Source organism: Tursiops truncatus, chromosome 6 (genome assembly GCF_011762595.2).
Source record: "Tursiops truncatus isolate mTurTru1 chromosome 6, mTurTru1.mat.Y, whole genome shotgun sequence".
NCBI classification, from domain to species: domain Eukaryota; kingdom Metazoa; phylum Chordata; class Mammalia; order Artiodactyla; family Delphinidae; genus Tursiops; species Tursiops truncatus.
In genome coordinates, this window is record NC_047039.1 from 28,812,684 (window position 1) to 29,101,041 (window position 288,358).

General features: G+C 38.3%; 1 protein-coding gene across 7 annotated transcripts; it reads right to left on the reverse strand.

Annotated features, from left to right (window-relative positions):
• Positions 1-55,803: 55,803 nt before the first annotated feature.
• Positions 55,804-214,321, reverse strand: ERCC6L2 (ERCC excision repair 6 like 2). Of its 7 annotated transcripts, XR_012332448.1 has the most exons (20): positions 213,871-214,320; positions 208,618-209,042; positions 180,131-180,253; positions 170,482-170,675; positions 163,498-163,659; positions 162,891-163,098; positions 157,002-157,142; positions 155,883-155,996; positions 154,901-155,020; positions 148,615-148,686; positions 147,854-147,999; positions 137,043-137,138; positions 126,139-126,238; positions 117,607-117,759; positions 113,176-113,256; positions 110,543-111,704; positions 105,041-105,195; positions 83,021-83,202; positions 56,435-58,085; positions 55,896-55,910 (listed from the first exon to the last, which is right to left on the reverse strand). XR_012332448.1 is itself a non-coding variant. In XM_033857844.2 (19 exons), the coding sequence occupies exons 1-19, from the start codon at positions 213,950-213,952 to the stop codon at positions 58,025-58,027; spliced, it is 3,777 nt and encodes a 1,258-aa protein (XP_033713735.1). In that variant the 5' UTR covers positions 213,953-214,320; the 3' UTR covers positions 55,804-58,024. The 7 variants fall into 7 exon arrangements, 6 of the variants coding, with proteins under 6 accessions (XP_033713735.1, XP_019795972.2, XP_019795971.2 ...); XM_033857844.2 differs by having other exon boundaries at positions 55,804-58,085; XM_019940413.3 differs by lacking the exons at positions 55,896-55,910; positions 56,435-58,085 and adding an exon at positions 74,321-76,702 and having other exon boundaries at positions 213,871-214,319.
• Positions 214,322-288,358: the final 74,037 nt, after the last annotated feature.

A 288,358-nucleotide genomic window follows, 5' to 3' on the forward strand; every position in this document is an offset into this window, starting at 1 on the left:
GAAAGTAAAAAAAAAAATTTTTTTTTTTGCTGTCAACTTTGAGTTTAAAGCTAATAGTTTTATTTTCATAAAAGAGAAGAAAATAAAAGAGAAAAGAAAAGGAAAGAAAAGAGTTCTTATGTATTGCAGTGTGATTAGGCTGTCCTTGGTGTTTAAGCAAAACAGAGTGTGACTTAGTTAAAGCTCATGCTCTGATTCCGTAATGGGGAGGCTGCAGATTTTCATTGCACAATAATAACATTTCAGCTGTGGCTCGTGAACCCTGGTGGGGCTGTTGCTCTGCATATTATTTCCATTGGATTATGCTGTGTTGAGGCCTGGGTTTTGTTAATATTTTAAAAATCTTATCTCAGCTATCACATGTTTTGAATACCAGGAAGAGTTTAATGGAGACGCTAAGGTTATGTAGACAACATGAACTGCATTAAAACGAGCTGTCCTTCCTCCCTCGTCAGTTATGTTGCAGATTTGGAGTCAGCAACTCTTGTCTCAGAAACAACAGACAGAGCAACTCAGTGCAAGCAGGGGAAGAAACCTAATTAAACAAACAATGGAGACCTGGGAGGAGCCAAACTAATAGAAACCAAGGACAGAGAAAAATAAACGAATAGTAGACTAAGTAGGGTAAAGTTGATTTCATATCCTCTTTATCCCTTCTTGCATATCCCAAATATCCTATTCAATGCATCATTCATTCATTCATGCTACCCCCATCCTATTATCACTTTCAGGAGAGATTAGGAGATAACAGAAAATCAAAATAAAAGCAACAGCATGAATTAAATGAATAAGGGGAAATACAGAGGAGTCAAACTAAGGCATGAAGCTGACAGAGGAGTTGGAAAAAGGAACATTGCTTTTTCCAGTTCAGCACAATCAAATCTCAAAATGGCATCTTTCATGCCTTTCGAATCTGGTTGTTGGCCAAAGTGTGCTTTTGATGCCTGCTAAAAAAAAAAAAAAAGGATAAAATTGACTGCTTTTATTTTCATATTCTTCACTTTAATAGAAAAAATGGAGGGATTAAGAAATGAGAGGAATGGTGAGCTCTGTAAATGTAAAAACGAAGAGCATTAACAAGGGTGGTAATTAAATTGGAAATGCAGCAGAGGATGGACCAAGAAAAGAGGGAAGAGGAGAGGAAGCCACAGAGAGAGGGCTGTGCAGAGCAGAGCATTACGCAGAGGAAGAAGCCCTTGTCTGTGCTTTCCCAGCGTCCCGAGCAGCTTTCATCAGAAGGTTCAGAGTCCCCGAAATGTTCTTTGAGCCACTGTCTCCCCCATTAGTCTATCAATTTGTCCCTAGAGCAGTTTCTAACCCATAGTAGGTGTTCCATAAGTGCTTGTTGAACTCAGGTCTGAAAGCTACGAATGGAAGAACAAGTATAAGAGAAAAACAAATGTCATACAAAATACAGGTGATGAAAAATAATAGTAAAAGACAAATAGTAAGGAACAAAAACAAAGAGACGTCTTTCAGGTATTGCTTTGGATCTTTCCTTCTCTGGAAATCCCTTCCTGACCTTCTAGAAAAAAGTGCCCCTCCTGTGGGCTTCCACCATCGCTTACAGTGACCTAGACCGTGACTGCATGGCTGTATCTCTTCCCTACTAGACATTCAGTTTTGAGCAGATGGCAAGTGTGTCCATCTGGCTCACTCTGGTGCCCACAGAACCTAGGACAGTGGCTAGCTCATCGTAGTTGCTCAATACATGTTATTCTGAATAAGGCAGAAGTTAAAGGAAGTGTCTCATGAAAAAATAGGAGAAATTAAAAAAGAAATGATGGAGGATATAAGAAGCTGTTTAGGCACATTTAAATGAAAGAACTTAATTTGAAAATTCAATAAAATAGAGGCTCTTTAGTGAAAAGCAGGGAAGGTGCTCCTACACTGTTGGTGGGAATGTTAATTGGTGTAGCTACTATGGAAGTTCCTCAAAAAAATAAAAATAGAATTACCATATGATACAGCAATCCCACTCCTGGGCATGTATGTGGAGAAAACTCTAATTCTAAAAGGTACATATACCCCAATGTTCATAGCAGCACTATTTACAATATCCAAGACATGGAAGCAACCTAAATGTCCACCAACAGATGAATGTATAAAGAAGATGTGGTATATATACAATGGAATATTACTCAGCTATAAAGAAGAATGAAATAATGTCATTTGCAGCAAACGGATGGACCTAGAGATTATCATACTAAGTGAAGTAAGTCAGAAAAAGAAAGACAAGTACCATATGATATCACTTATCTGTGGAATCTAAAGTATGATACAAAATGCACTTATTTATGAATCAGAAACAGACTCACAGACAGAGAAAACAAACTTATGGTTACCAAAGGGGAAAAGGGGTGGGGGAGGGATAAATTAGGAGTTTGGGATCAGCAGATAAAAACTACTACATATAAAATAGATCCTACTATAGGACCTAAACAAGATCCTACTATATAACACAGGGAACTATATTCAGTATCTTATAATAAACCACAATTGAAAAGAATATGAAAAGAATATATAGGGGCTTCCCTGGTGGCACAGTGGTTAGGAATCTGGCTGCCAGTGCAGGGGACACAGGTTCGATCCTTGGTCTGGGAAGATCCCGCATGCCGCGGAGCAACTACGCCTGTGCGCCACAACTACTGAGCCTGCGCTCTAGAACCCGTGTGCCGCAACCACTGAGCCCGTGTGCCACAACTACTGAACCCACATGCCTAGAGCCTGTGCTCTGCAACAACAGAAGCCAACACAACAAGAAGTCCATGCACCGCAACCAAGAGTAGCCCCCACTCGCTGCAACTAGAGAAAAGCCCGCGCACAGCGACAAAGACCCAATGCAGCCAAAAATAAATAAATAAATCTGCTTTCTTTCCCTTGTAAAAAAAAAAAAAATATATATATATATAGATAGATAGATAGATATAGATATAACTGAATCACTTTGCATTTTTGTTTCTTTATCTCTAAAATGGAGTTAATAATTACTACCTCCTAGGTTTTTTGTGAGGATTAAATAAGACTATGTAAAGTGTTGAGCATTTCTCAGTCCACACAGTTAATTAGGATTGTTAGGTTGAGGGATTTCCCTGGTAGTCCAGTGGTTAGGACTCTGCACTTCTGCTGGGGGCCCCGGTTTGTTCTCTGGTTGGGGAACTAAGATCCTGCAAGCTGTGTGGTGTGGCCAAAAAAAAAAAAGTTAATTTGAAAGTGATAGAAGCCCAGTTTGAACGTACTTATGAAAAAAAAAAGGAGGCGGAGGTTGCTTTACTGGTTTGTGTAACCCAGCCAGGAGGAGAACAGGGAGGGGTGAAGAGGGTGTGAGTGCAATGAGGACCCCTGTTTGTTGGATTCCTCCTCTACTACTCCAGCTGTCTCACAAACCTGCCACTATGACTGCCAGCAGCTCCTGATACATGTGTTGACAATTGCACAAGTAGAGAGGAAAATGGGGCTTCTCTCTCCTGGCCCCAGTTCAACAAAGCCCAAGAAGGTCTCTGATGAGTTCCGTTCAAATTGTGCCCTCACCTGTGCTCCTCACAGTACTCAAGAGACCTGACTTACCTTGAGTGTCCTACTCTGGGTCACATGCTCACCTTTCAAAAGAGAGATTGAGGAAATCATTGTAGGCCAGGCAGTCATCCCAGACTGTGCCTATGATAGTCAAAAAATGTAAGCTATTAATGGCAGTAGTAGACATAATAAATGCAGTGAAGGAAACAAAGGAGAGGAAATGACCAACTGTAGCTTAAATTTTTTCATTCTTTACTTAGTTTAGTAACATGGCACCTGCCCCTGGCTTTGCACCTTGATCCCTACTCTGTATCTAACAGCTTCAAGAGTGGGAAGCCACACGTTGTACTTGGTAAAATTCAATATCCAAATTGGCTGATCTGTCAGCCAGAAGAGGGTGACTGACACCTTGAAGCCGCTTCTCTTTTCCCTCCTCCTCTTGTTTGAATGAATAAACGGCGAGTTCCACAGAAATAGGCACCAAGGCTTCTACTTTCTTTTATGAACTTTGTCTTACCCACAGGGTGCCGTGTTGCCAGTAAATGTTTATTGAGTGCTTTTTTTTTTTTTTTTTTCTGTATGCGGGCCTCTCACTGTTGTGGCCTCTCCCGTTGCGGAGCACAGGCTCCGGACGCGCAGGCTCAGCGGCCATGGCTCACGGGCCCAGCCGCTCTGTGGCATGTGGGATCCTCCCAGACCGAGGCACGAACCCGTGTCCCCTGCATTGGCAGGCGGACTCTCAACCACTGCGCCACCAGGGAAGCCCTATTGAGTGCTTTTTAATAACTGAATTAACAAGCAAACAGATGGGTAACAGCATCAGGCATCAACTGCGTTACGCAATGAAATGCTTGTGTCAAAATGTTTTCTGTGAAAGTAACTCACTGAAAATAATTGAAAATTTTGCTTCAGAAAATTTGTCTCCTAAGCCAGTTAAACATGTTTGTTGAATGCTTAAGATGTACAGATCAGTGAGTTTGGCACACTTCCTGATGAAATAGAAGATTTGGGCTCTGAGAAGCTTCCAATTAAATGACTTCTTTATTGTTTCTAAAGTAAGCTGTTTTAATATTTCTCAGTGAAAGATTAATTTATCCCCTTGTATTTCAACTCTGAACTCTTTTTGCTAATCCTACATGTAAAATCTAGTCTGAAAAGGCAGCATAGAGATCCAAAGAACACGTTTACAAAAGACCTCATCAACAAGGGAACATTAATAGTCCCCTGGAATAGCTAAGTTCCAGGGAGCAGCAAGCAAAAGAATGACTCAATTCATGTGCAATCAGTCCTGAAATGTTTCCTGAACAAGGTGAGTTTGGAGTCGTATTTTAAAGGAAGTTAGAACCATGCCTTGAAGTTAGGAGTGAGGACAGGAACATGGGAAAAGGAATGATCTAATCACAAACGTGAATTTTAAAGCAAGACAGATGAATCTTTCTCTGTCCTTAGGAAAATATATTACCTCTGAGATTAATGAGGGGAAAGCAAGTGGAGTGTGAGAGATCGGATGGCAGAAACTGGTGGGAAGTTGCTCCAGTGAGCCCCCTCCTGTCTCTGGGCTGTTTCTAGAAGGAGGATTACTGTGAGAAGTTGGCACCAAAAGACAGGCCTTGGAAGCCGGGGCCACAGTGTGAATACTTGGAAAAGGCAGAAAACTGTAGAAACTTATGAGCTCTTGAAGCAGGAGAGATCATCCCTGGGGTGGCTGGAAAGAGAGATCACGGTAAGTAGAGGAGGCAACAAAACATGTGTGAGGCACATTCAAAGCCCAGTCAATCTGCATTTACAAGGGTGATTAGCGTGAAAAAGAAACCCAAGAAAGAGAGAACACTGACTGGTCAGGATGGCTGAGGTTATGATTCAGTAACAGACAGCTCCCGCCCCCTGTGGTTGAAACCACCAAGGTCTGCTTCTTGCTGAACTGCTTGTCCATTGCATGTCAGCATCATAGTCATATGGGGACCTAGGCTGAAGGGGGCTCCATCTCGACTCTTGCTACCACCATCCAGACAAGACAAAGGATACTCAGAGAATCCTTTGCACTGGTTCTCAAAGCTTCTGCCCAGAAATGACACACATTTCTTCCACTCACATTTCTTTGGCCAGAACAAGTCACACGATCATGCCTATCTTCAAAGTTTCTGACCATCTCTTTTTAGTTTAACTTCCTAATAAAATACACTTCAAATTCTCAAGCCTAACATGATATATTTTTATTTAAAATTACTCTTCCTCTGAGTTTATTTTAATACCTGAGAATAAAGAAGCTATAATATATGAAGAAGGCCTGCATTGTGTTCTGTGATGAGTCATCTTCTATGTTAAATGAAGGACCTTGTTACAATAGAATATTCTTGGGGAGGCAGAGGTGTCGGAGTGAGAGGCTGACATGGTTAAGTAAGAGTTGCCAAAGAGAATTCCCTGAATAGAAGCACCTTTGCTTTGCATTATGCAAGAGCAGGTCCAAAGCCAATGGCAGAGCAGAGCTCCAGGGAGAGCCTGCTTGCCACATGGAGCTGCCTGTGAGGGTCAGCAGTGCACCTCTGGGGGAGCGGGCCCATGGAGTATTTGATAGCATGTGTCTCTGTCAGGCTCTCTGGTGTGGCAGTAAGGCACTTGGGATAGTGAAGACCTGTTCCCTGTCAGCTCCAAGATTAATGAAATAACGTGTCCCGTGGGGGTTGAAATTCAAGATTAAACATCGTGGTCTGGAGTGATAATATGTAAAGGTTACTTGAAGGAGACAAGCTGACAGTGAAGCCACTAAGACCTTCATGAAACATTCATCTATCTGTCAAAATCTTACTGAGTACCTCCCGGGTACCATGTCCTATTATAGGCACTCGGGATGCAGTGATGAACAAGATAGATGGAGTGGATACTGTGAGATGCCACCAGAGGACAAGTGCAAGGATTCTGAGATGCAAATATGATTCAGGAAGGTGAAGAAGAGAGAAGTGTGCTGTGGCTGGGTGGCATGAACAAGAGGAATCACCTTGAGATCAGTGAGATAGGTGGGGATAGACCGTGGCCACTGGCCACACCACTGGCCATGACAGGCACTTTGGAATTTAAGGGCAATGAGAGATAGGGGCCACTAGTCCATACAGTAGTTTCCAGTGACTTCAAAAAAGACACCCCTTTCTCAAGTTAAAAAAAAAAGTTAATGACTAGTTTAGTGCACGATTTGAACAACAGTTCACAGTATTCCTGCTGGGGAGAGCAGGGATGCAGAAATCTGTGGCAGCTGGGACACGTAACTGGGAGAGGAGCAGGGATGAGGGGATAGGAAGAACATCAGCCCTGGAGTTTCATCAGCATCACCCAGCCCAGGTTCATTCAAAGGGTGATTCCACAATTCAAGCTGCATTTTAAATCAATGGCCAGACATATGCATCCTATTACAAATTAGGCAAAGCTGCTGCTAGGAGGACGTACCCCTTGACTTGGCCTGGCTCTCCCCACGTGCTCACTCATCACCTCTCAACGTGGAGTGCATAAGCAGTCAATCGTACGAGTATGCCTCTCACACCCCCCACCCACCCGTACGTGTCCCAAGTTGTTTCACGCAGCTGGGGAGGGCTGGGCTTATTTGATTCCTTAGTTCCATCCTCTAAACAAAATGCTGTATTTTTTGTATCAGATAGGGATTGTGTTCAGCTGCCAGCACAGAGACCCAGCAAAATCTGTTTAAACAAGATAAAGATTTGTTTATCTCTCACATAAGAGAAACCAGACACAGGGAGCAGAAAGATAGAAGGAACTTGGATCCCAAATGATTACAGAGCCACCATAGAAATCCCAGACTCTCTACATCTGGCTGGAAAGGAGACAAGGGAAAGGAAGAGGGGAATGCCCCCACATGTTTTTTGACCTTTTAAGGAGCTTTTCCATAAGTCCTACCAGCAACTTAGGCTCAGATTTCATTGGCCCTAACTTAGCTACATCTCCTCTCCACCTCTGTCCTGATATAGATATATCACTATTTGTAGTTAATAATCAAAGTTTCTATTTTTATGATTGTGTAAATATTGTTTACTCCAGCTACAAGAAATGAATCATTTCTTTTCTTATAAAGAACATCTCATAAACTTTTTGTTCTTTCCTAGAGTTTGAACTAGCCTTTTTTTTTTTTTTTTGGTACTATCTGTCATTATTATAGCTTCAGCTTTTCTCCACCCCCACTCTGCCCTTGAATCTCTATCACTTCAGGTATGCTTCCTTTTTTTCTGCCTCACAAAGGCCCTTATTCCTGAACCTTCTGTTCCTTGGTCTCATCCTCTACTGGTTGATCTCAGGGTCTGCTACTCAACAGTCACCCTTGGACTGGCCATTCCACTCTTGTGAGTTGGAGGCATTGCTTCCAGTGTTCCATATCTTCTTCTTTCTTCATTTATTCCACATTTTGATAGAACTTCCCTACTGATTACTCCTACATTAGCAACCAAAGACGTACTGGACTAGGCACCAGACATACAGAGATGAATGAAATATAATTCCTGTCTCGAGGGTTTCACAGCCTAGTGATGGAGACAGACATGTAGAAAGAGGAGTAATAATACTTAAGGGCACTTATACATTCTCATAACTAAAGTGTGAGGCAGTGTGTGAGCAGAAGCAGTAAAATCTATTTGTGGTATCAAGGAAGACTTCGTAGTAAAGGTGAAAGAAGGCTTTGAAAGAAGACTAAGTGTTTGGCTCAGTGGAGAAGTGGAGGAAGGGAATTCCAGGCAGAGGTAACAGCATGGACAAATGCATGGAGGCGTGAAAGATAAAGCCAGTTAGAGGAATGGCAAATTCAGTGATACCGGAGTATAAAATGCAAAAAGGGAAAGTCAACTAGGCTGATGAAGTAGGTTATGGCCAGAGGATACAAGACCTAGTATGCTTTCCAAGTTCCAAACAACCTGTTTATAAACTTATGAGCATGTCTTATTTGCAAACTATGGGTGGCCTAAGCAGGTCTATAAATGTAGGCAGGGCACTAAAAAAACCAAACATTTCTGTACAAGAAATAAAGTCTCTTCAGTTCTGTTTGTTGGTTTTTCAGTCCCAACTTAGAGGAGACTGCAGTGCTTCCATCAGGCCTATGTATCCCTTACTAACAAATCGCTTGAGGTTTATCTCAAGATAAATGTTTCTTTCTTAGATACACACTTTGCTTTCCCTTCAAAAGACAAAGCAAACCCAAGTCACAGAGGATAAAGACCCTCCCGTTTTCTACCTTTCCAGATTATTGGGTTTATTCTATATTTGCAACATTGCTAAGTGTTTCAAAGGGGACTAGGGCAGACATAACCTCACCTCATAGACTCCTTCTGGCTCCACATCACAAGTCTCCTGGGTACTTTCACAATATTATTGGTCGAAAAACATTTAAAATATCTTTCCTCTATAAATGCATGGGCATATAGTTTCCCCGTTTCCCTGTAATGCCCACATTATAGGTAGGAAGTAGACAGTTGGACAACTGTTTTATGGAGAGGCTCAGACCTCAAGAAAAAATACCTTCACCCTCCTTAATGGTGGAACCCAATATAAGGTAGTTCATGGTTACTCTCCTTTCAAATGATTTTTTACCTTATAGATAAAGTTGTTTCAGTAACTTTGTCATAATAGCTCTTTAGGAGGAAAGAATGAGAGAGGAAAATAATTTAATTGGTTAGGGGAAGTGTGGAAAAGTGTGAGGGGGCAGGTAACACAATATTTTGAAATCTACTTCTAAACCTAAAACCTAATTCATAAGCTTAGTTATGAACATTTGAAAGTGTTTGAATCGTTTGTTTACTTTTCCAACTAATATTGAATGTGCATCTCATTCAATGCTGGACGCTTGCTGGGCAATGAGAACAAGATGAAGAAGAGGTCCAGGCCTGCAGGGAACTTGGGGTCCACTGACCAGCAGAGGAGGACTCCTTCTTGCCATTCGGTGCCATCAGTGCTGGGAGGGCAGAGGGGTTCCAGGCCAAGGACCCCACCTTTTGGCTCCCCTTTGCAGATTTAATTTCCATCCCTGAAATGACATCCTCTGTCTAATTCAACAAGATCCACTACTATAAAACGTTTCAGATTTAAAAAAAAAAGACTTTTTGGTCATTGCTCAACTGCAGATGATACTCTTTGGGCTCAACCTACCTTACTACAATTTTCCTTGCCTTAAAAACCCCAGCATCGCCACTGAGGATACTCCTCGCTTTGGGGAGAGAATGTCAACTGCCCAGGCTCCAATTCCAAAATTCTGATCCAATCCACTGTCATTCTGGAATCTTTTCTAGGCATGTGTGTATACATACATATATGTGTGTGTATATATAGATGCATATGTATGTTCAATATATTTTATACACACATATGCAATATATGTGTATGTGCATATATATTATATATATATTTCTGGTTTTGCCTCCTTTTTCTTCATATTAGAAAAAATGCAACATTAACAAAGAAATGAAAACATTAACTGGTTTGTGGCTCTAGATTTCATGACTCAGTGAATGTGTGGAAGTTTGTAGTGACTGAAAGAGGAGTGTTCCCATGATTTTCTCAACTCTAAGCCTGTGAGGGACTCACCCTTTGGAAGTGAGCAATATTATATAATTCTAGTGATAAGACCATTTGGAGTTAAATTGACCCAAATCCCCATGCGGCAGATGGAAAACATCTGCTGGGGGAGAAACGTACCCTCGCAGCCAAATCCCTACAGGACTTAATCAGTTTTATGAAAACAGTTGTTGGCAAACACCCATTTCAGTTAGTGACCAAGTGTGATACCCTGCATCCTGGGGTTGGGGTGTTGTGGGGTGTCACCTAGGACAGAGGTTCTGAACCTTACTGGTACATTGGAATCACTTGAGGAGCTTCCAAAACTACTCCTGTCGGGGTGCTACCTGCAGAGTCTTCCCTGACTGGTATGGGTGAGGTCAAGCCAAGGTTGGAAACCACTGCAGTGAGGTCATTGGCTGAGAAGTACTTGGTATTTTGGGGGAGAAACTACCAAGATAGCTTGTCTTCAATCTGTCTTGTTCTCTGGAGTGGAAGGTTGTGGAGAGAAACAGCACAGGGAACATGTGGGGTCATCTGGGGACCTCAGGCCCAGGCATTCTTTCAGGGAGCCAGTGGCCCTGCCTGCGTGGACCCCACCACACACTGGCCTGGAGCCCCACGTGGACTGTCGTAATAGTGTAAGATAAGCTCCTAGGAATGAAAAGAGGGCAGCCTACCTTTCTGGGTTCTTGTGCCAAAGCAAGAGGTCTCAAAACTACATGGTGGTGGCAATATAGTTTGCGAACAGAAAAAAACCAAAGGACAAGAGGACTCTATTTTAGCAGATTCATTTATAAGGAAAATATCAGAAGCAAAAGGCACACCTGGGAATATTGTTATTGGAAAGAGCATTTTGCTAAAGAATTTTTATAAATGGAAACTGCTTCAAGTTCAAGCCATATTTAAAAACACAACCACATGGGTGGCAGGAAGGAGGGTAACAGCTGTGTTCAAATATTTTTCTGAAGGGATGAACACCTTTCAGACCTCATTCAGCTGTCTCTCCCGAGGGCCTGAAGTGGCTCTGTGTGGGTCCTACTTGTGTTTGGACCGGCCCCCAGCCCTGTCTGAGGCCTCTCCAACCCAGCGAGGATAATGAAACATGGTAGCTGGGTAAAGAGCTATCCCCTTTAGAGGTACAGAATTTTTTTCCCCCAAGACAATTCAAGAACAATTCATTTTGGTACTGGAGAGAGAAATGGACACAAACTATGTATGATTTAGTGAAAAAGTCAAGGGGCCAAATTCCCTGTGAAACTTGTACCCCAGGGTATCTTGAAGTTTGTGGTATTCGTCTCAGGGATGGCTCAGGAATTCTCTCTCCCTTCCTTTGACCCATAGCAGAATACACTGGGTTAATTTGGGGTATTTCTGGGAGGTTGTTTGGGGATGGAGGTTGAGGGGTTTTGGGGAAACGGGAGCCAATAACCGTTTCCGAATAGACCAGAAGAGAATGTTTGCTGCGATGTGCAGCCCAGAATCTACTGTAGGCCATCCTCTGTGGCAATTTTGTAAATCGCTATGGTGATTTACAACCATCTTTGGCCTGATGGAACTTCACTTTTCTAGAAAACCACATTTTCTTTTTAAACTAGGTGTATGGTCCATCACTGAATGCCAGCTGCATGAGGGCAGGCAGTCTGCCCTGCCTCCCCAGTGGGGTCCGCCTTGTGCCCAGAGCCGCTGGCACAGGCAGGTGCACCAAATATATTTGTTGAACAAGAGAAAGCGTAAATGTCTCCCCTGTGAACTTCCAGGAAGCATTTCTGAAGTAGACAAGGTAGACGAGAGATGCTTCATACACATTTTGCTCCAGATTCATCATTTCAGTTCCAAGGAAACAAAAATCTTCTCTGACCTCTTGTATGCTGTCTCATATCATATAAATGTAATGAAATCTGTTCCTGTTATTGATAAGAATGAACACTGTGAGCACACACTGTGCAGTCAGGCAGTGTTTAAAGAGGCTTGCATATATTAACCCATTTTTATTCTTACAACTGTATAGGAACAGCTATGTCCATTTCACGAATGAGGAAAGGGAGGCCCAGATGATTTAGGATCTAAGTTTAGACACTCAGCTAATGAGTGGTGGAATTGGGAGCCCAGCCCAGGCAGTCGGCCTGTGGACCTTGTTCCCATGCCCACCTCCCTGCTCTGTGTCTAGGGGTCATAAAGTCTATGCTGTGGTTTTGCCTGTCCAGCATCCCATTCTTTCCTTCTGGATGCCCCTGGCTGACTCCATCAACATGGTTTGTGTTCTCACATGACCCTGCCCCAACCTTAGGTCATTGGTCTATGAATGTGCCCCTGACTCATCAGTTTATTACTTTTTCCCCAGGGTTTTTGAACTTGAAATTAGTAAGGAGTCAGGGTCTATTTCTCTCCAATAATTGTAAAATTCAGGAGCTATTGGCAGCCCCATCTGCCACCACAAGGAGAAAGCACTCAACAGCCAGAGAGAGGAAGGAAGTCAGGTCCTCAGAGAAACGGGAAGGAGAGACCAAGGGTCTTGAAACACTGAGCCTCTGGTTTGTAATATTCCCAAAGGCCACCACCTTCCTGTGTGAGATCCATGATCTCTGTAACAGTTCTCCTTTTGTTTGAAGCACTTTGAATGGGGTTTCTGTCACTTACAACTTAGATACTTTTAACTAGTAGAGGCAGAAGCTCAACTCTGAGCCCTAAACCAAAGATTTCAGAGCCCTTTTCCCTTTTTATCAACAAAGAAGGCCTTTGTCTACAGAGGGATGTAAGCCTTTCCCTCATGGCCTTTTCCTCAAGACAGGGATTGTTCAGGAGGACTTCATACCTGTGTTGCTACTCCAGATGTTTTCAAAGATGTGGCAGTAACTCATCCCGTGGTCTCTTGCAATGGGACTCTGCCACTCCTTGCATCAAGAGACGAAGTCTGTTTCCTTTTCCCTTAAATTTAGACATGACACGTGACCTACTTTGACCAACAGACTACACCAGAGGTGGGGTACGTGACCTCCAAGGCTAGGTCTTAAAAGGCCTTGCGGCTTCTGCTCTTGCCATTTTGGAGTGCTGCCCTGAGGTCACCATATAAGGAAGCCAGCCCAGCCTCCTGATGGATGAGAGGCCAGGTGGAGGAGAGCTGAAGCACTCCGCTAAGAGCCAGTGGCATCTGCCAGACACGGCAACCCTCCAGATGAATGCAACCATATGAGTGATTCTAAATGAGCCAGGAGAGAGAGAAACCAACCTTCAGAATCCAAAGAAATAATACATCATTGTAGATTTAAGCCACTAAGTTTGGGGGTGGTTTCTTTCCCAGCAATAGTTAAATGATACAGCCAGTTTCAAGGTTTTAATTTTTCAAGTTTTGTAGTGAATATTCCTAATGAAAACAAATACAGCTGGCAGCTAGCAGGAAGCCTCTGAATGGAGTCTCCCTAGGTGCCTGGGTTTTGTTGTTTGGTGGAGAAGTATGGAGACAGAAGGTGTGACAGGAAAAAAAATCGTACCTTCCAAGGCAGAGAGGGGATATTTTCCCTGTATTTCCTGGCCTACAATATGCTTTGGCATATGGAAGGGTCAGAAAGTGTTTTCGCCACTTGGCAGGCCGTATGAAGTCTGAGAACCTAAGTGTTGGACACTTTAGCATGTGCGTAATGAGAAGCCATGCATCATGGCCCCTGAGCAAGTGTATGTTAGTTGTGCAACATTTCTGTAGTTGGAGAAAGCTCCAGGTGTCATCCGAGTGCTGGTCCAGTGAAGAGGGAAAGGAATGTTCTGCGTGAGCTCTGAACATGACTACCTATTGAGTTCCAGAATCACATGGCTCTATATTCCCTCTTCCAGGCCCTGTAGTACTCTCACTTCAGGTGAAGCTGGTCCAGGCCTAACTACTGGGGGGAGCCCCAACTTGGGATATGTTAAGCTTCCAAACCTAGAGTTCTTGACTCAGCCAGAAAGAGCTTTATGCCTTTCTTCTCACTGCACTAGTTATTCAGCAAAGAGCCTTTCTAATCTTTTGCTGTTTCTCCTCCTAGTTATTGATAGAAAACACTGGGTGTGTAGAGCTGCAGAGTCTGAGGATACAACCGAGGAAAGCGCCTCACTTTACATGAGGTTGGGGTGTCTTGGTGATTTCAGACAGGTTTGGTAGGACGTGGAGTTGAGTGTTGGTTCCCAGTGGACCTCTGTTTGCTCAGGGCAGACAAAACCACCTTAACTGAGACCAAATTCTCAGGATCTCATAAACTAATGTCCAGCTAGATCTGTTGGTTTCCCTGGGATCCCACTAAAAAGGATTTAAGCCTCAGTGAGAGTCAAGTGTCTGAAGGACCCGGGACCCTCCAGGAAACAGGATTGCAGAGAAATCCCCCAGTTGAAAGTTTCCCAGTGTGAGGAGGGCATTCAGTATATTGCAGGCAGAATGTCAGGTGCAGTGTGAGGAAAGAGTGGGGGTCCAGCCAGGAATGTCCCCCTATAGTCCCTGATGTGTCAACAAGAGGACACCCTAGAGCCCACAGACCAAGTCTGGCCCAGGCCTGTTCTCGTGGATAAAGTTTTATTGGCACCCAGCCATGCCCATTTGTTGTAACAGAATTTATAGGAGGAAAAGGGTGACACATAGTTCCATCATGAACTCTGTTCTAGAGGTAGCGGCATCCCCACTCTTTCCATTAAAAATGCAGAATAAGGACAAGGGTGAAACCCAATTAATGATGAATCTGAATAGATGATATCAAAATAGGGACGTCTTGGAGTAAAAGATTTTAGGAGCAAGTAACTTGTGGCATTGGGGCCTGAGAACTTTACTAAAGCAGCCCTCGGCACCCACGCTGAAACAGTGGCTTGGGATGGAGTCAGTACAAAAAGCAGGGGCACTGTAGGTTTCTCCAACAAGCATTCTTTAAGTTAACTTGTTCCCACTAATAACCTGCAACAAGTTGAACTTCCATTGATGCAAGTGTTTCATGCCCAGGGAGGGAGAAATGACATAAGAAACAAAAGAAACATGTGAAAAGTTACGAGAGAGAGCATGATCCAGTCTTTGGCAGCATTGGCTGGGTCCAGAGCTTTGTAAAACCCGAAGCACCAGAGGTATATTTACCTTTTTGCACCGCAAATACACCAAAGAGCGGGGCAAGAAAGATTTAAAGAGAGGAGAGAAGAGGAGAATGGAAGGGGATGAAGGAAACCAAAGAACTTTATAAACTTCAGATGGCTGCTTCAGGACATCTGGAGGTTGACAATCCCCAGGAATCCAAAATCAATCCTTCCGGAAACGTCCTAGGTCACAGGAGCAGCCCAGGGGCAAATGGACACATGGTAAGTGCGTTCGATGCCAGGCTGTGCACCAGAAGAGGGTGAGAACTGCATGTGCCCCTGGGAGCTTGTGGCCCTGCTGCCACCGCCACTCGGAGCTCTGTCTGGTCCCCTGAGGCAGAGAACAGGGCTCGCAGTCGTTGCCGATCCTCAGAGCCAAAGCAGCTCTGGTCCTTCTTCGGTAGCCATAATGCAGCCTCACAGAGACTTTAGTCCAGGCTTCTTCCTTTTTTCCCCTCATTTTCTCCTTCAGCCTCCAAGAATGCAAAATGTGAGTCACAGGAAAGGGCTTTGAGACTGCAAAGCACTCATTTCTGTGGGTGTCAATATTCTCATCTGTGAAATGGGAGAGGTGTGAATGAGAACAACACATTTCCAAATTTTTGTTTTAAACCAATAGGTGTCATTTTTCAAACAAAATGTTAATCAAAGCCAGGTGGAAACATTTCACTTGAGGAATGTGGAGGGTGAGCAAGATGCCTGTGAGGGCTGTCGTGACACAGGATCACAAGCAGAAATGTATTGTCTCACAGTTCTGGAGGCAGACATCCTAAATCAATCTTCCGAGAGCATGAGTGTGAGAGAGAGATGTGTCCAGGCCTCTCTCTTTGGCTCAGAGGTGGCTGTCTTCTCCCCTCACATTGTCTTTCCTCTAAGCATGTCTCTGTGTCCACATGTCCTCTTTTGGTAAGGATCCCGGTTATGTTGGGTTATGGCCCACACTAAGACCTCACCTTAACCCGATTACCTCTGTAGAGACCCTATCTTCAAATAAGTTCATATTCTGAAGTACTGGGGGTTGGGACTTACATGAATTTGTCAGGGTGTCGGGCTGGGAGGGGCATACAATTCAACCCATAACAGAGCCTTTCCTGCTCTGACCCATTCCCCTGTCATGGAGACTCCTGGGAGAACACTACAGAAACACAGAGCCCCAGACACAGTTTTCAAAAGCTGACAAGAGAGAGTCAGCCCCTCTCTCGGCTCTAAAAGTCTATCCATCAGCAAAGGTCTGTGCTATAGGAAACCATTTGAGAATATGTGTGTCTTCACCTGTTGCTCAGATCTTGGTTTCTAAATACCATCCCCCACTGAGTGAAACCAGGCTTCCTTGAAAAAATGGCAGATTCTAGGACAGGGTAGAGAAAGTATGAGATGCATCTGAAATAGATTTTTGTGCTAGGCTGTAATGATGGGAACACATTGAGAGAACGCAGAGTAGGGGTAGGGAGCAGAGAGAGAGAAAAGAAAAAAGAGGAGAAAAAAAAGGACACAGAAGTCTGTTTGAAGGGGCCCCCAGTGGCTAAATCTAGGATAATAGGAACATCAAAATAAACAGCGATTGTAACGGATTATAATCATTTGAGTAAAAGAGTAATCTATGAGTCTATATTGATAGAAATAAGTGGAAAAATAAACAAATATGGAGAAGGGAATGTGCCTTCTTATAGTCTAATGTCAACTACTTGAGTTATAATTGGTTAGATTTTGAAAATCACTTTTGGAACCATCACAGTAATAATTAATTCAGGCAAGATTCATCATTAGATGCTAAAACTAGTGAGGAAAATATGATCTTTATAAACATCATTTATGAATATGATCTTTAACATGATCTTTATATCAAGTCTCAGAGTACCTCTCCACAAGTTATTCATTAATTTCAAAGGGAAAAAGAGTAAGTCTATGCCGAAGAAACGTGGAGGACATCACCTTAACTAAGGGATCAATGTTAAGAAAAGGAGCAATGGAACAAACCTCCTTATTTTCCTCCTGATACGATGCAGTAAGAAGGACAAAACAGCGTTTTTGTGCTATTCCTGCTGTATTAGTTTCCTGTGGATGTTTTAAAAAATATTGCCACAAACTTGGCAGCTTAAAAGAACAGAAATTTATTCTCTCACAGTTCTAGAGGCCGAAAGTATGAAGTCAGTGTCAGTGGGCCATAATCAAAGTGTCAGCAGGGCCTTGCTCCTTCCAGAGGCTCTAGAAGAAAATCTGTTCTTTGCCTCTTCCAGTTTCTGCTGGCTGCTGACATTCCTTGGCTTGGAGTCCATCACTCCAATCTCTACTTCTGTGGTCCCATCACCTCCTCCTCTTCGGTCAGTGTGAAAGCTCCCTCTGACTTCCTCTTATAAGAATGCACATGGTTGCACTAAGGGACCACCCAGATAATTCAGGATAAGTTCTCCATCTCAAGATCCTTAACTTTATCACATCTTCAAGGGTCCCTTTTCCATATAACATTTCCAGGTTCCAGGGATTAAGACCTGTTATCTTTGGAAGGCCATTCATCAACATTATTCAACACCTTCTAAAAAAGCAAAACCAAATTGCTTCATGAAGACACATTAGACAGGCCAAAACTGAGGGCATTCTACAGAACAATTTACCTGTGCTCTTCAAAAAAATTGATGTTATGAAAGACAAAAAAAAAGAGTGGGGACAAGTTTGAGACTAAAGAAACATGACAGACGAATGCCATGTGTAATGCTTGGTGGGATCATGGATGGGTGTGGCTGGGGAATGTCACAAGGACATTATCAGAGCAACTGGAAACATTTAATTCTACAATAAATAATGGTAATATACTAATGCTAAATCTACTGACTTCTGAGGAGGAACCAAGATGGCGGAGTAGAAAGACGTGCTCTCACTCCGTCTTGCAAGAACACCAGAATGACAACTAGCTGCTGGACAATCATTGACAGAAAGACACTGGAGCTCACCAAAAAAGATACCCCACATCTAAAGACAAAGGAGAAGCCACAATGAGATGGTAGGAGGGGCGCAATCACAGTAAAATCAAATCCCATAACTGCTGGGTGGGTGACTACACAGACTGGAGAACACTTATACCACAGAAGACCACCCACTGGAGGGAAGGTTCTGAGCTCCACGTCAGGCTTCCCAACCTGGGGGTCTGGCAACGGGAGGAGGAATTCCTAGAGAATCAGACTTTGAAGCCTAGTGGGAATTGATTGCAGAACTTCAACAGGACTGTGGGAAACAGAGACTCCACTCTTGGAGGACACACATAAAGTAGTGTGTGCATCAGGAACCAGGGGAAGGAGCAGTGACCACAGGGGAGACTGAACCAGACCTACCTGCTAGTGTTGGAGGGTCTCCAGCAGAGGTAGGGTTGGGGGGGTGCTGTGGCTCACTGTGGGGACAAGGACACTGGCAGCAGAAGTTCTTGGAATACTCCTTGGCATGAGCCCTCCCAGGGTCTGTCATTAGCCACACGAAAGAGCCCAGGTAGGCTCCAATGTTGGGTTGCCTCAGGCCAAACAACCAACAGGGAGGGAACCCAGCCCCACCCATCAACAGTCAAGTGGATTAAAGTTTTACTGAGCTCTGCCCACCAGAGCAACAGTCAGCTCTACCCACCACCAGTCCCTCCCACCAAGCCTCTTAGATAGCCTCATCCACCAGAGGGTAGAGAGAAGAAGCAAGAAGAATTACAATCCTGCAGTCTGTGGAACAAAAACCACATTGACTGAAAGATAGAGAAGATGAAAAGGCAGAGAGCTATGTACAAGATGAAGGAAAAAGACAAAACCCCAATAAAACAACTAAATGAAGTGGAGATAGGCAACCTTCCAGAAAAAGAATTCAGAATAATGATAGTGAAGATGATCCAGGACCTCGGGAAAACAAAGGAGGCAAATATTGAGAAGATGCAAGAAATGTTTAACAAAGACATAGAAGAATTAAAGAACAAACAAACAGAGATGAACAATACAATAACTGAAATGAAAACTACACTAGAAGGAATCAGTAGCAGAATAACTGAGGCAGAAGAACGAATAAGTGACCTGGAAGACAGAATGGTGGAATTCACTTCTGCGGAACAGAATAAAGAAAAAGAATGAAAAGAAATGAAGACAGCCTAAGAGACCTCTGGGACAACATTAAACGCAACAACATTCACATTATAGGGGTCCCAGAAGGAGAAGAGAGAGAGAAAGGACCAGAGAAAATATTTGAAGAGATTATAGTTGAAAACTTCCCTAACGTGGGAAAGGAAATAGCCACCCAAGTCCAGGAAGTGCAGTGAGTCCCATACATGATAAACCCAAGGGGAAACACGCCAAGACACATAGTAATCAAATTGGCAAAAATTAAAGACAAAGAAAAATTATTGAAAGCAGCAAGGGAAAAACAAAAAATAACATACAGGGAACTCCATAAGGTTAACAGCTGATTTCTCAGCAGAAACTCTACAAGCCAGAAGGCAGTGGCATGATATACTTAAAGTGATGAAAGGGAAGAAACTACAACCAAGATTACTCTACCTAGAAAGGATCTCATTCAAATTCGATGGAGAAATCAAAAGCTTTACAGACAAGCAAAAGCTAAAAGAATTCAGCACCACCAAACCAGCTCTACAACAAATGATAAAGGAACTTCTCTAAGTGGGAAACACAAAAGAAGAAAAGGATCTACAAAAACAAACCCAGAACAATTAAGAAAATGGTCATAGAAACATATATATTGATAATTACCCTAAACGTGAACGGATTAAATGCTCCAACCAAAAGACACAGGCCAGCTGAATGGATACAAAAACAAGACCCATATATATGCTGTCTACAAGAGACCCACTTCAGGTCTAGGGAAACATACAGACTGAAAGTGAGGGGATGGAAAAAGATATTCCATGCAAATGGAAATCAAAAGAAAGCTGGAGTAGCTATACTCATATCAGATACAATAGACTTTAAAATAAAGAATGTTACAAGAGACAAGGAAGGACACTACATAATGATCAAGGAATCAATCCAAGAAGGAGATATAACAATTATAAAGATATATGCACCCAACATTGGAACACTTCAATACATAAGGCAACTGTTAACAGCTATAAAAAAAGAAATCAACAGTAACACAATAATAGTGGGGGACTTTAACACCTCACTTACACCAATGGACAGATCATCCAAAATGAAAATAAATAAGGAAACAGAAGCTTTAAAGGACACAATAGACCAGATGGATTTAATTGATGTTTAAAGGATATTCCATCCAAAAACAGCAGATTACACTTTCTTCTCTAGTGTGCCCAGAACATTCTCCAGGATAGATAAAATCTTGAGTCACAAATCAAACCTCAGAAAATTTAAGAAAATTGGAATCATATCAAGCATCTTTTCTGACCACAATGCTGTGAGATTAGAAATCAATTACAGGGAAAAAGACATAAAAAGCACAAACACATGGAGGCTAAACAATATGTTACTAAGTAACCAAGAGATCACTGAAGAAATCAAAGAGGAAATCAAAGAGGAAATCAAAAAATACCTAGAGACAAATGACAATGAAAACACAATGACCCAAAACCTATGGGATGCAGCAAAGGCAGTTCTAAGAGGGAAGTTTATAGCTATAGAAGCCTACCTCAAGAAACAACAAAAATCTCAAGTAAACAATCTAACCTTACACCTAAAGGAACTAGAGAAAGAAGAACAAACAAAACCCAAAGTTAGCAGAAGGAAAGAACTCATAAAGATCAGAGCAGAAATAAATGAAATAGAAACAAAGAAAACAATAGCAAAGATCAATAAAACTAAAAGCTGGTTCTTTGAGAAGATTAACAAAATTGATAAACCATTAGCCAGACTCATCAAGAAAAAGAGGGAGAGGACTCAAATCAACAAAATTAGAAATGAAAAAGGAGAAGTTACAACAGACACCGCAGAAATACAAAGCATCCTAAGAGACTACTACAAGCAACTCTATGCCAATAAAATGGACATCCTGGAAGAAATGGACAAATTCTTAGAAAGGTAAAACATTCCAAGACTGAACCAGGAAGAAACAGAAAATATGAACACATTAATCACAAGTAATGAAATTGAAACTGTGATTAAAAATCTTCCAACAAACAAAAGTCCAGGACCAGATGGCTTCATAGGTGAATTCTATCAAACATTTGGAGAAGAGCTAACACCCATCCTTCTCAAACTCTTCCAAAAAATTGCAGAGGAAGGAACACTCCCAAACTCATTCTATGAGGCCACCATCACCCTGATATCAAAACCAGACAAAGATACTACAAAAAAAGAAAATTACAGACCAATATCACTGATGAATATAGATACAAAAATCCTCAACAAAATACTAGCAAACAGAATCCAACAACACATTAAAAGGATCATACACCATGATCAAGTGGTATTTATCCCAGGGATGCAAGGATACTTCAATATATGGAAATCAATCAACGTGGTACATCATATTAACAAATTGAAGGAGAAAAACCATATGATCATCTCAATAGATGCAGAGAAAGTTTTTGACAAAATTCAACACCATTTATGATAAAATCTCTCCAGAAAGTGGGCATAGAGGGAACCTATCTCCACATAATAAAGGCCATATACGACAAACCCACAGCAAACATAGTTCTCAAAGGTGAAAACTGAAAGCATTTCCTCTAAGATCAGGAACAACACAAGGATGTCCACTCTCACCACTATTATTCACCACAGTTTTCGAAGTCCTAGCCATGGCAATCAGAGAAGGAAAAGAAATAAAAAGAATAAAAATTGGAAAAGAAGAAGTAAAACTGTCACTGTTTGCAGATGACATGATACTATACATACAGAATCCTAAAGATGCCACCAGAAAACTACTAGAGCTAATCAATGAATTTGGTAAAGTTGCAGGATACAAAATTAATGCACAGAAATCTCTTGCATTCCTATACATTAATGATAAAAAACCTGAAAGAGAAATTATGGACACACTCCCATTTACCATTGCAACAAAAAGAATAAAATACATAGGAATAAACCTACCTAGGGAAACAAAAGACCTGTATGCAGAAAACTATAAGACACTGATGAAAGAAATTAAAGATGATACCAACAGATGGAGAGATATACCATGTTCTTAGATTGGAAATATTAATATAGTGAAAATGACTATACCCAAAGCAATCTACAGATTCAATGCAATCCCTATCAAATTACCAATGACACTTTTTACAGAACTAGAACAAATCATCGTAAAATTTGTACGGAAACACAAAAGACTCCGAATAGCCAAAGCAATCTTGAGGGAAAAAAACAGAGCTGGAGGAATCAGGCTCCCTGACTTCAGACTATACTACAAAGGAACAGTCATCAAGGCAATATGGTACTGGCACAAAAACAGAAACATAGATAAATGGAACAAGATAGAAAGCCCAGAGATAAACCCACACACCTATTGTCAACTAATCTATGACAAAGGAGGCAAAGATATACAATGGAGAAAAGACAGCCTCTTCAATAAGTGGTGCTGGGAAAACTGGACAGCTACATGTAAAAGAATGAAATTAGGACACTCCCTAACACCATACACAAAAATAAACTCAAAATGGATTCGAGACCTAAATTTAGGACTGGACACTATAAAACTCTTAGGGGAAAACATAGGAAGAACACTCTTTGACATAAATCACAGCAAAATCTTTTTTGATCCACCTCCTAGAGTAATGGAAATAAAAACAAAAATAAACAAATGGGACCTAATGAAACTTCAAAGCTTTTGCACAGCAAAGGAAACCATAAACAAGACGAAAAGACAACCCTCAGAATGGGAGAAAATATTCGCAAATGAATCAACGGACAAAGGATTAATCTCCAAAATATATAAGCATCTCATGCAGCTCAATATTGAAGAAACAAACAACCCAATCCAAAAATGGGCAGAAGACCTAAATAGACATTTCTGCAAAGAAGACATACAGATGGCCAAGAAGCACATGAAAAGCTGCTCAACATCACTAATTATTAGAGAAATGCAAATCAAAACTACAGTGAGGTATCACCTCCCACCAGTTAGAATGGGCATCATCAGAAAATTTACAAACAACAAATGCTGGAGAGGGTGCGGAGAAAAGGGAACTCTCTTGCACTGTTGGTGGGAATGTAAATTGATACAGCCACTATGGAGAACAGTATGGAGGTTCCTTAAGAAACTAAAAATAGAATTACCATATGACCCAGCAATCCCACTATTGGGTATATACCCAGAGAGAACCATAATTCAAAAAGACACATGCACCCCAATGTTCATTGTAGCACTATTTACAATAGCCATGTCATGGAAGCAACCTAAATGCCTGTTGACAGATGAATGGATAAAGAAGTTGTGGTACATATATACAATGGAATATTTTCAGCCATAAAAAAGAACGAAATTGGGTCATTTGTAGAGATGTGGATGGATCTAGAGACTGTCATACAGAGTGAAGTAAGTCAGAAAGAGAAAAACAAATACTGTATATTAACTCACGTATGTGGAACCTAGAAAAATGGTACAGATGAACCAGTTTGCAGGGCAGAAGTTGAGACACAGATGTAGAGAACAAACGTATGGACACCAAGGGGGGAAACCACATGGGGTGGGGATGGTGGTGTGCTGAATTGGGCGATTGGGTTTGACTTGTATACACTGATGTGTATAAAATTGATGACTAATAAAAACCTGCAGTATAAAAAAACAAGAAAAAAAACAACTAATACTAAACTTCTTTGGGTTATTTGTATGGAAACATGTTAATATAAATGTTTCAAACATTACATGAAATTTCTAAAAATCTTATATGTTCTGGTATCATGTTATAAGTCATAATTCTAGTTATTACTTTAAAATGTATATCTCAGAAATAACTAAATTTTCTTGTCAATTGCATTACTACAAACTTTCATGAAATCTTTAACTGTGGTCATTTGTAAGTCTTTTGTAATTTACTGAGAGTTCTGGGTATACTCTGATGCTTTCACAAAAGTGTTTGTATAAAAAGAAGGGTTTCATCTTCAAGGAATTCATGGAAAAGACTCTGACAAGTACAGGTTTCTAGTAACTGACTATACTGCTGAACTGAATGAATAAGCATTTTCAGAACTCTAATGAATTCACAAAAGTGCTAACAAAAGATCAAGATAAAAAAAATTAATTACATGGGACTGAGTGAACTGATGAGGATGATTATAATTTTTGTGACTTTATGTTTGAAAAAAAAATCCCACAAGGACTCAGAGGCAAAAAATATACAAATCAATTTTCACTGCAAAGTAAAGGCGCTGTTACAGTGGAGGGTTACTGGACTGAATGTCAATATTATGACATAATATGAGTGTGTTTCGTGTTTGGTAATTGCAATCATTGTTGCTTTTGTTGTGGTCATCCATTTACAATGCTTGGTGTCAGTTTATTTATCTCTTGTAAAAATAAAATACAGTGTGTGTGTGAGTTGTGAAAAAAAAAGGAAACTTAAAAAAAAAATCTACTGACTTCTATGATATATAAGAGAATGTTCTTGTTCTGAGGAAATGAATGGTATAGTATTAAGGGTACAGAGGCATGATTTAAGTTTAAAAGGATATCTCAACTAGTTCTAAAAAAGTGCTGGAGATTGATACAAATATAGATATAGATGTAGGGAGATAAAGCAAATTTGGCAAAATGAATCTGGTGAAGGTTATATGGGAGTTCTTTATACTATTTCCACAAGTTTTCTGTGAATTGTGTGTAAGTTTGAATTATAAACGAATATACAGTATGTGCTTTATCATTATGGGCACAATTTCATGTCATTGGAAAGTTCAGACCTATTGACTTAGTTAAGAGGCAGAGCAGGAGTGTATCTTCACTAATCGTGAGGCTTATTTAACTGCTTTTGTGGTAATATGTTGATGTGGAAGGGCCAGTCTGCTCGACTGATATTGAAACATTAGAGGTGGAGAAGGCAGCCTGCAGGTGGAACCTTTTTTTTTAAGTTTTAATTTTTTTTTCTTTTTGGAACACTTTGTTGAGATATAATTCACATACATACAATTTATGCATTTAAAGTGTACAATTCAATGGCTTTCAGCATATTTACAGAGTTGTGCAACCACCATCGCTGTCAATTTTGGAACAATTTCATCTCCCCCCAAAGAAACCCCATACATCTTACCTCATCTTTATCACCGTCATCCCCTCAACCTTCACTCAGCCCAGCCCAAGGCAACCGCTAATCTGCTTTCTGTCTCTATTGATTTGCCTATTCTGTGCATTTCATATGGAATGATATAATATGTGGCCTTTTGTGACTGGCTTCTTTCACCTAGCATAATGTTTTCAAGGTTCATCCATGTTGTAGCATACATCAGTACTTCATTCCTATCGTACAAATAAGCCAAGGTGGTCCTAGCTTGTTTATTTCTTCACAGCAGTCTGAGTCCCCTAATCTCCAAAGTCTGCAGGTGCCACACTCAAAATTTTACACGTCTAGTTAAGAATAGCCCAGGGCTTCCCTGGTGGCGCAGTGGTTGAGAGTCCACCTGCCGATGCAGGGGACGCGGGTTCGTGCCCCGGTCCGGGAGGATCCCACATGCCGCGGAGCGGCTGGGCCCGTGAGCCATGGCCGCTGAGCCTGTGCGTCCGGAGCCTGTGCTCCGCAACGGGAGAGGCCACAACAGTGAAAGGCCCCACGTACCGTAAAAAAAAAAAAAAAGAATAGCCCAAACAAGAAGATGTTTAGCCATATACCATTGACAAGATAGAGCCTTGTGGTTTTAAGGCCCCAAGGTGCTACTGCCCTTCAGAGCTCTCCAATTCAAAGATTCATTGCAGTGCTTCTAAGCAAGGTCACCTAGACACATATGCCCTTGTTCTGGCACCCCTCCCTGGGGTTCCCTTGCCCTCCTCCCCTTTGGGGTTGTCATAAGCCTCTGAACGGTCTCATGTTGCAAGGAACTTCCCTTCTTATAGAACCCTGTCCAAATGCTGCCCAAAAATTCTTGCTGTGTGTTACTGCCTCTTAAGGTCATCTCTTTTTCCTCCATCCCCACCCCACAAATCTCACATAACCTCTCTAATTCCTTTTTATTGTTGAATAGCATTCCAGTGTATGGATAGACCATATTTTCTTTATCCATTCATCCCTTGATGGACATTTTGGTTGTTTCCATCTTTAGACTATTATTTTGGCTGTTATGAACATTTATGTCCAAGTTTTTGTTTGAACACTTATTTTTATTTCTCTTGCTAGGTGTAGCGTTGCTGGGACATAGGGTAACTGTATGTTTAATCCTTTGAAAAACTTCCAGACTGTCTTCCAAAATGGCTGCAACATTTTCTACTCCCACCAGCAGCGTACAACGGTTCCAATTATTACACATCCTAACCAACACTTGTTATTATATGATATTTTTATTATAACCATCCTAGTGGGCATGAAGCAGTAACTCACTGTGGTTTTGATTTGCATTTTCCTGATGACTAATGATGTTGAGCATCTTTTCATGTGCTATTGGCCATTTGTATATCTTCCTTGGAGAAGGGTCTATTCAGATTCTTTGCTCATTTGTAAATAAGGTTATTTCATTATTAAGTTGTAAGAATTCTTCATATATTCCAGACACAACTTCCTTATCAGATATATGATTTTGAAATATTTTCTTCTATTCCATGGATTGTCTTTTTACTTTCTTGGCAATCAGCACAAAAGTTTAGTATTTTGTTGATGTCCAATTTATGTATTATTTTGTTGTTGTTGCTTAAGTTTTTGGTGCTATATCTAAGAATCCACTGCTAAATCCAGGATCATGAAGATTTAACCCTATGTTTTCTTCTAAGAGTTTTACAGTTTTAGCTCTTACATTTAGATCTTTGATCTATTTTGAGTTAATTTTTTTCTGTAGTGTAGGTTCATTTACATGTGGCGATCGTTTCCCTACTTCTGGAATATCTTTTCCCTGCCTCATTAGACTGTTTCACACCTTGGCCTCAACTTTGGTATTCTCAAATCAGAACCAAAAAAGTGAAGCAGTCAGTCCCCAAAGACCAGTGTCAGTGGGAGGCAGGGAATGCAGAGGAAGCCCCCCATCTCCTGTAGACTGTGAGTTTAATCACTGCCCTCCCCTGGGGCTTTTACTGTTTCAAGTCATCAAGCTTTTGTCTCAGCACCATTTGTTGAAAAGACAATTCTTTCCCCGTTGAATTGTCTTGGCATCCTTGTCCAAAATCAGTTGAACATGGACACATGGGTTTGTTTCTGGATTCTCAATTCTATCCCTTTGATTTGTAAATTTATCTTTATGTCAGGACTGCAACGTCTTGAGGCTTGGAGTGGAGCTTTTTATGTAACTCATTACTCCAACGAATGAACTGCTCAGCTTAGGTTCCACCCTAGGCCCTGTCCTTTGCACCTAAGGGTGTGGTGCCTTTTAAAGGAGATACTGCACTAGGTATTAGGACCTGTGCTGTACCTCTGTCCATGTCTTTTGTTTCTCCTCCTTTCCTGCCTTTCTGTGGACTTCGTTGGACATTCCATCACTCAGGAGTATTCTCTTAGGCTGGTGGCAGTGGCTCGTGATGACTTGAAACAGTAAGAGCCCTGGTGGAGGGCAGTGATTAAACTCACAGTCTACAGGAGATGGGGGGGGGGGGGCTTCCTCTGCACTCCTTGCCTGTCCCTGACACTGGTCTTTGGGGACTGACTGCTTCACTTTTTTGGTTCTGATTTGAGAATACCAAAGTTGAGGCCAAGGTGTGAAACAGTCTAATGAGGCAGGGAAAAGATATTCCAGAAGTAGGGAAATGATCACTAGGAGGAAAAAGACATGGGCTCAATTCCTCAACACTTGGGCCTTTAGCCATCAAATGTTCTCTAGCCTTCCATCCCTTTGAAGGGAGGTAGAAAACAGATGCTGAGAAGTGAATCCATTCATCATCAGGAGTACCATGGCTGTAAAAACCTGAAACATTTCCAAAAAGGGAAATTTTACAGACTTGCTAGGGAACATAATAGAATCTGGAACTGGAAAAGCAAGTGAAAAGAAGCAAAGGTCACTGCCTTCAGGAGAGAAATATTGGGGAAAGGAGACATCCCAAAAGAGTGTTTTTCATATGGAAGAGGACGTGCGGAGAGCTCAGGTCATACATCTCCAGAATGAGGTCACTTCAGGTGATTTGCTGGGAACCAAGAAGACCTTATATGATCTGGGAATATATTTAATGAAAGCATCACTGGCAATGATTTTACACAGAGGAAGTGTTGGTTAATATTTCTCATCTGGAGCCCAGCTAGAACAGGATGGGGTGCAGGAAGGAGTCCAGGGATATCTAGAAAAGCCTCTTTCCTGGATGAGAAAACAGCATCACCATTTTGCAAATAGGAAGTGAAACATAAAGAAGGCAGGGACCACACCAGATTTAAGTTATACGATCAGAATTCCAGAGCCCATATCAGCACTATACCCACTAGCCCCTGACTCCAGAGGCCATGGGAAGGAAAAAGGAAGAGGCATAGAGAAAAAGCCTAGCTTAGACTGGACTGCCATGTCTAGGGTGGCTCACCTTGGCTTTCTCTGTTGGGACACTGAGGCCAGCCTTTTTGTTCTTACCTAAAACAATGCATATTTCTAATAAACACCAGGGTAGCCAAGGGGTGGAATGAAGACTCTAATGGGTCCCCTTTGCACAGTGTGCAGAGGACACAATATGACAAGAGTGCCTAGAGCTGTGCCCTGTGGTGACCCTGGGACTTTGGTCTGTCCCCAATGTGTTATAAGCAGAATTTTTTTTATACCTGAACAACTTTCTTACATGTTAATTACATGTTGATTTAAACAGTGCAAGAAACAAAACAAAAAAAAAGTGATAATGACCTAGAATTCCATCTGTTAACTATTGAGAATATTTTCACTTCTACTCTCCATGACTTAAAAATATACTCTAACTCACATACACACACACACAGAAGCACACATAATTTCTTCAAAAATTGAGTCTCACAGTACGTGTTCTTTTTTTTTTTTTTAACATCTTTGTTGGAGTATAATTGCTTTACAATGATGTGTTCGTTTCTGCTTTATAACAAAGTGAATCAGCTATACAGATACATATATCCCCATATTTCCTCCCTCTTGCGTCTTCCTCCCACCCTCCCTATCCCACCACTCTAGGTGGTCACAAAGCACCTAGCTGATCTCCCTGTGCTATGCAGCTGCTTCCCACTAGCTATCTATTTTACATTTGGTAGTGTATATATGTCCATGCCACTCTCTCACTACGTCCCAGCTTACCCTTCCCCCTCCCCATGTCCTCAAGTCCATTTTATATGTCTGCCTCTTTTTTCCTGTCCTACCCCTAGTTTCTTCAGAACATTTTTTTTTTCAGGTTCCAAATATATGTGTTAGCATACGGTATTTGTTTTCCTCTTTCTAACTTACTTCACTCTGTATGACAGATTCTAGGTCCAGCCACCTCACTACAAATAGCTCAATTTTGTTTCTTTTTATGGCTGAGTAATACTCCATTGTATATATGTGCCACATCTTCTTTATCCATTCATCTGTCAATGGACACTTAGGTTGCTTCCATGTCCTGGCTATTGTAAATAGAGCTGCAATGAACATTGTGGTGCATGACTCTTTTTGAATTATGGGTTTCTCAGGGTATATGCCCAGTAGTGGGATTGCTAGGTCATGTGGTAGTTTTATTTTTAGTTTTTAAGGAACTTTCATACTGTTCTCCATAGTGGATGTACCAATTTATATTCCCACCAACAGTGCAAGAGTGTTCCGTTTTCTCCACACCCTCTCCAGCATTTGTTTGTAGATTTTTTGATGATAGCCACTCTGGTATGAGATGATATGTCATTGCAGTTTTGATTTCCATTTCATAATGACTAATGATGTTGAGCATTCTTTCATGTGTTTGTTGGCACTCTGTATATCTTCTTTGGAGAAATGTCTATTTAGGTCTTTAGCCCATTTTTGGATGGGGTTGTTGGTTTTTTTGGTATTGAGTTGCATGAGCTGCTTGTAAATTTTGGAGATTAATCCTTTGTCAGTTGCTTCATTTGCAAAGATTTTCTCCCATTTTGAGGGTTATCTTTGTGTCTTGTTTATGTTTTCCTTTGCTGTGCAAAGGAAATCATTTATGTTTAATTAGGTCCCATTTGTTAAATTTTGTTTTTATTTCCATTTATCTAGGAGGTGGGTCAAAAAGGATCGTGCTGTGATTTATGTCATAGAGTGTTCTGCCTATGTTTTCCTCTAAGAGTTTCACAGTGTCCGGTCTTATATTTAGGTCTTTAATCCAATTTGGCTTTATTTTTGTGTATGGTGTTAGGGAGTGTTCTAACTTCATTCTTTTACATGTAGCTTTCCAGTTTTCCCAGCACCACTTATTGAAGAGGCTGTCTTTTCTCCATTGTATATTCTTGCCTCCTTTATCAAAAATAAGGTGACCACATGTGTGTGGGTTTATCTTTGGGCTTTCTATCCTGTTCCAGTGATCTATATTTCTGTTTTTGTGCCAGTACCATACTGTCTTGATTAGTGTAGATTTGTAGTATAGTCTGAAGTCAGGGAGCCTGATTCCCCCAGCTCTGTTGTTCTTACTCAGGATTGCTTTGGCTATTCGGGGTCTTTTGTGTTTCCATACACATTGTAAAATTTTTTTGTTCTAGTTCTGTGAAAAATGCCATTGGTAGTTTGATAGGGATTGCATTGAATCTGTAGATTGCTTTGGGGAGTAGAGTCATTTTCACAATGTTGATTCTTCCAATGCAAGAACATGGTATATCTCTCCATCTGTTGGTATCATCTTTAATTTCTTTCATCAGTGTCTTATACTTTTCTGCATACAGGTCTCTTGTCTCCTTAGGTAGGTTAATTCCTAGGTATTTTATTCTTTTTGTTGCAATGGTAAATGGGAGTGTTTCCTTAATTTCTCTTTCAGAATTTTCATCATTAGTGTATAGGAATGCAAGAGATTTCTGTGCATTAATTTTGTATCCTGCTACTTTACCAAATTCATTGATTAGCTCTAGTAGTTTCCTGGTAACATCTTTAGGATTCTCTATGTGTAATATCATGTCATCTGCAACAGTGACAGCTTTACTTCTTTTCAGATTTGGATTCCTTTTATTTCTTTTTCTTCTCTGGTTGCTGAGGCTAAAACTTCTAAAACAATGTTGAATAATAGTGGTGAGAGTGGGCAACCTTGTCTTGTTCCTGATCTTAGTGAAAATGGTTTCAGTTTTTCACCATTTAGGACAATTTTGGCTGTGGGTTTGTCATATACGGCCTTTATTATGTTGAGGTAAGTTCCCTCTATGCCTACTTTCTGGAGAGTTTTTAATCATAAACAGGTGTTGAATTTTGTTGAAAGCTTTTTCTGCTCCTATTGAGATGATCATATGGATTTTATTCTTCAATTTGTTAATATGGTGTACCACATTAATTGATTTGCATATATTGAAGCATCCTTGCATTCCTGGAATAAACCTCACTTGATCACGGTATATGATCTTTTTAATGTGCTGTTGGATTCTGTTTGCTCTATTTTGTTGAGGATTTTTGCATCTATGTTCATCAGTGATATTGGCCTGTAGTTTTCTTTCTTTGTGACACCTTTAACTGTTTTTTGTATCAGCGTGATGGTGGCCTCGTAGAATGAGTTTGGGAGTGTTCCTCTCTCTGCTATATTATGGAAGCGTTTGAGAAGGATAAGTGTGAGCTGTTCTTTAAATTTTTGATAGAATTCGCCTGTGAAGCCATCGGTCCTGGGCTTTTGTTTGTTGGAAGATTGTTAATCACAGTTTCGATTTCATCACTTGTGATTGGTCTGTTTATATTTTCTATTTCTTCCTGGTTCAGTCTCAGAAGGTTGTGCTTTTCTAAGAATTTGTCCATTTCTTCCAGGTTGTCCATTTTATTGGCATATGGTTGCTTGTAGTAATCTCTCATGAACCTTTGTATTTCTGCAGTGCCAGTTGTTTCTTCTCCTTTTTCATTTCTAATTCTATTGATTTGACTCTTTTCTCCATTTTTTTCTTGATGAGTTTGGCTAATTGTTTATCAAATTTGTTTATCTTCTCAAAGTACTAATTTTTGTTATATTGATCTTTGCTATTGTTTCCTTAATTTCTTTTTCATTTATTTCTGATCTGATATTTATGATTTCTTTCCTTCTGCTAACATTGGGGTATTTTGTTCTTCTTTCTCTAATTGCTGTAGGTGTAAGTTTAGGTTGTTTATTTGAGATGTTTCTTGCTTTTTGAGGTAGGATTGTATTGCTTTAAAAGTCCCTCTTAGAACTGTTTTTCCTACATCCCATAGGTTTTGGGTGGTCGTGTTTTCATTGTCATTTGTTTTTAGGTTTTTATGATTTCCTCTTTGATTTCTTCAGTGATCTCTCAGTTATTTAGTAGTGTGTTTTATAGCCTCCATGAGTTTGCATATTTTACAGATATTTTCCTGTAATTGATACCTAGTCTCATAGCGCTGTGGTCAGAAAAGATACTTGATACGATTTCAATTTTCTCACATTTACCAAGGCTTGATTTGTGACCCAAGATATGATCTATCCTGGAGAATGTTCCATGAAAACTTTAGAACAACATGCATTCTGTTGTTTTGGGATGGAATGTCCTATAAATATCAATTAATTTCATCTTGTTTAATGTATCATTTAAAGTTTGTGTTTCCTTATTTATTTTCATTGTGGATGATCTGTCCATTGGAGAAAATAGGGTGTTAAAGTCCCCTCCTATTATTGTGTTACTGTTGATTTCCCCTTTTATGGCTGTTAGTACTTGCCTTATGTATTAAGGTGCTTCTATGTTGGGTGCATAAATATTTACAATTGTTATATCTTCTTCTTGGATTGATCCCTTGATCATTATGTAGTGTCCTTCTTTGTTTCTTGTAATAGTCTTTGTTTTAAAGTCTATCTTGTCTGATATGAGCTCCGGACGCGCAGGCTCAGCGGCATGGCTCACGGGCCTAGCCGCTCCATGGCCTGTGGGATCTTCCTGGACCAGGGCATGAACCCATGTCCCCTGCATCGGCAGGTGGACTCTCAACCACTGCGCCACCAGGGAAGCCCAAGAATTCCTTATTTCTGATGGTTCCCTTAAGCTTCAGTGAAATTGATGTCTTACCTGGAATAGATAATATCTAAATGAGATAACACATTTAAAGTGATCTGTGAGATATAAAATCGCTATATAATCATAATAATAATGATAATGCTAACAACACAATAATAATAGCATTTTTATTATAAATTAAGTACTAGACTTTGGGTCTACAGTGGGAACCTATAGAAGATTTAGAATTACACAAAGCAATAGCTTGTTTCACTTTAGCTGCATGTGCTCCTGAAAGATTGGGACAAATAAATGCTTAATAAATTAAATCATACATTCACACTTAAACTTGGAAATGGCTTTATTTTCCTTTCTGATTGGTGTTCAATTTTCTCTGCTCTTAAAACTTTAGTTTAAGTTCTCCCAAGAGGCTAAGGTTCGGCAAACACTTAAACCTTCCAGGGGAACTTCCTAAAGGATCAGTCTAAGTGCAGGGCATCCTGTTTGCCACCTTTCCCTCTCGCCATCCACCCTCACCCTCCCAACTGACCCTGTCCTAGGAGTCTGGCTTGTATGGACTGCGTTCTACAGCTGCCAGGTCCTCAGGCTTCTGGGTGGGCTTGGCCAATGGGGGCCCCAGCAGGAGATCAGAGGGAGGGGGGAGAGGGGTTCAGGGTATTCATGCTCTGGCTTCCTCCCTGCAGTCACCTCGCAGGAAGGCATCCTCCACACAACTCTCTCCTTCCAGGAGCCCATAACTTCTCCTTTCCTCATCCCATTGGGTCTGGCGGTAATAACAGCTCCACTGCTTTAGCCTATACCTTGTAAATTGTACCTTTGCAAAGACACCCTATTCTAATTATTGTAATTTGAGTGTGCCTTCTCTTTCCTGTTGGGTCCCTGTCTGATAAAGTCTGGAGGGTTCAGGAATCATTTGACAGTAGATTGCATCCTTCCTTAATTTGGTGGCTAGAAGCCAGTGGAGGCTTTGCTATTTCTTTCAAGGGCTCTGTGAATTAAAGATAAGGACACACAAAAGAGGAAGGGCATCAAGGATCTGGGTGCTAGACAGAAATGGCAAAGCCATCAGTGGTAGAAGATCATAGTAGTTAGGCGTGTAAGCTTTGGTGCCACGCTGCCTGCATTCAGGTAAAGCCCTGTGCTCACTATGGTAACCAGCCTCGAAGATGGCCTCCAGTGACCCTGCCTCCTGCATTCTTCCCCTGTGAAATCCTTCCCTTTGAGAGTGGGAGCGTGTGACTTCTAACTAACAGAATATGTCATTTTTGTGATTATGTTGCATTAGATTGTAACTTCTTTGCTAGCAGACCATCTCCCAGGCGGGCTTTGATGATGCAAGCTGCCATGCTGTGAGTCATCATAAAAAGAAGCCCATGAGGCAAGGAAACGAGGTGGTATTTGGCCAAAAGTCAGCAGGGAACTGAGGCTTTCACTGCAACAGTACTCAAGGATCTGCCACCTCCAAAATCCCTGTGAGTTTGGAAGCAAATCCTTCCCCAGTCAAGTCTCCAGATGAAACTCTGGCCCTGGCTGATACCTTGATTGCAGCCTCATAAGACACCTTGAGCCAGATCACTCAGCTAAGCTGTGCCTGGGTTCCTGACACAGGAATAATAAATAATATCAGGTAATAAATGAGATAATAAATGAGCTTTGTTTTAAGCCACTGACTTTGTGGTAATTTGTTAGGCAACAAAAGATAGTGATATACTTACTAACTGTGTGACTGCAGGGAAGTTACTAAACCAATTTATGTCTTAGTTTCCTCATCTTTAAAACTGGAATCAGGATAATAATTATACACTTCTGCTTTGTAGCACTGGGGTAAGAATGAGATGGGTGAGCTGTAACATGCCTAAAGCAGCACCTGTCATAGAGGTGGCTGATCACATAAACGTTGGCTATTATTTTTAGAGCAGATCATGTAGTCCCTTCAGGGCTATGCCACCTTCCCTGATAATAAGATTCAGTTGACCCTGAGCCCCAACTTTCCTCCCTCATTTGTCTCTTTGCTAAGTCTGGCATTTAATAACAGATTTCCACAGAGCAGAAAGCTTTTGCAACTTTGCAGAGCCCTAGAGCATGAAAACATTGCCCTGAACTTTTTCTGAGACTCAGTCACCTGCTCTGTCATCCTCTCTGTGGATTCTTCCCTGCTGTGATTTCTGAATGCCTTCGAAAATCAGCTGGAGACACAGTTTGGCTGACTTGTGGAGCTCTGGATCAGAGCACAAATCTGGATGTTTGTTTGGTGGCATTTCTTATAATGCATCCCTCTAGGGGCCAGCAGAGCATCAGAGACCAGTGGCATTTGGACACCAGAGAGGAGGGTCTTCAGCCCTGCGTCTCCCAAAACAAAGTGTTCAGCTCCTAAAGTGCATTTCACTCTTCTGCCCAGACCTTGGATCCTTCTCTCTTCCTGCATCTGATAGACTTAAGATTTCAAGGATCTTTTCCTGTCAGTCCCTTTTCCACATACCTTCTCTCCATCCACTCCAAACTTTCAGATCCATCTTCTCACCAGAGTGAGGCCTAGGCCTCCAAGCTCCTTCCCATCTCCTTGTACCCACCCATGCTCCTTTTTCTTCATAGAATTTTACCTTTCCATCCAGTAGGCCCTCTCTGATCCAGATTCACTTTTACCTCCTGTTCCTACCTACCTAGATTTGGTGGACACAGGTTTTCCCCATTGTTCCAAAAGCCACCCCCCACCAAATAAACACACAGAAACCTATGCACATATGTGGGATATACTGCCCCACATGCTGTGGGAGAGCAAACAGACCCAAAGAGGAAAAAGCACTCTTCAAATTAGCCTCCAGCTAGCGGTCGTCTCCCCAGGAGTAAAATCCAAGTGTCCTGACCCAGAGTAGACACTGTCAGACAACAGAGCTGACCTGTCAGCTGGGTCTAGTCAGCTGTGTGATAGTTTTGGTTATTTTTGACCCCATGAGGTAGGGGCAGAGCTGGATGTGGGCAACACTCAGGAAATATGGGCTGACTCAGAGGGCAGGGAAATTAAGTAGTTGGAGCTCATCTGGAAAAGCAGCCCACACTTTTGGGTGGAGCCTTTCTGGGAGGTGCATTTCATGCATTTCACAATAGCTGTTTACCTTTTAGTGTGCTGCCAGCTCTCAGGGACTCCACTGCATGTGTTCTGTTTCAGTGCCAGGGAAAATAATTCTCTTCATTGCCAGTTGTGGTTTTTTATTTTTTATTTATTTTATTTTTTATTATTATTATTTTTTTGTGGTACGTGGGCCTCTCACTGCTGTGGCCTCTCCCGCTGTGGAGCACAGGCTCAGGACGCGCAGGCCCAGTGGCCATGGCTCACGGGCCCAGCCGCTCCGCGGGATGCTGGATCCTCCCGGACCAGGGCACGAACCTGCGTCCCCTGCATCGGCAGGCGGACTCTCAACCACTGTGCCACCAGGGAAGCCCCAGTCGTGGTTTTTTAACATGTGAGGAAGCAGCTCCCCTGCATCTTTTAAATCTCCCTTTGCTGAGTGCTGGGCTGCAACACAGAGGAGAGAAAGGGGGAAACATAGAGGGGGTTGGTCCACAGGGATAATTTATTATTAGCAGCACTGCTTTCTTCCTTTTACCGCTCTTTTTTGTGGGGTGGTGGGTAGACACTACAGTCTTGTGTGTGGGTGGGCAGATGAGTGAGTGGATAGATAGACGGAAGAGGGAGTTTCCTTCTTGGGATTCTCATAATCGGTCTGTGGTTTACATCCCATTCATCTGGAGGGTACCAGGATTAATCAGAAACAGCTCGAGCTGAAACTGCCTCTACTGTCACAAACACGCTGAACTCCGTCAGGGTCTCTTTTCTCCTTCCCACCAATCAACTCCTGCTCTATTTTAAACAAAACTTCCTCCAAGTGTCCTTAATCTCAGATAACCACCATGTACAATGCTCATTATTTAAACTAAAAGCAGTACGTACATAGAGTAACAAAACAAAACAAAATGGTACAGAGAAGTGTACGATAAAATCCCAGTTGTTCCCCCCAAAAGAAACTTTCAGAGATTGGACGTTTACAGAAAAATGTCAGCTCCTAAACCAGGAAAGATTATATATTTTTTATTTATATAAAAGAAATTTCTCTATATTCACAACTCTGGCCCTTGCTGATTTTACTTTCTACACATTAGAGCTCTTTCAAATTAGCAAGTGATCACTCTAGTTCATTCTTTATAATGGCTGTATTGTATTCCATCATATGGTTACATCTAATTTATTCAATCAGTTTTCTGTTTATAGTTGTTTTGGTGATTTGCAGTTTTTCACGTGGCAGCTTCAGCGGCAGAAGTCTCCTGACTGTAATGCAGGCCCCGGCGGTCATTGGCATGTTGGTCCTGCTTAAGAGTCTGCCAGCCAGGCGCTGAGCCCACGGACTCTCAGAGATGTTCCCTCCTGCAGCGAGGCCCCACCACAGGAGGGACAAGGCCCAGGCACTGCATGCTAAAGAGGTGCAGAAAAAGGTAATTGGGCTCCAACACACAAGACCCCCAGAGGGAGCAGGGAGAACATTCTCTGGGAGCCTGAGCCATAGGCTCTGGTCCTACCTCTACAGAAGAGTAAGAAACACAAGGGGCATGGACCAGCCATTCATTGTGCTCTGACTCTGAGCCAGCCACTTCGCACAGGCTGTGGCCTTTCCTCCTCATCACAGGGGGAGGTATCATCAGCCCCTATGGGTGTGGGGACTGAAGCACCGGTGCTAAGTCGCCTGCCATGGGTCAACACTATTTTTGTCCTAGTGGCACATGCCAGGGATCGCTTCTCTGTTAATTCCAAGTTTGAAATTCTCTTCTTCCCAACCTCACTTTGCTCTCCTTTTAGCCACTCTTTTCTTTTCTTCTGCCCTCCCTTTTCAGGATAAACTAAATGAGGCCAAGAAGTTTTTATTGAGCACCTACTCTTGGCAGAACACTTCTTTTTCTCCTTATCCTGTAGCTCTCCAAATGGGAGGCACAGTTGTCTAAGAGATTCCATGGTCTCAAATCATGCCCATTGGGTCGCAGACTCAAGAAGTCTGTCTTCCTGATGCTCAACATCACTAATTATCAAAGAAATGAAAATCAAAAGTACAATGAGGTACCACCTCATACTGGTCAGAATGGCCATAATTAAAAAGTCTACAAATAACAAATGCTGGAGAAGGTGTAGAGAAAAAGAACCCTCCTACATTGTTGGTGGGAATGTAAATTGGTGCAGCCACTATGGAAAACAGTATGGAGGTTCCTTAATAAACTAAAAATAGAGTTGCCGTATGATCCAGCAATCCCACTCCTGGGCATATGTCTGGAGAAAACTCTAATTCGAAAAGATACATGCACCCCAATGTTCATTGCAGCACTATTTACAATAGCCAAGCCATGGAAGTAACCTAAATGTCCATCAACAAATGGCATGGATAAAGAAGATGTGGTACATATATACAGTGGAATACTACTCAGCTATAACAAAGAATTGAAATAATGCCATTTGCAACAACATGGATGGACTAGAGATTATCATACTAAGCGAAGTAAGTCAGAAAAAGAAAGACTCACAGACATTGAAAACAAATTTATGGTTACCAAAGGGGAAAGACTTTGAGTGAGGGAGAAATTAGGAGTTTGGGATTAGCAGATACAAACTCCTATACAGAAAATAGATAAACAATAAAGTCCTACTGTATAGCACAGGGAACTATATTCAGTATCACGTAATAAACCATAATGGAAAAGAATATGAAAAAGAATAGTATAGGGCTTCCCTGGTGGCGCAGTGGTTGAGAATCCGCCTGCTGATGCAGGGGACGTGGGTTCGTGCCCCGCTCTGGGAGGATCCCACATGCTGTGGAGAGGCTGGGCCTGTGGGCCATGGCCGCTGGGCCTGCGCATCCGGAGCCTGTGCTCCACAACGGGAGAGGCCACAGCGGTGAGAGGCCCGCGTACCGCAAAAAAAAAAAAAAAAGAATAGTATATATATGTATAAGTGAATCACTTTGCTGTACACCTGAAACTAACACAACATTGTAAATCAATTATACTTCAATTGAAAAAAAAAAAGAAGTCCAACTTTCCAAGGTCTCCTTCAGAGGAAATCACAGGATGCCCTCCTGACGTATAGGACAAGTGGCTTGAGGAGGGGGGCTGGTAGTGAAGTGGGTCCTCTCTGCCTTCCCGGGTCTCCTGCCAATGCAATGAGCCCGGGGCTTCTCCAGGTTGCACTCTGAGCTTCAGTGCTGAGTGTATCAGAGGCTGGGATGCTGGAGGCTGCACCAGGGCTCAGGCCACAGGGACCTTGGAGGGGAGGGAACTTAGAGGTCCCTGGGGCAGGGTGAAGACAGCATGCTAGTTTCTCCAGGGGCTGGATCCTGAAGGAGGAAGGATATGCAGTCAGAAGTCAGACACCCACGTCCTGTCCCCACCGCCACCCCACCAGCACCCATGGGAAACAGGCTCTGAGAGGTGGATTGACAGCAAGTAACACAGCCCCAGGCTCCCTGCTCCCATCGAACTCCTGGGTTATTAGCAAGGCTATGGGAGCTCCCCAAAGTCCTTCAAAGTTCGAATGAGGCAGCCATTCATTGGGCAGTTGCTGAGGCCAGGCACTGTCTAAGCCGGGCCCTTTTCTAAACCCCATAACAGCCCTGCAAGTCAGCTATCAATACTCACATTTTACAGATAGGAAGACAGAAGCTAAAGTTAGTCAACTGTGTGTTCCAGAGCCCAGAGCACGTATAAGGCAGGCAGACAAACTGTGTGAGCCCAAGGCGGGGAAGAAACCTGGGTGGCAGCCTGCGGTGGACAGGAGGTGGCTCTGGCTGGGGCGCGGGAAGCAGCGGCATTGTAAGAGCCCTCTGGGCCTTGTCTTCCTTGAAGGGGCCATTTCCCGTTGAATCCGTAACACTGGAGCAGACTGGATTCTGACAAATCCCTTGGCAGGCTTTCCCTAATGGAACATCCAGAGAGAAAAAGTCCCCTGTCTTCCTACATGTCCCTTGTAACCTCCTCCCCACCACAGGGACCTTGTTTGCTCTGGCAGACAGGGAGCCCATTCAGAGTCCTGGGGTGGCACAGGTAGAGTGTATCCTGGGAGCCTGGACCCCACGCCTGGTTAGCGGGGTTGGAGTGGCCTCCGGAAGCCTCCTTTGGCTCGAGTGGGGGAGGGCACTGACCTTATTCTGGCCGATGAGAAGGACTGACTTTACGGTTCTATCTTGCCCCATACACCAGAAAGCCACTTCGAGCTGGTGGAACGGGGCCTGGTGGGCGGGATGGTGGCTGGCTGGTGGGGCCGTGGTCTCTGCTGGCTGCAGGGAAGGTGATTCTAGAGCCATCATCAGCCCTAGAGGGTGCCAGGCCGCGTCCACGGGGACAATCTTAGCTGTACCTACTTGGGACACCCACAGCTACCCAGTTTAGCTTTTTATTTATGCTGCAATCATAGAGCTTTCTTTCTTATACAAGGAGGGGCTTCCCAGAGCTTTATAGTTTTCCAAGGGTGGGAAAAACAACCCTACCTTAGGCTCAGACCACATCTGATTATGAAGGGGCTGTGAGTGAATTACACTCAAGCTGCCCCCTCCCCCTTGGAGGTCTTGGAGGCAGGACAGGCCCTCATTCCCAGCTCCAGGCACAGGCGGCTCAGCCCCGCCCAGGGCCAGCCCCTCAGAGGAACGTCAAGGTCACTGTGAGGAAGGAACATTCACAGCTTTTCCCCCTCCTGCCTTCTTGCTGGCCACAACTGTGCACGACTAGCTGAAGCTTATTATGTTTAAATATTCGAAAATGCTTCGCTAAATACAGCGGCTTGTTTGCTTTTGCTGACAGTAACAGTCTACCCACAGAGCCCTTTCAAACCTCAGCGGTGTTTGGGAAAGTGGACAAGGGACTCATTCAGTGACGCACAAGTTTGACCGGAGCCAGGAATGAAGCCTGGATTTCATGAAATGAGGAGTAGCCTCAGACCACACACAGAGATGGTTCTGAACCAGCGGTGCTGCCCTCCCCCCTGCCCCCATCACACACACACACACACACACACACACACACACACACACACACACACTCCCTCCCTCCCTCTCCTCGCCCTGACAGAGGGCCCCCACTGACAGCGGGAAAGCTCACTGGCGTCCACAGCTGAATGTGAAGCGGTGTCCTTGGCTTTGGCGGCCCTTTGTTAGCAACGAGCTGATGAAAAACATGGATTCCTACAGTGTGTGCACCCCATCCTAAGGAGAGCTCACACAAAAGCCAGCGCCACCTGAACACAGCTGTCAGAGAAGAAAACGGAGCCGAATGGAGTTGTTGAAATCAATTTTGCGTGGGGAGTCAAGAAACACACAACTTTTTCCCCTGAATGAGGTCCATCCTGTGAAAACTTGCTCTGTGTTCAGCGAGTCCGGGGGATGCCCCTTCCCCCCGGCCCCCCTTCCTGAAATGTGGGCCCACCCAAATGAGATTAGGAGGACTCTAGGAGTATGCTTCTTGCGGGAGACATCGGGGCAAAATTATTGTTGTTTCCCTGTCACTGACTGCACACTTCAGGCAGGGTAAACTGAATCTGACTAGGGCCCTGTTTGAAGTTTAGAAGATTTAGGCTTTCTTTTTTTCCCTTTTGAACTTTTATTTAGACATAGGTTCCAATGCATCCAAGGAGCACGAGGCAGTTACACCCAAGAAGTATTTATGGTGCTTCAGTGAACTGAGTGGGTTAGAGGCAGAGCTGGGCAGGGTGAGGGAGGGCAGCTCCAGCCCCCACCCCGAGTCCTGGTCCTTACGAAGGGAAGCTAGGCCCAGACAGACATCACTGCCACATCTAGCTTGGCAAAAACTGCCACGCTTTTTCACGGTTTTTGTTTTTCCTTCACCATCCACTACCCACCCCCGCCCCCCTGCGCTGTGCCGGGGGCAGCGTGGGAGGCAGATTGCCGGCGCCTCCTAAGGTTGTCCCCGCTTGCCTCTCACTAGGGTGCTTCAAGGAGAGTGACCTGGAGAGAAGACTTGTGGACTGCCTTCTTTCTTCTGACACTCACACTTTCTGAAAGGAGAAAATTATTTTGCCAAGAATAGGTACAAAGTTGGAAGCCCAGGGGTTCTGGTTTGGTTTGGAACGGGAACCACACAGTTCCAGGATGTCTTAATGGGGTACACAGATTCTTAACCTCAAGCAGTGCAGACAGTCAGGAGAATGAGTTCTCTCTTCCAAGCTTCCTTGGGGTTTTCCTGAAGCTTCCTCTTAGTCTCTGACCATGCTGGTGAAATTATTGACCTCGGTTTCCCTAGCCCAGAGCACAAACCACAGAGATGGAACAAAGGCCAAAGGTTCCTGGCTGAGTGGTCACTTCGCATCCAGGAAGGTTTCCTCCCTCCATCCTGGGTTGTTAGAGCCAGCTACCACTTCAGGCGATGGTGTCACCTCCCACAATAAACTCACTCATATTTTAACTCAAGAGCTGCTCTTTCATCCTTCTGCTCTGTACCGCTGGGAATTCATGTCCTTGTTCCCTTGCTAAATAGACACCCAACCTTCTACTCCCCTGGCATCTCTGCTCCTGCACCTCCACCCCTCCCATTCCTGCTGCTGTTGCCTCTGGAACACCAGGTAAACAGAGGGCCGGGCCTATAGCATCCACATGTCCTCCTGGAGAGCCAGCCTCTCACCTGTGGCCCAGGGTGTCACACCCAGGTCAATCCTCCTCTGCAGGCGTCCCAGGAGGGACAGAAAAATACAGCTTCCCCAAGCAGTAAAATAGAGATCATGATTCTGATCTTGCAGGACAATGTGAAAAAAGTAAGATCCCCCCTTTTTTAAAGTCCACCAATATTTATCAAATATCTATTACATTCCGGGTACAGAAACATTGCCAGTTCCCAGTTATTTGGTAAATACTCTGGAACACATTAGCAGAGCAAGGAGTAACAGTTTTGAACATTATAACTAGGTGTGGCAGAGACTGTAGCGCTCACCAATCAATACCTGATTCCTGTGATCCTCTCTTCCCGCTGCGCGCACCCCTGGAATACAGTCTCAGCCTCCCTTGCTGTCAGGTGTAGCCATGTGACTGGGTCCCAGCCAACGAGATGTGAGCATGTGATGTGTGCCGCGTCCAGGCCCAGCCCATAAGAACTTCCCACACTTTACAAAAATGAACTCAAACATGGATCACAGACTTAAACATAAAATTATAAAACCTTTAGAAAAAAACATAGAAGAAAATCTTTGGAATCCAGAGCTAGGCAAAGAGTTCTTAGGCTTGACATAAACTCGCAAACCATAAAATGAAAAAAATCCTTTAGACTTCCTAAATTAGACTTCATCACAATGAAAGCCTCTGTTCAGAGAAAGACTCTGTTAAGAAGATGAGAAGACAAGCTACAGACTGGGAGAAAATATTCGTAAACCATACATCCATATATCTAGAATACATACAAACCTCTCAAAACTCAGTAGTCAAAAAACAAACAATCTAACTAGAAAAGGGACAAAAAAACATGAAGAGAGACATTTCACTGGAAAGGATATACAGAATCAAATAAGCACGTGAAAGACGCTCAGCATCATTAACCATTAGGGAAATGCAAATTAAAATGGCAATGAGATAACCATACCAGAAAACAGTTTGGCATTTTCTTAAAAAAACAGAAACCAAAACAAAAAAATGAAACATGCAAATATCTTCTACCCCGGTGATTACACCCCTGAGCAGTTACCCCAGAGAAATGAAGACTTATGTACTTATGTTCACATAAAAACCTCTATACAAATGTTTACAGCAGCTTTATTCATAGTAGCCAAAAATTGGAAACAACCCAGAGCTCCTTCAGTGGGTGAATGGTTAACAAATTGTGGCACATCATACCATGGAACACTGTTCAGCAATAAAAAAGAACAAACTATTGCTACATGTAACAACCTGGAAGAATCTCCACAGGAATTATGCTGAGTGAAAAAAATCCAGTCTCAAAAGGTTACATACCGGAGCTTCCCTGGTGGCGCAGTGGTTAAGAATCCGCCTGCCAATGCAGGGGATACAGATTCGATCCCTGGTCCGGGAAGACCCCACATGACGCGGAGCAACTAAGCCCGTGTGCCACAACTATTGAGCCCGCATGCCACAACTACTGAAAACCACATGCCTAGAGTCCACAATCACAACAAGAGAAGCCACCGCAATGAGAAGCCTGCGCACCACAGCAAAGAGTAGCCCCCACTCGCAGCAACTAGAGAAAGCCCATGTGCAGCAACAAAGACCCAATGCAGCCATAAATAAATAAATAAATAAATAAATTTAAAAAAGATTACGTACTGTATGATTTCACATATACAATATGATTGAAATGACAAAATTATAGAACTGGAGAACAGATTAGCTTGCCAGGGATTAAGGAGGGGATGAAGGTGGGAGGAAAGCTGGTGTGGTTGTAAAAGGGCAACATGAGGGATCCTTGTGTGATGGTACTGTTCTCTATCTTGACGGTATTAATGTCAGCACTGGCTGTGTTATTGAACTAGAGTTTTGTAAGGTGTTACCATTGGGAAAAACTGGGTGAAGGGTCCATGGGTTCTTTCTGTATTATTTCTTACAACTTCATGTAAATCTACGATTGTCTCAAACCAACAGGTTTGGTTACTGGACCCCCCAAATACCCCTAGGACACATGATCCAGTGATCTTTCATCACTGAGAAAGATTAACAGAGAAAGGCAAACCTCAAAGTGTCCCTGAATGGCCATGTCCTGCAAAGTCAATCCCTCAACCTCCCATACTGGGCTGAGATATAATCAAGAAAAAACTTTTCTCGTGTTAAAGCACTGATGTCTGGGGATTGTTTGTTACTGCAGTCACTTCTACTTACCCTGACTAATGACACACTGAGGATCTGGGACTTTAACCCAAATTTGGGTTCCACAGGGAACAGACAAGTTGTGCTGACTTTCTCATGAAACTATTTTGGGCTCTAGTGCTGAGAAATTACCCCATCTTTCTGTCTGTGTGAAAACCAGGGATCGACTCCCACTTCAGCACTTATTGGCATTTGGAGTTTAAGTCACTGGACTTCTCTAAGCCGCATTCTCCCCTGCTGCAAGACTAGGGAGTAAAGAAGTGAGGTGCATATACGTGTACTTACCTGTGCAGCTGAGATTGGGGGTTATGTGTCCAGCAGCCTCCTCCTTGTTCTCTTTGTGATCTGACTCTTCTGGTCTCCCAGTAATTCTCTGTCTTAGCTCCGGAGTGACCTTTTCTAAAAATGGACCTGATCATTTGCCGTGGTTAAAAAATAACAATAATGACAATGACAAAATGGTAGTGATGCTGTTATTAATAATGATAGCTGGGCTTCCCTGGTGGCACAGTGGTTGAGAATCCTCCTGCCAATGCAGGGGACACGGGTTCGTGCCCCGGTCTGGGAAGATCCCACATGCCGTGGAGCGGCTGGGCCCGTGAGCCATGGCCGATGAGCCTGCGCGTCCAGAGCCTGTGCTCCACAACGGGAGAGGCCATGACAGTGAGAGGCCCGCGTACCACAAAAAAAAAAAAAAAAAAAGGAAAAAAATAATGATAGCTGCCATTCATCAAGCACTTATTATATTCCTAGAGACACTCATAAGCGACCTCAGCCTCCACCCTAGGGTTTGTGCTGGCATTTCTAAGCCCAGCACCTTCTGAACTGCTCTTCCCCCAACCCTCCTGGGCAGGTCATGCTCCACCAGGCAGCAGTTCTTCCCCTCAGTTCTCCACAACTTGCTCTTGGGGCATCGTGTCCCTCATTTGAGGCTGTGATCTCGGAAACATGTAGGTGGGGCCTGGGCTTTACCTGCTCCTGAATGGCTTTACATGCCAGGCACTTGGCAGAGTTCTCGTGTACATCGTCTTACCTGGTTATACAAAATGTCCTTCTGTAGAATGGGAAATTCTGACAGGCTCTTTCTAGGATGGGCTTCTAAAGCTAGGGGCCCCCCAGACCTCAGTCAGGCCACGACGAAGTTTCATTGGTTGTGCTAGTTTTCTATTGCTGCTGTAACAAATTACCACAAACTTAGTGGTTGGAAACAACATGAATGCATTATATCTTGCTGTAGGTTCCAGGTCTCACTGGGCTAAAATCCAGGTGTCAGCTGCGCTGCGTGTTTTCCTGGAGGTTCTGCAGGAGAATCCCTTCCCTAACCTTTCCAGCTTCAAGAGGCCGCCCTCCTGCCTCGGCCCACGGCCCCTCCTCTGTCATCACAGCCACAGCAGTGGGTGGGGGGCTTCGAATATGGCATCACTCCAACTTCCTCTTCTGCCTCCTTCGTCCATTTAAGATTACACTGGACTTGTGACTGCATTGGGCCCACCTGGATAATCCAAGATAATCTCCCCAGTTTAAGGTCTGTTTGGGAGCAACCTTAATCCTACCTGCTGCCTGAATTCCCTGTTGTCAGATAAGGTAACACATTCACTCGTTCCAGGGATTAGGAGGTAGCCATCAGGCCTACCGCACTGGTCCACAGCAAAATGAGAAAAATAACAACGTAGTGATTTTCCTATGAAGCTATTTTTTTTTTAAAAAAAAAAATTGTAATTCTGAACGTATGCCTTTGCAATTTGAGGGAGAGGATGTTAAATAGTATGAAATGTCCTTTTGAGAAGAAACAAAAAGTTGGCAAACTGACATTTTCCTGGTCCATGAAGTTCCAACCTGTGGAACTAGTAGTGGAACCTGTGGAAATAGTCCCATGGACATGCTCCCCCAGAGCATCATCTGCGTGGCAGTCAGAGGCTGGCAACCTCAGGGTGCTACTGAGGGGACCAGGTGTCCTGAAGGACGCAGCCCCACTGAGAACAATGGAGATGTGAGGGTGTCAATGACAGGGGCTTATCATCCCATTCAGATCGGCTCCCTGATTAGTACTTGGGTTGGGCTGAAGAGTGGGGGCCCCAGGCTGTGAGCAACCACGGGATGGCTGCAGGAGGCAAGCTGACATAACATGTGTCACAGTCCTTAGCTGACAGGTGTTTGTCTAAGGCTAACGTGGGTCCGTGGATGTAATCAGAGGGCTGTGTGGTTTTTGAGAAGCCACTCAACCTCGCTCAGCCTGTTTCCTTGTCATCAATTAAATAAAGAGCATAATACCTTCCTTAAGGGCCTTATGAGGCTAAATGAGATCCTATACGAGAGGAATTTGTGTGGTCCACACACTTATACTATATAAGCAAATAAACAAATACCAGTTTTTACCTTACCTGATAGAGAATACTCTTGATATTTTTGAGGGTTAAAGATAACTGTAATCTTTAACAAAATGTATTTCTTGGTTTTTGCCGTTGTCATTTGTCTTTAGAGAAACAAGTTAAACCAGACAACTTTAAAATAGCTTCTAAGGCAGCATTTCAGTTTCAAGATGTTGAGAGACAAATTCACTCAAGAGATGGGATAAAATCCAGCCATTAGCAAGCGGATGAATTTAGTTCAAATGTTGTGTGTTTATAATATTTTGAAAATGCTTAATGGTCTATTAGTTGCACAGGTAAGGATTTACCTACTGGTGAGGGCTTTTAAAATATTAGCAAATGATTTGAAAGATTAAAAAGAAAGAAAAAAAAGGAGAAAAAAGGAGAGAAAAAGTTTGGTTTGGGTTGATTACCTTAAAAGTCATATAAATGGCTTTTTTACAGGTAGTAAAATTAATATAAAGATATTGATGGATATATAAAGAGATTATATAAAGGAGAAAATAATAGTCACTCTTATTCCCGTGACCCAGAGCCCTGCTAACATTTTGTTGTATTCCATTCTGTTGTTTCCTTTTTAATGGGCAAGAATAAAGTGATTTTCATACTGTACTGCTATCCCATGGAATCCTACCAGCATAGACAAATGACTTTAGCTCAACAACAGAAAACCTTGTGGGCTTTTCTAATTATTACAGAATCTATATTTACCCTCCAATATTTCTAGATGTCCAGCAATATCTACTTGGATTCCCCCTATATTTTCCATTTTTCCTCTCTCCTAGAAATTCCTTGAATCTTTCAGTACTCTCTACAGCACTGGTCTAAATGAACACAGCTTTTAGAACCACACTGGGGTTCATCCATGGCCACAGATGCTGAGGAACCCAAGGACAAGGAAGGTAGGGAGAGAAGGAGACACAAGTCCCGTTTCCCTTCTCCCTGTCCTTGGGCATTTATCTCATGACCACCGTGGTAGCATGGTGGCTGGGGCTTGGCCCTTTGTCCCACCTTCTGCTCACTCCTGACCTGCTGGGGCCGGAGCACTAAACAACTTTACCAAACTCTCTTGTACCTGAATGTTTTCACATGAGTTCGAGTTAACCACTCAGATCCATCTGTGACAGGCTTGGAAGATGGGAGCGAGGCAGGGTTGACGTCTGCGGTTTCTGCAGGCTTGCGGACATCAGGAGCCACGGGCGCCTTCCATTTAGCTGGGGTAGCTGGTAGCGAACAGGTGTGATTTCTGGAGCCTGCCTCTGTAGTGGCTGTTTCTTGATTACAGAAGAGGCAGCAGCCTTTTGGTGGCTCCATTCTGCAGGGTGGCTTTGAGAATCACCTCTGAAATCTCTCCCTAGAGGTGGTTTCAGAATCACCTCCCACTGATTTTACAAGCCATTTTGCTTAATTAATCCCAACTCACTTACACTAGCTAGAATGGATTCTATTCTCTGCATCTGAGCCCCCACTGATACAGCTAGTCTACAGGATCGATCTATTTTGAGCATCTGCTATGAGTTCACATTGTACTAGGCAAGAAGGAGTCCGTCAGAGAAGTACTAGAACGGTTCGCAATGAGCTGCACCAAAGTTACGTTAATCTTCTCCATTGCCTTAAGAGCAAAGTACTGGGCTTCTCTGGTGGCGCAGTGGCTGAGAGTCCGCCTGCCGATGCAGGGGACACGGGTTCGTGCCCCGGTCCGGGAAGATCCCACATGCCGTGGAGCGGCTGGGCCCGTGAGCCATGGCCGATGAGCCTGTGCGTCCAGAGCCTGTGCTCCACAACGGGAGAGGCCACGACAGTGAGAGGCCCGCGTACCGCAAAAAATAAAAAAAGAGCAAAGTACTATTATCACTCCTATCATACAGAAGAGGAAATGGAGTCACAGGTGAATTAAATAACTTTCCTGAGAGATTTTGAAACCTGAACTCAAACAAGGGACCATAAATCTCTCTCTCCCATTATGTTTTTCCACATAGTCAGGCTCTTTTCCACCCCTCCCTTACACCATCCCCCAGCAGAATGATATTCCACAAGAAGTCTGTTTAGCTCTTAGAAACTGATTTCTTTATGTCCTGCATTTGAAGTCTGGAATATTAACCAAATAGTGCTACTGCAAAAATACATTCTCAGTCTGTTCCTAGAGGGCTGGAGTGTGCACTACATAGTTCTTGCTTTCTTTGTAGGGGAGATTAGCAGAGGGGGATTGCTCTTCTTTTCACTCCTCCACAGAGATAATTTATCACGATTTGAAGAATTGTATGTTTCTGTGGTTTCTTGGTTTGGAACTGCGACAGACACTGAGACTTCTGCAAACTTCCAATTATTTTCTGCGTGGAATGCAACCGAAGGCATTGATGTCTTCCAGAGAGCAGGTCAACAGGAATCATTTTCTAATAATTAGTCCTATGAATAACACAATTCTCGGAGCCCACTGTCACTCAAGCCTTTCCATTGATGGTTTCAGTAGCTCCAGGTCAGGATTTCACTTTACACATCTAAGGTTCCCCGCCTCCCCACCCCTGTCCTGCTCCATCCAGCACAAAAAGAGGCAATGCAAACTTGACAGATATGAAAATGCCAAAACCACACATAAGAATCCGGCTTGGGTGTAGCACTCATCTGCTAAGTAAGAAATCTTTCCCCTGAGTGAGTCCTCCACAAACACGGTCAATCGCAAAAGCCCACACTACCTTAGCCAGGGAGGGGCCAACGGCGCCATTAAAAACTCTTGCCAGCGGTTACCTCAGACAATGTAAATACAAAACTGGTGCTTGTGTTTATTTAAAGTCACTGGCATTGGGCTCATTCCTGGTAGACAAGGATAATCTTGTTTACAGCAGCATCAGATGACGGACAAGACTCTGTATAACATAAATCAAACGATGCGGGGTGGGGGGGGGGCGTATAGTTTAAACATGCCCCCCCCACCCCCGCATAACAACTAGGGGCATAAACAACTTCCCTCAAGCAAAACAAATTCTGCCAAGATCAAGCTGGAATTCATTTATTATACAGCTTCAAGTTGACTCGTTTCAACATTAAACAACTGCAAGAGCAGAGGGATAAGAACTGATGTCCAAGACCATTACAAGCCTGTCATTTTACTCCTAACATTTTTTTGCAAAATGTGTTTTTGGCTTTGCTGTGTGTTTGTTTGGCAATATTCACTTTCCTGCAAATGCTGCCACTCGTGTCACCTCACAGGGGAAGGTGTGGCTGTGGACTACGCATGCGCATAGACAGCAGAAAGGGGCAAGGGGACCACCTGAAGAGTTGCCATTGTCCTTTCAAAGGCATTTGGCCTGGCGGATAAACCCGGACCTGGGAACCTTAATGAATTTAACGATATAGAGACAGATATGCGGATTTCAGGGCAAATGTACAGAGCTCAAGTAGGGTCAAAAGTTGGCCATAAGCTCTGCCTCCTTCTGGGGTTCAGACCTGCTAGAACTGATGGCGAGGTCTTGCTGAGATTTACTCACATGAGGAACTACGGGGCCTCCTGGGAAAGACTCATGTCAGTGAAGATGGAATCTAGCAGACAAGCCAGTCCAGAGAAAAGAGTGGCCTTAGGCCTACCTGGTGACTCAGTAGCACAGACTCTCAGCAGGAGGTAGTGCCTGGGGAACACAGCAACCCCCAGAAAAAGAGGGTGTGGCCAGGAGAAGGAAGAACAGCAGTGGTGGTGGCGCACGGTGTGGGAGGGGCATCCGAGGATAAAGAAACACTGTGTATGGGAGGAGGAAACAGGATGTGAGGAGGAAACAGGATCCTGCCTCTGTAGGGAGAACAGTAAGTGAATGAAGAGTCCTCTCATCCCAGCACAGCACATGTGACACAGGAATAGGAGGCAGACCAGCTGGGAGGGGCCGGCGGGACTTTGTTTCTCTGAAGCCCGATTCCCATTCTGGGTTTTTCTCCCTTTGCTGTCTGTTTCTCCCCTAGGTTAGGAGATGTCTTCATCTCAGTGTCCCTGGTATCCTGCAGATGGTGGGATTTGACACTGGGGATGACTCCATGCCCATCTGTGGCCTGCTTTCTCCTGGCCACACCATTTTCCTTGCAGCCCTCTTGGGGTGGGGGCATATCCTGAGTGCCATCTTTGGCTCTGCACAGGCTGTTATGATTCCACTCTTTGGAAAAACCTCCCCGAAGCCTCAAGCTACCCAGAGATGCCACCTTTACCCCCTGTCACCTATTGGCCTGACACTCTCCCATGCATGTTAAGACCTTTGGCATCTGAAGGTAGGTCTTTCTCTCCACCTTACGTCCTGCCTCTGTCCTGACTGCCTTTGCTGTCCATGAACCTTAACTCCACTGTCCTCAACTTTCCTTAACCTTCACCCTGTCCATCTGAACATGTTCTCCTCAAACAAGAAATCCCACTGCACATTTTTAAAAAACCACCACAAATCACTTCATTCCTTTCCTCTCGTGACAGCAATCACTCCACTTTCCTGCCCCCTTGACTATAGTCAGAGCCAACTTGTGAAACCTTAACTGGGTTCAATCTTGTCATCCACCTTCTCTTCTGTGCATGGGCAACTGAGCCCTGATGAAGAAAAATCTCACACATGGGCGATGGGGCTCATGCTGACGCATTTTCTCCAGCCTCACTGGGCTCTTCCTGCTTCTGGTGCGTCTTCTCTGCCGCCCTAGGTGACTCTCACTGCTGTTTCTCAGTGGCGTGTCCAAAGTCCGCCTCCCTTCTCCGGACCCTCACACCACACGCTCTCAGCAGGCAGTTGCCACCAGCTTCATTGAGGGCATCAGCTTCCTCCCTCTTTCACAAGTGAACCTGTATCATAAACTGCCTTCCCTCCCTTCTTAGGGGAAAAGGGGCTTCTCTCCCTATTCAAGCTTGACCATTCCTGATCCAATGCCCTATGCCTCCAGCGATCAGCACAGATTCCTCTCAATCTTTCACCTTCCTACTGGGTTCCCCTGCCCCCCTCACCCCCAAACTAAGAACAAACTCATGTTTGTTCCAACCTTCTTTTTTAAAAGGTGAGACAAAATAACAACCCACCCTTGGCCCAGTCTCTCCCCTACCACACAAGACACCCATAGTTGGATGGTCTTCTGTCTCCTCTACTTCACAGTTGAGCTTCTAGAAGAGTGGTCCTCACTCTTGGTCTCTTCTTCCACCCTTCCCACCACCACCCACCTCTCAACCCTTGGCAACCTAGCTTTCCCCTCCCTGGCTTCCATGATGCCCTGGGGGCCACCACACAGCCAGCTCCACAGATTATCCTGTCTTGTGTGGCCTCCACGTAGCCCTGGACTCCCTGTCGATATGTCGTTCCCTCTGACACTCTCTCCCCACTCCTGTCTGTCACCTCATTCTCCTCTGGCTCCTCTCTTTCTTCCTAGAATGTTCTTGGTCTCTCTGAGGTATCTCACCAAACTCATGTCACCTTCGCCCTGGCCTTCCGCAGCTGCACTTCTAGCCCCGTCCTTGTTACGGAGAGCACAACTTACTGCCCAGCAGTCCATGGCCCTGCTCCACCTGGATGTCACATGCGAACCTTAATCTTGACATGTCCGAAGCTAGACTGATCACATTTCCTCCCAAACTTGGCATCCCTGTCCACCTCGTCACTCAAACCAGAACCTGGGAGCCTTCCGTCTTCCCCCACATATGACCAATCAATTAAGTAATCTTGGGAAACAAACAAAACAATAATAATTACAAAAATGGCTGAGGCCATACTGCCGGGGTTCACAGCTGCCTCGGCCACCTCCTGACCTGCTGGCATGGGGCAAGGCCCGTCACCTCTGTGCCTCTGCTTTCTCCTCAGTAAACTGGGCATAATAACAGTATATACTTCATAGGGATGTTTTGCTGGTTTCGTGATGAATACACGTAGTGCCAGAGAGTAAGAGCTCAGTTAAGATTGGCTCTGACCACCACTGCTCTTCACCCCCGGGATAGACATGGCCTAGGAGTGCTACTCAAGGTCTGGTCCACAGACTGGGGCCAGTTTGGGAAATACTTGTCATTGGTTTGCAACGAGATGAGTTCAGAAGTTGAGAGTAAGCGTGTTAAACTGTTTTAAATTGTTTTAACCCTGAAGTGTTCTAAACTGTTATAGGGTCTGATGGATAATTTTATACAGGTTGAATCTAATGATGAGAAATTAGGGCTTCATCTCACACCCATTGGGGCCACTATCAAAAGACCAGAAGAGGGCTTCCCTGGTGGCACAGTGGTTGAGAGTCCGCCTGCCGATGCAGGGGACGCGGATTCATGCCCCGGTCCGGGAAGATCCCACATGCTGCGGAGCGGCTGGGCCCGTGAGCCATGGCCTTTGAGCCTGCGTGTCCGGAGCCTGTGCTCCGCAGCGGGAGAGGCCACAACAGTGAGAGGCCCGCATACCACACACACACAAAAAAAACAAAAAAAACAGAAGATAACAAGTGCTGGTGAGGTTGCGGAGACATTGGAACACTGTGCACTGCTGGTGCAGATGTAAAATGGTGCAGCCACTGTGGAAAAGAGTTTTGCAGTTAGTAAAAATATTTTTAAAAATTACCATACAGTTGGCAATTCTACTTCTGGGTATATCCCCCAAAGAACTGAAAGGAGGGATTGAACAGATATTTGTACACCCATATTCATAGTATCATTATTCATTAGCCAAAAGATAGGTGAAACCCAAGTGTCCATTGTAGGATTAAAGGATAAACAAAATGTACAATATTATTCAAACTTAAAAAGGAAGGAAATTCTGCCACATGCTACAACATGGATGAAATCAGAGGGCATTACACTGGGTAAAACAAGCCAGACACAAAAGGACAAGTACTGTACCATTCCACTTGAATGAGGTACCCAGAGTAGTCGAAAGTAGAAGGGTGGTTGCCATGGGCTGGGGCAAGAGAGAATACAAGGTTGTTTAATGGGTAGTTTCAGTTTTGCAAGACGGAAAAGTTCTGGAGATTGGTTGCATAACAGTGTGACTGTACTTAACACTACTGAACTATATATGATGAAAAATGAAACTATATATGATGAAAAATTTTATGTTGTGTATATTTGATTCCAATTTAAAAACTGTTTTGATAAAAAATTAGGGCTTATAGTGTGTATATTCTTTTAAAATTTCACTTTCGCTGGTAATATGTTTTATAAAAGTATCTGTCCAAGAAGGATTGGAAACAAAACAAATGGGTCCTCCAGTGCATACTACAGATGCTTCCAGAAGTTCTGCCCTGGGTCAGGCTCTCCACCCTTCCTTACTGGTTTGCCTGCCTGCACTCTCACCCCTCTCCAATCCATTTCTCACCCTGTGGCTACATTCATCTTTCTAAAGGGCAGGTCTAACATCGTGTCCGTCTTGGGCAAAGTTGTTCAGTCGTTTTCTGCTTGCTTTGAGAAACACCTCCAGCTCCTCAGCTGAGCACTCCTCTGGGCTCCAGTCTGTGCCCCCGCCCAGCCTCACCCATGGATGGATCCGCCAATCCTCTGAGCATCCCAGGGGGCTCTGCATCTCCTGGTGGGGGCACTGGCTGCTCTTTCGCTTGTAATGCCTTTGCCTCTGTGTCCCATCCACCTAATTCTGGCTTGTCTGTCAAAGGCCATCTTTTCCCAGAAGCCTCCCCGGAAGTCTAGGAAACCACTAGGAGTATGACTAACCGTACGAAAGTGAGCTTCCTTGGCATGGACACGAATTTAAGAAGCTGTAAAGTAAGAGGTCAGGCACTTTGATGTGCTATAGGAGGGAAGCTTTAGGCAAGCCACTACTTGACACTCCCCAAATGGTGCCTGGAAGGTCCTCCGCCACTTGCCTTCTGTTTTTGTGTCTCTCACCGTTTCCTCCTCCAGATTCTTTAGCAAATCAGGGGTTCTTCAAAGCCAGCGGGCTCCAGGCAGGTGGATGGTGTCAGACAACAGGGCCCTGAGGGTATGAACCTCTGGGGACTCCCAGCCGGGCCCCGCCCTGTCCCCCCCCTGCGCCGCATGGAGAGAGCAGGCAGTGCAGAGTCCCCTGGGCCTGTCAGGCCCCTGAAGGTTGCTGTCTTTCCTTTCAACTTGGGAGAAGAGAGAGAGGCTTCAGGACAGGTTTCTGATGTGCTTCCCAGCGAGTGGGGAGCGGCCCGGGCAGAGCAGGCTGCCACAACCCAGCAGCTGGGTTGTGCGGACAGCTGGCCCTTCCATGGCTCCTTCCCCCCCCGAGGTCCTGCAGTGGCCTTGACCTCCCTGCTCCATCCTGCATGGGGGTTGGGGCTTCCTGCCAGTGCTGTCCCGCACCCTGCCTGGGGCGTCTAGATTCAAACCATGTGCCCAAACCCCCAAATACATTTTTGTAATCTGTCCAAATGATAACTGCAGACAGAAAGGGGCATCTCTTTTATTTTGTGACGGCTACAAGAAGGGGCAGTGTCCTCCCAAGGCCAGCGTTCCTTCCCGGATACCTAGTTCCCAGCCTCTTCCTGTGTGGGATGATTCTTCAAATAGCAAAAAAAAAAAAAGAGAAAAAGAAAAATTATTATATGAAGACCCAAAGTAGAAATTAGGAATTATCTATGGTTTCCTGTAATCCTCTCAGGTATAATATGTCAGATTCAAACTGGAAACTATGTCTGGGATGAAATCCTACTTGAAACGGTTTTTTGTGGTTCCTAGTAATGACTAGGGACTGGCAGGTTTACACAAACAAAATGAATATTATAATTTTGTGGGTAAGCAAATAAATGACTTTTATAGGATTTAGGCACTTTCCATGAAAGCTTTATCTAAAAAGGCACTTATGCATAAAGGTTGCTTAATAGCCAACTTGTGACCCTTGAGGCCTGGTTCTGTGATTAAACAGGAAGTGGGGGCCGTGCCTCTGCAGGCTTTCTGATTAAATAGGGAAATACAGAATGCTTGATAAGTAGAAAGAGTCTTGCTTGATTTGTAAGACAGCTGGGAGCCTTGAGACTTTTATCTACAGACAAGGGAATTGCCCTTTTCACAGGCCATCAAGTACCTGACGGAGTTTGTGGAGGACAATGACATTTTAGCGGTGGTCAGCATTGTATCTTGGCCACAGAGAAGCTCTCTCTGGCTCTCCATGAGATCTCTGCTGGTTTTAAATTGCTGCAAGGTATAATGGGGTCTTTTCGAGTTTTCATAGCTCCGAAGCATGACATTACTGACATATAAAAAGGCTCCGGGCTTCCCTGGTGGCGCAGTGGTTGAGAGTCCGCCTGCTGATGCAGGGGACGCGGGTTCGTGCCCAGGTCCAGGAAGATCCCACATGCCGCGGTGCAGCTGGGCCCGTGAGCCATGGCCACTGAGCCTGCGTGTCCGGAGCCTGTGCTCCGCAACGGGAGAGGCCACAACAGTGAGAGGCCCGCGTACCGCCAAAAAAAAAAGAAAAAAGAAAAAAGAAAAAAGGCTCCGGAAGGATGACTATCAAAGCTGAAGGGCTGTGTTTGTATGAGTACCCAAACAAACCCGCCAGGGAGATATATGGTGAGAGACAAACTTGGAATCTGAGGCAAAGATAAACAAGCCAGTTTCAGCGACAGAGCCCAATTACCACCGGGGCTCCTAGGAAATGTTCTCTGAGGAGTTGTCACTGGCACAAACCCTCTGAGGAGAGAGAGGCTGTGGAAAAAGAGCCTGAGTGAGATGCTACGTGCAGGTTCCACTTAGCCGGCCTCGCTCGGCCCAGCTCCTGTTGCCCCAAGTGAAATGGATCTGCTCTTTCCTGGAGGCTCCAGTGGGAGGCATGCTCAGATCTGGGGTCCCTGGCTCTTCCTTGGTGAAGGGAGGTATGTGTAGTGCTGGCCTTGGGGCCCAGGGCGTGTGTGGAAGGTTCCCAGTGCGAGATACCCAGGCCCAGCCCGGGAGCTTTGAGGAAGGGGAATGTGGAAGCTGCCAGCCCCTCTCTGCCCCCAGGCGTACACATCCCTTAGCTGCAGGACCCTGGACAGACCTGCATCATGTCAATGACCCGTATTGTGCCACTGATGAGTTGAGGGCCCTGAGATTTCATTTTTCTACCCTTATTTGATTCAAATGTTGTCCAAAGTCAGTTGGATCTTAAAAAATAACTGGCGGAAATGTTGTTTGCTCTTAATGTGGATGGTGGATGGCCAGCCTGCCCTTCCTGGGGTGGGCCTGGGGTAGGGGGCAGGTGGGAGGGCAGTCAGGTCTGCAGTGGCCAGGGAAGGCTCTTGTCAGTGCGAAGCTGAACCAGGCAGTGGGTGCCCAGGGATGGAGAGCAAAGAGCGCTCAGGGCTCTACACAATTCCTTTCTATTTGCAAACAGTTATGGAAACACATATGCAAGCTGGTTGCTGCCCTGAGGGTTTGGGCAGGTAGTCCAACCATCCCCTGGGTCCTGGTGCCTGGGCACCTCAGTTTTATAGCATCTGGAAGGCAAATTGTTTGGAGCAGGCTGTGGACATTGCTGATGCGGGTACATTATTTTTTGTTGGATTCAAGCCCTCCTTTGCTTGCTGAGAAAATTTGTTCTGGATGAGTATTGGCAACAATACGTCATTCTGGTTATTTTCGATGACTCCAGGCTCCCATCACAGATCTCTGGGTGCCCTTGGTATACAATCATCTATTCAGGCTCTGGGTCAAGTGTCAGCTCCTTAAGGGGAGAACTTCTCTGACCAGTCTTCCTAAAAAACAAACAAACAAAAATCAAACAATATAAAATGACCCATCCTGGCCTACTTCATTCATACCACCTTAACTCTATCTGGAAATATTTATTCCTTTGCTTGTTGATTATCTCTGTCCCATTAGACATGAGCTCCATGAGAGCAGAAACCTTGTTTGTATGGTCACTGCTCTATCCTTGGCATCTAAAACTATGCCTGAAATATAGCAGGTGCTTAAAAAAAATTGTGGAATGAATGAATGTGCTTTGAAATGTACACAGGATTTGTTTTTTATCAGGTCGGTAAGACATGTGGAAATGGCTGCCATTAAAGAAGAAGTCTGTACTCACAGATCCCTAGAAACTGGAGGCATAGCAGGGCCATGTGGGGGAGCACCAGGGTCCATCAGGAGGCAGAAAGAGAGGGTAAAGCATGGGCACAAGCCTTCATTGTGACTTTTGTGGGAAGGGATGGATGAGGTAGGGTGAACAGCTGAGCAGTCTCAAGATTGAATAGTTTGAATAATTTCTGTAGCTCTGGGCTATAGGGGTGGTCCCTCCTTGTCTAGTATTTTGTGATTAGGGCAGAGGATATGGCCTCTAGGAGTGTAAAATCCAGATAGAGGAGGTGGTTTGGAGTGTGGGCTCTGGATGGGTTAGTTTGCATCTGAAAGATATGCAGGCAAGTTGTTTGCTGCCTGGAGGAATTAGCTAATCCTGGGAGGGGCAGTCCCTCACTGGGTCCCCAAAGCCCTGAGATGTCAAAGTATCATAAAATATAGACAACATAAAACAAGATTAATACAGAATGACTCTTTGACATGCATAGAAATGTAAAAGTTATGGGTACAGATGTTTAGACAAATGTGATAACCAAACACAGAGTGAGCTAAGACAACTGGAGCTATCATATTGGAGCTATCATTTATATTGGTCCTGAAATCAACATGTTCCCTCTGGGTGGTTTTGCCAATGGAATTGTCAGTGGGGAATGATCTTTTCTGACACCACCCCTCCAAAATTTTTTACTGGAGTATAACATACATACAGAGGAATGCATCCATCATAAGGTACAGCTCATGAATGTTCACAAAGTGAGCACACCCAGGAAACCAGCCCTCTTGTACCCTGTTCATTTCCAATGGCAACCACCATCCTGATGTCTAATAGCATTAGTTAGTTTTGCCTGTTTTTGTTTTTTTTTTTTCTTTGTGGTACTCGGGCCTCTCACTGTTGTGGCCTCTCCCATTGCAGAGCACAGGCTCCAGACGCACAGGCTCAGCGGCCATGGCTTATGGGCCTAGCCACTCCGCGGCATGTGGGATCTTCCCGGACCGGGGCACAAACCCGTGTCCCCTGCATCGGCAGGCGGACTCTCAACCACTGCGCCACCAGGGAAGTCCTTGCCTGTTTTTTACCTTCATAAAAAAGGATTCATATTATGCCTCACTTTTTTGTCTAATTATATTTGTGAAATTCATGAATATTATTGCCCATGTGGAAGATAGTCCATTCTCATTGCTGTACGGTATCCCATTGTAGGGATACACCACAATTTGGTTATCCATTCAAATGTAAGGGGCGTTCGGGAAACTTCCAGTTTGGGACTCTGGCCCCTCCACTGACTTTTTGCCCACTGGTGTGTCAGGCAGCAGTTCAGATTTTTTTTTTTTTTTTTGCGGTACGCGGGCCTCTCACTGTTGTGGCCTCTCCCGTTGCAGAGCACAGGCTCCGGACCCGCAGGCTCAGCAGCCATGGCTTACGGGCCCAGCCGCTCCGCGACACGCGGGATCCTCCCGGACCAAGGCACGAACCCGTGTTCCCTGCATCGGCAGGCGGACTCTCAACCACTGTGCCACCAGGGAAGCCCTAGCATTTCAGTTTTGACCAACAGAACTTACACTGGACAACTTGGTTCAAAAAGGTGGGTTTATTGGAACCATTCTAAGGAGCTCACAGAATAGAAGGAAGAGAGGGAAAAGCCAGGCTTTGAAAAGGATGTGAGTCAGGTCTCCCCCTACTAGGGGGGGATTTTGGTAGGGAGAGCTTGTGGATGACCTCTTTAGGTGGAATTGTTAGTTGCCCCACCTGCATAGAACAAAGTTTTCTACCTGCTGTGTGAACACTAGTGGCCTACAGGAATTTTATAGTGTCGCATGGAAAAAAAAAAGAAGGCCCTGTGGCTAAGGCAGTTGAAAAAAGTGGTTAAAAAGGTTATGCTTCTCAGGACCTTTAATATAAGAGCGTATATTTTAACTTTCCAGGAGAGCAATAGTTCTCAAACTTGACTTTTTTCATGGCGCATCAACTTCTATCTTAAGGGACACTAGTGTTCCAAGTAAGACAGCCTTGGGATATGTTTATGCAGAGCAGAGTGTGAATGAATGGGGTAGTAGAAAATACAATTCGGGCTGAATTTTTAATGCAAAGAGGGATTTGGGTAAAGTTAGATAAAGTTCTCTAGAAAATAGAGAACTTTGAAAAGTGTTATAATAACAACATTATTTTGTGTGAGTTTTACAGTTTACAGAGTATCTTCAAGTACACTACTCCAGTCAAATCTGAGGTGGGAGTTAGTCCAGATTACAGAATTGATTATTGATGCAATGTGCTCTGAGAAAGCTGAGGGTTGGAGGGACAGAGGAGGACTCAGGCTCATGTGCAAAACTGAATCAAGCCGTCCTCTGACTCTCTTATAGTTGCCAATTTGAGACCGGGTTCTAGATCAGGATTGTAATTTAAGTCATGGGTGTGGGTGAGATCACCTGGGAGAATGTGGAGCAGAAGACCTAAGAGTAAGGCTTGGACAATACCCATGTATAAAGGTCACATGGATTCTCACAAAGAACATCTAGTGACATCTCAGGTAAACCAGGAAAATACTGAGATACAGAAGCCAAGGCAAGATAGAGTCTCAGAAGAAGGGACAGGTCAATAGTCTTGATGTTCAGAGAAGTCAGGTGAGATCAAGGCTGGAGGATGACCCTGGGTTTATTGCCACAGTGGCCATGGTCACATGTCAGTACACCACTCAAATCCCCCTGCCAGGGAGGACCTGGCCCAAGGAGTGCAGTTTCTGACAGCCTCTAGCTGTGGTGCCCTAAGGATCTGCCTCAGCATTTGAACAAGGCCTGTTCCTCCAGGGCAGCCCTCAACCAGTGGCTGACTAGAGTGGTAGTGCTAGGGCTCAGACTCCCCGAAGCCCAGTGTCCTTCCTACCCTCTCCCCTTCCTGCCCTCTCTTCTTTACAGGTGCCAGATCCACATCAAAGCGTGGTAGGGGGCTCTCCCTGCCTGCTCCTTCCCCCGCCTCCTTTATCTTTCACAGGTGTTAGCCCCAATGAAGCACCTCTAACTCTATCTCAGAGTCTGCTTCTAGAAGTACCTGAATTGACACAGTGGCCGTTGGTGACTTCAGTGAGAGATGTTTAGATAGAATTATGAGTCTGGAAGCCAGACTAGGGTGAATTAATATTGAGTAGAAACTGATAAAATGGAACCAGAGTGTATAAACAATTTTAGGAGGTTTGGATGCTCCAAATGCTTTAGGCCATTCGAGGACAGAAACTTTTTGTAAGTATCCTGTAGTCCTCAGAAGAGGTGAGAACCATATGAAAGAAAATCAAAGTAATAAGGATGAATCATTTTCTCTTTTGTAGGTACATCTTTCTCAAAGCTGTATTTTTTTTCTTGATGTCTTTGCATAAAGGACCACCCAAAGAAAAGCAAGTTGATTAACATTGTCTCCTCTTTTCCATTTATTGGAAAGTCTTCAATTCCTCACTTTCTTTACCACCCTTATCAGATGATACAAAAACTGTTCAAAAGCCCTTTAGGATATGAAAGAATCAATAAGGTGCTGAAATCAGCACTTTTCAGAAAAAGATAAACTTAGGGTTTTTTTTTTTTTCCCCCCGACAGAAGCTAACAAAAGGAAATTCTGGGATGCACTTCAGATAGAGGGAAAAAGGGATGGACGGTCAAAGAAGCAATAAGGATTGATGAACAAAGAAAATAAAAATATGGGCATAAATGTAAACAGAATTACCTGTATCAAACCCAAACAATATTAATGTTCTGTGGGGTTTTTAAAGAGATAAAACATAATAAAAAGAGCACACTATCTGGGAAGGGAGACTCAGAGTTAAAATTATCTAAGGTCCATGGATTTAAGGAGGAGGATAAAAATATTGATTACCCACAGATTTGGTCTGTTTAGTATGCATGCTAAAATGTTTAGGGAAACAAAATAAGGGAAGTAGCGTGTTCAGCTTTTACCCAAGGAGAGATAAAAACAGAAATGATAAAAATACTCCACTGGGGCTTCCCTGGTGGCACAGTGGTTGAGAGTCCGCCTGCCGATGCAGGGGACACGGGTTCGTGCCCCGGTCCGGGAAGATCCCACATGCTGCAGAGCAGCTGGGCCCGTGAGCCGTGGCCACTGAGCCTGTGCATCCGGAGCCTGTGCTCCGCAACGGAAGAGGCCACAGCAGTAAGAGGCCAGGGTATCGCAAAAAAAAACCCCAAAACTCCACTGTTTCCAAGGCTCAGGCAGGTCTCTTTCCTGGAGCGTACACTTGATATATGGACTCCTGGGCCTGAGGGGTGGCCAAGGGGTATGTATTCGTTGGAACTAGAAGTTATATGCACAGAGCTGGGATGTCCACACCACTGCATGTGAGGCCCCTCTCAGTGACTAATGGAGCCATGGGCAGGGAGAGAAGGAGGGTAGGCTGTAGGCTGGAGCCTCCACATGCAATGCTACCCAGGCCCCACAAGTGTTAGGAAAGGAAGGAAAGAAAGAAGGAAGGAAGGGAGGGAGGGGGGAGGGAGGGAGGGAGGGAGGGAGGGAGGGAAGGAGGGAGGGAAGGAGGAAGGGACGGAGGGAGGGAGGGAAGGAGGGAGGGAGGGAGGGAGGAAGGAAAGAAGGGAGGGAGGAAGGCCATCTAAGAGTGGCAACTCTGAATACCACTCATCTTGACCTGGAATGGAACTGCAGGGTCAGCCATTGGTTAAGAGCCACGAGGGCAGAGGAGGGTCAGACACGGCCGACTCTGACTCCTAAGTGCAGGAGTATGAAATCCAGGCTCTCCGGCCTCAGGTTAGGATGCCTGTGGGTACAACTTAGCCTCCAGAGTCCCCAGCAAATTCAGATTGAAGTTACATCCACTGGATGCAGCCTGAAATCACATCCTTGCTTGGCTTCCTCCCTCTTCCCCCTCCCCTGGTGGCACTTCTTTAATACATCACATGCAGACCAAACCTGTCCCAGACCCACTTCTGGGGAACTGGACCTAGGCTGAGGAATCTCATGAGCAAAAGCATGGTGTGTGTGTGGTGTGTGTGTGTGGTGTGTGTACGTGCTGTGTGTGTGTGGTGTATGGTCTGTATAGTATATATATGTGTGTGGTATGTGTTACTAAGTCTGGCGTGTGAAGTGGGAGGAGATGGGCTTGGGGCAAAGTCAGCCCATCTGACACTGTTTGTTTCAAGGGTATTCTATATTCTCTCCATTCGATGCCCCAGAAGAGGTGACTGGGGAGAACTGTCCCACGTTCTCCCATTGCTACGTCTCTTCCCCTGCTCGTGATTCCTGCTCCCAGTCTCCCTTCTCTTTGCCCTTTTCCCCTGTGCCAGTTATTAAGCTCCCAATCCACGCAACTCTGCTCTGCTCTGTCCTGTGGGACCATCATAGGACTCTGACCCTCCCCTCTGTCAGTGGCACCATTGGCTCTGCCAATAGGGGGCACTAGAGGGAGACTGCAGAGCTGCAGCCAGAAGCAGACCATGCTCCCTTCCTTGTTTTTAATTAAAAAGAATATTTTTTGGACATCTTTATTGGAGTATAATTGCTTTACAATGGTGTGTTAGTTTCTGCTTTATAAACATGTGAATCAGCTATACATATATCCCCATATCGCCTCCCTCTTGCATCTCCCTTCCACCCTCCCTATCCCACCCCTCTAGGTGGTCACAAATCGCCAAGCTGATCTCCCTGTGCTATGCAGCTGCTTCCCACTAGCTATCTATTTTACATTTGGTAGTGTATATATGTCCATGCCACTCTCTCACTACATCCCAGCTTCCCCTTCCCCCTCCCAATATCCTCAAGTCCATTCTCTACATCTGCATCTTTATTCCTGTCCTGCCCCTAGGTTTTTCAGAACCTTTTTTTTTTTTTTAGATTCCATATATATGTGTCAGCATACAGTATTTGTTTCTCTTTCTGACTTTCTTCACTCTGTATAACAGACTCTAGGTCCATCCACCTCACTACAAATAACTCAATTTCATTTCTTTTTATGGCTGAGTAATATTCCATTGTATATATGGGCCACATCTTCTTTATCCATTCATCTGTCAATGGACACTTAGGTTGCTTCCATGTCCTGACTATTGTAAATAGAGCTGCAATGAACATCGTGGTACATAACTCTTTTTGCACTATGGTTTTCTCAGGGTATATGCCCAGTAGTGGGATTGCTGGGTAGTATGGTAGTTCTATTTTTAGGTTTTTAAGGAACCTCCATACTGTTCTCCATACTGGCTGTATCAATTTACATTCCCACCAACAGTGCAAGAGGCTTCTCTTTTCTCCACACCCTCTCCAGCATTTATTGTTTGTAGATTTTTTGATGATGGCCAATCTGATGGGTGTGAGGTGATACCTCATTGTAGTTTTGATTTGCATTTCTCTAATGATTAGTGATGTTGAGCATCCTTTCCTGTGTTTGTTGGCACTCTGTATATCTTCTTTGGAGAAATGTCTATTTAGGTCTTCTGACCATTTTTGGATTGGGTTGTTTGTTTTTTGGATATTGAGCTGCCTGAGCTGCCTGTAAATTTTAGAGATTAATTCTTTGTCAGTTGCTTCATTTGCAAATATTTTCTCCCATTTTGAGGGTTGTCTTTTCATCTTGTTTATGGTTTCCTTTGCTGTGCAAAAGCTTTTCAGTTTCATTAGGTTCCATTTGTTTATTTTTGGTTTTATTTCCATTACTCTAGGAGGTGGGTCAAAAAGGATCTTGCTGTGATTTATGTCATAGAGTGTTCTGCCTATGTTTTCCTCTAAGAGTTTTATAGTGTCTGGCCTTACATTTAGGTCTCTAATCCATTTTGAGTTTGTTTTTGTGTATGGTGTTAGGGAGTGTTCTAATTTAATTCTTTTACATGTAGCTGTCCAGTTTTCCCAGCACCACTTATTGAAGAAGCTGGCTTTTCTCCATTGTATATTCTTGCCTCCTTTATCAAACATACCATGTGTGCATGGGTTTATCTCTGGGCTTTCTATCCTGTTCCAGTGATCTGTATTTCTGTTTTTGTGCCAGTACAATAGTGTCTTGATTACTGTAGCTTTGTAGTATAGTCTGCAGTCTGGGAGCCTGATTCCTCCAACTCTGTTGTTCTTACTCAGGATTGCTTTGGCTATTCGGAGTCTTTTGTGTTTCCATACACATTGTAAAATTTTTTTGTTCTAGTTCTGTGAAAAATGCCATTGGTAGTTTGATAGGGATTGCATTGAATCTGTAGATTGCTTTGGGGAGTATAGTCATTTTCACAATGTTGATTCTTCCAATGCAAGAACATGGTATATCTCTCCATCTGTTTGTGTCAACTTTGATTTCTTTCATCAGTGTCTTATAGTTTTCTGCATACAGGTCTTTTGTCTCCTTACGTAGGTTTATTCCTAGGTATTTTATTCTTTTTGTTGCAGTGGTAAATGGGAGTGCTTCCTTAATATCTCTTTCAGATTTTTCAGCATTATTGTATAGGAATGGAAGAGTGCATTAATTTTGTACCCTGCTACTTTACCTAATTCATTGATTAGCTCTAGTAGTTTTCTGGTAGCATCTTTAGGATTCTCTACGTATAGTATCATGTCATCTGCAATCAGTGACAGCTTTACTTCTTCTTTTCTGATTTGGATTCCTTTCATTTCCTTTTCTTCTCTGATTGCTGTGGCTAAAACTTCCAAAACTATGTTGAATTATAGTGGTGAGAGTGGACAACCTTTTCTTGTTCCTGATCTTAGAGGAAATGGTTTCATTTTTTCACCATTGAGAATGATGTTGGTTGTGGGTTTGTCATTTATGGCCTTTATTATGTTGAGGTAAGTTCCCTCTATGCCTACTTTCTTGAGGGTTTTTATCATAAATGGTTGTTGAATATTGTCAAAAGCTTTTCCTGCCTCTATTGAGATGATCATATGGTTTTTCTCCTTCAGTTTGTTAATATGGTTTATCACATTGATCGATTTGCGTATATTGAAGAATCCTTGCATTCGTGGCATAAACCCCACTTGATCAGGGTGTATGATCTTTTTAATGTGCTGTTGGATTATTTTGCTAGTATTTTGTTGAGGATTTGTGCATCTATGTTCATCAGTGATATTGGCCTGTAGTTTTCTTTCCTTGCAACATCTTTGTCTGGTTTTGGTATCAGGGTGATGGTGGTCTCGTAGAATGAGTTTGGGAGTGTTCCTCCCTCTGCTATATTTTGGAAGATTTTGAGAAGGATAGGTGTTAGCGCTTCTCTAACTGTTTGATAGAATTCGCCTGTGAAGCCATCTGGTCCTGGGTTTTTGTTTGTTGGAAGATTTTTAATCACAGTCTCTATTTCAGTGCTTGTGATTGGTCTGTTGATATTTTCTATTTCTTCCTAGTTCAGTCTCGGTAGTTTGTGCTTTTCTAAGAATTTGTCCATTTCTTCCAGGTTGTCCATTTTATTGGCATATAGTTGCTTGTAGTAATCTCTCATGATCCTTTGTATTTCTGCAGTGTCAGTTGTTACTTCTACTTTTTCATTTCTTTTTTTTTAATATAAATTTATTTATTTTTGGCTGTGTTGGGTCTTCGTTTCTGTGCGAGGGCTTTCTCTAGTTGTGGCAAGTGGGGACCACTCTTCATCGCGTTTCGCGGGTCTCTCACTGTCGCAGCCTCTCTTGTTGCAGAGCACGGGCTCCTGACGCGCAGGCTCGGTAGTTGTGGCTACGGGCTTAGTTGCTCCACGGCATGTGGGATCTTCCCAGACCAGGGCTCGAACCTGTGTCCCCTGCATTGGTAGGCAGATTCTCAACGACTGCACCACCAGGGAAGCCCCTCTTTTTTCATTTCTAATTCTATTGATTTCAGTCTTCTCCCTTTTTTTCTTGATGAGTGTGGCTAATGGTTTACCATTTTTTTTAATCTTCTCAAAGAACCAGCTTTTAGTTTTATTGATCTTTGTTATTGTTTCCTTCATCTGTTTTTCTGATCTGATCTTTATGATTTCTTTCCTTCTGCTAACTTTGGGTTTTTTTTGTTCTTCTTTCTGTAATTGTTTTAGGTGTAAGGTTAGGTTGTTTATTTGAGATGTTTCTTGTTTTTGGAGGTAGGATTTTATTGCTATAAACTTCCCTCTTAGAACTGCTTTTGCTGCATTCCATAGGTTTTGGGTCATCGTGTTTTCATTGTCATTTGTTTGTAGGTATTTTTGATTTCCTCTTTGATTTCTTCAGTGATCTCCTGGTTGTTTACTAGTGTATTACATAATAGTTCAATTATTACATAATAGTTCAGTTCACAGAAATAAAAAGCAGAGATTCACTTGAGCAAATGGTAATCAGATGGTCCCTGTTTACCATCTCCAGTGTCTGCCCATCTTACCTAGGTCATAGAAAGGCCAGTGGGGAGGAATCACCCCTAAGTCCTAGACAGGAAATGGGGGCTAGGGACTCTTGTGGTGCCAGTGTGGGTCCTGGAAAGGGAGCAGGTGCTGTGGGTCATTCCATCCCTGATAGGAAGGTCAGGGCTTTCTGCAGTGGTGGAGAAACTGACTGGGGGCCGCATGGGGAGTGGGGGAGGACTGCCTGACTCCAAATTGCCTCTGCTACTCATAAGCTGTGTGATCTTCTGTGCCTCAGTTTCTTCCTTCATAATAATAGATAACAATACTTAATAATACCTATCCGGAAGGGTTGTTGGGCAGTCAAATGAGAATATCCACTTGAAGTGTTTAACAAATGACATAGTAAGCGCTCAATAAATGTGAGCCAAAGTCCTCAGAACATTTATTCCCCAGCCCAAGCACCCTTAGCCTGCTTAACAGAGGAAATGTGCGGTTTACCACCACCGGGGTCCCCTTGTGCTTCAACAGGCTCTTGGAAGCAGTGTGAAAAATGGATTAGGGAGGGAGGAGGAGCGAGACTAGGAATCCGGGGAGAAGTCTGCAGGCATCCAGATGGGAGGTGGAGGGGCGGGACCTCGGGCCCTTGGCAGTTTGAGTCGTTATTTTGGAGAAATAATCTCTGGGACTTGATAACAGGCTGGGAAAGGACCCTTGGCCAAGCACCAGGCTTGGATGGCGGGAGGAAGATGGAAGGTAGGGAGGGCAGGTGCAGGGATGATTTTGGGCGGGGGTGTGCGACACATGCGGTTTGGGACAAGCAGCAGGCCCAGAGGAGGCGGGGAGTGCAGGGATGGAGTTAGGGCAGGAGGTGGAGTGTTTTTGCACGTTGGGGGCCTGCTTCCTGGAGCAGCTGGCTCTGGCCTAGGTACTGTGCAAGTAGGTGCTAGGCCCGATTTCCTCCCCGGACCTTCGGCTTCGCAGCTGTCGGGTGTCCGGACGAGCTGCCCAGGGGCACTCGCAGGTACCGAGCTTGGGACCCGCCAGGAGGAGCTCCATCTAGCCGCTGGCTTCCTTCCTCCCTCCCTCCGCACCTCACCGTCCTCAGTCAGAGCTCCTATTCCGCCCACCTCCCTGGCGCCTCCGCCCTCCTGCTTCGCTTGACCTCAGTTAGACGCGCTGGGGATCAATCTGAGGCTGATTTTTCAGCCGGCCGCCAGCCAGACCGCAGAAACCGTCGCCCTTCACACCCGGTGGTCGCGCGCCCTCCGCGGCCAGGGCGGGACGCGCGCGGGCTTTGGGGAGGGGCCCCTCTCGGCTGGATCCCCCAGCCCCGGCACGGCCGGCAGAGGGTCTAGCCTTTCACAGCCCGCAGAGTGCTGACCCCGCCGACCAGAGCGGTGTCTGCGTGCTGGGCGATCGCGGGCTGCGAGCAGCTGTGGCGTGTGCGCGCGGGGGGAATTCAGGCCGCCGCCAGCCCACGTCCCTCGCCCCTCTCTGTCCCCGGCGAGGTCGCAAGCTCCCGCCTGGTCCCCCAGACCAGGGTTGGGGATTATCAAGCGCTCCCTGCACCCGAAGCTCGAGGGTAAGCAGGACCCCACAAAGGGCCGCCCGTCCGCCTTCCTTGCCTCACTTTTCGCGGTGGACGAGACCCCGGGGCGCGGTGGAGATCGGCCACCCATCGTTTCCTGCGCACAGAGGGGCTCGGGGACTTTCCTGAGGCTTGCGGCTAATGGAACATCACGCGCCCTCGAGGCGCAAGTCCCTGCAGTTTGCTTTCATGTTTTCCATCAATACAGCCAGAGCGTAATTTAATTAGCTTTCCTTCTTTTTTCCCTCCAAAGGAGAAAATAAACCTGATTCGGAGAAACAGATTGCCTCCCCTGCTTGGGGCCGGTGAATCCCCTCTCCCGTTTTGTGGCACTGCAGCGGGGGTTTCCAGCGACGATCCTCAGCGGCGGCGGGTGGCCTTCTGGAAACTCGCTGAGGAAAATTCACATGAGCTTTACTTGAAGCAATTTCTACATACACTGTCTAATATTTGCCTGCCGGGCGGGATGGGAAGGCGGAGCCGGGAGTAAGGTGGATTCCCCGACAGCGCTCCTGGGAAAGGGAGTGCAGGGCCGGGGAAAAGCGGGGGCGAGGGGCAAAGCAGGGTGCGCGCTCGCGCTTGGGTCCGCGGTTCTACCCCGCACCGCAAGCCACAGCGCGGCTCCACGTGCCCGACACCATCCCACAGAATAACAGGCGAGGGAGGAAAAGCCAATCAGCCTCCCGTTGCCCAGAGACGGAAATCTGCGAGGGGCTGCCAGTCCCCCGACACTCAGGACTTGCAGTCATTGACACCCGAGCTCTCAGTCTCCCCCTCCGCCCTTCCCCCCCCCCCCCCCGCCCCTCTTACATATTTTGGAGGTTAGGTTAGTCGTCAGAGCATTCTTATGTTTGGCAGTCCAAAGCTCCAACTTCTCTACTAGGCCCACGTTCCTGCTCATTTAGGGTTTTAAAGGCCAAGGGAGGAAGTGATGTTCTGGCCTTCCCATTCTTTCAGGTCTGGCCACAAACCCATCTCCAAATCATGCTTTACTCAGAGAGCACCCGTCATTTGTGCCTGGGTTCCTTAGTGGCTCTTGTTCTCTTACCCACATACCTTCCTAGGGGACACTCCAATCTTCCTGAGACCTGGCCGTCCTCCCCAACATCCCCCAGCACACTGCTGTGCCCTAGGGTGTCTTTTAGGACTATAGGAGCTGTTATGCCTTTCAGGGCAATGTGGCAGCTCTGGGCCATTTCAGGTGGCGAATGGCACCTCTGCAAGGGCCCCACTAACTGGTTGGTTTTCCCTTTTCATGGGAGGTCAGTGAATTGCTGCCTCTGGGGTTGACTTGCCCGGTGATAGGGCCTCTGCAGTGTCCCAAATATGACATTCAGAGCTCCTCTGCTGATGGCATTTCCCAATATGTGAAGCCGGAGGGTGAGGTATCTACTAAATAGGGAAATGGGGGAGTTAAGAGGTCTGAGATGTGGGTTTGATGTAGTGTTTGAGGAAAGTGGGGAAAGCTGATTGAGGAGGGGAAGCTATTAGGTTGCTGGGCAGGGCATTGTGGGCTCCACTGATAACTGGTGAGCAGGATACTTGGGGGCAGGGAGGGGTGGGTAAGGACTGACCTGGAAAAAACGGGGGTTTTGCCAGGCAGTGCTGAAGGGAGGCCACTCAGGGCATTGTCACTGGGTCAGGAAGGCGGTGAGTACTGGCTGAGACAGTGAGACAGAGTTGACTGTTGGAAGCATAGTGAGGACGCTGGCAGATGGGCAGGGCAGGCAGACTCTGATCATGTAAAATCAGAAGTTCCCATGACCACATGTTGACATTTATGTTTTGAAAAATTAAGATATTTTGTTGTTTTTATCAATACTTTTATAATGGCTTTAGGAAAGAAGAAAATATATATGAATTAGCTATTATGAGGCTTCTTTTGAAGTCCATCTTTCAGTCCAGAGGCATGCCTCACTTTACAAAAAATAAAGAAAAACCCAAAGTTAAAAGATATGGGGAGGGGGACAAAAACTCATGCTTGGCAAGAGGACTCACTGGAGTTTCCTTAGAGATGTATAGGAAATTCCAAGATTTCCTGTACATCCAAGATGCACACTTTCCCCCTTGCTTAAATATATAAACAATATAAATTGAGTTTCAGTTATTTCTTTCAATGAGAGGAAGGGGCCCAAAAAGACATCTGTAGAAAGAGGCATTCTTTTTTTTTTTTGCGGTACGCGGGCCTCTCACTGTTGTGGCCTCTCCCGTTGCGGAGCACAGGCTCCGGACGCGCAGGCTCAGCGGCCATGGCTCACGGGCCCAGCTGCTCTGCAGCATGTAGGATCTTCCCGGACCGGGGCACGAACCCACGTCCCCTGCATCAGCAGGGGGACTCCCAACCACTGCGCCACCAGGGAAGCCCTAAAGAGGCATTCTTGATTTTTAACTATGAGAGAAAGCAGTACAAAACCAAGAATGTCCACTGGGCATTATCCATGTCAGTGACATAAGGGCATCATGCTCATAGAAATAAAATTGGTCTTAAATTTGGAAATTTAGGGGATAAATATTACCACAAAAATTGTTAAACTACAGTAAAAATAAATAAAGTACTTTTGGTAAAGTTTAATCAGAGAAACAATTCTGTGTGGGGGTATTTTTATGGAAACATAACAACCACTTTGGGGCCTAAAAAAAGTACAGGATGGCTCCAGTGTGAGTTCAGTTGAATGTCCACTGGCTTCACGTGGGTTGGGGGCTCACTGGAGCGGTCAAGTGAGTCCTGTCCAGCAACAAAGTCTCAGACAAAACATTAACATATCACAATTATTGTGAAACTTTAAAAATAAAAATGGGTATCTATGCTGAATTCTAGACCTTCTGAACTAGAATCTTCTGGGGAGGGAACTGGGCACCTGTGTGTGGAAAAGCCTCTGCAGGTAGTTCTGACTTGCCACTTCAGGGCTGGGGACCACACAGACTTAGACTTCTGAAGGGAAGGTCAGTCTGAGTCTCTCCCCCTAGGGGCAGAGAGTAAACACCCAAGTGGCTGTTTTCATACTTAATACTCTGCAAGATCCTGTGAGGCAATGGTGTTCTTTCCACCTGCCACAAACACCACACGGAGCCAGCACTGGGGGAGGTGTGGAGACAGGGCAGTGCATGGGGCTGTCACCCAGGGCAAATGCAGTGTCACCAGTGCCAAGACCTGTTCCTCAGCTTGCGAACCTTCCCTTTAAGGCCCTCCAGAAGCGCTGGGTGGAGGATGCTTTGCAAAAGAAGGTGGTGACAGAACTGGGAAACAAGATCACATCAGTGATGATTAAATGAGAATTAGGTGAGGAGCCTAAAAAGTGCTCTGCACTCTGGGCTCTTTGAAGGCAGATGCATCTTATAGGATCTCATAGGTTTACTGACATCCTTGGTGGGTTCTAGACCCACTGTTAACTGGGTTTATGACATAGTGACCGTGGAGCTCTATTGCCTCATATGTGAAAAATGACCTTTGAGGCCAACAGTGAACCCATTCTTTTCGATTTTATAGACTAGTAAATGTCAAAACTTGGGAACTGACATATGGTTATCAATTTTTATATCAAGTAAGGACAATGAAATAGGCGAAAAACTATGATATGCTATCATTTCATAAAAGATGACTATTTTATATCATAAAGGAAGGATAACTTCAGAATCTTAAAACTGCACATTCAACTTTAAAAACAACCCTATACTGTCCTTGGCTTTCTCATTTTCTATGGATGAAAAGTTTATCACCAACTCATCTCTGCAAACTAAGGCTCTTTCACCTTGAACGCTTAGGGGCAGCTGCACTGCTTGCAGATAATGTTAATTTACTCTAAGAAGTGGTTTCAGGGCTTGAAGGGAACTCTGAAGAGTTCAAGTGCAACGGTCTCACAGAATCTTGCCTCAGTTTCCAATATTGATAATTATGTTTTGAGTGCTAGCAGCCAGAAACTCTATTGTTGCTTTGAAGAGGAGTAAAAAATACAGATTGTGGCAAATAGAATCATGGAAACTTGAAGTTGGAAGATTTTTTAGCAATGATCTCATCCCTGTCATTTTCAAACTAATGTTCCATGGAGCCACAGTGGTGTGCTTGAATCAACAGACCTCCATTTTAATTGTTATAAATAATTGAGCCTCTAATTATGGTAGAGTTCGTTTGCTTAAAAAAATGAACACTAATGATCCAGTCCATCTCAAATTTAAAGGGGTAACTGATGCTGAAAGAAACCCTGGGATTTGCCTGTGGTCACCTTCTTAGTTGGGGGGAAAACTTGGTGGCATGACACTAGTGGAGTGGGGAAGGAAGGATTCTTATTACAGTGTCTGTTCTCACATTCATCAATAGTTGAACCAAATCTTCCCACTGTTCCACTGCAAGGAAGGTCAACCCTTACAGTTACCCTTCTGAAACGTTCTGACTGGCTCCTTTCTATACTGAACCTCATACTCTGCTTGGCAAACCATTCCTACATGATAATTATGACAAACATTTCACTGACATCTGTTGGAAACTAATTTTTAAACTCCAGATCTGTACTTCTGCTCCCATTTTGACCAGCACTGAGAAAAATCTAAAATTAAACAGCATTTAATTACATTTGAAGAGTATAGAGCTAATATTTGTATGAACATCATTTTATGTTTCTAAGGTCATGTGTATGTAAAAAAATTAAAAGGTACTTTATTTTATGAAAGATACACTTCGATTAAAATGACTGAACCCTACTGTCTGATGAAGATGCATCTACTTTCTTTCTGAGCTCCTCGTACAGCTGACCCCACAGCAGTCTAACAACATTTATATGTCAAGTCTATCACACACTGCACAGCACATTCATTTTGTAGCAAGATCCTGGTGGTGAAATGTAGCATCTAATAAGTCTGGACACAATTCAGCTGCGAGCAGCCAAAAAAAAAAAAAAAAAAAAGACTAAGTCTATATAACCTAAAACAGAGAATTTTTGAACTGTGGTTCCCTGTCATTAGTGGGTCATGAAATCAACTTAGTGGGTTATGAAAGCATTAAAAAACATACATACACAAGAGCCAAAAGTGCAACAGAAGAGAAAATACCAAAATATGTTGCATGACTTAAGGGTAAATATTATTTCATAAACATTTTATTTCATTCATATATATGTATTAACACATGTACTGGGTCATGAAATAATATATATTTCACAGCTCTCAACACTGCCCTAGAGAAAAACATACTTGGCCATTCAGTCCCTTAAGAAAAGATTTTCTTTCTTTTTTTTCCCCATTTCTGAGCAATGGCTCCACACTGCGATGGCTGGATACTCCAAAGGCCCCCTCCCCTCAATACAGTAGCAATTCACAGTGATCTCTGAGCACCACCATTTCCTGGTTCACTGCTATTTTCTGGACATTTCCTCCCATCATAGCCCTGCCGGTTCAACTGAGGGAAAGTTGCCACAGTGTATCTGCGTGTGGGTCAGTAGAAGCCTCAGGTCCTGCTACCATGTGCCAGGCATGATGCCAGGGGCTTTACAGACCCGACTCTTTATACATATGGTTTCCTTTGTTTTACTGGTAGCAGTGCCTCACCTGTACATGTCGAGCTCCTAGCACAGCACCCATAGGGGCTGAGTGAATGTTTCCAAATAAGTGAATTCAACAACAAGCACATTCCATTGGTTATAAACTATATAAGTTAAGTTCAACAGAATATAAGAGTTTTAAATAAAATCAAATGTTTTCTCGTTGACTCATACTTAAAAAAGTGCAAAAGTACTATACAAAGCTTTATATAGTTGTACAAAAAGTTGATGCATTGGTGTTCTGTGGCTAATGATAATAATTGTATTACTTCAGCATCATGTATCATAAAGTTATACAACTTACTCCTTTGATTTTGAGTTTAAAAGCTTACTATTTTAATATACATCATGTATTCAGTACTAGTTATTACTTTTGTATAAATAATTTCTTAATAGCAGTACATGATACTGAGGGAAAATAAAACAGTTAAGAATTTTCCAAATGGTAGTAAGAAAGAAACTCATTAATATACATTTGATTTGGGGGCTGAGCATAATTTGGCCTACGACTTAATGGAATCTAGGAGAGTGAAACAAACCTTTTTTAAACTGGAAGGACGCTCATGTGGATCAAGTTCAAGCCCTTCATCTTTCATATTAGGAAATGGCTGCACACCAGCCAAAATGACTTATCTAAGGTCACATAATTATACAGTAAGAGAGATACCCCAGGTCTCCTGATAACAAACCCAGAATATTTTCCATTTCATAGAAGAGGTTTATACTATAATACAATCATATTTTTTTAAAAGATCAAATCAGCTATCAAGGAAAACCAATACATGATAACATTTTAGACTTAAAAAGAAAGCCCTAGAGCAAGAGTTTATTAAAAATATATGTTTACAACTGTGTAACATAATTAGTGTGCAATACAGTATTGTAAATATTGATGGCAGAAGTTCATTGGTTGTGGTAACTTATTTGTGTGTTTATGTATTACTCTTGGGTATTAGTTGTGCTTTCATCTGTATCACTGGAGTTAAATTTTTTCCACAAAAATTTCTCATTTGATTTCCAAAGAGGAGCTTCAAGACCCTCTTTCCTTTTGGAGGATGCAGCAGAAGGCACTTTTTCACACAGAGTCTCTATTACTGCCAAGTCGGTGAGTTTACTAAGACTCTCGTCATTCTGTTCATTCAAGATGTCCCAGAAATCTTTTGGTCTCTGTTTTGCTTTCTCCATGGGCCCTGAAAGAACTTTCTTTGGCAGTCGTGTGGGACTGTTCCCGTGACTTTTAAAGAGGTCATCAAGAATAGAGGTGTCACCAAGTAAGCTTACCACAGAAGTGTTTTCTAACACTGGATTTTCTATCTTTTTGTTTTCCACTTTGAAAAAGGGTCCATTTCTTGAAACACCCAATCCTGTGAGATCCTGTCGGTTTTTCATGGTATTTTCCAACTTTTCCAACTCATACGCTCCAGACTTACTGTTCAGGAAACAGGATGCTACAGTATCTTTGGATGCTTGGCTGTTTTTCCCATTGTTCGTCTCTTGGGTAGAGCTTACAGGTAATTTCTTAGTTTCCACATCATTACAAAGCACCTCTTCTCTATGGAAACTGTGATTTCGAAACTTAATTGATTTTTCTTTATATCTTTTTGGGCTGCAAATTTGAGACAATTTCTTGGTACAATTTTTAAATGCCAAAGTTACAGAATCTGACACCCTTTCTTTTATAAGAGACTCTCTTTTTTCAGACAGATTCCTGACTCTCTCTCCTTCCTCATTGGCAGATTTAATGAATTCTGAAGGGGAATCCACAAAAAATTCTTTTACCTCTGGATAGTGAGAAGCGTAAAAGTCTCTTAGCATTTTCTGTCGTTCTTCTGATGTGGCATTAGTTATATGTTTAGCAAATTCCTTTACAGAAGACAACTTAAAATAAGAAGCCATTTCTTCAAATTGTTTTCTGAAGATTTAACGAACAAAACCAGTGGTTATTTTTATTACATTTTATTTTTAAAGAGCTTGTCTTCAGTGTTATGCTATGTAGCAACAAAGCAATGCAATAGTATTCCTTTATCATATATTAGCTTAATTCCATAATGAACATGCATTTTGCACTTAGGAGAATGTGATCTCTTTCCTTACACTACTGAAAAAAATATTCTAGCTCATGAAATTACCAGCTTTTTAAGTTATTCTGACTTACACTATCAGGTATTTCCTGGGAATTGTGTGATCCCAGCATGCTGCTACTCCAGTCAGCCAATTTATGACTTACATGAGAATCATAACTTATATAATCTGTATTTGGAAATCTATATTGCATCCAAGATCCATGAAATAAAACTGTCAAAGAAGGGTCGTAATAAATAGAAAAGAGAAAATGCTGAAAAATTAAGACAGGAATTTTTTTCATCTATCTCTTCTCCTTCCACAAGTATCGATAAAATACAGAAATTTCACACAACTTTTTGATGAGCCTAAAGGAAAGTTCTAAACTGATGAACCTAGATTCTTTTTCAGTATTGATCTGACTTCAGTATAGATAGCTACACTATAGTAAGATGCTATTTGAAGAAATGCATTTCAGTCTTAGTATAAGATATTAATAAAAGCTGTTATATGCATATGTGAGGAAATGAGCCTTCTGAAACCCTGCTTAGATGGAAGTGGAAAGGTTGTTTAGGACCCCTGGGCACTAGACTCTGCTCCTTTCCCTAGGTGAGGGTTCTATGGACTGAACTGTATCCTCCCCCCAAATTCCTAAGTTGAAGCCCTAAACCCCAGTGTGACTGTATTTGGAGATGGGGCCTTTGGGAGGTAATTAAGGTTAAAAGAGGTCATAAAAAAATCACCAGAGAGCTCTCTCTGCCATGAAAGGACACAGTGAGAAGGTGGCCATCTGCACGCCAGGGAGAGAGCTCTCACCAGGAACCAAATCAGCTGGTACCCTGATCTTGGACTTCCCAGGCTCCAGTACTGTGAGAAGTAAATTTCTGTCTTTTAAGCCGCAGTCTGTGGTATTCTGTTACAGCAGCCCGAGTAGACTAAGATGGGCTAAGAGGGTATTGGTTTGCTGATGCTGAGTTTAGGCCATGAGTCAGGAGAGCCCAATGCTTATAAATGTTCTTTTAAACAAAAGCCACAGATAGTGCTGCAGCATATGATTAAAAGTCCCCAAATTGTAGAATTATATCTATTTTTATATATTTCCTTACAACATTCATTTATCCACTCAACAAATATTTATAGAGCCCTCTTATTTGCTAGGCACTGTAAAAGAAACTATACAACAGTGAACAAACCCCAGTTCCCTGTCTTCAAGGAGTTTATAGTCTAGTTGGGGGAGACAGATACATGAAAATCAAACCAGAAGGGAGTGATAAACCCCATGATGGAGGTAAATACGGCACCCTGTTGGCATCCACAGAAGGGGTACCGAAGCCAGTGATTGGTAGTGGGCAAGGTGGCAGGGAAGGCTTCTCTGCTGTCACCACAAGCCAGTCAGGTAAAGGTGAGCCAGGAAGCCTTCTAGGGAGACAGGGAACGTGCACGCGCCCAGTTGCAAGAAGACTTGGTGCACATAGGGGCAGGAGAGTCAGTCAAGAAAAAGGCTGAAAATCATGAGGGATCCGTTTGCCAATTTCAGAAGTTTGAATTTTATCCTGTATACAACAGAGAATCCTGAGGATAAAAAATGATTTTTTTAAATGTATGTAACCAGGAGCTTTATTTAAAGCCACTATTATTTTTGCCACTCAGACCAGGTTATATAAAGTTTGTGTTTCCTTTGATTTTAGTGGTAATCCATGCTGCAAATTCATGACTTTCTTTTGTGGCTTCAGATGAGTACTCTGGCTTCTAGTCCTCCCCACACTGGTCCTGTTACTTGTTCCAAATCCAGGTACTATCTATGCCTGATCAACAGCCACTCTCATTGCCAACAGAATAGTTAATAACACAAAAACAAGGTTCCAAATTTCTGTCCTGGATATGGCCAATGTTCTTGGTTGGAAAGCAACAAGTATGTTCTTAAAAAGTTCCAGTTTTAACTTCACATGAAGTAATGAAGTGTCATTATTTTGTTTATTAATCATCTCTGAATCATTTTCATGGCCTTTCTCATAAATATTTGTGCTGTGAAGATTAAGTTATTGGCAGGGTTACAGGCTGATGTCTTTTATTCATCCAAGACTTGGTAGTGTTTCAGCAGTTGCCAAAGTACTTTCACCTTTGCTGTGCTGACCTCATCCATGACCCTGCAAATCTGTCACCTCTGGGAGGAGAGGTGCTTCAGACCTTATTCTACCTGAGTAGTATGCAAGTAAACTGGGCTGTGTGGTTGCCCTTTACAGGATGAGCTATGATTACAATTCATTTTATTTTTGCCTTCTAAACTTGCTTTTGTAATTCTTGGTCTTTCTAAACACTCAACGAATTGCAAGGTACAACCAGGGGATACAAGCTAGCCACCACTTTGTGAAGAAAATTTTGTAGACACTCATAATCCATTTAGAGGTAGGGGCAGTGGTGGGGCAAAGGAAGCCAAAGTTAGGCATCTTTCAGTCTTTCATCAAGTGTACCAAGAGTATTTATGTATCACGGAAAAAATTCAATTTTTCTCCTTTTTTCTCGAGGAACTGAAGGAGAAGGGATGGAACACAGCTAAAACCATGTTCTTTCTGTCTAAGCTTTCTGAAGTGAAGGTAGGACTGAAACTTCATTCAGATAATCCATGAGGCTACAGCATAGTACAAATTCTTGATTCACATAAAGTTAGGATGGTTAGCAGGAAAGACGTGCTAGCAGTTTGGACACCGATCCCTAGTTCAGATGTTGGCATTCTAATATTAGACACCCTTCACCTTTTTATTTAGCATGAGGCATTTATCCCTAGGATAAGTAGAGGGAAAAAAAAAGAGGCAAAAACTAATCACTGTTAATACTTTTATTTTTATATACAGTACTAAAGGGGATAAGACACTTGTGCTTAAAGACTGGTAAAATGTATATGGTTGGTCTCCTAGCAAAAATAATTGCCCAAAGAAAATTACCCACAATTTACCCAAAATCATTGTTGTAAATCTGTTTGTGAGGAGTTGTGTTGCTATAGCAGTGTGGGGTGTTCACCTTTGTGGGCAACGGTGAGCAGCTGAGAGGCGTGCTCCAATCTGCCACACCAGCACCCGAGGAGCTAAGGGACAGGTTGCCTGGGAGTTGCCAAAACCCGAGGGAAGCATCTGGAACACGCAGAGCAACCACCATTTTCTTACTGTCCGTAGAAGTCATCAGGACCAACTGGACCACGCCTCCTCTCCCTGCTTACCTCAGTCACTACTTCTCAGTTACACATAACCACTGGCTTCTCATGCCCCTGCTAGTCTCTACATCCCTGATCCAATCCCCCATCCTTCCAGACCATTCCTCGGTGCCCCTGGAACCAGGCTATGATCTACTAACTCTCCTGTGTCTTCTGCCCAAGGGGCGCTCTGTCTCCTCCTGATACTGCCTCCCCACTGCAGCCCTCACAAGTCAAGATCTTATACCTCATATCCTTAAACCTCAGGGTTCATGCTTCCCATTGCTGCTTCCAGATCATTTTTTCTTAAAAACTCCTTCCCCTCTTTAAGGTTTATGCTATCCAGCTTAACCATTCTCACCCCCACCCCACCTTGTTAACTGACTTTCTAGTTGCTTCCTGATAGTGACTGAACACTCAAGATCCTGGATTAATGTTGTTTCCTTTCCCATCTCCTGCCATCATTCTTGATAACATCAGTATCCATGTGGATGTCCCACCCAACTCCTAGCCCACCAGTTTCTTGACGTCACCTCCACAGACTCGATTCCATGTTAGGCCCCTATTCCCAAAGTCATATACCACTAATGTCATTACCATTAACTGCACAACCTCCAAATCCCTGAATTCAATCATATGCTCCAGTTATCCCAATGACAACAATGCTGGAATATACCCTTCATCTCATCAAGTCCTCCAATTTGCTGACTCTTCTGCTTTCTCACTAACATCAGCCTCCCCTTTTCCAGCTTATGTTCAATTTTATAATCGCTTCTTTGCAAACATCCTTTAGCTTCCTTGCTTCTCTCTCCTTCTCCTGGTAAAACTCAGCTGTTTCCCTAGTCTGTGTCTGCAACTGAACAACTGAAGCTTGCTGAATGAAGTCTGCACAACTGCACAGATGGTTTTACTGGAATTGCTCTCAAATAGGAACTTAACATCACCCAGGAAGTCTAGCCCCACTAAGCTTGCTTTCCCACTTTATGACTTCCACTAATGACTTCTTTCATAATTTCTCTCTCCCCAAATCTCTTTCCCTCTGTGCTGATGAATTTATTCTCAATTAATTGAGGAAATATCACTGTATCTGTGCCCTTCTTTATCTCTTTCTCTTAATACTTCTCAAAGACTAGATCTTCGCCTGTGGTCTGGATCCCACCCTCTCCTGCCTCCAGGACTTCACTTTTTCTGTTATCACCTCTCTGGCATGATCTCGTTTTTTCCTATTAGTCTTTTTCCTCAACACACAAACAGGTTCTATTATCTTCCCAACTTAAAAACAAACTACACTTCATCCCACAATGCCCTCCAGCTACTGCTAGTTTCCACATCCAAACTTAAGGAGCAGTCCCAGGGGCTTGCCCTTTCACTGCTTGCCCACCTCACCCTGGCATCTGCCTACTTCTACTGCTCATGGAAAGGTGACCAAAGAGTTCTTCAGCTCCAGGGGCTTTCCCACTTCTTCTGATTCTGGTTCTCAGCAGCAGTCAATAAAGTTAAGTGTTCCCTCCTTTTCGAAACTCTCACTTGTCTTGGACTTTAGAACCTTGCACTGGGCCTCCTACACAGTAGGCCACAGTCACTCTCCAGGCTCAGTACTGGGGCTTCTCCTCTCCTCTCTGTGTTCTGTTCCTAAGCTGTTCACACAGTCTATGGCTATAAAAACTATCTGTAATCTATTTATAATCTCTATGCTGATAATTTCCAAATTTAGACCTCCAGTCTCCAAATCTCAGAGTAGCATATCCACTGCCCATGTGACATTTCCCTATATCTTCAAATTTAATATGAGCAAAAGAGAACTCTTGATTTTTTTTTTTTTACTTCAAACTTGTGTCTCTCCTAGTTTTCCCCATTCAGTGAATCCAGTCTGCTGCTTAAGGCAGAAAATTGGGAGTAATCCTGTCTTCTCCCCTTCCCAAAACACAGTTCAACATCAAACTGAATTTATCCATTCGGCTCTGTCTCCATGGCAACTACTCTATTGCAAACCACCATCACCTAGTTCCTTATGGTTTCCCCTAGTCCACTCTGCCCTCTTCCATGCAGAAGCTGGAAAAATCTTTTAGAAACATACATCAGATCATGTCATGCTTCAACAGCTTTCTACTGCAGTTGGAACAAAATCCAAATTCTTTTCTATAATCTACAAGGCTTGGCATGCTCCAGCCCCATCTATGTCTCTCCCTTCATCTCATGCCATTCTCTGCTTGATTTATTATGCACTAAGTACACCAGTCTTCTCTCAAAACCTCCTCCCTCTTCAGAAAGTTCTTACTTTGGTTCTCTGCTTCATTATCCTTCAGGTCTTAACTTAAATGTCACTCGTATAGAGAGGTCTTCCCTGACTACCTAGTAGAAAGGGAGTTATATCCCTCCCGATCCCATTATTCTCTATAAAGGAGGCCTGTCTACTTTTTTCCTATAACACACCATTTTATAATTATTTATTTATAAGTTTTTTTACTTTTGAAAATTTTATGGTTTGATGCCAACCCCCATCCCACTGTACTGTAAGCTCTATGTCTATGTCTCTTTTTTTACACTGTATATTTAGCTCCTAGCACAATGCCTGAGTGCATATTAGATGCTCAATAAATACTCAATGAGTGAATGAATATAATGCACTTAAGTATTTCACTTATATAAAATAATTTCATTTTTTATCAATTTGGGGATTAGCCTTCTTAAAACACTAAAACATTTGGGATTTTTTTTCTTTTTTTGGCCGTGCTGCATGGCTTGTGGGATCTTGGTTCCCCAACCAGGGACTGAACCCAGGCCACCGCAGCGAAAGCGCTCTAACCACTGGACCACCAGGGAATTCCGGGATTTATTTTTTAAAGTGTACAAATTCATATTTATCTGAAATATTCAGATGCCATGTATAGTTAAAATTCAAATAATTTGTGTATTTTACTAGGTAGTTATATTTCTTTTGAGAATCATTCATAAAGTCCAATGTTGTTATAGATGACATACCTGCGGATCCCTTTTGGTGTTTCTCCAATTATGAAGGTGGTCTGGCCTGTTCGGTAGACATTTTTCTTCTTCTGGCTTACAGGGTGTGAAATGTAAAGGGGAAAGGAAATGCTGCCTTCACTTGGTTGTTGGCATTCCTTTGTATGTGTTGATGTATCTCCCTTCATTTTTTCCTTGTATGTCTGAAAAAAGGATGAAAGCAAAAACTCTGAAAAAACAGTCATTTTTGGTTAAATAAGGAGACTGTCTTACTTTTTCCCAGTATTCTTTACAATCTAGTATATCATATTCTCCAAGTAATATCATTGTCAGATCTTGTTAGATCTTTAAAAAGATATTACTTGTAGCAGTGATGTGATGTTTCTCTTTTCTTTGTTTAAGATATATGCTAAAGATATACCTTTCTTAAAGATACAATAAAAGTAATGGTAATATGATGTTTCTACTGTCAAGACTATGGGTATACTGATACACATGCTGGCATCCACTCCCCTAAACAAGGATAAAAATTAATGATTATATAAATAATGGCATAAAAATGGGATGTTTAAAAAATTTAATTCAGCAATTTCTCTCAATATTATTAAGCAGACTTTTGGTTATTTAATCTTATATAAGCAGTCAAACTTTTAAGAAATAACAACCTTTATATAATAATGCAATACACTAGTTTTGTAAATCCTACTTCAATCTGGGTTGAAGTAGGATTGCAAGAATTATTAAACTTTAAGAAATGATGTCTTTGAGGAAAGTACTGTCAGCATTACTGACTGAAGCAAAGAATTGAAGTGGGTTGCAAGAATTACTTAGTGATTGTTAAGATGTTAACTAGAGGTGGTTGAAATTACAGATAGAATCACATTTATTTTACAGACTAAGGGTGTCTTGCATAATACAAATTGTTAAAAATAGTGAGTCAAGAAAAAAATAATTTTAAAATGTATGGTTCCATTTTCCCTGACAAAATGGTAAGGTGAGTATGTGGAAAGTCCCCATCTTATTCCAAAAACAGAAATATTGGATGCAATTTGACAACAACAACAAAATTATATTTGAGCTCAAAAGTAAGAAAGGAAAATCTCTAGATGCTAAAGCCAAGTAACATAGTGGTAGGTGGGAGCTGAAGCTCAGCAGCCCCAGGAATAGGGTCCTAAATTCTAGTCTGCAGGATTCCATGTGTAGAGGGAAAATGGAAACGATTTAACTCTCTGAATTAAAAAACAAACAAACAAAATAAAAACACAGCAGGAATTAAATGGATATCCAGTTTTCAAATTAAAGCTAGGAAAGCCCAAACTGGGGGCACAGGATAGAAACAGGCTCCCTTGTTACTCTAGATACAATCACTGGTGAAAACATGGAATGCCCAGCCTGTGCCATTTGTGGAATCTGATTTTGTAGCACTTGCATTGTATGGAAAAATCTAAGCTAAAAACCAACATAAAAAACTGGCCCAGAACCAGTGAAAACCATAGATCTCAATGAGGGGTGAATACAAAAATATAACATAGGAACACTTTTTAAATCTAGAGAATGCTTGTGATTCCAATGCGGGGGGGAAAAAAGAGTTCAGTTAAAAATTATAAAGAACACACAAAGCCCACTGCCATGAAAGTGGACAGATACAACAAATGTGAGAATCCATATCTGAGGAATTATAGATAACAAAGCAATCTGAAAGAGACTTTAACTCATTAGCATATCCAGAAAGATAAAGGAAGAACTGGGTATTGTAAAATACCAGATCTGAGAAAGAACCAAATACAAATTCTAGAAAAGAAATATAGGTTTGAAAAAAAATAGACATAGAAACAAACTTAAAATATGGGTTAAGCAGCAGGCTACACAGCCTTACAATGACAGTTGATAAATTGGTAGAGTAAAATTACTCAGAATGTTAGGCAGAGAGAGAGAGACAGAGAGAGAGAGAGACAGAGAGAGAGAGAAAGGAGGAAAGGAGGGAAGAAAGGAAGGAGGAAAGGAGGAAAAAAAGGAAGGCAGGCAGGCAGGAAGAAAGAAAGAAAAAAAGAAAGAAAGAAAGGAAAGAAATAAGGAAAGAAAGAAAGAAAGAATGGAAGAAAGGAAGACAGACAAGAAAGAAAGACAAGAAAGAAAAATTAAGAGACAGAAGACATGGCAGAAAACATACCAAAATTTCTAAAATATTAGAAGGAGATAACAGAAAATGGAAGAGATAATGTCAAAGAAGTAATGGCAGAGAAGGCATGAATCCTCAAACTGAAAAAGGAGAATCTCCAGTGTGAAAAATGAAAATAAATCTGTACCTTGTTATATCACAGATAAAGAGAATATCTTAAAAACTACCAGAGAAAAATAAGCTATCCCACAAAGAAATAATAATCAAACTAAAGGCAGACTTCTCATTAGCACTACCACCATCACCACCACCAAGAGAAGATAATGAGAGTATCTTCAACATGCTGGGAGGGAAAAACCGTCAACCTAGAATTCTAAACCCAGTTAAACTATCACTTAAGAAATTTGCAGGCATACAAATACTACAAAACACAGATTAGTAATTGTCAATGAGACAGTGATTTTTTCTTTTACAGGAGTTTAATGGGATTCAAGTGGCACATATCACTGAATGTTGGTAGGGAATGGCTTTCATTCCACAAATATTTACTAAGCACCAATACGTTCCTGCCACCATGCTATGCAGTTGAGAAGAAAAATATTTACATATACAAAGAGGCCCCTACTCTTAAGGGGCTTAAAAAAGCTGAGCCCCACCCCCTCCCATTTTTAGTTTTTTCTGTTTTTAAAATAAATCATTTATCTCTTTAATTTATATTCAAGTTCATTTCATTGAAATAAACTGAACAAAAGACATAATTATATGTTCTTTAATAGCAAACCACTTCTAATGAAAAGAAATTGACTTCTTCAAAATCTAGTGTGACTCACGTGGACAAACACAAAATGCCAGGTTGCCATTTTGAAACAGGGCTTTGCTTCAGTCAGTAATGCTGACAGTACTTTCCTCAAAGACATCATTTCTTAAAGTTTAAAACATTATTAATAAAGAGAGGAAAATGCTGATCTTTAAAGATAAATTTGAAAGAGATTTGATGCATTTATTTTACATCACAAGAAAACAAGATGAATGTTAAAAGTTCCTAATAAAATAGCTCATAATCTTTGATGATTCCCAAGAAATAATTATCCATTATTATAAGGAGGGATGGGAACGTTTACATGGGGATAAAGGGAGTAAACCGAAAGAGAAGGAATGGGGCCAACCAAGAACACTCCCTCCTCATATACTGCAATTTCTGAAGCCATGGAGAAAGCAGGCCAGGCCATGGAAATTTTCAATTATTTACATGACTACTCTGGGTCTTTCTGACCCTGGCAGCATTACAAAGCTCATATTTCGAACAGATACATTTTTTCTCAAGTTGATTTTACAAATTCTTCAGGAAAATTCAACTTTTCTATTCATAGCTATCAGACATGTGGATCTTTAATTTATGCCACATATTATACACTTAAAAACCTGATTATTTTAGATAATCATTAAAAGAGAAAAGCATTTGTTCTCTCACACTGGCTCAATATCCCATCTTTTACTTAAAAAATATCTAGGTTCAGTTTTCCATTTTAGTAGGGTAGTTTAACACTTACTGAAACAAGGCTGTGAAACAAAATTTTGTTTACTAATTATTTTAATAAACATTTTGATGCCCTTCTTATAAAAGCTGGTTTCACTATTTATAGTAAAATAGTATATCTTATAATAGCTGATATAAGGAAAATAGTGACAGTGCAGTTGCAATTGAAGGGACAGTTATAATTTATTATAAAGCGAAGTACAATGCCTGTGGCCAAGATGAAAAGATTCTAGACCATGTGAAATTGGACGCAAACTCTTTCACTACCGCTTATGTCAAAGTTGGGAAGTCATATGACACTGAGGCAACACTATGAAGTAGCAATAGTAATGAAGGGTCAAGTAATGAAAAATTCAGTAAAAATGAGCTGGACTAGGAAATTAAAAGATAACATTATCGCTCCTTAATATTATGGTAGAGGGTGAGATTGCTTGCTCAAGAAAGCAAAATAAACCCACTCTTCTTTCCACCAGAGAACAGAATGGCCAACAACTGGAACACTATGTCTGTATCTGATAGGAAATTTTGAGATCATAACATGAAGAAAGCAGAAAGCCCAGTTTCTGTAAAAGTCCCTAATTGCTCCTAACTTTTTCCTAGAAAGTTTCTTCTAAATTATCCAAGATTTGCTTTGAGAAATTACTTCTATACTCTGTGATTCTGATGAAGGTTTCCTTCCTCTTAAGATTTATGGTTATAATGATAAGGAGGGAATTATGAAGACAAGAACTTTGTACAGTATTTGTATAGTATAAATATGACTGCTAATAAGTATTTTAGAAAGCTTGACACTGAGTTTAATTTATAACTTAGTAATTGCTATGTTCATGATTATCTTCATAAATTATTGGATATTGTTAGGTATTTCTACTATGGTATATTTATGAAAGTAATCAAGTTCAACTTATGGTATCTTTATTAAAAATAAAGTGTAAAGAGTATAGTAATTATTTCTAAATAACATAAACATACAGTTAAAAGATCCATTTGCTGATGAGATTAATTGAATGGAAATGTGAGGTTACTTAAGAAGCTGAATTTATCAGAGAATATTGAAATAATAATCCTAATTTATGAGTGGTAATATGTCTTCCTCCTTTGGACGTATATGTACTATGTGGAGCAGCCAGTTGAATGTTGAAAAAGTAGAGGAAAACCCTCCCCCTTCAGAGTTAAACAGGCCTAAAAAGGTAAAAGGTCGGCCACGGCTAATTATGTTAAGTCCTAATCTGATTTATATAATTAAACATTTAAAACGTAACATGTTATTGTCAGAAAAGTAAATATTTGTCATTAAAAATAAAATTCGGAATATAAAAAATTAGTTCAACAAAAACATTAAATATGTATTATTTCTATAAATGGTAATTGTTTTCATATATTTTGGCCAAAACAGTCTCCTTACCTATCCACAATCAAATGTTTAATGTGGAAATGGCTCACTTCAAAGACTTCATAAATAACTGCTTTTTAAAAAATTGAAGTATAGTTCATTTACAATATTATATTAGTTTTAGGTGTCCAACATAGTAATTCAATATTTTAATAGATTATACTCCATTATTAAATTATTACATTATTATAAAACAAAGGCTGTATTTCCCTAAGCTGCATAGTAGTATATGATGAACATCTGTTTTGACTTAATTTTGATAAAGTTATAAAATCATTATTCATTTTTCTAATGTTTCTATAAAATATATTTAAAAATACATCATAAAATTACTATTTAAACGTGTATAAAGTATACAGTCTGTAAAATAAAAGCTATAATTTTAAGTTGTAAAAGATATACATTAGGATTACAATAAATAAGAGGGCACTTTTGTAGGGAAAAATTTCTTCTTTTAGAGTAGCCAAAATGAATTTACACTAGACCTAGTCAACTGTACATAATCCTGTACAACTTATTTCTTACTGTAAACTTTTAGGTTTATATTGGTTCTAGAAGGAAAATTTATCTTTAGATCAATAGTATGAGACATTCAAATGACCTTTGATAATAAATACTTTCTTTTTCCTTTGGACCCAACGTGTACTGTCCGTATTTCAAGGCATTAGACCTAAGCCAAATAGCAATATTAATAGCAATAGCCAATTAAAATATTGAACCAGTAGTTATTTTTTAAAAGATATAACTGAAAAAAGATAAGGTATATATAGATTTGCAATATGAAAGAGTAAGAAAAAATAAAACTGACTCTTAAAAAGTTTGCAGATAACAATCTTTGATGTCAGTGTCCTGAGAAAAGGAAAAAAAGGAATGTTCCCCCTACCTCACAGCCATATGATTACATTAGCATTTTTCTTTTTTCTCTGCTACATATGAAATTTATCTTTATATAATAGAAAACTTCATTGGAATAGTGCACAGAATGTTTAAGGAAAAAAACCCTCTTTCTTTGAAGTAAAAAATTTTGGAGGCAAATTACTAAAGAACTATAGAGGGCGCCTAGGTAGGAATAGCAAGGAAATGAGAAAAGTTGATAGGAATCAGTTTTTCCCATACACACCCACCTGTGGGCAACAAATGGGGCAGGAAATGTTACAATCCAGGAGACTGAGTTTCAAAAACAACCATGAACAGCCTCTAGTTCCCATTTTGGCAGGAGAAACACTATCGTAATCTCTACCATCTTTCTAAATCTCTTTGCGGCTATTACTGGAGACACATCCATAGGTGGTACAGATAATGCTGATTCCTTTTCCTCTGCTCATCTGTATCCCCCACAAGTACAGGAAGCTTGGAGGGGGACAATGTACGATGAAGAACAGCCTGATAGGACGGGTAGCCTGTCTATGATAGGCCACCAGGATGTAGTGAAATCTTTATTAAGCAATTTTGGAATGGATCTGTCTGCTGAGCCGGTTTCTCTAGAAAACCCCTTACAGAGGATATATCAGAACAAAGAGCAATGTATATTTAACAGCCACATTCACTGTTTTCTCCATAACTGGATGATCAGCCTTGATTAGTCACTGAGAAAACTGGAAACCAGGGAGATTTTCAAAGGCAATGGAAGGTCCCAATGGTTCTGACTTGTTGAGAAGCCTGAGTTTGGATTCTAAGATCACCAGAGGACCTGCCCATCACACGAAAGCTCTTTGGTTTACACCTTGCTCCTGAGAATAGCACAGAGCTTCACAAGCCAGTCTATGGTCATGGCCACAAGTGGGCACACCATGTAGCCAAACCCCTCACATTGGCCTGATCACACCAACTTTGTCATAAAGATTAAAAAAGAATCAAGTGCTCTTTCATTTTTTTCTTCCTTAAACCTTAAATAGTTAAGCCTGAGAGGCAGCAATGCTTTTGTTTACACATCTGTTCAAACAAAAGATTAAAAAGAAATCTCCCTTTGGGTAAGCGCCAAACCCTATAAACACATAAAAAGTCATAAACCTGCTTGTCTTTGCAAAGCAGGGAATCAGGAGTACCATAAAGACATATAGCACATGTAAATAAATTCATTCAAGTGGCATCTGAGAGTCTAAAAGGACAAAGACCTTTAAGGATCTTTGTGCAAGTGTGAAAACCTCTTATCTTTGAAGTAATCATTCAAGATTTCTGCCTGGAGGTAGGAAATATTACTGTAAATGCAGTTTTCCAACACTCAACAGAAACCTAAGGCAACTATGAGGTACCCCTGAATTGTCTTCACTCAGCCTCTGGAGAAAAGCCAGCTGGTTAGAGGACCCACCACGAATATACACTGAAGTATAATTTTCTGCATATGTTTAAAAATGTCATTCAAGTCTGAAAAAACAAACACTTAGATTCAAATCTAAAACATTTTTTTTTTTGGTGGTGAAGGGAGATTAAAGTTTGTAATTATGGTTCTCTTTTCCTCCTGGAAGGAGTAACCATTACAATTCAGTTTTTTATATAGATAGATATATATTTTCATTTTTGATAGTACTTTGCTTGCTGAGTGAGCCACAAAAGGACAACTTTATATTGGCTTCCCTGAGCCTAGCTCCCTTTTAGTGTGCACAACAGTCCATTTCTCATTGTACAAGAAACTCGTCTATCTAAAGGAACAAAGTGATAGCCTCGGGCGTGCAGGTGAATACTGTGGGGCACACACTACAAACAGAAATACAAAAGCCCTATCTCCTTGGGATTTGGGAACATGAAGGCAGTGCCACAGCAGTCAACCTGGGGGAAAAGGCCAGGTGAGATGGTGGCAACTACCTTTAAAAAAAGCCTGCAGACCAGCAACAGGGAGTGTTGGCTAATATTCCCTCAGTCCTTCATGGGAGGGTGGTCAGAGAGTAAATTCCCCTTAATACCTCCTACAGACAAAGGCAAGGCCTTTTGGGATAGCTGTCTGAGCACTGGACTCAGCACCACAAGCCCTGGTTTCTACTAGTCTTTTTAGGATCTCCAGTAAGTAGTAATGAATAGGTCCTTGGCATCTTGAGCCCTGACTGAATTTTAAATCTTTACATATATTATTTATATTACTGTAAAAATGTCTCTAAAGACTACTTGAAGGTCCTATACTAAATAATACCTGTTAGTGAAAAGATCACGGAAGGGTGGTGCTGATGGAAAAACTTTAATTAAAGTCTTTCTTGGCAGGCACCCGCCCCTGCTTGCCTTTCCAGTGGCTGGCACTTCCATGGGGAGCTTAGGCTCTCCGTCCCTCCAGGCCTCCAGCTGGAGTAAGTGTAGGCTTCTATGCAGGCTGATTCAGTGACAAGGCCATCGATGGCTCTTCAGTGTCTAGGGAACAACATTTCAAGCACCCTGCCACAAATAACACTGGGACATTGTAACTGGTTGTGAAGTTGGATGCAGGTTATTGTTAATAGTAAAGTACTGAAATCTGTGAATAATTCTCCTTTTTAGTAAATTAGAGTGGATTTCCTATAACCACATCATTTTCATTCTCTTCTATTCTGATATGCTTTCTTGAGTCGTGTAGAAGAGGAAGTAAAGCTTTCCGACAGAGAAAGGCCAACTGAAAGTATGTTCCACTAGAACTGAATTTAATGATCAAGTGACCCCCTTCTTATGGTCTAAAATGGCAGTTCTGAAACTTTTTGGTCTTAGGACACCTTTACAGTTTAAAATTATTGAGGACGCCAAAGAGATTTTGTTTATGTAGGTTATATCTATTGAAAGTTTAAAATAATTAAATAACTCTTTATCAGCAAAAAAGTTTATATTTTCCAAGGTAAACAAACAAAAAATTAGCCAGAAGAGTGGCTACGTATTACATTTTTGCAAATGTCTTTAATAGCTGGCTTAATAAAAGATAGCTGGATTCTCATATCTTCTTCTGCATTCAGTCTGCTGCAACAATGCTGTTTTAGTTGGAGTATATGAAGAAAATCAGCCTCATACAGATACATAGTTGAAAAAGGGCAGAATATTTTCATAGCCTTTTCAGATAATTGTAGATATTCTTTTTTGATACTTTACCAAAATTCAATTAAGGTTAGTTTCATGTAATATTTGAAACCATACCAGTGAACTTTTTATATTGTTAAAAGTAAAATTCATTGGTATATTTTGTACTTTGGCTGAATTTTTTCCCCATGCGTGATTTTGTAATATCATTCACTGGTCATTTGGAAAATATTAAGTCAGTTATGCAGATCTTCAAAATGTTGACACATTCAATTATACATTGGAAAACCATATTTGTTGTTATTACCACCTATGCATCAGAAAAAATCTTTTTAAATATTGGGAAGGGGTCATGGTCACGGTGGCAGACACAAGTTTTTCAATATTTTAATTTTCACTTGAAAGCTTGAATTTTATCGCTGGCAACAAGTACTGTCTGTTGTCTTCCTTGAAGTGACAGAAAGTATCTACCAAATACACAAATCTAAATAACCATAGTTTGTCAGTCATTCTTTCAAGTATTGATACAAATTGTGTTCCATAAAAAAAAGTGGCTAGTTTAGTCCGCAGTTCAATTATACAAGTGCTTGTGTACACTTCCTATTTCATCAAACAGAATACTAAAAAGATGAGTACCAGGGCTTCCCTGGTAGCGCAGTGGTTGAGAGTCTGCCTGCTGATGCAGGGGACACGGGTTCGTGCCCCGGTCCAGGAAGATCCTACATGCCACAGAGTGGCTGGGCCCGTGAGCCATGGCCGCTGAGCCTACGCGTCCGGAGCCTGTGCTCCGCAACGGGAGAGGCCACAACAGTGAGAGGCCCGCATACCGCAAAACAAAACAAAACAAAAAAAAGATAAGTACCAAAGGGTTGAGATTTAAGAAAATTAGTAATTTTTATTGATTCATCAAAGATATTCTTCTTTTTTTTAAAGAATCAATTTTATTTATTTATTTTTTGGTTGTGTTGTGTCTTTGCTTCTGCACACAGGCTTTCTCTAGTTGTGTCAAGCGGGGGCTACTCTTCGTTGCGGTGCGCGGACTTCTCATTGTGGTGGCTTCTCGTGTTGCAGGGCATGGGCTCCAGGCACGCAGGCTTCAGTAGTTGCAGCACGTGGGCTCAGTACTTGTGGCACGCAGGCTGTAAAGCACAGGCTCAGTAATTGTGGCGCACGGACTTAGTTGCTCTGTGGCATGTGGGATCTTCCTGGACCAGGGATCGAACCCGTGTCCTCAGCATTGGCAGGTGGATTCTTAACCACTGCGCCACCAGGGAAGTCCCCATCAAGGATATTCTTAAGAGAAACTAAAAGTAGTTTTCTTTTCCTGAAAGTATGTGGTGGTAAATACTAGTGGCCCAAATAATTTTTATGAACAAAATGAGAAGTTCTTTCTCTTAAGGTATTCATTATTTCATCTGGCCACAGCAACGGGATAGCCTTAAATACTGAATAAAAGTAGGATATGGCTTTCAAATTCCATTTTGAAGCAGTTAATGCTAAATAGTCATGAAAGTTGTTTACAGATTAATTGAAATTTGATTCCGATAATAACTTGGTTACAAAATGACTGACACCTTTAAATAAAACATCAACCTACCAACAATTTTGCCGTAAATGCTGTGAGAGCTGACTCTGGTTATGTTAAGAGGGATTCTATCTTCATCAGGAAACTTGCAAAAATATCACAACTTCCATCTTAGAACAAGGATCATAGTTCAAACATATTTATCCTGCCTAAAGCTAATCTACTACAAAAGAATTCATGCTTATACTAATAAATTAGAATTTCTCTGTATAGAATCTCTTTGGTATCTACTAGAAATTCAATTAAAATCAGTAAGCTCTAACTGAATATCTATGTAGCAGGTACTTTTTTTAGGTCCTGGGAACAAAAGATAGAGTAAGATTCACTTCCTAATGCAAAAGAGTTTCACAGTCTAACCAGGAATACAGTGCCAGACACTGTGGATGGCCTACTAACAGCCACTGCCTCCCTCTTTGTTGTCTGAACAAAACTGAGGTTCTCTTAGAAATGTGCTCAGGGAAGGTAGATTGCCCTCTCAGTTCTTAGGGGATAAACAAATTAGTCAAGCCAATTATGTTCTGCCAGAAAGATTTTCCTCCCCAATAAAAGGAGAGATACAGGAAAAGAACCACGTCTTCCTGTCTTTGGATATATTTGTATGAGGAAATATGTTCTTGAGATGCAGTAGTCATCTTGTAACATAAGGCAAAAGGCCTCATGGAACTAAAAATTAACTTACTGAGGATAGTAGGGCAGAAAATGAGAGAGCCTGAATTCTTATGATGTCATTGGACTGTAGTAATACACCTGGACATACCTCCCTCCAGATTTGCTGTTATGTAAATTAGTTCAACAGCCTATTGTATAGGCCATTTTCAGATGGTTATTCTATTCCTTGCAGCTGAAAGCATCCTGTAGATACTTACTTATAAAGTGTCACATAATACAATGTGATCAGTGCTATAGCAGACATACATGCACACACATACACACACACACAAATAAGTAAAGATGAATTTGAGGAAAACATTTATACTGCTTTGGAGAAGACAGGGGACAACTGTCACTGATGATACAAGCAGTAGGGGTTCAACAAGCAGACACAGGTGAAATGGAATTTTAAACAAAAGAACCACAAGAGCAAAGACATGGAAGAGTAAAAGTCCATGGTGTGCTTGGAGACTGATTTATAAACTGAAGGCTGACTAGGAAGAGCTTGCTCATCTTTCTATCCCCAGAGTCTAGCGCAGTGCCTGGCACATAGTGTCAATAATTCTGAATGAGTGTCTCAGAATGAGACTGGAAAAGGAGATTAGCACCAAATGAGATAGGCCTCATGTGCTATGGAAAAGAAACACAATAAGATATTTTACAGAACTCTGGAAGAGAGAAAATTATGCCCCAAAGTGACTGTTCAGATTTGTTACTGCTAAGATGAAGAAAGCTTACAAAGTCATGCATGGGTAGGGATATCTTTCTGACACCATTCTCCATGTTCTCCCCTCTCGAGTGGGTGTCTTATACCAGCACTATGGTCAAGAGATGACAGATAATGAGTGAAGATGAAGAATACCAGCATTTATGCTGCTCTAAAATAACTAACATCTTTACGTTATCTGCCAGTATATCCCCTTTAACATTAACTTGTGGAGCTAAGAGTTAAGGAGCCTTTACTCATAGTGAAAATGGTTGTGGGGATCTGCCTTATGTAGTACTTTCTTACAGGAATGACCAGTAACAAATGTTTTCTGAACTTCCACTCTGTGCTGCCTGTTGCTAAGTGGTGATGCTTACGGACATGTATGTCATGTCCTGATCCTTAAGCAGCTTGCCACATACTTGAGAAGAGAGCAAACATTAATACGGTGTCTGCCATGTCTACAGTGATGACTGGCACAGAGAATGGGTGTGAAAGGGGCTGGGAATAGAGTGATCTCCAAAGACTGAGGCTTCATGTAAGAAGTGGAACTTGAATTGGGAGTGGAGGATCAGACAGTAGATGATTTACTTGGAGGTGCAGATTGAGTAAATTTATCGAAGACCATGAATGCCAGGCAAACCTGAGACTACTTCTAATTCAGATAAGGAGGGACTGTCTCCCTTGGCTAATTAAATATATTCAGTAGTAGCTCTGAACAATGTCAAGTCATTGCCAGAGGATTTTCAGGAAAACTATGAAAGTTGTTCATGGAAAAGATAGTTTAAGCCACTTAATTTTCAGAAGATAGTGATTGGGTTCATTATATGCTGACAACAACTGAAAACCTAAATTATTCAAAAAGTATCAATTATGTACAAGACACTACTTTAGGTCTCCAGAATTATCAAATGTGAATCAGAGATATATTGTGCTATTTTTTGAAGTCCAGAGTTTATAGAAAAGAAGAAAAAGATGTATACTTACATAACGATGATAAATACATGGAAGTCATATGTTAGAATAATAGGCCACATAAAGTACTATTGGGAGAAGCAGAAAGGGTGTAGGGAGAAGGACAGCCAAATTGGGGCAGACTTTGTGAAAGAGTGACACATCTGAGGTAGATGCTGAAAGGTAGGGAGGATTGGAGATTTGGGAGGTTAGAAAAACTAAGACTGAAGGTTATTTGTGGTAGAGAAAAAGCATAAGTAAAGAGAAAAAAAGTAAAAAAATTATGTCTTTGCCAAAATACCTTTGGCAGAGTAGATATTGCAAACAGTCTTACTATATTTCTTGAGTACAGATAGTTTTAACTCTAAAAAAAATATTTTTTAAAGAGACAGATGCATTCAGTCCACCTGAATTTTTTGTTTAACTGCTAAAGTGACGGTAATTCTTCACAGGCAAGTTATCTTGGAAAATTAGACTGATTTGTCATATTGGAAAAGCAAAATGGAATTTTTAAAAAAAGTAAAAACCTTCAAAGCAAAATAGAAACCAAAGGAACTGAGGGAAAAGCACAAGAGAAGACAGAAAGATTGAAAGACTATGGGGATTTAAGCTGACTGCCACTGCTGAGCCTGAGGGAAGTCATGTACCCTCTCATTTAAAAAATAAATCAGTAAAATATTATGTTTGCATTAGTCTCCAAGAATCCTTCACATTATGACCTTATAATTTTGATTTATTCGTCCTATAAAATTCAGAATTCATATGTATACAGGCAGGATTCTCAGATGACAAGGCAATAGGTGTTTCCATTAAGTGGCCATGTCCAATTGATACCATGGTTTTCAATAGAGGGATAAAATATAATTTGAAAAGGGCTGTTAAGCGCTTAACATTCTCTAAGTCGCTAGGTGGAGTCAATCAGAGTTCAATGAGGCCTTATATCTTTAAGCTTTTATATTGTTACTTAGAAGGCATTTGAAGAAATAGTTTTTCACGGTACGCGGGCCTCTCACTGTTGTGGCCTCTCCCGTTGCGGAGCACAGGCTCCGGATGCACAGGCTCAGCGGCCATGGCTCACGGGCCTAGCCGCTCTGCGGAATGTGGGATCGTCTTCCCGGACTGGGGCACGAACCTGTGTCCCCTGCATTGGCAGGTGGACTCTCAACCACTGTGCCACCAGTGAAGCCTGAAGAGATAGTATGTTTAAGCTATTTATAATCTTCCAACTATTCTAAATGGAGAAACTGTTCAAAGAAGCCATATCAATCGTCTCTGCAATTGGAACAATGACCAACTAGGAAAAGAGTTAGAATCAAGCTACTTCCTAATAAGCAAAGAATATTTTTGTCAGTCTAGGCCATGGTCAAATTAGTTTTTTATAAGTACTGTCAAATACAGTTTTTTTCTATAGTATTCTTTATGATAAATCAGGCATAGTTCAAGGTGGGCCCTTCATCTATAAAATTTGAGGACTGGACTAGATATCTTTTATGGTATTCTAACATATTCTATTATTGGTACTATTAACGACAAAAAGAATAACAGGTCATTGCAGAGAATAACAAAGAGTTTCACTCATCACCCCTACTAATAAGCAATAATCATAATTACAATAATAAAAATTTATGCCTTTCTTGCAAGGAGTTGAATGTGTTTTGTACACATCAGCTCATTAGTGGCATTATTAAGCCTGGTAACGTCACTGTGAGGAAGGATGCCACAGCTTCTCATTGCCACCAGCTAGGAGGGGAATAGGTATAGGCGCTATAGTTAACACCAGATTCTCATTCCTCTGACGAGGTAACAGGTGTTTTTCACAAATGACACACTATCTCTCTGAATCAATCCTAGTTCTAAGGATAGAAACACAACAGCCTTTTTCATGCCAGCACTGGTCACATAATTTCATACATATATACACACAACTTAAAAAATCCAATCTCTACTAAAATCACTTGAAAGAATAACTTTCTGATACAAAAACACCATAAAATTAACATCTAGCTATAGAAAGAAAAATCATAAGACCATGAAAAATCCCACCCAGTAAGAGTTAATTCCGCTACATGCTGAAACCATAAACCTTACTTACTGGACTACTTCATAAACCAGTCATTTGTGAACAATTACTTTAAACCATCATGCCATTCACTGTCCTGAAAACTAGGCTAATGGAATGCTATATCTCCCCAAAGTCTGCTCATTGTAAACAGTCCATCCCTCCTTGCTGACTCCAAAAGCTGTATAAACATACTGCAACTAAATCCACCATAGCTCATAGAAATCCTTTCTTTAAGTAATCTACAAAATGCCAATCTAATACAAATACAAGAAAGAGAAGTTCTAAGACAACATTTTGTATTTACAGTATTCTGAACAGTGCTTAAACCTGCACTGGTTATATAAAAGGCACTCTCTCCCCCATGCCACCCCCGCCTCCAGGCTGACGGCATGCTTAGTTCTCTCATTTACACCACACTGCAATAACATAAAGAACGGTTTACTATTAATCCAGGTTTTACTACAAAGCAACCCGTTATTTCTCTGTCAAACACTGGCAAGAGTGCCAAGTGTCTGTCATCCAATTCAGGGGATTAAGTCTTCTTTTATAGCCTGATACTTGTACCAATTTATAAAAATACAGATATAGTTTCTTCGAGTTGGTCACAGTCTATATTTTGGCTTGGATTCAGGCAGCAGAGGTTGACTATGACAGCTGGCAGGAAACTGAGGGGAGAATACATCCTCCCCCTTTCAGTCACCACGTCTCAGTTGCCATAGTGATTAATCCTTAATCAAATGCTGTCTTTGTACAATTCTTTTCAGAAAACTTTAAGTAAACTTAAGTTGAAAACATGCAGTTGATTGAAAAAATGAGGTACCATATCACACACAGGTATAGCTAAGTTTTATGACATACTTCCATATAGTAAAAGAATAAATTAACTCTAATGAAGTTCCTTCCAATGCTTAAAAACATTTCTTTTTGGTCTAAGCTTAAACCTAAATCACACAGGTTTTCCCCCTTGTTATCAGACATCTTGTCTTTTAAAATAAGCTGTCTTCAGAAATGGTTCTAAAATATCCAAGTACAATTGAAGGCAAAGCAAGTTCTTATTTTATATAGTTTGTATTGCTAAATTAAAAAGGTATAATTAGAAATTATTTTAGGAGAGATAGGTTTTAATTCAAGACATTTATCAAATATGTTCAAATAAGTAGAAATTATTTTATAAAAGTATAAACTGTAAGAAACCAAAGGAAATATGGAAAAGATAGTATATTTTAGAACTTTTCTTAATATATGGGTGAATTCCATTTGATTCATAGCTTTTGTCATTCTGGTTACCAATAATTACATCAAAGGACTGAGAAACTCTGAAAGACCATAGTACGTTATCTATAATTGTAGTGTACATTACTTCTCTTTTGTAAGTTTTCCATTTAGTATATTCCTTTGCAATTTAGTTAAAGGCTCTTACTTAGACTCAATTACAGTATTCCTTGGAAAGTGAAATACTTGCATATTGTGGCCACTGTTAATCTTGTGTTGCCTTCATACAAATAAGTAGGACTTGTTTTGTTTTCTTAGGAATTGAGGCAACACATCTGCATCTGGCTGCAGACACACAGACACACACAGAGACCACACACAGGCATACACACACACAAACACACAAAATCTTTTCAAACACAAAGGTCTCTAATAAAACTTTGGTGACAGACATGAAGCACTCAAAAGAATTCTCAGTAATCAGAAAGATTCTGGATGTGAGCCCCAGATGAAAGATACTGTACTGTAGCTGGGAGGTCTAGGGATTTCTGGAGATTTCAGAAGAAGAGGGTTGTCAATATTTCTAACACTATGGCTGAGTCTTTCTGCCTTCATCTTGCTTCATTTACCTTCACCTTAGTTTATTCTCTTTTCTTCCCATAACGGTTTAAAAGTTTTCCCAAAACTGCAAATCCACTATTGCCAGTCACCACCACAGGGAGAGCTGCAAAATCTCTCAGTGAGTGATATATATATCTCTAACCAAAGATGATGGTGTGGTTCAATGATTTACTCATTAAAGGTGTTGAAATAAATACTATCGACCAGATATGATGAAATCAGTGATTGTGATCATTTTTTTTCCTTAGAAATTCTGTGAATGGCTTTGACATGTCATCAATATCTCATTTATGTAAAATAATATTTTAAAAGTCTTCAGAAATGCTTAATTTAACCATCTTTACAAATAGCTTTAGTAAAGAGAAACACAACACTACCATCATTCCATCTCACTGATATTATTAAAGTAGTTTCTAGTTTCCAGAAGAATTATAATGAGGAGAACCCAGAGTAATATGTATAGAGATGCAAAAGGACTAGTTTGATGGCAGAGTGCTCTCTCACTCATTTGAATGTCTGTCAGCAGCTATGGAGATATCATGAATTAGAAATAGTCACAAACTAATGAATCTAAACAGAAAATAAATCTATCAGCTTTAAGGAGAAAAGTTACTAATAACTTCTACTCTAATACAGAATATCCTAAAATAAAATTAATATAAAGTACTGAGTGACTTTGTTTTCATAAACAAAAACAACAGTCACATATAAAAATTTGAAAAATAATCTACCATAAACATTCTTGTTTTGTTTTTAAGGAAATTCAAAGCCCCAGAAGGACTAGTACCACCCATCCTTTTACTTATAGTTAAATATAGCTGCATACAACTGTTTATAGATTATTTGTTCTTGTTGATCCTCACCCTCCAGGGGAGTTAGAGACCTGACATCAGTCTTATCCATTGGTTGTAATAACAATACTTATTATTCATTGACTGCTTACTTTGTGTCAGGTACTGTTCAGAGCATTTTACAGGTATTATTACCTCATTTGGTCTTCACAACAACCATTTGAGGTAAGAAGTATAATTACTTGTATTTTAAGCACAAGGAAATTGAGGCACAGAGAAGGTAAGTAACTTGTTCATGGTCACACAGGAAGTATCAGGTAGAGCTACAATTCAAACTGACAGCCTGAATAGACTTCATGCCATGGGCTAGTTATAACAATCAAAAATTTCTTCTGCCTCTAGAATATTAGAGTTCAACAAACTGAAGATGAGTCTTATTATATGAGTTCTTTTATTTATTTATTTCTAGTTAAACTAAAAGGAGGAAAGCATGACGTATGTCTCAGGGGTTGCAGTTTTATGTCAAAATTATAGTAGGTTTAGTTTTTGATGTTGGTGAAAAACTAAGAACAAAAATATGTATGATAACTATTTTGAAAACTGATTTTTTTTTTAATTTATTTACTTTATTTTTGGCTGCGTTGGGTCTTCGCTGCTGCGTGCAGGCTTTCTCTGGTTGCAGTGAACTGGGTTGGGCGGGCTACTCTCCGTTGCAGTGAGCGGGCTTTCTCTGGTTGCCGTGCATGGGTTTCTCATTGCGGTGGCTTCTCTTGTTGAGGAGCATGGGCTCTGGGCATGTGGGCTTCAGTAGTTGTGGCATGCGGGTTCTAGAGCACAGGCTCAGTAGTTGTGTCACACGGGCTTAGTTGCTCCCTGGCATGTGGGATCTTCCTGGACCAGGGCTCGAACACATATCCCCTGCATTGGAAGGTGGATTCTTAACCACTGTGCCACCAGGGAAGCCCTGAAAACTCTGATTTTCATATACCAAGACTTTTCTTTTTATTTATTTAACTTTTTATTGGAGTATAGTTGACTCATAATGCTGTTAGTTTTAGGTGTACAGCAAAGTGAATCAGTTATACATATACATATATTCACTCTTTTTTAGATTCTTATCCCATATAGGTCGTTACAGAGTACTGAGTAGAGTCCCCTGTGCTATACAGTAGGTCCTTATTAGCTATCTATTTTATATATAGTAGTGTGTATCCAAGACCTTTCTTTTTTGATGGTAAGTTTATAATACCATCCCCAAGTGATTGTTGTTTATAGGTAATACATTCCAGCTTTCAAGATGCTAAAGTACAACTATATTATTAACCTGATGTATTAAATGATATAGGTCAAATCTGAGGGATTGAATCTTATTCTGTCAGAATTTTACTGTATCAAGTATTGATTTAAAGAAGTTAGCCACTGAATTAAGTATGTTTATATGGACTGTTCTATAATGCCTGCTAGCATTGGTGGCATGGGACTGGACTTCCTGCTTAATGGCTTTAAAACTTCCCTGAGTATTTTATACCCACTGTGACTTAGTCATTAAACACCAGATTTCTTCATATTCCCTGAAAAAGGTCTACTAAATTGGTCTATGTGTGACTGGGGAGATATATGGCCTCAAAGGACATATCAGAAACTCCAGGGGCTGGGTATTCCAATTTGTTTCCTGGTAAGAAATGCCCCTCACTCTGAAAATCACTGTGAAAAGACAAGGTTTCTGATGAGACTGTGCTGTTCAGCTCAAGAATGCTGGGGCTGAAAAAGGTTGAAAACTACTGGTATTGCTAATGTAAAGATAAAGTAAATCCCTTCGCACACCCACCCCTCCCCAACTAAAGGCAAAGTATACTTCCAGCATTTTCATCTTTACAATTTTCCTTACGAAGGTTCCAAAGGTACTTTTTATTGCTTCTATATCTAGGGGTTGCTTCTTGGGTCCGTTTTGGGAGGTATTACATGGGTGTAAATTTCTTCTCTGAGAAATATTTAAATAAGCTAGTGACCAATATCCAGTTAAATTATTGCATTAACATCTACGACAGAGTTTGCCAAATTTTCTGACCTTTCACATTAAAATTTGTTTGGAAAAGAGCATGGTTTAAAAAAAAGGCATGGTTTAAAAGAAAGAAAAACCTAATAAAAAATTAGCTGTCTGTTTAAAAGATTCTGATATGCTCTTAATTTTAATACAGTAAATTTCTGGCAAACCTGGCACATTTCTGCCTACTTTGTTCAAATAGCTCCCACAAGGTAGTCAAACTATAGAAATGCTATCTACAGCATTGGCTGAGATATGGTATACTCCCAGATCAAATAAGAATATAAAAAAGTGGCATACTTGGGTCATGAAAGTGCTTTCATGAGTTGCATTTTGGAATTGGGCCTTTGGATTACACTGAAAAATGCTAAAAGCACAGCCTTTCAAAGTTCAATATTACATTTACTCTAAGGATATTATAAGACAACTGACAGTTAACTAGATCATTCAGTGGTCCCCATTTAAAATGCCAGGTGACAAATTTCTTTCAAATTAAACCCTAGGAAAAGCTTTGCTCCTCCTTAGAAGAGCTGTTTTTTTGTTTTTCTTTTTTCTTAAGGACAATCATTTAGCTCAGTGTTTCTCAGCAGGGTGTTATGGCATTTTGGGCAGAACAATTCTCAGCATGTGGGATGCTCCCCCCACCCCCCAGGACAGCCATTTAGTATCCCTGGCCTCCAGACATTAATGCCAGTCAGGCACTTGGTCATTGTGACCACCCAAACTGCCCAACATTTCTAAATGTAATAGTTGAGAAAACACTAAATACATTGTTCACTTCCTTTGTTTTGCCTACCAGGAAACTCAATCAAATTTGTCATTAAAAAAATATATCTGGGAAAGTATAGTATATCCTATATACCTGCATTCTAACTTTCTCCCAGTCTTGAACTTCCGTCTTAATTTATATTTTCCTTGGTCATGAACTTAATTTTGTATTCTGATTTTATTAAGACAATCCAAAATCTTTGTCAAGCCAGATGAGGTACAAATAAATGAAGATAGCTTTGATCTTGGGTGTCCTAGGCCTGCAGCGGCTTGAAGCGGGGTTTCGGTTCCCGGCCAGTGACTGAGGTTGGGTCGTGCCGGTGAGAGCACCGAATCCTAGCCACTAGACCAGTGGTCAGTGACAAGGCCCTGGCTGTACGGCTTTGCAGAAAAAGAATTCCCACAAAGACAGAAAGTAGTGAAACAAGTATTTATTAGGCGAGAAAAAGAGTATGTGTGGATAGACACATGGGTGGGCTCAGAGAAAGAGTAGTGCCCTCATGGCAGTTTGAATCACTTTTATGGGGCATTTCTTCGGGTTTCCTTTGGCCAGTCATTTTGATTTGCCTGGTTCAAAGTCCATATTTGGTATAGCTCAGGATTTTTCCATGTGTGAGCATGCATCTCTTGGCCAAGATGAATTCTACGGAAGAGGCCTTTGGGTAGGTTTGGACACTTGGCATCACTCCCCTTTTGACCTCCAAGGAGGCTTTCTGCTCATGTGTAGTCTGGGAGGTCTCCTGACTTCAAGAATGAGGAATAAGTGGTCTCTTACCTTCCCTCTGGGCAGGGTCCAGCCTCCTCTCTCAATTGTCCTGTTATTCCCATCTCAGAGTACCAGTCCACAAGGAACAAACACAAACTGTTTGCCCTGGGGGCCCATCTATCTCCTGTCTCAGCTTGACAGTTCAGATAGCATTTCCCAACCCCCCTTCATTCCCCAAAGTAGCACTAACTTGAAACAAAGTGTCATTGTTATATACAATACCAATTTTTCACTTCTACACATAAAGTGGTAGAAAAACTACTCCTCAGACACCTAGCTCTAAGGAATTAAGAAAGAATAATAAGCCAAAGAGAAGAAAATATTTTTTAAAACTTTTGACAAAAGTGTGTAAATAAAATATCACTTTTATATAAGCCTTATTTCTATGTAACAGCAAATTTAAGTGAGAAGAGCCCATAGGAAGTATTTATTACTTTTAACATTATAAAAATCCTTTTGTTAAAAATATAAACTCTGTATGAAGTTAGTTTTTGTGTGTGTCTTCATTTTAGATGAAAAATTATGGAGGTAAATCTAATGATACACTTTCCTTTTTCCATATGAAAAGTATTTTTGGTTCTGATTTAAGTGATTCCCTCAGATTTCTCATTTTTGGCAGACTTTCACTGAGGGAAACTATTAAGCAACTCAACATTATTAGGCATTTAGATATAGATTTGTCTTTTAATATAAAACATCTTTAGTGGATATAGTGCCCCAAATGGTATTCTGTTTTTTACACTTATTTGTAAGTCATTTATAGTCTTGTTGGTACTTTTGAGGGAGTACTTACAGAAGATCCTATTGAGGAGCTTCAGTGAAAATGAGGTAAAAACTAGAGATACATTATCCTATGTTCTACTTACCTTAGAAGTACAAACAGCTATGTTAGCAGGAAGCTGGGAAAACTGCTTCAATTCAAATACATCACGTGCTGCCCATCGGCTCATGTGATTTTCAGCTTTGCTTGATCCAATCACATTCTGGTTTGAGTGAATGTAAGCCACTTCCTGAACACCACCTAAGAGGTAATTGATGTTTATTAAGTGATGTCTCATGATGAAGCAATATGGTTCAAGGTATACTTTAAAAATTATCAGCAACACATTAAAAACAGGTTATGCTTATTTTATTTTTAATCCTCAAGAAAAACATTGTTTGTATGTCAATATCACAATACTCTTTTTTAAAACAGTTGAAAAGAGAAAGAGTTCAAATATATTGGTCTAGGTTAACTTAGAAATGACTTTTCCCTCTCATCAATATAAGAACTTCTGAATCAGGTAACAATTTTTAGATTTAAGCCTGAAATGAGAGTTTTGGCTAAGAGGAAAGCCATAGTGGAAGGTTGTCTCTATGAATTTGTTGTCTCTGTTGATGTAAAAAAAAAGTTTACTAATTTAAAAGCAGTGCTAACCTCACCTGTTCCTTTAAACATGTATTTGATTACAGTGACGAAGTACGAGCATGGGGTTTATGACCAGGGAGTTTCGTTTGGTTGGCTTTGTTCAGTTTTACTGTTTGTATACTGTCTTTTTTGTACATATGCCCAGATTTGGAGGTTTTTAGGAAATGAAAAAAATTAACTTACACCTTTTATCTGAAAGAAGTTTAAAAAACGGCTACATTTTTTTTATTGCTTTGTTTCTGGGCACCTATAATTTACTTTTAAATTGCGGTCATAAAAAAGAAGGCTCAAATTGAGGTCTATAAAAGCTCCCTCAAACAGCTCTGGCAATGAACCTCAATTATGACCTTCAACACTTGTGCTGTTTTAGTCCCGAACCTTTCTCAACCAGAATTGCCAATCATGAGAAAACAAGATGTTTGTTAAATAAGCTGAGTAAAAGAGTAATCAAGATAATATTCACCTTAAATTTCAAAATATCAGTAGTAAGTATACCAACAGTTTAAAACCTTCAAAAGGATTCTGGTGGAAACTTTACTCAGATTTTTCTTAATTTTGGTGACACATTTTATGCATTATTCAAAATACAACGAGTTCCACACAAACTATTGACACCTTTTACACAGTAAAAAACAAAAACAAAAAACAAAACTTAGCTGCTCTTTTAAAAAAGTTTATGCAATAACTCCTCAAACCTAAAATCTAATTGTAGCACAGAAACCAAAGGATAGTCCAGTACTGGTATCCCTTAGTTCTTGAAAGTTTGCTTTACACCACTTAGCTTTTCCAAAAGACCTACGTTAGTACCTGTTTTCACTCTAACAGAAAGAAATCCAAAGAGAGTTTTCACTTTTGTGAAAAAGGGAGAAGAGTGAAGTGCTGCAGTGTTTGCTTTGCAGCAAGCCCTTACAGAGGCAGCACACAGCCCAGCAGCAAGCGTGGCACCACCAAGCTCCTTCCCCAGGAACGACACTCAGCATCTCAGCATCAAGCCATCATAGCTTTGGACTGTGTCTGTGAGCATCTGTGCTTTATCTGGATTTATTTTGTGCGACCATTAACAAGATGTGTCCTAAGGTAATTGCTTCTTTGCTTTACACCATTTCAGCTTACAAAGTTACACAGGAAGGCTCTACTTTCGGAGAGCAGGGTAAACCTGTACTTAATTACAAGGGTATCAAAATATATATCATAATGAACTTTTAAATGACACTACTAATAACCACAAAAGAAAGCTTATCAAAATATAAGCTTGCTTACATATCAGATTCTTTCATGTAGTTTTTTTGGGAATGAGTGAGACACTTTTGAAAGCAATGCTAACTCTTAAAACTACTAATCAGATTCTCAGCAGATGGTGGTAAGGGGAAGCAGTTTTTCAATCTCTCTGAATCCCCACATGAGAACATGAGAACAACAACTAGACTGCAAAACCAAAAGCAAAGGACAACACTTACAACAAAATTAGATGACAAGATACTCCCATTAGCCCTAAAATACAAGAGGGTGGGTATAACCCACTAATAGCTACACACTCTGCATGGCATCAGGGTCTGTGTGAAGGAAGAAGGAAGTGACAGGGTGGCATCTGGATCAGAGAACAGGAGACCCTAGCACAGTGGGTTATTTGGAGATCAGTAGCTGGATCTGGGAAGGTTCTGCATTCTCTAAAGCTGAGTACAGCGTACAGGAGGCTTGTGGTAAGAAGGCCTGAGGGGCTGGGGCAAGCTAGCCCTAAGGAACTCCCCAAACTAACCCACCAGGGCTCCCAGGCCAGGGCCATACAATGAGGAAAAACTGCTGGGATGGAATCAAAATGAGCAGAATAGGAAGAACAGGGATGAGGGAAAGAGATGGTCTAGAGCAAAGCAGTGGAAACAGAAACAGGAAATCCTATCATAGTTTTGAACACTATAGAAAAATAACAAATATGAATCTCTGTGAAATTAGAAAAGATTTTTTAAACTCTGCCTCATTTAAAAAAAGTCAGGGAAAAGAATTTCTATAAAAATGAGCAAGAGGGTCAAATCTCATAAAAATTATAAGAGTAAAGAAAATAAGCAGCAGAATAATATCCCTACAATGAAAATATGCCAGAAAGATATGCTTACAAAACAACAAAATTGTAATTGATTTCAAAATTAGGTAAAACACCTTAAGAAAATGATAAAATATAGGAACCAACAATATAAATCAGAATTAGAATAACTCAGAAATGAGTGGCAGAACTCAGAAAGACATAGAAATTAAAAAAAAATTCAGAAATGGAGACTAAATTAGAAGGAACATAAGAGAGAATAAACACAATAGATATTGATTTAAGAGAAATAGAAGAACATTTTTAAAAAGCAAAAAGGAATGAAAAATAAATAAAATAGGATTTGGGAGAATGTGACAAATACTGAAGACAGGCAAGGAAGACTGAACACTTGAATAACATAAATTCCTGAAGAGGAAAGTCAAAGTAAAAGAATAGAACAAGTAACTAAAAATACTAGTACAAATAAGCTTTCCTTAAATAAAAACTGAGTTGAAACTACACTATGAGAATATTGATACAGACTACTATGGACTGAATATTTGTGTCCCCTCAAAACTCGTATGTTGAAGCCCTAATCCCCAATGTGATGGTGTTTGGAGGTTAGGCCTTTGGGAGATAATTAGGTCTTAAGGGTGGAGCCCTAATGAATGAGATTAGTGCCTTTATAATAAAAGACATGAGATAGATGATTTCTCTCTCGACCATGTAAAGACAGCAAGAAGGCAGTGATCTGTAAACCAGGAGGAGGGCCCTAATCAAGAACCCTTCCTGATCTTGGACTTCCAGCCTCCCAAACTGTGAGAAATAAATGTTGTTTAAGCCACCCAGTCTATGGTAACTTGTTACAGCAGCCTGAGCTAAGACAAACACCAAAATATAATCTAGTAAAATTACTAGAAAATAAGGAAAAGAAAAAACACACTTTGGGCATCTAAGAAAAAAAAAAGAACACATAGCACCATACTTCATGCCAGAAGAAAATGAAGCTACATATTTAAAATACTTAAGAAAAGAAAGTGTAAGCCAAGAATTTTATATCCAGAAAAAATGACTTTTAAGTATAAAGGGCACAAACTGCTATCAACAAGTATCTCAGGGAATATTACTCTCATGAGTACTTCCTGAGATCTAACAGAAATAAGGAATCTACTAGAAAATAAGCTTCAGACAACCAAAATGACTAGAGAGACATTGACATAAGAGACATTGACTAATGAGAAGCATTAAATTTATAGTTATCTGCAAACCAAGAATAAATGAAGCCTAAGAGGAGAGAGTATAATGCAATATTCATGTGTATTGACAATGAAGACATAATATATCCATTTTAAAAATGGGCAGAAATGGGAGAGTATATACAAAAAAACCCCACGCCCAAACCTTAATGTTTCTAGGAATTATATTATAACAATATTTTTCTTATTTGACTTTTGTGTAACATGGATAAAACATGAGTAATTATGGAACATTATAATTAAATCGTTCCCTATATGCCAAAGAACCAGTATTATCAGCATAGAAGAAGTGGTATGTAAATATGATAGAGAAGAGGTTAAAGCTCTATACCCCCAAAGTAAGTACAAATATGGAAATATCAATATGAATTCATGAAATATTTTATCATCATATATAAAAATACATACATGTACATAAACACATATATAAACTCATATATACCTATATATACACACACACATACGAATAAACATACGTAACACAATTTATCCACTGAAAAGGCCCAAGCAAGTAGTAGCAATGATCATTCCTAGCACCAGACTGTGGTCTTGAAACACACTTTCTCACTAAAAGAAACCAAGACTTCTTAGAGAAATGACTGATTTTAGGTCTGAGGCAAAAAATGCATGATGGAACATCCTGTAATACCTGATAGGTATCAAAGATGATTAGCATCATGTTAAAGGTCTCAGGAATCAAAATGCTCATGTTTAAAGGCTCCCACTGTCCAAAGATGGGAAAATTGAGCCTCAATAATGATATTAATTGAAATGGATTTGGACTCATTAAATGTGTTTGAATCAATTAATTCATAATGATTTTAAGAAAAGAAATCAATAGGAAATCAATTTATTATACTAAAAGCTGTTAAAGAAATTATTTTTCCTGCCTTCTCTATATGAACTGTACCACTGGGTAAGTAAATAGTAGATGAGAGGAAGTATCTCCTTACAGAAGCATCCTAACTAACAAATGAAAAAGAAATGAGAGAAGTAGAAAATGTCATTTTGCTACTCTGAATGAATAAATAATTCTAGGCATTAAGCATCAATGGTTGCTAAGATCACAAAGAGAGAAACCAGCATACATTCTGTCAAACACTAACTTTTGTTTTGTCAAAGGGATTGAACCTGAATTTGATATAGTGTCAGATGCCAACTGCTCATTTTCAGGAAATATAGAGGGTGGAGAAATATGTGCAACTGTACCAATCCGCAGTATGCAAGTTGCAGAAAACAATTGGCCTGGTTTCTTCAACAGAGAAATCATATAAATTGTAAAGAAACAAAAGGGATGGAGGAGGAATCCTATACATTAAGCTATATAAAAATTTTTTAATGAGTGAGGCTAAACTATAATGTCTAGGGATACACATTTGTATCAAATGTATATACATTTAATAAAGCCGTGAAAATGCAAAAAAGTTAGAATAAGTAGTGTATGGGCAAGGTTGTGATTCAGATGGGCCACATGGAAGGGATCCTGGTCTAGATGACAAAGTTCTCTATCTTGACCTAGGTGGTCTTCCCGTTTATCCTGCCACCACCCACTTCCTCACTGTGCCTCAATGTAGCATCTTGATTGCAGAGCTAATTCAAGTTAATTCAAGAATCTCTTGAGGAACTATTTGATTGCACGAAACAAATATGCAAAGAAAAGTTTTCAGAATATATCTGCAGTTACCTAAAAATTTATCCATTGATTCACACATCTGATCTTGATTGACAATGCTATTATTTGGAAATTTCATTCGTTTCCTTGGTATAAAAGTGCTATTTTTCTCATGGCTAGGTAATTTTGAAGAGAAACTGATTCTATCTTTTATAGTTTTTGGTCTATGGCTCTGTTTAGAGACACTGATGTGGCTAACAGATAAATCATCATCTGAGGATGTAAAATCATCAATAGCCTGAGAGGTACAGTCTTCATCTGTTGCACACAGTTGGTTTGTTTTTTTCATTGTTTTTGGAAAAGTGTAAAGTTCCCTTTTATTTTCCTCTTTTCTCTTAAACCTCAGAGAACTAGTAGCTCTTTTCTTTCTTACTCTTGACTTGGAGGAAATTTCAATGTCATCAGATTCGTCACTAATATCACTACTGCCTTTTCTTTTTGTATTAGATTTTAGGGTCTTGTTCTCAGGATTTAATTGTTTTGAAATTAGTCCATTTCCTCTGACATTGGTCTTTCTATTATCACCATTATTTCTTATCTTTACAAGGTTTTCTGTTTCAGAATCTTCAGATCCATCCACAGGTGGCTTAAACTTTACCCTCTTCTTGAGGAATCTTTGAGTTGTGTATTGTGTGGGAAAGATGATATCACTATCTTCTGATTCTGTGACATTCTGTGAACTGCAATGGTGGCCAACTGTATTTTTAAAATTTTTCTCATCATCAGACTCAGAAGAAATATTCTGTTCTAAAATCTCAGTTTTATCAAAAATATATTTTCCATTTGGATTTAGGATGTTAGTGAATTTCTGATGCTTTGAAGTACCAAGAGAGTCTTGACTTTTCCGACAACCAACATCTTTGGCTTCTGTTGAAAGGCATGTGGGCTGTTCATCAGAACTTTCATCGTCAGAGGTAGTATTTCCATCACTATCCTCAACTGCTTCACATTTTGTCTCAAACAATTTAGAGAAACCACACTGGAGTAAGGTAAGCTGTCCAGGAGAACCTGAAGCTTTACTTGAGTCAGATGCTTTGTTTTTAGCAGTCTTTATTATTGAGTTTCCTACTGATTCATCTTCACTAAAATCACTGCAGAGATCACATGCTTCTTTTGCTAGTGGTTCTGCAGGCTGTTCTGGACCTTTGTGTTCTTGACAGTCAGGCTCCCTATCCTATATAAGAAGCAATGGTGGAAACATTAGAAAACGTCAAAATAAGGATATCAAATCTATCACACTGGAGGGGAATTGAATTTGGGCAGATAATTTATGTACAAGTATATTACCTGGTATTTTCTAAAAGCAAAACATTTATTGATAGTAAACAAACATAAAGGATTTAATATTACAGTCTGGTATACTCTTTTAAAGTTGAATAACTTTCCAAATAAATAAAAGTTAAAACTAGAATATCAAATGATCAAATTATTTATAAGGAAAACACAGAGCAGAGCTGTTAGCTTCTAAGATGCAGAGACTGATTCTGGCCTCAAAGTGAAAAGCACACAACTTATTGCTTACGACAGTCCAGCAGATACTTTCAATCATGCGTTAAAAACACAACAAATTTGTAGGAGCTAAAGAATTCCCAACTGGAAAATGTTTCTAATTGATTAAAAATAGATTGGATAGGATCTTGACCACCATAAATAAAGAAAATATTGAAGCTATTTTGAAGTAAAATTTGCTAGAAATTTAAATCCAATATTTACTTTTTTCACATTAATTAGAGCTAAATATATTCTCAGTTTCTGAAAACTGAGGCTTCATTAGTAAAAGATTGTGGGAAAGTATTATCTGGTAATACTTCTGCCAACATTTGATACTCATGTATTTCTATAAATTTAGAAATATATTCACCCCATACTTGGTTATATAAATTTATAGTTTATATAAATTTATAGTTATCATTGCATATAGTTATCATATAGTTATATGATGTGTTATAAATTTATAGTTATCATTGCATATAGTTATCATACAGTTATATGATGTACTGTTATATCATATATATATGTTATATCATAATATAGTTGTCATATAGCCCATATCTTTGGGCTAGTACAAAATTAGAGTTAAATCCCTTAAAAAAAAAACAAACAAGAAAAAAATAGCAACAACAAAAAAAAATCTTCTACATATATTCTTTACTTTTAAAAAGACTTTATGATGACAATATAGATTTTGTAGTATGTGAGATGACAAACTACCACAAGACAAAGGACTCAAATAAAATATCTGCTTGAGTCAGAGAATGAGTTTGGTGTTTGAATTTAATAATTTTAAATATACATTGATTGCTATTTTCCCATCTAATTTGTTATTTAGTAAAAAAAAAATTATTTAGGTTGGATTGGTTACCTATACAGTGCATTTAATTTTGGATTTACACTTTGGCATAGTTAAAATTCCAGTTTGGATGTAAACACCTGGTGACTGCTCCTGAATTTTTTTTTATGATATGATATGAAATATTAGCCTAAATTATTAATTTTACTGACAGTCCTCTGACTTTGTGTCCTTGACATTTCTTAAAAAAATTTTCTTTACACATTGAAAAATGAAGGAAAAGGAAAAGAAACTTAAAATCTTCACATACATGTTTCCCAGGAGTTTCTAGGCTACAGATTCAAAGATTGCTTACTGTTTCTAGTTTGTGTACTGGAGGTTCCTCTTTCAACCATGTTGTAGCTGTCATGATCCCTGCTTCCACTTGGCCTTCTCTCTATAAAGAATGCAAATAACTGTAAAATATAGGGTAGAAACAACCAGATAAACAACAGCAATGTTATGCTAAAACTTAGAGTTAAGAAAATTGAGTCCAGGGAATTCCCTGGCGGTCCAATGGTTTAGGACTCTGCGATTTCACTGCCATGGGCCTGGGTTCAATCCCTGGTCAGGGAACTAAGATTCTGCAAGATGCGTGGTATGGCCAAAAAAAAAAAAAAAAAAAAAAAATGAGTACAGTCTGCTTTAACTCTCTTAATGCTATTTTTCAATTTGCTAATTAAGGAATTCATATATATTTTTCAATGCTCATAATTCTTAGGTAGTATAGAGGCACAGTGGAAGCCTGCTGGGCTCATAAAAAATTCTTACTTCTTATCATAAGCTTACTTTTTCTGATAGAAAACTAATAACATTTTTCAGCAAACTCCACTAAAAGCCCTAGTAGGGAGGGAGAGTGAAAAAATGTTAAAAATTTACCCAGTAGTGACAGCCATAATAACTATGTCTATATGATAACTATATAACTATTGTATATGTGTAAATATTATATAATATTGCAATAACTGTAAGGACATAATATCAACATTTTAAAACCACAGATAATGTTGGGTATTGGGCACTCGATATTCTAGCTTATATTGCTAGTGTGTTTATAGTTCATATTCATTAAAATATGTTTATTGATTCCTTCAGTGTAGTAGACATCAAAATGAAAATATCCATCTAATATAAAACTAAAAAAATCTTAATTAGATAATAGGCTTGCTACATCTTTAAGGAAAGTATGCTTTTATAGCTATTGGTATATCATTTAGCAGAGATATTTAATGGCCTAGATTCTAGAATATTAAATTCTTCAAGAGGAAATAAATTTATTTCTCTTTTCAAGGCTTTATTTGTTGATAGAACAAGGGGAAATAATACTATCATCACCAGAGTTACAAATATCCAACTTACGAATACACCAATATTCATAATATAGCAATGGCATGGTTCCAGTTACCTGGTATCCAGGGCAACAAGTGAGAATCACCCCTAAAGAACTTGGAAGAATGATAAAGAGTTCCTGAATTGCCATGAGATCTTTTCTTCCAGTGCCTGGAGGCTATTACTGTAAGGGAATGGGAAGCCTCTGTCCGAGAACTCCCTTTTATCTCTTCAACAGAATTCAAATGGCTACAACAGATGCAACTGGCAGCAACAGAAATCTACAAGCTGTCAGAACCCCTTTGTGATAGGTAAATGACAACTCCAGTCTTCTGTTGACTTGGAGTCATCCTTAACTCCTGTTTCTCATACCCTATCAGATGATCCAGGAGCAAATCCTGTCAGTGCTTCAGGGCATCCACCACTACCCTCTGGCCCAAACCACCATCTCTTGGCTGGATTGTTGCAGTATCCTCCTACCTGGCTTCTTGCTTCTGCTCTTGTACTTCTATAGTCCAATTCTTAACATTTAGAATAGATAGTATAGATCAGACTATGTCATTCTGCTGTTCAGAACTCTAACTGCTTTTTTTTTCTTTTTGTGGTACGCGGGCCTCTCACTGTTGTGGCCTCTCCCATTGCGGAGTGCAGGCTCTGGACGTGCAGGCTCAGCGGCCATAGCTCACGGGCCCAGCCGCTCTGCAGCATGTGGGATCTTCCCGGACCGGGGCACGAACCCGTGTCCCCTGCATCGGCAGGCGGACTCTCAACCACTGTGCCACCAGGGAAGCCCTCTAATTGCTTTTGTTATCACTCAAGTCAAAGCCAAAGTTCCTGTAGGATCTGGTTTCCTGTCATTTCTCTGGCCCCATCTTTTGCTCTTTTGATTACTCCACTCCAGCCACTTTGGCTTCCTTGCCATTTTGAAATCACGCTGGGCATGCTCCTCCCTCAGGACCTTTGTTTGCATTTGTTCCTCTGCCTAAAACACCTCTTCCTTTCTTGTCTCTTCAAAGAATCAAATGCAATCTCACAGTAGCCTTCCTTGGCTACTCCATCTAAAATTGTAATGCTCTTTCCCTGACAGTCTCCCTATTTCCCTTCCTTGCTCTATTTGTTTTTTTTTAGATATAATTTACATATAATACTGTGTACGTTTAAGGTCTACGAGGTGTTAATTTGATATATTTATATACTGTAATATGATTATCATCATAGCTTTAGTTAACACCTCTAATATGGCATATAATTATCAATTCTTTTATGTGGTGAGAACATTTAAGATCTAGTCCTTTAGCAGTTTAGAGGCATATAATAATAGTATTGTTGACAATACCACGCTGTGTAGTAGATTTCTAGAACTTATTCATCTACTTGCTCTATTTTTATCCTTAGAATCTATCATCATAATATACTAACTTCAGTTATATTTCTCTTTACTATTTGTTTCCCCCAAATAGAATGTAAAATTTTGTAGGCGGGGCTTTTTGTCTATTTTATTCATTTCTGTATGCCTAGTCCTATGATGTATAGTATTGGACATTTAACATATACTCAATAAGTATTTGTGAAATTAGCTCTTAGTATCTATCTCTAAAGGGAAACCATTAAAAGAATGTCAATGAAAAATAGAACTAAATTGCCCAGAAATCATCAGATTAAAAGTGTTCTATATATTCAAATTTCTACATCTTAAAACATTTTAAAAGGGATTTTTCTATAACCTTTAAAAATTAAAAATGTATCATAGGAAGTAAAATACTTCCTTTACTTTATAATATATGTTTCCATTATGCAGGGCTTGGACCAATAATATTTTAAAACATCGTTTGGCCAAAAGCACAGCATGAATCTACTGAATTCTGACTGATAACAAATGAGCAATTTTAATTCAAAATTTAATTTAATAATTGAGTGCCAATGATGTGCCTAGCAAGCAGTTAAGCATATTTTACTATAAACAAAATATAAGATATGGACGGTCCTGTCATTAATAAACAATCCTGGAGGAGAAACAACATATATTTAGGACAACCAGAGAATAAGAGAACTTTCCGTTTAATAACTTGTCATATGGAAGGTCTTACCTAACACTTTTTAAACAGAGGAATAGGTGGCTATTCTGATAAAAGAAGAGAACAAAACTATTTGATACACAGCAGAAAACAGGACAAGTAATATAATACTAATACATTTTACAGATAATGATTTGAAATTAGAAACATGAATATAGTACATTGGGTAGTACTACCCAACGTTGGAGGTAGGATCTGAGGGGGTCCTGAGGACAAACAAGGCTATTTACTGATTAGAGAAGAGGAATGGGAAAGAACAAGTCAATCAGAGAAATAGCATATTCAAAACAAGAAAGAGACAGAGAAAGGGAGACTTTAAATAGGTCACTCAATTCAGAATCAAATAGTTACTATAAAATGAAAACTGAGCAATATACATCAGACATTGTATAACAGTTGTAATATTCACAACATACAAATCATATATACCTTCCTCTTCCCCAACCATTGATGATCATGTTTGAACTGCTACTAAACTTGCTTAACATATGCTTACTGATGTTACGTGTTCAGTATGTAAATGTTCTCTTTCACCTCCGATAAAGATGGTCTAAGTTCTTTAAGGACAGGGACCAATTGTTCCTTTAACTGTTTTTACGGTACTATTAAATAAATGAAGTACATTAAGGTTTTACTACAAAGTCCTGGAAGTTAAGGGAAATATCCTTAAGTTTTCCAAGACTCAATTTCCTCAACTGTATGATGATGGGATTGAAAAAAACGATAGTCCAGGATTTTATGATACTCATATCAATATTAACTAAAAAATAGGTTAATATTCTTAGTACTCTGGTATATTAAAGAATTTAAAAGATTTTTTAAAGGATATAAATATCCTGTTAAGAATAAGAAACATCTGTATCCCGAGGATGAACACAACTGGGAGAGTTTGAAATATTGGTGTGGAATTTTTATTGGGAACAGAAAACAAAAATCTCCATGAGACATGAGAGTGCATCTCAGGGAGTATTTGGTAACTTTTAATCAAAACACATTTTATATTTTTGTTTATTTAGGAAAGTCTCTTTTTTTAGTTCCTGACTTCAACAGCTGTTTTCAAAATAATAAATTTCTCTTTACCATCTGAAAATGGCCTTGGAGGTCATACTGTCTTGTATATGTATCTGAATTTGTGTATGTACGTTATTTATAACTATGCATGGGGAAAATCTTAGTTCAGAGGTACAGTAATTCATTTCCTATTTCTATAAAAGTAGAAATTCTAAACATAAAACATTTTTTAGAAAGAAAACCAAAAATTTCTCTGAAAAGGCACCAGCAATTTTCCTGAGGGAGAAATCCATGTTTAAAATATTGAAAAAAATCAGAGAAAAATTTCACACCTCCAGGATGTCCCTTGTAAGACAAGACCCTTGGGACCTCAGTTTGAAGAGATTATAGACTCCAAAAAGCTCTCCTCGATGCTCTTTTGATCCTTGAACTGCTTCAAAATACCGCTTGGCATTTTCACTTCCAACCACCACACAGTGAAGTTGCTATAACAGAAAAAACACAAGATGTTTTGAAGTGTTCGCTCCAACAATATGTCAGAATTTCCTGGCATTCCCTGTATATACACAGCTTTAGCTGGAGCAGGCAGAATCTCCGTAGGGAGGAAATTTTATTTTAATTTCCCTGGCAGATGTTGCCATTATGGTGAAATAATAATAATCTGGCCAGTTTTATTAAAGAAGAAATCTTACATTTCCTATTTTATCTGTTTTCTAACAACTGACTCAAGATCGTATCTGTATGGACTAGCCACCTGAGGTAAAATGTAAAAGGCATACATTTGAATACACTTTTCTCCTTTCTAGACTCTTATTTCAATAGAAACTACTAAAACTGGCAGAAATAGTCGCTACATCACCAAAGTTAAATTATAATCTAAAGTAATTATATAATAACCACGTTGGTATCAAACTAATTGAGGCCATGGTTACATTGTCAACTAAGAGCAAAAACCCAATCATTGTTTAGCAACATTGCATCTCTGAAACAATTCTGAACACAGAAAGAACACTGACATGGAACCCTTAAGGACATATACCACTTTAGTACCAACATAATGTAATCTCTTTATTTACTAGATACTTTATTGTATATAATGTACATACAATTTGATTAACCCATGTACACTCTAACATTTCTTGAAACAAAGAATGAAAAATAACTTCCATCTATTGCTAATGGAAGGATTAGTAAGAAGCGATACTTTATGGTGATTATCATCAGATTGATTTGCACTATAATAATTACTTTAGGCAAATAAAATTATTCTTATTAATAATAGCTACTATTTATTGAACACATGTGCAGCATTTTTATATTCTCATTTAATTCCTACAATCCTATAAGATATTATCATCTCCCTTTTAGAAATAAAAGAACTTAAATTCAGAGAAATTGTTCATAGCTGCCTCACTAGGAAGCATCATTTCTAGAATTTTTACCTGAGTTTGGCTGAATTCAAAATTTATACTTGTATCAATTTCTCATATCCAGATGTCCCTCTTAAAACAAGACCCTTGGGACCTAAGTTTGAATAAGTTATGGATCAACATACCAACTTGATTAGTTTTATATCAACGTCCCAGAAGTATGGGCTATAGTCCTGGAAATACAGAATCACAATAGCAACTGATGTACTTGATGGCCCAGTTACCTATGATTTTACCCTTACTACTGACTCTTCCTTAAACACTGTATTGTCAGACTGCTATACTACTAAATATAATCACCAAAGTAATTTGTAAGCATTAATCTAAATTTTTATAAGTCTCCTACCAAAGTTTTGTCACAAAACTTATAAAAGGCACATTATTTTGTACTTAAGTTTTCCAAAGTGGCTCCAGTAAAAGTGAAGGCCAGATGCATCCATCTGTAGGGTAACTATAACAAAATCATGTTAGAATTCAAGAGGGTAGGGAAAAAAATCAGCATTTGGAAAATGTAGCTTAGTTTCTAGCTTAAGAAGAACCCATACGAGGCTATAAAATGCTTAGATTTCTTCACAATATACAAGATATGCAAGAAGCAAAACAGGAATATTCATCATGTTAAGAGTTCATGACCACTTCCTCCATCTTCAAGGCCAGTAATGAGGCATCTTTGTATCATTCTCTGACCCTCTGCTTCTGTTATCACATTGCCTTCTTTCCTTTTTCTGACCTTACTGCTACCCCTCCCTTTATAAGGATCCTTGTGATTACACTGGGCCCACTTACATAATCCAGGTCAGTTCAGGGAATTAGGATGTGGATATCTGTGGGGGGCCATTATTCAGCCTACCACAGTAAGGAAGTGCAATAAGCATGATGAGGGCTTGTCAAAATGACGCAGAAGCCCCCTTGAAGGGGTTCTCACTGGTCAAAAAATGAGAGTTTGAACATAAAAATAATTGATATTCAGTGGGTTACTAAAATCCGTTACTAAAATACTATCTCATGAGTCCACACAGATTAAATAAATGGAAGAGAAGGGAAAGCTCTTTTTTTATGGTAGAATGCCAACAAATATAAAGGAAGTAATAATGGAAATAGAAAAATCACCGTCTGACAAACCATCATAGTAGTGGCCGATTCAGGCGGGAATCATCAATGAAAGCTAAGGCTGATGAGTACAAGCTTGATGAGGAACAGGATACAGCTGTCCGTCGTCCCTTGGTATTGGGGGGATTGGTTCCAGGATCCCCACGGATAACAAAACCCATGGATGCTCAAGTCCCTTTTATTAAATGGCATAGTATTTGCATATAAGCTATGCATTATTTCCTATATACTTTAAATCATCTCCAGATTACTTATAATATCTAATACAATGTAAATGCTGTGTAAATAGTTGTAAATACAATGTAAATGTTAGGTAAACAGCACACAGCAAATTCAAGTTTTGCTTTTGGAACTTTCTGGAATTTTCTTTCTGAATACTTTGAATCCATGGTTGGCTGAATCTGAGGATGCAGAACCCATGGATACAGAGGTCTGACTATATCAGCATAGTCTCTGATGATCTCCCCATAAAATATATACTATTTTACAAATGAAAAAAGTGGTGACTCTGCAGTGTAAAAAGCTGGCAGACACAAACTTGACAGGTGATCAAGGTTAATATCACCAGTGGTGGATCAGGTCACCACCAGGTGCCTTCTCACCAATGCAATGAGAAGAGCACAGCATTCTTTCTGTACCATTCTTGTCAAGGCTTCTTGTCTTGAGTTGGAAGATGAGGAAACATCAAATGGACATATGTTGAGGGAAAGCATACACTAGGAAAGGCTTTATTTTTTAAAACTGTCAAGGTCATGAAAGACCAGAAAAGCCTGGGTAACTTAAGGTTGAAGAAAACTTAAGAGACACAAAAAGAAATGTAATTATGATCCTGGATTGGATCCTGAGCCAGAAAGAGAAAGGAGACATTGCCAGGAAAGCTGATGAAATCTGAATGGGTTCTATGGATTACAAGGTGATGCTGTGTAAGTGTTAGTTTCTTGATTTGGATAACTGCTTTTTTTTTTTTTTTTTTTGTGGTACGCGGGCCTCTCACTGTTGTGGCCTCTCCCATTGCGGAGCACAGGCTCCGGACGCGCAGGCTCAGCAGCCATGGCTCATGGGCCTACCCGCTCCGCGGCATGTGGGATCCTCCCGGACCGGGGTATGAACCGGTGTCCCCTGCATCGGCAGGCGGACTCTCAACCACTACGCCACCAGGGAAGCCCATGGATAACTGCATTTTTGAGAGGAGAGTGGCGGGGGGGCGGTAAGGGAGAAGCAAGTTGCAGAACAATATGTAAAATTGAGTGTTTATAATGCATAAAGCTATTTTTATATGTACATATAAATAGGACGGTGTCCTTATTTGGGAGAAAACAAAGAATTTAAAGGTGATAAATCTTCAACTTCCTCTAAAACGGTTCAGAAAAAGAATAAAGATCATGGCTGAGAGAAAGAGAAAGCAAATGTGGTAAAATGTTAACAACTGGGGAATTTGGGTGACGTTAATTGGGAGTTCTCTGTACTGATCTTGTAACTCTTCTGTAAATACATATTAATTTCTAAATAAATTACATATATATGAAAGATGAATTTTTGAATGCCAAATTTTAGATTACATGCAATGCTCCAAACCTAAAGGAGCGCAGTTGCTATATAAGCAATTTTTTTAAAGTATAAAATATATTTTATGTTGTGAAGGCATTATCACAACAAACATAAACAAAAACATCAAAGGGCAAGTCCCCCTTGAACAACACAGATCATCCCTTATCAGTCTAACCAACACTCTAATGTTTAGGTTTATCCTTCCTAGATCTTTTTCAATGCAGTTAGAACTATTTATACATACATGTAGAAACAGTTTTATAAATAAACACAATTGATATACTTGTTCTGCAAGTTACTTTTGCCCCACTTAAAATGTCTTAAAGATTGTGCCACATCAGTACATTTGCTCTATAATCTTTAAAAAAATTTTTTTGCTGTATATGGGTATATCAGAATTTATGTTAATTCTGTTACTATTGGACATTTAGGCTGTTCCTTTTTTCATTTTTTGAACAAATATTAACAATTCTGAATATAAATCTATATTAACACCTCTTTAAAAATATCCCCAACAACAATGAGCAACGCCAATCTCCTCACCTCCCTAAAAAACCCCCCACAGAACAAAACAAAAAAGTCTTTTGCAGAACGTGCAGAACACGATCTTATTTTTTACTTCTCCATTATAAGTGTAGTTAAGCATCTTTTCATATACATGTTAACTGTTTGTATTTTTTCTTCACTAAAATGCCTAATCAGTCTTTTTATTGGTTTGTAGGAGTTCTTTATATATTATAGATGCTAATTTATTATACTTATGGCAAGCATTTCCTCTGGTCTCTCCTTTAATTTGGCTTATAGTTCATTTGTCATATAGAAGTTTCATATAAAAATGTAGTCAAATTTACAATATTTGCCTTAGAGGCTATATCAGTTTCCTAAGGCTGCTGTAACAAAGTACCATAAACCAGGTGGTGTAAAACAACAGAAATTTATTCTCTCTCAGTTCTGGAGGCTAAAAGTCTGAAATCAAGATATTGGCACGGCCATGCTCTCTCTGAAGGTTCTAAGGGAATATCCTTCCTTTCCTCTTCCTAGTTTCTGGTGGTTGCTGGCAGTCCTAGGCATTCCTCAGTTTGCAGCTTCATCACTGTAATCTTTGCCTCTGTCATCACATGGCATCCTCCTTCTGTGTCTGTCTGTATCCAAATTTCCCTCTTATAAGAAACCAGTCATTGAATTAGGGCCCACCTTTATAGAGTATAACCTTATTTAACTTGATTACATCTGCAAAGACCTTACTTCCAAATAAGATTCCATTCACAGGTACCAGGGGTTAAGGACTTCAACATATATTTTTTATTTTATTTTTTTTGGGGGGGGCACAATTCAACTTCTAACAGAGGCTTTGTTAAAGACTTTTTACATTTATGTTCATGAGACATATTTGTCTATAATTTTCTGTTCTTGTAATGTCTTTGCCAATTCTGGCATCGGGATTCTTCTATCTTTCTAAAGTAGGCTAGAATTGTTCCCTCCTCTGTTCTCAAAAAGAATATTAAATGTTTGATAGAACTCACCACTGAAGGAAAAATTTCCACCACTGTGGAAAAGTTTTGAATTAAAAATTCACTTTCTTTGACAATATAGAGCTATGATTTCCCCTCATTTGAAGTTACTGCTCCGAAATATCCAGTATTGCTATTAAGAAGTTAGCTAGCTATTTAATTCTAGTACTCTTGTAGACAATTTTTTTTCTCTCCATGAAGTTTATCTCTGGAAATTTTAAGGGTTTTACAATTATAGAAAGACAATGTAAGTGTGGATCTATTTTCATTCACCCTATTTAACACTCAGTGGGGCTCATAATCTGTGGACTCTCATCCTTTGGGACTTCTTCCTTCTCTTTCTTCTGTTCCCTTGCTCAACTATAAGACTGATATTGGAACTTCTACATCTAGCCTTCATTTCTCCTAAGTTTTCTTACATGTGTTCGTTCTTCCTCTGTCTTTTTGCTCTGTAATCTAGAAGAATTGCATGGCTCTTTCTTTTAGATGAAAACTTTGTTCTTTGCTATTCAGCCTATTGCTGGAGTTTCTCGTTTTCTGGATCTCTAATGGATTTTTTTTCTAGTAGTCTTTTGTTGCTCCCAGGATCCTACAACCTCATTTACCTTTTGAATAGTGATATTTCTTTAAAAATCTTTTACTCTTTTCTATTAATTTTGTTTTCTCTGATGTTAATTCTTTTTTAGTGCCTATATGAGTTCCTATATCTCTTGTAATAAATTATCATAAACTTGGTGGCTTAACAGAACAGAAATGTATTCTCTTATAGTTCTTACAGGAGGCTAGAAGTCTGATATCAGTATCACCAGAATGAAATGAAGTTTTGGCAGAGCCATGTTCTCTTCATAGGCTCTAGGGGAGGATCCATTCCTTGCCTCTTTTCACTTCTGGTGGCTGCCAGCATTCCTTAGTTTATAACTACATAGCTCCAATCTCTTGTCTCTGGGGTTACACTGGCTTCCCTTCTGTCTCTGTCAGACTTCCCTTTGCTTCCTACTTATAAGAATGCTTATGATTTAGGGCCCACCTGGACAATCCAGGCTAATCTCCCCATCTCAAAAATTCTTAATTTAATCACATCTGCAAAGACCCTTTTTTCCATATAAAGTAACATTTATAGGTTCCAGGGATTAGGACCTGGTATCTTTGAGGGCCATTTTCATAGTGTTTATTTTCCTAAACTGTTCAATACTAATTATTGTTTTGGAGGGGTGGGGGGGAATATTCATCTGTCAAATGCCTAACGGGCTTATCTAGGCCTACTGCAGTAATTATTCAAAGCAGGCAGCAGGTGGAGGGGTTTGCAAATATTTATTATTTCGGACTTTCTTCTTGATTTCAGCAAAAATTTAGAGCTTTGTTTCCTTCCTTCCAGTAGTTCTACTTATTGTTCCTACTTGAGAGCAGACATTTCCATTGTCTACAATCTGGTACAATGGGGGAAAGATCATAAGGGTTAAACCACCTTGTTAGATCACTAATAATACCCAAAGAGGGGGCATCACAGTTAACCCAAGGCTCCTTTCTATTTTTAGTATCTGTTGACTCTAAGCTTGGAATATTCACAAGTTGCACCTACCTTTTCCAGTAGTCTTCTCATGACTGAGTTTAGCTTTGTTTCTTCCTTCAATCTCATCTCAACCGCCCTTTGTCTTTCAGGGTTCCTTATCATTTTTGGCCCACAGAGAGAACTCTTTTTTCTTTCCAACATTTTTACAGAATTTTAAAACATCATTTTGGATTGTTTTCCTCCCAAGAGATTTGAGGAACACTTGTGAGGCTAGCGTGTGTTTGCCATTTGCACCCTTGGTTCAAATTCCAATCAATGTTTAAATCACATTTATGCCATTTCCTCATATGATTGCCATCTTATCTTTATTTGTGCTTATCAAGTTGTATGGCTGAATGTTCCTTAAGTGGCTTATTTTAATAAGCAATTAGATCATACAAAGTTCTGAAAACTTAAATTACCCTCATCTTCTGAAGCCTTTTTATTACATATTATTATATAAAAGGCCATTTTATTTCATTAAATGAGTCAGATGAATAGGCAAAAAGGAAATACATATAGTAATGGGATCAAGAAAACTTACTATGTGATTGAGGAAAGACTCTTGTGACAAGTCAAAGATAGTATTCTAAATAGCTGCTCCTAACATGAAAAAATAATATCCTACTTTTTTCCAAGATTAGTTAATGTCTGAAAAAATAATTTTCAAGTAGTTGTGCTATACCTAAGAACAAAAAGATTAAAGGTTTCTTACAGAGCTAAATGCTTTAAGAAAAATAAACACTGCTGTGTACAATTCTATTTTTAGAATTAAGAAAATAGCACAAATTTAAGACTGGATCATTCTTAGGTTAACTACCACCACATGTGGCAGATGTTTGCTCTTAAACAGATTCCAGCTGAATATATAGGGAGTAATTCAAATTTAACATTTATAATTAAACTTGAACCTCATTCCAGATCTTCTCAAGCAGGCAGTTACAGACTAGCTAAACTTTATTTAGAGGCATAAATGGAGTAGTAATTGATACCCTAAGGATATTAAAGAGTTAATGCAATTTTAGATGAATATTAAAAGCATCAGCACAGTAGTTAGTGCACTTGAGTTCTATTCCTATAATTTCATTTACTGGGGTGTCCTGGATCCCAGTTTCATTATATACAACACGAAACATTTGTATTAGATATCTCTAAGGTATTCCTCTCCAGTCTTCTTCATGCACACATAGATAATGGAAACATGTGAACATCTACTCGAAGAGGAGTTTACTCAAGGCTGGAAGCTGGCTTAGATAATCTTGCTGCCCAGAGAGCTGTAGGATGTCTGGGTGCACCTGTACCCCATCTGTGGCATACACTTACATCTTGGCCCACAGTTTGGGGAGCTGTGACCTTGCTACTCAAATTGTGATCTGCAGACTAGTAGTGTTGGCACTTCCGGGAGCTTGTTAAAAATGCAGAATCTTGCGCTTCACCCAGAACTACTAAATCAGAATCTGTATTTTAAAGATCCCTAGGTAATTCATGTGTACATTAAAGAAGTACTGCTCTAAGAAACTTTCAGCTCTAAAATTCAATGAACCTAAGATTTAATCTGTTTTATAGAAGTGTATTCTACAGTATATTTCATAATCTTATTAAATTCCTTATTATAGCTAGAATAAAATAAAAAACATATTTGTACACAAATTTATTATTAATTTTTAAAAACTGACAAGTGTTTACCTTTAATTAGAAAAAGGGAAATATATTTACCTGCTTGTATACCTGTCGTAAGTACATGATCTCCTCCACAGTTCCCAAGGATATCAGCCTAAGCACTTTGACATCTCTGCATTGCCCAATCCTATATGCTCTGTAAAAACATTAAAAACAAAAGGCAACCAAGATCAAGTGAAACAACTTCGGGTTCAGGAGGTAACTTTTGGATATAAAAATGAAATATTGCTAAAATTTTAATTTCAAAAGAAATATCTTATGTTTAGATATGCTATATTATTTAATAATAATGTAAAAACAGAAATTCATATAAAAAGGTCAGTCATTGAGGAGGAAAGTATTATAGAAAAAATATACATATCAACTTCATTTCTGTTATAAACATCACCTTCTACTGTGTAAAAACTTTTCCTAAATTCAGATTTTTCTTTTATGGCAGTCTTAAGCTTATGAATGATTCCATTTATATAAAACTCTCAAAAACGCAAACTAATCCACAGTGACAGGAAGCAGATCAGTGGTTGCTTGGGGGCGGGCCTGGGAGGGGCAAGATGAATGGATTACAAAGTAGCACAAGGAAAATTTGGGGGGTGATGGATATGTTCACTCTCTTGATTGTGGTAATGGTTTCATGGTGTATACCTACAGCAAAACTTATCAGCTGTACACTTTAAATATGTGCAGTTTATTGTATGTTAATTATATCTCAACGAAACTGTTAAAAAAACCTTGGAGGTAAAGCAGTAATCAACTGGCAAGCCTATGGAAGTGCAGATTTACAGCCTTCATCCACAGAGATTTCCAAGCAGTCTGTCTGACTGGATCACTCAGATGATTAGTACCCCAGGTGTTTTGATATGGACTGCAGTGCTAATTAAAACTCTAACCTGACTCACCACACTGATTAACTATAGGTCCAGTCCCTGTAGCTTCTCCCAGGTGGAGGTTTTATTGGATGTTCTGAATGAGGTCATCTGTTTCTAAATACCTGTTATAGTCATGGGGGATCAGGGGCAAAGCCATACTGCTTCATGCTTGAAAATGTTACAATTTGGGGGAAATTTAATTTTGACCTTATGAAGTCACACTGTATTGTTATATTTGGTGCTCCTTCTGCCTCCTTCACCCATTCCTCCTCACAGAGAAGGGCTTTTACTAGAGGACATCTTGGTACTGAAAATCTTGCATTCCCAGAAAAGAATGGGGGCTCCTGTGACACAGCAAAGCCAGGGGTAAGTTACTGCAATTCTCACTTCCATCCTGCAGCCTGGATAGAGAGGGACTCATAATCCCTTTCTCTCCCACAATGGATTTGGGTCTAAAAAAAAAAAATATGTATCTAAGGAAATGTCTTTTGGGTGTAAGGCAATTGTTTGCTGAATGGGATAGATTCTGTCAGAATACATATTCTTGAATCTTTACAGACAAAAACCTTATAACATGTTACACTGGACCTATGCTTCATCATTTTCTAGGTCTATCAAGTATGGATATGTAAATGGTCTTTTATCATGCAAAGACAAGTGTCGAGAAACTGTTATACAGTGTGGAGGTCAGTATTTTCATTTCTCTTCTTTGCTCCTTCTGTCAGAGTAAATGGAAGGAGAGGAAGAGGAATTCTGTTCATTTAGTTTTACTGTCAACTAACTTTCACTGAAAGCCAAAGCACAGTGAACTGTGTTTCGAGGGAACACTGGGATAAATAAGTCTTGATGGCCTAGATGAAAAAGAACAAAATTACAACAAATGTTGTTAAGACAAAAAGAAATGGATATTTTTCTGTGGTTTTCATTTGACTATTTTCCTGGGCAGTTGTCACTGGCAAGAGGCTGGTTAAAAGTGCAGGCTCTGCAAGTCAGACTGTGTGGATTCAAATTTATTCTATCTTAAATTGATACCAACTTAATTTCAATTGCATTAAAATAATTTCCTTTACAGCTCTGCTTTCACCTTTTATCTTATTGATGTTATAAATTATATCTTTATATGTCATGTATTCATTAGCAGATTTATAATTAGTTTTATGCATTTGTCTTTTAAATCCTGTAGAAAACAAGGAGAAGAATTATAAGCCAAAATTATAATAATACTGGTTTTGATATTTGTTTATGTACTTACCTGTACTGGAGAACTTTATATTTTCCTATGACTTTGAGATACCATTAGAGTCCTTTCATTTGAAATTGAAACTCTCTCCTTAACATTTCTCCTTAGTATAGATCAACAGAACAGAATAGAGAGCCCAGAAATAAACCCAAGCACCTATGGTCAACTAATCTATGACAGAGAAGGCAAGAATATACAATGGAGAAAACAGTCTCTTCAATAAGTGGTTCTGGGAAAACTGGACAGCCACATGTAAAACAATGAGAATAGAACATTTACTCACCAACTACAAAAATAAACTCCAAATGGATTAAAGACCTAAATGTAATAATTGAAACTATAAAACTCCTAGAAGAGAACATAGAACAATCTTTGACATAAATCTTAGCAACAGTTTTTGGATCAGTCTCCTAAGGCAAAAGAAACAACAGCAAAAATAAATAAATGGGACCTAATCAAACTTACAAGCTTTTGCACAGCAAAGGAAACCACTGACAAAACAAGACAACAACCTAAAGAATGGGAGAAAATATTTGCAAATGATATGACCATCAAGGGGTTAATATCCAAAAAATATAAATAGCTCATACAACTCAATATCAAAAAAAAAATGTCAAAAAACCGAAACAATCCAATCAAAAAATGGGGCAGAAAAGCTGAAAAGATATTTTCCTAAGAAGACATATACACAGCTAACAGGCATAGGAAAAGATGCTCAACATTGCTAATTTTTAGAGAAATGCAAATCAAAACGACAATGAGCTATCACCTCATACCTCTTAGAATAGCTATCATCACAAAGACCACAAATAACAAATGTTGGCAAGGATGTGGGGAAAAGGGAACACTTGTACACTGTTGGTGGGAATGTAAATTGGTACAGCCACTATGGAAAACAGTATGGAGGTTCCTCAAAAAACTAAAAATAGAACTATGCCATAATCCAGCAATTCCACTTCTGTGTATATATCTGGAAAAAATGAAAACACTAATTTGAAAGATACATGCACCCCAATATCCAGAGACGTATTAATTACAATAGCCAAGATATGTAAGCAATCCAGTGTCCATCAACATACAAATGGATAAAGAAGATGTGGTACATATATAGAATGGATTATTATTCAGCCATAAAAAAAGAATGAAATTCTGCCAACTGCAGCATCATGGATGGACTTAGAGAATATTATGCTTACTGAATTAAGGCAGACAGATAAAGAAAAATACTATATGATATCACTTATATGTGAAACCTAAAAAATAAAACAAGTGAATGTATATAGAAAAACAGAATTACAGATATAGAAAACAAATTCATGCTTACCAGTGGGGAGAGGGAAGCAGATGGGGATGAGATACAGGTATGGGATTAAGAGATGAAACTACTGTATATAAAATAGATTAGCAACAAGGAGATATTATATAGCACAGGGAATTATAGCCATTATCTTGTAATAACTTTCAATGGATATAATCTGTAAAAATACTGAATTGCTATGCTGTACACTCAAAACTAATATATTACTGTAAATCAACTATACTTCACTTAAAAAATACTATGATATGTCAGTTATATCTCAATAATAAAAAATGCAGAAATACAACTTTAAAAGTACACTAGAAGGAATTAACAGTTGATCATATGATACAGAGCAATGGATCAGTGAGCTGGTAGACACAGCAGTGGAAATCACTGAAGGAATAGATAAAAGAAAAACGAATAAAAAGAAAGGAGGACAGTTTGAGACTTCTGGGACTACACCAAGCATACTAGCATTCACATTATAGGGGTCCCAGAAGAAGGGTGAGAAAGGGGCAGAGACCATATTTGAAGACATAATAGCTGAAAACTTCCCTAACCTGGAAAAGGAAAGACGTCCAGGTCCAGGAAGCACAAAATAGGATCAACCTAAACAGGAGCACACCAAGAAACATTGCAATTAAAACTGCAAAAATTAAAGATAAAGAGAGAATATTAAAAAGCAGCAAAAGGAAAAGCAACAAGTTACATACAAAGGTACTTCCATAATGCTATCAGCTGACTTTTCAGGAGAAACTCTGCAGGGCCAGAAGTGAGTGGCATGATATACTTAAAGTGATGAAAGGGAAAAACCTACAACCAAGAATACTCTATTTGGCAAGGCTTTCATATAGATTTGATGGAGAGGTCAAAAGTTTTACAGACAAGCAAAAGCTAAGAGTTCTGCACCACCAAACCAGCTTCCAAGAAATGTTACAGGGACTTTTCTATGTGAAAAAGAAAAGGCTACATCTAGATATATGAAAATTACGAAAGGAAAAAAATCTCATTGGTAAAGGCAAATATACAGTAACGGTAGTAAATCAACCATGTATAAAGCTAGTAGGAAGGTTTAAAGACAAAAGTAGTAAAATCGTGTATATCCATTATAAGTAGTTGAGGGCTACATAAATCAAAAAGATGTAAAATATGATGTCAAAAACAGCAAACACGGCGGGGGAGGAGAGTAAACATGTAGGGTTCTTAAGTGTATGTGAACTTGAAAGATCAGCAATTTATGTTATCCTTTTGAGGAACTTTTGGTAGCCACAAACCAAAAATCTAAACACATATGAAAAAGAGAAAGGAATGCCAACATAGCACTAAAGATAGCCATCAAATCACAAGGAAGAGAAGAAAGACACAAAAATAATTACAAAAACAACCACCAAACAATTAACAAAATGGAAAGGAGAACATACCTATCACTAATTACTTTAAAAATATATGGACTAAAAAAAACAAAAACAAAATATATATATATATATATATATATATATATATACTAGATGCTACAATCAAAAGACACAGCGTGGCTGATTGGATACAAAAACAAGACCCATCTATATGCTGCCTACAAGAGACTCACTCTTGAGCTAAAGATACACAGACTGAAAGTGAGGCAATGGGAAAAGGTATTCCTTAAAAATGGAAAGGAAAAGAAAACTGGGGTGGCAATACTTATATCAGAAAAAATAGACTGTAAAACAAAGACTGTAGTAAGAGACAAAGAAAGGCATTACATAATGATCAAGGGATCAATTCAAGAAGAAGGTATAACACTCATAAATGGATGTGCACCCAGCATAGGAGGACCTAAATACATAAAGCAAATTATTAACAGACATAAAGGGATAGACTGACAGTAATACAATAATAGTAGGGAACTTTAACACCCAACTGACATTACTGGACAGATCATCCAGAGAGAAAATCAATCAGGAAACACTGGCCTTAAACAACATATTTTATCAGATGGACTTAACAGATAAATATAGAATATTCCATCCAAAAGCAGAAGAATGCACATTTTTTTCAAGTTCACATGGAACACTGTCCAGGATAGACAATATGCTACGCAACAAACAAGTCTTAGTAAATTTAAGATTGGAATCATATCAATCATCTTTTCTGATACAACAATATGAGACTAAAAGTCAACTATTTAAAAAAAAACCTGCAAAAACACAAACACATGAGTTTAAACAATATGCTACTAAACAACCAATGGATCACTGAAGAAATCAGAGAAGAAATAAAAATATACCTGGAGACAAATGAAAATGGAAACACAATGATCCAAAATCTGTGGGACTGAGCAAGAGCAGTTTCAAGGCTTATAGCATTACAAGCCTACCTCAGGAAACAAGAAAAAACCCAAATCAACATCTTAAACTTACATCTAAAGGAACTAGAAAAAGAACAAACAAAACTGAAAGTTATGAAGGAAAGAAATAAAGATCAGAACAGAAATAAATGAGAGACTTAAAAAAAAAGAAAAGGGCTTCCCTGGTGGCACAGTGGTTGAGAGTCTGCCTGCCGATAGGGGACCCAGGTTCGTGCCCCGGTCCGGGAACATCCCACATGCTGCGGAGCAGCTGGGCGCGTGAGCCATGGCCGCTGAGCCTGTGCGTCTGGAGCCTGCGCTCTGCAACGGGAGAGGCCACAACAGTAAGAGGCCCGCAAGCCGCAAAAAAAAAAAAAAAAAAAGAAAAGAAAAGATCAATGAAACTAAGAGCTGGTTCTTCAAAACGATAACAAAGGTTGATAAACCTTTAGCCAGATTCTTCAAGAAAAGAGAGAAGACTTAAATCAATCAAATCAGAAATGAAACAGTTACAACTGATACCATAGAATACAAAGGATCATAAAAGATTACTACAATTTTATGTCAATAAAGTAAACAACTTAGAAGAAATGAACAAATTCCTAGAAATGAATAATCTCCCAAGACTGAACCAGGAACAAATAGAAATTTTAAACAGACTAATTACCAGTAATAAAATTGGATCAGTAATCACAAAACTACCAACAAAAAACAGTGTAGGACCAGACAGCTTCACAGTTGAATTCAACAAACATTTAGAGAAGAATTAACAATATCCTTCTCAAACTATTCCAAAAAAATTGCAAAAGCACACTTTCAAGTTCATTCTATGAGGCCAGCATTGCCCTGATACCAAAACCATACAAAGATACCATAAAAAAAGAAAGTTACAGGCTAATATCACTGATGAACATAGATGCAAAAATCCTCAACAAAACGTAGCAAACTGAATTCAACAGTACATTAAAAGGATCATACACACCAATCACAAGCAATGAAATTGAAACTGTGATAAAAAATATTCCAACAAAAAAAAGTCTAGGAACAGAGAGCTTCACAGGCGAATTCTATCAAATATTTCGAGAAGAGCTAACACCTATCCTTCTCAAACTCTTCCAAAATATAGCAGAGGGAGGAACAGTCCCAAACTCATTCTACAAGGCCACCATCACCCTGATACCAAAACCAGACAAAGATGTCACAAGGAAGGAAAACTACAGGCCAATATCACTGATGAACATAGATGCAAAAATCCTCAACAAAATACTAGCAAACAGAATCCAGCAGCACATTAAAAGGATCATACACCATGATCAAATGGGGTTTATCCCAGGAATGCAAGGATTGATCAATGTATAAAAATCAATCAATGTGATACAACATATTAACACACTGAAGGATAAAGACCATATGATCATCCCAATAGATGCAGAAAAAGCTTTTGACAAAATTCAACACCGATTTATGATAAAAACTCTCCAGAAAGTAGGCATAGAGGGAACTTACCTCAACATAATAAAGACCATATATGACAAACCCACAGCCAACATCATTCTCAATGGTGAAAAACCGAAACCATTTCCACCAAGATCAGGAACAAGACAAGGTTGCCCACTCTCACCGCTATTAGTCAACATAGTTTTGGAAGTTTTAGCCACGGCAATCAGAGAAGAAAAAGAAATAAAAGGAATCCAAATCGGAAAAGAAGGAGTAAAGCTGTCACTGTTTGCAGATGACATGATACTATACATAGAGAATCCTAAAGATGCTACCAGAAAACTACTAGAGCTAATCAATGAATTTGGTAAAGTAGCAGGATACAAAATTAATGCACAGAAATCTCTTGTATTCCTATACACTAATGACGAAAAATCTGAAAGAGAAATTAAGGAAACACTCCCATTTACCACTGCAACAAAAAGAATAAAATATCTAGGAATTAACCTACCTAAGGAGACAAAAGACCTGTACAGAAAACTATAAGACACTGATGAAAGAAATTAAAGATGATATAAACAGATGGAGAGATATACCATGTTTTTGGATTGGAAGACTCAACATTGTGAAAATGACTATACTCCCCAAAGCAATCTACAGATTCAATGCAATCCCTATCAAACTACCAATGACATTTTTCACAGAACTAGAACAAAAATTTTCACAATTTGTATGGAAACACAAAAGACCCCAAACAGCCAAAGCAATCTTGAGAAAGAAAAATGGAGCTGGAGGAAACAGGCTCCCTGACTTCAGACTATACTACAAAGCTAAAGTAATCAAGACAGTATGATACTGGCACAAAAACAGAAATATAGATCAATGAAACAGGACAGAAAGCCCAGAGACAAACCCATGCACATATGGTAACCTTATCTTTGATAAAGGAGGCAAGAATATACAATGGAGAAAAGGCAGCCTCTTCAGTAAGTGGTGTGCGAAAACTGGACAGCTACATGTAAAAGAATGAAATTACAACACTCCGTAACACCATTCAGAAAAGTAAACTCAAAATGGATTAAAGACCTAAATGTAAGGCCAGACACTATAAACCTCTTAGAGGAAAACATAGGCAGAACACTCTATGACATAAATCACAACAAGATTCTTTTTTACCCACCTCCTAGAGAAGTGGAAATAAAAAGAAACGTAAACAAATGGGACCTAATGAAACTGAAAAGCTTTTGCACAGCAAAAGAAACCATAAACAAGACGAAAAGACAACCCTCAGAAAGGGGGAAAACATTTGCAAATGAAGCAGCTGACAATGGATTAATCTCCAAAATATACAAGCAGCTCACGCAGCTCCAATATCAAAAAACAACAAGAACCCAATCCAAAAATGGGCAGAAGACCTAAATAGACATTTCTTCAAAGACATACAGATTGCCAACAAACATATGAAAGGATGCTCAACATCACTAATCATTAGAGAAATGCAAATCAAAACTACAATGAGGTATCACCTCACACCGGTCAGAATGGCCATCATGAAAAAATCTACAACAATAAATGCTGGAGAGTGTGTGGAGAAAAAGGAACCCTCTTGCACTACTGGTGGGAATGTAAACTGATACAGCCACTGTGGAGAACAGTATGGAGATTCCTTAAGAAACTAAAAGTAGAACTACCACACGACCCAGCAATCCCACTACGGGGCATATACCCTGAGAAAACCATAATTCAAAAAACACATGTACCCCAATGTTCATTGCAGCACTATTTACAATTGCCAGGACATGGAAGCAACCTAAGTGTCCATTGACAGATGAATGGATAAAGAAGATGTGGCCCATATATACAATGGAATATTACTCAGCCATAAAATGAAACAAAAATGAGTTATTTGTAGTGAGGTGGATGGATCTAGAGTCTGTTATACAGAGTGAAGTAAGTCAGAAAGAGTAAAACAAATAGTGTATGCCAACACATATATACATGGAATCTGAAAAACAAAAAAATGATTCTGAAGAACCTAGGGGCAAACATGAAAAAAGACACAGACGTAGAGAATGGAATTGTGAACACGGGGAGGGGGAAGGGTAAGCTGGGAAGAAGTGAAAGAGTGGCACTGACATATATACACTACCAAATGTAAAACACAGCTAGTGGGAAGCAGCTGCATAGCACAGGGAGATCAGCTCAGTGCTTTGTGACCACCTAGAGGGTTAGGATAAGGAGGGTGGGAGGGAGATGCAACAGGGAGGGAATATGGGGATATATGTATATGTATAGCTGATTCATTTTGTTATAGAGCAGAAAGTAACACAACCTTGTAAAGCAATTATACTCCAATAAAGATTAAAAAAAAAAAAAGGAAAATGGAGAAAAAACAGTAAAAAAAAAAAAAAAAGGATCATACACCATGATCAAGTGAGATTTATCCCAGGGACACAAGTATGGTTCAATCTCTGCAATCAATCAATGTGATATACCACGTTAACACATTAAAGAATAAAAATCATATTATCATCTCAATAGATGTGGAAAAAGCTTTTGAAAAAATTCAACATCAATTTATGATAAAAACTCTCAATAAAGTGAGTACAGAGGGAACATACCTCAACATAATAAAGGCCATATATGATAAGTCCAGAGCTAACAACATACTGAATGGTGAAATATTGAGAGCATTTCTAAGATCAGGAACAAGAGAAGAATGCCCACTCTGGACACTTTTATTCAACATAGTATTAGAAGTCTTTGCCACAGCAATTAGGCAAGAAAAAGAAATAAAAGTATCCAAATTAGAGAGGAAGAAGTAAAACTGTCAGTGTTTACAGGTGACATGACACTATACATAGAAAATTCTAATGATGCCAGCAAAAAACTACTAGAGCTCATCAATGAATTTGGTAAGGCTGCAGGATACAAAATTAATAAACAGAAATCTGCTGCATTTCTATATGCTAACAATGAACTATTAGAAAGAGAAATTAAGAACATAATTCCATTCACAATCACATCAAAAAGAATAAAATATCCAGAAATAAATTTAACTAAGGAGGTAAAAGAACTTTACTCAGAAAACTATAAGACACTGATGAAATGGACTGTATAAGAAAGCTGGGTTTCAATGCTTTATGATCTGGTCCAAACATCCACTGCAAGAACCTTTTGTCAGCCTCATTCCCCACTTACTTATAAAATATATGAAATGATTCTTTCAGTTTTGATCAAGGAGCACATGTTATAGGTTAATCCCTCTTTATGTACAAGGTGTGGAAGAAGAATTTGTTTTAGAGTCAGCACATTAATTAATTTCCCATAAGGATGTACTTTAGTCTACTCCCAAATCCTGAAGTTGCTGAACCCATGCTTGAATTTCTCTGTGCTCGCCTGTTGACTTGGGATTGTTGCTTTTCTCTGCTGGTTCCTTCATCATAAAAATTCTCCCACGAGTTTCTCAAAACTTCTGATCTACTAGTAGTGACCTTTCTATTTTCCTGCAGTACTGGGGATTTATTCTTTCTTCTAAATTAATCTTGTCACAATAATGGGATTTTGAGATGAATGGAAAATTAATGGCTATTATCAGCCTGTCATTTGGATTCAGAAGTTCAGGGTTATCTTAAATAAAAGTTTAAAATTTTTTTACAAGGTCTTCCGTATCTTCTAATGACAGTCACATTGTAAGCAACCTAAAAAATTCAGGAGCATTTTTAGATTAAAAGTATTTGCAGGTCACTTTAAATTTTGTCACCATTGTACCTGTCAATTGCTTGAAGATCATTGGCTGGATTCCATGTAGGATCAAATAATATCACCACATTGGCACCAACAAAATTGAGGCCTAGTCCACCAGCCCTGGAGTAAACAGAAAAGAGCACATTAAAACAGCAAAAATAAATTTTGCTTTCTAACTCAATTATGCCAGGTTTCTATAACCAAATCAATACAATATTACATTAACATTATAAAAGTAAGGTGATTAAAACACAATATGCCACAAGTAAAACAGCTATGGAACAATTTTTTTTGTACCACTCTAGAATATCCCTAAGATATTTGAGCATTAGAGATCATGTAAGTAGGCTGTGCTGGTTTTTACATTTTTTTGGATACTCAAATACTATTCTCGAAGATTTTCCTAACATAAGTTTTAAAAACTGCTAGTATACTCCAGCTAAATAAATATACACACTTAAAAAAAATGTGCTTCTCCTTATTCCTCCCACTAAGTACAGCTAAAAACCCTAGGCATTATATATAAAATAAAACACAAGATTATGAAAGGTAGAGAGAACACAAATTGGCTAGAGACCACAAAAACCTAAGGAATGACATGGCAGTGAGTTCCCTGGCTTTATTTTTGCCTAATATATCCCAGATTGGGTTCTGGAGAAGCCAGTGAACTGGAAATGCCAGCAGCCAACAGTCACAGACCGAAAAAGCCCCAAGAAAAGCCTTCTTCCTTTAGCCAAAGAACCAGGAAAGATACAGAGTTTTAAGACAGAAAAATGTTAGATAATGAACAGCCTATTCTTTCTTGCAAACACCACAGAAAAAAATCTGTGGCTCCAACCCTAACCTGGTCAGCAAAGGCTAAGTGAGGAGACTAAATTCCACCTTTGACAGTAATGAGGTACCTCTCATTCTCACTCGGGTGGTGTCAGAGAAGACTGATTGAGGAGCCGGAACTTTTCATTTCTGCCCAGCTATAACCAGGTCCCTCTGTAGTGTGGGTGGAAGCCATGGAGAAATAGCAATGAAGTGCCTCAAACTCAGGGTGTCAACAGAGGTCAAGCAAGAGACACGGATTTCCAGCCCATGTGGCTGGCATGGTGTCTGGGTAAAACAGAAGTTTTAAATAAGATACAGAGTTTCATAACATAATACTCAAAATGTCGAGCATACAATAAAAAATTACTAGTCTTACCAAGGTCTAGGAAAATCTCAATTTCTATAAGAAAAGACAATTAACATACGACAACACTGCAAAGAAGCAGATGTTGGAATTATCTGACAAGGATTTTAATGCAGCCACAATAAAAATGCTTCAAAAAATAATTACAAATATGCTTGAAACAATTAAAAATAGAAAGTCTCAGCAAAGAAAGAGAGGATACCAAATGAAAATTTTAGAATTGAAAAATTACTGAATTACAAAACTTGCTGGATGGACTTGATAGTACAGTGGAGATGACAGATGATAGAATCAATAAACATAAGAGCAGTTCAATATTATTGATATTTACCCAATCTGAACAACAGAAAGAAAATATACTGAAAAATAAAACCACATTCTTAGAGGCCTGAGGGACAGTAACAGAAGAGCTAACACTTCTATCATTGTAGTCCTGGGAGAAAAGAGAGAGTGAGACTGAAACAATATTGAAAGAAATATAGCTGAAAACTTCCCAAATTTGGGAAAAGAGATAAACTTACAGAATGCAGAAAGTTGCATGAACTCCCAGAATGATAAACCCAAAGAAACCTATGCTAAAATACAGCATAATTAAACTCTTGAAAGCAGTCAGAGAGAAATGATACACAACTTTTAAGGAAACATCAAATGACAGTGGATTTCTCATTAGAAACCAAGGTGGCGAGGAGGAAGCAGTACATTTTCAAGTACTCAAAGAACTATCAACCCAGAATTCTATATCCAGCAAGAATATCCTTCAGGAATGAAAGGGGAATCATGACATTCTCAGATTAAGGAAAACTAAGAGAATTTGTCACCAACAGACTTAGAGGAAAGATAAAATAAAACAACTAAAAAGTCAACCAATATCCAGTCCTGTCAAATTTACCTCAAAAATGTTTTTTTCATGAGTCCTTTCTCCATTCCTATTTTCACTTGCCCTAGGTCAAGCTTTTATGTCACACCTGTATGTATTACTTCAGTGGCTTCCTGTCTTCCCTTACCTCAGACCTTAAATCCATCCCCACATTACATAAAATAATTCTAAGCACAGAATATAGAAAACTAAGTATGCCATTCCTGTTTAAAACCCCTCAATTCTTTGGAAAGCCAAAGCTTTATCTTCATTTAATTGACCTGTGGTTAAAAGATACAATGAAAAGAAACCACGAAAGATATATGTATATTTTGACAGTTTTTAAAATATGATATTGCTTAATGGATTTGATAGATTCATTTTTCTATCAGTCAAAACATGTCAGAATACAAATAATTCATTTTGGAATGAAGTTTATTTCTAAAGATATCTTTTCTAAATGTATCTTTTAGCAAAACTGAATATATAAAATGCTTGTCTACTGAGTTAAAGATTTCAGCTACCTGCATAGCATATTAGATTTTACCTAAAAATAACTGTTATCTTCTCATGTTTTGAATTTTCTGGGTCTAAACACCATACACTTAATAATTATTTTATTATATAATAATGATAAAATTTTGTATTTTTTAAAGGGAAGGTAAAATTAAAATCCAATAATAAAATCATTTTCTTCGTTTTTCTAATCTCAACCTTCAAAGCCTTTACTGAGGCTTTCTCTTGCTGATTTTCCCTTTTCAGATGCTTAGACCATCATGTAACTCACACTTCGATAATGCTTTACACTAGATACTAACCATCCAGGGAGGGAAAATGTTAATAATCTTCTCTTATACAGTTTTTATCAAAATAGAAAAAAATTAACATTTATTGAGCATCTACTATATACCAGGAATGTGCAAGATATTTTCATATATTCTATTCTTTCATCCTCAACACAGCTCTATGAGCTAACTATTATTCTCATTTCACAGATGAGAAAATCAAGAATCTGAAATACCGATTAACTTGCTCAAGGTCTCTGAGGTGGCCAGTGTCTGGATTCAAACCCAAGTATCCTGACTTGTTCAATATTCAATAGAAATTGAATTTTCTCCTTTGGAAAATTATTTATTAGAGGCAACAGCATAAAGATGTCACAGAGACTTAAACTCAAAGAAAGAAGTTAGGTGGGATAAAGAGGAAGTTTGGGAAAGGATTTAAAAAATGGGTAAATTACGGAAGTGGGTGGGATTTAGATACCCAACAAGTAGAAGAGAAGTTAGAAGTTTATCTGCCTACTATGGTGATGGGGAAAATTCTGAAGAAACAAGGTTCATAAGATTATATAATTAGACTAGTTATGTGAAAAATCAACCAGTTATATCAAAATAAAATTGGAAATCAAGAAATATTTTCTAACACTTAACACCAAAAGTAAGTCTAGTCAACTGTTCAGTTAGCTTCTTGTCAGTAAGATATGCATGAATTTATTTCAGATGCCCTAAATGAGTCACAGGAAGGTCACCACTTGAGGTAACAATCTTCAAAGATATTCTGAAGTTACAACTTAAGACTGCCCGAGTTAAAGCAGAGGCAATGTTTCTTTTAAAGAAAAAAATAATCTCTAAACTCTATCTCTAGAGATGAGATGATTCTCTATTTGACGATAATACAACTCAGAATCATAAACTTTCAAACGTATCACTCCTCTCATATGGATAACAGCAAAGGCTTACTCCTTAAGCAATAAAATATTTAGACTATAGCCCTGTTCAAGCTGAAGAATGGTATTAAGATAGATTGCTAATAAACATGCAGGCTATTCATTCCTTAGGTCTTCCACATTCTATTTTGTGTCAATAAATATGTAAAAAAATATATTTTAACCATATCTTAATATTCCACAAAAAAATTCTGTCAATGAATTAAATTTTACTGTTATGTATTAACTATTATAAAAGGTCGAATGAAGTAGTCACTTGAACAAATACTTCTGAGAAACCTAAATATAAGAGATACCATGTTCGTAGATAGGAAGGTTCGATAGCATTAAAATGTCACTTTTCTCCAAAGTCATTTATAAATTCAGTGATTACAATAAAAATCCCAACCCAAGGAAAAATGCCAGATAACCCTTCCTTAATTAATTGAATGAGATGATTATGGAAAGCAAAGCTTTAAGGTGTTGACATTTCAGAATAAAGATAATTCAGAGAACAAGGGCTTAAAAAAAAAAGACAAAATCAGTTATTTAAAATAAAATAATAACATCAGAAAATGACATTTTTCAGAATATAGAGCAAAAAAGATAAAAATATGAAGTAAGAGTCCAAGTTCAGAGGTTTAATGAATCATTGTAGGGAATTCCCTGGCGGTTCAGTGGTAAGGACTCCGAGCTTTCACAGCAAAGGGCCTGGGTTCAATCCCTGGTCGGGGAACTAAGATCCCACGAGCTGCATAGTGCGGCCGGAAAAAAAAAAAGAATCATTGTAGGAGCCCTAAAATCAGATAACCTAGTGTCTGAGAGAAATACCAAAGGAAATGGAAGAGAAGCCATTGTCAAAGAAATAATCAAAGAGAATTTTCCAGAGTTGAAAAATACAAGCCCTCGGATTATGCCCTGCAAAATAAATGAACTAAAACCCCAGACCAAGACTCAAATATCACTGTGAAATTTCAGAATACAACAGATGAAGAGAAACTCTTGTGAGTTCACAAAGAGGAAGGAGAATCAGATTGGCAATAGACAAAAATTCAACAACACTAAATACCAGAAAACAATGTTGTAATACCACAAAGATCTGAGAGGAAATTATTTTCAATCTAGAATTCTACAGTTGGCCAAAGTAGCAAGTGACAGAGCACATAAAAGACATTTGCTGATATTCAAAGAAACATAAAATTTACTTTCTATATATTCTGGCGTACAAAGTTATTTGTTAAAATAGCTGACAGACGAGGGCTTCCCTGGTGGCACAGTGGTTGAGAATCCGCCTGCCGATGCAGGGGACACAGGTTCATGCCCCAGTCCGGGAAGATCCCACATGCCGCAGAGTGGCTGGGCCCGTGAGCCATGGCCGCTGAGCCTGTGCGTCCAGAGCCTGTGCTCCGCAAATGGAGAGGCCACAACAGTGAAAGGCCTGCGTACCGCAAAAAAAAAAAAAAAAAAAAAAAAGCTGACAGATGATGTGACAAAAGTAGAAGAAAGGGTGGATGTGTGCTAATGCTAATACTACACATTACAAGTACTTAAAAGATACTGTAGAAAGTTACTGGACTAAAAATCAAAGATTGAAGTATATTATTTCAGGTTAAAAAAGTAATTTATAGACAAATAATAAAAATAAAAATAGTAAAGAGTGTGTGGAAAATGGGGAGGGAGGAGTGTAAGTAAACTAAATCCTCCTCTAACATAACAAAGTGTCCAAGCTGTTTAAAGCTGATAAACTAAAAGATAATGAAGAATTAGGATTCTGGCAAAAATGATGGACTGAGCCAGTGTGAAACTCTTTTGTTTCAACACCTAGAAATTAAATATAAATTTTTGCAAAACAAGGAAAACAAAACAAAAACTGAGCATATGTCTTTTGAAAAACATAGCTAAAGAATGGATTTATTATGTCTTGCAAGGTTCTTTATGTAACAAATGTAAGGACTTCGGTAACAAATCACTCTTTGAATTCAGTCATAGGGAAACAGGAATCCAAAACTTCTCTTGTCCTGCTTGGGATGCCTAACAAAGAAGTCAAAGTAAAATCACAGTAACGGAGAACTCCTACAACCAGTCTCCAAAGGATTTCCACAGAGGAAAGAAGCCCCACTGAAGATAAGCTCAAAATAAAAAATTACAAAATGTGTGAAGAAACCATCTACCATAAGCAAAAGCCAGAGTGAAGAACAAATAGAAGGATTAGCACCCCCCAAGCACAGGAGTTAATAGAGCAAAAATGCCATTCAAAAAGATATTTTTAAAAATGACTAAAATTACTAAAGAAATAAAAAAGCTAGAAACCATAAAAAATGAAATATATGTAAAACTGATCAGCTAGATTTGAAACATATAAATAAGACTTTTTAAAAAATTGAATATATTCCTATGCTATACATTGCATCGCCATGACTTCTTTATTTTGTACCTTTCAAACTCCTTCACCTATCTCACCCCTTCCCCCCTGGCAACCACTAGCTTGTTCTCTGTATCTATGAGTCTGTTTCTGTTTTGCTATGTTTGTTCTTTTGTTTTGTCTTTTAGATACCACGTATAAGTGAAATCATATGGTACTAGTCTTTCTCCATCTTATTTCACTTAGATTATACCTCTAGGTCCATCCATGTTGTCACAAATGGCAAGATTTCATTCTTTTTATGGCTAAGTAATATTCCATTGTATATATATGTGTGTGTGTGTGTGTGTGTGTGTGTAATCTTTATCCACTTCATTTATCAATGGACACTTAGGTTGCTTCCATATCTTAGCTATTCTAAATACTGCTGTAATGAACATTGAGATACATATATCTATTCAAATTAGTGTTTTGCATTTTCTTCAGATAAATGTCCAGAAGTGGAATTGCTAGATTGTGTGACAGTTCTATTTTTAATTTTTTGAGGAACCTCCATACTGGTTTCCATAGCAACTGTATCAGTTTACATTCCCACCAACAGTGCACAATGGTTCCCTTCTCCCCACATCCTCACCAATACTTGTTATTTCTTGTCTTTTTGATAACAGACATGAGGTGATAACCTCTTTTTGATTTGATCTGCATTTCCCTGAAGATTAGTGATGTTAAGCACCTTTTCATGTGCCTGCTGGACATCTGTATGTCTTCTTTGAAAATGTCTATTCAGGTCCTCTGCTGATTTCTTAATTGGATTGTTTTTTTTGATATTGAGTTTTACGAGTTCCTTATATATTTAGAATATTAACCCCTTATTGAACATATCATTTACAGTTATCTTTTCCTATTCAGTAGGTTGCCTTTTCATTTCATTGATGGTTTCCTTCACTGTGCCAAAGCTCTTTAGTTTGATGTAGTCACATTTGTTTATTCTTGCTCTTGTTGTCCTTGCCCAGACAGATCCAAAAAATATTACTAAGATCGATGTCCAATAGTGTACTACTTATATTTTCTTCCAGGACTTTCATGGTTTCAGGTCTAACATTAAAAGTTTAATCCACTTTGAGCTTATTTTTGCATGTGGGGTTAGAAAACGGTCTACTTTCATTCTTTTTCATGTATCTGTCCAATTTGCTCAATATCATTTTTGAAGAGACTGTCTGTTCCCCACTGTATATTCTTGGCTCCTTTGTCATAGATTAATTGACCATGTAAGTGTGGGTTTATTTCTGCGCTCTCTACTCTGTTCCATTGATCCATGTGTCTGGTTTTGTACCAGTACCATGTTGTTTGATTATTATAGCTTTGTGTACCAGACATTTGATTCTGAAATCAGGAAGCATAACACCTCTAGTTTCGTTCTTCTTTCTCAAGCTGCTTTGGCTATTTGGGATCTTTTGTGGTTCCATACAAATTTTAGGACTATCTGTTCTGTGAAAAATGTCATGGGTATTTTGATAGGGATTGTATTGAATATGAAGATTGCTTTGGGTTATATGGACATTTTAACAATGTTAATTCTTCCAATCCATTAACATGGTATACCTTTACATTTATTTGTGTTGTCTTCAATTTCTTTCATATTTGTGTTATAGTTTTCAGTGTACATATCTTTTACCTCCTTAGTTAAAATTATTCCTAGTTATTATGTTCTTTTTGACACAACTGTAAATAAAATTGTTTCCTTAATTTCTCTGATAGTTCGTTATTTGGTATAGTAATGCAACAAATTTCTGTATGTTAATTTTGTGTCCTGCAACTTTACTGAATTTATTTATTAGTTCTAATAGTTTTTTGGTAGTGTCTTTAGGGTTTTCTATATGTAGAATCATGACATCTGCAAATACTGACAATTTCGCTTCTTCTGTTCCAATTTGTATGCCTTTTAATCTTTCTTATCTGATTACTGAGGCTAGGAATCACTGTACCATGTTATATAGAATTGGTGAGAACTGGGCATCCTTCTTTTGTTCCTGACCTTATAGGAAAAGTTTTCAGCTTTTTACCATTGAGTATATTATTAGCTGTGGGTTTTTCATATATGGCCTTTTTATTATGTTGATGTATGTTCCCTGTATACCCACTTTGCTGAGAGTTTTTATGGTAAATGGATGTTGAATTTTGTCAAACTCTTTCTTCATCTATTGAGATGACCATATGATTTTTATTCTTCAATGTGTTAATGTGGTATATCACATTGATTGATTTGCAGATATTACTTTAAAAAAACATTATTCAAAAAATAAGAATGCTTATGTGTGTCTTATAAAACTTAGCTCAAGACAGGATTCTATGTCATTTAATACTTTGTATTTAAGGACTTATGTGTGAAATTACTTCTTGAATTCATTCACAGGAAAATGGAAATCTAGAGCTTCTCTGCTTGGGCCTTAGTTGCAAGAATTCAAGAACTTTAGTGCTCAACAGTTAAGTAGCTCACTCATCATATATAACACTTGATTCCTCATTTTAAGTAATTCTTTTTTCTTTTTTCTTATTTTCTTTTTTTTTTACCACGCCGTGCAGCATGTGGGACCTTAGTTCCCTGACCAGGGATTGAACCCAGACCATGACAATGAAAGTGCCAAGTCTTAACCACTGGACTGCCAGAGAGTTCCCAAAGTAATTTTTATTTTGACTTAGTTTTCCATTTTTTGTATTTTATATGTTTATTTTAAAAGTCCCCTGAGATTACTTTCTAAAATATACAAACAGCTTATACAGCTCAATATCAAAAAACAACCCAATCAAAAAATGGGCAGAAGATCTATACAGACATTTCTCCAAAGAGGACATACAGATGGCCAACAGTCACATGAAAAAATGCTCAACATCACTAATTACTAGAGAAATGCAAATCGAAACTACAATGAAGTATCACCTCACTCCAGTCAGAATGGCCATCATCAAAAAGTCTACAAATAATAAATGCTGGAGAGGGCATGGAAAAAAGGAAACCCTCCTACACCGTTGGTGGGAATGTAAATTGGTACAGCCACTATGGAAAACAGTATGGAGGTTTCTTAAGAAACTAAAATAGAGCTACCATATGATCCTGCAATCTCACTCCTGGGCATATATCTAGAGAAAACTATAATTTGAAAAGATACATGCACCCCAGTGTTAACTGCAGCACTATTTACAATAACCAAGAAATGGAAGCAGCTTACCTGTCCATCAACAGATGAATGGATAAAGATGTGGTATATATATATATAATATACACACACAATGGAATATTACTCAGCGATAAAAAAGAATGAAATACTGCCATTTAGAGCAACATGGATGGACCTTGACATTATCATACTAAGTGAAGTAAGCCAGACAGAGAAAGATAAATATCATATGATATCACTTACATGTGGAATCTAAAAAAAAAAAAAAAAAGATACAAATGAACTTTCCAAAATAGAAAGAGACTCACAGAGAAAGGGAGGGGACGGATATATTAAGACGATGGACAATGGGATTAACATATATACACTACTAGAGATAAGACACATAACCAACAGGGATCTACTCTATAGCACAGGGAACTATACTCAGTATTTTGTAATAACCTCTAAGAGAAAAGAATCTGAAAAAGAATATATATATATATATATACACACACACACACACACACACACACACACACACACATGTATATATATAACTGAATCATTGTGCTGTACACTTGAAACTAATACAAATGACACTGTAAGTCAACTATACTTCAATTTAAAATAAATAAATAAATAAATAAATAAAAGTCCTTTGAAATTCTTTTTGAAAGATAGTGGAAGCACATCTATAAAATACTTATTACATTAGATGTTGAAAGTTACAGATTTGTTACCCCCCAAAAGGGATTAATCTTAGGTGTTTATATCAAATCTTTCTTTAAAGTGAGTGTATTTCTTAAAAAGTTTATTGAGAGATTCACAAATAGGTGTTAGAACTGATTTAACTTTTATAAAACCTATAAATGTTGAGCTGCTCTGCTTGAGACCAGGTAGAGACAGAGGAGGGAAACTCCTGGCCCACTAAGCACTGTGGGTTCTCAAGAGCTCCTTGATCACAGTTCGAAAACCACTGCTACCTATCATTCTCAGCTATTTGATTAATAACTTGATTATGCAATTAAGTCTGATTGCTCTAACCACAAGACATGAGTCAAAACAGTACAGAAAATTTCTGAGGAAACATCCATTTTTTGGATTTAAAAAAAATAAAGCCAGGGCTTCCCTGGTGGCACAGTGGTTGAGAGTCCGCCTGCATTGGCAGGGGACGCGGGTTCGTGCCCCGGTCCAGGAGGATCCCGCATGCCGCAGAGCGGCTAGGCCCGTAAGCCATGGCCACTAAGCCTGTGCATCCGGAGCCTGTGCTCTGCAACGGGAGACGCCACAACAGTGAGAGGCCCGCATACCGCAAAAAATAAAAATAAAAAAAAAATAAAGCCAGACATATAAAGAGAATTCAGTGATAAGGGAACTGAGAGAAAAGTTTAGATAAAACTCAAGATATTGTTATTTCAGTCAAAATTAACAGCATTTTTGTTTCTTCTTCTTAAAGCTAAATGAAACAAAGCAATACAAGCATAACCACTGAAAATCCAGTAATAGTTTAAAGATTACCTTAAATCTTAAAAGCAATTAGATAAAAATCAAGTTATCAAATTTTATTTTCTTACATTGTGGAGACAAGGCAAATGTTAACATCTTGTGTACTGTTGAACTCTTTCACAATCTTGATTCTTTCCTCTGATTTTGTATTTCCATCAAGTCGTCGGTAATCAAGCCCAGATGCCATACAGTATTGCTGCAGCACATCAAGCAACTAAAGGAAAGATACAGAGACGTGCAAAGACAAATTCATGGTTTAATAAGTTTCATACCATTATAGAGATGAGCTTTACTAAGTATTAATATTGCTGGTCACAATTTCTTATAATTACAAGAGCAACAAATATTTTTCTAATTTCTGACTCACATATATCTTCCCATTATACTGAAACTGACTTTAGTGTTCAGCAACCTTTGTTTTAAAAAAAGAAAAAATCAATCTTTCAGGGGAAAAAAATCAATTTTTAGTTTTTTAAACTAAAACGGAATAAAAAGAAAAGTATTGGCTAACTCATTTATGTAAATATATTACATTATTTTTGCTATTTTCCACATTCTAAAATTTCTTAAATGTCTTAAAGAACACTTTAATTATTAACAAAAACATCAACAGAGAATTAGAAATCTATCTTTGAGTTTGCTATTTGACAGTAAGCAACTCTGATATAATTGAAATTTTAGTATCTCTTAAAATTTCTTACCTCATTACCATTTCCTACAGAAGATACATAAGATAGTAAATGTGGCTGGATGCTGTTTTATCTCTTAGACTTTATGCCTCAGGAATTAGGGTTGAGCCAATCAAGAATATGCTTCAGACAAAACTCACCTTGGTGGAAAAGGAGAAAAGAAGAACTTTATCTTTGTTTTGCCTACAATGGTTTAAAAGCTGCTGAAGGACCTGGAAGGGAACCAGAGAACATCAGTGAACCAGTTTCAACAAAAAGTATACTATATACATATAAACATCACTTGAAATTTTCTTAAAAATTACTTTCATACAATATAATTTCAGTTATCTTTTATAATTCCCTTCATATTTTCCAAGTTAGAGAAATAAAGTATTAGATATTACATGAAATTCATCATCATATTGTTAATAATGAGGTAAAGTTCTCAAAGACTTTTATTTCATCTCATCTGGTTTTAATAAAAAGGAAGCATTTTAGATTATGGGATGCATTTAAATGGATTAATTTAATTTCCAAAATACACTTTATTTATACTTACAATATGTTCAGAAACTAAATTACAGAGCAGCATTCCTTTTAGGAAGTATTTAAGTTTTCTCTAGATAGATATAATAAAATGTGTTTAATTTCACCTAGGTTCTAAAAGTTCTGATATTTATTTTCTCAGAATAATCAGTCAGATATACACCTCTCCTCATTTTCTCCCGTTTCTCTATTTACAGTAAGCCCTGAATTCCAGATTTGATTTTGACCTCAAAATGCCAATAATTTGCCCCCATATGCAGCGCTTTTAGGAAGGAAACAAATAATCCAAAACCTGTGTATGAGAGTAGTACTGTTATTTTTAAAAAGGCATTTCCACTCTGGCAATGACAGCTCCAGAACACTGTGGAAAAGCAAACCACAAAGGAAAGAAAAGGAATTTTCTGTACTAAGTATAAGGTTTTACTGAACTATACAATAAACAACTAATTTTATTTATTAAATGATAAACATTTAAACTTTTAAATAAAAAAATTTATACTCAACATAAAATTCTTAATAGTTGAGCAAGAAAAGACATTGTGCTAACTCTGACCTCTACGCAACAATCTCAAAAAAAAAAAGCTGTGGAGTTGAAAAAAAAAAAAATGCTACTCAGACAACCAAGCAAATGGTAAATTAAAATGTCACAGATCAGGTAAACATTGATACTTGGAGAACATATAAAGTAAATTTTAATTGTATTAGCTTTATTTTTTAATAAAATAACTGAATAAAGCATGTGCATTTGAATTTCACATAATTCATTAACATTTTAAAATTAATATATTTTAGAGCAATTTTAGATTTACAGAAGAACTGAGTATACAGAGAACTCCCAGATTCCCTCCCTTCCTCCCCCCACTTCAGCCTCTTCCCTGAACAGTTTCCCTTATTATTAACATATTGCATTAGGATGATATATTTGGCTGATGAATAAATACTGATGAATTATTATTAATTAAAGTTCATAGTTTACATTAGGGTTCACTTGTGTTGTACAGTTCTATGGGTCCTAACAAATATATAGTGACATGCATCCATGACTACATTATTATACAGAATAGTTTCACTGTCCTAAAAGTTCCCTATTCTCCATCTATTCTTCCCTCCCTGTAAATCCCTTGCAACCACTGATTTGTTTCTCTATAGTTTTGCCTTTTCCAGAATGTCATATAGTTGGAATCATACAGTATGTATGACTGGCTCTTTCACTTAGCAATATGCATTCAACGTGCCTCTGTGTCTTTTTGTCGCTTGATATCCTGTTTCTTTCTATTGTTGAATAATTTTCCATTGCCTGGAGGTACCACAGTTTGTCTATCCATCCACCTATTGAAGGACATCTTGGTTGCTTCTAAGTTTGGGCAATTACAAACGAAGTTGCCATAACCATCTGTGTACAGGCTCTTATGCAGACATAAGTTTTAAACTAATTTGGGTAAATACCAAGGAGCATGATTAGTGGATCGTGTGGTAAGAATATGCTTAGCTTTGTAAGAAACTGCCAAACTGTCTTCCAAAGTGGCTGTACCACTCTGCATTCTCACCAGCAATAAGAGTTCCTATTGCGTGTTGTCAGTGTTTTGAATTTAGCCATAGGTGTCTAGTGATATCTCGTTTTAATTCGTAATTCCCTAATGACATGTGATGTTGGGAATTTTTTCATATGCTTATTTGTCATCTGTATATCTTCTCTGGTGAAATATCTGTTCAGATCTTTTCTGTATTTTAAATTGTATTGTTTATTTTCTTATTGTTGAGTTTTAAGAGTTCCTTGTATATTTTAGATACCAGTCCCTTATTGTTTTGCAAATAAATTCCTACCAGTTTGTGGCTTGTCTTATCATTCTCTTACAGACATTAACATTTTAAGACAAGGATATGATGCACAGAAATCCACTCTGATTGTTTGAGGGTATCATACCTATTACAATTTCAGGTATTCTTGAACATTTTATAGTAAAAGCAAAAAACAGTAATAAGGAAAGTGAATGTTTTTGAACTGAAGGTCTTTATTAGGCTAGTTAATAAACAAAAAACCCCCCAAAAAAACCTTACTAGTTAAATGAATAACTATAAGCTAAAAATTTCAGAAATAACAGTGTGGTCACTATAGTTGGAGTCTTAATAATACAGACCCAATGTTTTGTCACTCAGTTGTCCTCCACAGAACAAGACAATCCACCTGTAAGGGAATCCTAAATTTGAGGATGTTCACAGCTAATGAATCTTAGATCTAATTTTTCTCAAATTAGTCAGGCCTAGAGATGAACATGACCCTTGTATGATTCCAACAGCACTAAATTGGGTTTCCTAGTCTTGTTTCCACCCTCCACAATAAGACTCTGTGGCATTTCCCAAGGGAATTAAAGGGAAAATGAGGCTTCTCATCAGGGGAATGAGTGCAACTTTGTGCCCATCCCCTTGAATAGTAGTTGAGGTCAAAAACGACCTTGGCACTTAAGAGAAAGAGCTGGAGTTCATAAGTATAGCTTTGAGGCTATGATGGGTACAGTAGGTATTATGTCCACAAATAAACTGCAGTTGCCAGCTAAAATATAATAAAAGAAGCAGATCTAGGATCGTTTATCACCTGAATTCAAGAAGTACATGCAATTTGGAGTTCTTAACCCCACAGGAAATAATTCCATTATAAGCCTGTAAGTTTTGTATTACTAGATCATGAGATGATGTTGCTAATCAAATGATGAAACACAGTCTTGAAAACATATCCCTAGCTTACTACCATCAGTCTCTGTTTTATTGGTGTTCTCCCACAAAACAAGTAAAGTACAGGCTTCCTTCTCATATAGACACACACCCAGCCTCTGGAAATAATTCCCTTCTAAAAATCATAATAAAAATAAATGTAATAATTATCTTAATCAAACACTGTTATTCCTAAATAAGTAACTCTAACAGTATGTTTTAAATCATATAGTTAATGGATATATAAGAATATAAAGTACAGAGTAATAAAATTCCATTTAATTTCAAGAGTGGTAAATTTTTAGTGAAGAATCACAATGAATAAAATTTAAATAAATAGCCATGAATAATGAAGTTTTCAGAGAAGGCCATGATTTCTGGAAATATTCTATTGGCTTAAATTATAGGATTATAAGTGCTCAGTTCTAAACTAACTGGGCTTTTTACATTTCTCAATTTAAAAATAATTAAATAAAAGTCAATATGGATGACAAAAATATTATTGTTAGGAAATATTGTTAGATTTGAATTATTTGCTGTGATAATAAATCATAGGCTGTTCTCTCTAACACAAACTTATTTATTTTAAAAATACACAATTTTTACAAAGTGAGCATAGAGGGAACATACCTCAACATAATAAAGGTTATATATGATAAGCCCACACTAATATCATACTTAATGATGAAAAACTGAAAGCTTTTCCTCAAAGATTAGGAACAAAACAAGGATGTTCACTCTTGCCACTTTTATTGTACTGGAAGTCCAGAGCAATTATGCAAGAAGAAAAAAGGCATCCAAATCAGAAAGGAAAAGTAAAACTGTCACTATTTGCAGGTGATATGAGATTATATACAGAAAACCTTAAAGACTCCACCAAAAAAAGTCAGAATATATAAATTCAGTAAAGTTGCAAGATACAAAATTAATATACAAAACTCAGCTGCATTTTTGTAGATTAATAAAGAACTATCAGAAAGTGGAATTAGAATCCCATTTACATTTACATCAAAAAAAGTAAAATAACTAGTAATGAATTTAACTAAGGAGGTGAAAGATCTGTACACTGAAAACTATACGACACTGATGAAAGAAACTGAATAAGATACAAATTAATGGAAAGATATTCCACGCTCATGGATTGGAAGAATATTGTTAAAATGTTCATACTACCCAAAGCAATCTATAGATTCAGTGCAATCCTTATCAAAATTCCAATGATGATTTTCACAGAAGTAGAAAAAAACAATCCTAAAATTCGTATGAAACCACAAAAAACTCCAAAAAGCCAAAGCAATCCTGAGAAAGATGAACAAAGGTGGAAGCACCACACTTTCTGATTTCAAACTATATCATAAAGCCAAAATAATCAAAACAGTATGATATTGGCATAAAACAGACAAATAGATCAATGGAACAAAATAGAGAGCCCAGAAATAAACTGTGCATATATGGTCATTTAATTTACAACAAAGGAGACAAGAATATACAATGGGGAAAGGCTCTCTTCAATAAATAGTGCTAGGAAAACTGGACAGCCATGTGCAAAAGAATGAAACCAATCTTGAAAAGATATCTGCACCTCCCCAGATTCACTGTAGTATTATTTACAATAGACAAACTATGGAAACAATATAAATGTCCATTGACAACTGAATGGATAAAGAAAAGGTGATACATATATGTGTGTGTGTGTGTGTGTGTGTGTGTGTGTGTGTGTAAAATACACAAGGAATATTATTCAGCCACGAAAAAGAAGGAAATCCTGCCATTGTGGCAACATGGTTAGACCTTGAGGGCACTGTGCTAGGTGAAATAAGTCAGAGAGAGAAAGACAATTACAGTATGATCCTACTTAGTGGAATCTAAAAAGAAAAAACCTTCATAGGTACAGAGAACAGATTAGTGGTAGTCAGAAGCAGGGAGTGGGGAGTGGGTAAAATGGGTGAAGGTGGTCAAAAGGTGCAAATTTCCAGTTATAAGACAAATAAGTTCTTGGGGATGTAACGTACAGTATGGTAACTATAGTTAACAATACTACATTGATACCTGAAAGTGGCTAATATTAAAAGTTCTCAGCCCAAGAAAAAACATTGTAAATATGTATTGTGATGAATGTTAACTAAACTTAATGGGGCAGTCATTTCTCAATATACACATATATATATCGAATCATTATATTATACACTTAAAACTAATACAATGTCAGATGTCAATTACATCTCAGTAAAAAAAATACACAAGTTTTTAAGGTACTCTTCCTAGCTTTTATTTTATTTCATTGAATTTAGACGTGCAAGCAAACTAAACTATTCTGTGCTTATGTACATTATGTTTTAAGAATACGTGCATTTTAAGGGGAAAAAAACCTGACTATTTTAAATTACTTCCTTTTTATTTTTTGCCAAAAGAAATAATTTATTTTTTCTTAATTAAAACATAATAATTGGGAATTGTTCTGTAAAAATCTGAATCCATAAATAGTTTCTTGATAGTTATTAAAGGGTTAAACAAACAAATTCTATTGCAAGGTGGCTTGAAGCTGTATTTCACACAGCTGTCACAAGAAATGCCCAAAGGCCTGGATATGTTTGGAGAACCTAGCCTTACTTTTCACACCCCTCCCTCAGTAATACACCATCAAGAGCAGCACCAACAGGTCAGTTTTCTGGTATACAGCAAATGTCCACTTGCCACAAATGAGATTTAGCAACCTTACAATCTAGGTCGGCAAGTAAAAACAAGAGCCAGAAAATTCGGTCTAGACATAGAGGCCCTGTCCACCTTGAACTCTTCAAGTAGTTAGTTCCTTTCTCAAATTTGGAACTACTGGCTATCCTCATCCTCTTATTTGGCATTAACATTTTTATTTCTGGTAGATTACTTTCTTAAACATTTGAAGACAAGATATTATATATGTGGTGACAGCATACATTTTTAACAGGGCATGAATCCAATACATCAATAAGGAAAGTTTGAAGTACACTTGATATAACTACTACTAACTGAGAAATCTATCATACGCAGGGTTCGTAGTGAGCTGATACAATTATACCAGTTGTCTTTGGTCACTATCTCTTCTGAATGATTGGGCATCTGTTCTGATAAATTGGTGTCCCTGTCATACCATTTGATAAATATATTGTATATCATCCTTGCATGTATGCAAACTGAAAGAAGAATACTTACCTTCATTTTTCCACTGTATTTTGGGTCAGAAAGTGTTTCAAAGGCTGCTTCTTTGCTTTTCTGCACAAAATCTGGGAATCTGGAAAATACCTGATCACATATCTTCTTGATAAGTGTTTCCTTAAGGGGAAAAGGTAGGAGAAAAGAAATCTCAACACAATTTAAACCTGTATAAATTGAAATCATTTAAGAAAAAAATCTATTTAGAAGGAATATACATTCCTTCCTAGGTTGAAGATTTTACCTTTTCTAATTCAGAAAACCTTAAAGTGATATGTTAATCATATATGGCTTTGATGAGTTCTGAGATAGTGATATAGCTATTAATTTTGCTGTTAACTTTTTTTAAAGATTTCCAAAATAAGGAACTGAATACTTCCCAAAGAGCAGTCTTTTAAAATTACATTTGAACAGCCTCAAGCCTATCACACAAAAAGAAAATGTAAAATCATTATATAAAGAAGTTTTAAAAAGATCTTTTTTATTTACATTGTGCTTTAGAATAAGACACAATTGAAATGACTAAAGTAAACGACTGCATGTATGCCTAAATTTTGAAATTACTGATTTTTGCTAGTTTGGGAAGCACTCCTAATATTTAATATACAGATTATTATAAATCCTCATTTTAATCCAGTAGATAAGATAAATGTAATTAGACACATTATTAGTGGAATTAGGACTGACTCATCAAATATCTTTAATTAGTAATTATATCAAAAGATGTTAGGAAAATAAATATATCAACATTATCAGAGGCATAAAAAAGTTATTTTAATTTAAGGTTAACTTTTCTCACTTTGATTAAAATTTTAAGTGCATATACTTCTTTGACACCTAAATTAAAAAAACAAGCAAGTCAGTTACCTCTTAAATTTCATACAAAAATAACTTAAGGGTATTTGGCTAAGAAATTTTATACCAAATATAGAATACTTATACCAAATAGCATCACAAAGAAACTTAAAAAGTCAACCCAAACCTGTTGTTTGGAGGTGCTAGCAGCCTGCAGTAATGCAACATGGTTAGCTACCTTCTGAAGGACTGCAAGGTAACTGAAATACAAGGTTTTCACTGTTTCGCCATGTGAATTGGTCTGTAACCAGAAAAGTACAGAAAATAAAAATAAGCAAGGGACTAACATGGCTATGTAACTACTTATATCACAAAATATGCCACTTACAATAATACTTATTATCCGGTTACTATTGGCACCATACGCTCTGAGAAAATAATGGTCAACTGATAGACAAAATATCCATGAATCACTAATGTGGAATCGTAGTTTTGGTGAAACATACACAATGATGTTTTTAATAAAAGAGGGGAGAAAGTCCTCATTCCAGGAAGTATACACAGTGATAGAAATGCTGCCATAAGAGGTTCCTGGTCATAAAACTCTACAGTGTGGTGATGGTGTTACATAGAAGCCTTTACTCTCTCCGCTCACCCATTCCAGTTTTCTAGGAAACTGTGCTATTACAAAAATGTGAAGTGGTTAAAGTCAGCAAAATAAATGAGATATGGAATAAATACCAATCTAGATAAATATTTACTTATGGTCCCTCTATGCATGTGGATATGAGTCGATAATAAAGTAGCAAGGTGAAAAAAGGGCAGGAAATACATAGATTTTTTTAAAAAAGCATAAATGAATATTTGTTTCCAAATAAAAATAAAATACTTTACTGTACTGATTTCTTTTAAATTAACATTCACTCTCAGATCAGAATATTTTAAGCCTGCTATCAAAGAGGAAGTATTATCCATTGATAATGAGAAATTTACTGGAAATGAAATGAAATTTCAAGATTAAAGCAGGATACTTCCCAGTAACAGTTGAAAGGGAAGATATAAAATTGGAGCTACTTTTAAAAACTAGTTTTTTGAAAAGATACTGAATATTGTATTTTGCTGTGATTACTATTTGATATTGTAAAATCTTTTGCAAAATTATTCCCTTTTCTTAAATTACAGCTACTAAAACTAAAGAACCATGTGAGGAAAAGTTATTTTATCTGCTACTTACTTTGATACTATTAGAATACAGTACTCTGTAATCAAAAGCAAGATAGTAAGGATATCGTACGGAAATGCTTACCTTATAACAACAATTTCTCCTTTTTCGGCCACTGCTGCAGGTACAAGGCTTAGAAGATTGAAGTATCAAAGACACATCTTCTGTTTCTAATACTGTTTGATAGACGGCTTTCTGAAAATCTGTCAGAGAACAATATACCATCTGCCAAGATAAAATACAAGGTAACTATTAGTATCTTTTTCATAGCAATAATAATCACAATGCACATCAGGTTTCATAGACTGTAATAGTGAAAACTGCTCATAAATTTATATTTTTTCTGGATACATCATTATACATAGGAGCATATAAGAAAATTTCTCCTAATTCTCCCATATTCTATGCTACAACCCTACCCTAAAGTATACAAATTATAACTTACTTTCCAAATAAATCTCATAGTTTTTCTTTAATTTAAAAAATCAAAATATGAAAAAAGTATGTAATTTCCTTATAAATTTCTCAACATATTATTGTGGGTCTTTTCAGGGGTCTATATTATTAGCCCATCATGCAAATAAGTGATTAAAGTTTAGGTCAAATAAAAAAACTAGAAAAGGAAAAAGGGAAAATTTTTAGAACAATGGTATGGATAATACTTACTGAATTACTTGAAAATTTAGAAAAAAATTAAAAACTTCCTATTACTGAAAACAGGATAAAGCATTTGCATTTGATATCTTGCTATAAATTCCCAAGATTAGTAAAGATAAGAATTAAGTAAATACACATAAAAGCAAAACTTGTAGAAGTTGCTACTTTGTGCCCAAATTCAAGAAAAGAAAAAAATATAAGAAAACAATGCCACAAAGTTATAGTGGATACAGTTTGCCTTATATTTCTGGTAGTACTGGAAATTGGTAAAATTCTTCTACATATAGCTGTATGTAACCAAGGTCATAAAACTAAATATATCCATATTAGGACTTTGAGGAATGTGAATAGGGGAAAAGCCACCTATTTTAAAATATTTATATGTGTGTATCACTACAATAGAATATTACTGCAAAAAAAAGATGCATGGTGCATATGAGAATATTGAAGATGGAGTCAACGATTAAGGTACAGAGGGAAATTCTGAGTTATTATTTTCCTCCAGGTTTACTAAGATATATTTGACATACAACATTGTGTAAGTTTACAGTGTAAAACACTATGATTTGATATGTGTATTTATTGCAAAATGATTACCACAGCAGTAAGGTTAGTTAACACATTCATCACTTCACATAATTAGTTTTTGTATGTGTGGTGAGAACATTGAAGATCTATTCTCTTATCAACTTTCAAGTATACACAGTATTGCTAACTACAGTCACTATGCTGTACATCAGATCCCCAGAACTATTCATCTTATAACTGGAACTTTGTACCTTTTGACCAGCATTTCCTCATTTCCCCTAAACCTGAGCCTCTGGCAAACACCATTCTACTCTCTGTTTCTGTAAGTGTAGCTTTTTTTTTTTTTTAAACTCCACATATAAGCGAGATCATACAGTATTTGTCTTTCTCTGATTTATTTCAGTTAGCATAATGCCCTCCATGTTGTCACAAATGACAGATTTCCTTCTTTTTTATGGCTGAATAATATTCCATTCTATATACATACATATTTTCTTTATTCATTCATCTGTCAACAGACAGTAAGGTTGTTTCCACATCTTAGCTATTGTGAATAATGCTGCAATAAACATAGGAGTTCAGGTATCTCTTCAAGAGTAATTTCATTTCCTTCAGGTACACGATCATCCCTCAATATCTGCGGGGGATCGGTTCCAGGACCCACCTCCCCTATGTTTAACAAAATCTGTGTATGCTCAAACCCCTTATATAAAATAGTGTAGTCTTGGTCCTCTGTATCTGCAGATGTGGAACCTGCAGATGCAGAGGACCGACTGTATACCTGGAAGTGGGATTGCTGGTAATTCTATTTTTAATTTTTTGATGAATCTCCATACCATTTTCCATAGTGGTTATACCAATTTACATTCCCACAAACAGTGCACTGGGGTTCCCTTTTCTTCACATCAGCACAACACTTGCTACCTCTTGCCTTTTTGATAACAGTCATTCTGACAGGTGTGCACTGATATCTAATTGTGGTTTTGATTTGCATTTCCCTGATGATTAGTGATATAGAGCATCTTTTCATGGGTCTGTTGGCCATCTGTGTGTCTTCTTTGGAAAAAAGTCTGTTTATTAGGTCCTCTGCCCATTTTTTAATTGGATCGTTTGGTTTTTTGCTATTGAGTTGTATGAGATTTCATATATTCTAAATGAGTCCCTTATCAAATATATGGTTTGCAAATATTTTGTCCCATTCAATAGGCTGCTTCTTCATTCTGTTGATTGTTTCTTTTGTTGTACAGAAGCTTTTTAGTTTGATGTAATCTCACTTGTTAATTTTTGTTTTTGTTGCTGTGCTTTTGATGTCATATCCAAAAAATCATTACCAAGGACTTCCCTGGTGGCACAGTGGTTAAGAATCCACCTGCTAATGCAGGGGACACAGGTTCAAGCCCTAGTCTGGGAAGATCCCACATGCCGCGGAGCAACTAAGCACGTGCGCCACAACTACCGAGCCTGTGCTCTAGAACCTGCGAGCCATGAAAGTCTGTGCACAGCAATGAAAACCCAACACAGCCAAAAATTAATTAATTAATTTAAAAAAATCATTGCAAGACCAATGTCAAGGAGGTTTTCCCCTATGTTTTCTTCTACGAATTTTATAGTTTCAGGTCTTACATTTAAATCTTTAATCCATTTTGAGTTAATTATTATGAGTGGTGTAAGACAGGAGTCCAATTTCATTCTTTTGCATGTGAATACCCAATTTTCCCAGCACCATTTATCAAAAAGACTGTCTTTTTTTCTCCATTCAGTACTGTCTCCCTTCTAAAATATTGGTGGACTGTTTACACATGGGTTTATTTCTGGGCTCTGTATTCTATTCCACTGGTCTATGTATCTGTTTTTATGCCAGCACCATACTGTTTTGATTACTGTAGCTTTGTAATATAGTTTAAAATCAGGAAATGTGATGCCTCCAGCTTTGTTCTTCTTTCTTAGGATTTATTTGGCAATTTGGGGTCTTTTGTGATTTCATACAAATTTTAGGATTGTTTTTTCTATTTCTGTGAAAGATGTCATTGGAATTCTGATAGGGAGTGTATTGAATCTGTAGATTGCTTTGGGTAGTGTGGACATTTTAATATTAATTCTTCAAATCTATGAATATGGAATCTTTCAATTTATTTGTGTCTTCTTCAGTTTCTTTTATCAATGTCTCATAGTTTTCAGCATACGTGTCTTTCACCTCTTTGGTTAAATATATTCCAAAGTATTTTACTGTTGAGTTGTTACTAAAACATGTAGTAATATTCACTGAACACTGCTTACATATCACATATTTCAGAGCAGCCATGTGAGGCAAGCACCATTGTCACCATTCCCATTTAAAAGATAAAGAAATCAAGGCTTCCCTGGTGGCGAAGTGGTTGAGAGTCTGCCTGCCAATGCAGAGGACACGAGTTTGTGCCCCGGTCCGGGAAGATCCCACATGCCGCGGAGCTGCTGGGCCCATGAGCCATGGCTGTTGAGCCTGAGCATCCAAAGCCTGTGCTCCGCAACGGGAGAGGCCACAGCAGTGAGAGGCCGCGTACCGTAAAAAAAAAAAAAAGATAAAGAAATCAAGTTTTGAGAGATTTAACAAATTGCTCAAGGTGATAAAACTAGTAAGTAGGGGAGGCAGGATTGAAGCCTATGGTATTTGATTTCAGAGACCAAGTTCTAAAACTCTGTGCACAACTCTTTCTTCATATACTTAAAATTTATTGTTCCTACTAGATATATAACTAAAATTACACAAAACATTTAAAAAGTGGGGTTCAAAAAATAAACAAATGGGACCTAATGAAACTTAAAAGCTTTTGCACAGCAAAGGAAACCGTAAAAAAGACGAAAAGACAACCCTCAGAATAGGAGAAAATACTTGCAAACAAAGCAACTGACAAAGGATTCATCTCCAAAATACACAAGCAGTTCATGCAGCTCAATATCAAAAAAAAACAAACAACCCAATCCAAAAATGGGCAGAAGACCTAAATAGACATTTCTCCAAAGAAGATATACAGATTGCCAAAAAACACATGAAAAGATGCTCAACATTACTAATCATTAGAGAAATGCAAATCAAAACTACAACGAGGTATCACCTTACACCAGTCAGAATGGCCATCATCAAAAAATCTACAAACAATAAATGCTGGAGAGGGTGTGGAGAAAAGGGAACCCTCTTGCACTGTTGGTGGGAATGTAAATTGATACAGCCACTATGGAGAACAGTATGGAGGTTCCTTAAAAAACTAAAAATAGAACTACCGTATGACCCAGCAATCCCACTACCAGGCATATACCCTGAGAAAACCATAATTCAAAATGAGTCATGTACCACAATGTTCACTGCAGCACTATTTATAATAGGCAGGACATGGAAGCAACCTAGATGTCCATTGACAGATGAATGGATAAAGAAGATGTGGCACATATATACAATGGAATATTACTCAGCCATAAAAAGAAATGAAATTGAGTTATTTGTAGTGATGTAGATGGACCTAGAGTCTGTCATACAGTGTGAAGTCAGAAAGACAAAAACAAATACCATATACTAATACATATATATGGAATCTCAAAAAAAATATGTTTCTGATGATACTAGGGGCAGGACAGGAATAAAGACACAGACGTAAAGAAGGACTTGAGGACCCGGGGAGGGGGAAGGGTAGGCTGGGACGAAGTGAGAGAGTAACATTGACATATATACACTACGAAATATAAAATATATAGCTAGTGGGAAGCAGCTGCATAGCACAGGGAGATCAGCTTGGTGCTTTGGGACCACCTAGAGGGGTGGGATAGGAGGGTGGGAGGGAGATGCAAGACGGAGGGGATATGGGGATATACGTATGTATATAGCTAATTCACTTTGTTATACAGCAGAAACTAACACAACACTGTAAAGCAATTATACTTCAATATGTTAAAAAAAAAAGTGGGGTTCATGAAGTATTCCAATTGAATGATAATATATGCTTTAGATCAAAAAGTCAAATGTTGTATCAGTTTCCCCAACTTGCATATCAAGATCATATTTTCCTTTCAAATCTATTTTTAAAAATAATAATCAACAGGATATCCTAAGATTAGGGTATTTGATAGGACTGCCCCTATTGAGGACAATATTAATTAGATTTAATTCACAGTAATTTTTAGAAACTTTATTCCATTGCCTGAGCTAGAAGAACCACAAGATTAAAAACTATAAAAGACCACTATATTTTATAAAAATTTTCTTAAGGTTAACACCTCAAATTTTCTTGTACAATTAACAGAATTTAATTGTAATTTTCCTACAATTTCTTAAAATTAGGTTAGTTGTGTAACTGTACATTGCATTCTACAAGAAATGTACCTATATAAAAAAAGCTTTTAACAACTTTGGCCTGTAGTTAGAATTAAATTACCAAAGAGTATACTGGGTTGTAGATGGTACACAGTATAGGAAGGACAAAATATGAACAGAAAACACATTACGGAAAGAAGTTCTTCTTCCTTCATTGAGGAAGAATTATATCAAAACCTTCTTGTTCTAAAATAAGAGAAATGAGTTTAATGTATATTAACAGTAAACCTGTTAGATAAAATGTTAGTAAAGTTAGTGAGGAAGATGACTGGGCTCAATTAATATTTTATGAAATTCTGCATATAACTTTTTTTCATACTGAGTAAAAGGCAAAAATCTATATTCATAAAATACCACAGGAGATAGGTTTTCTCTTCAAAAGGAATATTTTTAGAAAAAATGAAACACGACAAGAAATTCATAATATACACAAAAGCTGTTCTCACCCGGTCTTCCTTCTTAGGCAACTGATCCTTGATTAGAGTCTTGGTACGCCTGAGAAACCATCCAGACATCTTTTTTGCAAGCCTTTGCATGGCCTTTCGGCCAGTAGCTAGTTCTCTTTTTGTTGCTGTGTGTCTCTGACCATGTTCTAGTTGGTCAGAAAACTGTTTCTTGAAGTGGATCATGCTACCTAAAAGTCCTGGCACAGCCCTTTATAAAGGCAATAAGAAAAAATGTTAAGGCTTTATTAAACTATCTAAATAGGAAATCACTAACTTCTTTTTGCCTTTAAAAAATATACTAAGTCACTTGTTTATTAATGATAACAATAACAAAAGGCAAGAAGCAGAATGGTCTTTATCACAATTTTAGTGAACAACTATAAGAAGATGATGGAACTGGTAAATTAGTTCAGATATTTACTTCAGGGACCAAGAATAATAAAGATAGGCTTTCATGGGACACTATACTCTGAATACTATGTTTGGGATCAAACACTTCTGTAAACAGATAATTTTTTTTCAGAAACAAATAATTAGGAAACACGGTAACATTAAGTTAAGGAAGTATTAAATAATTTTCCAAAAAATAAAAAGTGTTTTTACTCACCAGTCCATAACACACCACAATTCTTTCATGTTGTTCTGAAGAATGGTTCCAGTGAGGCCAATTCGGACATTACATTTTAAAGCTTTCATAATTTCTGTTACTCTAGCTTTTGGATTCTTGATTCTATGAGCTTCATCTACAATGACAGCTGACCATTCCAAACTATAAAGTGAGGAAAAAGGGAGGAAAGGTTGAAAAAATTTCCCTTTCTTAGTCTATATAATTTTTAGAGTGCAGCTTTCTCTACCGAAGTTTTGCAGTTTTTTTCCTCTACTCTTTGTTGATTCCACGGAATTCTCACCTCCTTATTTAAATGATCACAGCTTTGGACAACCCATGAAAATTAAATGTGTAGGAAGATAAAAAGAAATAGAGATTTTGTTTAGTAACAATGAAATGAAATAACTCATTTAAACATGACTAAAATGACAAAGAAGGAATCTTCTAAAAGTAATAAAACAGAGAAATAAATACCATGTTAATTATGAATGAAAAAATATCAATATAAACTCATGATTTTTAAAAGTTGTACTACATAGCTCTGTCTGCTAAAAAGGTTTAGAATTGATTGTTACCCCAGTAGCAATGAACAACCATAGTGGTCAATCCACTAAAAGGAAGCAGATTCCCATGGTGAAACAGTTGATTTCAGGTGTGCAGCAGGGGAAATACTGGACAGTGAGAAAGCACAGATGTATTCAAAGACAAATGGGGGCATGTCCAAAGGACACAGGAGCCAGACTAATTAGAAAATTTAAGCATGACTATAGGATAGTATAAAACATTGAATAAATAAAAACCCAGGAGTTGTATGAAAAAATTTACTTTAGACCTTTACCTCACACCATATACAAAAACTAACTAAAAATAGATCACAGACCTAAATATAAAGCTAAAACTATAAAAGTTATAAAATGTAGGAAGAAATCTTGTGACTCTGGGTTAGGGAAGAATTTCTTAGATATGACACCAAAAGCATGGTCAATAAAAAATTTTGATAAGTTGGACCTCATCAAAGTTAAAAACTTTTGCTCTTCCAAACACACAATTAAGAAAATGAAAAGACATACTACAGACTGGGAGAAAATATTTGCAAATCATAACCTGATAAAGAACTTGTATACAGAATTATATAAAGAACTACTACAACACAGTTGAAGTTAAGACAATCCAATTAAAAAGATGGGTAGAAGATTTTAATAGACATTTCACCAAAGAAGATATACAAAGGGAAAATAAGCACATAAAAAAGTCATCATTGGACTTCCCTGGTGGCCCAGTGGTTGAGAGTCTGCCTGCCGATGCAGGGGACACAGGTTCATGCCCTGGTCCGGGAAGATCCCACATGCCGCAAAGCGGCTGGGCCCGTGAGCCATGACCGCTGAGCCTGTGCGTCCGGAGCCTGTGCTCCGCAACGGGAGAGGCCACAACAGTGAGAGGTCCGTGTACACCAAAAAAAAAAAAAAAAAAAAAAAAGAAAGTCATCATTAGAAAAATGCAAAAAAACCCCAAGAGATACTACCGAAAACCTATTTGACTGTCAATCAAAAAAAGACTGACAATATTAAGTACTGGCAAGAGAAACTGTAAACCTCATACACTGCTTTTGGGAAAGTACAGCTATTTTTCTAAAACAGTATGGCTGTTTCTTAAAAAGTTAAATTTCCTCACACCACCCAGCAATTCCATTCCTAAGTATCTATGCAAGAGAAATGAAAATTTACATTCACACAAAGGCTTGTACGTAAATGTTCAGAGCAGCATTATTGGTAATAGCCCAAAAGTGGAAACAATCCAAACGTCCATTCACTGGACAAACAAAATGAGATATATATATATATATATATATACACACACACACACAAAATAGTACTGTTTAGCAATAAAAAGGAATAACTACTGAAACATCATACATGATGAACCCCCAAAAACATATTAAGTGAAAGAAGCCAGACACAAAAGACTACATATTGTATGAAATTTATATGAAATTTCCAGAAAAGGCAAATCTAGAGACAGAAAGTAGATTAGTGGTTGCCTGGAACGAGATGGGACCAGAGATTGACTGAAAACAAAAAACTTTTTGAGGTGATGGAAATGTTCTTAAACTGGATTGTGGTGATAAATGCACAACTTTATAAATTTACTAAAAACCATTCTATGCTTAAAATGGGTACATTCTATGGCATGTCAATTGTACCTCAATAATCTATGAGTCCATAGTGATACTCAAAAAACAGGGGTTGGGGAGTGGGAGAGAAACTTTGCTATCATTGCGAATGACCATTGTACCAATTTGTTAGTCTGAAAATTGGAAATTAAAGCAAAAGAATCAAGCATCACTCACCTTGCTTTGCCGGTTGAAATTATAGTTAATTTCTAATTATAGGAGAATGCTGTTAATAAGTGTAGAAGAAATGATAAACTTAGGAAAATATTATTTTGCAAAACCCAATAAAATAACTGATTCAGGCAAGAATAATTTCTGTATGCTAATACCACTAAGTAAAAGGATTGAGGGACCAGGATATTGAAATGGTAGCAAAGCGTAACCCACAGAGTACTTCTAATTGTAAAGGGAGAAACATATCTTTACAATGGAGAGATCTGATGATCACCTCCTTAGCCTATGGGACAAACTTCGCAACATTAATAGTAGAACAACTTGACATTAATATCTCCTGAAATAATGTAATATGAAGTCCACAGCATCATTTATGAAGTATTCTTGTCAAAAAATGTCTGACCTGAAGCTAATTAAGTCTTTAGAACAAAATCAGCTTACAAAACTACATATGTTAGAGGAATACATAACTCCTTGAGAAAGCAATCAGACAAATCTAATGTGAGACATCCTAAAACACAACTGGCCTGGTCTCCTCAAAATGTCTTATAATAAAAAAATAAAGTTGAGGGAATGTTCTAGATTAGAAGAGACTAAACAGACTTAATAGTCAACACACACACATTACCTTATATCTTGCCAACATATATACACACACACACACACACACACAACTGGTGACTACAGGTGTTGAGTATATAGATGTTCATGTACTATTACTTCAGTTTTTCTAAAGGTTTGATCATTTTCTTAATATAAAGTTGAAAAAGGATAAGAGATCAAGAACAAAGGAAAAGAGGAGAAAACAATCACAAAATTTTAAAAGCAGGGAAGAAGATGAACAAGACAACTTATAAAAACAGAGGAAGGAGTATCCCATGCCAGTAGTAAAGAAAGCCAAGAAACAATCTGATTCATATTATTGAGCTCTTTCTTAAATGGTAGCACCAGATGCTTCTGGAAATTGGAGTTAGGTAAATGTTCAACAGTCTGTTTAAGAAGTTGTTGGAGCTCCTATATACTATTCGTTATCCCACAAAATAGCCAGCCAGGACACTGTAAAGTAAGCAAAAGAAGGGCAAAATACAGCAAGATCTTCATTTTTCCTTAAGAGGAAATCAACAAGTGATGTTAAAAACTTAAAGGATAATTTTTAAGTTGCAGCATAAACATGTTCTTTGAGATATGGAAGTAAAAACTAGGAAGATAAGTTAAAGAGTTGAAGGTGACTGTCTCTGAAGAACAGCTAATGGGGGTGGCAGACAGGAGTGAACTGTGTTCATATTTGGCTCTTTAAATAATATGCATATATAACTTTGATAAAAATAAAAATGAAGTAAAATATAACCGTAATAACAAAGAGATACAGCTCACTTATAGAGTGTTTATCTACTCTATGGATTATCTATGATAAATGTTTAATCCTGGTCTATCATATGGAGCATTCTCACAAAAATTACTTAATATTTACTCAGATTGAATATAAATTATATTGAATATTGTTAAAAATAAAGCCATTCAAACAAATAAAGGAAAACTAAATACAACAAAAACTGTAACATTTGATTTTTCTAATTTTGCACAGAAATGTTAGAATTCTTATTTAATATTTATAACAATCACAGAAAATAACCACTTGACACTATTATATGCTAGAAGTGTAATAAGCACTGAAATACAGAAATTATTCTATATCAAAGACCTCACAGTCTAAAGGAGCAGTTAAACAAAAATTAAAATGACTGTTGCTATGATAAATGAATTTATTACATTTATCTAACTATAGAATATCTCTTACATAATACATTGCATAAAAGCCCAAAGTGAAGGTTTAAATCTCATGTCCACGACTGACTTAGTTGTTGTAGGCTTGGGTAAGTTACTTAACTTCATGCCTCAGATTGTTCCTGTCTTCTGACAGCATCCAGGAAATAGTAACAGGCAAACTTATGAGCTTGTAAAATAAAATCCTAGAGCTTACAAAAAATGGTAGCTCTAAATCCAACTTTACAAAATAATTACATTAAATATAAATGGACTAAACACTCCAAATAAAAGGCAGGGATTATCAAAAAGGATAAAAATGCAAGACCCAGCTATATGCTAACCACAAGACACTCACCTTAAATATAAGGAACAGATAAAAACAAAAAGTTGGAAAATGATAAACATACAGTAAACATAAGAAATCTGTATTGTCTATATTAATACCAGATAAAACTTCAAGATTATTAGATATGAAAAGGAACATTTTTAAAGATAAAAGGATCAATTTATAAGGAAAAAATCCTAATCATCAACGTGTGTGTACCTAATTACAGAGCTTCAAAATATATGAACTGAAAATTGACAGAACTGAAAGGAGAAATAAACAAATCCATAATTATAATTGAAAATTTCAACATTCCTCTCTCAGAAATTGTAAGCCAATTAGAAAGAAAATCAGTAAAGACAGAGAATACTTGAACAACACCTAACCAAACTGACTATACTGATATTTATAGAACATCACATCCAACCACGGTAGAAAAAACACTTTTTTCAAGTGTACACAGATCAGAAAAATGCAAATTACACTGCAATGGGATACCACTATACATGCTAAAAACAAAAAAACTGACAATACCAAATATTGGTGAGAATATGAAACAAACGAAATTTAATAGGTTGCTAGTTGGAGTAGAATAGTACAACCTCTCTGGAAAATGGCTTATCAGTTTCTTCTAAAGTTAAACCTATACTTACCATATAACCCAGAAATCCCACTCCTAGGAATTTACAGAAGAGAAATCAAAATATATGTCAAAAGAAGGCTTATACATAAATATTACTTAAATTTTTACTTACAGTAACCAAAAACTGGAAAACCCAAATATCTATCCTCAAATGAATGGATAACAAAATGTGATATATTCATAAAATACAATACAATTCAGCATTAAAAAAGAATGATCACTGATACATTCAATAACATAGCTGAATCTCAAAAACATGATGATGAGCAAAAGATGCCAGACACAACAGTTCTGGAGGCTCAAATTCCAAGATCAAAGTGTTGGCAAGTTTGGTTTCTTCTGAGGTCTCTCTCCTTACAGATTCCTGCTCTCTGTGTACATGAGTTCCTCGTATCTCCTTCTCTTCTTCTAAGGACAACCAGTCAGATTGGACTCCCAGATTAAGCCCCACCATAATGGCTTCATTTTAATTTAATTACCTTAAGTTACATTCTGAGGTTCTTGGAGTTGGGACTTGAACACATGAATTTGGAGGGGACACAATTTAGCTCATAACAAGCCTCCTAACTGGTCTTTCTCCATTCAGTTTGGCTCTACTCTGCACAGAGCAGCTTCGTTACTTATAAAATGTAAATATAATCATTTTTATCATAATAGTAATCTCCTGAAAACACTTCAGGGACACTCTGCTGCTCTAAGGATAAAGACCAAAAATCCTCTAAGAGGCTTTCTGTTCCTTGCTTACCACACTGGTGTTGTCATCTGGCCACTTCCTTCTTACACTCTAGGCTACAGTCATTACATGCAGAAAGCATCAGAACTGTTTTCATTTATTAAAAAGTGCTGTGATCTTTGTTGCCTGAAGGCCTCTATAATTTTGTTTATAAGGGATAAATTTATTTATTTATTTTTGGCTGTGTTGGGTCTTTGTTGCTGCACGTGGGCTTTCTCTAGTTGCAGCAAGCGGGAGCTACTCTTGGTTGCGGTGTGTGGGCTTCTCATTGCGGTGGCTTCTTTGTTGCGGAGCACGGGCTCTAGGCACACTGACTTCAGTAGCTGTGGCATGTAGGCTCAGCAGTTGTGGCTTGCGGGCTCTAGAGCACAGGCTCAGTAGTTGTGGCTCACGGGTTTAGTTGCTCCGCGGTATGTGGGATCTTCCTGGACTGGGGATCGAACCCATGTCCCCTGCATTGGCAGGCAGATTCTTAACCACTGCACCACTAGGGAAGTCCTCTCTGCAAATGTTGTTTGTTCCCTCTTCCTGGATTATTTTCCTGCTCTTTCCTATTCTTACCTATCCTTCAATTCTCACTCAGCTCATAGGTCATCTTCTCTGGGAAGCTCCCTGACTACTCTCCTCACTCTGCAGCAGTCAGGCTCCTCATGTGCTCCTATAACATCCCCTGTTTCATATTATAGCGTTCACATGACTTTATAATTGCCTGTCTCTAGATTCCCCACTAAAATCTTAGGATACAGTTCATTTCTTTTGGGTACTTATAGTCCTGGAATAGTGGTTCTCAATATGTATATGCATTTTTTGCCACTCTATATTCACAACAGACTCCCATAATTAAAATAATTCATGAAAATCACTGTTTTAGTCCAGAGGTATCATACACATAAAAGGCTGCACATGAGATTTAGGACAAGTCCTATGCATTAACATGCATTGTTTGGATAGGTAATAGAGGAAATTAAATAAGGAACTGTATAAAATCTGACTCAGGATTTTCTTCTTAGAAAATAAGTTAATTATTATAAACTGTCTATTTCAATAATCCTGAAATAAAGTTAAATCATGCTAAAGAATATTTAGAGCTTTAAAAAAATCACAATATAAAGGGATAAATACAATTGACATAAACAGAATACTAATGCAATCATTCCCATTATTTCGATTACCTGTTAAGTTCATCCAGACATAAGCGCAGCGTTTCATATGTTGTTAGAGCAATTTCACATTTCCTCTGTTTCACACGAGTCAGTTCACTGTCTTTTTTGTTACCATGTAAAATAGTGACTCTGAAATATCCCCAGGTGTCCAGTTCATCCCTCCAGTTGTAGAGGACAGAAAGAGGAGCAACTATTAAGAACATCTGTAAAAAGAAGAAAAAAATTTAATGATATAATTTTTTAAATGAAAAAGAACCCCAAAGTTAAATCCAGAATATCAATAGTCCTATTCCTTGATTTTTGACACTGTAGTTAATAAGTATAAATACAACTGAGAAATTGAATATATCTGGACTTAGAAGTCCATCAAAAAGTACTGTTGTTTACTTAGCACCTTATTAGGAAAAAAATAGATACCCAACCTTGTCCAAAGGAGCAGCTATTTTTTATTTTCCCCCCAAAAGGAGTTGAGAGATAAGAAAAAAATAATTCTCCAAAACAAAAAAAAAGAGAGTATAATCAGGATCCCAGTAATAACTTCAAGGGCCATGTGGGTAATAGAAATATGCAAAGCAGGCCAGGTTTTTTATTGAAATGTATGGTCTTCCAGAGCTCTCTTTCCTTTTCACTTTCCTAGTCCATTTCCTCTCCCTCTCTCTCAGATACTATCAGTTGATAACCTGGAAAATTCACTGGAAAATTGAACCAATTAGAAGAAAACCTCTTCTCTTATCACTAGATCAATAACCTACCTATAATTACTTCTATATATTCTGCTCTCCCATCTATTACCATGGGTGAACTGTCCATGTTCTTTTCTAAAGACAAACCCTGAACTTATATAGTGGCTCCAATCACTTCCTGTCAACCTGAAGTCAATGATGAAGAAACTGTTCCCAATCTGCCCAACATGATTACATTCTGCTTTTCAATGGACCGCATACAACCCCAAGCAAACACATTCTAATATATATTTCTCAGCGTTAAAAAACAAACCTAACAAACAAAAAAGTTCCTTCTTAAACCTACATCTCTCTCTAGCTATCCCCCATTACTTTACTTTCTTTATAGAAATGATCCTCAGGAGTTATCAATACTTGCTGTCCCTACTTACTCTCCTCCTGTTCTCTCTTAACTCATGTAAGTGGGACTTCTGCCCTAACCCATTAAGATTAACAATATTTCTGTTTAATCTTGAAATAAATGTTTTGGGGTTTCACCAACATTTCCTGTACTAATCCCAAATCCTGTTGTCATCAGCCATTTTAATTTTTAATGTTTTTATCTCCTACTGTTACCACTATTCCTAAGCTATTATCTTTAATAGGGTTTTAAGTAAGTTTCTTTTCTGCAGTTTTATACTTGTCCTACTTGAGAAAGATGAGCCAATTACACATACATACAAACAAAAAAATTAAATAACAAACAAAAAAATAATACAATACTACTCTAAATCCTACACTCTCTTCTATGAAACATTTCAGCTGGGCCATTTGTCAGTTGTAAGATGTCATATCTGTGACTTTGTTTTAGAAACAGGAAAAAGAAAAAGAAGAGAAGATTAACCTACTAAATGTGAGAGTTCCTTTCTTCTACCCCAGCATCAAGCATATATAAGTACTTTTTTGTCATACGTGATTCATCTCAAATAGTTTCATCTTCTGGCTCGGAATTTATCTTATGAATTCCATTTTTCTCCTACTACCTTCAAATAAAAAATTTGGGCTCCAAGTAATAAGCCCAGTTATTGTCTCTGCCCAACCCCCCAACCTTTTTACTTTTTAATATCATAAGATGAAAATGTTATCCAAACTCCATCTGAGCACTTTGAGCAGTTTTCCACTCGAGGGGTCATTCATCAAAGGTGTCAACGAATCTACACTTTGTTGTACAGCAGAAACTAACACACCATTGTAAAGCAATTATACTCCAACAAAGGTGCTAAAATAAATAAATAAAAAAAAAAATCCCAAACCTTAAAAAAAAAAAAAGGTGCCAATGAACCTAAAGATTCCTAGAATCGGCCCTAAGATTCCAGAAGTTGTTTAAAAATTAAGACATTCCTTATAGACATTATTGGTCTTCAAAGTTGTAAAAGGTAAATCAAATGGATCAATAACTCATTTTAATACTAAAAGAGGTAAGAAAACTGAGTTATGCCATTTAACAGACATTAACCCAAGGACTTCACATAAAAATGCTGTAAAGTAAAAATATTTATTATTTCCTTTTTAGAGATGAGAAAACTGAAGTATAGATGTGTTAAATAATATGCCCAAGGTCATAATGCTATAAAGTGGAAAAGTAAGTATTTGAACCCATGTCTGTGTAATGCCAAAGCTCTTAACCAACAATGATATATCATGTTAGCACCTTAAATCAGAAAGCCTATGACCTTGAGATGCATAACATTCTTATTTGCCACTGTAACTATGGTACTTTGTGCTGTGCTTAGAAAACAAAGGTGTTCAGTTGATAAATGAAATAATGAATAAAAGCATGTGTCAGTGGCAAGGTAGGAATAGCACTGTCTATGCAGAGGACAATGACAGACCACCAGAGCCAAAGTAAAAATTTCACATTGGAGGAAGTGTGATATCAAGCTGAAAAATAAAATGTACCTATATTGAGAGAACTTACAGACCATAAAATTGGAATTTTTGCTATTTAACGCAAAACTCTAAAGCATATTCCCTGTAATTAACTCTACAATCTTAATTCTTTCAAAAATGCCAAATCTAATTAATTTACATCCTAATTGTGCATAATTGATAACTTTTCCTTTGATATATTACAGCTATTTAATATATGGAAATTTAAGTTGAGAATCCACTCTAGGAGCCTCTGCAAATCCCTTTTAGAAAAGCAGCATAATAGGAATACCAAAACTTGATAAACAGTCTTAACAAAGTAGAAAATTATAGACCAATATCACTTAGATCAATGGAGAGCAAAACAATAAATATCATCTCTTCTAATTAAACAAAAGTAAATAAAACCTGAGAATGGAAATGACAAGTAAAATTATATTTTCAGAAAACATAAGTAAAGCAAATAAATGAACAGTAAATTAACTAACAAGAATATCAAAGAATTAAGAAAGTCAAATTTAAAAATATATGTGGCACCTTAAATAACTTAGACCAGATTGACTTATAACTTATATACAAATGATTCCAAAAGCAGCAGAATGTATTCTTAAGTTCACATGTGACATTCTCCAGGATAGACCATATGTTAAGCCACAAAAAAAGTCAATATATTTATGAAGGTTGAAATCATATCAAGCATCTTTCCTGATGACAGTGGTATAAAACTAGAAATCAATTACAAGACAAAAACTGGAAAATTCACAAATTTGTGTATAGTAAACAACATGCTACTGAACAACCAATGAGTCAAAGAAGAAATCAAAGGAGGAATCAAAAAATACCTTAAGACAAATGAAAATGGAAATATAATGTACCAAAATTTATTGCTGCAGCAAAAGCAGTTCTATGAGGAAAGTTCATAGTGATAAATGACTACCTCAAGAAACAAAAAAATTCTCAAATACACAACCAAACTTACACCTCAAGGAACTAGAAAAACACAAACTAGAAAATGAAGCCTAAAGTTAGTAGAAGGAGGAAACTAATAAAGATCAGAGTGGAAATAAACAAAATAGAGACTAAAAAGATGACAGACAAGGTTAATGAAACTAAGAGCTGATTCTCTGACAACACACACAAAATTGGCAAACCTTTAGCTAGACATAACAGAAATAAAGATAGAGAGCTCAAATAAAATCAGAAATAAAAGAGGAGAACTTACAGTTGATACCACAGATATAAAAAGGATCATAAGAGACAACTACTAACAATTTTATGCCAACAAATTGGAAAACTAGAAGAAAGGGATATATTCTTAGAAACATACAATGTACCAAGACTGAATCATGAAGAGATAGAAAATCTGAACAGAACAGTTCCTAGTAAGGAAATTGAATAAGTAACCAAAAACCTCCAAATAAACAAAAGTTCAGGACCAGACAGCTTCACTGGTAAAATCTATCAAACATTCAAAGAATTAATACCAATCCTTCTCAAACTTTTTGAAAAAACAGAAGAGCAGGGGATGCTTCCAAACTTATTTTATGAGGCCCAATACCAAAACCAGACAAGGATACCACAAGAAAGGAAAATTATAGGCTATATCCCTGATGAACATAAATATAAAAATCCTCAATGAAATATTAGCAAGATGAATCCAACAATACATCAAAAATGATCATAAATTATGATCAAGTGAGATTTATTCCATAGATGCAAGGACGATTCAACATATGCAAATCAACTGCATGATACACCACATTAACAAAATGAAGAATAAAAACCATACGGTCATCTCAACAGAGCAGAAAAAGCATTTGAGGAAATTCAACATCCATTTATGATAAAAACTCAACAAATTGGGTACAGAGACAACATACCTCAACATAATAAAGGCCATATACGACCAGCACACAGTTAACATCATACTCAATAGTGAGAGCTGAAAACTTTTCCTGTATGACAAGGAACAAGACAAAGATGCACACTTTCACCACTTTTATTCCCATAGTACTGAAAATCCTAACCAGAGGGGGGAAAAAAATCCAAATTTGAAAGGAAGTAAAACTGTCACTATTTGCCAAAGACACAGAAATACACGGAAAACCCTAAACATTCCACCAGAAAACTGTTAGAATTAATAAAGAAATTGAGTAAAGTTACAGGATACAAAATCAATACAAAAATCCGTTTTATTTTTATACACTAACAACTATTAGAAAGAGAAATTAAGCAAACAATCTCATTTACAATTGTATCAAAAAGGATAAAATAACTAGAAATAAATTTAAACAAAGAAATAAAAAATCTGTATACTAAAAACTATGAGACACTGATGAAAAAAATTTTAAATGTCACAAATAAATAGTAAGATAATCAATGCTCATGGAAGAATAAATATTGTCAAGATATCAATAAATGGTGCTGGAAAAACTGGATAACCACATGCAAAAGAATGAAACTGGGTCACTGTCTTATACCATACACAAAAATGAACTCAAAATGGATTAAAGACTTGAAATTAAGACCTGAAACCATAAAACTCCTAGAAGAAAACATATGCAGTAAGCTCCTTTACATCTTGACAATGATTTTTTTGATTTGACACCAAAGGCAAAGGCAACAAAAGCAAAAACCAAAAAGTAGGACTACATCAAGCTAAAAAGCTTCTGTACAACAAAGAAAACCATCAACAAAATGAAAAGGAAATCTACTAAATGGGAGAAAATATTTGCAGACCATGTATATAACAAGGGGTTAATATCAAAAATATATGAAGAACTCAGTAGCAAAAAATCAAACAAGTAGCATCATTTGCAAGATAATAAACTAAAGAAATAGTGTACAGTAAATAAAATACTGGAAAATTTTTTGTTTAATCACCATTGAAATTGTGTCTGATGCTGGCATTATGACTGCTAGAAAAATCCTCCCTCTCTGCATTAATACTGATTATGAATTTTACACAGAATCTTTAAAGTTTTATCATACAAGATAGTAGTATTTTTAAAAGAATTTACTTTGATTCATTTTCATAAAGACTGAATTCCAATCTTAACAGCCTAAATCTAAAGAATCATTCCAAGAATATTTGAAATGTATAGTTTGTATCTTTTCCTTTAGGAATTTATTCTTGGCACAAAACATCTATTTCACACATTCTTAGATGATTTATTCACACTTGAAAAGGTTAAAAATATATATAAGATGCATTGTGTATCACACATACATACCTCAAACCCATCACTCCTTAATTGATAACATTTAAATTCATTAAAAGGACTTTTTTCAAGTAGTTCGAACATTAATTTTTCAATATTCCATTGCAATTTTGGCATTAGCATAATAAATATAAAGAAATTTATTTCTCTTCTAGCTATTTAATAGACTATCTTTTAAATTTATTTATTTATGGCTGTGTTGGGTCTTCGTTTCTGTGTGAGGGCTTTCTCTAGTTGTGGCAAGGAGGGGCCACTCTTCATCACGGTGCATGGGCCTCTCACTATCGCGGCCTCTCTTTTTGCGGAGCACAGGCTCCAGACGCACAGGCTCAGTAATTGTGGCTCACGGGCCCAGTTGCTCCGCGGCATGTGGGATCTTCCCAGACTAGGGCTCGAACCCATGTCCCCTGCATTGGCAGGCAGATTCTCAACCACTGTGCCACCAGGGAAGCCCAATAGACTATCTTTTAAAAATGCACTGAGGTTTTAAATGGATCAAGACAAATTTATCTTTTGTAAATTTCATCACACAAAATTATAAGTTTTGTTTGGATTTGCTTCTGGGGAATACTGTAGGACGTCACTGGTAATCTCATTAAAAACATTCTTTATAGAATTCCAGTTCAAATGATTAACTAAACACATGCATTTATTGATGCCAATAAAACAAAAGGACAAATATAAAAATAAATCCATAGTAGCAGTAAAATGCCTGGAAGGGCACTACCGGATGATCAGAACACTACAAAAACAGATGAGAACTGACATACTTGAAGACCTGAGGAATCCATCCTTTACCTACATAAGAGAAAACTTCCAAAAAAAAAAAACAAAAAAAAGAAAACCCACAAAGAAAGTTTTCCTAGAAGAAACTTAAATATGACAACAACCAACAAAATAAAACAACAAAAAAAACTCAATGAAGAACAGGCAGTTGGAAGGACTGGGTCATGGAAACGAATGGAACATTAAATGTAAATAGATTAAATTCTCCAATCAAAAGACATAAAGTGGTTGAATGGATTTTTTTAAAAAAAGACCCAAACACATATTACCAACGAAATTCACTTCAGCTTTTAAGACACATATAAACTTAAAGTGAGTGGATGGAAAATGATATTCCATGCAAATGGAAACCAAAAGTGGGGATAGCTATTCTTAGAGACAAAGAAGGTCATTAGATCATGATAAAAGGATCAATTCATCAAGAGGATGTAACAGCTGTAAATGTTTATACACCCAATATCAGAACACCTACATATATAAAGGAAATATTAACAGATGTGAAGAGGAAAAAAATGACAACAATAAAATAATAGGGAACTTCAATACTCCACTTTCAACAATGGATCACTCAGACAGAAAATCAATAAAGAAACATTGAACTTAAACTACACATTGCATCAGATGGACCTAGTGACACATACAGAACATTCAACAGGAGCAGAATACATATTCTTCTCAAGTACATATGGAACATTCTCCAGGACAGATAAAATGTTAGGAGACAAGACAAGTCTTAATAAACTTAAGAAGACTGAAATCATATCAAATATCTTATCACATAATGGTATGATATCAATCAAAGGGGAAAACTAAAAGATCCACAAATATGTCGAGATTAAATAATATGCTCCTCAACAGCCAATGGGTCAAAGAAGAGATCAAAAACAAAATCAAAAAATACCTTAAGACAAATGAAAACTGAAACACAACATACCAAAACTTATGGGACACAGCAAAAGGAGTTCTAAAAGGGAAGTATATAGTGATAAATGCCTATATTTAAAAAAAAGTCATATATACAACCCAACTTTATACCTTAAGAATCTAGAAAAAGAAGAACAAATTAAGCCCAAAGTTAGAAGGAAAGAAACAACAAAGATCAGAGAGGATAAATGAAATAGAGACTAGAGAGATAATAGAAAAAATTAATAAAACTAAGGGCTGTTTTTTGAAAAGATAAACAAAACTGACACCCTTAACTAGACTAAGAAAAAGAGAGAAGGCTCAAGTAAATATAATTAGAAATGAAACAGGAGACATTACAAATAATAACACAGAAATACAAAGGATCATATGAAATTACTCTGCACTATTATACACCACCAAATTAGATAAACTAGAAGAAATGGACAAATTACTATAAACAGACAACCTACCAAGACTGAATCATGAAGAAACAGAAAATCGGAACGGAACAATTACTAGTAAGGAGAGTCAATCGTTAACCAAAAACCTCCAAACAAATAAAAATCTAGGACCAGACACCTTCACTGGTAAATTCTACCAAATTAACACCAATTCTTCCCACATTCTTCCAAAAAACATAGAAGAGGAGGTGATACTTCCAAACATTTACAAGGCCAGCATTACCCTGATACCAAAACCAGACAAGAACACCACAAGAAAGGAAAATTACAGGCTAATATCCCTGATAAACATAAATCCTCAGTGAAATACTAGCAAACTGAATTCAACAATACATTAAAAGGATCATACACCATCGTCAAGTGAGATTTATTCCAGGGATGCAAGGATGGTTCAACACATTCAAATCAATCTGAAAACAAAGCTAAAAACAGTACTTGAACTCTTGAAAACATAAAACACATTAAGAATTATAATGCTTCTTTAGGATCAAATTTAAATTGACACTAAGAATGGACCTAGGGCTTCCCTGGTGGCGCAGTGGTTGGGAGTCCACCTGCCAATGCAGGGGACGCAGGTTTGTGCCCTGGTCTGGGAGGATCCCACATGCCACAGAGCGGCTGGGCCCGTGAGCCATGGCCGCTGGGCCTGCACGTCTGGAGCCTGTGCTTCGCAACGGGAGAGGCCACAACAGTGAGAAGCCCGCGAACCTCAAAAAAAAAAAAAAAAAAAAAAAAAGAATGTGCCTATGCTATTGAAAATAATAGGAAATTTAAAGTAATAAGATTTTTTAATACCTTAAGCCAATACTTCTCAAAATTTTACACTGAAATGCCCTTAATCATAGACAAGAGTAAACTTGGACTTCTCAGCAATCTTATATATAAGAAATATGTAAAAGACACTGTTTAAAAACGTGCAGAAAGTGGATCATCACCATAATATGGTAAGGATTTCACGAAATCAGTTAAACTTTATTTCTATCCAGTTTCCTGGATGCTGAGGACAATATAAAAGTCAGACACATACCTATAGTACACCGTTCTTTTTTGCATTTCATTTTTTTTAGAAATCTTTTATTTTTTATAAGAATTATGTATAAGATATTTATAAACACACATTTACAAAGGAAAAAGCTGAAGAATGGATATGAATAGCCTTAACAGTCACATGGGCAGAGACAGTGACAAGCCTAGACCTTAGCCTCTCTGATTCCAACTTTGATGTTCCTTGTATAGGATGGATTTGTTTCATATATTCAGGAGGTAATTATTCTGCTATGCAACTTTATCATTGAGGCACCTGTGTTAGCAATATCTACTACTGTCTGTATTTCATTCTCATATAGATAAAAAACAATACAATGGACTTCAATTAACTTTACATACACATTCATGGAAATTTAACAAATTAATCAAATTAAGTCATGTAAATCTTGCCAAGCAAAAGATTGAAAGCCCCAACCCACCCCCAAAATTCAAACTGAAATTACATTTTGCTATTTTCAGAGTCAATCATATCTAACTTGAGGACAAAACTGATAATCCTTCAGAAATTAGGTCTATGAAAGAAATGTTTAAATAATGTCTTTAAATCCTTATATTTTAAATTTATACTATAATGTATAATGTTTAAAAGTTTCCAGACACTTTTGCAATACCAGCTTCATGAACTGTACATTTCTAGATATCTTACCTTTTTTGCTGTAGAAGAAAGGGGTTCCTTTTTCATACTTCTTAGTAAAAACTCTGGCATATTATTTTCAATATCTTCACGAGTTCCCTTTTTACCCAAAACTGCAGCCAAAAATGAAATAACCTACGGAGAAAAAATCCAATTTTTTCAATCACTGTGTATCGTGATGGACAAAATTTTACTGTTTACCTGAATACTCAGTAAGTGACAATTTGAGTATGTACAAATAGATTTGCTGGGAGGAAACACAATATGAACCACTAGTATTGGTTTTCTTTATTTGTATTAACAAACAAATCTATAATATAAAAGTTACCCTTGAATGCAATAAAAAAAAATTAAAATAAAAATTCTCACATTGCCATCTCTTCCATGATAAGTTCTACTCACTCAATGAATTCTTTCTTGATCTCATCAGTTGAGATATCATATTCTCTATTATAATAAACTGTGTACATTCCTTTTTCCTTGTAGAAAATAAACTCATTAAAGGGGTAATACTTGGCTCAAAAATTTGTGTATTTTTCTGTATCCAATACATATAGGTGGAATGACAATGTTATTTTAAGATAAACTAAGGCAATTCATCATTATACACACCATTCTGAATAACAGCTATTCTCCAAATATCAAATGAGAAAGACAAAAAGACATAGGAAAAAAGGAAATGTAACTTCATACAATGAAAAGCAAGAGATATTTAAACTAGACCTTGGTTCAAATTTCAACCTAAGTTGCTTGGCAGATATGTGAACTTGGGCAACTAAGTTAATCTCTTTGAATAACTAAACTTATATGAAAATACCAAATATAATACTGGAAGAGTTGTTTTAAATATTAAGGGGAAAATATATGAGGTATACATATATATGGGGGAAAATAACTGATCATTACTTTAGAAAAATAAGTTATACAAATATTAAAATCTAAAGAAAAAATATGAGAGAATTAGAAAAACTATAAAAAAATAGTGTTTTCAACATGGTGTAGATCCTACAATGTGAATCTCAAATGATAGAAAAAAAGAATGGTGCAGAAGTATTTGAAGAGATAAGGGCTGAAAGCTTTCAAAAACTGATTTCAAAAATCAAGCCATACACAGAGGTTAAGAATTCATCTGCCAATGCAGGGAACAAGGGTTCAACCCCTGGTCCAGGAAGATCCCACATGCCGCAGAGCTACTGAGCCCACGCACCACAACTACTGAGCCTGCGCTGTAGAGCCCATGCTCCACAACAAGAGAAGCCACTGCAATGAGTAGCCCGCGTACTGCAACGAAGAGTAGCCCTCACTTGCCGCAGCTAGAGAAAGCCCGTACACAGCAAAGAAGACCCAGCACAGCCAAAAATAGATTAAATAATTTTTTTAAAAAGCCACATATTCCATGTCGACTAAGAACATGAAGCCAAAAAAAAAAAAAAAAATCCACAAGTAGTTCCTGCAGGGAAAAAACTGCTCAAAATTTGAGACAGAAATATATTAAAAGTGGTCAGAGGAAAAAACAGATTATCTATTAAGCAACAATTAGACAAATAGCTGATCTTGCAGCAAAAACAGTGGAGACACTATACAACGGAGTGATATTTTTATTTAAGTCTTTAATCCATTTTGACTTTATTTTTTGTATATGGTGTTAGAGAATCTTCTAATTTCATTCTTTACATGTAGCTGTCCAGTTTTCCCAGTGCCACTAATTAAAGAGATTGTCTTTTCTCCACTGTATATTCTTGCCTCCTTTGTCATAGATTAATTGACCACAGGTGCATGGGTTTATTTCTGGATTTTCTACCCTGTTCCACTGATCTATGTCTGTTTTTGTGCCAGTATCATATGCCTTTGATTATTGAAGCTTTATAGAACAGTCTGAAGTCAGGGAGCCTGATTCCCCCAACTCTGTTTTTTCTTTCTCAAGATTACTTTGTCTATCTGGGGTCTTTTGTGTTTCCATACAAATTTTAAAATTTTTTGCTCTACTTCTGTGAAAAATGCCATTGGTAATTTGATAGGGATTGCATTGAATCTGTCACTGCCTAAATGTAAAAAACTCCTAAAGAAAAACACAGGCAGAACACTCTGACATAAAACACAGCAATATCTTTTTGGATCCGTCTCCTAGAGTAATGGAAATAAAAATAAACTGGGACCTAATTAAATTGAAAACCTTTTCCACAGCAAAGGAAACCATAAACAAAACAAAAGACAGCCTACATAATGGGAGAAAATATTTGCAAACGATGTGACTGACAAGGGATTAATTTCCAAAATATACAAATAGCTCATACAACTCAACATCAATAAAACAAACAACTCAACCAAAAAATGGGGAGAAGATCTAAATAGACATTTCTCCGAAGAAGACATAAAGATGGCCAAAAGGAACATGAAAAAAATGCTCAACATCACTAATTATTAGAGAAATGCAAATCAAAACTACAACGAGGTATCACCTCACTCCAGTCAGAATGGCCATCATCAAAAAGTCTATAAATAATAAATGCTGGAGAGGGTGTGGAGAAAAAGGAACCCTCCTACACTGTTGGTGGGAATGTAAGTTGGTACAGACACTATAGAGAACAGTATGGAGGTTCTGTTCACAATATGTGTGCCACTTACACAAAAAACATCTACAACAAGAGGTAGAGAAAGACCATTCAAACAAAAACCCAACGAAAGTTGATATAGCTATATTAATATAATACTGAGGCAAAAAGCATTACTATATTAAAGAGGCACACTTGATACTGATTAATTCATTTGGAAGTTATACGAAGTGTAAATTACTAAAGAAGAAACATTTACTGAAACAAAAGTAGTCAAATTGATAAGCACAATGGTAGATTTTGAAATAACTTAGTAAGAAAAAAACAAAGAAATCAGTAAAGATATAGAATATTTGAATAAAATGGTAAGCAAACTTTATCTAATAAACATTAGATAGACCACTGTAAACTACAGCAAAACATAGTTTCACTTAAAGTACACATAAAATATTTACCAAATTTGACATGAAAGTCATAGAGCAAATCTTAATACATCCAACAGACAAAAATCATACACAATATGTTCTTTGGTCACAGTGCAAGAAATCAGAAATAACAAAAAATATAAACAGAAAATCCCCAAATATTTGGAAAGTAAGGAATATATTTCAAAGTAGAACTCACAGTGGAGATTAGAAAATATTTAAGTTGAATACTAATGAGTAATAATTACATATTAAATTTGTGGAATACACTTAAAGACATGCTTTATGAACTTAAATGCATATATATTAGGACAGAAGAGAACCAGCTAATAAAATATTTAAGAATCTATCTGAAAAATATATAAAAGTAACAGAAAACTTAACACACAAAAATAGAATTATAAAGCATGAAAAAGCATAAAATAAAAAAGATTGACAAAGCCAAATGATCCTTCTGTTAAAAGATTTTTAAAAGTGATGACCCCTAGAAAATTGATTAAAAAAAAAAAAGAGAACACGCAAACACACAAAAAAATATGTATAAGACATAATAAACATTGTTATGCCAATAACTGTGAAATTTTAGGTGAAATGGAAAAATAGAACTTATCAACACTGAAACAAGAAGAAATGGAAATTTTACATATTCAAATAACTATTATAGAAATCTAAATACATAATTACAAACCTTCTACAAAGAAAACTAAGGGTCAAATAGCCACCAATAAAGTCTACCAATGCTAAAGAAAGCTATAATGCCAGTCTTAGACAAACTCCTCCAGATTTTAGAAAAAGGGAGAAATGTTCTCAATTCATTTTATGAGTTCAACATAACCTTGATAAGGAAATCTAACAAAAATATGGGAAATTTACAGGCCAATTTCTCACACTCACATAGAAGCAAAACTCTTAAAATATTAGCAAATGGAACATAGAAATGTAAAAAAGAAATATATACTAACACCAAGTTTGGTTGACTCTGGAAATGTAATGTTGGTTTAACCTTCAAAATTTAGATAACTAGTATTTGAGGTATTACACTTAGCTTTCCTAACTCTTAGCTTCCTTAAAATAAAAATAAATTAGGGCTTCCCTGGTGGCACAGTGGTTGAGAGTCTGCCTGCCGATGCAGGGGACACATGTTCGTGCCCCGGTCTGGGAAGATCCCACATGCCACGGAGCAGCTAGGCCCGTAAGCCATGGCCGCTGAGCCTGCGCGTCTGGAGCCTGTGCTTCGCAACAGGAGAGGCCACAACAATGAGAGGCCCACGTACCGCAAAAATAAATAAATAAATAAATAAATAAAAATTAAAATAGGACAGTCTATTGGGTTGGTCAAAAGGCTTGCTCTGTTTTTTCCATAAGATGGTTCTAGTAGCACTTAGTTGTCTTCTAACTTCATTCAAAACAATTTTGTTAGATTGTATGTGACAGCTGTCATATCAGGGTGCATTTAAAAAAAAAACATCAAAATTGGTGAATTTTTGTGTAGCCATTTTAATATTGAAGATGGAAGAAAAAAGTGATGACAGGGAAAAATCTACAACCAACATTACTGAGCAAGGATCTCATTCAGATTTGACGGAGAAACTAAAACCTTTACAGACAAGCAAAAGCTAAGAGAATTCAGCACAACCAAACCAGACTTTCAACAAATGCTAAAGGAACTTCTCTAGGCAGGAAACACATGAGAAGGAAAAGACCTACAATAACAAACACAAAACAATTAAGAAAATGGTAATAAGAACATACATATCGATAATTAACTTAAATGTAAATGGGTTAAATGCTCCAACCAAAAGACATAGACTGGCTGAATGGATACAAAAAAAGACCAGTATATATGCTGTCTAAAAGCGACCCACTTCAGACCTAGGGACACATACAGACTGAAAGTGAGGGGATGGAAAAAGATATTCCATGCAAATGGAAATCAAAAGAGGCTGGAGTAGCAATTCTTATATCAGACAAAATAGACTTTAAAACAAAGACTATTACAAGAAACAAAGAAGGACACTACATAATGATTAAGAGATCAATCCAAAAAGAAGATATAACAATTGTAAACATTTATGCACCCAAAATAGGAGCACCTCAATACATAAGGCAAATAGTAACAACCATAAAATGGGAAATCGACAGTAACACAATCATAGTAGGGGATTTTAATACCCCACTTTCATCAATGAACAGGTCATCCAAAATGAAAATAAATAAGGAGACACAAGCTTTAAATGATACATTAAACAAGATGGACTTAATGATATTTATAGGACATTCCATCCAAAAACAACAGAATACACGATGTTCTAAAGTTGTCATGGAACATTCTCCAGGACAGACCATATCTTGGGTCACAAATCAAGCCTTGATATATTTAAGAAAATTGAAATCGTATCAAGTGTCTTTTCGGACCACAAGGCTATGAGACTGGATATCAATTACAGTAAAAAAAACTGTAAAAAATACAAACACATGGAGGCTGAACAATACACTACTTAATAACCAAGCGATCACTGAAGAAATCGAGGAGGAAATCAAAAAATACCTAGAAACAAATGACAATGAAAACAAGGTGAACCAAAGCTTATGGGATGCAGCAAAAGCAGTTCTAAGAGGGAAGTCTATGGCAATACAATCCTACCTTTAGAAAAAAGAAACAACTCAAATAAACAACCTAAGCTTACACCTAAAGCAATCAGAGAAAGATGAACAAAAAAAAACCCAAAGTTAGCAGAAGGAAGGAAATCATAAAGATCAGATCAGGAATAAATGAAAAAGAAATGAAGAAAACGATAGCAAAGATCAATAAAACTAAAAGCTGGTTCTTTGAGAAAATAAACAAAATTGATAAACCACTAGCCAGACTCATCAAGAAAAAAACGGAGAAGACTCAAATCAATAGAATTAAAAATGAAACAGGAAAAGTAACAACTGACACTGCAAAAATACAAAGGATCATGAGAGATTACTACAAGCAACTATATGGCAATAAAATGGACAACCTGGAAGAAATGGACAAATTCTTAGAAATGCACAATCTTCCGAGACTGAACCAGGAAGGAATAGAAAATCTGAACAGACCAATGACAAATACTGAAATGGAAACTGTGATTAAAAATCTTCCAACAGGGCTTCCCTGGTGGCGCAGTGGTTGAGAGTCCACCAGCCGATGCAGGGGACACAGGTTCATGCCCCAGTCCGGGAGGATCCCACATGCCGTGGAGCAGCCAGGTCCGTGAGTCATGGCCACTGGGCCTGCATGTCCGGAGACTGTGCTCCGCAACGGGAGAGGCCACAACAGTGAGAGGCCCGCAGTATCGCAAAAAAAAAAAAAAAAAAATCTTCTAACAAACAAAAGCCCAGGATAAGATGGCTTCACAGGCAAATTCTATCAAACATTTAGAGAAGAGCTAAGCCCAATCCTTCTGAAACTCTTCCAAAATATAGCACAAGGAGGAACACTCATAAACTCATTCTACGAGGCCACCATCACCCTGACACCAAAACCAGACAAAGATGTCACAAAGAAAGAAAACTACAGGCCAATATCACTGATGAACTGAGATGCAAAAATCCTGAACAAAATACTAGCAAACAGAATCCAACAGCACATTAAAAGGATCATATACCATGATCAAGTGGGGTTTATCCCAGGGATGCAAGAATTCTTCAATATATGCAAATCAATCAATATGATCCACCATATTTACAAACTGAAGGAGAAAAACCATATGATCATCTCAATAAATGCAAAAAGAGCTTTTCACAAAATTCAGCACCCATTTATGATAAAAACTCTCCAGAAAGTGGGCACAGAGGGAACCTACCTCAATATAATAAAGGCCGTATATGACAAACCCACAGCAAACATCATTCTCAATGGTGAAAAACTAAAAGCATTTCCTCTAAGATCAGGAACAAGACAAAGATGTCCACCCTCACCACTATTATTCACCATAGTTTTGGAAGTTGTAGCCACAGCAATCAGAGAAGAAAAAGAAATAAAAGGAATACAAATTGGAAAATAGCAAGTAAAACTGTCACTGTTTGCAGATGACATGATATTATACATAGAGAATCCTAAAGATGCCACCAGAAAACTACTAGAGCTAATCAATGAATTTGGTAAAGATGAAGGATAGAAAATTAATGCACAGAAGTCTCTTGCATTCCTATACACTAATTATGAAAAATCTGAAAGAGAAATTAAATAAACACTCCCATTTACCATTGCAACATAAAGAGTAAAATACCTAGGGATAAATCTACCTAGGGAGACAAAAGACCTGTATGTAGAAAACTACAAGACACTGATGAAAGAAAGTAAAGATGATACAAACAGATGGAGAGATATACCATGTTTTTGGATTGGAAGAATGAATATTGTGAAAATGACTATAATACCCAAAGCAATCTACAGATTCAATGCAATCCCTATCAAATTACCAAAGGCTTTTTTAACAGAACTGGAAGAAAAAAATCTTAAAATTTGTATGGAGACACAAAAGACCCCAAATAGCCAAAGCAGTCTTGAGGGAAAAAAACAGAGCTGGAGGAATCAGACTCCCTGACTTTAGACTATAGTACAAAACTACAGTAATCAAGACAATATGGTACTGGCACAAAAACAGAAATGCAGATCAATGGAACAGGATAGAAAGCCCAGAGATAAACCCACGCAGGTATGGTCAACTAATCTATGACAAAGGAGGCAAGGATATACAGTGGAGAAAAGACAGTCACTTCAATAAGTGATGCTGGGAGAATTGGACAGCTACATGTAAAATAATGAAATTGGAACACTCCCTAACACCATACACAAAAATACAATCAAGATGGATTAGTGACCTAAATGTAAGACCAGACACTATAAAACTCTTAAAGGAAAACATAGGAAGAACACTCTTTGACATAAATCACAGCAAGATCTTTTTTGATCCACCTCCTAGAATAATGTAAATAAAAAGAAAAATAAACAAATGGGACCTAATGAAAGTTAAAAGTTTTTGCACGGCAAAGGACACTACAATCCAGACGAAAAGATAACCCCCAGAGTGGGAGAAAGTATTTGCAAAGGTATTAATGGACAAAGGATTAATCTTCAAAATATATAAATGGCTCATGCAGCTCAATATTAAAAAAACAAACAACCCAATCCAAAACTGGGCAGAAGACCTAAATAGACATTTCTCCAAAGAAGACATACAGATGGCCAAGAAGCACATGAAAAGCTGCTCCACATCACTAATTATTAGAGAAATGTAAATGAAAACTACAATGAGGTGTCATCTCACACCAGTTAGATTGGGTATCATCTGAAAATCTGCAAACAACATGCTGGAGAGGGCCTGGAGAAAAGGGAACCCTCTTGCACTGTTGGTGGAAATGTAAATTGATACAGCCACTATGGAGAACAGTATGGAGGTTCCTTAAAAATCTAAAAATAGAATCATATGATCCAACAATCTCACTACTGGGCATATATCCAGAGAAAACCATAATTCAAAAAGACACATGCACCCCAATGTTCATTGCAGCACTATTTACAATAGCCAGGAAATGGAAGCAACCTAAATGCCCATCGACAGATAAACGGATAAAGATGTGGTATATATATACAATGGAATATTGTTCAGCCATAAAAAAGAATGAAATTGGGTGACGTGGATGAAATTAGAGACGTGGATGGATCTAGAGACTGTCATACAGAGAGGAATAAGTTAAAAAGAGAAAAACAAATATCGTATATTAACGCATATATGTGGAACCTAGAAAAATGGTACAGATGAACTGGTTTGCAGGGCAGAAACTGAGACACAGATGTAGAGAACAAACGTATGGATACCAAGAGGGGAAAGTGGCGGGGGTGGTGGTGGTGGTGCGATGAATTGGGAGATTTGGATTGACATATATACACTAATATGTATAAAATGGATAACTAATAAAGAACCTGCTGTATAAAAAAATTAAGTTAAATTCAAGAAAAACAAAAAAAAATTGAGTGTTCAGTACAGTAAAACTGAACAATGACACAATAAAAAGACTAGAATCAAGACTCATACATATATGGACAGCCAGCTCAACTGAAAAATGGGCAAAAGACTTGTATCTTAGTCACTTTGGAGTGCTGTAACAAATTACCATAGACTGGATGGCTTAAATAACAAACTTTCATTTCTCAGAGTTCCGGGGGCTAAGAATTTCAAAATCAATGTGCTGGTAGATCTGATGTCTGGTGAAAGCCCACTTCCTGTTTTGCAGATGGCAGTCATCTTGTATCCTCAGACGACAGAACGCAGACTGAGGGGGTACTTCCTAGTAACTCTTCTTACAAAGCCACTAACACCATCATGAGAGTTTCACACTCATGACCTAATTGCCTTTCCAGAGGCCCCATCTCCAAATACCATCACATTGGGGATTAGAGTTTCAACAAATGAATTTTCAGGAGATGCAAACATTCCATCTATAGCAACATGAATACACAATTCTCCAAAGAAGATATACAAAATGGCCAAAAGCACATGAAAAGTTGTTCAACACCATTGATCATTACAGAAATGCAAATCAAAACCACAGTGAGGTACCACTTCATATGCACTAGGATAGCTACTATGAAGAAAACAGAAAATAACAGTGTTGAGAAGGATGTGAAGAAACATGAAACCTCATACATTGCTAGTGGGAATGTAATATGGTGCAGCCATTGTGGAAAATGGTTTAGCAGTTGCACAAAAAATTAAACATAGAATTACCATATGACCTAGTAATTCCACTCCTAGGTATATATACAAGGGAAATGAAAGCATATGTCCACAAAGAAACTTATACACAAATGTGTATAACTGCGTTATACACAGTAGCCAAAACGTAGAAACAACTCAAATGTCCATCAAAGGATAAATGGGTAAACAAAATTGTTGTATTTACATGCAATTGAGTATTATTCAGCCATAAAAAGGATGAAGTACTGATACATGCTACAATTTGGATGAGCCTTGAAAGCATTACACTAAATGAAAGCACCAGACACAAAAAAGTCACAACTGTATTTCCTTTATATGAAATATTCAGAAAAGGCAAATCTATAGATGCAGAAGATCAATTAGTGGTTGGCAAGGGATGGTGGGAAGGGGAAAAGAAAATTGATTACTTAATGCGTATGGGGTATTGTTCTGTGGAGATGCAAAAGTTGTGAAACCAGAGGGAGATGGGGGTTGCACAACACTGTGAATGCACTAAATGCCACTGAATTGCAAAAATTGAAATGGTTAATTTATGTTATGTGAATTTCATCTCAATAAAAAAATTATACCTTACAGTTTTATGAGGATGCATTTATGTATGATATAATCACTATTATTTTAGTTCTTGAGAAAAAGAGGAAAAATATGTAAAATATCAAGCTAGTACATAAGAATGATTCAATAAACAAGAGCTTTTTTTTTCTTCTTCTTTTTGTGGTACGCGGGCCTCTCACTGTTGTGGCCTCTCCCATTGCAAGCACAGGCTCCGGATGCGCAGGCTCAGCAGCCATGGCTCACGGGCCTAGCCGCTCCGCGGCATGTGGGATTCTCCTGGACCGGCGCACGAACCCGCGTCCCCTGCATCGGCAGGAGGACTCTCAACCACTGCGTCACCAGGGAAGCCCAACAAGAGCTATTTTTGTTAGCATCATTTCACTGAGGTAAGGAGGCTTTATGCCCTGAATACAGTCTTGCATATCACAATAAACAAAGTAGATTTTCAGTAAATTATGTTATCTAAAAGATTGTAAAATAATGATAAATAAGGATAGTCAAAACTTCTGAGTTTTTAAATATTCTTTAAAATCTGCATTCTGAACCCACATTACAAAAGGCAGTGTAATGCAGGAGCTATGGCAAAGACTTTGGAGTCTGACCAACCAACATTATACTACCTACGTGACCCTGTGCAATTTCTATAATGTCGCCATAAATTTCAACTTTTTCATCAATAAAATGCATGAATAATGCCTAATTAACATACATTTAATGGAAAATGTATATCGTAGAACATGGCACATAGGTTAGGGGTCATTAAATATATAACCACAGAAAGATATGATTACTCAATTCAACTTTAATTAATGCATTCAATAAAATATATTAATATACTTATTACCTACTACATGCCAGGTACTGTCCTGGGCACTGCAAAAGTTTAGATGAAAGGCTTATTTCTATCCTCCAGCAGTTTGAAATCCATGAGTTGGCATGGGCGACTGAGGAGGTAATGGAGAAGAGTTGAAGAAGCATTGTTGAGAAAAAACTGATGAATAAAAATAAAGTTACTGAAAAATTCAGCAAGAGATTGGTGAGAGAAAAATGATTGATGTACTACATAGAACTGAGATTAAAGGAGACATAAAGAATGTTCCACAAATGACTGAGTTTTAAGCACTGGACAATTACTTTTTTTTTTTACTTAAGTATAGCTGATTTACAATATTTTTAGTTTCAGGTGTACAGCACAGTGATTCAGTTACTTTTTTTCAGATTATACTCCATTATAGCTTATTATAAGATATTGAATATAATTCCCTGTGCTATACAGTAAATCCTTGTTGCTTATCTATTTTATGTATAATAGTTTGTATCTGTTAATCCATATTCCTAATTTGTCCCTCCTCACTCCCACTCCACTTTGGTAACCATAAGTTTATTTTCTACGTCTGTGAGTCTTTTTCTGTTGTCTGTGTGTGTGTGTGTGTGTGTATACACATAATTTTCTATGTTCCACATAGAAGTGGAACATAAGAATATCATTAGTATTTGTCCTTTTCTTTTTGACTTACTTCACTAAGCATAATGATCTCTAGGTCCACCCATGTTGCTGCAAATGGCAATACTACATTCTTTTGGGGGCGCTGAGTAATATTCCATTGTGTGTGTGTGTGTATACACACACACACCACATCTTATTAAACCAATCATCTGTTAATGGGCACTTGGGTTATTTCCATATCTTGGGTATTGCAAATAGTGCTGCTATGAACACTGGGATGCATGTATCTTTTTGAATTAGTGTTTTCATCTTTTCTAGATATATGCCCAGGAGTAGGATTGCTGGATCATACCGTAGCTCTATTTTCAGTTTTTTAAGGAAACTCCATACTGTTTTCCATAGTGGCTACACTGATTTACATTCCCACCAAGTGTAGGAGGATTCTCTTTTCTCTGCACCCTCTCCAAAATTTATTATTTGTAGACTTTTTGATGATAGCCATTCTAACCAGTGTGAGGGAACACCTCATTGTAGTTTTGATTTGCATTTCTCTAATAATTAGCAATGTTGAGCATCTTTTCATGTGCCTGTTGGCCATCTGTATGTTTTCTTTGTTAAAATGCCTATTTAGGTATTCTGCCCATTTTTTTGCTTGGGTTGTTTGCTTTTTTGATATTGAGTTGTACAAGATGTTTGTATATTTTGCATCTTAATCCCTTTTTGGTCACATCATTTGCAAATATTTTCTCCCATTCTGTATGTTGTCTTTTAATTTTGTTGATGGTTCCCTTTGCTGTGCTAAGCTTTTAAGTTTGATTAGGTCCCATTTGTTTATTTTTGCTTTTATTTTTTGCATTGGGAGACTGGCCTAAGAAAATATTGCTATGATTTATGTCAGAAAATGTTTTGCTTATGTTCTCTTCTACAAGTTTTATGGGGTCATGTACTTAGGTGTTAAACTACTTTGAGTTTATTTTTGTATATGGTGTGAGAGAATATTCTAATTTCACTGTTTTCGTGTAGTTATCCAGCTTTCCCAACACCACTTGTTGAAGAGACTCTTTCCTCCATTGTATATTCTTGCCTTTGTTGTAGATTAATTGACCACAGGTGCATGGGTTTATTTCTGGGCTGTCTATTCTGTTCCATTGATCTATATGTCTGTTTTAGTGCCAAAACCACACTCTTTTGATTTCTGTGGCTTTGCAGTATAGTCTGCAGTCTGTACAGGTTATACCTCCAGCTTTGTTCTTTTTCCTCAGGATTCCCTTGGCAATTCTGGGTCTTTTGCAGCTCTATAGAAATTTTAGGATTATTTATTCTAGTTCTGTGAAAAATGTCACAGGAATTTTGATAGGGATTGCAGTATATCTGTAGATTGCTTTGGGAAGGATGGCCATTTTAACAATATTACTTCTTCCAATCCAAGAGCATGAGATAGTTTTCCATTCCTTTGAATCATCTTCAATATCCTTTACCAATGTTTTATAGTTTTCAGCATGTAGCAGTGGTCCCCAGCCTTTTTGGCACCAAGGACTAGTTTCATGGAAGACAATTTTTCCACAGGTGGTGCGGGGGAGGAATGGTTCAGGAGCTAATGCAAGCAATGGTTCAGGCAGTAATGTGAGCAATGGGGAGCAGCAGATGAAACTTCACTCACTCACCCACCGCTCAACCCCTGCTGTGCAGCTCGGTTCCTAACAGGCTAAAGCTCAATAACAGTCCATGGCCCAGGGGTTAGGGACCCCTGGCATATTGGTCTTTCACCTCTTTGGTTAAGTTTATTCCTAGGGTTTTTTTTTTTTCTTTTTTAATGTGAGTTTTAAATGGGATTTTTTTTTTTACATTCTTCTTCTGATATTTCATTATCAGTGTAAAGAAATACAACAGATTTCTGTATATCAATCTTGTATCCTGCTACCTTCCTGAGTTCATTTATTAGTTCTAATAGTTTTTGGGTGGAGAATTTTGGGTTCTCTATATAGAGTATCATGTCATCTGCAAATAGTGACAGTTCTACCTCTTCCCTTCCCATTTGGATCTTTTATTTCTTTTTCTGGTCTGACTGCTGTGGCTAAGACTTCCAGTACCATGTTGCATAGAAGTGGTGAGAGTGGGCATCCTTGTCATGTTCCTGAATTTAAAGGGAAGGCTTTCAGCTTTTCACAGTTGAGTATTACTTTGGCTGTGTGTTTGTTGCAAATGGTATTTATTATGTTGAGATATGTTCCCTCTATACCCATTTTATTGAGTTTTTTTAATCATGAATGGATGTTGAATTTTGTCAAATCCTTTTTCTGTCTATTGAGATGATCATGTAGTTTTTGTTTCCTTTTGTTAATGTGGTGTATCACACTGATTGATTCACATGTGTTGAAACATCCTTGTGACTCCAGAATGAATCTAACTCGATCATGGTGTATGATCCTTTTTATGTATTGTTGGATTTGGTTTGCTAATGTTTTGTTGAGGATTTCTGCATCTATATTCATCAAAGATATTGGCCTACAATTTTCCTTTTTGTAGCCTCTTTGGTTTTGGTATCAGGGTGATGGTAGCTTCATAGAATGAATTTGGGAATGTTTCCTCCTCTTCAATTTTTTGAAATAGTTTGAAAAGGATAAGTATAAGTTCTTCTTGCATATATGGTAGAATTTTCCAGTGAAGCCATCCAATCCAGGACTTTTGTTTGCAGGGAATTTTTATTATCATAGATTCTATTTCACTTCTAGTGATCAGTCTGTTCTGATTATCTGTTTCTTCTGGACTCAGTTTTGGCAGGCTATTTCTAGAAACTTGTCCATTTCTTCTAGGTTGCCCGATTTGTTGGCATATAACTGTTCATAGTATTCTCTCATGATTTTTTTGTACTGCTGCAGTATGGGTTGCTATTTCTCCTCTTTCATTTCTTATTTTGTTTATTTGGGGCTTCTTTCTTTTCTTCTTGGTGAGCCTGGCTAGAGACTTGTCAATTTTGTTTATCTTTTCAAAAAACCAGCTCTTGGTTTTATTAACCTTTTCTATTGTGCTTTATTGCTATTTTATTTATTTCCTCTCTGATTTTTATTATTTCCATCCTTCTGCAGACTTTAGATTTTGTTTGTTCTTCTTTTTCTAATTCTTTTAGGTGGTAAGTTAGGTTGTTCGAAATTTTTAGTGTTTCTTGAGGAAGGCCTGTGTTGTGATGAACTTCCCTCTAAGAACTGCTTTCGCCACATCCAATAGATTTTATAAAGTTGTGTTTTCATCTTTTTTATCTCAAGGTATTTTCTGATTTCATCGTTGACCCACTGGTTTTTTGGTAGCATGTTGTTTAGTCTCCACATTTTCATTATTTTCCTGTTTTTCTTTTTGTGGTTGATTTCTAGTTTCAGACCACTGTGGTCACGAAAAATGCCTGAAATAATTTCTATCCTCTTAAACTTGTTGAGGCTTATTTTGTGACCTTATATGCAATCTACCCTAGAGAATGTTCCATGCACCCCTGAAAAGAATGTGTACTGTGGGGTTTTTGAGAGGTTTTTTTTGGAATGTAGTGTCCTTTAGATATCAATTACATCCAACTGGTCTACTGTGTCATTTATGACTTCTGTGGCCTTACTGATTTTCTGTCTGGATGATCTGTCCATTGATGTCAGTGGGATGTTAAATTCTATTATTTTATTATTGTCAATTTCTCCCTTTATGTCTATTAGTATTTGTTTTATATACTTAGGGGCTCCTATATTAGGTGTGTATATGTTAACAAGTGTGACATCCTCTTTTTGTATTGATTGCTTTATCATTATACAATGCCCTTCTTTGTCTTTCTTCATGGCCTCTGTTTTAAAGTCTATTTTGTCTGATATGAATATTGCTACCCCTGCTTTCTTGTCACTTCCATTTGCATGAAATATCTTTCCATTCCCTCACCTTCAGGGTCTGTCTCTTCTGCTCTCCAGTGAGTCTGTTGTAGGCAGCATATTGGAGGTTCTTGTTTTTTTTAATTCATTCTGCTACTCCATGTCTTTTGATCAGAGCATTTAGTCCACTGACAAAGTAATTATTGATAGGTATGTACTTATTGCCAATTTAATACTTGTTTTCCAGTTGTTTTCATAGTTCTTTGTTCATTTCTTTTTTGTTTTTCCTTTTGTGGGTTGATGAATTCCTTTGTAGTATGCTTGAGTTCCTTTCATTTTGGTTTCTATGAATTATACATTTTCAATTTGTGGTTACCATGGAGTTCAAGTATGTTGAACCATAACTATATCTAATTGCTTTAAATTGACATTTACATTCAAACACATTCTAAAGATCTATGTTTTTATACTCCCCTCCCCCACATTTTGTGATTTTGATGTCCTATTTTACATCTTCATCCTTATCCTTTTACTGTTTATTGTAGTTGTAATCACTTTTATAATTTTTTAACCTACGTACTGGCTTATTTATATGATCTTCAATCCTGTTATATATTTGCCTTTCCTAATGTGATTTTCCCTTTCCTATAGATTCTTATTTTTTTTCGATTTAGAGAAGACCCTACAATATTTCTTTTAGGGTAGGTTTAGTATTGCTGAATTCTATGTTTATGTTTATGTTTGTCTGAGCAATTCTCTCTCTCTCCTTCTATTCTAAATGATAATCTTGCTGCGTAGAGTATCCTAGGTTGCAGGTTTTTCCCTTCCAGGAATTGGAACCTTTCTGGTTTGCAAAGTTTCTACATAACTTTATGGGGATTCCCTTGAAACTGACTCTTTGTTTTTCTCTTTCTTTAATATTTGCCCTTTTAATTATGATTTGTCTTGGTGTGGGTCTGTTTGGGTTCATCTTGCTTGGGACCCTCTGTGCTTCCTGTACATGGATATCTGTTTCCTTCTTTAAGTTTGGGAAGTTTTCAGCCATAATTTCTTCAAATACATTTACTATCCCCTTCTTTCGCTCTTCTCCTTCTGGAACCCCTATTTTGAATAGGTTGGCATGTTTATATTATTCCATAGATCTCGTATGTTGCTTTCTTTTTTTTTTTTTTTCATTTGTCTTTCTGTCTGCTGTTCTGTTTGGGTGATTTCCATTAACTAGCTTTCAGATCACTTACTCATTCTTCTGTGCCATTTAGCCAGTTATTCATTGCTTCCAGATTGTTTTTTACCTTGGCAATTGAATTGTCTGTTTTTGGTTGGTTCATCTTTATAGTTTCTCGTTCCTTGTTACAGTGAGCTGCATTTATATTGATAATCTTTCTTAATTCAGTTAGCATTTTTATTACCACCTTTTTGAACTCAAGGTCTAGTAGACTGATGAGCTCTGCTTCATTATTTGTTCTTTCAGGGGATTTCTCTCATTTTTTAATTGGGAGTAGCTCCTCTGCCTTTTCATTTTACTTAACTTTCTCTGTCTCTATGAAGTTAGGAGAAACAGTTGTCTACTGTGGTCTTGAAGGAATGTTTTTATGTGGGAGTGTCCCTCTGTAGACTGTGCATCCAATGTTTTTGGTGCAAGGGCTGGCTTTGGTATGGATGCCAGCCACATCTTTCCTCAGGGTATGCTAGCCATTATCTTCTTGAAAGGGGGTGTGGTTGGCTTCGTCAGAGCATCTAAAGCTTATGAAGGTGTGAGGCGTAATGTCCTCTCTGCTCTGTGGCTGTTGCCACTCTGTCAGGGGTGGGGTTTGCTGCCCACTTGTTGGAGTAGAAGCCCTGAGGGTCACGTTCAATCAAGCTCCATTGTCCTCGAGTGCATGCCCTGCCCCAAAGGTTGTGATTGCTGAAGCACGTGAGGCTCATGTACTCCAGATTACCTGTGCATAGCCTGTGTAGGTAGCTGCAGCTCTGCTCAGAAGCAGCCCAAATTCACATCCCTTTCTCTGTTGTGTTCATCCCACATTTAGTGCAAGGCTGGGGTGTGGTGTGGGCTGGGGGTCAGGGCATTGTGGCTACAGGAACTCAGGTGGCTGTACAGCTGCAAGAGATCTGGGCTGCCTCTGAGGCAGTCTTCTCCCATGACCTGTCTGTCCCAGATCTAGCACTAAGCTGTGGTGTGGAGTGCACAGAGAGGCAGGGCGTTCTCACTGGGAGATGAACCACTGCATACTCCTGAACGTACTGACAATAGCTACCACTGTCCTTCCCAGATCACACTTCAGGCCTCCCAGGCTGCATAGCTAGATCGAGTCCTCTCCCAGGGCCTGTCTGCTTGAGGTTCAGCACTTTGCCACAGTGTGTTCTTGTGGCACTGACCTGTGCAGGCCCTGACAGTGGCTGCAGCAGTCCTGCCTGCTGCCTCATGCATGTGCTGACAATGGCCACCACCCCACCTAGATCACACACCAGGCCCCCCCTGGTCTGTCTCTGTGTAGCAAGATTGAGTCTTTTCCCAGGGCTCGGTTGGCCATGCTGCAGTGTGGAGTGAAGGAGGCTGGGGTGTTCTCCCAGTTCAGATGGGCAAGTGCATCAAAGTGTCAGCTATAAGTGCAAGGCTTTCTCCACCATGACTGCTGGCAAGCCAGCATGCGTGCATTCCCTGGAATACAGTCTAGATTTCTCCAGCCCTTCTGTCTGTCCCAGTGTTTTTTCCACAGGAAAGGGAGCCTGTCTCCTCCACACAGGATGCCAGGACTGGGATGCCCAGATTGTGCTTCAACCTGCTCGCTCCTGAGGAAAGGGTCTGCCCATGTGGACCTTCTCTTTCTTTCAGATCCTTCCCAGGCATGCAGGTCCTGATCCAATGCCATTTTTTTCCATCCTACCTGGTTATGTGGTGATCTTTCTTGCAGCTTTGCTTGTTAGTTCTTCTGCCAGTTTCCAGTTAGTTTTCCGTGAGAATTGTTCCACATGTAGATGTATTTTTTATGTGTCTATGGAGAGGAGGTGACCTCCACATCCTCCTACTCTGCCATCTTGATCCCACCTCCTGAATATTTTTAATATAACCTGATAAAAGATCTTTGATGCATGCCCACTATTTCCACTTTATAATATTTTTAGTCAATTTAAAGTTATTTATACTTTGCATTCAAAGATATGTAGCTAAAGTTTAGAATTTACTGAATTCACAGATGATGTAAGTATTCATAACACCTTGGGTTCTCAACACTTCCTAGAATATAACTTAAAACAGAAAAAATCATAGAAAATGTATAATAAAAAGTTTAGGCAACTGGGGTATTAACTGTAAAAGAACATGGGGAAACTTTCTATGGTGAGGTAAATGTTCTATACCTTGATTACAGTATTGATTACAAATATATATACACACATATATATATTTGTCAAAACTCATTCATCTTAAGGATGTGCACATTTTACTGTTTGTAATCATACCATCACACACACTGATATGTATATTCTTTTAAATTATAGGCAACTGGTCTTCAAAGGCTACTGAAAAGGCAAAAAAAAGATACCAGTTAGATACCATATAACAGTTTAAATGAGGCAGTATAAGACCTAATCCATTGCTTTCCTCTTAACTCATCTCAGATTGTTTCATTACAGGAAAACTACAGGCGTACCTCATTTTATTGCACTTCACTTTATTGCACATCACATATAATTGTGTTTTTTATAAATTGAAGGTTTGTGGTAACTCTGTGTCAAGCAAGTCTATCAGTGCCGTTTTCCCAACAACATTTGCTCACTTCATGTCTCTGTGTCACATTTTGGTAATTCTCACAATATTTGAAACGTTTTCACTGTTATTATATTTGTTATGGTGATCTGTGATCAGTGATATTTGATGTTATTATTCTAATTGTTTTGGGGTGCAATGAACTGTGCCCTCATACGGCAGCAAACTTAATGTCCAAATGTTGTGTGTATTCTAACTGCTCCACCAACCAGCTGTTCTCCTTTCTCCTTCTTTCTCCTTGCAACTCCATATTCCCTGAGACACAATATTGAAATTAGGCCAATTAATACCCTACAGTGACCTCTAAGTGTTCAAATGACAGAGAGAGTCACATGTCTCTCACTTTAAATCAAAAGCCAGAAATGATTAAGCTTAGTGAGGAATGCATGTGAAAAGCAAAGACAGGCCAAAAACTAGGCACCTTGCACAAAACAGCCACATTATGAATGCACAGGAAAAGTTCTTAAAGGAAATGAAAAGTGCTACTCCAGTGAACACATGAATGATAAGAAATTGAAACAGGCTTATTGCTGATATGAAGAAAGTTTTAGTGATCTGGATAGAAGATTAAACAAGCCACAATAACTCCCTTAAGCCAAAGCCTAATCTAGAGCAAGGCCCTAACTCTCTTCAACTCTACAAAGGCTGAGAGAAGTGAGAGGCTGCAGAATAAGAGTTTGAAGCTAGCAAAGTTGATTCATGAGGTTTAAGGAAAGATGCCATCTCCATAACGTAAAAGTGCAAGGTGAAGCAGCAAGTGCCGACGTACAGCAAGTTACCCAGATCTAGATAACTAATTAATGATGGTGGCTACACTGAACAACAGATTTTTAATGTAGACAAAACAGCTTTATATTGTAAGAAGATGCCATCTAGGACTTTCATAGCTAGAGAGGAGAAGTTAATGCCTGGCTTCAAAACTTCAAAGGACAGGCTGACTCTCTTAAGGGCTAATGCAGCTGGTAACTTAAGTTGAAGCCAATGCTCATTTACCATTCTGAAAACCCTAGGGCCCTTTAAAATGATGCTAAATCTACTCTACCTATGCTCTATACATAGAATAACAAAGCCTGGATGACAGCACATCTGTTCACAACACAGTTGACTAAATATTTTAAGCCCACTGTTGAGACCTACCGCTCAGAGAGAAAAGATTCCTTTCAAAATATTACTGCTCATTGACAATGTACTTGTTAACCCAAGAGCTCTAATGGAGATGTACAATAAAATTAGTGTTGTTTTCATGTCTACTATCACAACATCCATTCTGCAGCCCATAGATCAGAAGTCATTTCAATTTTCAAGTCTTACTATTTAAAATATATACTACATAAGACTATAGCTGTCATAGATAGTGACTCCTCTGATGGATCTGGGCAAAGTAAATTGAAAACCTTCTGGAAAGGATTCACCATTCTGGATGTCATTAAGAACATTCATGATTCATGTAAAGAGGTCAAAATATCAACATTAACAGGAATTCGGAAGTTGATTCCAACCCTCATGGATGACTTTTGTAAGGTTCAAGACTTCAGGGGAGGAAGTATCCACAGATGTGGTGGAAATAGCAAGAGAACTAGAATTACAGGTTGAAGATGTGACTGAACTGCTGCAATATCATGAGAAAACTATAGGGATGAGGAGTTGCTTCTTATTCATAAGCAAAGAAAGTGGTTTCTTGAGATGGAATCTACTCCTGGTGAAGGTGCTATGAAGACTGTTGAAATGACAACAAAGGATTTAGAATACTACATAAACTTAGTTGATAAAGCAGTGGCAGAGTATTTTTTTAATTAAGGTATGTACATTGTTTTTTTAGACACAACACTATTGCATGCTTAATAGACTATAGCATAGTGTAAATATAAATTTTATGTGTACTAGGAAACCAAAAAATTTGTGTGACTTGCTTTATTATGATATCACTTTATTGCAATGGTCTGGAACTGAACCCACAATATCTCTGAGGTACACTTATATAGTCCTAATTATGATAATTCATAATTCAATCTGTTCATCTATCTGTTATACAATCTTAGCTCTAACTTGTCAAATTCCATGAAACAAAGCTATATAAAATGTCTATTTTACTGAAAAATCTCATCTTTAGAAGAAGTTCCATAAAAGATGATTAAATTTGTAAGCTCTAATTATGGATTAGCTTTACTTAATTCACTAAATACGTTAATGATTTTAAAGAAAAATTTTGCATCCCTTTAAAATAGTCTATACTACCTCCTAACAGATTATTCACCTACCCCCTAAAATGTAAGTTGAAATGAAAATAAATTTGAATTTACTTGAGAATACACACTAACTAGAGAGGCTAACTTAAAACCACTGACAAACTTTTTAGCTCATTATATTGGGGTAATGCTAGCAGTAATGTGTCAACATCCAGAAGACAGACAGAGAGAGAGAGAGAATGCAAAGAATAGCACAGGTGGATTTTATGTACCAAGACTGTAAATAGCACTCATCATTTCCACCCTCATCTCTGTTGACAAGCCCAAGACATGAAAGGGGAACTGGGAAACGTATTCTTTGTCATTTGGCCACAACTCCAAGAAGGCAAAGGGTAATACATAATTTTGGGGTAGATCTAGCCATCTCTATCACTCATACTAGCATAGGAGAGGTCTATCAAAATTGTAATTCACAGGAGAACAACGTATTTACAATGCAGGTTTACAAAGCTAATCTGAAAAAAAAAAAAAGAACATGCTTTAACGTAGAATACAGTAGTTCTAAAATTATGGTTAAAGATGAAAAGAACAAAAAACTATTTAATCAGCCACCTATAGAACAGTAAAAGGCCAAAAACTGCATTTCAGAAATGATATATCACTCTGGGAAAGCTTTGTTTTTACAGGCGTTCCTTTGAAACTGTCAGGCAAACATTTTTATAGACCATCTTTTCTCATACACAGTCAGCTCATGATATATAGCATAAGTCAGAGACAGGCAAATAACGCAACAAACCTCCTCTTAGACCAACAGAAGGCAGAGCAAAAATTGTTTATTTCTTATAGGATTAAAAAAAAAAGCCTACTTTCCTTATTTTTCATCTCCCTGGGAGATAAAAAGGTAAGCAAGTACTTTGGACTCATACTTCAAAAAGTATGATGATTTTTACTTGCTTTAAACTACAGAAACAACAAAGTGCTGTTTTAAAAGGGGACCTAGCCCATTTATTTTTACAAAGTTCTACTCCTAAAACCTGAAGTACATGCCAAAACAAGAAAAGCAATTTATCTTCAAAATGCTAAGACATTTTTGTTTCTGTGTTAAAGGCTTTGTGCCTCTGGAGGTTAATTCACCTTTCACATTGGATGTCATGGCATTATTTTCATTCTCCATGAATGAAAATAAAGACAATATGATTATTTTCTTTATTACTATATTCCTGAGTGAACAACATGACTTGTGATCTAAAGAAATTTTAAATTTTAGTATAGCTTTTGAATCAACTGAAGATCACATTATCCAAAAAACAGTATTGACAATAACCTAAGAAAGCTATGATTATCAGCAATCCCACCATTTCTCTCAGGATTGAGGTTTACTATACCTATATTTTTAAAATGTATAGTAATGACATTTTTTATAATATCAAATAATATAAAAACAAAGATTCAAAGAAAATCTTTACAGTTTGCAAAATTTTCTCTCTCCTCTGCTGCTCAAAAAGTACTAATACCATCTTCTTCGCATAGCAGATGGGGAAATAAACATGTAAAACACATATGTACTTATTTAATAGTAGTGTTTTAAGACTTTGTGCCTATGAAAGCTAATTACCAAATTAAGATTTTCAAAATCACTTTGATTCAATGAATGAGTTCTTTTATGATAAACCTTTCGAACACTGTACTAGAACTATGCCATCAGTGAAAAAAAGAAACCAAAAAAACCTCAACGTCCTAACTGATATCACTCAAATTAGTTTTAAATTTTGGTGAACTTTCAAAAGCAAACCCAACAAAAAAAGCAAAGGATGAAAATACCAACTTCCTGGGAAGCCTTCCTTGACACCCCCAGGCAGGCTTGCTTTTCCACTTAATTCCACTGGAATATCAGACTGGGTGATGGCCCCTTAACTACATTTCTTTTCATCATCATTCGTGAACTCTGTAAGGGCAGTGATCATGCACATTTATATTAGGCTCTTCAGTGCCTATCACAGGGCCTGGACCACGCTAAGTGCTTAATAAATGTCAACTAATTGAATGAATGAATACAGTTAATTAAAAGCTGAACAAAAGGTTGCAAGATGGAGGCAGCAAAGGGAAGAGAAAGAAGGGGGAAAAAAGTACTAGAATGGAAATTAAAATGGTTACTTCCTGTATATGTCCTTAGAGGGAAGCCATTTACTACTCCTGTGCCTCAGTTTCTTCATTTAAAGAAGCTGAACAAGATTATCTCTAATATCATTTGTTTCTAAAATTTTATTTTAAAAATGAAATGGTCATCTTATGTATAAATATTCACATAGACTAAACACTCTCTTAATCAACCTTCACTGAACCAACTCACCAGATTAACAAGTTTTCCATCACCTCTGAAAAATGTATAGTCTGAGCAAAGGTTTTTAAACTTTAGTGGACCTCAAATTGCCTAGAGGGTTTGTTAAAACACAGATTGCTGGGCCCCACCCCCTGAGTTTCTGATTCAGTATGTCTGGGATAAGACCCAAGAATTTACAATTCTAACAAATTCCAGGTAATGCTGATGCTGTTGGTCCAGAAATCACACTTTTGAGAAACATGACCTTATAGTAAATGCCCATTCAACTCCATTCCTATCATTTGAGCTGTTTGATTATCAAAGGTCAGTTTCCCAAACCTGTATATTCCAGGTGAAATTGTTTATTATAGTTACATTAGCTGTTTAAATATCATGTAAATATATAGTCATTTTCAAATTACCTTTGAATTAGATGTGAGATTTCTGTAAAACACTAAGAAATTTTCATAAAAATCTAGGATTTTGCATTCTTTCCCAATTTAACTTCTTAGTCCAATTAAAAATTAAAAGTGAAAATAGTGGTGATAGAATTATTGGTGTTGAAAAAATCATGGGCACAAACAGACATGAGGAAACTTTTGGAGTGATATATTATTTTGATTGTGGTACTGCAGTGATCATTTCTTGGGTGCAAATATATGTAAAACTTATCAAATTGTATATACTATATATATACTATATATACTATATATATACTATAAATATATGTAAAACTTATCAAATTGTATATACTATATATATACTATATATATACTATAAATTTACAGTTATTGTATGTCAATTATACCTTAATAAAATATGTAAACAACACACAAACTTACAGATACACACACCCAACAAAAATTTAATAAGTCTGACAAAACCAAATTTTGAGAGGTTATTGAGTAACCATAACTCTGATACATTGTTGATAGGAATGAAAGAAAAGTGTTTCCAAAGTGTCAGTTTCATACAAAACTAAACACACATCACCTTATGACCAAGTAATTCCATTCCTAATTATTTACCCAAGAGAAAGGGGTACACAAGAGATTGTTCAAGAAAGTTCTTAACAGTTTTATTTCTAACAGCTAAAAACTGGAAATAGCTCAGGTGTCCATCAGCAGGAGAATGGATAAACAGAATGCAGCATCCATACAACTCAGCAATACTACTCAGCAGTAACAAGAAACAAACTACTCATGCACTCAATAACAAGATGAATCACAAAATATTATCTAAGTAAAAGAAGCCTTATATAAGAATACATCTGTATGATCCCATTTATATGAAAAGGCAAAACTAATCTATGATATAAAAAAGCAAAACAATGATGTCTCTTGGGGGTGGCAGGAAGGAACGTGAAGACATCTTCTGGAGTTAAAATGCTCTATATCCTGAAAGAGCTTACACAGTTTAGCCAGATTACACAGAGACATGTATTTGTCAAAACTCATGGAATTGTGGGTACATTTAAGATTTCTGCATTTCATTGTAAATCTTACTTCAAAATGAAAAAAAAGAATTATAATTAAATATTGAACCTTGGTAATGATATGCATGCTCAAGTGTTTGGGGATAAAACATACTAATGTATGCCACTTTAAAACTCAACAAAAGATGGTGGGATGGATGGATATGTTAATAAGCCATATATAATGAAATGTTAACAGAATCTAGGTGGTAGGTATGTGGGTATTCATTGTACAATTGTTCCAGCTCTTCTATGTGTTTTAAAAGCTTCATAACAAGATGTTGAGGAAAAATCAGTTTGTAAGGTAGTAGGGATTCCATTTTTTGCATATTTATGTATGTCTGTGTGTTCATCGACATGCACATATGAAGCATATACATGTATATATTTATGTATGTTGTATATGAAACTATTCCCTCTCAATCAGATCCTTCCAATTCACTTTAAACATACTCAAGTTCCCCCTAACCCCAAATGGTACAAAACAAACAAAATAGAAATCCTATCCTCCTTCAGCTACTACTAGGTCATATAAAGAGAAGAGCATACTTCTGGTGTCCATGTCTTCACCTACTCCATTCTGGCTTGTGCCCCCAATACTCCAGCAAAATGGCTCTTACTCAAAGATTTCAATGACTTCCAAGTCAGTAGATCAAATGGATATTTTTAAATCCTCATCCTTTGAAGAATTTAAAATATTAAATTTACCCACTTTTCAATTTGGAATGAGGGAAGCAAACTTTTTTGATATGTAAAACAAGCATTTTTAAAAAGAAGAGCTCAATTTCATACTACGGCCAAGTTAGAATATACGAGGGGAAAACTTAAGGGATGAGATCAGAAAAAAGGAAAACAAAATGAAGAAGTTACTACTATAGTTCAAAGAGTAATTGCCAATGGTCTATTTTCATAGAACATTTTCACCTAATTCTACTACATTTTGAAATTCTAGTGAGCTCATTAACTATTGTCCACATTTCTTCAACTGGGTTAGTCATCCTATCTACAGAAGCTCTATCTTAAATGGATCTCCCCAAACCGCCTATTTATGTAGAAATTATTTTCTGAGTTACAAGAATAATAACCAGAGAACTAGGTCCTCAAGGATCAGATAAATCCAGCTATGTATCAAAATTAGTACAAAAACTATTTCCTAATCTTGAGAAGGTGAGCCCTCAAAGATATTCATAGCAGCACTGTCATAGCATATAATACAACTCAAAGCCTTCCAATGATTTCAGTGTGTCAGAAAATATAAAATTGTGCAGTAAAATCACTTTTAAAATAATCTTATAAAATGTAAAATAAAGGGAATTCCTTTGTGACATGAGCTTCCAAGATGAAAGCTTAATATGAGCCTAAAATGTGCAGAAGAATTTGAATTGTATTTAGTAGGTTTAGGGTAGGGTTTCCCAAATTGCAGGTCACTTTTTGTAGCTCCCTCATGTTTCTGATTTTGAAGATGAACAGGCATTGACTAGTCAAAGACATGTGGGAAAGAACATTCTAGCATGGGCAAAAACAGTAAAAGTATATGTAAAGACAGTCACAGAAGGGCTTTATTATTTATTTTCCTTTAATATTCATCTGCATATCTTGGTCACAGATGGTAGTTTCCAAAAGGCTCCTATCTTTATTCTTGGAACCTCTTCTCCTGAGAAAGTAAGTTCGTTTTATTCCACAAGCAATTATTTAACACCTTCAATGTGCAAGCCTAGAACTATGTGCATTGCCTGAGATTAAAGGAAAATAGATTATGGCTAATAGAAACACACTATGATTACTGAGGGACTTAATTTTACCCTAGCTTTTTACACCAGAGCTTTATACATAGCTATTATTTGGCTATTTTCAAATGTTAAACTTAATTTTTCGCTTACCTTTGAACTCCACTAACAATGGAGGTGTCATGAAGAATAAAATAGCTTAAATTCAATTGTAAAGATGGAAACACAGAAGGACTTAATCACACTAGACAAACACTCCTGAAAATCCAGAGTGATTGCTTAGTATAAAGTCTAGGTTCAGAACTCTAATCTTTTTGGATTATAAACCCTTGTGGTACACAGCTTCTGACAAGGCTCCCAATAATCCCCACCTCTTGGTATCCACAACTTTATTTAATGTCCCCCCTTCAGCCCAGTATGGGCTGAACCTCACAACCTGCTTCTAATGATGTGAATATGGCAAAAATGAAGGCTGTCTCTTCTGTGATTAGGTTACAAAAGACCATGACTTGTGTCTCACTAGTAGTGCTCTCTCTTGCCTGATCACTTGTTCTCCCTGTTGAAGCATGCTTCCACACTGTGAGAAGCACCATGAAGAGGTCCATGTGGTAAGGAACCAAGGAAGGGCTTTGCCAATAGCTCACAAGAAACAAAGGCCTCAGTCTAAGAACTCACAAGGAAATGAATCCTGCAACAACCACACAAACTGGGGAGTGAATCTTCCCTAGTCCAACCTTGAAATAACTGCAGCCTTATGAAAGGCAGAGCCAGAAGATCCAGCTAAATGGTACCCAGATTCCTGACTCACAGAAACTTTAATATGATAAATGTGTATTGTTTTAAGCTGCTACATTTTGGAATAATCTGTTATACAGCAATAGATAACTAACATAGAGCCTATCTGCAGAAAAGTATATACATATACAAATTCTGGCACACATTTTAGAGAAATAGGAGGCCTCTCTGAAGTCCACCAATAGAACTCCTAGTGGCCCAGAGATCCCAGACTAAGAAATTTATGCTTTGATAAATTCCAACAATATGCACAAAAGGCCTGCAGAAGTCAATTTAACCATGCTATGTAGCTTAACAAATGTCAGAATGCTTTCCTTCCATAAGGTATTACTAAGAAAGTTAAATTACTCTAAATATAATTGATATCTTAGTACTAGTATTACCAAAGGTAAAAACAAGTCGTTATACTATAACATCGTTTTAAATAATGTATTTCATAGGTACTAAATAAATATTGAAGATAAAATAATGACTAAACACCATCCTTAAGTACTGTGTGAGACAAACACACACACACACACACACACACACGAAACAATTATAAGATCTGCGATACAAACAGAAATTTCCATATGGTATCCATTCATGTATGTAATATATATGATATAATATGTATGACTTTATTGAATTTTAATTATAAAGTAATTAAAATAAATACCTGTACTGTTTTTCCAAGTCCCATGTCATCACCAAGAATACACCCTCTTCCTTGGATGAAGTGTTCATAGAGAAACAGGGCTCCTTCCCTTTGGTAGTCTCTCAAATACCTATTAATAGTATAAGGAATAGAGTCTCCATTTTCAGATAATTGAAAAGCAACAGCAGATGATGGAAATTTTCTGTCTGGAAAATAAGGTTTTTCCAAATCTTCATCATCAAATATAAAATTCCTGGAGCAATCTTTAACAGATTTCACTTCTTGAAGTCTTTTAAGAGGTACTTTCCTTTCTTGAAAATCTGAATATAAGATGACTGCAAATGACTTCCCATTTTCATCCACTGTGATAGATTTTATGCTTGCTTCACAAAGTTTTTCATTATCTGGAGAAGGGGCGAGACATCTTTCTCCTGGATGCCATATATCTATAATAATAAAAGAGAAAATAAACTTGCCAAATCTAACTTATAAAGTAACACCTCATTTATCCACTGCTATGAGAAAAAGTGTTCCTCACATAAATACCCTTTCCAAAATCTGAAACAAGATAAATTATACTTATAACATGTATAAATATTTTCCTAAAGTATATTTTCCTCAAGTATATTATCATAATAAAGGGTACATAATTTATTTCCAGTTTTTCTCACCTTGGCTGTGTGTCATAATCTCCCCATATATGCTTCGTCTGTTGATTCTGATTCAGTGGATATGGGCCATGGGCATTTGGTTTTATTATTGTGTTTGGTTGTTACTGCTGAATTCAAAAGGTGACTCTGATGCACAGCCAGAATTGAGAACCACTTATTTAAATATTCATGATGACTCATGAACATTAGGTATAACGTTCATGATATGGTAGAATAACACTGAATAGGACCTGGTAACAGGTAAGCTAAAATCCTCTGAACAGCAATATTTTTGTGATTCTTCTGTCTGCTTTTTTAGTTACTCCATCTCCTTTCTCTGAAGACAGCTGTTTCTTCTCACTGTCAATATTGCTGCTTCTAAAATGTTGCTTGAATCTGTATACAACTAATCAAGGGAATCTCCCAACTCAACTAGAGTGATATGTACCAGCTTTGTCACAGCTTTTTCCCTTCTAGGTTTTGAAGAGCCAAGGTTTTTAAAAAAGAGATGAGTTCTAAGATCTCTTTCTGCTAAGATTCTATTATTCTTTGAAGAGTCTGACTTGTCTCTATGTACAAATTTATTCTGTGCTTAACTGTAGAGCTATTTTATTTTCTATTCAGAAAATAAAGCACTGTGAATGAGGAAGAGGGCCTCTGCAGAGTATACTGTTGGTACAATTAAAAGGTACCAAATAGAGGAAATTAAGTAAAAATAATTTCCCAAATGGAATTTCTTATAGCAAGAATCCCAGAGGAATTGTATAGCTACAATTTTAAGGATACTAGGAATTATTTTTCTCACATATTTGTCATTGAGATCATATATCATTGGTAGTTTCCCAGGGACTTCCTATTGATGCTGAATTAGGCTTGTATAACATTCATGATTATAACTAGTACATCTATATTCTCTTCAGCAAGAAGAGCTCATTATACTATTCCTCATCAGTTGTTCCTCAAAAGTAAAACCATTATTCTAATTTTGATAAGGTTGTTTTTATATAACAATCAGCAAAAAAAATCTGTTCTCCCACTCTAATCTTTGCATCCAAACTGTTTGAGAATTGTTACATTATTCTAAAAGAGAAGAGTTTTAATGTGAAAATAAAACATTTATTCACTATACAGGGATAAAAAATAGGTTGATGGGTCCTATTTTCATAACAGTACTGTTTGAGCCTTAAAACCTACGTTAAGCCTTGCAACAATTCTTAATACATTATTTGTTTCACATGCTTTGTCTACCTATCCAGCAAACGCCTTCTAATTTTTAAAGACTTAATTCATTAATTTATTTATTATTCAACATATATGATTTAACACCAATTATTTGCTAGAACTGTACCACACAGTTAAAATGAAGAAAACCAATGTCAAAAATGATAGTGATTAAACCTTGCTTAGAACTAGTCTTTCCAAATCTCATTAAAAGGCCATCATTGTCTAACCAACTTTTCAAGGTAGAAAACCTTTAGTCAGCCCTTATTCCTCTTTATATATTAGTCCCTACATCCCCTCCATCAGAATGTCCTGCTGGCTCTACCTAAAAAAAAAAAAAGCATCACTTTCCTCCATGCCACCATCACTTTAAAACAACTGTTGGTAAACTTTTTCTGTAGAGTCAGATTTTAGCTACTTGTTATTTTACATCTTGCAGGCTATACTGTCTCTTGCCCTTGTAACACAAAAGTAGCCACAGACACATAAACAAATGGGTATGGCTGTGCTCCAGTAAAACTTTATCTACAAAAAAACAAGTGTCAGGCTGAATTCGGCCTTGACTGTAATTTGCCAAACTTTGGCTTTCTCCTAAATTACTGCTACAAATTCCATTCTCTATCCTCCATTCTCTAACCATTCTCTCTGTTGACACTATTTCCCTCTACAATCCATTTTCCACATAGCAGCAATAGTGACTATTTAAGAATATAAATTATTAGTAAATCTTTCATTTAAAATCTTTTAATAATGACCCACCGCACAAAGAATAAAGTCCAAGCTCCTTACTATGGCCTGTAAGACCCTGTATGATCTTCCCCTACTTACCTCTCCAACTTAATCTATCAATTTTTCCCTTGACTCAAGCATATTAAGCAGGTCTTTTCTCAGGTGTTTTTATGTCATCGCCTCAGAGACTTTATCTCAGACCACCTTATTTAAAGTAGGGAACCCCACTACTCTGTACTATTTTATTGCCTCTATAGCACATATCACAATGTTTAATTATCACGTTTACTTTTTTTATCTGCCTCTCACTAGAGAAGAATATCTTTTCCAAGAAAATGTCTGTATTCTTCAAAATTTTATCCCCAGGACCAGCACACAGTCGGCATTCAATAAAAGAGCTGAATTTATTAACAAAAACACATCCTTGATCTCATAGAACCTTGACATCTAATGAGAAAGACAAATACTCAAAAGTTCACACACATGAAATTGCTATAAGTGCTTTGGCAGAACAAAGTGCTGTAAGAAGGAGGTACTGAGGAAACAGTTTAAAAAGTAAGGAGATCTAGGGGCTTCCCTGGTGGCGCAGTGGTTGAGAGTCTGCCTGCTAATGCAGGGGACACGGGTTCATGCCCCGGTCTGGGAAGATCCCACAGGCCGCGGAGCGGCTGGGCCCGTGAGCCATGGCCACTAAGCCTGCGCGTCCAGAGCCTATGCTCCGCAACGGGAGAGGCCACGGCAGTGAGAGGCCCGCGTACCGCAAAAAAATTAATTAATTAATTAATTTAATTTAATTAAATAAAGTAAGGAAATCTAAGAAGAGAATATCAGTCAGAGGGCACATACAGCATGTGCAAAATCCTCACGGGCTTCACACAACAACTTACAGAAGTATTTGGTTCCTGAGTTTGGGTAATTTCTAGAACTAAATATTAATAGATTCAGTTAAGTTTGAGCAGGGCGGTTATCTCTCAGTATTCAAACTCCAGAACAAATAGCTTAAACTAGGATGATTTCCTATTGGACTGAATAGGGGTAAGGCTCCTTATGATCTGGTCCCTGTGTTCCTCTTTAACTTCATTTCCTCCCTCTCTCCTGATTTCATTCCAAACTGGCCTCCTTGCTATTCCCCAATCATGGTAAGCATACTCCCACCTTAGTCTCCTGAGATTTCTGTTCCTTCCGCCAACGCTCCTCCTAGATACCAAAGTGACTGATTCTTTCACTTCATTCAGGATTCTGTTCAAATGGCATCTCCTCAGAGGTATCTTCTCTGACCACCCAATCTAACATAGCACTCCCCGCCACTCTCTCTTCCTTCACCCTGCTTGATACCATTTTCAGAGAAAAATATGAACTGTCTGTTATTGTTTATCTCAACTTAAATATAAGTTCCCCAGAGCAGGGACTTGTGTTCACTGCCATATTCTGGGCACCTAGGACAATGTTTGAAACTCAAATACTTATCAAATTAACAAATATTTATATATAGCTAACATTTTGAGGGCTTATGTGTGCCAGGCATGCAATTTAGATGTAGTAGTTCATTTGAGCCTCACAGCAACCCTTCATGTAAGTAATATTATTAGTTCCATTTTACAAATGGTGAAACAGATAAAGGTTAACCATGGTCACACAGCTAGAAAGTGGCAGAGCCTGGATTTGAACCAAGCTATCTGAACTTGTAACTACAATGCTATACCAGTTCACACGTGAATGAGCAATTCCTTGGAACTGAGTAGCCCCTGCCCCTTTTAAATGAGGTATGAGCATTCCAGTTACTATAATCTCCACTCAGCAGCTTCATCCATTTATTTCACCTGCCAGGTTTCTATAGGTATTTATATTTGTGGTCCCTGAGTTATAGTGTCATCAATTCCTAGCCGTCAGAGCTGAGGCTTGTTACTTAAACGTCTCTGAACTTTAGTTCTGAATCCCTCATCTATTTAATGAGATCAGTATCTTCCTCAAAGGAAAACATGTACATAAACAATTAGCATATTTCTGGGCACGGAACAAGCACTCAATATCTGGTAGCTTTTGTTATGTCACTATTAATAATGAAAGCTATTAATTTAGGGTCAAGAAGCCATCCCAGATGACTTGTGGCAGATAACCATACCCTCCTTAAACCCTCTCTTGGTGACCCATTAAAGGTGATCCTGACTCAGTACATCATATATTAAGCTCTTTGTGTAATAAACTGAACGAAATATCTCAACCTTTATTCACCTACTTAATAACAAATCTACCATTCACTAAGAACTGAGGCATACAAGAACAGAGAATAAAAATACCAAACATTTACTTAGGGTTTACTATGAGCCAGACACGGTCACATAAATGCTTTGCTTAACACCATCTCATTTAATAATCACAAGAACTCACTCAGCAAAGACAGCAGTTTTACAGACGAGGAAACCACCCAAAGTTGCTCAGCAAATGACTGTCAGAGCCAGCACTAGATCCCAGGGCAGTCTGACTTCAGAGTGCAGGTTCTCAACTCTGAATCACAAAGAACTGTCCCAGCCCTAGAGGTGGTTCACAATCTCCAGCTGTCACTCACAGGAGCCGCAGGGTAAAACCGCAACCCCAAGGGAACTGGCAGGAACAGGTCCAACCCTACGCAGTAAAGACAGTTGTCTGGGGAGAGAGGGGAGCTCGGAGCTTATACCTTTGCTGTTGGTTTCCGCGCGGGGCTTCGGGACAGAGAGATCCATCTGGCCAGGGGGAAGGGCCTGGCAGCCTGGTTGCATTTAACACCTGACAGGCGGCGGAGGACCGCCAGGAGGAGGCTGGCGGGCGGACGGCGGCCAACTCCACCTGCCGCCGCCCTCTGTACATAGCCCCCCGCCCCCGAAGCCCGACGTCACGGGACGAGAGGGAGCAAAGGTGGAGCCTGACGGGGTCCAGGGAGAAGGGCCGCTTGCGTTCGAGACAGCGGCAGAGCCGGAGGGCGCTGTGGAAGCTGGCAAGGCGGCGCTCACCTAATCGTCTGGGGCTCCGCCGCCGGGGGAGGACAACAAGCAGGCAGGTCGACCCCCTAACCTCCCTCTCAGTAATAGGCTTCGCTCTGGGACCCACCACAACTTCCAGCCCTGACTCGGAAAATCCCGCGAGAACTGGCTCCCGATCTGTTTTCGGGATCTCACGAGAACAAAATCTTGGTTGACATGGGCGGAGCGATCTTCCGGCCGTCTTTCCTCTAGGAAACCGGTAACACAAAGAACCGCGATAGTTGCAAGTATCGCGAAGTTTCATATCGCCTGTTAGCCTGCGGCGGCTCTTGCGGTTACGGAGAGAGGCAGAAAGATGCTCATGGGCGTGGGCCTGCAGTGGGTCTTTTAAGGACCGGTAAGGAGGGTGACGGCCTGGCAGGAGACCGTCGTCCCCGCGATCGTATCTTGTGGCTTATATTAGGCGCTTGGTTCCTTCGTCGAGTTGCCGGACGCCCAGGGACTTTAGGAGGCGAGCGGTTCCCGCTTGGAGTGCCGCCTCAGCCGTGTGGACACCGACGGCTCAGGACACCCAGAGGAGGCATATCTTCTTAGGTCATATACTAAAATGTAGTAAGTTATAAATAACTTTTCTGAGTACAGAACCTGCAACACATGCCCTAAGTAGAAGGCAAAGGTAAAGATACTATGAAAACTTGAAAGTGTTTTTTCGTGTACCATCCCAAGTTACCAGTGGTTTGTATAACACGTTATATGGGTAAACACTAAGCAAACCATCAGGCTGTTTTGGTGAGCATCTTCAGGGCAGCATACCACTCAGGAATTAATGAATACTGCTCATCTAATACTTTTCCAGACGTTGTATGTAGATTAATCCAGAAATGCTTCCTCACATGTTAAAATGTTTTTGTATGCTGTAGGATATTTCATTGAAGGAGGTTAGCCCGCATGGGCCTGTATTAGTTTCCTATGGCTGCTTTAACAAATTACCAAAAACTTAATGGCTTAAAACAGCATATAAGTGTTATCTTATAGTTCTGTAAGTCAGAAGCCCTACATTGGTCTCATTAGGCTAAAATCAAAGTGTTAGCTGGGTTGCCTTCTTTTCTGGAGGCTCTGCAGAGTATGTTTCCTCACCTTTTCCAGCTTCTAGAGGCTATACACATTGCTTGGCTCACAAACACCCTTCTGTCTTCAAAGCCAGCAATGTTGCATCCCCCTGACCTTTCCATAGTCACATCTCCCTTTAATTGCAGCAGGGAAGGACTATTTGATTTTAAGGGCTCACATGATAAGATTGGGTCCACCAATAATCCAGGATAATCCTCCCATATCAAGGTCTATACCCTTTTTCACATCAACAAAGTCCCTTTGCCATATAAAGTAACATATTCATGGGTTCCAAGGATTAGCATGTGAATATCTTTGGTGGATCATTATTCTGCCTACTACAGGATCTTAATGAGAAAAACTATATGGCTATTTGCTCTGTAAATAGGTATCCATTCTTTGACAGATACTAAAAATTAGTGTGTTTTCATAAAATGCTTCATCTAGAATAGCACTTGTTTCTGTTTACCAGCAGGTAAAAATTTTGTATGGAAGAGAAACATCTAATTCATCCATTATGTTGGTCCTCACACGTGGTTAAGAGGTTAAGTCATTTAACCCCACTGCTTCAGTGTCCTCACCCATGACAGATTAATAATAGGGTTATTGTAAAAATTAAATAAAATAAATAAAACACCTAAAACAATACCTAGTCACAGTAAGGATTTAGTATTGCAATATACTCTTGTTATCAATAGAATGCGTCCACTTGAAAGTTGAATTCTGCATAGCCATTTCTTCAATTTAATATTTTGGCTAATAGTTGATAGCACATTAGTTAGATTAGAATTTTAGACTAGATTCTAACTTAAAAACCATGGATTATAAGGCATATTTTCTAGGTGCAGCTGAAAAAAACTCATTGTACTTGTTACTCTTGATTTTAACATGCATCTTGATGTTGGAAATTCTAAAATGTAGGGAAAAATCTTCTCGGAATTGGAATTGATGAAATATATCTGTTTTACTTAAATTCTGTTCACATTGTCCTTAAAATCAATAGCAATTGGAAATATCAGTCAAGCTTACTTTTTTTTTTCTGCAACTATCAGAGAAGAAATTTGATTTTTTTCCCCTATTGAAATGACTAGTTGTGTAATGTTGTCTTATTTTTTAATGTTGTCTAATTTTTCCAGAGGTCCACTGATTTAAGATGTTCATTTCTAAAGAGCTGACCTCTAAATAGGAGTGATTAGACAAATCACGTAGAAGTAAATATTGATTTAAATGAAAGAGATCATCTGGGTGATGGAATACTCTTGTGACTAACAGAAGTGAAGGGGGCCTCAATTTCTGAGTGTTTCTTATTTAATCTCACCACCATGGTTATGATACATGGTGAAGTGAAATAATCATGACATAAAATATGTTTTAGTGACTTACATGCCTCACAAAATTAGACATCCTGAAACATTCCTTCCCCCATTTAACAGTAGCTTTTGTCTGAACCCATTAGAGTGACATCCTTGTCTAGGTGCTGATATTGTAAGCATCCAACACTGTAAAACTGCACTGCAAAGTGAAATTGAAAGCCTTGCAAGATATTCAGGAATTACCAGAAGTCAATAAAAATGATATTGGATAACTAAGTTGGATGCAAAAACATTGGCAAAGTATGATCTAGTAAAGTTAAGCCTGTAAAATCTACAAAAAGAGAAAAAACACAGATGATGATAGCATGGGCATTTCAAAAGAGTATTACTTGATTATCAAAGAGACCCTTGAGAAAGAGGATTAAACCTTTTAATATTTTACAAAACAGTAGTCTTTATATTCACACTGCAGAAGTCAAATATGAATCTATCTGTGGTTCATAGACCTCCAAAATTGTGAGTTAATCCAGCAAAAATGCTCAAGAAAAAAATAAGTATGTGTCTTAGTCCATTTCGGTTGCTATGACAAAATTCCACAGACTGGGTAGCTGTAGATAAATAGCAGAAATTTATTTCTCACAGTTCTGGAGGCTGGAAAGTCCAAGATCAATGTGTCAGCATGGTAGCATTCTGGTGAAGGCCCTCGTCCAGTTCACAGCTGGCCCTTTCTTGCTGTGTCCTCACATGGTGGAATGGGCTAGAGAGCTCTGTGGTATCTCTTTTTTAAGAGCATTAATCCTCCTAATGAGGGCTCCATCTCATGAACTAATCACCTCCCAAAGACCTCACCTTCTAAAGCCATCACAATGGGCATTAGAATTTCAACATATGAGTTTTGAGGGGACACAAACATTCAGACCATAGAAGTATGAAAACATAAGACAGCATAAGAAATTGAGTCTCAGAGTTTTAGTTAGCTGATTTTAGGTTGTAGCATCTCTCCCCTGATACAGTTTTCCAGCCATTGTATCAAGCAGAAGAAAGGAAGAACAGATGAGGGCAGGGTAGAGGTGATAGAAATAGATGTGTCCTTGTTTGCCAATAAGTAACCTAAACCTTAAAGTTTAATAGTCAATGTTATGCAACAGTGCGAATGTACTTAATACTACTGAACTGTAGACTTTAAAATGTTGAAGAAGGTAAATTTCATGTAATATATATTCTTTTACTCTCATTAAAAAACAAAACAAGGGCTCCCCTGGTGGCGCAGTGGTTGAGAGTCCGCCTGCCGATGCAGGGGACATGGGTTCATGCCCCGGTCCGGGAAGATCCCACATGCCATGGAGTGACTGGGCCCGTGAGCCATGGCCGCTGAGCTTGCGCGTCCGGAGCCTGTGCTCCGCAACGGGAGAGGCCACAACAGTGAGAGGCCCGCGTACCGCAAAAAAAAAAAAACAACTTGGGTCAACAAAAGGACAATTTGATTCTTGAGTCAGGTGTAGTGAAAGATATATAGTGAATGGCAGGTTAGTGTTAGGAATGTGATGAGCATTATTACCTCTTGAACCTTCACCAATGTTGTTTTTACTTCATAGACTTATTATATATTAGAACTTGAAGAAATTTAAGGGATTCCTTGATCCTGCGCTTTAATTTAAAGACAAGAAGATAGTTTTGAGAAATGTTAGGTTATTTGCGCCTGGTCACAAATAGCAAATAAAATCAGGACTAGAACATGATTCCTGATACTCACTGCAATATGATAGGTATACAAAAATATTTCACAGAAGATACTTTTAGATTTGAAAAATTAAATCCTGTGATTCAATTTCACGTAATATTTCATATCACATGTCACATAGTAAGCCTAACAAATCAGCAACAAAACACGAGGAACTGCAGGTTGAAATAATTTTATAAAAATACTCAAAATGCATAGCAGACATTGCAAAAACAAGTATGTAAAATACTCATAGGCCAAAAGTAAGGAGGGAGGGCTTCCCTGGTGGCGCAGTGGTTGAGAGTCCGCCTGCCGATGCAGGGGACACGGGTTCGTGCCCCGGTCCGGGAAGATCCCACATGCTGCAGAGCGGCTGGGCCCGTGAGCCATGGCCACTGAGCCTGCGTGTCCGGAGCCTGTGCTTCACAACGGGAGAGGCCACAACAGTGAGAGGCCCGCGTACCACAAAAAAAAAGGAGAGAGGTGAAAGCTAGCTTATTTAGCTGGCACTTATGCCACTGCTGTCCTGGAAGCATTTGCCCATCTCAGTTACCAAAAGGTCTGAGTTTTAACAGTTTTGTGGGGACAGAAGACATGGTCTTAAGCTCTCATAAGGTCCCAAATTGGAACTGAGGCTCTCATTTGAAATCAGAAACCTTGAAAGGTAACATCCTCAGTGAAACAGTGGGCTAGAAGAAAACTCTGGAGAGCAGAAAACAGGGAGGATGAAGAAGAGAGACTTGTTTTTCTTGGCATGGGCTCTTTGGACAGGGTGTGTGTGTGTGTGTGCACGTGTGTGTATTTCCTCTGACATTTTGAAACCACAGCCATGCCCCCAAATGGATTACAATTTGAATTCACATAATCTGCCTGATCTAGGAAACCCCAAGCCACGATAATAGCATAATGTAGTGCCAGTTTAATTACATCCAGGTTGGGAGAAAGAAAATAGTATATCCTTTCTAAAAGAAAACACGTTAAAACAAAGACCCCTCAAAATTCTCAGAGATAAAGCCCTATAAAACAGTTCACAGTCCCCAAACTGCAAAACACAAAAATGAGCCACCATGAACAAAAGCCAGTAGGAAAAACATGCAACAAAGATAGACCCTTAGTAGTTTCAGTTATTAGAAGTATTAGATAAAAGTTTGTGTGTGTGTGTGTATAGATAAAATACGTACTGATATTTTTAAAAATGAAACTGAGAACATAAGAAAGAGAAAAGACACAGTCAAAAAACAGCAAATAGATTTTTTAAAAGGATTAGAACTTACGGAAATGACAATTTTAATTATTGAAATTAAAAACTCAATAGTAAGTTAAATGGCAGATTAAACACACCATAATATACCATACAACACAGGGAACTATATTCAGTATCTTGTAATAACCTATAATAGAAAAGAATCTGAACTGACTTTGCTGTACACCTGAAACATTGTAAATCAACTATAGTTCAAAAAAAAATTAAAAAAATAAAAGCAGAATGGATATATCCCCCCTCCCAAAAAAAAGAAAGAAAAGAAAAAACCCTAATATATAATTCATGACCTGTAAGATCTAAAGAAATGACCCCAAATGCAGGACAAAATGTCAAGTAGAGGGAAAGTACAAAAGAAAGGTTAAGAAAAATGGAGGCTAGAATTGGATTTCCAGAAGTAATGAATAGAGAGAATGAGGAAAGAAAATTTTCAAAGAAATGATAGCTGAAATCCTCAGATTCAGGAAGCACAATAAATTGGGTGCAATATTAAAAATATATATATGCCAGTAGTTGCACACATTGAAGAAAAATTACAAAAGAAAGTAACAGAGTCTTGAAAGCAGCCATTAGAAAAGACAGATTACCTATAGAATAGAATGACAATTTAACTGATAACACTAGAGTTCTCAATATTAGAAAGGAAGCCAGGAGACAATGGGATAGTAACTTCAAAGTGCAAAAAGAAAATAACTGTCAACCTAGAACTTCATAGTCTGCTACACTATGGTGAGTGCAAAATAAGAATATTTTCCGGCAAAATCAAAAGCCTAAAACCAGTGGACTCTCACTACAAGATCTTTTAAGTATTTTGAACTCAGAAAACAGATCTGAAATGTAAGAAGAATGATTAGCCTAAAAAAATTAGCAAACAACCATTAACTGTGTAAAACTATAGTAATGATGTAATTTAAATATATAAAAAATAAAGGAAAATTAAAATGCCGGACAAAAAACTTGAAAATGTGATAACAGTGAAAGACTCTAAGGTGTTTAAGATGTTTCTGTTGGAAAAGAGTAGAGTAGAGATACTGATTTTTTTTTTTTTTTTTTTTGCGGTATGTGGGCCTCTCACTGCTGTGGCCACTCCTGTTGCGGAGCACAGGCTCTGGACGCGCAGGCTCAGGGGCCATGGCTCACCTGATGATTTTTACTAAGTGAAATATTCACATTAAATGTCAGGGTATGTGTAATGAAATATTAAAGGAACATATAAGTTCTTAATAAAAAAGTGGATAATCAATATAAAGCAGGAAAGGAGAAAAATAAAGCAAAAGCATGATTAATAGCTCAAAATAATAAAATTTGATCCATATATTTTAGTAAAAGCAATAAATGTATTTAAAAGATTAATTTTCCTGGTAAAAGGTACTTTCTGATTGGATAAAAACTAAATCCAGCTGTATGTCAGTTATAATACATACTCCTAAAAAAAGTAAAGACAAGGCTGAAAGTAAAGTAAAAAGATATAATAGAGAAATAGTGGAGGGAAAAAACAGAATAGCTCAGAATATTAATATCAGACAATACAAGCTTTAATGTGAAAAGCCTTAAGGACAAAGAAATTAGCCACAGAAATTATAAAAGGCATAGTTTACCAAGGAGATAAAAGAAGGATCTCTACTTATAACCACCTACCAATAGTCTCAAATATACAAAAGTTGTCAGAATTTCAAGGAGTAACTGGTAAGGCCATAAACATTGTAGAAATTTTTAATATTCTTCACAGTAATTGTCAGATTAAAAAGAAAGTAGAATCAGGGCTTCCCTGGTGGCGCAGTGGTTGAGAGTCCGACTGCCGATGTAGGGGACACGGGTTCGTGCCCCAGTCCGGGAGGATCCCATGTGCCGTGGAGCGGCTGGGCCCGTGAGCCATGGCCGCTGGGCCTGCGCGTCCGGAGCCTGTGCTCCGCAATGGGAGAGGCCACAGCAGTGAGAGGCCCGTGTACCACAAAAAAAAAAAAAAAAAGAAAGTAGAATCAAGCCACACAATTAACTGTCTTGATCTAATGGACATATATAGAGTACTCTGTTTTATTATTAGAGAATAAACATCTTCACAAGCACATAGGGAATATTTATAAAAATTGACTATAAACTATGTCATAAAACAAGTCTCAACAGATTTCCATCAGTCTGCTTCAGACAGATCATGTTCTCTAGTCCCATGAATTAAGTCAGAAATCAATATTTCAAAAATATTTTTAAAAGATGATATATTTGGAAATTTAAAAACACTTCTAAACTTATGGGTCAGAGAAAAAAATCATGATGGAAATTAGATAATAAATATGTAATAATTAAAAGGAACAAGTTATAAGACTTCTTCAGCTGAGGCCCTAAAATGACAAACCTCACATTTAATGTGAGATAGTCTTCCATATAAGATTTCCAAAGGAAGTCAACAACAGATTTTATGATCCTAATTCCTCATCTACATTGAGTATATGAAAGTGTTGGATGGAAGGGATTAGAGGATGAGGATGGGAGGTTAGAGGAAGAGAAGAAAATGTTTTTGATAGAGCTATTGCAGAGCTAAGTTCCACACCTCAAGACAAGCAAAAGGAGCTTCAGAGGAATCACTTGGAATATTTAATATGCATCCCTTGGAATTTTTGGAATATGGTGGACTATTTGACTCAAACCTTAAGAATCTGAAGGGCAAGTGCTGTGGCTGGCTAACTGCTCTGAAGTTGAGTAAGAAAGTTTAATGTGTTTGGGGCCACCTTACTCCCAGAGTTTATTGTGACAAAAGAATGCACATTTCCTCAAGATGTGGGTCTTAGGTGAGAGAAAGCCAGCAGAGACTTCAAGATGACCCCAAAAGGGAACCTGGGACAGCTGGATACATAGGGATAAAACGGTGACCCTGAAGAATACAGGAAAGCACCCTATGAAAGACATCCAAGGAAGGCCTCTGCACTCTTACGGCAGTACTGATTTAAGACCTTTCCTGTTTCTTAATTTTTCTCCTTTTCCCAAACAATTCTGGAAAAGTCAGGAGCAGCCTAGTAAGTATGAGGGAAAGGCAGAAACATATATAAAAGTAGTAATCACCCCTACTTTTTCCACTGCAACAACTCACCTGAAGCATGTGTAAGCTCTGCTAGCAGAAGAACTTTAAGTTTAAATGAGTATTGAATTCTGAATTTTAATATTACAGTGGACCTATTAACTATCAAACCAAGACTTTTTGCTTATTTGTCTAGTGGCTAGAAGTGACCACAGGATTTTTTATTATTGAGAGAGACCAGAAGATTCCTATGATTTCTCTGTACCCTTCCTTTCAAGGGTATGGAGAAAAACTAGCCCTCAGAGTGGGTTTGAATGAGCAGTGTAACAAATAAGTGAACTTATATTCTGATTTCCTCTCAGGAGTCTTGCTGTTTCAGTATCCATTAGAACTCAATAATAATAGAAATACTGCATATCAAAGCTTATGAGAAATTCATACTTACGGGCACACCATCAAGAAGACCAACATACACACTTGTGGGAGTCCCAGAGGACAGAGAGAGAAAGAGACAGAATAGTTGAAGAAATAATGGCTGAAAATTGTTCCAAATTTTGTGAAAGACATGAATAGAAACACCCAGGAAGCTCAACAAACTCCAAATAAGATGAATGCAAAGAGGCCCATACCAAGACACATTATAATTAAACTTTCAAAAGCCAGTGCCAAAGAGAGAATCTTGAAAGCAACAAGAGAGAAGCAAATCATCACATACAAAGGATGCTCAAAATTATCAGTATATTTCTCATCAGAAACTTTGGAGGCCAGAAGAGAATTGGCTGGTATATACAAAGTGCTAAAAGGAAAAACTGCCAACCAAAGAGCCTATATCTGCTAAAACTGCCCTTCAGAAGTGAAGGGAGAAGTTAAGACAATGCCAGAGAAACAAAAGCCAAGTGAGTTCGTGACCACTAGACCTGCCCTGCATTAAGTGATCAAGGGATTCCTGTATAGTGAAATGAAAGGACACTAGACAGCAACTTGAAGCTCTATAGAAAAATATACACTGAAAACTACAGAAAATTCCTGAAAAAAATTAAAGAAGAAAAATAAATGGAAACACATCCCAAGTTCATGGATTAGAAAATTTAATATTGTTAAGATTTAGTACTACCCAAAGCAATCTACAGATTCAATGAAACCCTTAGAAGAGTCCCAATGATTTTTTTTGCAGAAATAGATAAACCCATCCTAAAATTCAGATGAAATCTCAAGCACCCAGAATATCCAAAAATAATCTGGAAAAAGGAGAAGAAACCTGGAGGACTCACACTTCCTGATTTTAAAACTTATTACAAAGCTACAGTAATCAAAACTGTTTTGTACTAGCACAAAGACAGACATAGATCAATGGAGTAGAATAGAGAGGCCAGAAATATACCCTCACATGTATGGTCAAATGATTTTCAACAAGAGAGCCAAGACCATTCAATGGGGAAGAGACAGTCTTTTCAACAAATGGTGCTGGGAAACTGGATATTCACATGCAAAGAATGAAGTTGGACCCTTACCAAACACCAAAATGGATCAAGGACCCAAATGTAATACCTAATATAATAAAATTCTTAGAAGAAAACAGAACAAAACTTCACAACATTGGACTTGGCAGTAATTTCTTGGATATGAAAGATATATGAATGGCCAAATAAGCACATAAAAAAGATGCTCAACATCACTAATCATTAGGGAAATGCAAATCAAAACTAAAATAGGTACCGCATCACAACTATTAGGAACACTTATATCAAAAAAATAACTTGTTGGAGAGGATGTGGAGAAATGTCACACTTGAGCACTGTTGGTGGGAATGTAAAATGATACAGTCACTGTGGAAAACAGTATGACAGTTCCTCAGAAAATTTAAAATGGAATTACTTTACCATTTGATCCAGCAATTCCACTTCTGGGTATATACCCAAAAGAATTGAGAGTAGGGTCTCAAAGAAATATTTGTACACCCAAGTTCACGGCTGCAGAGTGGACAATAACTAAAATGTGGAAGTAGTCCAAGTGTCCATTGATCAATGAATGGATAAGCAAAACATGGTATATACAAATAATGAAATAGTCCACCTTAAAAAAGAAGGAAATTCTGCAATATGCTACAATATTGATGCACCTTGAGGACATTATGCTAAGTGAAATAAGACAGTTACAAAAAGACAAATACTATATGATTCCACTTATATGAGGTACTTAGTGTAGTCAAAATCATAAAGACAGAAAGTGTTAATGATGGTTGCCAGGGGCTGGGTGGAAGGGAGAATGGGGAGTTATTGTTTAATAGATACAGAGTTTCAGTTTTATAAGATGAAAAGAGTTATGGGGATGGATAGTGGTGATGCTTGCACAACAATAGGAATGTATTTAATACCACTGAACTGTATACTTTAAATGGTTAAGATGATAAATTTTATGTGTATTTTACCACATTAAGATAAAAAAACTATTATTTAAAAAAAATATGAGAATTCACATAAAAATAAGAGAATATGCAGATAATATTTTAGAATAAGAGAATTCAAATACAAGTGCAGTTTATAAAAATCAACTGAATTCCTATACACTAGCAACACAAAATAGGAAACATAATTTTTAAAATATACTATTTATAGTATCAACTAAAAATATATAAGAATAGTTAATAATTATCTTTTAAAATGTATGCAAGATAGTTGTAGAAGGAATAATAAACTTTATTGGAAACATACATGGAAAAGAGATACACTGTGTTCATGGTATAAAAATTTAATATGATAAAGATGTCAGCTTTCCCCAAAATTAATCTATAGATTCAATGAAATTCACTATCAAATTACTGGCAGAGCTTTTTCCTGTGGACCTTGACAAGGGGATATAAAGAAAAAGTATAAAGTGCCAAGAATATCAAGACAGTTTTGACAAGATACCAAAAGGAAAGGAGGAACAGTTCAATAAGTAATTGTTCAAAACTGGAACAGTTGAGTTTCACAGGGGAGAGAAGTGGGGTTGAATTTGTGTCCAATGTTATACATAAAATTAAATTAAATTCCAAGTAAATGAAAAACCAAATGTAAAATGAAAAACTTTAAAATTTTTAAGAAGTTCTAAATTTAGAAAGAAAGGGAAAAAATAACCCACCAACCCAACAAATTCTTTTCTCATATTCAAAATTTCTGGTCAGCCCAGCACAGCTATCAAACACCAAATGAGTGGTAAAGTAATAGAATGATAAACGAAGTGGTATAATTATACCATTTGTACAACTATGTACAAGGCAGTTGCCTTACTAGACATGCCTTTATTCTAACTCTTCAGACAACTAGAACAGTATTTTATTGTTTACATGTAAAAATTTGCATATTAATGATGCATATATAGTTATATTTGAAGTATTTCTTTTAGCATACTTTTATTTAACATAAAAATTTAATTATATCATATATGATTAGCTTATTCTGAAAACAATCAACATAAAACTAGTATATCCATGTAAGAACATGCTACTCAACTTTATCATTATAAAAACAAAATAAGTTGTTTAAAACTTAAATGTAAATCGATAGGCTAGTATTGCTTTAAATAAATGCAACAATTACAGGCTTAATTGCAATGATATTGCAAAACTAACTTTTAAAAACTAAATTGAAAATTGAATACAATTTTAGAGAAAATATTGAAAAACAATACTTGGACTTAATCCATATGGTCCTTCCCTCATATTTATCCAAAAGTGTGGTAGCATAAAAAAATTAACTAATATAAGTATCATAGAAAGACTTTTTGCCCAACTAAAAAACTACTAATGAAGATGTATTTTTCCAAGGAATTAAGTAAACTCCAAAAATTCATTACATATTCATAATGTGATTCTCTTTTCCACAAAAGATTCTAGTCAACATAATGGGAATTACATTTAAATAACATTTAGATAGTGCAAAAAATGTAGATTTGCCTTTACTAAGCAGGATAGAAACAGTAAATATCTGAATCACTTAAAAATTTTAGGGTGAAAGATGTTTTCAATCCTTACCATGGGCTCCCCAAATGGTTTTCAGATTACATGATCTGTAGTGTCCATTTCAAGTCTAAAATTCTGTGTAACTTCTGTTAAAGGTAATTTTTCCTCAAGTTATTTTAGCCCACATGGCCTCATTGTTGGTGACTTTACCTGCATTTTCATTGCTTAAATTCTTCAAACAAGGCAACTGTTTCAAAAGGGAAGATATATAGACATGGTTTAAAATGTTAAAGTTCAGATTTTAAAGTATGCCTATATACTTTGTAAAGATCGTTGCCAAAGTTTTAATTTTCAAATATGTTCCCAGATGGAATGATACCTTAGGAACCATGAAACAACAGTAAAAGGGAATTCTGTGGTCATTGCAGGATGTGCAGACTTGAATAGAGGTTTATTCTGAAAGCAAATATATTATTATACTTCCTTTATGAGAATCATTTTTATCACCTTGCTCTACATTCATCAATATATTCTAATGAAATAGCATGGGCTAGGAATAACTTGAGGAACTAGTTAAGACAGTGAAATATGAAAAGCATGTAAAAGTTAAATGAGTTTTTTGTTTGTTTGTTTTGTTTTGTTTTGTTTTGTTTTTTGCGGTACGCGGGCCTCTCACTGTTGTGACCTCTCCCGTTGCGGAGCAACAGGCTCCGGACGTGCAGGCTCAGCAGCCATGGCTCACGGGCCCAGCCGCTCGCCGCATGTGGGATCTTCCCGGACCAGGGCACGAACCCGTGTTCCCTGCATCAGCAGGCGGACTCTCAACCACTGCGCCACCAGGGAAGCCCAAATGAGTTTATTTTTAAACTGATTACTATTATTTAAAATATAAGGCAACTCTGCTCTGTCCAATTTATGCATATATTATTTGACATACTGGTTGAAATATCACATACCACTTTCGTACCTACTGTGCAAAATCCAAATAATTCATATTTTCAAGTCTGTTAAAACCTTCTCAAATTTCTGTAATTCATTCAAGTTCTGTAGAAAAACATAGGCTTTTTTTTTTTTACTGTTAGTTATTTATACAGTTCAGTGTTACAGATTCTAAATATCTAAAACCCTGCAAGAATTCCACCATCCAAAGCATATTCTTAAGATCTTTTTGTACTTATCACTGTTGTCACAATAATGTCTTTTGTGGCTGTGAATTATCATTAGACTTTCTATATTCACAACCATGAGAATACCTGTCTTTTCTTTTTCTATCAACCTTTTTATTATTTTTCTTCAGGAAAGATTATATCTGTTTCTAAATCTGTGACAACTTTCAAATGTATAGGACTGTTAAAAGTGGACATTACTGATATTATTTTATTTTTATTTATTTTTTAACATCTTTATTAGAGTATAATTGCTTTACAATGGTGTGTTAGTTTTTGCTTTATAACAAAGTGAATCAGCTATACGTATAGATATATCCCCATATCCCCTCCCTCTTGTGCCTCCTTCCCACCCTCCCTATCCCACCCCTCTAGGTGGTCACAAAGCATGGAGCTGATCTTCCTGTGCTATGCAGCTGCTTCCCACTATCTATCTATTTTACATTTGGTAGTGTATATTTGTCAATGCCACTCTCTTACTTTGTCCCAGCTTACCCTTTCCCCTCCCCGTGTCCTCAAGTCCATTCTCTACGTCTGCATCTTACTGCTATTATTTTAGATGGTAGTTAAGAGAAGCAGAGAATATGATGGTGGGGGCTCACACATGGTTGTTATCATTAGAAAAAAATCATACCACTAAGCATAATAAGCTTAGAACCATAGCAAAGATGATTTAAGAAAGAATGTCCCCCATTCTCTCTTCCATTCTGTTTTTTTTTAACTTAGCATTCATTGATATAAGTGAATATTCTCTTTTTATTTATTGAGATGTAATTGACATACAACATTATATTAGTTTCATGTGTATGACAAAATAAATCGATATTTATACATATTGAGAAACAATCACCGCAGTAAGTCCAGATAACATCCATCACCATATAAAGTTACAAAATTTTTTTCTTGTGCTAAGAACTTTTAAGGTCTCTTCTCTTAGCAACTTCTAAATATATACAATGGTATTATCAACTATAGCTACGATGCTGTACATTAAATCCTAAGTGGATATTCTTGAGGGGAAAAAAAGAAGACTACCACTTCTTTCCACTTTTAAGTATTTAAATTATCATAAAGTGGTACATATCACTGGTCTAAAGAAGTGCAGTACAAATCTTGTCATATACAGTATTCCTTCAAAAACAGGTTGTCCCTCCAAGTTGGTCACAGTTTAGTAGGGGAGGAAGGGCTGTAGACCAAGTACAGTGTGATAAGTCACATGTACAAAGGGCTGCTGCATTTATGATTGAGACTTCTATCTTTCAGGCTCCAGATTTGTGTAGAAGCCAGTCATAATTTGCATGATCCTTTTCCTGACTATGTATTTCTTATATTTCATATAATCCATAGATCATTTAATGGAACTAATTCAGTTTACTGTTAAATTCTATTAAATGTCTATTTCTTACGTTTCTGCCATAAAAATTCCCTAGCTATTGAGATAAATTACAGAAGAAATATTAATAAATTTTATAGAATCTTAGGAAAATTGGCAGTTCCCTTAGTATCTATCCATTTAGTCATTCATTCATTCATTCATTCAACAAATGTTTATTTAGCACACCTGTCATATGCCAGGAACCCTGCTTGGCACTGAAGGTAAAGCCAAGAACCAGAAAGACATGACCCCTGCCCTCATAAAACTCAAAGTCAATAACATGCCCAAAATTAATAGTTTAAAACATGGAGAGATTACATAGACTCTCACACAGTTAAATAAGACAGATTGCTGTTATTTGGATAATTTACATACTTTGCCTCATTTTAGTAAAATTTAAGAATATCAAAAATAAAGAAAAACTTCCAGAGTGAAAGAACAGATCACTCACATATGGCCAGGCAATATACTCATTTTAGACATTTCAAAAACTTCTGTAAAAAGACAACTGAGTTATACTTTTTAGTATTGTAGGGGAGACAAATTTCTGAAGCTAGAATTTTGCACTTATCCAGATCATTATTTAAATATGAGAGTACAATAAAAAATCATCTCCGCCATTTAAGGCCTCAGAAACATTGCCACACACAGACTCTTAAAAAAAAAGCTCTTTGCTACAATAATAGTAGAGGACTTTAATAGCCCACCTTCAATAATGGGTAGAAGAACTAGACAGAAGGTCAGTAAAGAAAGCATGGACTTGAATAACGCTATAGACAAATTGGACCTAACAGATATACAGAACTCTCCTTACAGCATAATATACATTTTTCTGAAATGCAGAAGGAGCATTCTCCAGGATAGACCATATGTTAAGGCCACAAAACAGTCTTAATAAAGTTTAAATGATTGAAAACATACCAAGTGTCTTTTCTTATCACCGTGGAATGAAACTAGAAATCAACTGTACAAGGTAAACTAGAAAATTCATAAATATATAAATATTAACACACCAATATGTCAAAGAAGAAATCACAAGGGAAATTAAAAATGTCTTGAGAAAAATAAAAATGAAAATACAGCATATTTAAACTTACGTGATGCAGCAAAAGTAATGCCAAGTGGAAAGTTTATAATTGTAAAGACTTACATTAGAGAATATAGGTCTCAAATCAACAACCTAACTTTACAACTTAAGGAACTAGAAAAAGAAGGACAAACAAATCCAAAGCCAGCAACAGGAAATAAAGATTAGAGCAAAAATAAATAGAGAATATAAAAATGATAGAGAAAATGAAACCAAGAGTTCTTCAAAAAGATCAACAAAAATGACAAACCTTTAGTTATATTGACCAAGAAAAAGAGAGAATACTGAAATAACTAAAATCAGAAATAAGAAAGGGGGCATTACTATTGATTTATAGAAATAAATAGAATTATAAAAGTGTATCAATAATTGTACACCAACAAATTGGATAACCTAGATGAAATGGACAAATTCATAGAAACATACAACCTAGCAAGACTGAATCATGAAGAAGTAGAACATCTGAATAGACCTATAACCAGTAAGGAGATTGAATCAGTAATTAAAAATGTCAATAAACAAAAGTCTGGACAAGATGGCTTCACTGGTGAATTCTACCAAATATTTAAAGAAGAATTAAATCCTTCTGAAGTACTTCCAAAAACTTGAAGAGAAAGGAACACTTCCTGGCTCATTTTAGGCCTGCATTATCCTGATATCAAACTCAGACAAGAAAAGTACCAACATTGTTCCTTATGAATATGAATGTGAAAGTCCTCAACCAGATATTAGCAAACAGAAGTTGGCAGCATAGTAAAATGATTATACACCATGACTAAGTGGGATTTATTCCTGGAATTCAAGAATGGTTCAACATACAAAAATCAATCAATGTAATACACCACATTAAGAGAATGAAAGACAGACCAAAAAACAAAATGAAACATGATTATCTCAGTTGATTCAGAGAAAACATTTGACAAGATTCAACACACTTTCATGATAAAAACAATAAACCTGGGATAGAAGGAAATTACTTCAGCATAATAAAGCCTATTTATGGAAAACCCACAGCTAACATCATACTCAATGATGGAAGCCTGAACATTCTTCCTCTAAGATCAGGAACAAGGCTAAGATGCCTGCTTTCACCACTTCTATTCAACATAGTTCTGGAAATCTTAGAGCAATAAGGCAAGAAAAAGAAATAAAAGGCATCCAAACTGGAAAAGAAGAAGTAAAATTATCTCTGTTTGCAGATGATATGATCTTGTATATAAAAAACCCTAACAACTACACACACACAAGCTGTAAGAACTAATAAATGAATTCAGCAAAGTAGCAAGATACAAGTCAACATGCAAAAATCAGTTGCATTTCCACACACTAGCAATGAACAATCTGAAAACAGTCCATTTCAAAAATGGGCAAAGGACCCGAATAGATGTTTCTCCAAAGACAATATGTGAATGGCCAATAATCACATGAAAAGATGCACAATGTCACACATCATAGGGAAATGCAAGTCAAAACCTCACTTTACACCCATTAGGATGGCTATTGTAAACAAAAAACAGGCAAAAAAAAAACCACAACACACACAGAAAGCATCAAGTGTTAGTGAGAATGTGAAGAATTTGGAACCCTTGTGCATTGGTAGGAAGAATGTTGATGTAAAATGGTGCAGCTGCTAAGTAAAATGGTATGTCAGTTACTCAAAAAGTTAAATGTAGAATTATCATATGATTATAGAATTTGCATAGATCCAGCAATTCTACTTCCGGTTATACACCCAAAATAATTGAAAGCAAGGACTTGAACAGATATTTGTACACTCATGTTCATAGCAACATTATTCAAATAATGAAAGATGGAAGCCACCCAAGTGTCCATCAATGGATAAACAAAATGTGGTATATACATACAATTGAATACCATTCAGCCTTAAAAAGGAAGGAAATTCTGACACATGCTACAACATGGATGAACTTTGAAGACATTATGCTAAGTGAAATAAGGCAAACACAAAAGGACAAATACTATATGATTTCACTCATATGAGGTACCTAGAGTAGCCAAATCCATAAAGACAGAAAGTAGAATGGCCATTGCCAGGGGTTAGAGAGAGGAGGGAATGGAGACTTACTTTTAATGGAGTTTCAGTTGGGAAGATGAAACAAGTTTCTGAGACAGAGAGTTGTGATGGTTGCACAACAATGTGAGTGTACTTACACTACTGCACTGTATACTTAAAAATGGTTACAATGGTAAGTTTTATGTTATGTGTATTTTACCACAATTTAAAATAGTTAAAACTGTAAATTTTATGCCTTGTATATTTTACCACAATTAAAAAATACATGAAAACTTCTAGAACTCTAATAGAAATAAATTCAGTATGATATTATAGAAATAAGGGAAGAAAGAGTGGGCAAAAAACTTTTAAAAATTATTGTTGTCTAAAAATGTGAGGACAAAAAATAAAGAATAATAAGGGGAAAATGACAGAAAATGGAGAAAAACACATCTACAATTGAATTTCCAAAACTGAAATTCTAGATGATGTGAACCAAAACACTTCAGGGAGAAACTAAAAAGAGATGAGAGAATTCTAAATCATTTTTATTGTTTGAGGAAAGATATTGATAAACTTGGGAAATAGAAAAATATGAAAAAGTGTAACAATCAGTCTTAATAAGTTAGGGATAACCCATTAAAAGAATAAAACTGGAATGTAAATCTCAATTTTTGATATTTGAAGATATTTGAACAAATTTTTATCTATGTGAAAGAAAGAATAGGAAGAAGAAAAAGCAGCAGCATAGCAAAGGGAAATATGAAATGCAGAAATAAATCTGATATAACAGTAATTACAGTAAATATAAATGTTAATCATATTGGATAACAAAACAATATACTAAATGTAAAAATAAGAGATTTAAAACAAAAAGATACAGAAAGATGGAAATTTAAATCATTAATAAAACATACTGAAATATAAACAACAGTAAAAAGGGCTAGAGTACCAATCTTAATATCTATCAAAAGAGAATTCAAGGAAAAATATTATAAAAGCCAAAGAGCAATATTATATATGGATATTATAACAACTCAAGAAGGTAAAACAAATCAGGAAGTTCAGCAAAGATGCTGGGTACGAGATCAGTTTTTAAAAGTCAGTTAACAGTTCTCTATACCAGCAATGATCATCTAGAACAGGGGTCCCCAACCCCCAGGACTTGGACAAGTATGTTGCTCGGCCTGTTGGGAACCGGCCTGCACAGCAGGAGGTGAGTGGCAGGCAAGCGAGCAAAGCTTCATCTGCTGCTCCCCATCACTCCCCATGACTCGCATTACCACCTGAACCATCCCCACCCCCCACAGAAAAATTGTCTTCCACAAAACCAGTCCCTAGTGCCAAAAAGTCTGGGGACCGCTGATCTAGAAAACACGATAGGAAATACAGAGCAGTAGAAAAACTATGAAGTGCCTAGTAATAAACTTTTAAAATAATATGCAAGACATCTATGGAGAAAGTTTTAAAACCCAATTACAGGACATAAAGATCTAAATAATTAGAGAAATAGATTATCCTCATGGATAAGATAATTTAACATTCTGAAATATATTGAATATATTAAACGCCTGTATTCATGGGATCATTTTAAAGAATATTCAACTTGTAGCAAGTGAGGACATAGGCAGTCTAGGGTTCTTGTGGCCATTTTTTTCTAGTCTAGTCTTTTAAAATAAATGTTTATTAAGGAATTTGTCTTTAAGTTCTTTGTATTTGCAGTTCCTTCAGCCTGTACTATTATTTCCCTAGATATTCTCATGGCTCATTCATCCAAAGTAGGGACCGTGGATCCATATATGACTTTATGAGCATTACTCCTTTTCTTGGCTACTTGCCAGGGGATGGATACCAGATCTAGACCACTGAGATCTACTAAGGAAAGAAAGGGAGAGGAGGTACAGTTGGGACTTTATAGCACTTATCATTACCAGATGTCACATTTTATGTATTTTATGTGTTCATTGTTCACCTCCCTTAAGCACAGTGAGGGCAGCGACTTTTTGTTATTGATGCTCTCTGTTATGGGCACAACATTAAAAAAAAATTCCTGGTCATAGTAGGCACTCAATAAGTACTTGTTAAATGAATTAATTGAATACAAGAATAATTTGTTCCTAGTGGGCAAATATATTCAAGAAGACTATCAGCTAAAATTAAGATTGGAAAATTGGTAAATTAACTTTTAATAAATTTTCAGAACATTAGCCTCCTCTTCCAGATACCGTACCTCAAGGGCTTACCAGCTCTCTAATTCTCAACTTAAATGACTAATTAAATGGATGAAAAATCTCCTTTTCTGGCTTTAATTCTTTTCTGTATTATACACAATGATTCTCTGATGCAAGGTGCTGTACATTTTACTGTGTCTTTTTGTAATTGAATTTGTGCCCTCTGGGCCAGAAATATGTCTGCTATTTATAAAAGTTTAATTTCTCCCCAATGTCTAGTTAAAAGGTGAATCTTAAAAAGACTAAAATGTTGCCCTAAAGCAAATACTGTGCATAGTCAAATCAAACATAAATAAAACATTCCACTTTTATGTTCTTTTGAGAAGAGCTTAAAGAACTAACTTCTAAATTGTAATAGATTTGTAATTAGTTTAATTTGCAGTCACTGAAACATTCAGACATTGGTTTTCCAGATATTCATAGTTTGGATTAAAAATTTCACAGTTTTTTATAGACTATTTTACTTCATGATACTCATTACACGTTATAGAAATAGCATACAGATTTCCCTCACACTTCATTGGTACACTAAAGAATTTAGTTTTTATAAAAAGCATTCATTCTAATATATTCATAATATATATTATTATTCTAGAAGCAGACAACCAGTTGTTTAGATAGTTCTAAGATTTTAACTGCATATTAATACAGTTTAACTGCATATTAATACATTTAATATTAAGCTAAAATCAAAAAACAGATAATACTAAGAAAAACTGATGGCACACTGACAGGAAAAGAATAATTTTTAGTGTAGTATACTACATTCTAAATGAAAATGTTTGGATGAGAATGCAAAGAGGTTGAATATGAATAGTATGATTCAACTGGTAAATGTGCGGTGTATGTTTTGCTAAGAAATCATAAAGCACAGGAGAGTGGTCTCACTAAATGTATTACATTTTATGAAATTAGAAAGACTTTAGTTTATTGGATAAGGCCAAGTCTTATGTATATGTGATGATAAAAAAGATCAACATAAGTGAGTGTAGCTAGATCAAATGTTTAAGATGGACTTATAGGACTCAACTGAGTTCACAGGAAATACACAGGATAGATGAACAAGTTAAATGGCACTATGAAAAAATAAACAGATTTGGAACGTAGAACATTATACAAAAAAACTGGCTTGCACACTTTAAAAGTCCAATGCCAAAGAAAAGAAAATGTGTGTGTGTTGAGGGCGGGGAGTGCTGGGGAGAGCACTGTTCTAATTAAAAGAGACTAAGGAGACACACACAAACCAGCTATATAATATATGACATAAAATGTATTTGCAGAACAAATGAAGACATTTGCATGTGGTCTGGGTATTAGATAATATTATAGAATTAATGTTAATTTTCTTGGGGGTGTTAATGATGTGATTCTGTAGTGGAATGCTGTTTTAAGGGGATGCAGCTAAAATCTTTAGGGAAGAATATCATCAAGTCTGCACTTTGAAACGGATTCAGCAAACACACACATACACACACACACAGGCACGCACACAAGCTTATATGGAAAAATATTAACAATTATTGAATCAAGATGGTACGTGTATGAGTGATAGGAGTGTTTGTTGTATTTTTCTTCCAAATTTTCTATATGCTTGAAAAATATTCATAGTAAAAAGTTGGAAAAACAAAAGTTATTTAAGCATTTATAATAAAAGACAGAACTTTTTAAAAAGAATCCAAAGGAATTCTCTATTAAAGATACAGAGCTAAGCTCAAAAATGAACTAGCACTCTTTACAAAGAATGCCATTAACCTGTTACTAAATAAGTGCCAAGAAAATAATGGTAATCATCCTTAAGACAGAGGCAGCTGGCATCACAGTACCAGTTATCTGCTTTTCTAAATATGTATTCTCTCAGGATAAATATGGATGCGAACGGCCTAGAGCACTGCACAACTTGAAGCTCGTAGAGGTCAGTATATTTTTAATTATTTTCAGTATCACAGACATCCACCTTCACATAAATTTTAGATAGGCATTTGATGAAATTCTGACCTAATGTAAAATCTAACAATTTTTGTAAGTAGAATGACTAAGTAAATAGTTTACCATTTAGCTAACATAGCACAAGAATTAGTTGAATTTACCTGAGTAAGTATGGATCTCACTGAAGTTGTGTCTTGGCATCTCTGTAATACTGCATTAATCGCAAAGCTTCCCAGAAGATGCTGCTTTTTTTACAGCCCAGGCTGGATAAACAAACTTAGTAGCAAATTGGTTTATCTGTTAAATATAAAAGTGAAATATTGAGCTGAAGAAATATCTGTTAGTGTTGTGCAATGGTGATAAAAATTACTCCCTTAATATCTGGCACTGACATTTGTTTATACAATAGTAAGCAGTGTGATCAAGGATATGTTTCTTACTAATTCAGGGGCTTTTGACAAAATGTAAAGATAAACATATTAATTTAAAATAAGGTTTATGCATCAATTATGTCATATTCTATGACCTAAATTAACATGAAAAAGCTAAAATTAAATAAAGTTAAATAATTTTAATTATCCTTGCTATCACTCTGCAATTAATACTCAATTATTCTTTTTTTTTTCCATTTATCTTGCTTGTATTCTACTACCCACGATACCTTTCTCTTCCCCTCGCTTTTCCCCTTCACTTTAATACATGTGTTGAAACTCTGTCATGATATCCTGTGATTTCCAACAAGCCCTGGGAACACCAAGTACTAAATTATGGTCCCTCCATCATATTCTCAAACCCAGTCCATCACTGAAGCTTCATCTTATACTATAGCTCCCATAACTGTCAACCCCTTCTTAAATGCCTTGATGATCCAAGTCTGCTCTGAAATCCACTATGAATAATATACAAGGTTCTTCAGAGTGGTTAGGAAGATAGGATCTTAAAGCTAATATTAAATATTATAGCTTTCTAGTTACCTTCAACTGAATGTAGATTTCCACCTGGCATGCAAAACCCCACCTTTCAGTCTGGTACATTCAGATGACAGCTTCTTAGGAGGAATGTTCTTATTTTTTCTGAAAATCTGAAACAGGAAAAAGTTTTATTCTTGGGTGCCAAGTAAAAAATTCTTTTAAAAATCCCTACAGTAACAGAAAATCGTTTTCTTCTACCATTTTGAGAGGTAGAACTTGGCAGCAGTAAGCACTTTACATTAACAAGACATTCTGATCTCTCGAAGAGAAAATTTTGCATTATAGAATTGATCAGTTGTTAGTTGTTGAGGTAAAGCTCCCCTGAAAGGAAACTCCTACACAGTAACTCATTTCTTCTACTGGAAGATGTCAAAAGTAGAAGCTGGTTAGTCATAGTGAGATTGCTTATCGCCAGTGAACATGTCAATTGAGTCATACAAGGAACATCTAAAATGGACTTTTGAGAAGTTGAAAGTGTTCTTTACTTGACCAGTAGTGCAGGGAAGGGAGAAATAGGCATTCAATGACTAACGGGTAAACACCCCTTCCCATAGACTCAGGACAGCTGAAGAAGCCCATGAATGAATAAATCAGGGAGAAAAAGCAAAAAAACAACAAAAAACAGTGCCAATATAGAAGGTAATTACCTCTTCTTGTTTCTACAAAGAATGTCTCTGTCTGCTGTTCCTTATCACTGCAACAATCCAGAGAATAGAGGAAGTTACACAAAAGATTAAAGCAAAACTTTAAGAATTGCCTTAAGTGTATAATAATGTTTTTATAAATTTTCTATCTCAATTTGCTAGAAGTTTAGACCCAAGTCCTTTGCAAAATTTTGAAATAGGGGAAGTTTGTAACAACCTTTCCTTCTTCCTTGTGGTTGCTCTTGTAGACCCTGTCCCTCCTTCGCTGGTGTCCCTTCTGGTCATTTCCCCTCTGTACTCTTCTCTGATTCCTTCGCCAGAACATCTGTGTTCTCTCAAGGATGCACTAAGTGGCTTGATAATCTACCCCACAGAGGATCTGAAACCCTCCATTTGTATTTCATGGCATGGTTGCTTATGGACTACATGAATTTTGGTTTGAAATAAAAACAGCAAAGCATATCTTTCAAATGAATTCTATTTTGTGATGTGATTGTTGACTATCATTTTAAAGAGATATATTTTCCTGGAAGTAATTTAATATCTGGATAAAGCTCTTAATACAACAGCTATTAAAATCACATATTTAAATAAACTATTATAGGTAAAAATATGAATGGTTCTCAAAAATATTAATAATTTCTAGAACATTAGGAAAATATCATCTAGTAATAACTGGAAATAAGATGTCCCAAGTACAATATTTGTCAAGTACCTGAAGTTTGGTACTTTTCACACATCGTTCACTGATTGTGGCAATTCTTTATCTTTGCCTTTAAAACTTGATAGCCATTTAGTTCACTTTCTCCCAGCTTGAAGTGACCTTAAGCTTTTAAGCTTATTTTCTGTGTGAAAGCATGTGCCTTTTTGAGCACACTGAGATTTTCCCCTGCTTTATAACTGGAGCCCTGCCCCAGAAGATCTGAACAGCATCCTAATCCCATTTTAGATGAGAGAGAGGTTGGGTTTGACCCCTTTCTGGGGGATCTAGCTGTCCACATGAAAGACTCCTGAGTATGCATCTTCTCCTCCCACACAGGCCTACCTCATAGAAAGAAGGAATACTCTCTTTACACTCATCTTGGGGCAACAGGCACCTAGAATTGTAAAAATTACATTCTGATCCAAATATGAGCCTGCCTTATTTTCTTCTCATAAATAGACAAAAAAACATCAGCTTTCTCCTGTTGTCTCCTCATACACTCTCAGGACCCTGACATAATATGATGACCACCACATGTCATTACAAAATGTCCTACATTCAGGATGTGCCTTCTTTTGCAAGGCCATGCTATTATCTGACTAAAAACAGACCATAGTGATAATGACAATTCCCTGTCTGCTCTGTGGGAACTCAAGATTCTCATATTCCTGCCAGATATTTTGGGCAGCTGTTGGAAGACACTCATTCCCCACTCCTGAGGTTTCCAGGTAGAGGACAGCTGTTTGTGTGGCACAGTGCTGCCTCACTCTCCTCCTCTGAAAGGTAGCACCTCATCTGAGTAGGGAGCTTCAGATAATGAACTGGGCACTTACAGCTTAGCTCCTTCCTCTTTCTTTATTACTGGTGTATGCTTGCCTGCAGAAGGCATGTGTTTTAGGCTGCTCTTGATCATGAGGTAAATGATAAAGGCTTTGTCATTGCAGGGGAGCAGGGGCCTGTGGTTTCCCAGCACTGCCTCTAATTCTGAGGTTAAGTATTGGGAATCTAATTCTCATGTTTCTATACCTTCTTCTCCCATTGATCTATTAATAATGAGGCTGACATTTGCATTCCATCTGTCTGGTTCCACTTTCTATCTCAAATGGTTCAGAACTCTAGTGCAAAAGGGCATAAATGCATTGACCTCCTTGTGTGACAGCAGTCTTCAGAAGGAGTGGTCTCCATGAAGTGGTTCTCTTGGACCCCACAAAGTAGCCTCCATTTTTCTCCTCCACCTCAGTGGTGAAATCGCTAGTGCCTGTAAATATCACAGCTGTGATATCACAGCTGTGATTCCCCCAGTGTCACAAGAGCTTTAACTAATGGTGCTGCTCCTGCTATTGATGTGGGAATCCAAGCTGCAAATGCCTGAAGGTGAGGACACTACTGTCTATACAGAGGACCCTTTACATGGCTGCTGGTTGTGCTACCTCCTGTTATTACCAAAGCTGCTGACACCTTGGGATCTCAATGTCCCATAGGATTTCAGCTGATGAGCTCCATCCTGGGACCCAGGCCAAAGTATATGAGAACCAGGCTGAAGGACACTCTGAAGAAAAGATTCCATGCTGTATAGTGAAGTGCACATATCTTAAGTGTACAGCTCAATGAATTTTATATATGAATACGCCTGTGTAAATACCACCCACATCAAAATATAGAACATTTTCAGCACTCCAGAAGATTCTCTCATGCTTCCTCTTAGCTCAATCTCCCCCCAACCAAAGGTAATCATGATACTGATTTCTATCATGTTCTTAAACTTGATGTAACTGGAATAATAAAATATATACTCTCGTGTCTTTTATGTGAGACTCTTCTATGTTGCATGCAGCTGTAGTTCTTTTTCATATTCATATTAGTATTGCATTGTGTGCAGATGCCACCATTCATACTATATTTCTATTCTGCTGCTTTGATTGTTACAAAATATGTATTTTGATGAGCATATGTATATTGTTTTGTTTTATTAGACTTTATTTTTTTAGAGCAGCTTTAGATTCACAGCAAAATTGAGCAGAAGGTATAGAGATTTCCCATATATCTCCTGCCCCACCATATGCACAGCCTTTCCACTATCAACATCCTCTACTAGGGTTGTACAATTTTAAAATTGATGAACCTATAATGACACATCATTATCACCCAAAGTCCATAGTTTACACTAAGGTTTACTCTTGGTGTTGTACATTCTGTGAGGTCTAACACATGTATAATGACAGGTACCTACCATTACAATATCATACAGAATAGTTTCACTATCCTAAAAATCCTACATTCTCTGCTTATTTATTTATTTTTATTATTATTATTATTTGCGGTACGCGGGCCTCTCACTGTTGTGGCCCCTCCCATTGCGGAGCACAGGCTCCAGACACACAGGCTCAGCGGACATGGCTCACGGGCCCAGCCACTCCGCGGCATGTGGGATCTTCCCGGACCGGGGCACGAGCCCGTGTCCCCTGCATCGGCAGGCGGACTCTCAACCACTGTGCCACCAGGGAAGCCCCTATTCTCTGCTCATTCATCTCTCCTTCCTCCCTAATCCTTAGCAACCCCTGATTGTTTTATTGTCTTCTAACTTTTGCCTTTTCCAGAATGTCATATGGTTGGAATCATACAGCATGTAACCTTTTCCGAGTACCTTTTTTTACTTGGTAATATGCATTTATTTCCTCCATATTTTTTCATGGCTTGTGGCTATTTTCTTTTTAGCACTGGATAATATCCTATTGTCTGGATGTACCACAGTTTATTTATCCATTCACCTACTGAAGGATATCTTGGTTACTGCTAAGTTTTGGCAATTACGAACAAAGCTGCTATAAACATCTTTGTGCAGGTTTTTGTGTGAACATAAGTTTTCAACTTCTTTGGGTACATACTAAGGAGTACAATAGCTGGATTGTATGGTAAGAGTATATTTAGTTTTGTAAGAGATTACCAATTGTCTTCCAAAATGACTGTACCATTTTGCATCCCCACCAGCAATGAATAAGAGTTCCTGTTGCCCCATATCCTCACCAACATTTGGTGCTGTCAGCGTTTGAAATTTTGGCCATTCTAATAGATGTGTAGTGGTATGTCATTGTTGTCTTAATTTGCATTTTCCTAATGGCTCATGGTTTAGAGTACCTTTTCATATGCTTATTTGTCATCTGTATATCTTCTTTGGGAAGATGGCTGTTTAGATCTTTGGCCCATTTTTTAACCTGGATGTTTGTTTTCTTATTGTTGAGTTTTGAGAATTCTTTCTTTGTATGTTTTGGATAACAGTCCTTTATGAGATGTTTCTTTTGCAAATAATTTTTCACAATCTGTGGCTTATCTCCTCATTCTCTTGAGTGTCTTTTGCAGAACAGAAGTTTTTTAATTTTTATGAAGTCAGCTTTTGCCCTATGTATTTTGCAGCTCTGTTCTTAGGTGCATACATGTTAAGGATTGTTATATCTTCTTGAAGAACTGACACTTTACCATTATGGAATGTTCTTCTTAATTCCTGATTACTTTCCTTGCTGCAAAATCTGTTCTGCCTGAAATTAACGTAGCTACTCCTGCTTTCTTTTAATTAGTGTTAGCATGTTGTGTCATTTTTCATCCATTTATTTTTCATCTATATATGTCTTTAAAATTAGGGTGGTTTTCTCTTGGACAATATATAGTTGAGTTTTGGTTTTTGATTCCTTCAACAATCTATTTTTTTAATAGTATATTTAAGCCATTGATGTTTAAAGTGATTACTGATGTGGTTGGATTAATATCTACCATATTTGTTACTATTTTCAATTTGATGCTTTTGTTTTTTGTTCCTTTTTTATTGCTGTATACTTGATGTATAACATTATCAAAAATAGAACTACCATATGACCCAGAAATTCCACTCCTGGGTATATATCTGGAAAAAATGAAAACACTGTTTTGAAAAGATACATGCACTCCAGTGTTCATAGCAGCATTATTTACAATTGCCAGGATATGAAAGCAACCTATGTGTCCATCAACAGATGAATGGATAAAAAACATTATATATATATATGTATGTATACACACACATACATACACATACACACACACAATGGAATACTACTCAGCCATAAAAAAGGATAAATTTTGCCATTTACAGCAACATGGATGGATTTGGAGGGCATTATTCTAAGTGAAATAAGTCAGACAGAGAAAGACAAATACTGTATGGTATCATTTATATATGGAATTTAAAAAATACAGCAAACTAGTGAATATAACAACAAAGAAGCAGGCTCACAGGTAGAAAGAACAAACCAGTGGTTACCAGTGGGCAGAGGGAAGAGGGGAGGGCAATATAGAGGATTAAGAGGTACAAACTATTAGGTATAAAATGAGCTACAAGGATATATTGTACACAGATGAATGGATAAAGAAGATGTGGCACATATATACAATGGAATATTACTCAGCCATAAAAAGAAATGAAATTGAGTTATTTGTAGTGAGGTGGATGGACCTAGAGTCTGTCATACAGAGTGAAGTAAGTCAGAAAGAGAAAGACAAATACCGTATGCTAACACATATATCTGGAATCTAAAAAAAAAAAAAAACCACAGTGAGGTACTGATTCACACCCATTATGATGGCTATTATTTAAAAAAAAAATTAAACAGCAAGTATTGATAAGGATGTGGAGAAATTAGAACCTATGTACATTGCTGGTGTAAATGTAAAAAGGTGCAGCCACTGTAGAAAATAGTTTGGCAGTTCTTCAAAGAATTAACACAGAATTACCATATGATCCAGCAATTCCACTTCTCAGTATATACTCACAAGAATTGAAAGCAGAGACCCATTTACGGTACGCCAATGTTCATAGCAGCATTATCCATAATAGCTAAAAGATGGAAACAACCCAAATATCTGTCAATAGGTCAAAGGCTAAACAAAAGGTCTTCTATACATACAATGGATTATTCAGCTGTTAAAAAAATGAAATTTAGATACATGCTCCAACATAGGTGAATCTTTAAAACATTATGCTAAGTGAAATAAGCCAGACACAGAAAGACAAATATTGTATGATTCCATTTATGTGAGGTATCTAGAGTAGGCAAATTTATAAAGATAGGCAGTGGAATAGAGAAACTGGGGAGTAGGGTGGAGGAAATGGGGAGTTGTTATTTAATGGGTATGGAGTTTCTGTTTGAAATGATGGAAGAAGTTCTGGAGATGGATAGTGGTGATGGTTACACAACAATGTTAATGCACTTAACACTACTAAATTGAACACCATACAAATGGTTTAAAGGGCATATTTATCTCATGTATATTTTGTCACACACACACAAATACCCCACAGATTCCTGGGTCCTATTCCCAGAGTCTCTGACTCTGTGTTGGAGCCAGAGAATTTACATTTCTAACAAGTTTCCCAGTGATACTCATGCTGCTGGCCTAGAAACTACACTTGAAGAAACCTCTCCTTTAAAGACTAGTTTTTCCCACCCAGCAAGAGAAGAAATTCAAAAGAGGATTAAAAAAAAGTTGAAGGTACTAGATACTGGAAACTCAGTGTTAAGAAGGATTCTTGAGTCATGTCCAGTCTCGATGGAACAGAGTTCTAGGACAGGGTAATAATGCACACTGTAGGTACAGGAGGAGCAACTGACAGCACATGCCACATATTCATCATCCACAGGTTGACTGGTTTTAATCTTGTTTATAGTACAATCTCACTCTTATACTCAAGTTTAATTCACATCACAGAATTATACCTCTTTGGTATAAGGCTTCAGCAAAAGTTAAGTCAAAGTGACCCACCCAGGGTGTTGGGTTTTTCTTTTTCTGGGAGGGGGTGGGGAGAAGTGTGAGGTAGGGAAATGGAGGAGGAGAGGAAAGGACTAGAATAAAGTGAAGGAGGCACAAGGGCAAAACTGACAGAATCAAGTTGGAGAAGAGAGTGGCAAACAGAAAAGTGTGTGCAAAGATTTCTTGTTGATTCCCAAATACTCAATTAAAAGTAATCAATTAAGTACTCAATTAAGTACTCAATAGTACTCAGATTCCCAAGTACTCAATTAAAAGTACTCAATTAAGTACTCAATTAAAATCAATTCCCAATTAAAAGCAGGCTGAAGCTTGAGAACTGGGTTGAAGGCTAAAGACTGTGAAGCGGTAAGGGTGGTCAATGCATTTTTCAGCCAGCCCCATCACTGGCGCAGAATCTCTTAGACATGGCTCCTCTTAGGCAAGTTGTACCAGAAGCCCAAGTTTCATCTGGAATTCAAGAACTCTTCATGTTTTGAATATAGCCCAGAGCAGGGGTCCCCAATCCCTGGGCCGTGGGCTAGTACCAGTCCGCTGCCTGTTAGGAACCGGGCTTCACAGCAGGAGGTGAGTGGCGTGCCAGCGACTGAAGCTTCATCTGCTGCTCCCCATTGCTTGCATTAGTGCCTGAACCATCGCTCGCATTGCCACCTGAAACATCCCCCACCCCCCCCCACCCCCATCAGTGGAAAAATTGTCTTCCACAAAACCGTTCCCTGGTGCTAAAATATTTGGGGACCACTGGCCTAGAAAACACATGTGGTCCACAGGCTGCATTTTTGCCACCCACGACTTTGGGCCACATTTAGAGGAGCCAGTGAATGAATCAATATGCTGAGTCAAAATAAAATCTAACACTTAAAAAATAGTATCCAAATACACATTTATAAATGTTGCCATATTAAGCACTCAAAGGGTCCCATTAATAATAAACTCTTTAGATACAAAAGGCATTTACGTCACAAATTATGTTACAAGCTATAAATAAAAGGTAAAGCAGCTGAGAATGTAAAGCCAGGAATCCTAAATTCTGTTACTAACTTAAGCACTGGCCTAAAAAATGGCGTTCACCTCTGTTACCAACGAGGGTTCTTTGTTTTTTTTTTCACTGTTGTGTCCTTGAAGCTAGGAAAGCCTCAATAAATATTTACTGAGTGAATGAATAAAGGCATTTAGATTTTATATTAAGGACCACAGTGCCATGATAAATTCTTTTTTTTAAAAACATCTTTATTGGAGTATATTGCTTTACAAAGGTGTGTTAGTTTCTGCTGCATAACAAAGTGAATCAGCTATATGTGTACATATATCCCCATATCCCCTCCCTCTTGCGGCTCCCTCCCACCCTCCCTCTCCCACCCCTCTAGGTGGTCATAAAGCACCGAGCTGATCTCCCTGTGCTATGTGGCTGCTTCCCACTAGCTATCTATTTTACATCTGGTAGTCTAACCAGGGTTCTTGACCTTCTCCAATCAATAGAAACTGACTAGAGGTCAGACAAGAAATTCAGGCAAGGCTTCATTTGGGTCCCTGCTGCAGCAGTGGGGAGCGCTTTCTCACTCCCCAAGGGTGGGGCAAGCTTGTTTCTTACATGGGATGAGGGTAGGGGTGTGTCCAAGGGTCAAGCCAGAGGGGTGGCTTAGGTGTTTTGCCCACCCATTAGGTGATGTTGTGTGCAGGGGTCATGTGCAGTACCCTACTTTTGCTCCCCACACCCTGTTTTTACTCCAGGCTCTTTAAAAATGGCAGTGGGATTTTTTGGTCTCTGTATCTTTTGGGTCCAGAATTTACCCCAATTGTGCACGCACACAATTATTTTTAGTCCCATACAATTTCTTTGTATTTTGTGTCTTGAGGAGAGATGTGTCCAGGTACAAGCCTTGCAGCACTGCAGCAAAGAGTCCCAGGTCCCAGCCTGTCTCAATTCAGTTCAGTTTAACACTTTTTCTCAAGTACCTACGAGGCACTTAGACAAATGATATAAGATCAAGTGTCTGTCTTGAAAGTGTTTAAAATCTAATGAAGAGGGTAAGATAAATACACAAATCAGTAAATGCAAGACATGGTAATAATTGACCAAGGTTTAAAAACAATGACAACAACAGTGAGTAAGGTGTTAACTTCCCCATATTCCCTTAGACTACTCTTAGCACATTCAGTTCCCAGTACAAAGTAGACATCTGATAAATGGCTTTTTGAGTGAACTAAATGATCATGTCTCTTCCCAGGCCTAAACAGTCTGCCCATGGCTTAGTCTACAATTTATTCACTCTTGATTTGCATAAGTAGACTCAGTATGGACTGCTGTGCCACAAAATCATGGACAGTTAGTGCTTTAATAATCACAAAATGCTTTATAGTCTTGGGCTCTTTTACTTAAGAATTAAATAAAAAATAATTCAAAAAGGGTCTTAAATAGAAGAGGATATTGAGGGAACCATGAATACAAATATAGTAAAGGAGGGATTAAAATCTGTATGTAGGGACAGTAAAGTTGGGGGAAATGATTATTTATGGTTTACCTCCACAACTCACATTTGTTTCTACCAGAGAAGCATGGAATAATTCTTAAAAGAAGGTTTTCAGAAGTACTGAGAACTGTATATGAATCAGTCATCCAAGTTTCTCTTAGCATCCAGTTCATACCACATATTGTATCTGGCACACTGACCCATTTTTCTAGGAAGCCAAAGTGGAACGTTTCTGATAGTTGAAATCCTTTCATTTTGCACACTGGAGGGTAATTCCTGAGGTTTCCAGCACTCTTCCTATGCTGGCAGTATGGAGCCTATGTTGCAAAGGAAAAGCAAAAGGAGTTGAGCTGCTTGGAATGTCTTGGCAGTGGAAAAAAGGTTTTTTAAAAGTGACTTCAAGGCAATGTTATCAAAAGTTAGGAGGTTCTAAACATCTTTTAGCAATTTTTTTTTAAAAAAGGAAAAGCCCAAGACTGATTAATTTCTGTTCTGCTGAAGAATATAATAAATATGTTATGGTTCTTAATCTTACTAGGCGAAATTAATCTTGCTAATTACATGAACAAACATGAGTACAGACAAGGCTAGTGAAACTGATGCAGCAAAGCAATGAATGGAGAGAAATCAGGTCTTTTGGCAGAATATTATGAGATAATGCTGTAATACAGGATTTTATTATCTGCTTCACAGTGTTTGTAATAATAAAATTATAATTCCTTTCACTTTTCTCTATAAAGCAGCATGTACTTAATGCATTACTATTTGACAACTAAGTGAAAGTCTAAGAAACTGACAACATAATATCACATCTTACCATATAATTTATTTGGTAATAATAAAGCATTCCTTCAGCTGCTGACCCCGTGTCCACACCTAAGGATTTACCTAGTTTCTCTATTTTCTATTTTACTTTGTGTTACCCCAGAAACAGACACTAAAGAAAGGATTTGCATGCAAACAGTTCATTTAGGAGGTACAGGGAGTGGTGTCCTGGAGGAAGCTCATGATGACTGGGAGAACTGACAGTGCACATCTCTCCCCAGTTCCATGTTCAGTGATGTTGCATTAGGAGCTTGGAATAGATCAAGTAGCAGTATTCACACCATGGAAATCAACAGGTGCTACACATCAGGGCTGTTTTTGTTGTTTTTTGTTTTCTTTGTGTTTTGAGCACCAGTTTACTAGCACAACATTAGTAGAAGAAACACAGTAGCAGAGTGAAGTAGTAAAACAGGGAAGGGACACATTATTAAGGGCACATTATTAAACCAGTTGCCCCTAAAATTAAGCTGGAACTTAATTCTGTCGAGAAGCTGTGGGAAATATAACAAGACATACTGAAAAGGTGTAACACACTGCAAATGTGTAACACTGCTGAGGGTAGAGGGAGCTGGCGTATTTATACACCAACTGAAATCAGTCATTGTAAAGGGTGGTTGATTCCCCTTGGTAATTCTGTCTCCAGTGAGTGGGGAAGAGTAGCCTTGCCTATTTCCAGCAAAGAGATATGGCTCTGGGTAGCGGGAAAGTGGCAGGCCAGCACTGAAGTGATAAGACCCTGTATGGGTGGGGCACAACAGCATCTGCTACAGTTTATTTGCCTATAAAATAAAAATAAAAACATCTACCGTCTCATCTCACATTGACTTAATGGAAATATTCTAACGTAAATATATATAAAATATATATGCTTTATATATAATTATATGCTTTTATACAAACTACTTGGCATTCCTAAAAGAAAGGTAAGATATTCATTCATTGTATTATAATCATTATAAAAATAATAATGAATAATATACCCCATCAATCTAGAAAACAAGAGGAATAAAAACAATTCCTTAGCAGAAAGTCTAGTTAATTTTTTTCATAAATAGAATGTTACTGCTGGAGACTGGCAGTCTAGGAAGCTGAGGTTGACAGGAAAAATAGTATACAATTTGGGGCATAGGCAAAGACATCTACTTAAAATTACCTTCTCCTCTGAACTATTCTGATTAAAAACATTTCCTCTACTGGTTCCCTCTCTGCTTTTGGAACATGAAAGGCCCTGGTGATGATTAAGTAGGTCATTTTAAAATAATACATGACAAAGGAAACAGTAGAAAAGATCAATAAAACTAAAATCTCGTTCTTTGAGAAGATAAACAAAATTGTTAAACCATTAGCCAGATTCATGAAGAAAAAAATGGAGAAGACTGAAATCAACAGAATTAGAAATGAAAAAGGAGAAGTGACAACTGACACTGCAGAAATACAAAGGAACATGAGTACTACAAGCAACTATATGCCAATAAAATGGACAACCTGGAAGAAATGGACAAATTATTAGAAAAGCACAAGCTTCCAAGACTGAACAAGGAAGAAATAGAAAATATAAACAGAGCAATCACAAGCACTGAAATTCAAACTGTGATTAAAAATCTTCCAACAAACAAAAGCCCAGGACCGGATGGCTTCACAGGTGAATTCTATCAACATTTAGAGACGAGCTAATACCTATCCTTCTCATACTCTTCCAAAATATAGCAGAGGGAGGAACACTCCCAAACTCATTCTACGAGGCCACCATCACTTTCATATCAAAACCAGACAAAGATGTCACAAAAAAAGAAAACTACAGGCCAATATCACTGATGAACATAGATGCAAAAATCCTCAACAAAATGCTAGCAAACAGAATCCAAGAGCACATTAAAATGATCATACACCATGATCAAGTGGGGTTTATCCCAGGAATGCAAGGATTCTTCAATATATGCAAATCAATCAATGTGATACACCATATTAACTAACTGAAGGATAAAAACCATATGATAGGGAGAGGCTTCAAAACGGCGGAAGAGTAAGATGTGGAAATCACGTTCCTCCCCACAAATACATAAGGAATACAGATTTACATGTGGAACAGCTCCTACAGAACACCTACTGAATGCTGGCAGAAGAACTCAGACCTCCCAAAAGGCAAGAAATTGCCCACATACCTGGGTAGGGCAAAAAACAAAGAAAAAACAGAGACAAAACAATAGGGACGAGACCTGCACCAGTGGGAGGGAGCTGTGAAGGAGGAAAGGTTTCCACACACTAGGAAGCCCCTTCGCGGGTGGAGACTGTGGGTGGCGGAGGGGGAGCTTCAAAGCCGCGGAGGAGAGCGCAGCAACAGGGGTGCGGAGGGCAAAGCGGAGAGATTCCCGTACAGAGGATCGGTGCTGACCAGCGCTCACCAACCTGAGAGGCTTGTCTGCTCACTCGCCGGGGCGGGCGGGGCTGGGAGCTGAGGCTCGAGCTTCGGAGGTCAGATCCCAGGGAGAGGACTGGGATTGGCGGCATGAACACAGCCTGAAGGGGGCTAGTGTGCCATGGCTAGCTGGGAGGGAGTCCGGGAAAAGGTCTGGAGCTGCCGAAGAGGCAAGAGACTTTTTCTTGCCTCTTTGTTTCCTGGTGCGCGAGGAGAGGGGATTAAGGGCGCTGCTCAACGGAGCTCCAGAGGTGGGCGCGAGCCGCAACTATCAGCAAACACTCCAGAAATGGGCATGAGACGGTAAGGCTGCTGCTGCAGCCACCAAGAAACCTGTGTGCAAGCACAGATCACTATCCACACCTCCCCTCCTGGGAGCCTGTGCAGCCCACCACTGCCAGGGTCCCGTGATCCAGGGACAACTTCCCCAGGAGAACGCACGGCACGCCTCATGCTGGTGTAACATCATGCTGGCCTCTGCGGCCGCAGGCTCACCGCACATCCATACCCCTCCCTCCTCCTGGCCTGAGTGAGCCAGAGCCCCCGAATCAGCGGCTCCTTTAACACCGTCCGGTCCGAGGGAAGAACAGATGCCCTCAGGCGACCTACACGCAGAGGCAGGGCCAAATCCAGGCTGAACCCCAGGAGCTCTGCGAACAAGGAAGAGAAAGGGAAATCTCTCCCAGCAGCCTCAGGAGCAGTGGATTAAATCTCCACAGTCAACGTGAAGTAGCCTGCATCTGTGGAATAACTGAATAGACAACGAATCATCCCGAATTGAGGAGGTGGACTTTGGGAGCAAGGATATTTTTATTTTTCCTTTTTTCTCTTCTTGTGAGTGTGTATGTGTATGTTTCTGTGTGTGATTTTGTCTGTATAGCTTTGCTTTTACCATTTGTCCTAGGGGTCTGTCTGTCTGTTTTTGTTTTGTTTTGTTTGTTGTTTTAATTTAATTTAATTTTTTTATACAGCAGGTTCTTATTAGTCATCAATTTTATACACATCAGTGTATGCATGTCAATCCCAATCGCCCAATTCAGCACACAACCATCCTCACCCCACCCCCGCGGCTTTCCCCCCTTGGTGTCCATACATTTGTTCTCTACATCTGAGTCTCAATTTCTGCCCTGCAAACCGGTTCATCTGTACCGTTTTTCTAGTTCCACATATATGCGTTAATATACAATATTTGTTTTTCTCTTTCTGACTTACTTCACTCTGTATGACAGTCTGTAGGTCCATCCACGTCTCAACAAATGACTCAATTTCGTTCCTTTTTATGGCTGAGTAATATTCCATTGTATATATGTACCACAACTTCTTTATCCATTCGTCTATCGGCGGGCATTTAGGTTGCTTCCATGACGTGGCTATTGTAAATAGTGCTGCAATGAACATTGGGGTGCATGTGTCTTTTTGAATTATGTGTTTTCTCTGGGTATATGCCCAGCAGAGGGATTCCTGGATCATATGGTAATTTTATTTTTAGTTTTTTAAGGAACCTCCATACTGTTCTCCATAGTGGCTGTATCAATCTACATTCCCACAAGCAGTGCAAGAGGGTTCCCTTTTCTCCACACCCTCTCCAGCATTTGTTGTTTGTAGATTTTCTGTTGATGCCCATTCTAACTGGTATGAGGTGATACCTCATTGTAGTTTTGATTTTCATTTCTCTAATAATTAGTGACGTTGAGCAGCTTTTCATGTGCTTCTTGGCTATCTGTATGTCTTCTTTGGAGAAATGTCCATTTAGGTCTTCTGCCCATTTTTGGATTGGGTTGTTTGTTTCTTCAATATTGAGCTGTATGAGCTGTTTATATATTTTGGAGATTAATCCTTTGTCCATTGATTCATTTGCAAATATTTTCTCCCATTTTGAGGGTTGTCTTTTCATCTTGTTCATGGTTTCCTTTGCTGTGCAAAAGCTTTGAAGTTTCATTAGGTCCCATTTGTTTATTTTTGTTTTTATTTCCATTACTCTAGGAGGTGGATCAAAAAAGATCTTGCTGTGATTTCTGTCAGAGTATTCTTCCTATGTTTTCCTCTAAGAGTTTTATAGTGTCCAGTCTTACATTTAGGTCTTAAATTCATTTTGAGTTTATTTTTGTGTATGGTGTTAGGGAGTGTTGTAATTTCATTCTTTTACATGTAGCTGTCCAGTTTTCCCAGCACCACTTACTGAGGAGACTGTCTTTTCTCCATTGTATATCCTTGCCTCCTTTGTCATAGATTAGTTGACCATAGGTGCATGGGTATATCTCTGGGCTTTCTATCTTGTTCCATTTATCTATGTTTCTATTTTTGTGCCAGTACCATACTGTCTTGATTACTGTAGCTTTGTAGTATAGTCTGAAGTCAGGGAGTCTGATTCCTCCAGCTCCGTTTTTTCCCCTCACGATTGCTTTGGCTATTCGGGGTCTTTTGTGTCTCCATACAAATTTTAAGATTATTTCTTCTAGTTTTATAAAAAATGCCATTGGTAATTTGATAGGGATTGCATTGAATCTGTAGATTGCTTTGGATAGTATATTCATTTTCACAGTATTGATTCTTCCAATCCAAGAACATGGTATATCTCTCCATCTGTTGATATCATCTTTAATTTCTTTCATCAGTATCTTATAGTTTTCTTCATAAAGGTCTTTTGTCTCCCTAGGTAGGTTTATTCCTAGGTAGTTTTTTCTTTTTGTTGCAATGGTAAATGGGAGTGTTTCCTTAATTTCTCCTTCAGACTTTTCATCATTAGTGTATAGGAGTGCAAGAGATTTCTGTGCATTAATTTTGTATCCTGCAACTTTACCAAATTCATTGATTAGCTCTAGTAGTTTTCTGGTGGCATTTTTAGGATTCTCTATGTATAGTATCATGTCATCTGCAAACAGTGACAGTTTTACTTCTTCTTTTCCAGTTTGTATTCCTTTTATTTCTTTTTCTTCTCTGATTGCTGTGGCTAGGACTTCCAAAACTATGTTGAATAATAGTGGTGAGAGTGGACATCCCTGTCTTATTCCTGATCTTAGAGGAAATGATTTCAGTTTTTCACCATGGAGAATGATGTTTGCTGTGGGTTTGTCATACATGACCTTTATTATGTTCGGGTAGGTTCCCTCTATGCTCACTTTCTGGAGAGCTTTTATCATAAATGGTGTTGAATTTTGTCAAAAGCTTTTTCTGCATCTTTTGAGATGATCATATGGTTTTTATTCTTCAATTTGTTAATATGGTATATCACATTGATTGATTTGCATATGTTGAAGAATCCTTGCATCCCTGGGATGAATCCCACTTGATCATGGTGTATTACCCTTTCAGTGTGTTGCTGGATCCTGTTTGGTAGTATTTTGTTGCGTATTTTTGCATCTATACTCATCAGTGATATTGGTCTGCAATTTTCTTTCTTTTTTAGTATCTTTGTCTGGTTTTGGTATCCAGGTGATGGTGGCCTCATAGAATGAGTTTCGAAGTCTTCCTTCCTCTGCAAATTTTTGGAAGAGTTTGAGAAGGATGGGTGTTATCTCTTCTCTAAATGTTTGATAGAATTCACCTGTGAAGCCATCCGGTCCTGGACTTTTGTTTGTTGGAAAATTTTTAATCACAGTTTCAATTTCATTACTTGTGATCAGTCTCTTCACATTTTCTATTTCTTCCTGGTTCAGTGTTGGAAGGTTATACCTTTCTAGAATTTGTCCATTTCTTCCAGGATGTCCATTTTATTGGCATAGAGTTGCTTGTAGTAATCTCTCATAATCCTTTGTATTTCTGCAGTGTCAGTTTTTATCTTCTCCTTTTTTATTTCTAATTTTATTGATTTGAGTCCTCTCCCTCTTTTTCTTGATGAGTCTGGCTAATGGTTTATCAATTTTGTTTATCTTCTCAAAGAACCAGCTCTTAGTTTTATTGAGCTTTGCTATTGTTTACTTTGTTTCTATTTGCTTTATTTCTGCTCTGATCTTTATGATTTCTTTCCTTCTGCTAACTTTGGGTTTTGTTTGTTCTTCTTTCTATAGTTCCTTTAGGTGTAAGGTTAGATTGTTTATTTGAGATTTTTCTTGTTTTTTGAGGTAGGCTTGTATATCTATAAACTTTCCTCCTAGAACTGCTTTTGCTGTATCTCACAGGTTTTGGATCATCGTGTTTTCATTGTCATTTGTCTCTTGGTATTTTTTGATTTCCTCTTTGATTTCTTCTGTGATCTCTTGGTTATTTAGTAAAGTATTGTTTAGCCTCCATATGTTTATGCTTTTTACGTTTTTTTCCCTGTAATTCATTTCTAATCTCATAGCGCTGTGGTCAGAATAGATGCTTGATATGATTTCAACTTTCTAAAATTTACTGAGGTTTGATTTGTGACCCCAGATGTGATCTATCCTGGAGAATGTTCCGTGTGCACTTGAGAAGAAAGTGTAATCTGCTGTTTTTGGATGGAATGTCCTATAAATGTCAATTAAATCTATCTGGTCTATTGTGTCATTTAAAGCTTCTGTTTCCTTATTTATTTTCTTTTTGGATGATCTGTCCATTGGTGTAAGTGAGGTGTTAAAGTTCCCCACTATTATTGTGTTACTGTCGATTTCCTCTTTTAGAGCTGTTGGCAGTTGCCTTATGTATTGAGGTGCTCCTCTGTTGGGTGCATATATATTTATAATTGTTATATTTTCTTCTTGGATTGATCCCTTGATCATTATGTAGTGTCCTCCTTCTCTCTTGTAACATTCTTTATTTTAAACTCTATTTTATCTGATATGAGTATTGTTACTCCAGCTTTCTTTTGATTTCCATTTGAAAGGAATATCTTTCTCCATCCCCTGACTCTCAGTCTGTATGTGTCCCTAGGTCTCAAGTGGGTCTCTTGTAGACAGCATATATATGGGTCTTGTTTTTGTATTCATTCAGCAAGCCTGTGTCTTTTGGTCGGAGCGTTTAATCCATTCACGTTTAAGGTAATTATCAATATATATGTTCCTATGACCATTTTCTTAATTGTTATGGTTTTGTTTTTGTAGGTCCTTTTCTTCTCTTGTGTTTCCCACTTAGAGAAGTTGCTTTAGCATTTGTTGTAGAGCTGGTTTGGTGGTGATGAATTCTCTTAGCTTTTGCTTCTCTGTAAAGCTTTTGATTTCTCCATTGAATTTGAATGAGATCCTTGCTGGGTAGAGTAATCTTGGTTGTAGTTTCTTCCCTTTCATCACTTTAAGTATATCATGCCACTGCCTTCTGGCTTGTAGAGTTTCTGCTGAGAAATCAGCTGTTAACCTTATGGGAGTTCCCCTGTATGTTATTTGTCATTTTTCCTTTGCTGCTTTCAATAATTTTTCTTTGTCTTTAATTTTTGCAAATTTGGTTACTATGTTTCTCTGCGTGTTTCTCCTTGGGTTTATCATGTATGGGACTCACTGCACTTCCTGGACTTGGGTGGCTATTTCCTTTCCCATGTTAGGGAAGTTTTCAACTATAATCTCTTCAAATATTTTCTCTGTTCCTTTTCTCTCTCTCTTCTCCTTCTGGGACCCCTATAATGCAAACGTTGATGCATTTATTGTTGTCCCAGAGATCTCTTAGGCTGTCTTCATTTCTTTTCATTCTTTTTCTTTATTCTGTTCTGCAGCAGTGAATTCCACCATTCTGTCTAACAGGTCACTTATCTGTTCTTCTGCCTCAGTTATTCTGCTACTGATTCCTTCTAGTGTAGTTTTCCTTCCCGTTATTGTACTGTTCATCTCTGTTTGTTTGTTCTTTAATTATTCTAGGTCTTTGTTAAACATTTCTTGCATCTTCTCTATCTTTGCCTCCATTCTTTTTCCAAGGTCCTGGATCATCTTCACTATCATTATTCTGAATTCTTTTTCTGGAAGGTTGCCTATTTCCACTTCATTTAGTTGTTTTTCTGGCGTTTTATCTTGTTCCTTCATCTGGCACATAGCCCTCTGCCTTTTTATCTTGTCTATCTTTCTGTGAATGTGGTTTTTGTTCCACAGGCTGCAGGATTTTAGTTCTTCTTGCTTCTGCTGTCTGCCCTCTGGTGGATGAGGCTATCTAAGAGGCTTGTGGAAGTTTCCTGATGGGAGGGACTGGTGGTGGGTAGAGCTGGCTGTTGCTCTGGTGGCCAGAGCTCAGTAAAACTTTAATCCACTTGTCTGCTGATGGGTGGGGCTGGGTTCCCTCCCTGTTGGTTTTTTGGCCTGAGACAACCCAACACTGGAGCCTACCTGGGCTCTTTGTGGGGATAATGACAGACTCTGGAAGGGCTCACACGAAGGAGTACTTCCCAGAACTTCTGTTGCCAATGTCTTGTCCCCATGCTGAGCCACAGTCACCCCCCGCCTCTGCAGGAGGCCCTCCAACACTAGCAGGTAGGTCTGGTTCAGTCTCCCCTGGGTTCACTGCTTCTTCCCCTGGTTCCCGATGCACACACTACTTTGTGTGTGTCCTCCAAGAGTGGGATCTCTGTTTCCCCCAGTCCTGTCGAAGTCCTGCAGTCAATTCCCACTAGGCTTCAAAATCTGATTCTCTAGGAATTCCTACTCCCATTGCCAGACCCCTGGGTTGGGAAGCCTGTTGTGGGGCTCAGAAGCTTCACTCCAGTGGGTGGACTTCTGTGGTATAAGTGTTCTCCAGTCTGTGAGTTACCCACCCAGCCGTTATGAGATTTGATTTTACTGTGATTTCACCCCTCCTACCATCTCATTGTGGCTTCTCCTTTGTCTTTGGATATGGGGTATCTTTTTTGGTGAGTTCCAGTGTCTTCCTGTTGATGATTGTCCAGCAGCTAGTTCTGATTCTGCTGTTCCTGCAAGAGGCAGTGAGAGCACGTCCTTCTACTCCGACATCTTGGTTCCTCTCCTGTTTGTTTTTTTAGTATAGTTTCCAGTGCTTGTTATCATTGGTGAATTTGTGTTTTGTTGTTCTTTCTTTCATTTTAATTACTTAAAAAAATTTTAATAATTTTTTAATTTTAATAGCTTTTATTTTATTTTCTCTTTCTTTCTTTCTTTTCTTTTCTCCCTTTTATTCTGATCCGTGTGGATGACAGGCTCTTGGTGCTCCAGCCAGGTGGAGGGCCATGCCTCTGAGGTGGGAGAGCCAAGTTCAGGACATTGGTCTACTAGAGACTTCCCAGCTCCACATAATATCAAACGGCAAAAATCTCCCAGATCTCCATCTCAATGCGAAGACCCAGCTCCACTGAACGACCAGCAAGCTACGGTGCTGGACACCCTATGCCAAACAACTAGCAAGACAGGAACACAACTGCACCCATTAGCAGAGAGGCTGCCTGAAATCATTATAAGGTCACAGACACCCCAAAACACACCACCAGACATGTACTTGCCCACCAGAAAGACAAGATCCAGCCTCATCCACCAGAACACAAGCACGACTCCACTCCACCAGGAAGCCTACACAACCCACTGAACCAACCTTAGTCACTGGAAACAGACACCAAAAACCCGGGAACTATGAACCTGCAGCCTGCGAAAAAGAGACCCCAAACACAGTAAGTTAAGCAAAATGAGAAGACAAAGAAACACACAGCAGATGAAGTGCAAGGTAAAAACCCACCAGACCTAACAAATGAAGAGGAACTAGGCAGTCTACTTGAAAAAGAATTCAGAATAATGATAGTAAAGATGATCCAAAATCTTGGAAATAGAATGGAGAAAATACAAGAAATGTTTAACAAGGGCCTAGAAGAACTAAAGAGCAAACAGACAATGATGAATAACACAATAAATGAAATTTAAAATTCTCTAGAAGGGATCAATAGCAGAATAAGTGAGGCAGAAGAACGGATAAGTGACCTGGAAGATAAAATACTGGAGATAACTACTATAGAGCAGAATAAAGAAAAAAGAATGAAAAGAATTGAGGACAATCTCAGAGACTGCTAGGACAATATTAAACACAAAAACATTGGAATTATAGGGGTCCCAGAAGAAGAAGAGAAAAAGAAAGGGACTGAGAAAATATTTGAAGAGAATATAGTTGAAAACTTCCCTAATATGGGAAAGGAAATACTTAATCACAACCAGGAAGCACAGAGAGTCCCATACAGGGTAAATCCAAAAGAGAAACAGGCCAAGACACATATTAATCAAACTATCAAAAATTAAATACAAAGAAAAATATTAAAAGCAGCAAGGGAAAAGCAGCAAATCATATGCAAGGGAATCCCCATAGGGTTAACACCTGATCTTTCAGCAGAAATTTTGGAAGCCAGAAAGGAGTGGCATGACATATTTAAAGTGATGAAAGAGAAAAACCTACAACCAAGATTACTCTACCCAGCAAGGATCTCATTCAGTTTTGATGGAGAAATTAAAACCTTTACAGACAAGCAAAAGCTAAGAGAATTCAGCACCACCAAACCAGCTTTACAACAAATGCTAAAGGAACTTCCCTAGGCCGGAAATACAAGAGAAGGAAAAGACCTACAATAACAAACCCAAAACAATTAAGAAAATGGTAATAGGAACATACATATTGATAGCTACCTAAATGTAAATGCATTAAGTGTTCCAACCAAGCCACAGACTGGCTGAATGGATACAAAAACAAGATCCATATATATGCTGTCTACAAGACCCACTTCAGACCTGGGGACATACACAGACTGAAAGTAAGGGGATGGAAAAAGATATTCCTTTCAAATGGAAATCAAAAGAAAGCTGGAGTAGCAATACTCATATCAGACAAAATAGACTTTAAAATAAAGACTGTTACAAGAGACAAAGAAAGTCTCTGCATAACGATCAACAGATCAATCCATGAAGAAGATATAACAATTATAAATATTTATGCACCCAACCTAGGAAAACCTCAATACATAAGGCAAATGCTAACAGCTATAAAAGGGGAAATCGACAGTAACACAATAATAGTGAGGCACTTTAACATCCTACTTACACCAGTGGACAGATCATCCAGACATAAAATTAATAAGGAAACACAAGCTTTAAATGACACAATAGACAACATAGATTTAATTGATTTTTATAGGACATTCCTTCCCAAAACAAGAAAATACACTTTCTTCTCAAATGCTCAGGAAACATTCTCCAGGATAGATCGCATCTTGGGTCACAAATCAAGCCTTCATAAATTTAAGAAAATTGAAATCGTATCAAGTATCTTTTTCGACCACAATGCTATTACACTGGATATCAATTACAGGAAAAAATCTGTAAAAAAAATACAAACACATTGAGGCTAAACAATACACTCCTTAATAACCAAGAGATCACTGAAGAAATCAAAGAGGAAATCAAAAAATACCTGGAAACAAATGACAATGAAAACAAGGTGACCCAAAATCTATGGGATACAACAAAAGCAGTTCAAAGAGGGAAGTTTATAGCAATACAACCCTACCTTAAGAAACAAGGAACATCTGAAACAAACAACCTAACCTTACACCTAAAGCAATTAGAGAAAGAAGAACAAAAAACCCTCCAAAGTTAGCAGAAGGAAAGAAATCATAAAGATCAGATTGGAAATAAAAAGCAATGAAGGAAACAATAGCAAATATCAATAAAACTAAAGCCTGGTTGTCTGATAAGGTAAACAAAATTGATAAACCATTAGCGAGACTCATTAAGAAAAAAAGGGAGAAGACTCAAATCAATAGAATTAGAAATGAAAAAGGGGAAGTAACAACTGACACAGCAGAAATACAAAGGATCATGAGAGATTACTACAAGCAACTATATGCCAATAAAATGGACATCCTGGAAGAAATGGACAAATTCTTAGAAAGGTATAACCTTCCAACACTGAACCAGGAAGAAATAGAAAATGTGAAGAGACTGATCACAAGTAATGAAATTGAAACTGTGATTAAAAATCTTCCAACAAGCAAAAGCCCAGGACCAGATGGCTTCACATGCAAATTCCATCAAGCATTTAGAGAAGCGCTAACACCTATCCTTCTCCGACTCTTCCAAAATATATCAGAGAGAGGAACACTCCCAAACTCATTCTATGAGGCCACCATCACCCTGATACCAAAACCAGACAAAGATGTCACAAAAAAAAGAAAACTATAGGCCAATATCACTGATGAACATAGATGCAAAAATCTTCAACAAAATGCTAGCAAACAGAGTCCAACAGCACATTAAAAGGATCATACACCATGATCAAGTGGGGTTTATCCCAGGAATGCAAGGATTTTCAGTATGCATAAATCAATCACTGTGAGAATATATATGGACAACCTGAAGGAGCAAATCCATATGATCATCTCAATAGATGCAGAAAAAGGTTTTGACAAAATTGAACAGCCATGTATGATAAAAACCCTTCAGAAAGTAGGCATAGAGAGAACTTACCTCAACATGATAAAGGCCACATATGACAAACCCACAACCAACATCGTCCTCAATGGTGAAAAACTGAAACCATTTCCTCTAAAATCAGAAGCAAGAGAAGGATGCCCAATCTCACCACTATTATTCAACATAGTTTTGGAAGTTTTAGACACAGAAATCAGAGAAGAAAAAAATAAAAGGAATCTAAATCGGAAGAGAAGAAATAAAACTGATACTGTTTGCAGAATGATACTATACATAAAGAATCCTAAAGATGCCACCAGAAAACTAGTAGAGCTAATCAATGAATTTGGTAAAGTAGCAGGATACAAAATTAACACACAGAAATCTCTTTCATTCCTATACACTAATGATGAAAAATCAGAAAGAGAAATCAAGGAAACACTCCCATATACCACTGCAACACAAAGAATAAAATACCTAGGAATAAACCTACATAAGAAGACAAAAGATAGAAAACTATAAGACACTGACGAAGGAAATTAAAGAAGACACAAACAGATGGAGAGATATACCATGTTCTTGGATTGGAAGAATCAACATTGTGAAAATGACTCTACTACCCAAAGCAATCTACAGATTCGATGCAATCCCTAACAAATTCCCAATGGTGTTTTTCACAGAAATAGAACAAAAATTTCATAATTTGTATGGAAACGCAAAAGACCCCGAATAGCCAAAGCAAGCTTGAGAAAGAAAAAGGGAGCTGGAGGAATCAGGCTCCCTGACTTCAGACTATACTACACATTACAGTAATCAAGACAATATGGTACTGGCACAAAAACAGAAATATAGATCAATGGAACAGGATAGAAAGCCCAGAGATAAACCCACGCACATATTGTCACCTTCTTTGATAAAGGAGGCAAGAATATACAATGGAGAAAAGACAGCCTCTTCAATAAGTGGTGCTGGGAAAACTGGACAGCTACATGTAAAATAATGAAACTAAAACACTTCCTATCGCCATACACAAAAATAAACTCAAAATGGATTAAAGACCTAAATGTAAGGCCAGACACTATAAAACTCTTACAGGAAAACATAGACAGAACACTCTATGACATAAATCACAGCAAGATCCTTTTTGACTTACCTCCTAGAGAAATGAAAATAAAAACAAAAATAAACAAATGGAACCTAATTAAACGTAAAAGCTTTTGCACAGCAAAGGAAACCTTAAACAAGATGAAAAGACAACCCTCAAAATGGGAGAGAATATTTGCAAACTAAGCAACTGACAAAGGATTAATCTCCAAAATATACAAGCAGCTCAAGCAGCTCAATATCAAAAAAACAAACAACCCAATCCAAAAATGGGCAGAAGACCTAAATAGACATTTTTCCACAGAAGATATACAGACTGCCAACAAACACATGAAGGAATGCTCAACATCACCAATCATTAGAGAAATGAAAATCAAAACTACAATGAGGTATCACCTCACACCGGTCAGAATGGCCATCATCAAAAAGTCTACAAACAATAAATGCTGGAGAGAGTGTGGAGAAAAGGGAACCCTCTTGCACTGTTGGTGGGAATGTAAATTGATACGATGTGTAGAACAGTATGGAGGTTCCTTAAAAAACTAAAAATAGGACTACCCAGCAATCCCACTACGGAGCATACACCCTGAGAAAACCATAATTCAAAAAGACACATGTACCCCAGTGTTCACTGTAGCACTATTTACAATAGCCAGGACATGGAAGCAGCCTAGATGTCCATGGACAGATGAATGGATAAAGAAGATGTGGCACATATAGACAGTGGAATATTACTCAGCCATAAAAAGAAATGAAATTGAGTTATTTCTAGTGAGGTGGATGGACTTAGAGTCTGTCATACAGAGTGAAGTAAGTCAGAAAGAGGAAAACAAATACCATATGCTAACACAGATATATGGAATTAAAAAGAATGTTTCTGATGATCCTAGGGGCAGGACAGGAATAAAGACTCAAATGTAGAGAATGAGCCTGAGGACATGGGGAGGGGGAAGTGTAAGCTGGGACGAAGTTAGAGAGTAGCATGGACATATATACAGTACCGAAAGTAAAATAGGTAGCTAGTGGGAAGCAGACGCATAGTACAGGGAGATCAGCTCAGTGCTTTGTGACCACCAGAGTGGTGTGATAGGGAGTGTGGGAGGGAGGCACAAGATGGAGGGGATATGGGGATATATGTTTATGTATAGCTGATTCACTTTGTTATAAAGCAGAAACTAACACAACATTGTAAACAATTATACTCCAATAAAGATGTTAAAAAATAAAATAATACACATGAACCCACAAGCTTCACTGATATCCTTGCAACGATGATTTTTCAGATTACTGGATGCTAAGAAAATGGAGAGTAAAAGAAGGTTTTCCAGTAGAAAGTCAGGAAAAGTTCAGAGCTTGGAATGCTGGTTGAGGACAAGGCACATGCAGGATGGGGAAATCATAAAACAAATGGCACTCCATACCCAGATTTTCCCACAATGTCGCTGTCTCAATTTGCCCTCCTGCTAATTGGGTAACACTGCCAGGGCCTGGCCTTTAATATTAAAGTCATTTGGTGGTAACTAACCTTGAAATACCTCTCTTACTCTTTCTGATGCCTGAAATCCTACTGTTAGAACTTCATTTGGGGGGCTTAAAATAGAAATCCCATTGAGACCGTAAGCACCTGAGCCTTAACAGTAAGTTAACTGTTTGCGCTTGGGTTTGTGAGTGAGGCAAGAAGGCAGAGGAGAGTAGAAAACTGAGAAATAGAAGATATCATGAGGGCACAGGATCCCTGGAAGGTCTGTATGGTTTAAAAAAGATTTACAGAGAGAAGATGAAAGGAAGAGCACTAGGAAAAGAAGAAACAGACCATGAACCTGCTGTAAGTGTGTGTTCCAAAAGGACTGAAAGCCAATTTGGCCATACACCACTGTTAGGTTCCCTTTGGTCTTAGATAACAGCAGCTGAGGAAGAGCTTTTATGTGGATAAGGGTTAGTAACTTAAGCACAACCTTACTATCAGGTTATTATGGAAGCAAGTCTCAAAAAATTCTGCTACCTTACAAACATTTATCAAACACTTTCTCAGGTAAACAGGCCCTAAACACTTCTTATCACCTGTTTCACAGGCTCCACAAAGTTCCAGCTTCTTAGCCTCTTAGTACACTGACCACTACATTGCATGGAAGGCTTGCTGGAGAAAAAACAGGGCAATGTTCCAGAAGCAAGATTTTGTTACCCTTATTAGTTCATTCAACAGAACCTTAACCAATGACTGGACACAGGACTCCTTGGGGATCAAGCATAGATGTTATGGCCAAGTACAAAGGCTACTCGTTAGATTCTTCCATCCCTTACATTTGAGGGAGGGAAGTTTAAAAAAATTAAAAACTTTTAGTTTATCTGTGCATCCTGAATACCTTTAACTTCAACATTTAGAGCTTATGTATAGTGTTTATCATGATAGTCAACAGGCCACTATTTTCATCAATAAAAACCTGTTTTCAACATTCACTACACTAATTAGAAAATCCCCAGGTGTTGGTCAAGGAGTAGCCCCTGAGTTTGGCCTTTCTGGTAGAATGAAGCTCACCATCTTAGGTTATGGATATTTGGTTAGAGCAATTGATACCCCCTGACTCTGCACAAGTATTTTGTAGTCAATTGTAGACATCGTAATCTTTTGCATTTGGAGGGGGCAGGGAAGAAAGGGCGCATAAAAGACAAAAGCCACATACTTTACAATTTTTAGTAAAACTGGCCAACTGACTGAAGTTTCCCAACCAAACATTTTTCTGTTATTTTATTAAACACATCCTATCAATTGTGATTCCTCAGGCCTTGTATTTTCTAGGAAAATAATGCTGTTGGCTGTTCCCCAGCAAAGAAAAATGTTTACTCTTTTCTTATCACCACTGAAGACATGCATTTTTCTTACCTCACTCCTCCAGTAAGCCTACAAGATAAAAAGTTGAAATGATAACAGACTTCAAAGAATATATTTTAATCTTACCTCCTGCTTAGATAGCAATTGCTGGTTAACTAGCTGATTTTTATAAAATCGTCTGTAACATATCTTTCAATAACAATTTGAAATTAGTGACTATTTTTCATTGCTGTGCCTTCTTGGAGCTAACACACCGAAACTGCAGAAATATCATGCTGAAACATGCCAGATTGGAGGCATTCTGTATAAACAATCTTCTAAACCTTACTAATTTGGGCAATGGTTCTATTAATGTTCTACCAATAAATAATATAAATGGAAAAGCTAAGTTAGGAATCAGAGGAGGAGGAGTCAGAGAAGGAAACACTTACCCAAATTCATGTGTAATCACAAAGTAGTACTGTTCATTAGCAGAGAAGGGCAAGGAGACTTACTGTCACCTCTCATTAACAGATCAGATTTAGGGATTACTTATAATTAGTCAATAAACTGGGCTGCAAAATCATCAATTAGTTCTTAAAATCTCCTTGAGCGTTCAGGCTCCTAAGTCTAACCAATCAGATAAGTAGAATAAATACAAAGTTTAATGAAACTAAAACAAAGTGAGGGTGTCCTCAAGTTCATAAAACTTATTTGGTGGAGCAAAGAATTCATGAGCCTCAATTTGGCTGTTTTGTGGGAGCAGCTTCTTTGATAGCCACGTTAATGGACAGTTTAATAGACAGTGTAAAACAAACTGTGACTACCCCATGCCTGGCTAGCCTGTCCTTGATTTAATAGACACTGCTGGAACAAACAGTCTGGCTAAGTAAGAAGTCTTAAATAAAACTCTCAAAAATGAAGTCCACTTAATTTTGAAAATAAACTAGTCTTTAAAAAATGGAGGTAAATTAAATCTCAGCAGGAGACAGCCACATAGGCCACCAATGAATGAAGACTTGGGGACACAGTGGTGCATGATAGGGATCCCATGTGAGATTCAGTTTTCATAATTAGAGTTGGATAACTCTCTCCTCAGCCCAACCTCAGTACAAATATTATTAGTAATAATTTGGAAGATGGCACTCAGTGAAAATCTTTATGCCTCCAGAACTGTTCAAATCCTTCTATGGACCTTGATTTTTAATAATTACTTATCATAATGAGGAAGCAGGTATCACTCCTTCAAGATGGACTCAATCATATTTTCAGAAGAGGTACTCTCTGTCTTCCTCAATCACACATGGCTCAGCCTTTCCTCACCCAAAGCTGTAGTTGTCTCCATCCAATATTTTGTATGAGGCTTGAGTGGACTAGTGGACTTCATTTAGTGACAAGTTTCCTGTAGACCTTTTCCAAGTTTCCTATAGACCTTTTCCATACTCAGCTTTTTCTTACCAAGAAGATGGTTGAAACGTTTCTTAGTGTTTATTAATCTGATGCCACAGACTAAGCCATATGATCTCAGAAGACTCTAGACTACAAATATTCTGTCAAAGCCTGTGTTGTAAAACCACAAATATAAGCATGCAGAACAGAATAATAAAAACCAGATTCCAATTTTAAGTGATATAAAATAGGATACTGTCCTAGCTCTCCTTTCTGTTAAGCTTAAATCTATATAATGATACAACTTGTCAATGTCACGGTTTGTTTTTTTTTTAAGACTTTTTGGATGTGGACCATTTTTAAAGACTTAATTGAATTTGTTGCAATATTGCTTCTGTTTTATGTTTTGGTTTTTTGGCCACGAGACATGTGGAACCTTAGCTCCCCAACCAGGGATCGAACCCACATCTGCTGTGTTGGAAGGCGAAGTCTTAACCACTGGACCACCAGGGAAGTCCCAAGGTTTTTAATAGTATAATCCAGTGGTTATGATAAGAAACAATAAATTTGAAGGCAGAGTCAAGATGGTGGAGTAGGAAGACACGGAGTTCGCGTCTCCTCGAAACTAGGGCACCAGCCAGGTGCTGATGAGTGACCTCGGACACCTAAAGGGATGGGAAGAATCCCCACGTGACTGGGTAGGACTTGGGGGGAGAGGGGGAGGAGGAAAAGTGGAGGCAGGACTGGATCAACACCCCTGAGGGGCGGCGGGGGAAGGGGAGGGGTTTCCATGATCAGAGAGGCTAACACATGGTGTGAAGACTGGTGAGGAAGGGGAAAGACATTCGGGGGATTGGAGGATCAGAGGGGAATGCGGCAAGTGGCTCCCCGCCCACTCGGGCCCCGGCGAGCCTGTTGGGGTCCCAGGCCTGGTCCTTAGCCCTCCAGGGCCCACTCTGGCCACAGGGGTCCTGAACCTAAGCCCCCATACCCTCCCCAACCCTACCCCTCCACCCCACTACCACCCACACACTCCCCACAGGACCTTTTCTGGCCATGCAGGTCTTGAGTCTATGCCACAACTCCAGGGCCTTAGCTGTCCTGAACCTAAGCCGCACCCCCCAACCAGCCTTTTCCAGCTGCAAGTGTCCCAGTCCTGAGACCCACCCGCCTTCAAGGCCTTTTCTGGCTTTTTTTTTTCTTTTCTTTCTGCTGTTGCAGTGCTATGGTTCTGTTTTGCTTTGATCTTGTTGTTGTTACATTTTTAATTTTTTTTCTAATATATTTTTTATTTTACTAATTTTATTTTACTTTTTATTCCTTGTTATTGTTCTGCTCCTTTTTGTTTGTTGCCTTTTTTTTTCCTACCACACCATGTGGCTTGTGAGGTCTTGGTTCCCAGGCTGGGTGTCGGACCTAAACTCCTGTGGTGGGAGTGCTGAGTCCAAACCACCAGACTAACAGAGAACCTCAGACCCCAGGGAATATTAATTCATGTGAGCACTCCCAGAGGTCCTCATCTTGGCACCAAGACCTGGCTCCACCCAACTACCTGCAAACTCCAGTGCTGGATGACTCAGGCCAAACAACCAGCAAGATAGGAGCACAGGCCTAACCATCAAACAAAATGAGATGACAGAAAAATATGGTACAGACAAAGGAGCAAGATAAAAACCTGCAAGACCAAATGATTGAAGAGGAAATAGACAACTTACCTGAAAAAGAATTCAGAGTACTGATAGTAAAGATGATCCAAAATCTCAGAAATAGAATGGAGGCATGGATCGAAAAAACACAAGAAGTGTTTAACAAGGACATGGAAGAAGTAAAGAACAAACAAACAGTGATGAACAGCACAATAACTGAAATGAAAAATACACTAGAAGGAATTATTAGCAGAATAACTGAAGCAGAATGAATAAGTGAGCTGGAAGATAGAATGGTGGAAATAAGAGCTGAGGATCAGAATAAAGAAAAAAGAATGAAAAGAAATGAGGACAGTCTCAGAGACATCTGGGACAACATTAAATTCACCAACATTCGAATTATAGGGGTCCCAGAAGAAGAAGACAAAGAGAAAGGGTCTGAGAAAATACTTGAAGAGATTATAGTCAAAAACTTTCCTAACATGGGAAAGGAAATAGCCACCCAAGTCCAGGAAGTGCAAAGAGTTCCATACAAGATAAACCCAGGGAGAAACACTCCAAGACACATATTAATCAAACGATCAAAAATTAAGTTCAAAGAAAAAATGTTAAAAGCATCAAGGGGAAATCAACAAATAACATGCAAGGGAACCCCCATAAGGTTATCAGGTGATATTTTCAGCAGAAACTCTGCAGGCCAGAAGGGAGTGACAGGATATATTTAAAGTGACGAAAGGGAAAAACCTACAACTTACAACCCTGGTTGTAAGACCCAGCAAGGATCTCATTCAGATTCAATGGAGAAATCAAAAGTGTTACAGACAAGAAAAGCTAAGAGAATTCAGCACCACCAAACCAGCTTTACAACAAATGCTGAATGAACTTCTCTAGGCAGGAAACACAAGAGAAGAAAAAGACCCACGAAAGCAAAGCCAAAACAATTAAGAAAATGGTAATAGGAACATACATATCAATAATTACCTTGAATGTAAATGGATTAAATGCTCCAAACAAAAGACACAGACAGAATGAATGGATACAAAAACAAGACCCACATATATGCTGTCTATAGGAGACCCACTTCAGGTCTAGGGACACATACAGACTGAAAGTAAGGGGATGGGAAAAGATATTGCATGCAAATGGAAATCAAAAGAAAGCTGGAGTAGCAATACGCATATCAGATAAAATAGACTTTAAAATAAAGACTGTTACAAGAGACAAAGAAAGTCTCTGCATAATGATCAACAGATCAATCCAAGAAGAAGAGATAACAATATAAATATTTATGCACCCAACATAGGAAAACCTCAATACATAAGGCAAATGCTAACAGCTATAAAAGGGGAAATTGACAGTAACTCAATAATAGTGGGAAACTTTAACATCCCACTTACACCAATGGACAGATCATCCAGACAGAAAATTAATAAGGAAACACAAGCTTTAAATGACACAATAGACCAGATAGACTTAACTGATATTTATAAGACATTCCACCAGAAAGCAGCAGAATACACTTCCTTCTCAAGGTCACATGGCACATTCTCCAGGATAGATCACATCTTGGGTCACAAATCAAGCCTCAGTAAATTTAAGAAAATTGAAATCATATCAAGCATCTTTTCTGACTACAAATGCTACAAGATTAGAATACAATTACAGGAAAAAAACTGTAAATAACACAAATACATGGAGGCTAAACAATTCACTACTAAATAACCAAGAGATCACTGAAGAAATCAAAGAGGAAATCAAAAAATACATAGAAACAAATGACAATGAAAACACTATAACCCAACACCTATGGGATGCAGCAAAAGCAGTTCTAAGGAGGAAGTTTATAACAGTTAAATCTGACATCAAGAAACAAGAAATATCTCAAATAAACAATCTAACCTTACTCCTAAAGCAACTAGAGGAAGAAGAGGAACAACAACAATAAGAAAACTGCAAAGTTAGTAGAAGAAAAGAAATCATAAAGATCCGAGCAGAAATAAATGAAATAGAAACAATGAAAACAGTAGTAAAGATCAATAAAAGTAAAAGTTGGTTCTTGGAGAAGATAAACATAATTGATAAACCTTTAGCCAGACTCATCAAGAAAAAAAGGGAGAAGACTCGAATCAATAAAATTAGAAATTAAAAAGGAGAAATTAAGAGGGACACTGCAGAAATACAAAGGATCATAAAAGACTACTACAAGCAATTATATGCCAGTAAAATGGACAAATTCTTAGAAAGGTACAACCTTCCATGACTGAACCAGGAAGAAATAGAAAATATTAACAGACCAATCACAAGTAATAAAATTGAAACTATGATAAAAAACCTTCAAACAAACAAAAGTCCAGGACCAGATGGCTTCACAGTTGAATTCTATCAAACATTTAGAGAAGAGCTAACACCTATCCTTCCCAAACTCTTCCAAAAAATTGCAGAGGAAGGGACACTCCCAAACTTATTCTACAAGGCCACCACACCCTGATACCAAAATCAGACAAAGATACTACAAAAAAGCAAAATTACAGACCAATATCACTGATGAATATAGATGCAAAAATCCTCAACAAAACACTAGCAAACAGAATCCAACAACACATTAAAAGAATGATACACCATGATCAAGTGGGATTTATCCCAGGGATGCAAAGATTCTTCAATATATGTAAATCAATGTGATACACCATATTAACAGATTTAAAGATAAAAAACATATGATCATCTCAACAGATGCAGAAAAAGCTTTTGATAAAATTCAACACCCATTTATGATAAAAGCTCTCCAGAAAGTGAGCATACAGGGAATGTACTTCAACATAACAAAGGCCATATATGACAAACCCACAGCCAACATCATTCTCAATGGTGAAAACCTGAAAGCATTTCCTTTAAGATCAGGAACAAGCCAAGGACGTTCACTGTAGCCAACATTATTCCACATAGTTTTGGAAGTTCTAGCCACAGCAATCAGAGAAGAAAAAGAAATAAAATGATTACAAATTGGAAAAGAAGAAGTAAAACTGCCACTGTTTGCAGATGACATGATACTGTACATAGAAAATCCTACAGATGCTACCAGAAAACTACTAGAGCTAATTAATGAATTTGGTAAAGTTACAGGATACAAAATTAATGTGCAGAAATCTCTTGCATTCCTATACACTAACAATGAAAGATCAGAAAGAGAAATTAAGGAAACAATCCCAGTCACCATTGCAAAAAAAAGAATAAAATACCTGGGAATAAACCTACCTAAGGAGGTAAAAGACTTATACTCAGTAAACTATAAGACACTGATGAAAGAAATCAAATGTGACACAAACAGATTGAGAGATATACCATGTTCTTGGATCGGAAGAATCAATATTGTGAAAATGACTCTACTACCCAAAGCAATCTACACATTGAATGCAATCCCTATCAAATTATCAATGGCACCTTTTACAAAACTAGAACAAAAAAATCTTAAAATTTGTATGGAGACACAAAAGACCCCGAATAGCCAAAGCAATCTTGAGGGAAAAAACGGAGTTGGAGGAATCAGATTCCCCAACTTCAGACTATACTACAATCTACAGTAATCAAGACAATATGGTACTGGCACAAAAACAGACATATAGATCAATGGAACAGGATAGAAAGCCCAGAGATAAACTCATGCATCTGTGGTCAACTAATCTATGACAAAGAAGGTAAGGATATACAATGGAGAAAAGACAGTCTTCAATAAGTGGTGCTGGGAAAACTGGACAGCTACATGTAAAAGAATGAAATTAGAACACTCCCTAACACCATACACAAAAATAAAGCCAAATTGGATTAAAGACCTAAATGTAAGCCTGGACACCGTAAAACTCTTAGAGGAAAACATGGGAAAAACACTCTGACATAAGTCACAGCAAGATCTTTTTTGACCCACCTCCTAGAGTAATGGAAATAAAAACAAAAGTAAACAAATGGGACCTAATGAAACTTCAAAGCTTTTGCACAGCAAAGGAAACCATAAACAAGATGAAAAGACAGCCCTCAAAATGGGACAAAGTACTTGCAAACCAGTCAATGGACAAAGGATTAATTTCCAAAATATACAAACAGCTCATGCAGCTCAATATCAAAAAAAAAAAAACAACCCAATCCAAAAATGGGCAGAAGACCTAAATAGACATTTCTCCAAAGAAGACATACAGATGGCCAAGAGGCAGATGAAAAGATGCTCAACATCACTAATTATTAGAGAAATGTAAATCGAAACTACAATGAGGTATCAGCTTACACCCGTTAGAATGGGCATCAACAGAAAATCTACAAACAACAAATGCTGGAGAGGGTATGGAGAAAAGGGAACCCTTTTACACTGTTGGTGGGAATGTAAATTGATACAGCCACTATGGAGAACAGTATGGAGGTTCCTTAAAAAATGAAAAATAGAATAACCATATGACCCAGCAAGCCCACTATCGGGCATATACCCAGAGAGAACCATAATTCAAAAAGACACATGCACCCCAGTGTTCATTGCAGCACTATTTACAATAGCCAGGTCGTGGAAGCAACCTAAATGCCCATCAACAGACAAATGGATGTCCTAAATGTCCAACGACAGATGAATGGATAAAGGCAATGTGGTACATATATACAATGGAGTATTATTCAGCCATAAAAAGGAATGAAGTAGCGTCATTTGTAGAGACGTGGATGGACCTACAGACTGTCATACAGAGTGAAGTAAGTCAGAAAGAGAAAAACAAATATCGTGTATTAATGTATACATGTGGAATCTAGAAAAATGGTACAGATGAACTGATTTGCAAGGCAGAAATAGAGACAGATGTAGAGAACAAATATATGGACATCAAGGGGAGAAAGCAGGCGTGGTGGTAGATGAATTTGAAGATTGGGATTGACATATGGACACTAATATGTATAAAATAGAGAACTCCTGTATAAAAAATTAAATTAAATTAAATTAAAAGAAAAAGGGAATGAAGGGATAAATTGGGAGTATGGGATTAACATATACATACTACTATATACAAAATAGATAAAAAACGAGGACCTACTGTACAGCACAGGGAACTATATTCAATATCTTGTAATAACCTATAGTTGAAAAGAATCTGAAAAAGAAGATATATATATATATATATATCTGAACCACTGTGCTATATATATATATATACATATATATATTATATATATGTATATATATATATCTGAATCACTGTGTTATACACCTGAAACTAACATGAAATTGTAAATCAACAATACTTTAATAAAATAAAATAAAAAATAAATAAAAACCTACATCTCCACAGTTCTGAACCCAAGTAGAGACTCTGAATTGGTACATCATTCTTAAAACTTTTCTCTCTCTTTTTGGGGATTTCACTCTTAGGATTACAAAATACTTCTTTTGCAATATCAAAAATAAAACCCCAAGGTGTAGTCAATTAAGAATTTTAAGAATGCCCATGCCAATAATAGAAATTAACATGCAATAATTGAAGTTAGAAAAGAGGGAAGATTCCTAAAATACTGTTGATTTTGAAAACTCAGCCTCTGTGTACTGGTGCTGAAACAAATCTCAGAGACAGAGTTTTAGGTGAAGTAGAAAGAATAACTTTATTGCTTTGCCAGGCAAAGGGGACACAGCCGGTTCCTGCCTTTGAAACCTGTGTGTCCCAATCCAGAGATTAGGGTGTGTGCAGGGCCTGCACTCCTTTAATCTGGCCTCAGGTTTTCTTCTCTGGAATGAGGAATGCTAACTCTATTTGTAGGGAGTTTTGATTCTGCAAAGGACTCAAAGATATTGTTATGTGTAAGAGAAGCCATTTCTAGCCTAAGCCATTTTGTGATCTAAGCCTGGCCACAATGCTGGTCCATGAACAGGTCTCAGTAATTAATGAGCTTAAGGGAAAAAAAGAAGGCAGAAACAAATAACTGTTATCAGGCAAGAGAAGTAAGAATAGCAAAGATAATACGTCAGTTGTAACGACTCCCAGTTTTGTTTCGATGGTAAAGATCAGCCTGATATTCAGCCTGCGATAGCACCTTTGTTTGGCTTCCTCCCTTATGTTACCCGAAAAACTGGATTCACCTCTTGGTGGGTGTTGAGCCAACAGACACAACCAAGCCAAAGATCGGGAGAAGGAAGGATTTATTACTTGCAGCAAGTAAGGATTGAGGCAGAACCAGGACCCTGCCCCAAGGCTGCACTACTGTTTCTTGGCTGCTCCTCCCTTGTCTCTGCATCCCCTCCTTTCCCTGATTAGCAACTGTTCAAATCTGCCCTTTGGAACTCAGGGAAGGTCATGGAGGCTGGAGTCTGTTCCCTACAAACAAGGAATGGGGGACACATGAGGCCCATGGGGTCCTGCTCAGTTTCAATTTAAAAAAATAATCTGTTTTATGTAAGAGTCATGTGCCCAGAAGGTAAAATTCAGGAAAAAGCCCAGAAAAGCAGACAACAGATTTAAAGAACATCATCATCTACACTCTGTAAAATCCATACCCCTGAGGGGTGGTTTACATGGAAATTTTGATTTGGAGCTACAGGGGAAGGTGTCTGAAGGTGTTTGCATCTTGTGGTCTCAGAGTCTCTAGAATGGGTTAAGGAAAAACTGGGAAGTTGATAATATTTTTAAAAGCATAGAGCCCCAGAAAATATGACCAATGAAAATTCATTATATTTAGCATAGTTTTCAGGAAGCTCTTCAATATAGCTCCTGCTTACCTTTCCAGTCTCACATCTTCTTCCATCCTTCCCAGCCTTTGTTCCAAGGATGTCAACTCATTTACAGACTGCATCTTTTGTTGCTTTGTATCTCCAAAGCTTAGCGTGATGCCTGGACCATAGAAGGCACACAATAGATATTGGATTCGCCTCTTAGTGAGTGTTGAGTCAAAAGACACAACCAAGCCAAAGATGGGGAGAAGGAAGAATTTATTACCTGCAGCAAGTAAGGAGAACACTGGGGATCTTTCCCAAAGCAGTGTCTCCCCGAACAGCAAAATTGGAGAAGTTTTAACCTTAGGGTTACATGCATATTCATGGAGGGGTTTGGGTGGTCGACAGAATCTAAAGCTTTAGTTGATTCAAGCCTCGAGGGTCAGCAAAGGTCAACATCATCCTCCCTTAGGTTCCAGTTGATCTGAGCACTTCAAGCTGATCTTTACCATTGAAACAAAACTGGGAGTCTTTACAACTGATATATTCTCTTTGCTATTCTTACTTCTCTTGCCTGATAAGAGTTATTTGTTTCTGCCTTCTTTTGCTCCCTTCATATCATTAATTACTGAGACCTGTTCATGGACCAGCACTGTGGCCATGCTTAGATCACAAAATGGCTTAGGCTAGAAATGGCTTCTCTTATGTCCAGGAAGCCATGCCTGGTTCTCTTTCTCTGGGGACCCCCTACCCTATCTGTTTACACTTACTGCCCTGCTTCCATCACTCTTGACTGGTCTCCCTGTGAGCACTTCCTTAGTAAATCCCTCACACACAAATCTTCACCTCAGAGAGTAGTTTCTGGAGAACCTGACCTTACAAGAGTGTTTACTAAGTGGGGCATATGAACGTGCATAAAAGGTAGTAACAACTCTCAAGGTGTTTTCAACCAAGTTGAACTTAATTTGAAGCTGTATATGTATTTCTGATTGGAAGATAAACCTCCAATAGGTTTAGAAACAGCATGATTATCTAGACATTCTTGGTATCTTGAGGACGATCCTTCTGTTTTTATAAAAGGTTGCCTGCCTTGTGCATGGCAGTAGGTTTGACTCTTTGGCCTTGCTTCACTAAGTTAAACAAGAACAAGCATTATCAAATGTTAGATTTACTGGAGCCTCTGGCTTCAAGTAACTTCATGAGACGTTCCCGACAAGCTCACAAATATTACGGCCATAACCTTTGTGGTGGTAAGGTGGGTTTCCTTAGTCTTATCTTTAGTCTAACAGCACAAGCAATGCTGGCCACACTAATTAAAACAAGTAAAGAGTTAGCCTTCAAAATGACTACAGTCCAGATGGCAGCATGGAAGCCATCAGAGTCATTTAATTTTCCAGAGAATTTATCACTGCAGTAACCCAAGTCTTTCATGTGGGTTTCTGCCACAATCCTTAATGCGCACACACAAGAAGACTCTGGTGTTCATGGGTATGACACAGCACCATGAACATGGATTTGTACAATAAACAGGACGCTTGAGGCAGAATGGCTGCCGGAAGAAGCATGCAGCCTCTGCCATCGGGCTTTGTGCAGATGGTCATGCTGGTGACAAGGATGCTCAGAGCTCTTGGTGTTACTTCCCAATCACCCACTGTTCGCTCTCGCTCTTTCACCTTCTCCTGTCCTCACTCTTAGCTTCTGCCAAATGTATCCTGTCAGCTATATATTCTCCTTTCTTCCGGTTCTGCCCCAGATACTTTCCCATGCTCTGTTCAAAAAGCCTCAGTTTCCCCTCAAAAGATTTTCCTCAAGAATTATCCTCTCCCCACAAACTCCCCGCCCAAGAAATCCAAAGCTGTTTTGTCCCACATTGTTGCACTGAAAGCCTGGAAAGAAGGACCTGAATGGGTTGCCTGGTTCCCTGGCATGAAGGCAGCACCCTCATGTCTTCACATTCAAACCTTGTTTTAGTCACCCTGAAACCATGTTTAAGAGCTCATTCTCTATGGTCATGAAATTGTACAAACTGCTACAGAGAGTTGAATTTAGATGATGCAACCACTTTATTTTCAGTACAATGTATTTTTAGCTGAAGGGGGTTTTCAGAGGAAAGTCATATCTTTTATAGGGTATCATGCTTGTCAAAAGCAATTAAATACCATATAGAATCCTCAAAGATATGTTCAAGTGTAATCTGGATATGGTTTGGGTAACTGAATAAATATAAATTTGACCAAACCCTCTTGTATATGAAATATAGCCTAAAACATATTACTTTTGAAAAAAATTGAAGTTATTCAAATGTTTTTTAAATTTATTTTATTTTACTTATTTATTTTTGGCTGCATTAGGTCTTTGTTGTTGTGCTCGGGCTTTCTCTACTTGTGGCAAGCGGGGGCTACTCTTCGTTGCAGTGAGCAGGCTTCTCATTCCGGTGGCTTCTCTTGTTGTGGAGCATGGGCTCTAGGCACGTGGGCTTCAGTAGTTGTGGCGCACAGTCTCAGTAGTTGTGGCTTGCGGGGTCTAGAGTGCAGGCTCAGTAGTTGTGGTGCATGGGCTTCGTTGCTCCGTGGCATGTGGGACCTTCCCGGACCAGGGCTCAAACCCATGTCCCCTGCATTGGCAGGCGGATTCTTAACCACTGTGCCACCCGGGAAGCCCTATTCAAATGTTTTGATTTAAAATTGCTTCCACCAGCCATTGATTTAGAAATGTCATTTGCCATGTAATTCCAAATGACTTTACAGACTACAGCGCATGGAATTATTGTGTTAAAAGGAGACTTTAATGATCTTACATAAGCCAGAAAGACTTCATTTAAAATTTATATGAAAAATGTATCAATTGTTGGCCCAAGAACCTCTTGTTTCAGACACCTGTCATTTAAATGTCAGGATTTAAGAGAATACTTGACATTTCTAGCAACTGGACCAAGGTTATAGCACTCAAGTATTAGCTTGTTTCTATAGTCAAGTTATTTCAAAGCTATGGTACACATTGCTCATTCCTATGAGACATGATCTTAGACCCATTCACACCATCAAGTCAGCCCAAGTCAAAGTTATTAGTCTCATTGTCTATTGCTGCATAACCAACTCTCCCAAACTTACTGGCATAAAACAGAAACTATCCGACTATGCTATGGATTCTGTGGGTAAAGAATTTGGAAAGGGCACAGTAGAGCTGGCTTGTCTCCACTCTGTGATGTCTGCGGCCTCAGCTGAAAAGCCTGGAACAGCCGAGGCTGGAGGATTCACTTCCAAGATGGCTTCTTCATTCACATGCCTGGCTCCTGGGCTGGGCTGCTCCAAGCTGGGCTCACTGGAGCTCTTGACTAGGGCACCTTTATGTGGCCTCTCTGTATGCCTTGGGTTTCTCAGAGTGTGGCTGATAGGATCTAAGAGGGAACATTCCAAGAGCAAGGGTTCCAAGAGAACCAGATGGAAGCTGTCTGGCCTTTTCTGACCTAGTCTTGGAAGCTACACAGCATCACTTCTGCCATGCTCATCACTTAAAGTACTCATAAGCCCACACAGATCCAAGGGGAGGGGTTAATGAGAGGAGGGTCCAAGGATATGGTTTTGGCAAGATGGACAAAATATGAGCTTGGCTTTGAGTCCTGATTCCTCTGTTCCTAAGTGGGTGACCTTGGGCAAGTTTACTTGACCTCTTTCTTTACTGTACAAACTCAGATGGTGGTCAATCACAAGGTTGCTAGAATATGCACAAATCCACGTTAGAGTACATTGGTGTTCATGAAAAGCTGGCTGATTTTAAGCTTCTTTTTTCTTTACCATATTTACCTCCCTTCTCAGGCAGGAGAATCCTCAATCTTCCTCCCATAATTCCACCAAAATCTGCTCTCAAAGCCATCGTTCAGAAGGTGGAATCTCCCGGTTGCCCCTCAGTGGCTGAGGAAGGACATGGTGGAGTGCCCAGGGAAGCTGCACCTTACAGAGGCCACCTACCCTACTACTCAATCATGCCTAAGAGTCCACCCCTGCCTTCGGGTTTGGTTAGAATTTCAAATCTCCCCTCTCATGACACCTGTAGAAGCCATTGAAAAACATTCTTTAAGCCCTCAGGACTTTCCTTTTCCTTTAAAGAAAATGAAATGGAATTCCAGATCAGAGACCCACAGGACAGAATTTTTATGAAGTATGTGTTCCTGTTCTTTCTACTTCCTGTCCCTGCCTGATGTCAAATCAGTTGAGGCAGGGGCGTACTGAGAATGTAAAGGGCACTTTCAGCCTGGCTCCTCCTTCTGCCCAAGTTCTTTACCCAAGCACATTACTGACATCTGCTCCAGCAACCAGAGCAGTTTCATTCATCTCCAGAGCCGGCAAACACATAGAATATTCCAAATGTGAGGGGTGGTGAGGACAATATTGTATCCAATTATGATTAAAGAATGCCATCCTGAGTTATTTCTTTATAGTCATTGCTACAATTCTTTAGCAACCTCACTGACCTCCCTGTTGTCCTTCTTGGTTTTCCCAGGCTCTTCTCCACACGGTCCAGAGCTCTTTCTAGAACCATGTCAGGCCCCACACTTACCTACTCAGAGCCCATGATGCCTTCCTATTGCACTAGGAGTAAAATCTAAGCAACCTGCAGTGTCTTACAAGGCCAAGCACGATCATCCATAAGTACTTCTGAGATATCATTTCCCACCTTAGACAGAGCCAGCCAGGCCCTCTGTTGTCCAGGCCCTGAGCTTAGAAGGGCCCCACTCTTGGTTCAGTGCTCTGCTAATGCAGTTTTGAAGGTTTTAATAATTTCTGAACCAGAGGCCCTGCATTTTCATTTCACACTGGGCCCTGCATATCGTGCGGCATGCTCTGACTCCAGCCCCACAAGCCTCCTCCCATCTTCAAATGGGCCTGACACACTGCCACTTCTGCCTCAGGAACTGGCCAGTTGCTGCTCCTTCCCTCTTCTGAGAAAGCTCACCTGGTAAGATGTTTACTTGCTGCTCCTCTCCTTCACTCGGCCCTCCCCAGCAGAGAAACCTTCTCTGACCATCATGTCCTTGGTGTCACCCCTCCCCATCTCTGCCTGGTGTTATGTAGTATATTTACTTAAGTGCAGTTGGCTCTTGTTGTCCCTGTAGAAGTTCCTCCAGGACAAGGACATTACCTGGCTTGGTCATTTCTTTGTCCTTGGGACCTAAGACACTTCCTGGCACACAGATATTTCTCAGTACATTTTTGTTGAGTTAACATGTTCCTCAGTAATACCGTGAAAGTTCCCCATCTCACCAGGAGCACATTTTAATCCTCTGAACCTGGTTATGAGAAGAGTTTAGAGGACACGTTTGGAGATGTGCTGCTTTGCTTTAATTGTGGTCCCCTGGCTTTTCTCAGACTGCCACATATTCCCACTCATCTTAATCTCTCTGCCTTTCCCCCTCTTTCTCTTTCTCTGGTTTTCCACAACTCTAGTTCTATGCTTTGAACATTCAAGATATGGAAAAGTTGAGATGAATTTTCTAACTTTAGAGAGAGAAACAAGAAGATAAGCCTTAGGAAATCTCAAGATAATCTCCCAATTCACCCTGAACCGGACAATCTCAGCTGGAGGAAATGGCAACAGACTTGTGCCCTGACTGCCAGCCCCAGGGCCCTGCCATGACCCACATGGCAGGATAGACATCAGAGCCCAGAGATGCCTTTGAGATCAGCTAGCCCAAACTCTTAACATTTTGTGTTCTTTCTGGGTGGAATGGATGTTTCAGGTTAGAGGTAGAAATGAAGAGAGGAGGGCAGGGGAGGAGACCATAAAAGGTATACTTGAATTATTCTGGCTCCTGAGAAGGAATTAATTTCTTGAGATTACAAGACTAGTTATAGGTCAGGTGCAAATATACATTTTCTGACTTTCTCCTTGATATTAAATGTCTTTTAATTGAAGGAACTATCACTGACATTTAAATTTCCAAAGTAGTCTGGTATTACTATCATTCTCCACATTCATTTTCAATGAAGTTTTCTACCATTGCTCATTTCCCAGTTTTTAGTCAAGGACTGTGCTCTCTCTCCATGTGGGTATCAGTGGCCCAGCATGGCAAGAAGGCAGCAGATGGCAGGTGCCAGGTCATCAGGCTGCACACTGAAGCCTCCAGCAAGGTAAGATGTTCAAATGTAAGAATGTTCAAAGCCTAGGTGTCCTAGAATAGGGGCGCCTTGGCAGAGTCCTGGCAACATCACATCTTTTATTTTCTTGTTCTTTTTGTACCTCAGGTGGGCAGAAATGAATTAATTATAATCTTGATGTCCTCTTATCATTGGTCCATGCATGCCCCTTTATGGTTTATATGTAGATCTTTTTGTTTTTAATAATTTTATCAACACCCATGAACTCACCACCTGACTCAGAAACTAGAACACTGACAACACTGTAGACATCCAGGTGGTCCCGCCCTTCCTGGCTCCTCACCTCCCCAAACCCCAAACCTTCGGTAGCCACACACTACCCGAAGTCTTGTGTTGTTTATTCCTTTTGCTTTTAAACAAGTACCTTTTTTGAAAAGTATGACATTCCTATATGTGTTCTCAAAAGCATATGTAGTTTGGGTTTTTCTTAGCAGTGTACAAATGTATCAAATTGTAAGTAATTCTGGGGGACTTGCTGAGAAAGGGGAACGGACCTTCTGACCTTGTGCCAGGACCAAATCCTTCTGCACCAGCTTGGATGGAGAGAGTTCTCAACCAGTAGCTGGATCTGGCCCTACAATGACCTACCGAGATGGAGCCGCCCGCGGGGCCCCTCTTCCTTGTGCAGAGGGGAGCTGACAGCACCAGAACACTCGAGCCTCTTCCTGGGTTTGCCTTTCCTCCGGTAGCCCACCTGTGCTCCAGGCAGGGCTTCCAACCACCCGCTCTGTGGGGTTGCTGGATCCCCCACCTGTGCAAACACAGGGCTTCCTGTCACCACGTGGCCAGAGCTGTGCAAAGCTGCGGGTGCGGAGCTTCACGTTTTTAATTTCCTAATGAGAACGATGGTAGACCTGGAAAACAGCTGTTATCCCAGGGGCCACGGCACAACATAATTCAATTGCGCTTCTATGATTTCTGTCTTGTCCTTCGCAATTTCCCACAAACCCAAAACATGTTTCGCTACTCACTTTCCATGTCACGGCGATCACAGGACTTGGCCCATGGGGAGACTCTGCAGCATGAAATGGTTTTTACTTCATAAATCCCAAGTGGAAATAAGAGGATATTGACTGACTCACAAAATCATGGTACGACATAAGGACACTGAGGTTGCAAGGGTAGCCCAGTCCTAAGTAGGGTCCCCTACTATGTCCTCTGTCAGTGCTATGATTAACCGTTATTAAAAACAAGAAGCTGATGTGTCATAGTAGAAAGAACATGGATTGGGATTGACATATATGCACTAATATGTATAAAATGGATAACTAATAAGAACCTGCTGTATAAAAAAATAAATAAAATAAAATTGAAAAATTCAAAAAAAAAAAAAGAAAGAAAGAAAGAACATGGACTCGGGCATCAGAAAAAAAATTAATTCAAATCCCACCTGTGTCATTTGCTCCTCGTGTAACCTTGAACCGCTCAGTTAGTTTCCTGATCTGTAAGATGCAGCCAGATACATACTCCATGGGGTGTCGTGAAGGTTACCTGAGATAAGGTGTGGAGCTCACACAGCCTGTAACATAGATTACAGCCAAGGTGCTTAACAGCTGGTAGCCTTAGGCCAGGTTCCCGTTTCCTTACCCTGAGTCTGCCATAGCCCGTAACTCCCAAGCCTCACTCCATCTCGATTCTTATCAGCCACACATCATGGTCAGATGAATCATCCCAAAGCAGCACTTGTATATATCACATTTCCTCCTCTCCCCTAACCAAACCCACAACCCTAAACAACAACAGAAACCTCTGTGCTTTCCCAATGCCTTCAAGATGTTCAAATGCCTTCAGTTGGCATTTCAGCTCGACCACTGTTTAGAATAAATATAACCTTTTGCAGTTGTCTTTTATTATTCCACATGTGAATCCTGTGTTCTAGACAAACCTGTTGCTCTCTGAACATGCCAGATGCATGTCAGGTCCATCTCTGCCTCTGCTCCCACATTCATACTCTCCCTCTTGCACAGACAGCTTGCCTCCTCCTTTTCATTGGTATACATTCTATCCTTCCTTGCAGGTGCGAATAAAGTCCCCACCTCTCTACATCCCCTCCTTCCCTTCACGTTGGCTATTTAATGTATCTCACCTTGCTTTGTCGTTAGTCATCTGTGTATGTGGCAGCCAGCACCTGGCTCAGGTTCTACAGAAGATGTTCAGAAATGTGTGGTGATGATTGCAAATATACAAGCACAGATTTCAGACATACCCAGTTAGAAATGCCTTCTTAAATCCACCTGGAATTCAACTCATAATAATTTCCTTCCAATTTTTTCAAAGTTTCTATCAATAACCAGATTGAAATGATCAGGCTTTGAATCTGTATATTGTTTTCTTGTATGTTTCCGTTTTTGTTGTTAGGGTGTGTATGTGTGTTTGTGCACAAGTGCACGCACGCTTGGGTGGTTTAGCTTCACTTCAGACCCTAGTGGGAAATAGTTACTTCATTCCCTTCTCTATGGCTGCTCTGAGCTGATAAGCTTTCATCAGACCACATTGATTGTTTAAACATCCAAAATCATACTGGAATTTGGGAAAGATAACTGAAGTAAAAATGAGCCTGACAATTATTGACCAGTGTCTGCCCTTTAAGTTTTCTCCCAGCCTCCTGGAATGGTTTAATCTTGTAATAAAATATGCCAAGGTGAGTTGTCTTCCCAGAATTCCCTGAGAGCTGGGGGGGGGGGCAGTGGGGGGGCAGTGGGGGGTATCTGGCTCTGTTGGCAGTAACAGGGCACTGAGGAAGGGGGTTCTGTTTAAGCTCTAAACTTGGCTGTTCAGATTCCAGGCATTCTCAGTAAGCGTTATACCTAAACCTGAACTTGGACAAAGACCAAAAGATTATGCATTAATACCAAACCCCAAGTATTTGAGGATTCTGTCACATTGAAGGTTGGCCAGTATCCATGTGCAATAGTGCAGCATTCAAATCCAACAATATTGGATTTGAAATGATTAAACAGTGGTATCTTGAGTTAGAGCATTCTGTTTGTTTGTTTTAGGAAGCTGTGAATTGGCATCCATTTTTCTGCCTAATGTAGGAAGAGTTTCAAGTCTGAACTCCAAGAAGGAAGACATTGATCCAGCTTGGAGATTTCCAGTCTCTTCATTGTGCAGAAGATTGGTAAAGGTTCTCAGAACACTTCCAACAAGGAGAACACTGACACATGGGGCCTTCTCAGGTTAGACTTAAGGAAACTTGCTGTGTCACATAGCCAGCAGCTCTTGCAGCCCATTGAAGGGATTAAGACTTGCATAGCAATCCAAAGTTATAAAACTGGCACCGAAGTCCCATTAAAGATGGCAGATCAAACACACACATCAGACTTAGCAAACAACGCGCCCAGATGGAGCCAATCAGAAAGCTCTGGGGATATTTCTTCAAACAAATGAAATTGATTGCATCCCAGTTACTTTTGAATGTATTTAGAGGAGATCATGCAACAGTGTTTAGGTTTGAATTAATGATAAGTCAATGGGAAGCTAGGAAAATGGAAAAAACAAAATAGTTCAGTATCATCTCCAGGGGGGAAAAATGTTATTCAAGAAAGGATAAAGCATGCATAGTGCACTGCAGAGGTCAGTTTTATATACCATTTGCATTGTTATAATTATATAAACACTAAATATCTATCTATCCAAAATGACAACGTAACTATTTTTGGAGCATGGAGGGGTGGGTGGTAAGTGTGTATCGCTATGGTGAGTGTGGGAGAGAAGGAGAGAGTGGAATATTCATTTTCCAAACTGGAAACTCAATTAATAATGCCTAAAGATGAAATATCAGATAGAAGTATGTTATTTAAACATGTTGTGGTTGCTTTTGGGAAAAAGAAAAGAGGATGGGCAAGATTGCCCTTTTTTAAAAAAAAAAAACAAAAAACTAGCTATATGGATGAAGGTACAGCCAGCTTTAATAACAAGACCCCAAAATACAGAGGCTTAATTAAATAAGATAGGTATATGTGTCTTGTTTGATATGGTCCAGAGAGAAAAAATCTGGGTTGGCAGGTCGGCTTTATAACCTTCAAAATCTAGCTTTCATCTCTGGGACCAAGGCAGCCATTCTAGTTTTTGTCTTCCCAGCCAGTGGGAAGGGGGAACAGGTCAGGGGAGCACATGTACATACCTTGGCAGGAACATGCCCCAGAAGCAGCACATAGCCATTGACCCGGATGTGGGCACATGGCCTTACCAAGCCGCAGGGGAGGCTGGGAAATGCAGTGACTAGCTGTTGGCCATGTGCTCAGCTAAAACTCAGAATTCCTATTATTAAAGAAGGTGAGAACTGATGTCAGTGCTCAAGCAGCACCTCTGTCAAATAAGCTTTGTAGAATTATTTGACTTTTTTCAACCGGGTGCATGCGTAACTTCCATACAAATAAAAACTAAATTTAAGACCCAGTGCTTAAAGATCATCTTTTGATCAACTGAATTAGTGATCGAAAGCTAGAAACCGGGGTCCTGGAGCAGAATGCAGGCACCCCCAGAAAAGACTGTGCAGATGGTGTGACGCCAAGAGGATTTAGGCCTGTTTGATACTATACTTTAGGTCCCTCTATTTCGGGATGCTTACAGCCCCTTTCCTGGTATGAATATATGTTACACATGCTGCAAGGATGTATGGGCACCCTTGCAAACCTCTAATTTTCAAGTAAATTTTTCCAAAACAACAAGACTCTGAGATGGAGATTAGTGCATAGAAGACTTATTGGGGAGCACTCTTGGGATCAATACCTGTGGGCAAAGAGGGAAGCAGGACTGTGGTTAGCGGGGAAAGCTGGGAGTTCTGGGGCTGGGATGCACTATCAGAGGTATTGTGGCAAGGAGGCCAGACCTTCATATCCCATTATTGATCAGTCTTGGGATGCAGATGGCCCCAGGAAATTGTAACCTTGGGGAGTAACCTTGGATGAAGGAGCCTGGGCAATTCCCAGGGCAGGGGCAGGGCAAGGACAGAGCTGATAAGTGAGGTCGGCTTCCAGCAGAACTCCCAGCAGCTCAGGGAACAAGCCTTTTATTTCTGAAGGTGGATCTGAGCAATGCATCACCACATCTGCTGTGTATTGATCCAAGTAGCTTGTCTCTGGATGTCTGTAAAATCAATCGTTTGAATTTGGATTCCACCAGTGGTGGCTTTTGGGAGAAATTCAATGGGTGTCCATCTCATTAGGATGAGAGAGAGGTTGGGAGGTGCTAGAGGATTTACATGGAGGCTGCATAGGGATAGTTAGCAAGCATGCTATTTGACTTAGGTTATATTTTTACTGGAGGTTGCTTTAGGACAGCTGTTAGGGATTAAAGGGAGGGAGACCTAAAATACAGGCAAACCAGATGATATCTATGTTTATACTTTACTTTCATCTATGCCTTAGGGTGATTAGTCAACAGTTGTTGGTTAACATATAAAGAACTCTTATCAGGAATTTAGGCACCAGAAGAGACCAAGGCAAGAGCTTCAAATAATCCTATCTCCATCTGCCTCAGAGGGTTCATTAGTTACCACAGGGAGTCTTAGAAGTAGGTTGTCACTGGAGAAATGACTAGTGTTAAGGCATGTGGTTGCCTAAGATTTCCACTGGTACTTCCTCCCTTGATTTGACAAACTCAGTGGCCCAACACCTTTGGAATGATGCCCTAGGGATAGAATTCTGTCCTGTGGTTCCCCACCTATTGGAGGGGAGCCTCTGTCACCTCTGTCACCTGATCCTGATGTCAAAATTGTGTTGTGATCACATCTAACTGAATATTTTCTGCAACAGGCTGGTCAGAGTCCTTAAAAAGACGAGAGAATAGAGGAAAGAGATTGAATGAGTATTTTTGTGCCTACCTGCTAATACATGTTCGCGGGTAGGTGGCAGAATTTGATCTGAGATGTGCTTTCATTTAAACACATGTCCTGGCGGTGAGTTGGATGAGGGAGAGGACATAGATCTCTAACTGCTAGAAGCTACCAATATTTTTCAAAGGAACCTCATAACTGTGAACAGTTAAATTAGCCTAGAGGCGAAGACGGTGAATGAAGCCTCATCATATTTCTGGTCAGATGATGATACCTGGGAAAAATGTGATTATCAACTCATTAGTTTAGTGCAATGATTGATCATAAAAATAAGTTATCTTGCCTTAGAAATTCAGTGCATGATATACAATAAAGACAAGAAAGTAAACCTGAATTGACTATTCTAGATATTCATTTGACACTTCTGTGGTCTCCTCTATTGGACTTGGCCTTGGGCAGACTCAGTATATGGCTCTAGAGTGAAGTCTTTCACGTGCCTGATGGCATGGCTGTGGAATGTCTCTTAGGTGTGAAAGGCTAGAGAATTCTAATGGGAGAACACCACAGAAAAGTAAATCCAAAGTCTTGCCTTGGTTGATGTGGTCTGGAGGAGGGATGCTTGGGCAATGTAGTTAGACAAAATCATACTATCCAAATACTGAATACAAGAGTATTAAAAGGAGACAAAGAACAAAACCCACTGTGAATGTGATAGGAATCTGCAGCTCCTGGAGCTCCTTCACACAAATGCCCCACTCAGACAAGGCTCTCCTCCTCTTAAACCCCCAAGGAGCTGCCCACAGATTTACATCTTGGCTCATGAATCTTTGACTGCCTTTCTCTATTCACATACCCTCCCACCCTTCAACAATCCCTTCCTCATATACAAAGATGCCTCTCCAGCTTTGTTGGCCAACGTTGATCCCTTTGTCCAAATTCCCTTAACTTTGCCTCTTGTGTATTTCCTGCTTTTTCTTCTTGAGATCCTAAGTCCCAGGAAAATTTACTAGAGAGGAGGTTGTGGCCTTTGTCTCGTCTGTCCAAGGCATCTTTGTAGTACCTAGCATAGAGTTGAGAACTCAGAAGGTCCCCAATTAATTCTTGCTAAGTCTAACGGGGTGTAAACTCAGAACACTTGGGGGGTAAGCAGGGAGCAGACAGGCTAAGGCAAACTGGAGAAGGCATTCAAATTCAAATTATTTTTTAAAGAAACTGTGCTAGAAAACAATACTGTAGTTGATTTGCATGCATCAGAGTTGCAATTCCTGGTCTCTAAGTCATTAGCAAGCAATTTCTGGCTACCTACGTTAGGAAAACAAATTGGCAACTGGAATAGCAGAGAAGCATTATTTGCTCCATTCTGGACTTCTCCCCTTAACCCAGGTTTGTTTCTGGGCGAAGGGACCACCCTCACACTGTGCAAAGGCATCCCACTATAAAGGGGCCATTATGCTCAGGGAAATAGTTTCTTCGGGTTTCACCTTGACCCTGAGCCCAGCTCCTTTCCCTTTGGAGCCTATGCCAGGCTCTGCTTAGACGTGGTCTGCCATGCAGCTGTGGGCGTGTGTTGGAGGGCAGGTGGGTAAAGGGTGGAAATCAGTGGACCTTTTCTCTCCATACTGTGCTGTTTGGAGGCAGAAACCCACTTGTGCTCCTTTCCTGAGAATTCGGGATGGGTATATCGGCATTTGGGGGAGTAGAGGAATCTAGGTCAAAAGCCAGTTGAACAAGAAGGTAGAAATATCCTTTTTCTGAAAGAAGGCTAAATGTGGAAACACACCTCAAAGACGTGAGGAAATGGGAGATTTATACTTGGTGAAAACAAAGAATGAAGATAATTGAAAGATGACTGCAAATTATTTGTCAACTTGCTCTTTTAAAGATGTTCTTCTAAAAACAAGATCACGTGGAGGAGAAATGACATGTCTGACTGTTGCCAACAGCAGCCCTTTGGGGGCAGGAGATGTGAAGCAAAATGAGCTCAGAAAGAGATTTCTCTCTGAGAACAATTACTCACTGCCATGCTGGCAAGGTCACTGAGAGTTGGAGTTTCACTGCTGCAAAGCTGTTTACATACAAGGATACACAGGGACAAAAGGTCATGGGAGGTAAGCAAGCCTGGAGTCCTCAAAGTCAAAAGACAATAAACACACCGACTTTCAAGACTTTTAAAGAAACACAGGTGGGCCAAGTAAATTCCCACTTTGGATGCAGATTCACAACATCTTGTTACAGATGAAAACTGGACTGGGGCAGGAGTTGGCTCAAAATGAAGTAATACTAAGTTTATCACAACCAAAACAGGCAATGGAGGGTTAAGGCCTAGGATGGTACTTCAAACGTGACTAAACTAGAATTAAAACTGAACTGGCATTGAGGAGCGGATCAAGGTCAGGAGCA

Coding starts and splice junctions, on each gene's coding strand:
- ERCC6L2 (XM_019940413.3), bottom strand. CDS start 213,952: ATGCAACCAGGCTGCCAGGCCCTTCCCCCTGGCCAGATGGATCTCTCT. Junction 163,660..170,481: donor TGTCTGGATGAACTTAACAG/GTAATCGAAATA, acceptor CTCACTTTATAG/TTTGGAATGGTCAGCTGTCA. Junction 137,139..147,853: donor ATTTGCCTTGTCTCCACAAT/GTAAGAAAATAA, acceptor TGTTTACTCCAG/GGCTGGTGGACTAGGCCTCA.